This window comes from Lynx canadensis, chromosome B1 (genome assembly GCF_007474595.2).
Source record: "Lynx canadensis isolate LIC74 chromosome B1, mLynCan4.pri.v2, whole genome shotgun sequence".
Lineage (NCBI taxonomy): Eukaryota > Metazoa > Chordata > Mammalia > Carnivora > Felidae > Lynx > Lynx canadensis.
In genome coordinates this window covers 42943096-43204300 of record NC_044306.2, presented here as the reverse complement: position 1 = coordinate 43204300, position 261205 = coordinate 42943096, and the positions used below count along the sequence as shown (strand labels likewise).

Below are 261205 nucleotides of genomic sequence, written 5' to 3'. Positions count from 1 at the left end.
TCACTCTCAAAAAAATCCCCCAAAACAAAACAAAAGAAACAACAACAACAACACACACACACACACACAATTTTGACACATGTAGCATGAGGTATGCCTGGTGAAGGGAAATGAAATTTACATTTATTGAGGACCAATTAGATGTCAGGCAAAATGATAAATGCATTGTCCCTCCAGAGAAGAGAGACAAATTCTTTACTATGAGAAGGGGTAACACTGGCATTTGTATAGATTCAATATATCTATCTGTATTATTTTCTGTATGTGTATATACATATATATATATACAAATGTATCTGAATATATCTGACATATCTGAATATGTATGTATATATTCAAATGTATAAGTCATATACATAAAGAAATCATAATATTTTACATTTTAGACCTATCACTGGGAGTAAATGGAAGAATTAAAAATTCAACCATGAATGAAAACAAGAGTTCATCCAATTACTAATCAGCCATTCCTCCTTATATGACCTTGATGGAGAGTTAAGTCAATGGATCTCTGTTTCCCTATCTGCCACCAAAACAAACAAACAAACAAACAAAACACTAACTACTATCCTCCATGTAAAATAGTCTTATTTCTCAGTAGGGAGAGTTGGGAGAGTTGGTGGTGAGGGAGGAGGTGGATATTGGTTTTAAATATAATTGAATGAGTGGGCCCTATTCAGCAAGAGATGTGTAAACAAAGTATTGGAGGAAGTTGCAAGTATTGACTCAGTTTATTTATTTAAAAGGAGGTACTTGAATTCCCAGGTTCAGTTCACATGGGACTTTTATTTAAATGTAAAGGATACAGTGCAAGAGAGAGTGTGGGCAAAAATGGGCACCGGAGAGATACCTCATGCACAAGGCCTCAAGGTTCCTTTAAATTTTTTTTTTTCAACGTTTATTTATTTTTGGGACAGAGAGAGACAGAGCATGAACGGGGGAGGGGCAGAGAGAGGGAGACACAGAATCGGAAACAGGCTCCAGGCTCCGAGCCATCAGCCCAGAGCCTGACGCGGGGCTCGAACTCACGGACCGCGAGATCGTGACCTGGCTGAAGTCGGACGCTTAACCGACTGCGCCACCCAGGCGCCCCAAGGTTCCTTTAAATTTTAAACAGTCCATTATAAATTCCACTGCCAATGTCTTGGCAAAAAGTGAAACCAAGCATCCAGGCTTTCCCAGAGATAAAGATAGAGCTTTTCCATTCCGGCTGTAAATCAACTCCTTACAGAGGCATAGAGCTGGCAGAGGTCGCCATGCATATATCTAGGCAGGAGCTTTCCAAGCATGTGAATGATCCAATGAAAAAATAAGTCAGAAATGTTTGATGATTAACAGTGATGTCAGTTTAGCTGGAGCAGAGTTAGCAAGGGGACTGTGGTCGTGAGCAGGTCAGACAGTAAATCTCTTGTAGGCTGTGGGAAGTGTTGAGGGCTGTGTTTTATTCTGAGAGGAAATCATTGGAAGATTAATGTTCAAGACTTCCACTTTAAAAGGCTGGTTTGTTAAAATAAATAAATTTAAAAAAAGACTGATTTGTTGAAAATAGTTTGTATGATGGCAAGAGGAGAAGTGGAGAAACCAGTTGGTGGAGAAACTACCGCAATAATCCAGGAGGGAAAGGATGGTACCTCAGACCAGGGGTAGTAAAGATGGTTTTAGGAATAAATTTTGAAGGAAACAAACAGAATGAACTGTCAGTTTCAATATAAAGTGTAAGAAAATGTGCTTAAATAACGTTTATTGATAAAGCAGCAAGATAAGCAAGGTTAAATGTAAACACAGACCTGTTTTCAAATTTATGCTCTTATTACATTTTAAAATTTATATTAGGGCGCCTGGGTGGCGCAGTCGGTTAAGCGTCCGACTTCAGCCAGGTCACGATCTCGCGGTCCGTGAGTTCGAGCCCCGCGTCAGGCTCTGGGCTGATGGCTCAGAGCCTGGAGCCTGTTTCCGATTCTGTGTCTCCCTCTCTCTCTGCCCCTCCCCCGTTCACGCTCTGTCTCTCTCTGTCCCAAAAATAAATAAACGTTGAAGGAAAAAAAAATTTTTAAATTTATATTAAAATTTATGAATGTTGCAAGAGAAAATCTACATGGACAATTGTGAACCAAGACAAGTGTTTGGCATGCCATGATGAGGAGCATGTTTTCTCACACACGAGAAAGTATTTCTCATATAGTTAAAGTATTTTTGAAGTAGTAAGGAAGGGATTCAGCATGATATGGTTGGCTTTTTTACATATTTAGGGAAAAAGTCAGACTCAGTAAGAACTGGAGGCTAGTGAATCAACTCCAACTGTATGTATATGGGTCACCTGTTGGAAAGGCACAGAGGATTTCTTGAAATACTCTTCCTCTGAAGATAAAAATAGACAAATTAGTAGTAACTTATTTCTTCACATATTCTACTGTTCTTTTCCTCTCTGTTTCCTTGCTGGTGACTTTCTTTTATCCATGTGAAGTGTAGAAACTGTGTAAATATAATGCTTGTGAATATGACTTTTAATATTTCCTTTTACTGTGGCTATCACAGACAACTTAGAAAAAAAAAACGGGTTTACACATTTCGTGAAACACAGGCCTAGATTGTGACACTATAATCAGTGTCTCATATACCAATGATTTGCTATACCTCTAGTTGTCCAGTAAAATGAGATCACTTTTATTAACAATTAAAATTTAGCATTTCTCTTTCTATATTTGTTTTACAACAGTGACTAAACAATGTCAAAAAGCCATAAGTTGGAAAAAGGATATTACCAAGATGCTAACCATTAATTGACCTGATTCAAGAATGAAAAAAACAAAAACAAAAACAAAAACCTATTCTCTCCTTTTGTTATGGCTTAAAGCTTTTCAACTTCACAAACAAAAATAAATCCTGAGAGTGAAAGTATGTAGGTTTGTGTCTATTGATTCTTCTACATGTTGTGATCCTTTATGGGAAAATAAACAGTTTTTGAACCAGAGAAGTTGTCACATCCCCAGATGTGAACATTCCTTAGTCACTGAGGACACCCCACAGTCCACACCTCTCCCAACTGCCCGTGATTCCCTGCTCTATCCCTTCCAGGCTTAGGGATATTGAGAGGAAATGTTGCCAGGTAAGGCCAGCCCCAGAACGAACCCCCAGATAGACACTACCATCCATTCCATCTCCAGGGAATTGCTCCAACTGTGTTTCTGGTCATAGATAACTGTTGTGTCTCCAGGTGAGAATTCTGTGGCCTCATGTAATTTGGGATCTAGGATATATCATTGTCCTTTGGGGAAGACAGACTTGCTCCTCCTCTTTTGCTGGAGATGAGCTTTTCTGGGTAAGATTTTCTTGCTTCAGGGTCCCCCTCCCCATCTCCCTCTTACTAAGATGAGTGCACTTCTCAAAGTGCACCTCAAAGTGTTGTACATGGATAAGGGAGCCATCAACCTAGCTGGAATCTAATGAGAACCTACAGAGTCTCCCTCAATAAACAAGGATGCTCCTGGTTCAGGGTTGGGGGTACCTCACCACAGAGGCTAAGAGATTCCTTTTCCAAATGCCCATCAACTGATGAATGGATAAACATTGTATGAATAGTGATCTATGCATGCAATGGAATATTATCCAGCCATAAAAAGTAACAAAACACTGATACCTCTACAACATGAACGAACCTTTGAAACCATTCTGCTAAGTAAGTAAAACTAATCACAAAACCCATATGTTATTCATTTGTATGAAATATCCAGAATGGGGACATCTATAGTGACAAAGGGTGGTGGTTATTTTCGGCTGGATTAAGTGGGGATGAAAAGCTGGGGTGAGGGGTGGTGATAGCTAAAGGGTACAGGGTTCCTTTTGAGATGATGCAACTAAAATAGACTATGGTGATGGCTGCACATATCTGTGAATATATGGAAAATACTAAACACATTCAGTTGTATAATTTAGTGGTCACTTGTGTGGCAAAAAAAAATATATCAGGATGATTCTACCATAACTTTACCACATCCTTATTGTGACTTATTTTGGGTCATTATAATTACTGGCCTGCCTTATTTTAATAATTTATGAGGATCCCATGTATACTACCACTTAGCAGATCCAAGTTTTAAGCCTGACTGGACTTTAACATTGCAACTATTGCCACAATTCATCCTTGTAATAGGGTGTACTGGGATAAAAGAAAGTATAGGAGAGAGGTGGGTGGAGGTCAGTTGGGTCTTGGACATGTGTGATTTAAGATTTCTCTTAGAATATTTAAAGAACATTGCATGCTCTTTTCCAGCCAAGACACATTTCCTGTTTGCCTTGCTGCCCCCCATCCCCCACCTCTGCAGTTTCCCTGCAAGTGCTTAGAGTAACTGTTAACAAAACACTTGGGTTGCATTAACATTTTTTTTAATTTACATTTATTTATTTTTGATAGAGAGAGAGCACAAGTGGGGGAAGGGCAGAGATGGAAGGAGACAGAGAACCCAAAGCAGGCTCCAGGCTCCAAGCTGTCAGCACAGACCCTGACGCGGGACTCAAGCCCACAAACCACAAGATCATGACCTGAGCCAAAGTCGGATGCCCAAACGACTGAGCCACCCAGGCACCCCTTGGTTTGCATTTTAAAGTTTCCTTTCCCTTTCTTCAACTGATTACAATCTAGTACTGTAAAGATAGGCACACAGTTGATGAAAAGTGCTTTTTGATTGCCTTATCAAAGATCAAATACAATATTCTTGATTTTTCCTTATTTGCAGAGATACTAAATTAAGTCAGCAGTAGTATGATTTAAGTAGAAAATTTCTTATAAAAAATGGTTTTTTTCCTTTTTTCTCCACCAGAGCAAATAAAACATGCCAGAAAAACATGACACATAGAATAGTAATCACCAAGAACTTCAACAGAAAAGCAAATCATACTCATTTACCCCTATGTCACTACTGAAGAGTTTAATCAATGACAACTTAGCCAGAACAAATAAGTTGTGTGCAAAGGCATAAGCTTGTGTCTGTTGCCTTCTCTCCCTCCACCTGTGGCAGCTGACAAGCCACTTGGGAGCCCTAAGGGTGGGCCAGCATGAGCTGAAAACAATGCAGTCTTTACTCAAAGAGACAAGGACAGTGTGGTGGACACCTGAGTACTCCTGCCCACAAACCTCAGAGCTGCCCAATGGACCTCAGCCCTGGCTATGCTGGGTGCACTGTGGCCCAGCCTACTTCTTTCTCTTTGCACTGCTCTATGAGCTTGGAACACTTCACACCTGCCTGGGTAAAAGGACTCCTCCCTCAATATCTTCTTTTTGTCTCCAAGCAGGACCAGGATCTTCCTGGAGAGCAATTTCCTGTAACTCCGTGATCCCTATCTCTCCCCTCCTAAATCCTCAGCTGGTTCCTTCCTCTGTGTCACCCTAACCGCAAGGACAGGGCTGAGGATGTTAGCCAAGGTATCAACTCTTTGAATCAAGGGTCAAGGGTCTGAGGATTGCTGGAAAGAGGGCAGAATGGGATGACTCTAGCCTCACCTTATCCCACAGATACAACTAGATAATACTAACATCAGTGTAAAGAACTCAGAAATAACTAAGATGTACAGAGCCAACATCACAACTAAATGAAGAGAAGAGACTGCACTGAAGAGTGCAGGAAGGGTGTAGATGTTGTGGGTAGCTAAATGGACCTACAGGACTGTCAATAGGAAGGAGGAACCTGCAGGCATGGAGAGGAGAGAGAAGCAGACTCTTGCACTGGGGCGCCCTCACGGACAAGATGAATCCCCATGACATTTGGCTTTGAAACCAGACGGGCTGATTTTCATCAGTTCTTACAACCAGTAGGACTTAAAGCCTGGAGTTTTAAAAATCAGCAGGATCAGCTCTGGGAAAGCCAGGAGGTGAGGGGAAATTGAGTCCCTCACCTTAAAGAGATAGCACAAAAATTAGCCCTGCAGAGATACAGCATAGAAACAGCAGTGTGAAAAACACATGGGGCACACAGGAAAGAGAACTGTTTGCTAATCTAAGAGCATGTATTTCAAGGGCACAGATTTTTAGGAGACTCCTCTAGGAACTAAGGAGCTGGCAAGCTCCATTTCCCTGCCCCACGACCCAGCAAAAACACAGGGCCACTAGCTGAAACCAGTGTAGCACTGACACTAACTAGTTAACTTGCTAACACTGCATGTCTCACCCCTCTGCAATTTGGTGGATCCACCCCATCAGATATGCTCTTGCCCAGAGTTCATCCAAGGTGATTGCTACAAGCCTGGCAATGAGCAAGCAACCCTGACACAGGTCAGAATTACTCCAAAGTGACACCTTTCCCAAGTAAGGGAAAGATAACCACAGGCTCCAGGAGCCTCAGGAGTGGGCTGGGGACAGACACCTGGTCTGACTGCTGGCCCCACCCACCAATGAAAGCTTTCCAGGGGACAACACAGGGAGAGTGCCCTGAAGTTTGGTGCTACTGCATCTCTGACAAATGCCTGTTCTAACTCAAATCAAGCCTAAGGCAGCCCCAGATTGGCTCACTAACACCATAGAGACCAAAGATTGACCACAACAGGCAAAGAGAGCCACCGCAGATGACTGGACTGAAGGGAGATGCAGTCCAATCATGATAGCAGGGTGCATACAACACACATAGGAGACACTCCTGAAGCACTTGGTTCTAGTGAACAGGGGACATTACACTGCAGGGCACCACAGGATCCCTTCTTCATAGGACCACTGTGTTCAAGAGCAGGACATGTTTTCAACTTTTCCTAATGTAGAGAAACAGACACAGAGAGTTATAAAAAAAAAATGAGGAGACAGAGGAATATGTCCAAAATGGGGAAAAAAAATAGGACAAAATCATAGCAAGACCTAAGGATAACAGAAATAAGCAATATGCCTGATTGAGAATTTAAAGCAATGATCATAAAGATACTCACTGGACTTGAGAAAAAAGTGGAAGACAACTTTGAGACCCTTAAAAAAAGATTTAAAAAAGCCAATTAGAGATGAAGAATAAAATAAATGAAATTAAAATTATACTAGATGGAATAAAGAGTAGACTAGATAGAGCAGAAAAGTGAATCAGTGACCTGGAGGACAGAGCAATGGAAAGCAACCAAGCCAAGTAGGTAAGAGAAAAAAAAAAAAAAAACTACGCAGAAAGACTTAGGGAATTCAGTAACTCTATCAAGTATAATAACATTCACATTATAGCAATCCCAGGAGGAGAAGAGAGAAGGGGACAGAAACTGTATTTGAACAAATAATAACTGAAAACTGTCTGAATCTGGGGACAGAAACAGAAATCTAGAACCAAAAGGCACAGAGATAATCCAAAAAAATCAACCCAAGGAGGTCCACACCAAAACACATAGTAATTTAAAAAATAGCGATAAAGAGAGAATTTTGAAAGCAGCAATATGAAAGAAGACAGTTACATACAAGGGAAACCCCATATGGCTATTAGCTGAGTTTTCAGCAGACACTTTTCTGTGATATATTCAAAGTCCTGAAAGGAAAAAAATCTGCAGCCAAGAATACTCTATCCAGCAAGGCTATCATTCAGAAGAGAAGGAGAGACCAAGAGTTTCTCAAATATTAAAAGACTTTATGACCACCAAACTACTCCTTCAAGAAATGTTAAAGAGGACTCTTTGAGTGGAAAGGAAAGACCATAAGTAGGAGTAAGGAAAGTAGAAAGCACAAAAGCAATGAAAATATGTATATCTTTAAAAGTTAGTCAAGGGATTCACAAAATAAAAGAAGGTAAAGTATGACGCCGTATACCTTAAATGTGGGGAAAGAGGAAAGAATGGGTTCAAACTTAAGTGACTATCAACTTAATATACACTGCTGTATGCGGAAGGTGTTATATACAAGCCTAATGGTAAAGATAAATAAAAAATCAGTAATGACAGTAATTCCATTACAATTAAAACTACCTTTGGTTGGAAAATTCTTTGCATGAAAGTTTATTTTCCTCTATTTTTTTATCTGATTTACTTCTGTTTGTACATTGCCATTGCATGATCATTTAAAATTTTTTTTTTAATGTTTATTTATTTTTGAGACAGAGAGAGACAGAGCATGAATGGGGGAGGGTCAGAGAGAGAGAGGGAGACACAGAATCGGAAGCAGGCTCCAGGCTCTGAGCCATCAGCCCAGAGCCTGACGCAGGGCTTGAACTCACCAACCGTGAAATCGTGACCTGAGCTGAAGTCGGACGCTCAACCGACTGAGCCAGCACCCAGGCGCCCCTGTATGATCATTTTAAACTTCAAATTGTTTACATAAAATTTCCTGTCAAAAAGTACATGAAACAGTTTTACATAAGGTGTTCAGTACCTGTCTACATTTTTTATATTTTATATATGGAAATCCTGAAGCCATTTTATTCTGTGATAGAGTATGCTAATGTTCTCCCTTTTATTTCTTAGAGTTGGCCTCCTTCATCTCTCTTATTTACCTCCTTTAATCCATTATCCCATTTTTAGACAAATATTTTCCCCCAAATGGCAACCATTTAAACTGTAGTCAATTAAATAATCGCCTTGCTTTGTTTTTGCATCTTCTCTATAAAAACCTCTGGCTTATCTCTCCACTGTATATCCCTAACCATTTGGGTTTTGTCACTGCCTTATTTGAAGGGTTGTTTGTGCAATAAACTCTTCAACATGTAATGTGCCTCAGTTTATCATTTTACAATACATATCAACATAATAGAGAATGAAAGACTATATATATACTATATATAATGATGTGTAAATTTTATATAAAAATCATGTTTTAATAAATATATCAAGATACATGAATATTTTCATTGATATACTTATCTTTTTACGTATATATGCAAGTATATCAAAGATTATGTATTTACATAGTTTATATATATATATATATATAAATACACACATGGATGTGTGTGTCTATATACATATTTCAGGAAATGTATATATACACCTAGATGAATACACATATAAAAATATATAAAAACTATATTTACCTCATGACATATATTAATAAATGCATATATGGTTATATATATACATATATAAACACATACACATATTTGAAAGATATATGTGTGTATATGTGTAGGAATATATTAGGAATATAGGTATCTGATGTCCTGATTTTATAGGAATTTGGAGAGGATATGAATTTTTATATGATGCCTCCTGATTGTTGAATGCAGGACATGTGTGAAAATTTTCACATTGCTTGTGTACTACCTCAATTGCGATTACCTCTGGACTGCTACACCAATTGCACACTTTCCTTGTGACTTCTTGTACATTCATTAATGTACCTTAATCCACAATAGTATCAGCTTTCATGCCATTGGAAATGGCAAATATCTCTGTTTTTGGCATATATCTTAGGCATATATATCTCCATGTGTTTATTCTCTCTTATGGAATATTATAGTAAATCCCCATCATCTGTGTTTTTCATAAGTCAGTCCTATGAAAGTATAAATTACATACCATGGAATGAAACAATATTAAGTTGTAAAGTAAGATATTATCATATTACACATTTATTCTACCTATGTAATAATTAACCCGGTCAAGATACAGATATTTCCAACATCTCAAAATCACTTATTATGTCCTTTTTCAGATTTCATCTTACTTGACCCAGGCACTGTCAATCTGATCTCTATTACTACATTGTCATCTGTACTATAATTTTACATCAACAGCCACATCCAGGATGCACTCTATTATGTTTCACTCTGAATAATGTTTCTGAGTTTCATATATATTGTATGTTTGTTAGTGTCTCGTTTTTTTATTGCTGGATAATATACCCCTATTTAAAATACTAAAATTTCTTTATTCAACTAATGGGTATCAGGGTATTTTTTCCAGTTTCTACTATGACTAATGTTACTGTAAAAATTTATGCAGAAGTCTTTTTTTGGACATACATAATTTCTTTGGAGGTAAACACCTAGGAGTGGTTTGTATGGGTCTTATAGTAAGAGTACTCTTACCTTTACGAATTTACTAAAATGTTTTCCAAAATGTATAATTTCATATACCTGCACGCAATGCATGGGAGTTCCACTTGCTCCAAATCTTGGCCAATATTTAATAATGTCAGTCTTTGTAATTTTAGCTATTGTGATGGATATGTAGTAGTGATTTAAATGGAATTGTGATTTAAATAGAGTTTCTCTGAGGATAAACATTGTCTTTTTATGTGTTTATTAGACATCTGTGTCATTATCTACTTTCGTAAAATGTTGACTAACATAATTTGCCTATTTTTTAAAATTATTGATACAGATATTTTATCATATATACACATATGCTATTTTTTCCAATCCTATGGTTTGATTTTTTACTTACCAGTGTTTTTCAAAAATCAGATTTTGTTAATTTCAATGAAGTCCAACTTATTTTTTGTTTTTCTTTTTTGGTTGGTGAATTTTTCACCCACCTAAAAATATTTCTATACATATGTTCATGAAGACTTTCCCTATATTTTCCCTATATGTAAGTTTTATGCTTTTAGTAATTATGTTTGGCTTAAAGATTCATTTCAAATTAGCATTTTTATATGGCATGATGAAAGGTTTGGGGTTTCTGTCCTCATAGTGACGGTGTAGTTTTCCTAGAACCATTTGTTGGCATGACAGTGCTTTACTCATGGAATTACTTTGCTATCTTTGCTACAAAGAAATCCAGTGTGTGTGTGTGCATGTGTGTGTGTGTGTGTGTGTGTATTTATGTACACATACATATAGACATATAGAGGGAGGGTGAGAGAGATGAAAAGATAATCTGTTTTTGTAATCTGTATTCTGTTGCACTGATCTGTGTCTCTTTGAAGTCATTAACACACTAGCTTAATTAATGCAACTTTATAGTACATAGTGCAGATTGGGTTCCAGACCACTGGATAATATTGCAAATATGGCAATAAAGTGAATCAATACACTTTTTGGTTTTCCAGTCCCTATAAAAGTTATGTTCATAGCAGCACTCTCAACAATAGCCAAATTATGGAAAGAGCCTAAATGTCCATCAACTGATGAATGGATAAAGAAATTGTGGTTTATATACACAATGGAATACTATGTGGCAATGAGAAAAAATGAAATATGGCCCTTTGTAGCAACGTGGATGGAACTGGAGAGTGTAATGCTAAGTGAAATAAGCCATACAGAGAAAGACAGATACCATATGGTTTCACTCTTATGTGGATCCTGAGAAACTTAACAGGAACCCATGGGGGAGGGGAAGGAAAAAAAAAAAAAGAGGGTAGAGTGGGAGAGAGCCAAAGCATAAGAGACTGTTAAAAACTGAGAACAAACTGAGGGTTGATGGGGGGTGGGAGGGAGGGGAGGGTGGGTGATGGGTATTGAGGAGGGCACCTTTTGGGATGAGCACTGGGTGTTGTATGGAAACCAATTTGTCAATAAATTTCATAAAAAAAAAAAAAAAAGAAAAGCAATAAAAAAAAAAGTTATATTTACCCTATACTGCACAAGTCTATTAACTGTGCAATAGCTTTATGTGCCAAAAATCAATGTACATATCTTAATTAAAAAATACTTTATTGCTAAAAAATGTTAACTATCATCTGAGCTCTCATTAGTGGTAATCACTGGTGACAGATCACTATAACAAATATAATGAGAACATATTATATTGCAAGAATTACTAAAATGTGACATGGAAACATGAAGTGAGTAAATGCTGTTGGAAAGAGTCATGCCTATCGAATTTCTCAAATTCCTCAATGAATTCTTCAATGAAGGTTTCCACAAGCCTTCAATTTGTTTAAAAAAAGGTGCAGTATCTGTGAAATGCAATAAGACAAAGTGCAATAAAATGTAGTATACCTGTATGTCTTTTTTTTTCTTTAAAAGTAGTTTTGGCTTTTTAAGTTCTTTTCATTTCCATAAAACTTTTATAATTACCTTGATAAATTCTAACACATGCACTAACATGCACACTCCTACAAGCTTGATGGGATTTTTATTGGAATGTCTCTGGATTTCTAGATCAATTTTGTGAAGGTATGCTAAGGAAACCTAACTTTGTATGAGGAAGCCATGAAGGGAGGGTTCTCATGCACATACCATTCATCACAGGTTACAGCATTTAGCAGGAAGAAAGATTTCCTTTTGGTCTGGCAAGAGCAGGCTGCCCTTGCCTTCAGCCAATGAGAAGCCACCACCACTTCAATGGGCTTCAGAGGAATTAGTTAACTTTCTCTTTTAAAAACATATTTCATGGTGTCAGAAGTGGAATGCAAATAAGCTGAACCTCTGAGGAGCTATTGTACACATCTGAGCACCTTGTGTTTTCCACTTCTGTGAGTAGTCTTCTTCCTTTTGGTTTTGAAAGCATCTTCTTGGATTTGAGATTCCTCCTTTTGTTTAAGCTTCCCAATGCTATTCAGGATCTGTTTATCTGAGGATATTGTCCTTTTGGTAATTAATTGATTGCTTTCTGAACTCTTGTTTATGAATTATGGGTCCCAATACTCTAAATTCTCTCAGGAGTGTCCAGACATTTTAATGTTAAAAAACAAAACAAAACAAAAACAAAAACAAAAAAAAAACAAGAAACTGGTCTGGAGGAGGAAGATGGAGGTGGAGTAAGAGGATTCTAGGCTTGTCTTCTCCTAGGAGCACAACTAGATAATTATCAAATCAGTCAAAAATGCCCCACAAATTGACCTGAAGTCTGACAGAAGAAACTCTACAACTAAGGGAGAGAAGAAGCCACATTGAAGAAGGTAAGAAGTATGGAGACAATGGTGTAGAGGAGAAAGGGATCATGGGTGCTGCAGAAGGGAGGGAACTATTGTTGCAGAAAAAGGTGAAAGACAGGAGCACACAGGGGAGCATACAAGGAGAATGTTACCCCAAAGCCATTGGCTTGGAATATGACAGGGGCTGAATTTTGTGAATTCTTACAAGCAGTAGAGATCAATGCCTATTTACAGGTGAGTGAACATGATTAGGATAGAGCCTAGAGGGTACTTCCCTGTTCTTGAAGAGAACACAGGCAAACAACTTGGGGACAAATAGCTTAGAAACAAAAGTTTGAAGAATGCCTGAGGCACACAGTCAGGAGACTATTTGCTCTTCTTGGAGTGCTTCCTTGAGAGGCAGTGTTTTTGGAAATGCCTTTCTGGGGACAAAGGAGCTGGAAATAAACATATTCTGCCTCCACCATATCTCCAGCATAAACACAGAGCCACTTGTGGGAAGCAGCACAGTGCCAATACTGGCTGCTTAACTTGCATACCCAAGCCCCACACCCCTTCATTCTGGTGGGATTACACTTTTCAGTCAAGCTTGTGCCAGTCCTGGTATAACAGGACCCTCCTGCAGAAGACCAGCACAAACAAGTACCCACACCATGTCTCTTGAACACGGAGTTCTGTAAGACTTCCATCCTGGTGGAGGTGATGTCAGGTCTCATTTCACAAGCAGACCAGAGCAGAGCTAGTTAAAACTTGCCACATTCAGGCCAGGGACCAGTACTGCCCACAGCAGGCAAGGAAAGCCTCTGCAGATGATTGGCCTGAAAGATAGAGCAGCCAAAACACAACAGCAGAGTTAATACAGCACACATCAGAGACACTCCCTGAAGTGCCATGCCCTTGGGCACTACATGACTTCCTCTACCTAAGGCCATTACTTTCAGAAGCAGAAGTCATAACTGACTTTTCTAATACAAAGAAGAAGGTAGAGATTTGAAAAAAAATGTTAAGATGAAGGACTTTATCCCAAATGAAAAACAAACAAACAAACAAACAAACAAACAAACAAGATAAGGCCATGACCAGAGATCTAACAAAAACAGATATAAGTAGCATGACTGGTGGAGAATTTAAAGCAACAATAATGATATTCACTGGTCTTGAGAAAAGAATAGAAAACATCAATGAGATTCTTATCACAGATATAAAAGACTTAAAAAGTAATCAACCAGAGACGAATAGTGAAAAAATACTAAAGCAGCAAGACATAAGTCTTACTTCACAAGAGCAGACACATGAGGCTAGCTAGAGATCTCTCCACAGAAACTTGGCAAGCCAGAAAAGAATAGCATGATATATTCAGAGTGCTTATGGGAAAAATCTTCAGCCAAGAATACTATATCAAGCAAGGCTATGATTCAGAATGGAAAGGGAGATAAAGTTTCCCAGACAAACAAAAAATAAAGGAGTTCATGACCATAAGCCAGCCATACAAAAATTCCTATGGTGACTCTTTGAGTGCAAAGGAGAGACCAAAAGTGGCAAAGACAAGAAAGGAACATAGGAATCTCCAGAAATGACAACAAAAACAAGTAATAAAATGGCATTGAGATACATATCTATCAATAATTATTTTGAATGTAAATGGACTAAATGTTCCAATCAAGACATAGGGTGTCACAATGGATACACAACACAAGACCCATCTATATTCTGCCTACAAGAAACTCAATTCAGACCTAAAGACACATGCAGATTGAAAGTGAAGGGATGGAGAAACATTGAATACACATATTGATATCAAAAGAAAGTCAGAGTAACATTACTTACATCAGACAAATGATTTAAAACAGAGTGTAGCAAGAAACAAAGAAGGGCACTGTATTATAATAAAGAGGTAATCCAACAAGATATTACAATTGTAAATATTTATGCACCCAATATGAGAGCTCCCAAATATATAAAACAATAACATAAAGGAATTCATTGATAATAATACAATAATAGTGGGGGAATTAACACCCTATTTATATGAATGGACAGATTATCTAAACAGAAAACAAAAAAAGAAAATTACTTTAAATGGCACATTGGAACAGATGGACTTAACAGATGTATTCAGAACATTCTATCCTAAAAAGCAGAATACACATTCTTTACAAGGGCACATGGAATATTCTCCAGATCAGATCTCATATTAGGTCACAAATCAGTCCTCAATAAATATAAAAAGATTGGAACCATACCATGAACATTTCTGACCATGACACTATGAAACTAGAAGTCAATCACAAATTTTCCAAAAAAATTTGTAAAGGCCACAAATACACAGAGGTTAAACAACATGCTACTAAACAATGAATGGGTCAATGAGGAAATGAAAGCAGAAATTTAAAAAACACATGGAAACAAATGAAAATAAAAATGCAATGATCAAAAACCTTTGGGATGCAGCAAAAGTGGTTCTAAGAAGAAAGTATATGGCAATACAGGCCTACCTCAATCAAGAAGCAAGAAGAATCTCAAATAAACAACCTATCTTTACACCTAAAGGAGTTAGAAGAAGAACAAATGAGGCCTAAAGCCAGCAGAAATAAATGATACAGAAGCTTAAAAAGCCAACAGAACAGATCAATGAAACCAGGAGCTTGTTCTTTGAAAAATTTAATAAAATTGATAAACCTCTAGCCAGACTTATCAAAAAGAAAAGAAAAAGGAACCAAATAAAATTACAAATGAGAGAGGAAAAAATAACAACCAATGCCACAGAAATATGAACAATTATAAGGGAATATTATGACAAACTTATGCCAACAAACTGGACAACCTAGCAGAAATGGAAACATAAACTACCAAAACTGAAACAGGAAGAAGTAGAAAACTTGAACAGACCAATAACAGCAAAGAAATTGGATCAGTAATCAAAAAACTCCCAAAAAATAAAAGCCCAGGGCCAGATGGCTTCACAGGTGAATTCTACCAAACATTGAAAGAAGGGATAATACATAGTCTTCTCAAACTATTAAAAAAGAAGAAGAAGAAGAAGAAGAAGAAGAAGAAGAAGAAGAAGAAGAAGAAAAGAAAAGAAAAGAAAAGAAAAGAAAGCAAAGGAAAACTTCTAAATTCATTCTATGAGTCCAGCATTACCCTGATGCCAAAAAACTGGATAAAGACTCCACTAAAAAACAGAACTACATGCAAATATAGCTGAAGAAACTGGATGTAAAAATTCTCAGTAAAATACTAGCAAATTGAATCCAACAGTACATTAAAAAAATCATTCACCACGATAACGTGGGATGTATTCCTGGGTTGCAAAGGTGGTTCAAAATTTGCAAATAAATCAACATGATGCACTACATTAATAAAAGAAAAGATAAGAAGCATAGGATCATTTCAATAGATGCAGAAAAAGCGTCTGGCAAAGTACAACATCCATTCATGATAAAAGCCCTCAACAAAATAGGTTTAGAGGGAACATACCTCAGCATAATCAAAGCCATTTATGCAAAGCTCACAGCTAATATCATCCTTAATGAGGAAAAACTGAAAACTTTTACTCTATGGTCAGGAACAAGACAGTAATGTCCACTCTCACCACTATTATTTAACATAGTCCTGGAAGTCCTCGCCTTAGCACTCAAACAGCAAAAAGAAATAAAAGGCATCCAAATCGGCAAGAAAGTCAAATTTTCACTATATACAGATGATATGATACTCTATATAGACAATCTGAAAGACTCCATCAAAAAACTGCTAGAATTGATAAATGAACTCAGTAAAGTTGCAGAATACAAGATCAATGTATAAAAATCTGTTGCATTTCTATACACCAACAATGACACGGCAGGAAGAGATTTAAGGAAACACAAACACAACATATGGTCATTCACAACTGCACCAAAAACCATGATCCTTAATAAACCTGACCAAAGAGGTGAAAGACCTGTACCCTGAAAACTATTAAAACACTAATGAAAGAAATTGAAGATAACACAAAGAAATGGAATGATATTCCATGCTCATGGATTGAAAGAATAAATACTGTTAAAATGTCTATACTGCTCAAAACAGTCCACACACATTCAATGCAATCCGTATCAAAACACCAACAGCATTTTTCACAGAAATAGAACAAACAATCCTAAAATTTGTATGGAACCACAAAAGACCCCAAATAACCAAAGCAACCTTGAAAATGAAAAGCAAAGCTGGAGACAACACAACTCTGGACTTCACATTATATTACAAAGCTGTAGTCATCAAGACAGTATGGTACTGGCACAAAAACAGACACCTAGATCAATGGAAGAGAATAGAAACCCCAGAAATGAACTCTCAATTATATGGTCAATTAATCCTTGACAGAGAAGGAAAGAATATCCTATTGGAAAAAGACCATCTTTTCAACAAATGGTTCTGGGAAAATTAGTAAGCAACATGCAAAGGAATGAAACTTGACCACTTTCTCACACCATACACAAAAATAAATTCAAATGGACTAAAGACCTAAATATAAGACCTGATACCATAGAAATACTCAAGGAGAACACAGACAGTAACCTCTGAAATTGGCCACAACAACTTCTTTCTAGATATGTCTCCTGAGGCAAGGGAAAGGAAAGCAAAAATAAACTATTAGGACTTCATCAGAATAAAATGCTTCTGCACAACAAAGGAAACAATCAACAAAACTGAAAAATGCAACCTATGGATTGGGAGAAGATATTTGCAAATGACATCTGATAAAGCGTTAGTATCCAAAATATAGAAAGCACTTATCAAGCTCAATACTCCAAAAATGAACATTCCAATTAAAAATGGGCAGAAGACATGAATAGACATTTTTCCAGAGAGGACATGCAGATGGCCAACAGACACATGAAAATATGTTCAACATCACTGATCATCAGGGAAATACAAATCAAAACTACAGTGAGGTATTACCTCACACTTGTCAGAATGGTTAAAATCAACAACACAAGAAATAACAGGTGTTGGTGAGGATGTGGAGAAAGGGGAATCTTCTTGCACTGTTGCTGGGAATACAAACTGGTGCAGCCGCTCTAGAAAACAGTATGGGAATTCTTTCTCAGAAAGGTAAAAATAGAACTACCCTATAATCCAGCATTAGCACTGCTAGGTATTTACCTGAATAATACGAAAATACTAATTCAAAGGGATATATGTATCCTGATGTTTACAGCAGCACTATTTACGATAGCCAAATTATGGAAAGAACTCAAATGTCCATTGAATGATGAATGGATAAAGTATGTTTCTTGGCTTGCATCTCTCTCTTTTTCTCCCCATGCTCATTTGGAAAATTCATTATTATTTAAAAATTAGTCATTGCCCAACTGAGATGTATCCCGAAAGATGGAAATTAAGTAAAATATCCATGTGATCATTATGTTAAACATAAACACATACTCTCCTCACAATTGATTGGGAAAGAAACTATAACAATAAATACCCTTTCCTTAAAATCATGCTTCAGAATAGAACTTATAGCACCAATTTGAAGAAGATTCCTACCAGCAGTTCTAATAAATTTTATACATAATAGTGAATCCTTAAAAGTAGATTCATTTATTTGACATTAAAGAAGAATGTCTATTATTTTTGTGCTGGTATGCAGTAGTGGAATAAGCATATTGATACAAAAAGAAGTTCAAATACATAACTAGACAATGAAATAAAAAATTTCACTTCACTATTACAAATTAAAAGTATGCAACAAATAAGAAAAAAATTAATAAGTGCTTTGCAAGATAAATACATTCCAGTAATTCAAAGATCTGAATAACTTAACAAAAGTAAAACACACGAAATTTTAATAAATAGATAGTTGTTTCTAGAATGAGAATATTTAGAGTCAAACTATATCCAATTCATTCTCTACCAAATCTCCATAAATACTTCTCTTTTAACTGACATTGAACTACTCTTCTGCAAAAGTAGATTTCAAATTTCATCTAGAAATAAAAACTAACCAAGCGTATGCATCTATTTTAATAATTGAGAACAATCAACTATAGCAAATTAAGTACACACACACACACCCAGACACACACACGGGCATGCACATGCACACAAACACACAGTGATTGAAAGAGATAGTATTGGCCAAAAGAAACAATACAGGTAATTAAAGTGAATAGATAGTACATTTCTTGGTCATTACTACATCACCAGTACATACAATAATTTCTGGTACATACTAGATGCTCAACAAATACTTGTTGGTTGAATGGATGCATCGGTAAGGTAATTATCTTTATAATAACATATAATTTGTATTAATGGGTAAGGATTTATTATTTGGTATCTTTAAAATACTGCATTAGGAATAATGTTATGTGGAAGGTTTATTTGAAAGATTTTCTTAAAGAGAACTAAGGAATAATACAAAAGATCTTTTTAGAAAAAAAACTTTTTAGGATCACCTGGGTGGCTCAGTTGGTTAAGTGCCTGACCCTTGATTTCAGACCAGGTCATGATCCCAGGGTCTTGAGATCAAGCCCTACATTGGGCTCTGTGCTGAGTGTGAAGTCTGCTTGGGATTCTTTCTCTGCCCCTCCCTACTCACTCACTCTCACTCTCTCTCTCTCTCTGTCTGTCAAAATAAATAAATAAACCTTTTTTAAAAAAGAAAAATAACTTTTTATTTTTAAGTAAACTCTTAATTAGTTGTGGAGCTCAAGCTCACAACCTGAGACCAAGAGTCACATGTTCCACTGACTGAGTGCTGAATCACCAAGTCGTACACATGAAACAAATGTTACACTGTATGTTAACTAATTGGAATTTAAATAAAAACTTAAAAAAATAAAACCATATAACTAATAGCAAACAAAATTCAAAATAAAACCATAGGTCCTGCAAAAAAAAAAAAAGAAAAAGAAAAGAAAAGCAGTGTTTTAGAACTTTTCCTTTTGTAAGGAAATCTTGTCCTACAAAATATCATTCTTTGACGCTGTTTAATTTTATTCACTGTGGTATTGGGCCTTTGGCATAATAAGTGAAAGTTGACAACTATATATTTGTATCTATTAATATGTCAACATTTATATAAATTTATCTAACCAAACATGAACAAGTTATATAGATATATAACATTTATTTTCAGGATGGAAAAAGTTAATGTCATAAGGGTTTATCTATAAATCCAATGCAGTGCCTATGAGAAAGGGAGAAGCAGCCCCTGACATGCAGGATCTGGCCTAATATCAGCTGGGCCTTGGTGTTGCTAGGAGCTGGCCTGACACGGATAGGCTGTGTGGGTCTCCATTTGAACATAAACAATTTCATAAAAGGTCAAAAGCTCTGATCATGATGGATGAAGAAAAAAAGCAAGGCCACTCTCTATGTTTGAATACAAGTAAAACTTCAAAACTTTTCAAGTCACAGAAACGACTAAACATTTCCATCCTGGCTAACATGAGATATTCCTGTTCCTTGACCAATTTTGACTTAACATTAGTGTAGTCTTTCCTCTTCTAGACAAGAATTACTAAAATAGTCAGAAACGTATCCCCTTGTTTCTGACAGCATCTAATCTGGCAAAGCCCAGATTCCATAAGCCTTCCCCCAAATCACGTAACACAAGCTTGAATCCCGTAATGACACCCTCACAGGACTACCACAGTTTCCCATGGTGTGTGTCCCCCTGTGCTGACACTAGTAATAAATCCAACTTGTTCAACCACAGATGTGTTCCAGGTGGTCTTTGGTAAAATGAGTGGACATCTACATCTTCTTAAATATCCCTTATTTACACAAATGGAAGCTCTGTTTTATGCACCCATCCACATATATGCTGGCATGTGCATTTGTTTGTTCTTGTATTCACAAATGTAATGACAAGTAATAAATATTTAAGCAAATGTCCCCCAAAATATAGAGGAATACATTTCAGAAAAAAATAAATATGTAAGTTTTAAAAAGAAATAAAATATCAGAATAAAGTATTGTAATAGTTTATATTGTTCGCAGAATGGAGGTCTTGGTAGGGAGACACAAATCCTCATAGTCATAAAGGAAGAACATCAAAAAATACACAATTAGACTGGGTGGCTCAGTTCAGTTAAGTGTCCAACTTTTGATATTGGCTCAGGTCATGATCTTATGGTTTGTGGGATCGAGCCCCACTTTGGTGATAAATTTAAAGTGATGAATAGATGAACATTTGTAGTTTTAAATGTATATATTAGAAAAAAGAATGGTTTAAATTGAGTAAGATATACTTCCATTCTTAGAAGCTAGAAAAAGAACAAACAATACTCAAAGTAGAAAAAAGGACCAGAAGAGCAAAACTCAATAAAATAGAAAACAAATATATAATACAAAAAAAAGAGATTCAAAACAGTTCTTTTGAAAGTTAATACAAATAAAAATAATAAACTCAAAGTGATTGAATAATGTAGAGAAAAATCACAAAATTATCAATATTGAGAATGAAAAAATGGAACATTTGTACAGATCTACAGAGTTCAAAAGGATGATAAAGGAGGGAAGGGGATTATGAATAACTTTGGCCAATATATCTAATAACTCAGAAGAAATGGATAAAATCCATCAGAAACAGAACTTGTGTAACATAGAAAGAGAATATCTGAACATTTAAAAAAATTTGCTTCATAAGTTAAAACAAAAAGTCTCTCACAAATAAAATTTTAAGTCCAAATCTCTCCAGTTCTAAATCCTGAGAAATATTAAAAGAAGAAATATTCACAACAATTACACTAACTTTTTAAAGAATAGAGGAAGGAATAACATTTCCCAATTTCTTTTATGAGGCCAGCATATCTCTGGTACAAAAATTGACAAGTTTATTGAAATGAAAGAAAATTACAGACAAATATTTCTTATGAATATGGATGCAAAAGTCCTAAACAAAATGCTGGAAAATCAATCCAGAAAAATATAAAAAGATAGTATATAAAGTAGGATGTATTGCAGAATACAATTTGTTTCAACTCTAGAAAGTCAATAATTTTGATTCACAAAATTAACAGAAAATGGAGAGAGCTATAAGATCACATCAATTTATATCAGAGAAACTTTTGATAACATTCACATTCACAATAAGATGTATATCCTGAAATCCCAGCAAACATTGAGGGGAGTGAATTTTGAATAAGAATGTATATGTACAAAAATCCGTTAAATGTAAGCCCCCGTAAAGAAGATATTTGCAAATCATTATATCCAACAAAAGAATCATATCTAGAATACATCAATAGTCTCAGCATATAAGAGACAAGAGCACCCAATTGTAAAATGGTCTCAAGCATTTAGCAAAGAAATTATATAAATGACCAATAAATATATACAGTTGTGCTAAAGTTTATTAATGACCATAAAAATGCAAGTTAAAACCAAATGCAGGACCAAAATGATTACATGAAATAAAAACAAAACCAAGTGTAGGTACGCATTTATATGAATTGGAATTCTCATACATTTCTGGTGAAAGCACAAATTAGTAAAACAACCTTGGAAAACTGTTGGAAGTGTCTATTGAAGCATACCCTGTGATCTAGCAATTTCACTCTAGAAATATACCTGAAGAAAATCACTACATATGTTCACCAAAGAAATAAAATAGCCAAGTGTGGTTTTTAATAGGCACCACTACAAATAAACCAAATGTTAGTCAACAGTAAAATGGAAAAAAGATTGTGTTATATTCAATCAATGAATGATATACACCTATGAGGAAAAAACAAAGCTATTTCTCTTCACAGTCGAATGAATGGATGGATCTCATAATCATTATATTATATATTATATATAAAAGAACTCATGCATAAAAGTACATGGTGATTAGTTCCATTTATTTAAAGTTCAAAACAGACAAAACTAATTAATCGCTGATGGTAGCAGTAATGATTGTCAGGGGGCCGCCTGGGGGTTTTGGGTTTTGGTGGTTCTATGTTTTATTTCTTGATCTGAGTCTAGGTGCTAATTACACTGGTTTGTTCACTTGAATATTAATTGAGCTGTTCTCCTATGGTTTGTAGAATATACATGTATCTTCAATAAAAAGTTCATTAGGAAGTGTATATGAATCTTCCTGTTCATTAACTGTTTCTTCAACCTTGCCTTTTGGAAGTGATTCTGTTTTCTTTTAGGCTTAAAGTGGCGTCAAACCAATTGGAAGACTCCTGCACAGATTTAGGAGCCAAAACCGCCCACATTCAACAGTACACTGCACCCATCCTCTCCACTCTGCTCTCGTGGTGGACTGTCTCTTGCAAGGTGCGCGGCCAGGAGGGGTCCCCTCGCGCTCCCAACTGTCCTTTACGCAAGCCAACTGCCATTATTCGGACTGGCATCCAGGACATGAAGCCATGCTGTGCCTTCTGCTGCTTCTCATCGGGCTCATCGGGCTCCAGACAGACAATAGTAAGTACGAAAACCTTTCCTTTGAACTTTTGGGAATGTCAACTTTCCTCTCTACTTTCTTCTGAGAGGCCAGATATCCCTGGGAAAGTGCCTTCTTGCAGGTGCTCCAATTTTTTAAGCCAAAGCCCACTACCATATCGTCTTCCCCAAAGAAAATTCACACTGGATGTGACGGGGCTTTCCCACTCATCCTGGTACCATATGAAAGATGAGAGATGCAGTGGTTCAACTGGATGCCTCAAGGTTAGAGTTTCATATAGTGCTCTGTCTGCATTTTTGACCTCTGGACTTTGTAGTTGGAAAGTCCAAAGGTCCTGATTTTATTTGTAATTAATTTCTCTTTAAAAGTCTTGTAATTCTAGAAAGTGGGAATTGAGTTTAAAAAAAGAGGTGCCATATAAAATATTATGGATTTAGATGAGGATTTAGATGAGGAGGAAGCTATGAGGTGATGGATGCTACTTTAATGAAACATTTTGTACCTTACAGATTCTGAAAGACTACGTGTGCAAATTACAATACCAGAGAAAATACGGTCAACGTTAAGTGGAGGAATTGAATCCCATGTAACTAAGCACTAACATTTTTCACAATCTAAAGTCATGTGGATATTTTCTTTCTAAGGAAGTAAACTTGGCATTTTCATTCATGCAAATTTGGTGAATTTTATATTTATACCCAAGTTTCCTTAAGTGGAAAGCCTTTTTGAAAATGAACTAATAAACAGTGTTTCATAGAAATATATTGCAGTGATGCTTATTCTCAAAACCCCAAGTCCTGTCTTTTAAATCTGTTTCCCTCTTGAGTGTCTTTGAATAATCATTGACCTGATTTATCCAGAGATTCTCTTCTTATTCACTTACAAGGCTATATTTGGAGGAGTTTTTCCTATATTTGGAGGTGTTTGTATCCTTGTTGTTAAGTAAGCCTATGGTTTTTGTATACAATGTAATGACAATTTCATTTAATGAAGTTTTATATGAGTAATTTTTGCATTTTGATTGCAAATACGTTAATCATGAAGACTTTTTTTCATGCCATCTTAGTTCATCTTGGTTCAGGGTAGATTTTCTTTTCTTTTGAATTAGAAAATATCTTTTTTTTTTTTTACTAGTTTCTAGAATCATTTCTCAAGAAATGAAATGTGTTTTTTTCAAACACCACACCTTAATTTTATTTTTGATTGGGAAGTTAATGTTCTGGTAATTTTAATGCAAATATTTCCTTAGCAACTACTCACTTGTCACCCTAATTCAGATATTACAGGCTTAAAATTCTCAATATATCATTTTAAAAGGAATGTATACTTATGGAAACTTGGAAACTTAATATTTATTTAAATAGAAAAATAATGTGAGGCATTTAACAGTATTTGGAAGAGTTCTATTTTTTAATTCAAAAATAATATGGAATTCCTTATTCATATCAGAAAATATATACAGAATCTACTTAAAGGGAAATATCTTCTATTAGGCATCACCATAATCTATGACAATAATTCCATAAGAAAAGTACAAAAAAAAAATCACCTGTCCTCAGCTGTCAAATTCATAAGGGAAAAAGTTTCACTATTGTGTTACTGTCTCTATCCCCTATGTGTAGAGCAGTACTGGATACATTGTATTTGAACCAGTGAGGCTGTATTGTACTCACTAGTTTTAAAAATGCTATAAACATAACATAGTTTATGTTTATAACTGTTATAATTAATAAATGAATGATACAGATCATAAAAAGAGAATATTCGCCTAGCAGTTTTAAAAAACCTGAGTAGATGTGAAAAGTATAGTGAAAGTGAAAAAAAAATCAAGAATTAGATCAGAGTCAGCTAAAGAAACCAGATAGATGCAACATAAAAATGGCTGAGGGAGAAGGAGGATTGAATTAGAGACTTAAGTATATAGTAACTGAAATTCCTGAAAGAAGGGGGAAAACCTGGAGAAGATGCTATATTAAACATATAGTAACTGAGAAATAATAGAAAAAAGAGATTCCTCAGACCAAGTATAGCAACACAGAATAAATAAAAATCAGTATTGACAACACTTTGACATAATGATAACAGAATACCAGACATTCTAATGGATATTATGAATTGGGACCAAAATAAGAAAAAAGAATAAGACTCAAATATTAAGTGTAAATATAGAGCAAAAAATAGGGGAAAATACACATATACATACACATATATTTAATAATATCAGTAAATAACATTTTGTGATAAAGTGTTTTTAGTGTGTATATATATGTGTATATGTATATATACATATTTGTGTGTATATACATATACGCACATATATGTACAACACCCCCCCACACACACAGGCCAAAAATAAGTTACTTAACAATAAATATTATTCAAAAGGTAGAGAACTTTTTAGGATACAGTAAAGTTTTATTGAAAGACATTATTATGACCACTAATAAAACTGGAAAGATTAAAAAAAGGAAAGTAGGTCATGTTGGCAGTCAAGAATGCTTAATATTTTCTTAGGTTAATTTTTACCAAATCTGTAGATTGACTACCATTCCATAAGAAATTTCATGGAAATCGGCAGGTTGATTCTAAAATATATATGGAATGGTAAAAGACAAAAAATGTTAACTTTGAAGAACAAAACAGTGATTCACTTTGGTTCATTTCAAAACATATTTTAAAGTTTTAGTAATTAATATAATGTGGTATGTGATATTGTCTAAGGGACAAATAAATTAACAGAACAGAATAGAGTATCTCTGAAATACCCACACACATATGAGGACTTATTCATTTCAATGGTAACATTGAAATCATTGGATAAAGAATGGATTAGTTAATAAATGGTGAAGAGAAAATTTATTAATGATATGGAATAATAAGAAAATGTATATTAATGCTACAGTATACACCAAAATTGATTCAAGATAATTTAAATGCATTCATCTGAGAGTAAAATACTAAAAATCTGGAAGACAAGGTAGAAGGCTATTTCTGGGACCTTCTAATAGGGAAGAATGATACCAGAAAAAAAAGGAACAGAAATCTTAAGTGAAGGCATAAGGAATATCTAGATTTAAATATATAAATAAATAGCTACCATAAATGAGGTGAAAAATGTTCCAGTCTCACAGAAGATATTTGCCATCCATATAACACACAAAAGGTATCCAGAATATATCAAGAACTCATACAAATAAATTAGATAAAAACCAAGAAAATAGAAACATGTACAAAGTTTTGAATGACAATTAAGTGTTGAACTTGAGGGGACAATAATTATCAAGCATATAGACAAATTAGGAAATTTATAGGGAATTGCCAGGTAAACACAATAGGGTATTATTTCACATCAAGGGCAAAAGTTAACTCTAACAAAACAAAATGCAATTAAAGGAGATGGATAAAAGGATAATATTCACTTTTTGTGAATATCTACATTGGTGCAACAAATTTGCTGATTAGTTTTAAGCTTCAAGTGAAGTTGCAAAAGTACGTTTTAATAAAAGAAGTTCACTCAGGTTTAGTTTAAATTTTTTTTTTTCAACGTTTATTTATTTTTGGGACAGAGAGAGACAGAGCATGAACGGGGGAGGGGCAGAGAGAGAGGGAGACACAGAATCGGAAACAGGCTCCAGGCTCTGAGCCATCAGCCCAGAGCCCGATGCGGGGCTCGAACTCACGGACCGCGAGATCGTGACCTGGCTGAAGTCGGACGCTTAACCGACTGCGCCACCCAGGCGCCCCTACTCAGGTTTAGTTTAAAATATAGCTTGCAAATATGTACAAAGATATGCCTAAGATTATTTGGGGGGGCATTGCTTAAAATAGTAAAACAAAACTAAATAACCATTGACAGCTAGATGAATAAACTATGCTATATTCAGAAAATGTAATACAATACCATGAAAAAATTATAAAGCTACATGTATTGATAATGATAGCAAATGTTTACAGAGTGCTTACTATGTCTGAAACAGTGTTTTAAGCAGATGTGTAATCCAGCAATGAAATATATAACTTGTAGAACGATTACATTCATACAGAGCTAAAATTTATACAACAAATTATTTAAACATCCATAATTAGTACAGATATAAAAATATGCGTGGGAATGATAAACATGAAATTCAAGACGTTGGTTAGTTGGAATGTAAGAAAGGGAATTAATAATAGGATGGGAGAGTACTTAAAATTGTTTTGAAATAGTTTTAATGTTTTTATGTTTTAACATAGACATTGTTGACAAGGCATTTTATGTAATTTGCTGTAGTGTTTATTTACTCAAAATATGTAATAATTAAGAATAATAATCAACTGTGGCATATAGAGAAGATCAAATGCTTTTGAAAGAAACATCATGCACAAAGTTGAAATATTGAAAGCTTTTCTCCTGAGATCAAGAAAAAGATAAGAATGTCCACTATTACCTTTTCTATTTATTTTGCCTGGAAATATTAGCCACTGTGATAAGGAAAGAAAAAAACAAAAATTAAAAATATGCATAATAATTGGAAAGAAAAAATAATGCTATCATCGTTTACAGATTAAATGATTGTATATAAAATAAAATCCAAAGTTACTTACCGAAAATTAGAAATAACATAATAATTTAGTAAAATCTTTAGAAACAAGATAAAAAGAAAACGAAACAAACAAAAAAAAGAAATAAGACCATAACATAAAAATCAATTGTATTTCCATTCTACAAAACAAAAATATAAAATGAAACTTTTAAAAAGAAATTTTACACTACATAAATATCAAAATCTGGATAAATCTAACAAAGTTAAACAAAACCTCATCTCTGAAGACAATAAAATAAGATGAGAGGAATGAAAGGTTTAAATAAACCCAAGTATAAACCATGCTACTGGATTGGAAGGCCAAAGAATTTAAAGATGTCAAGGCTATGCAAATTGATCTATAAAGACTAAATTGCCTATTTGTTAAACATCATTTCTTAATCTTACTATTAATAAAATCAATGAGTTTTGATCCAAACTTGGAATGAATTTTATAAAATCTGCAAATATTATACTTTATGTGCTGCTAAATCTTTGCTCTATTATATAAATTTTTTATTAGTAGTATGTTTATGCTCTTTCATTTTAAGCATAAGTTTTGCAGTGACCTCAGTCTTTATTAAGCTAATGTAATTATTGTATACAAATCAATTTTTCAGATTCAAATGTTTTGCTGGGTTCATTTAAAATTTATTAAGAAATTACACAAAATATATTCTATCCACTTTTATTATGAAAGCCAATATTTAAATATCATTTCATTGATATAAATCAACATTAAATTATAAGTTTTCCTCTTTTATTGTATTAATGTGCTTTCAGTGTAATTATCATTAATGTAAAATGTTAGTTTTACTTTCTAACATTCTTATCACTTTTCTTTGTCTTTTTAATACACTCTCCTGCCAGGTGTCCTACAACATTGTAATTGAAGGGAAAACATACACCGTGAACCTAATGCAAAAGTAGGTGATCTACATTATTTTACCACCTGTATTTTTTTCTAATTCTTGTTTATAATTAATACAGAATGTCATTATTTTGCATTTTTAGATGTTCCTAGTTACTGGCTATTCATTTGTCTCTTATTTTATGACTTAAAAAACTTTGTCTATATAATAAATATGTAGAAGTTGAACCTTTAGTTTATGCTTCCATCTTCCTTCTTCCCAGTAGCATCAAATTTTGTTTGGCTATCTATGGATTTCATGAAGGATGAATTTTGATAATTTTCTATCTCTATCAAAATCTTTTTCAAGTCCCTAATATTCAACTATATTTGAAAGATCGTCATGAATTAGGGTGGAAAGAATAGTGATGATTAAAAGAAAATTACTTAACACATCATGTCAGAATGTATTAAGGACTTAAATATAATTGTAATTAACCAAACTCAGTACTGTGCCAGCTGATGAATTTAGGAAAAATAAGCACATCTTACTAAGGAATAAAGAAAAATAAGAATTGTAATGGTCCTTTTTAAATTTTTTTTTAATGTTTATTTTATTTTTGACAGAGGGAGAGACAGAGCATGAGTGTGGGGAGAGGGGTGCAGAGAGAGAGAGGGAGACACAGAATCTGAAACAGGCTCCAGGCTGTTAGCAAAGAGCTCGATGTGGCACTTGAACTCACGGGGTAGGGGGATAGGGGCTTGAACTCAAGGTGGGGGGACAGGAGTGAGGGGGTGTGGTGGGGGCTTGAACTCACAGACAGAGATATCATGACCTGAGTCGAAGTCAGATGCTCAACCGACTGAGCCACCCAGGAACCCCTGTAATAGTCCTTTTTAAATGGTATAAGTAGGAGGGATGCCTGGGTGGCTCATTTGGTTGAGCGTCTGACGCTTGATTTTGGCTCAGGTCGGTATCTCACAGTTCTTGGGTTTGAGCCCCATGTCAGGCTCCCCGCTGACAGTGGAGTCTGCTTGGGATTTTCTTACTCTGCCCTTCCCCTGGAGTATGCACTCTATCTCTCAAAAATAAATAAACTTTTAAAAAAAGTAAATGGTAAAAATAAGAATTTCACAACTCTACATTAATGTATTTTAAAAACTGTGTGAAATTGTTTTTTTTCCTCTCTAAATTTTTACTTAAATTCCAGTTTATATACAGTGTAATAATAGTTTCAGGTATAGAATTTAGTGATTCCTCATACATACAACACCCAGTGCTCATCACAAGTGCCCTCCTTAATACTCATCACCTATCTAGCCCATCCTCCCTCCCATCCACCTTCCTTCTAGCAAACCTCAGTTCTCTATAATTAAGAGTCTGTTTTGTACCCTGTGTTCATCTGTTTTGTTTCTTAAATTCCACATATGAGTGAAATAATGTATTTGTCTTTCTCTGATTTATTTCGCTTGTCATAATACACTGCAGCTACATCCATGTCATTGAAAATGGCAAGGTATCATTCTTTTATATGGCTGAGTAATATATATATATATACATATATGTATATATATATATATATCCCATTCTTTATTCATTTATAAACTGATGGACACTTGGGCTCTGTATCCATTCATCGGTTGATGGTCACTTGAGCTCTTTCTATAATTTGGCTATTATAGGTATGTTGCTATAAATATTAGGATGCATGTATCTCTTTGAATTAGTATTGTTGTATCCTTTGAGTAAATACCTAGAGCAATTTTTGGATCACATGATAGCTCTATTTGTAACTTTTTGAGGAACCTCCATATTGTTTTCCAGAGTGGCTGCTCTGGTTTGCATTCCCACCAAGATAGTGTAAGAGAGCTCCCTTTTCTCCTCATCCTTGCCAACATCTGTTGTTTCCTGTGTTGTTAATTTTAGACATTCTGGAAGGTATGAGGTGATATCTCATTGTAGTTTTGATTTGTATTTCCCTGATGACTGGTGATGTTGGGCATCTTTTCATGTGTCTGTTAGCCATCTGTATCATCATTAGTTGTATTGTATATGCTATACCTTTTTGTCCTAATGTAAAAATGACAGCTTATGAATAGCAGTAGATTTCTTAAGGTCTGTCTTTTTTATATTAGGAAAAAAAGTATAACATATACAATACAAGTAATGATGATATAGTCGATGAATTGCATATTACACACCCTACAATTAAGACTCTTCTTTTCTCACATACAAGCAAAGTACACTTAAATAAAAACCTTCACATAGTAAACACAAAATCTTTTAAAAAGTAGCCACTTTCTTAATGACTAGCATGATAAAATTAGAATATAATTACAAATGTTTAATCAAAGAACTAGCTTTTGGAGAATTAAGTCACAGTCACCAAATAAGTCTTGGCTAAGAAAAATTCAAAATATTGTTGTAAAATGTCAAGAAAGTAGTCATAAACAGAACCTAACTTTTTATATATGATCAAATCTATAATCGAAGTAAATGCAAAACTTTCATTGTAGTTTTTCATTGTATATGCAACAGATGAGAATATAGTGAATAATACTAGGTTGCAGAGGAGACAGAATAAAGTGTGGCCAAGGAACCCCTGCTGGTGGAGTCCTGAAGCCTTCAGTCTCAATCCTGGCAGCTTCTACTCATGGTATCTTGGTAACTAGTTGGTTTCAGACTTAGCCAACAGTTTATATAGAAAAAAGTGGTATCACTTGCACTCTCAACAGCCTATGAGGCTTTGACTGTGTAAAGAGCTGGCAGCAATTTGTGCCTTGTCACATCAACTTGGCAATCCCCTAGGGGTCAAACAAATGAAATTAGAACGCCAATTTTATCACATTGCTCAAAGGTATTCTTGCCAAACTCAAGAATGGATCTAGATGAGCATATTGAGAGTAATACTACAGGCACCACTTGTTTTATTGTGCCTTCACACATATTGCATTTTTACAAATTGAAAGCTTTTGTGGCAATCTTATGTTAAGTAAGGGGTTTTATAGATGCTTCTGCTTCATTCCTGGTGGGTCCATTTAGCTGGCTGGCTCCAATGTTTGTATTGTTTATCATCTCAGAGTTTCAGCAATGATGGGGCAATTTGTAATCCATTCCACATTTGCATGAGATGTAGTTTAGGGTTTTTGTTTTTGCATGTGATGCTGTTTCTGCCATGGTCAAGATTGGGTAGCTTCATTCTGTCCATTGTCTACAGACAGCAGGTATTGATTCTTTCTCCTTCTGTTTACAAATTGCTGAGGATATTTCTAGCTCTATGCTCTTTACTGGAAAGCCAACACTGTGTTTCATGCTAGAGACCAGAGACTATTTAACCTTCCATACCTAAGGTACAATTCTGGTCCAGATTCTGACCTAGTTTGCAGTGTCACCTGCTTACTTTTTTAACTGCAGAACTAGTCTTTGTTTTCACTTCTTTGACCATTCTGTTTAAAGCAAAAGTCAGTCCACCTTTTGCAAAGGGCTAGATAGTAAACATTTTAGAATGAACTCCATATGGCCTCTCTTGCAACCACTGAATTCTGTCATTGTAAAAGTTGGCATAGAAAATTTGAAAATAGATAGACATAGCTATATTCTAATATCACTTTATATTTAAAAGTGGTGGGGGGTAACTGGGTGGCTCAGTCAGTGAAGCGTCTAAGTCTCAATTTTGGCTCAGGTCATGATCTCATGGTTCGTGTGTTCAAGCCCCACTGTCAAAGCAGAGCCTGCTTGGGATCTTCCCTCTCCCTCTCTCTTGGCCCCTCCCCTTCTTATGCTGTCTTTCAAAATAAATAATTTTTTTAAAAAAGAAAAGAAACGTGGTGGGCAGGTTTTGGCCTATAGGGCATTGTCAACCCACTTTATTGTTTAAAGTGTAGTGCTATATTAAAAAATGTATTAGTATTGTTAATCAGTCATTTCTGTGTATTGATAGTGGAAATGGAGATAGGAGATTGGGTCTTCTGTCTTTCACAAAAGTCACTACCAATTGCCTTTTAATTGTTGTTTTAATATTTGTTGTTGTATAATATATTAAGTATAAATCAAAATAAATAAAATGTATTTGTGCAGTTAAATGAATAATTATGAAGTGAGCATTCATGTATACACATTGACTGTATTCCAGAAGCTATACAGTATTTGTAACTACTTTCAAGATTGTTGTGATAACCATTTCCTTGATTTTATTTAATTATCCTAAGCAATATATTTCTATTTGTTTTGAATTCTAAATAAATGAATCTAAATTACTGAATAGTATCCAATTTCATGATTATACAACAATTTATCCTGCTATTTTAGACATTCCATTTTTTCTATTGTGGAGATATTAAAATATTCAAATATGAAAACTCTTACATATGTGTTCTTTGGCACATGTGCACAAGATTTTCTGGATATACAACTAAGGATAGTCTGTATTGTTAAAATAGATGCATTGTCATAATTATTAAACAATTTTCCTAAAACATTATACTCCTTTATATGCCCCTCTGAACTGCATATTTTATTAATAATGGTAGATCTTTTAAGTTTTCAATAACTGTTGATTTTGTGATGTTTATTATATGTATCTCTCTAAATGCAAATAAGTCTGGATACTTTTTTAAAAATATATCAGTTGGCTATCTGGATTTTCTTCTTTGTTAAGCACCTATGGAAGATATTTATACTTTTACAAAAGAGCTTTCTAATCTAACCTTTTCTTTCCTATTTTTAGGAATTCTTTTGATTTTTTTGCCCAGAAGTCTTTAGTTCATGATGTGTTTTTCAAATAACTTCTCCTACTCTATGCCTTCTGTTTTCACACTTAAGGTATTTTAGTAAAGAGAATTTTTCCTTTATTTAAATTATAGTTTTATCTTGTATAAAAAATCCTCCTTTATGCCAAGGCCATGACTAAATGTTACACAGTCCTAAAATATTTTTAGTTTTGCCTTTCATATTTATGTCTTTATTCTACAAGAAATTGACTTTAAAGCATGCTCTGAGATAGATGAGTAATTTAGTTTTTGGTATGACTTTTTGATGTCAATTTTATTAAATCTTTTATATATATATATATGTGATGACTGCTGTATATATTACATATATATGGATATATATGTATTACTGACCTCTGTATTAAAATTTTTGCTCAATTTATCTCTTTGTAATAAATATTGATAGCTTAAAGTTAAGGTCCTTCTGTCTTTTCTTTATCAAGAATGTTCTGATTTTTCTTAGTACTTTTCATTTTCATATATTTTAGAATCAACTCTTCCACAAAGAAATGTCCGGGATATTGATTCTTTGAATCTACACAGCACTTTGGGAAGAACTAATCATTTTACAATACAATACCAAAAAAAAACCCACAAAAAGACAAAACCCAACAACACCGCAAAAAACAAAACACAGAGAAGTATTTCTCTGTGTATGACATGGTATATCTGTCCATTTATTCAGATTTTAATAGTACTTAATATATTTTTATGACATTCTCCTTAAAGATTTTGCACATTTATTTGCATTTTCTTTTTAAGTATTTCACACTTTTGAGGCTATTGAAAAAGTCACATTTGAAAAACTTCAGATTCTAAATGTGTTTCTTGTGTATGGGAATACAATCAATCCTTATATAGTAAATATACATCAGGAAACTTACCGAATTCTCTGGAAAGCTCAAAAAAATAATCTGTCTTTAGATACATTTATAATTCTATCATCTGATAAAGGCAGTTTAGTTTCTTTATTTCTAATGCATAGGAGTTTTATTTATTTTCTTAGTTTTTTACTGGGTACAGGGAACCACTAGCATAATACAATAGTAAATAGAAGTTGAGGCAGAGTACCTTATTTTCTTGTTCACTAAGTCAAATAGAATGATTTCAGTGTTCATAATTAAAGATGATATTTTGATTGTCATAAAGACATTCACTCCATTCTTTGCTATTTCCATAGTTAATGGATGTTAAATTTATCAATTCTGCATCTGTTTATGAACATATATTATTTAATCTGTTATTGTAATTGACTTTCTAATATTAAATTGATCCTTATTCCAGGAATGCATCCTACTGGGTTTTAACTTATTATTTAATCAACTGCATTCATTAATATTTTATTTAGAATTATTTTATGTCCAAATATAATTAAGATTGGTCTATGTACAAATTACACTGGCTTGTAAAACTGAAAGGACTCAAAAAATTTATTACCATAACAATTCACATGTACTTCAAAAAGGATACACTGCACCACAACAGTAGGAAGAAGGAAAGAAGAAAGCTAGGGCAATATTAGGGAGGTCCCATAGGTGCACAGAAGGTGGTTTGACTCTAAATCACTGACAAAAACCAAAATATGTACAAGATATATCATTCTCATGAAATCCAAGGTTCAAGTTAACTGTTGGGTTGCTTTGATCCCACTGGTTACAGACTCAAAATGAAGACAAATGTATGTAGACAGTTAATCTGTATCTTTTCAATAACATCATGGAAAGCTGATTCAGACCTTTAGGGGAGTTTTTTGTTTTTTTTTTTTTTTTTTTTTTTTTTACTGTAAACAGAATATTTTAATTCACTAATCTGTTTTATTTGCTTCTTGGTAAGGGTCCCTCCCATGGATCCAAGCATCCTTAGAAATAGGTATAAGTCTACCACTGACCAGCTGTGAGTGAACCCTATGGTTATAGCTTGTAATTACAACTTATAATGATCTTTTCTCATATTATCTTTTCACTTTCTATCCCATCTCTTTCTGGTCCCTGAAATGGTGAATGTTTGGTACTCTTCACCAGTAAAACTAACTTCACCTGGAGTTCCCTTGTGTAGAGATGTTTTTGACTATTAATCTAATGTCTCTAACGGTACTATGATTATGCAGATTTTTCTGCTCTTTGAGTCTGTTTTTACACATTATATTTTTCTAGGTATTCATTCATTTAAATTTAACTTCAATTTATGGTATGCAGTTGGTCATAGTATCCTCTTACTTTTTCTTTTTTTTTTTTTATATGAAATTTATTGACAAATTGGTTTCCATACAACACCCAGTGCTCATCCCAAAAGGTGCCCTCCTCAATACCCATCACCCACCCTCCCCTCCCTCCCACCCCCCATCAACCCTCAGTTTGTTCTCAGTTTTTAACAGTCTCTTATGCTTTGGCTCTCTCCCACTCTAACCTCTTTTTTTTTTTTTTTCCTTCCCCTCCCCCATGGGTTCCTGTTAAGTTTCTCAGGATCCACATAAGAGTGAAACCATATGGTATCTGTCTTTCTCTGTATGGCTTATTTCACTTAGCATTACACTCTCCAGTTCCATCCACTTTGCTACAAAAGGCCATATTTCATTTTTTCTCATTGCCACGTAGTATTCCATTGTGTATATATACCACAATTTCTTTATCCATTCATCAGTTGATGGACATTTAGGCTCTTTCCATAATTTGGCTATTGTTGAGAGTGCTGCTATGAACATTGGGGTACAAGTGCTCCTATGCATCAGTACTCCTGTATCCCTTGGATAAATTCCTAGCAGTGCTATTGCTGGGTCATAGGGTAGGTCTATTTTTAATTTTCTCAGGAACCTCCACACTGCTTTCCAGAGCGGCTGCACCAATTTGCATTCCCACCAACAGTGCAAGAGGGTTCCCGTTTCTCCACATCCTCTCCAGCATCTATAGTCTCCTGATTTGTTCATTTTGGCCACTCTGCCTGGCGTGAGGTGATACCTGAGTGTGGTTTTGATTTGTATTTCCCTGATAAGGAGCGACGCTGAACATCTTTTCATGTGCCTGTTGGCCATCTGGATGTCTTCTTTAGAGAAGTGTCTATTCATGTTTTCTGCCCATTTCTTCACTGGGTTATTTGTTTTTCGGGTGTGGAGTTTGGTGAGCTCTTTATAGATTTTAGATACTAGCCCTTTGTCCAATATGTCATTTGCAAATATCTTTTCCCATTCCGTTGGTTGCCTTTTAGTTTTGTTGGTTGTTTCCTTTGCTGTGCAGAAGCTTTTTATCTTCATAAGGTCCCAGTAATTCACTTTTGCTTTTAATTCCCTTGCCTTTGGGGATGTGTCGAGTAAGAGATTGTTACGGCTGAGGTCAGAGAGGTCTTTTCCTGCTTTCTCCTCTAAGGTTCTGATGGTTTCCTGTCTCACATTTAGGTCCTTTATCCATTTTGAGTTTATTTTTGTAAATGGTGTGAGAAAGTGGTGTAGTTTCAACTTTCTGCATGTTGCTGTCCAGTTCTCCCAGCACCATTTGTTAAAGAGGCTGTCTTTTTTCCATTGGATGTTCTTTCCTGCTTTGTCAAAGATGAGTTGGCCATACGTTTGTGGGTCTAGTTCTGGGGTTTCTATTCTATTCCATTGGTCTGTGTGTCTGTTCTTGTGCCAATACCATGCTGTCTTGATGATGACAGCTTTGTAGTAGAGGCTAAAGTCTGGGATTGTGATGCCTCCTGCTTTGGTCTTCTTCTTCAAAATTCCTTTGGCTATTCGGGGCCTTTTGTGGTTCCATATGAATTTTAGGATTGCTTGTTCTAGTTTCGAGAAGAATGCTGGTGCAATTTTGATTGGGATTGCATTGAATGTGTAGATAGCTTTGGGTAGTATTGACATTTTGACAATATTTATTTTTCCAATCCATGAGCAGGGAATGTCTTTCCATTTCTTTAAATCTTCTTCAATTACCTTCATAAGCTTTCTATAGTTTTCAGCATACAGATCCTTTACATCTTTGGTTAGATTTATTCCTAGGTATTTTATGTTTCTTGGTGCAATTGTGAATGGGATCATTTTCTTTATTTGTCTTTCTGTTGCTTCATTGTTAGTGTATAAGAATGCAACTGATTTCTGTACATTGATTTTGTATCCTGCAACTTTGCTGAATTCATGTATCAGTTCTAGCAGACTTTTGGTGGAGTCTATCGGATTTTCCATGTATAATATCATGTCGTCTGCAAAAAGCGAAAGCTTGACTTCCTCTTTGCCAATTTTGATGCCTTTGATTTCCTTTTGCTGTCTGATTGCTGATGCTAGAACTTCCAGCACTATGTGAAACAACAGCGGTGAGAGTGGGCATCCCTGTCGTGTTCCTGATCTCAGGGAAAAAGCTCTCAGTTTTTCCCCGTTGAGGATGATGTTAGCTGTGGGCTTTTCATAAATGGCTTTTATGATCTTTAAGTATGTTCCTTCTATCCCGACTTTCTCAAGGGTTTTTATTAAGAAAGGGTGCTGGATTTTGTCAAAGGCCTTTTCTGCATCGATTGACAGGATCATATGATTCTTCTCTTTTTTTTTGTTAACGTGATGTATCACGTTGATTGATTTGCGAATGTTGAACCAGCCCTGCATCCCAGGAATGAATCCCACTTGATCATGGTGAATAATTCTTTTTATATGCTGTTGAATTCGATTTGCTAGTATCTTATTGAGAATTTTTGCATCCATATTCATCAGGGATATTGGCCTGTAGTTCTCTTTTTTTACCGGGTCTCTGTCTGGTTTAGGAATCAAAGTAATACTGGCTTCATAGAAGGAGTCTGGAAGTTTTCCTTCCCTTTCTATTTCTTGGAATAGCTTGAGAAGGATAGGTATTATCTCTGCTTTAAACATCTGGTAGAACTCCCCTGGGAAGCCATCTGGTCCTGGACTCTTATTTGTCGGGAGATTTTTGATAACCGATTCAATTTCTTCGCTGGTTATGGGTCTGTTCAAGCTTTCTATTTCCTCCTGATTGAGTTTTGGAAGAGTGTGGGTGTTCAGGAATGTGTCCATTTCTTCCAGGTTGTCCAATTTGTTGGCATATAATTTTTCATAGTATTCCCTGATAATTGTTTGTATCTCTGAGGGATTGGTTGTAATAATTCCATTTTCATTCATGATTTTATCTATTTGGGTCATCTCCCTTTTCTTTTTGAGAAGCCTGGCTAGAGGTTTGTCAATTTTGTTTATTTTTTCAAAAAACCAACTCTTGGTTTCGTTGATCTGCTCTACAGTTTTTTTAGATTCTATATTGTTTATTTCTGCTCTGATCTTTATTATTTCTCTTCTTCTGCTGGGTTTAGGCTGCCTTTGCTGTTCTGCTTCTATTTCCTTTAGGTGTGCTGTTAGATTTTGTATTTGGGATTTTTCTTGTTTCTTGAGATAGGCCTGGATTGCAATGTATTTCCCTCTCAGGACTGCCTTCGCTGCGTCCCAAAGCGTTTGGATTGTTGTATTTTCATTTTTGTTTGTTTCCATATATTTTTTGATTTCTTCTCTAATTGCCTGGTTGACCCACTCATTCGTTAGTAGGGTGTTCTTTAACCTCCATGCTTTTGGAGGCTTTCCAGACTTTTTCCTGTGGTTGATTTCAAGCTTCACAGCATTGTGGTCTGAAAGTATGCATGGTATAATTTCAATTCTTGTAAACTTATGAAGGGCTGTTTTGTGACCCAGTATATGATCTATCTTGGAGAATGTTCCATGTGCACTCGAGAAGAAAGTATATTCTGTTGCTTTGGGATGCAGAGTTCTAAATATATCTGTCAAGTCCATCTGATCCAATGTCTCATTCAGGGCCCTTGTTTCTTTATTGACCGTGTGTCTAGATGATCTATCCATTTCTGTAAGTGGGGTGTTAAAGTCCCCTGCAATTACCACATTCTTATCAATAAGGTTGCTTCTGTTTATGAGTAATTGTTTTATATATTTGGGGGCTCCGGTATTCGGCGCATAGACATTTATAATTGTTAGCTCTTCCTGATGGATAGACCCTGTAACTATTATATAATGTCCTTCTTCATCTCTTGTTACAGCCTTTAATTTAAAGTCTAGTTTGTCTGATATAAGTATGGCTACTCCAGCTTTCTTTTGGCTTCCAGTAGCATGATAAATAGTTCTCCATCCCCTCACTCTGAATCTAAAGGTGTCCTCAGGTCTAAAATGAGTCTCTTGTAGACAGCAAATAGATGGGTCTTGTTTTTTTATCCATTCTGATACCCTATGTCTTTTGGTTGGCGCATTTAATCCATTTACATTCCGTGTTATTATAGAAAGATACGGGTTTAGAGTCATTGTAATGTCTGTATGTTTTATGCTTGTAGTGATGTCTCTGGTACTTTGTCTCACAGGGTCCCCCTTAGGATCTCTTGTAGGGCTGGTTTAGTGGTGACAAATTCCTTCAGTTTTTGTTTGTTTGGGAAGACCTTTATCTCTCCTTCTATTCTAAATGACAGACTTGCTGGATAAAGGATTCTCGGCTGCATATTTTTTTCTGTCTAGCACATTGAAAATCTCGTGCCAATTCTTTCTGGCCTGCCAAGTTTCAAAAGAGAGATCAGTCACGAGTCTTATAGGTCTCCCTTTATATGTGAGGGCACGTTTACCCCTTGCTGCTTTCAGAATTTTCTCTTTATCCTTGTATTTTGCCAGTTTCACTATGATATGTCGTGCAGAAGATCGATTCAAGTTACGTCTGAAGGGAGTTCTCTGTGTCTCTTGGATTTCAATGCCTTTTTCCTTCCCCAGTTCAGGGAAGTTCTCAGCTATAATTTCTTCAAGTACCCCTTCAGCACCTTTCCCTCTCTCTTCCTCCTCTGGGATACCAATTATGCGTATATTATTTCTTTTTAGTGTATCACTTAGTTCTCTAATTTTCCCCTCATACTCCTGGATTTTTTTATCTCTCTTTTTCTCAGCTTCCTCTTTTTCCATAACTTTATCTTCTAGTTCACCTATTCTCTCCTCTGCCTCTTCCATCCGAGCCGTGGTGGTTTGCATTTTGTTTTGCATTTCCTTTAAAGCGTTTTTCAGCTCCTCGTGACTGTTCCTTAGTCCCTTGATCTCTGTAGCAAGAGATTCTCTGCTGTCCTGTATACTGTTTTCCAGCCCAGCGATTAATTTTATGACTATTATTCTAAATTCACTTTCTGTTATATTATTTAAATCCTTTTTGATCAGCTCATTAGCTGTTGTTATTTCCTGGAGATTCTTCTGAGGGGAATTCTTCCGCTTGGTCATTTTGGATAGTCCCTGGTGTGGTGAGGACCTGCAGGGCACTTCCCCTGTGCTGTGGTGTATAACTGGAGTTGGTGGGCGGGGCCGCAGTCAGTCCTGATGTCTGCCCCCGGCCCACCGCTGGGGCCACAGTCAGACTGGTGTGTGCCTTCTCTTCCCCTTTCCTAGGGGCGGGATTCCCTGTGGGGTGGCGTGGCCCGTCTGGGCTACTTGCACACTGCCAGGCTTGTGGTGCTGGGGATCTGGCGTATTAGCTGGGGTGGGTAGGCAAGGTGCACAGTGGCAGGGGGGGCAGGCTTAGCTCGCTTCTCCTTAGGTGATCCACTTCAGGAGGGGCCCTGTGGCAGCGGGAGGGAGTCAGATCCGCTGCCGGAGGTTTGGCTCCGCAGAAGCACAGAGTTGGGTGTTTGCGCGGAGGGAGCAATTTCCCTGGCAGGAACCGGTTCCCTTTGGGATTTTGGCTGGGGGATGGGCGGGGGAGATGGCGCTGACGAGCGCCTTTGTTCCCCGCCAAACTGAGCTCTGTGGTCCGGGGGCTCGGCAGCTCACCCTCCCTTTGTCCTCCAGCCTTCCTGCTTTCCGAGCAGAGCTGTTAACTTATGACCTCCCAGACGCTAAGTCGCGCTTGCTGTCGGAACACAGTCCGTCAGGCCCCTCAGCTTTTGCAAGCCGGACTCGGGGGCTCTGCTTGGCTGGCGAGCCGCCCCTCCGCCCCGGCTCCCTCCCGCCAGTCCGTGGAGCGCGCACCGCCTCGCCGCCCTTCCTACCCTCTTCCGTGGGCCTCTCGTCTGCACTTGGGTCCGGTGACTCCGTTCTGCTAATCCTCTGGCGGTTTTCTGGGTTATTTAGGCAGGTGTAGGTGGAATCTAAGTGATCAGCAGGACGCGCGGTGAGCCCAGCGTCCTCCTACGCCGCCATCTTCCTCAGCTCCTCCTCTTACTTTTTCAAAGACTGGTATTTTTAAGGTCAGTCACCCTCTTGCATTTTAATATCATTTCATCTTTTTTTCTTTTTTCTTTGACACATCTCACCATTACTTTGCCAATTTAATAACTTTTTTCATGAACTAATTTTTATGTTATTATCCACATTATATGATTTTTGTATTATTGCTTTGCTTTTACTTTTTTTGTGTGTTAATTTTGATCTATGTTTATAGCTCCCTCAAATGAATTCTAAGTTGATTACTCATCAACCATTTTAATTTTCTAGTTGAAAATTTTAAGGCTAACTTTTTTCTCCAAATATTGCTTAGCTGCCCCTTATATCTTTGGCTGTGTAGAATTTTCTCTGGTCGACTATTAGCAAACATTTTCAAGTTTATATTACATTTCTTCTTTGGTCCATGAATTATTTCATTATCTCTAAATATCAATATATGTGGCAGTTTTCTAGTTATTATTTCTAGTAATTTTTGAACACAAAATATTCTTTGATTTCAATCCTTTAAAAGTTGAGACTAACTTTGTGATGTAATATATATTCAATTTTTGTAATTATCCTATATGGTCTAAAAAATAGTATATATTCCATAATCACTTGTTCTAGTGTTCTTTTTTTTTTTTTTATTTTTTTTTTCAACGTTTATTTATTTTTGGGACAGAGAGAGACAGAGCATGAACGGGGGAGGGGCAGAGAGAGAGGGAGACCCAGAATCGGAAACAGGCTCCAGGCTCTGAGCCATCAGCCCAGAGCCTGACGCGGGGCTCGAACTCCCGGACCGCGAGATCGTGACCTGGCTGAAGTCGGACGCTTAACCGACTGCGCCACCCAGGCGCCCCTCTAGTGTTCTTTTTTAATCATAAAATTCTTTCATATTCAACATTGATTTTTCTATTTGTTATATTATTTAGTTATATATATGTGTTAAAATCTTCCACAATGATTTTCAAATTGTAAAGTTTCCTTATGTGAATTTTGAATTACATTTTTGAGATTATAATTTCAAAATTGTATAAATTTTGAGTGTGAATACAATTTTAATATTATGATGTGGCTATTTTTTAGTAATTAGTTTTTCTTAAATTTTAATGGTGTATGTATAGTTACACTAACTTTCTGTTGTTTAGTATTTGTAAACTACATTTTTCCTATCATTTTCTTTCCATTTTTATTCAGTCTATTTTTTATTGAGTGTGAAATTCTTTCTTTTAATGCAGTCCAAATTATCATTTTTTACTTTGTAGGTATTATTCTTTTCATATTTTAAAATAAATCATTGTTTACATACAGTCATACATCCAAGCTACTATTTTCTTTCAATGGTTTTTATTGTTTTCATTTTCATAGTTAACTCTAAATTCATCCAGAATTGATATTTATGTGTTTTGTGAACATAAAGGTGAAGACTTAATTATTTTTCGTAGTAGCATCCTATGGAATCAGAAAAGGCCATTGAGAAGAAAACACAACCTCTCTTCACTGTACTATAATCAATGTCATAAATCAAATGACTATTTATGAGGAGGGTCTCTTTATTGATACATTTTTTCTCTTCTGCTAGTTTATATGTTTATTCTTGAGCATTATTTGTCTAATGAGATACCATACCATACTAATTACAATTACTTTATAATAGTTCTTGATGTCCAGCCTTGTTCAACAGTTTTAAGATGCCTTGCTTTTCCTGATCCTTTGATTTTCCATTTAGTTTTTGAAATAATTTTATTATTTTTCTTTTGTGCATTTTATTTTATATTCTTTTTTCTTTTGTGTTCATTTTAATGAATCTACCATTTTATACCGTTTCCCCCCAATTAAATTCTTTGTTATACATTCTTTTTCTATTCTTTCATTTGTTTCTCTAGATTAACATATTAATCTCTGAGTTATTGAATCTAATATGCATTATTACTTTTATCAGTTACCCTATATTGTCAGATCATTAAACCTTTCAATTCCATCTTCCTTCTTCTATGTTTTCATTATTTTTTCAGATATTATAATCCTCCATATTTTTAAACCCCAATGAGATATTATAATTATTTTTTGCACAATCAATATTCTTTTATATTTAATCACAAGTTTACTCACAAATTTGCTCTTCATTTATTCCGACATTTCCATTTCTATGTGCACTTAATTTCTATATCTCAGGAATTCTCCATATTTTTGTTGCAAGTCTGCTGGTTTTTAATTATATTGGTTTATTTCAGTGTTAAATTTTTACCTAAACCTACTCTTAAAAATTTTTTTTTTTTGGGGGCGCCTGGGTGGCGCAGTCGGTTAAGCGTCCGACTTCAGCCAGGTCACGATCTCGCGGTCCGGGAGTTCGAGCCCCGCGTCAGGCTCTGGGCTGATGGCTCAGAGCCTGGAGCCTGTTTCTGATTCTGTGTCTCCCTCTCTCTCTCTGCGCCTCCCCCGTTCATGCTCTGTCTCTCTCTGTCCCAAAAATAAATAAACGTTGAAAAAAAAATTTTTTTTTTGCTGGAATAAATTCTAGGATGACATTTTAAAAATGACTTTAGACTTTTAAAACTGTCATTCTGTTATCTTCTGACTTTCTTCATATTTATTGACAAGGTAGTTGTCAATCATATTGCTGTTTCTTTAAAGGTAACATCTTTTTTTTTTCTTTTTCCTCTTAATACTTTGAAGGTTTTATTTTAGTTTTCATTAGTCCTTAAAAACATCAGATGTGATTTTTCTTTGCTTTTATCATGCCTGAATTAAATAGAGCTTATTGATTCTGTATCATTGATTTAAAAAATATATATTTGCTTTTATTTTCAGAGACTTTAAGTTTAGCTCTTTGACCACTCCACACAATTTCAAACATTGGCAAAAGATTTTACAGGAAGAGAAGCTATGTATTTGATACACCTCAAAAACTCAGTACTTTCATTCTAGGAGTACCTGACACGAGGGGTTCTGCTTGTTTCTAGACATCCCAGTAGCTTTCTCCTTGACCAAACATAGACATGTAGCTTTTTTTTTCCTTCAACTCAGAATTTATGTGTTTCCTGGAGCCCCACCCCACTGTGGGTCATATACTTTTTTGGTATGACAAAAATGCGAAAAATTTTGCTCTGTTTGTCAGTGGTTTCGCTCCTTGAACTTTTACATCAACAAATCCAAACTGCTATGGCAGTCAAAAATCTTTATATTATGCTTATTAGGAAAATAAAAATGGGATATCTACATTTACTGTTTGTCTTTATAGGGCATATGCTTCCCACATTTACAAATAATATATTGAAATTTGAGATCTCCATCTAATTTGTTGAATTCTTGCCACATTAATTCACTATTTACTGACCATTTGCTATTTTACAGATATTCTTCTAAGTGCTTCAGATGAACTGGTAAACCAAATTGACAAGAATCTGCTTATATTGTTATCAAATGAAACTAATAATGATATAAGAAATGAGTGGATTAGGATTAATGTTAGAAGGTGACAAATGCGTAAGCAAAAATAAAGAGCAAAGTTAGAAGTATTGTTTGGAAATCCTATGTTTTGATACTAGGAAAGGGTATTTAAGAAATAAACTTGCCAAGATAAGCCTCACTAAGTGAATATGTAAGCAAACACTTGAAATAGATGAGACAATGAGCTATATTGAAGAATATCCCAGGAAGGGGCAACAACTAGTACAAATACCCTGAGACAAAACTTGCCTATCATGTTTTAAAAAACAGCCTAGAGGGAGCGCCTGGGTGGCTCAGTGGGTTAAGCATCCGACTTTGGCTCAGGTCATGATCTCATGGTTCATGGTTTCGAGCCTGGTGTCAGGCTCTGTGCTGACAGCTGGGAGCCTGTAGCATGCTTCAGATTCTGTGTCTCCCTCTCTCTCTGCCCCTCCCCTGCTCACGCACGCTGTCTCTCTCTGTCTCTCAAAAATTAATAAATATTAAAAAAAATTAAAAACAGCCTAGAGGACAGTGTGACAGTAAGGTGAGTAAAGAAAGGTCTGGACACCAGGGTTTTTGAGTAAAATTAGAACAAAGTGCATGTTTTCAGGAATCTCTCTCTATTTCTACCCTGACTCTGTTTACCTACCTGTCTATAATAAATACAATGGAAAACATATCAAAATAGAAGCTTAGGAAACAAATTTCCCATTAAATACTTTATATCTTTATCTTACAGGGCTTTTTTACCTCGTAATTTTAGAGTTTATGGTTATAATGGCACAGGAAGTATGAAGCCTCTTGAACAACAGTTTCAGGTATTACTTCTACTGTCTGTTTACCTTTATTATGTGACTTTCTACGATCACCTTACTTAGGGTTCACATGTCAGAAAACAAAGGGTTGGAGTTATGTTTTGTTTTAAAATAAATTTAACCATTTACTTTTGATGATGCTGTAACTGAACTAGCATGAGTTTGCTCCTTGGTGAGTTACAGATAGAGACTATACCAGGTGGTGATGTCACACAAGACAAACTTTATTTGCAACAAATAAAATCACAAAGACTAGCTTCCAAAGCCCAAGCAGGAGTTAGCAGTTTCTTTTTATTTAGGATTATTCAGAAAGGGGAGCTTTGCCATCACATCTAAAGGCGGGCATAAGGTTGTGCAGGCGTCCTGACAAAACATGCCTTATACACGCATTTTGTGCTATGTTAATGAAGGTTGTGCTCCTCCTAGGGTGGAGATTTTCACATTATAATGAAACAGAAGTAAGTGCTGGACAAGAGAAAGGGGCTATGGGCATGCTCAGAGAGCCAGTATAAAGTGGATGGGGGCTTTTTCTCTTGAGTAAAGAGTGCAGGGTCTTGCTTATTTATTTTATTTTTTAAACTTTATTTAAATCAAAGTTAGTTAGCATATAGTGTAATAATTATTTCAGGAGTAGAATGTAGTGATTCATCACTTAGAAATAACACCCAGTGCTCATCCCAAAAAGTGCCCTCCTTAATGCCCATCACCCATTTAGCCCATTTCCCATCCACCTCCCCTCAAGCAACCCTCAGTTTGTTCTCTGTATTTAAGAATCTTTTATGGTTTGTCTCCCTCTTTGTTTGTATCTTATTTTTATTTCCCTTTCCCGAGGTTCATCTGTTGTGGTTCTTAAATTCCACATATGAGTGAAGTCATAGGATATTTGTCTTTCTCTAATTTTTCTTAGCACAATATCCTCTAGTTCCATCGACATTGTAGCAAATCGCAAGATTTCATTCTTTATGATTGCCAAGTAATATTCCATTCTTTTAATCACTGAGTAATATTCCATCATATATATACCACATCTTCTTTATCCATTCATCCATTGACATTTAGGCTCTTTCCATAATTTGACTACTCTTGATAGTGCTGCTATAAACATTGGGGTGTATGTTTGAATCAACGTTTTTGTCTCCTTTGGATAAATACCTAGTAATGCAATTGCTGGGTTGTAGGGTAGTTCTATTTTTAATTTTTCTGAGGAACCTCCATACTGTTTTCCAGAGTGGTTGCACCAGTTTGCATTCCCACCAGCAGTGCAAAAGAGTTTCCCTTTCTCCACATCCTTGCCAACATCTGTTGCCTGAGTTGTTAATTTTAGCCATTCTGAGTGGTGTGAGGTGGTATCTCATTGTGGTTTTGATTTGTACTTTCCTGATGATAAGCAATGTTGAGCATTTTTTTCATGTGTCTGTTGGCCATCTGAATGTCTTCTTTGGAAAAATGTCTATTTATATCTTTTGCCCATTTCTTCACTGCATTATTTGCTTTTTGGGTGTTGAGTTTGATAAGTTCTTTATAGATTTTGGATACTAACCCTTTATCTGATTTGTTATTTGCAAATATCTTCTCCCATTTCTATTGGTTGCCTTTTAGTTTTGCTGATTTTTTCCTTCACTGTGCAGAAGTTTTTATCTTAATGAGGTCCCAGTTGTTCATTTTTACTTTTGTTTATCTTGTCTCCAGAGATGTGTTAAGTAAGACCTTGTTGTGGCCAAAGTCAAAGAGGTTTTTGCCTGCTTTTTCCTCTAAGATTTTGATGGCTTCCAGTCTTGTGTTTAGATCTTTCATCCATTTTGAGTTTGTTTTTGTGAATGGTGTAAGAATGTGGTCCGGTTTCATTCTTCTGCATGTCGTTGAAACAGGGAGAAATAGAAAATTTGAACAGACCCATAACTAGCAAAGAAATTAAATTAGTTATAAAGACCTCCCCAAAAATAAGAGTCCAGGGTCAGATGGCTTTTCAGGGGAATTCTACCAAACGTTTACAGAGGAGCTAACACCTATTCTTTTGACGTTGTTCCAAAAAATAGAAATGGAAGGAGAACTTCCAAACTCATCCTATGAGGCCAACATTACATTGATTCCAAAACCAGACAAAGACCCCACTAAAAAGAACTACAGACCAATTTGCCCGATGAATATGGATGTAAAAAATTATGAACAAGATACTAGCCAACTGGATTGAACAATGCATTAAAAGAATTATTTACCACAATCAAGTGGGATTTAAACCTGGGATGCAAGACTGGTTCAATATCTGCAAATCAATTAATGTGATACATCATATTAATGAAAGGACAAGAACCACATGATCCTCTCAATAGATGCAGAGAAAGCATTCAGCAAAATACAACATTCTTTCTTGATAAAAACCCTCAAGAAAGTAGGGATAGAAGGGTAGTACCTCAAGATCATAAAAGCAATATACAAGAGACCCACCACTAATATCATACTCAATGGGGAAAAACTGGGAGCTTTCCTCCTAAGGTCAGGAAAATACAGGGATGTACATTCGTGCCACTGTTATTCAACATAGTATTGGAAATCCTAGCCTCAGCAATCAGACAACATAAAGGAATAAAAGTCATCCAAATCAGCAAGGAGAAAGTCAAACTTTAACTCTTTGCAGACAACATGATACTGTATATAGAAACGCAAAAGATTCCACCAAAAACCTGCTACAACTGATCCAGGAATTCATCAAAGTAGCAGGTACCACAGATTCATGTCTCTGATATGATTAGGCTGTTTCCTGACCTGGTAGAGACTGTTAGTTTTTTTCATTTCTTTTGTTCCCTTAAAACCCTGAACTTCTGAGTTTTTTGCATTGTTTTGTGATTCTGATACTTCCTAAGAAGATCTAGGAGAAGTGTGCTTGGGCAAATAGAGCTGGTAAAGCATTGATCACAGAAAGTAGCTGGGGCCTAAAATGACTTCTCTTGTGTCTCAAAAACTACGTCTCATATTTCTTTCTGGGGACCCCTAACTTTCTTCTTACAATGTGTCTCAGGTTAGCTCTATTACACAGATGGTTAACCAAACCAAAAATGTTTATGATGTTTTTAAGCTATTATTTCATGATGATGTATATGTATGTGCTTATGTACATGTAGCAATATATCGTGAAATACTTAAAATGAAAAACATGAGTTGAATCAGGAAAGGTAAATCTTGGAAGAGAAGGAGAATCCAAAGACTTGTCTAATGTTTAATGTTCAAGGACCAAATAAATACACATGGAATTTCATGTACATTTAAGAATATATTAAATTTTGATGTACTTGGAACACTTGGAACTTCATTTAATGTCTATATTCTATAATTATAATGTCTACAATGAATTTATAATTCATAAAAAGATTTGATAAGTATGTATAGAATTGCAGGGATTACCCATGTCTCAAATGCCGTTTTACTTTTTTCCTTTGCACTGCCCTACCAATTCCTATTGATTTTTTCCGTTTTCCTGACTTCTGTGTAGTGAATCAACCAGTACTTTGAAATTAAAGCATTTTTATTTAGACTAGCTTTTAACAGAAGAAATAATACATATGGTGAGTTGCTTTAAATTTTGCTTAATACATTAGGCAAATATATGTGAGTCATCTATGGAGTAAAGTATAGAAATACATAAATCTCCATGCTGTCAAATATATATATATATATATATATATATATATATATATATATATACACACACACACATACCTGACACCTAACTCTACTTCCTACTTCCTAGGAGTAACCATGAGAGATAAATGTGTAATTTAAAAAGTAAATCAAAGAATTTTTTATTGATAACCTGCATGTAATAAGTTGTTAATGTTGGCTTCAAATACAATGAATATATGGTTCCATGTAGATAACTTACATTTGCCAAAGCCGCAGGCCTATTTCCAGTGGAAGAAAAATCGGGAAAGTTTATAAAATTAGGTTAAAAGCAGGCAAATTTTTTTTAAGTTTATTGATTTATTTTGAGAGAGACAGAGACAGCGTGAGTGGGGGCAGGGCACAGAGCGAGGGAGAGAGGGAGAATCCCAAGCAGGCTCTGAGCTGTCAGCACAGAGCCTGGACGTGGGACTCAAACTCATGAAACTGAGATCATGACCTGAACTGAACCCAAGAGTTGGAAGCTTAACCAAATTAGCCACCCAGGAGCCCCAGCAAATTTGTTTTTAATGAAGTCTACAAATGATTTTCATTCCTAAAAGTCATATTATCTTGGTATATTACCTTGGTAAATATTATCTTGGTAAATACAGACTTATCTACAAAAGAACAAATCATCCCATTAGACATAGAAAGAATTTGTTCCCAGTGCCTAGAACTTACAAGTGTAAGCCATTCATCATTGTCGTGGACTTTACAATCTCTCTACAACAAATAAATACTCATTATGATTAAAAGTAAAGTCACTAGGAGAGCATAACAATTCAAAATGTGTATGCACATAACAACAGACCTCAAATTACATGAGATAGAAATTGACAGAAGTGAAAGGACAAATAGATAAATTGTTAAAATAATTTATTTAAGCATTCTTCTCTCAATAATTGATAGATGAAGCAGAAAACTCAGGAAATATGTTGGAAACTTGAGTGGAACTGGCCATAAAATTGATTTAGTCAACATTTGTAGGAGATGACACACAATAGCAACAGTGTATACATTCTTTTTAGTGCAAAGAGAACATTGAAATGGAAGAAAGCAGTGCAAGAAATGACAATGATAAAACAGGAAAAACTGAAGAAGGAAATCGAACAGTAAGAATAATAAAAATGAGCATTTTGATTCCTAAAATGAAGACTTTATTCTATGCTGAGTTAAAAATGATTTTTTATTTATTGATTTACAACTTTTCCAATTAACCTATTTATAAGGTCAATATAATTTACTGCTTATTCCAAAGAATTAGAAATGTTATCAATCTGAATCATATAAACCACTTTTGGAAGGAAGTAGACGAAAGCACATGGAAAGATACATGTATTTTATCTTGATCTTATAAAGTATGATTTGTACAGATGAAACTGTACATGGGTCTACAATAAAAAACACAAAGTAATCCATTAAGGTGAGACACCAATGAAATATTTTTTTAAAAATAAGGCATGACACTGTTTTAGTTTATGTTTAATTAATGTAAATAAGCCATATAGTAATGTGAACAAGGAAAGTTTAACATAAAGAATTACCAACTGTAATGGGGACTAGAATAAAAAATAAGAAGTAAAGAGATCTCTAAAAACCAGGAACACCAGATAAAAGAAGCAGCAGATCTAGTACTGGGATGAAGAAGACAGTCTCATCATCCAGGGTTGAGATCCCAACCTTGTTAGAAGGGGTGCAGAAATGGATGTCTGATAGATAGCAGGAAGTCACTATGGTGCTGTACCAACAGGTATTGCTGTAAAATTTCTCTTTGGAACTTTCTGAAAATCTGCTTAGTCAGGAAAGCTGTTCACAAAGAGGTATCTCAGAAAGCCACTCTGCTATGAAAGGAGAGGGACCTGAATTATAGGAGGAAACTACTGGCTGATGGATGCTAGTGACCACCACGCACTCAGAGATCTGTGGACTGAAGAATCATCAGGCACTGAAGGACCCTGCTGGTGCAATTAGCTGCACACTGTTCAGGAGCCTTCCAAACTAGCCCCCTGAAATTGGGAAACAAAGCTCTCTTCTCATGCTCTCCAGCACTTTCTACTGGCAAAACTTTAGTACCATTTGGCAAAGGAATAATTTATGGGCCTAGATTCATTTGTGCAAAGCAGGTAAAAGATTTATTAGAAGCTGGGTGCCAATGCATCAATAATGGACTAAGTACACAACTTTGTTCAGCTTTCATTTGCACACATTTAAGCTCTGGTAAAATAAAACTACCCTGTGTTTCTGCTTAACAAGATTCAGCCACCCTTTTTACAAATGAAGAAATTCTCACCTTTGCCCCCAATTGAGGAGACACATAATCACGAGAGCCATCATGTCCATTGCTAGCTATATTAATTTCTCCTCAAATTCAGTTACAGTCCCAATGAATACTACGTGAACTAGAGATTAAATTATAAAGTTAACTTCCAACAACTTGTAGGTAAACTAATAGGAAGAAGGAAAAAGAAAAAGAAAGTGGTTAGCATACACAAATAAACACATATGCATACATATAGGAAGCAAAGTATGCAAAATCACTATTGTCTTCATTAGTAAGTCATGATTGCTATCTATAGCTTTTTTCCCCCCTACTACCTATTCCCTGTTCCCATTGCTTTCACCCAGAACCTTAGTTTGCTAAGGATATTTACAAACTGAAACGAACAAATCTTTATTCCGAAAGGATCTGCATCTTTAATTATACTCTCTTTTGGTTGCTATAATAATCAGCTAGGTTCAAGACATAGCCCTTCTTGCTTTCATTGGTAAAAGGAACCAATTTTCTTTTGGTATTCAGAGTCAGTCACTCCAGCCACTAGATGAGCCTATGTTTAGTGGCATAAGAATTTCAACGTATCCATTTGGAAGTTTCATCTTCCAAATTAGTGGAACTATTATTATGTCCCTTGGTAGACCATTTAGAGTTAAAGTTACTGATGGAAAACATAAATGTGTATCTTCCAACTAGACTAACTGCTTTCAACTGAAAGTATATGTTAAATCCAAGTACATAAATCCATTGTTGCACTTTGCTGAGAAATAAGTTTCTTATCAAAAACAAGGCTGTTATACAGGTTTGTCAATTTTGTTTATCTTTTTAAAGAGTCTCCTTTTGGTTTGATTGATATATTTTATTTTTTATCTATTCTTATTTATTTTATTTCACTCTTATCTTTGTTATTTCCTTTCTTCTGTTCAATTTAGGTTTAGTTTCTTCCCACCCCTCACCCCCACCCCAGTGTCCTAGGTGGATGGTTAGGATATTAATTTGAAACCCTTCTTCTTTCTTAATATATGCATTTATAGATATAAATTTATCACTTACTTAGCTACTTTTTATTATGGTGTGTCTTCATTTTAATTTATTTTAAAGTATTCTCTGGGTTCATGTTTATTTCTTTTATGACCCATATAAGTTATTTAAGAATATGATATTTAATTTCCACATATTTGTTAGTTTTCCAAAATTTTTGGCAAATGATTTCTAATTTCATGCTATTGTTACCAAAAAGCATACTTTTATTTTTTGTAAACTTTTAAGTTAATTGAGACTTTTTTATGGCCTAGCATATGGTCTAGCCTAGAAAATGTTCCATGTGTACATCAGAAGAATGTATATTATGTTGTTGTTTAGTGGAGAGTTTTACAAATGTCTGCTAGGTTTAGTTGGTTTATGGTGTTTTCAAGCTTTGTATTTCCTTGTTGATCTGCCTAGTTGTTCTATCCATTGTTGGAAGTGGGATAGAAAAAGAAAAGAAATATCCAACTACAATTGTTGAATTGTCTATTTCTCCCTTCACTTTTACCTATTTTTGCTTTGTGCATTTTGGTGTTCTGTTATTTCATGCAAGTATGCTTACAAGTGTTATATCTTCCTGTTGAATTGAACCTTTTATTATAAAATGCTGTTCTTTATTTCCAGTAACAGTTTTTTTGTTTTAAAGCCTATTCTGTATGATATTAGTATAGTCACTGAGATTTGCTTTTAGTTGCTATTTGCATGATACATCTTTTTTATTCTTTTATTCCCCATCTGTTTGTACCTTTGCATTTAAAGCATGGTACCTGTCGATATATTATAGTTGTGTCTTGTTTTTACCATTCTTACCTTGGCAATCTCTACCTTTTATTGATAGTCTCTATTTGATATGATATTGTCATAATACTGCTATTTTTTTATATTTACATTTTTTATTTTTAAAATGCTTTTTATTTTTGAGAGAACACAAGCAGGGGAGGGGCAGAGAGAGGGACTGAGGATCTGAAGCGAGTTCTGAAATGGGATCTGCACTGACAGCAACCAGCCTGATTTAGGGCTTGAACTCATGAACTGTGACATCATGACCTGAGCCAAAGTCAGATGCTCACCTGAGTGAGCCATCCAGGTGCTCCTCATACTTCTATTTTTTAAACCATGGTTTCCTTCAAAAATTCTTTGAACATAATTATGATGTCTACTTTGAAGGTTCTCTGTTTATTCCACTATCTGGTCACTTTCACAAGTAGTTTCTATGGCTTGTTTTATTTCACTGTAATGAGTTCCTTAGATCTTGTGGAAATAAACAAAAATCAAACAAATGAGAACAAGCAAAGTCTACTTATTCCAAGTCGTCGTACTTTGGTATACAGCTACCATCACTTGAGTTTTGGCAGACACTCAAAGGCAGGCAGGAAAGTGGGAAAGGTTTATATGGTGGAAGAAAGGGAAAGCTCGGGTATGCCCTTATTGTTGGCATGAGAAAGCTGTAGGTGAACTAACTAGTAGTGTTGAAATATTTTATGTTTTATGTTTAGGAGTGCATATTTGACTCTCTCTGCTTGGTCCTAAATTGGAAGGTGAGACAAAAATTAGGTAAGCTGACAGTTTTTAATCAAGTCCTGGTCATTTGGGGGTGACTGTTACATAAGTTATTCTTTAGCTTCCTGGATTATTACTGGAGATAGCAGTGTGCCTTCCCACAAAGTCTGACTTGCAGCAGGCTGGCTTTCTGGGCTATTTCTTGCCAACCTGTGGGTTTATTTCCTGGACAGATTACAGAGGGTTGTGTGACACATTTCTATTTTTATATATGATCTAGCCTTTGTCCATTTGTATATTTAGTGTCTTTGTCTATAATTGCAGTTTTTCACTAAATTTAGGGAAACTTTAGTCATTATCTTTTCAACTGTTTTTGTACCTATTGTTTCTTCCCATTTCTCTGGGACTCCAATTAAACATATGTTAGATACATTGTCCCACTGGTTGCTGCAACTATATTTAATTTTTAAAGCTTTTTTTCTCAGCTTTCTCTCAGATTTGATCACTTCTACAGGTCCATATTCTAAGTATTTTTTAAACCTTTTCTCTTGCCTCTCCAATGTGCATTAAGTTCTACCCGGTATATTTCATTTTAAATATATTTTTTGTTCTAAAATTTAGACCTGGCATTTTTATAACCTGTATTTCTCTGCTGAATCTCCTTATTGTGTCCAAATTTTCCTTTATATTCTTGATTACATTTTTAATATCTGTTGTAATTCTTTTATTTTAAAAATAATTGCAAAATCCTTGGTTGTTTCAGGGTCAGTTCTCTTTTGGAATTTTCTCATAACTATGGAGCACATTTTTCTTTTGTTTACATACACAATATTTTAAAATCATACCTTGGCTATATTCAATGATACATTGTGGAGCTTGTGACTTTCTTAATTCTCGCTCTCTCAGACAATTGACTGGAGTGAGTTTCCAACCTCTACTCTCTTGTGTTTGGAGACAGCCAAAAATCTCTCCTTAGTTCTTCCAGTTTTTTTGGTCTTAGTTTCTGCTAAACTACTTGAGATTTCTTTCATATAGTCTCAGTTTAGATGTAAGTAAATAACCTACACTGAAGTTGGTTAATAGCACCCTGTTTTAAGACCTCACTCTGCCTCCTCCTTCCCTGAATATATCACATCCCAGTTTTTAGAAACTGTCAAACTCTGGACAGTAATTTGTTGTTGTCGTTGTTGCTGTTGGAATATTAGCTACTTTACACTGCCCTGTGTTGGGGAGTGCTCTCAGGTGAAAACACACACAAGTGCAAATATCAGAAAATGCAGTTTTCTTCTTTCTAGTGTGGATTCCCTGCTCCCACCTTTACCTGCCTGCCTTTGTAGATGTAGTTAAAACATTATTTTTCCGAAGTTTATGTTTATTAGTGAGAGAGGTTTTTTTCTTTTTTTAAATTTTTTTAACGTTTATTTATTTTGAGACAGAGAGAGACAGAGCGTGAACAGGGGAGGGGCAGAGAGAGAGGGAGACACAGAATCTGAAACAGGCTCCAGGCTCTGAGCTGTCAGCACAGAGCCACACACGGGGCTCGAACTCACAGAGTGTGAGGTCATGACCTGAGCCAAAGTCGGACGCTTAACCGACCGAGCCACCCAGGCGCCCCTATTAGTGACAGAGTTAATGCAAGCTGTTCTGCCATTACACTCAAGTAATTTTGAAAAGAAAAAAATTCTCTTTTGGATTTATTTTTTTTTTACCTCTATCTTGCAAACTTAAGTCAAGAGGGTGAAAAAATAAATTTTTGATTATTTTACTTTGATCCTAATGACTACAAATGTTAGGTTTAATTTATAACAGGAAAAATAGGGAAGTGTACTTAATTCTCTTTGAACTTGGGAACTTTTTGTTCAGTTGAGCCAAATGCTTATTTAATAATCGTATAACTCTGTTTTGGAAACAATATTTGACACATACAAATAAACATATATGTTTTAAATATTTGAAAATAGTTCCTTTAACGTGAATTATTCTAATAGCGGTCTACGTATTTTATTTTTATTTTTCAGAATTTTTGCTACTACCGAGGGTTTATTGAAGGTTATCCAAATTCTATGGTGACCATCAGCACATGTACTGGACTCAGGTTGTGTTATATAGTTTGATAATTGCAAAGTATAAAATTGTCTTAAAGTTTTAAATTTTTAAAATTATATTCAGGGGTTCTAAAATGAGGCATGATTTATTGTGGGAAATTGTCAGTGGAAAAGCACAGTATGGAAATTCTTGTAATATCTCCTACCCAATCCTGAATTAAGATTTTTGAGATATTTATAGACTATGAAATATTAATTGCTAGATGAATATCAATAATGTTACTATTCTGTGCCATTCAGTAAGTTTGTGGATATTCAGTAACTTTTTCCTACTTTACCATCTAAGACCAAGACTCAAAATAATCTACATACTGTTAAAAAAAAACTGTTCCAGGGGCGCCTGGGTGGCGCAGTCGGTTAAGCGTCCGACTTCAGCCAGGTCACGATCTCGCGGTCCGTGAGTTCGAGCCCCGCGTCGGGCTCTGGGCTGATGGCTCAGAGCCTGGAGCCTGTTTCCGATTCTGTGTCTCCCTCTCTCTCTGCCCCTCCCCCGTTCATGCTCTGTCTCTCTCTGTCCCAAAAATAAATAAAAAACGTTGAAAAAAAAAAAACTGTTCCAGTATAATTTTGTTATTTATTTATTTTATTGACTTTAAAAATGCATTATTTATTTACTTATTTTTGGAATTTGTAGGGGCTTACTACAGTTTGAAAATGTGAGTTATGGGATTGAGCCCTTGGAGCCTTCAATAGGTTTTGAACACGTGATTTATGAAGTAAAACATAAGCATAAAGGTGTTTCTTTATATGCTGAGAAGGGTATTGAATCAAGAGAAATGCCCTATAAAATACAAAGTATAGAGGTAGGTGATTAATTGAGTAAACTATGATTATTGCTATGCCACAATATAAACTATATTTTTCTAATGCACAAATTATTTACATTAATATACATTATAGGTAGATGTACCAGAAACTTCATGACTTATATTGTAAGCCTCAAAACTAGTCATTCAATTCTCTAGAACTCCAAACAGGCATTTTCCACTGTTAGTAGCAATTTTTCTTGGGATCTGGACCTTTATTGTCTGCAGATGCACTCCTTTCTCCATATTTATTATGTCAAAATGTTGATATAATTAACATATAAAGAAATTCACATAAATATTGAAGATATATACCTAGAGTCCTGAGGAGAATCACCAGCATCTTTTAAGGCAATGGCCTCAGGAGAGGCATTTACATTTTCCTCAAGAAAGACAAGGTTAATCTTCCTATGCAGGGATAGAGAGGCTGCTTCCACTGGCAAAGAAGACTCATCAGGATTTAAGGGATCAGTGACCCCTAACTTTGTCAGAATCTTGCTATATGTCGTTTTTCCAATTTTCAGAATCTCATTGCTTCCCAATTAATGTCCACACTTTAACAGTAGACACCTGTAAGATTGAACATTCAATTTGTGTTATAATTCATCCATTCATATAAATGAGATTATGAGTTTGGTTTTGAACACTCTCAGCTCTGCAAATACAGTAGTTAAGGGTCTCTTTCAGGACCTATATTTCTTCAGAGAAACATAACCAACAAGATGCCTATATATGTTTATGTGTGTGTGATTGGCTCAGGTCTACCCATTATGGAGCGTAATCTGTTGTACTCAAAGTCCACCATTATGAATGTTTATCTCATCTGAAATCACATTCACAGAAACATCCAGAATAATGTTTAACTACAAATCAGTGTATTATGGCCCAATCAAGTTGACAGAAATTAACCATCATACCAGAGTTAGAAAATTCATTACTATATTTCTTCTAAAACATTTATTAACTTCTTGCATTTTAATTTATAATCCAATATAATTTAATTTTTGTCCGGAGTGAGGTAGTGTTCTAAATTCATCATTTTTTTATTTGAAATCTAGTTTTTCCAATTCTTTTTCTTTAAAAAAAGTAATCTTTGGTCCACTGAATTTTCATGGCTTCCCTCCCCCCTCCCCCCCCCCCCCCCCCCCCCCCCCCACCGCCTTGCCAAAGATCAGTTGACCATAAATGTTTGGGACTATTTCTGCATTGCAATTACGTTTTATCTTTATGTCTATTCTTATACTAGAACCACACTTTTATTTGTTTAACCACTATATCTTTGAAGTATGTTTTGGAATTAGTAAGCGTACACTCTTCAGAGATGTTCTTTTATGAGATTGTTTCGGCTATTCAGGGTAGTATTCATTTCCAAATACATTTTAAATTTTATTTTTAATTCCCTTAAAGAACCAGATGGTGTTATGTTGATTTTGTAGATTGCCCTGGGAAATATTGCCATTTAATAATACTGACTCTATCTGTGAACACTGAATAGCTTTTTGTTTTTTAATTTCTTTTTGCAATGTTTTGTATAGTTCAGTTTCTAAGTTGTCATCAAAACTATTTTTGTTAAGTTTATTTCTACATTTTTTATTTAAATATTATTGAAATTTTAATTTTTATTTCAAAATTATGTTTCTAACTATTAGTGTTTGGAAATTATTGATTTATATATACTGATTTTGTATCCTGCAAACTTGTTTAAATTGCTTATTGGTTTCTTATCTTATTGAGCTTTTTGTAGTTTTCTATGTATAAGGTTATGTTATCTTCAATAAAGACAGTTTATGTTCTTCCTTTGCAATTAGGATACCTTTCATTTATTTTTCATTGCCTAACTGCCCTAGTTAACACCTCAAGTATAATGTTGAATAGGTGAGAAAAGATATCCTTGTCTTGTTCCAGTCTTAGGAGGAAAGGATTCAGTCTATTGCCATTAAGTATGATATTAATGGTGAAATACAATAAAAAATCCCTGTAATTTATGACTCACTTTACTCTCTGATAAAACTCTCCTGTTTTTCATTCTATCCCATGTTTTCTGACTTTTCCTTATAGATATACTCACATTCTAGGTACCTATATTTCCTGTGTTATGTTTCAGATTTTTATTTGTCATATACTTTTCCATGGATTTGTCTGCTGTAATTTACAGATCTCCCACTTTCTTTCTAAATTTCTTCCTGAGTTATCCCATATTGGACTTAATGATCACTCAAGTTAAAATACACAAACACACATTATCTATCTACTTATTTATGTATATCTATCATCTATGTATCTAAGTAAGTTTGTAAGTTTGTATCTATCTCTCAAATTTTATCTTCATGTCCCTTCTCCCTCCCTGAATATTCATACCAATGACCTTTGATATCTTTTAAACTTAAACCTTTAATCCATCTACATTGGAATTGGATCATCTGGAGGTGTTATGTGATTTTCTTGCTTAGATCCAATTCTTTAGTATTTACTTGACCAAAGCAAACTTTCCTGCAGTTGGAATCATCTTTATGTAACACATAACTAAGAAATTTGTCTCTGTATATGGCTACTTTCTCTTATCAAATAAAATAACTTTAGAGGTCTTTTGAAATCAAGTTATCTGCTTTCAAGCTATCAAGTTATCAACTTTTCCAACACATAACAATTCTTGGCATTAATTTATGCAACTTTGTATTGAACTTTTATTTGGCCAGAACGGACTATGTATTTTTTTCTGCATGAAAGCTTATTGTTCCATAAATGAGTAAATAAATTTTTGTTAACTAAATATTACCAATCTCAATCTCAAAGAAGACAGTGATCAAGGATTATTTCAGTGAATGTTAGCCAACACTTATTTTCCTTAAAACAAATAGATTTTAATCACTCAATCCATTAATGTATTATTTCTCTCAAATAATTTAAATGTTTACTTTTATCCTCAGGTAAGGTAGTGTCATTTCTTGTTTAGGGACTTTAATAAAATGATAAAGTTCTATAAGCAAAACTTCTTTGCAATATTTGGTGCTTAATTTTGGAAGTAATAGTAAGAAGCCAGTTAGACAATAAGGGATTTCACTTGCATTTTTAAAATGAAACCGTTAAATCTCCAAGACTTGGGCCAAGAAAGAGAATTTTAAGGTGAGGGGGAATTTAAAGTGAGTAGTCAATCATCTCTAAATGTGTTTTTCTGACCTTTCTCAACTTTTTTTCCCTTTAAATTCATATAACTGTCACTTTTCTGATCTCCACTAAATACCAGATTTGTTGTTCCTCTTTAATTCTCTTTTTTATACATTAAGGAAAGCATTTTAATGAAAACGAAATGGTTTTGAACTTTCAAGGGATTAAATATCAGTGTAAAGAAGAAAAAGCACACACTAAAATGAGCATGATAACATTTTCCTCAATTTCTGAAATTTGGTCCTCCTTTTCTACTTCTAAATATTTTCCTGTGCCTGTAGATGATATGCTATTTTAGTAACAAAATATTTTGAGTTATCCACACTGTAGTCTTAAAGTGCTTGCAATGTCTGTCTTACATGTTTTCCCCAGTGCATTTCTCCTTCATAAAAACTGATGAAAATAAGTAACATTTTATTGGTAGTAATTATAACAATTATTATTGTATCCCCATGTTTGGGAAACAATCTGAGTCGCATAAAAATAAGCCAGACTTCAAACACCATTAGGCTTCACATTTATGCCTAATTTAATTACTATGATCTACGTGGATCACATCATACCCAGAATATACATCTTGAGATTTCTATGATCCAATTTAAGAGTATTAGTTATTTTGATTCTCTGTTGGCTAGCATTTTTCTGAGGTAAATTATACAAAAGTTAACTTTATCCTTTAAATGAAATCCCACTCCTCTAAACACAGATGTGTCCTCACCTTTTAGGGATATAGACAAAAAAACATAGTACCACATAGTACTGTATAATAGGATTTTTAATCTAATTAAACACATACATCTTGTATTGGGAAGTCAATTGAGAAATAGAAACAGAGAAAATAAGATGAATAGACAAGTACCAATGAGAATATGGACAATGGAATTAGAGGAAAGTTTTCCTTGAGTGAATTAAATATTTGGTCAGGTAGGGGTGCCTGGGTGGCTCAGTCGGTTGAGCGTCCGACTTCATCTCAGGTTATGATCTCATGGTTTGTGAGTTCGAGCCCCGCGTTGGGCTCTGTGCTGATAGTTGAGGGCCTGGAGCCTGCTTTGGATTCTGTGTCTCCCTCCCTCTCTGCTCCTCCCCTGCTCACACTCTGTCTCTCTTTCAAAAATAAATAAGGATTAAAAAAATTTTTTTTAAATAAATATTTGATCAGGTAGAAAAGATATGACAAAGGCAAGATTTCTGAAAATGATTCAGTGATGCCAAGTTTTGCTTATATTATCTGGTTCTATTTTTTATATATAAATCAGATTTGGCGACATCAAATTCATGAAGTAGTGATAAATATTAAAATATTTAAGTAATTCTTCAATTTTGATGTAAAGTTTGTGGATTTTTTTCAGCCACTCTCAGAGTTCTCTCAGTATATAGAAATGCATGTTGTAGTTGAAAAAAATTTGGTAAGTATATTTTAATTTATTTTACATCCATTTATTTTAGCAATGAAGGTTTATAAAAAAGTTGGAATAAATTTTTAACAAATGACAATAAATGACAATTTTTGCTTTATCGCTGCTTTAATGTATTTTAAATTACTACTATCAGTAAATTGAAAATAAAATATCTATAAACTTATTCTTAATAATAAAATATATAATATATAATAATTGTAATTATTTATATATTTTATATATTGTTTATAATAAATAAATAATAATATAAATAAAAATAATTGCTACCTTTAGAATAGTTTCTTAGTAATTTTTATTTATAATTTTTATTTATCCTTTCTATTGCCCTAATGCTTGGCAATGCCTGACCTTTTTACTGTCCCCAAAGTTTTGCTTTTTCAGAGTGTCATGTAATTGAAACATACGGTGTATGTTTTAAACTTTGCTGCATGCCTTTTCCTGGCTTAATAGCTCATTTCTTTTCAGCACTGAATAAAATTCTATTGCCTGGATACACCACAGTTTATTTAGTCACTCACATACTGAAGGATATCTTGGTTGCTTCCAAGCTTTCAAACTTGTAAACCAAACTGCTAAAAACATCCATGTGCAGGTTTTTGTGTGGACATAAGTTATGACTACTTTGGGTAAATACCAAGGAGTATTATTTCTAGATCATATGTAAGAATTTGCCTCATTTTGTAAGAAAATGCCAGAATTTCTACTACAGTGACTGTACCATTTTGCATTTGACACTTTAAATATATTATCCTAATGTCTTCTGACCTCTGAGGTTTCTGATGAAGAAAATGACTGATAATCTTATCATCCCTTCTATGTGATTAATTACTTCTGTCTTGCTGCTTTCAGTATTCTATATTTGTCTTTAGGTTTGACAGTTTGATTACAATGTCTTTGATTATAATGTGTCTTGTGGTTTGTTTTGGGATGTATGCTTCTTAGTGTTGTTTGAGTCCAGGATTTGTAGGTTCATGTATTTTATCAAATTTGGGAACTTTTTGGTCATTGTTTCTTCAAAAATAATCTCTATTCTTTTTCAGGGATTCCACAATTCATATATTATTCTGCACAGTGGTATAAGTCCCCCTTTACCCCCCTCTTTGGTTCTTAGTAATTTCAATTATCCTACCCTTGAGTCTGTTGATTCCTTCATATGTCTCTTCAAATCTACTGTTGACCCCTTCTAATGAATTTTCAATTTATTTATTGTATTATTCTACTCCAGAATTTGTTTCAAATTTAAAATAATTTCTATATCCTTGTTATTTTTCTCATTTTTTTCATATATCATGTTCCTTTTTTTAAATTTCCTTCAGTTCATTCTTTTCCCTTAGCTGTTTCAGTATACTTTATTTTACTTTTCATAAAGTTTCTATTTAAATTCCAGTTAACATACAGGGTAATATTAACTTCAAGGGTGATTCAACACTTCATACAACACCCGATGCTCATCACAAGTTCACTCCTTAATCCACATCACCTATTTAACCCATTCCCTACCCACTTCTACTCTGGTAACCATCAGTTTTTTCTCTATAGTTTGTTTGGCCTCTCTCTTTCTTTTTTTATCCCTGTGCTCATTTGGTTTGTTTCAAAAATTACACATATGAGTGAAATCGTGTGGTATTTGTTTTTCTTTGACTTATTTTCCTTAGCGTAATGAGAGCTCCATCATATCATTGCAGATAGCAACATTTCATTCTTTTTTATGGCCGAGTGATTTTCCATTGTGTCATTCATCAGTTGATGGACATTTGGGCTGTTCCCATAGTTTGGCCATTGTAGATAATGCATGTATCTCTTTGAATTATTATTTTTATTCTTTGGGTAAATACCTCATGGTGCATTTGCTGGATTGCCTACAGTTTTTTATTTTTAACTTTTTGAGGAATCTCCATACTTTTTTCCAGAGTGGCTGCACTGGTTTGTATTTCCACCTACAGTGCAAGAGGGTTCTCCTTTTTCCATATCCTCACCAACACCTGTTATTTCTTGTGTTGTTGATTTCAGCCATTCTGATAGGTGTAAGATGATATTTCAGTGCAGTTTTGATGTGTCTCCTGATGATCAATGATGCTGAGCATCTTTTCATTTGTCTGTTGGCCATCTGGATGTCTTCTTGAAAAATATCTATTCATATCTTCTGACCATTTTTAAATTGTATTATTCATTTTTTTTTATTTTGGTGCTGAGTTTTATAAGTTCTTTATAGATTTTGGGTACTACTTTTTTTGCATATCTTCTCCCATTCCATAACTTGCCTTATAGTTTTGTTGATTGTTTCTTTCACTGTGCAGAGGCTTTTAATTTTTATGTAGTCCCATAGTTTATTTTTGCTTTTGTTTACCCAGCCTCAGGAGACATATCGAGAAAGAAGTTGCTGTGGTCAGTGTCAAAGAGGTTACTGCCTATATTCTTCTCTAGGATTTTTATGGTTTCAGGTCTCACGTTTAGGTCTTTAATCCATTTTGAATTTATTTTTTGTGTATGGTATAAGAAAGTGGTCCAGTTTCATTCTTTTGCATGTTGCTGTTCTGTTTTCCCAACAGCATTTGTTGAAGAGACTTTTTTCCCCCATTGGATATTCTTTCCTGCTTTGTTGAAGTTGTGAAGTTGTGAGTTTATTTCTGGACACCCTATTCTGTTCTATTGATCTATGTGTCTGTTTTTGTGCCAGTACCACACTGTCTTAATCACTACAGTTTTATAACATAGCTTGAAGCTATGATTGTGATGCTGGAATTGTGATGCCTCCAGCTTTGCTTTCCATTTTCATGATTGCTTTGGCTATGCAAGGTCTTTTGTGGTTCCATACAGGTTTTAGGATTGTTTGTTCTATTTCTGTGAAAAATTCTGTTGGTATTTTGATAAGGATTACATTAAACATGTAGATTGCCTTGTATACTATAGACATTTTAACAATATTTGTTCTTCCAATCCATGAGTATGGAACCTCTTTCTATTTCTTTATATCCTCTTCAATTTCTTTTACTAACTATTTTATAGTTTTCAGAGGACAGGTCTTACACTTCTTTGGTGAGGTTTATTCCTAGGTATCTTATTGGATTTGGAGCAATTATAAATGGGAATAACTCCTTAATTTCTCTTTCTGCTGCTTAATTATTGATGTATAGGAATGCAACAAATTTCTGTACATTGATTTTGTATCCTGGGACTTTACTGATTCATGTATCAGTTCTAGGAATTTTTTTGATGAAGTTTTTTAGACTTTTCTATACAGAGTATCATGTTATTTGCAAATAGTTAAATTTTGACTTCCTCCTTGCTGATTTGGATGGTTTTTATTTCTTTTTGTTGTCTGATTGCAGAGGCAAGGTCTTCTAGTACTATGATAAATAACAGTGGTGAGAGTGGACATCCCTGTCTTGTTCCTGACCATAGGAACATTTTTTCCTCATAAAAGATATTAGCTGTGGATTTTTCGCAAATGGCCTTGATTATGCTGAGGTATGTTTCCTCCAAGCCTACTTTGTTGAGAGTTTTTATCATGAATAGATGTCTTCAGATGATTTTTCTACATCTATTGAAGTAATAATATGATTCTTATCCTTTCTTTTATTAATGTGGCATATCACGTTAATTGATTTGCAAATATTGAAACACCCTTGCAACACAGGAATAAATCCCACAATTGTGGTGATTGGTTTTTTTAAATGTATTTCTGGATTCAGTTTGCTAGTATTTTATTGAGAATTATTGCACCTATTTTCATCAGGGATTTTGGCCTGTAGTTCTCTTTTTTAGTGGAGTTTTTGTCTGGTTTTGATATCAGGGTAATGCTCGCCTCATAGAATGAGTTTGAAAATTTTCCTTCCTTCTGTATTTTTTAGAATAGTTTGAGAATAGGTATTAACTCATCGAAATTGGTAGAATTGGCCTGTGAAGCTATTTGGCCCTGGACTTTTGTTTATTGGGAGATTTTTCAATATTGACTCAGTATCTTTGCTGGTTATTGTTCTGTTCAAGTCTTCTATTTCTCTTGTTTTCATTTTGGTAATATATATGTCTTGGAATTTATCAATGTCTTCCAGGCTGTCCAATTTGTTGACATATAGTTTTTCATAATATTCTGTTATAATTGTTTGTATTTCTGTGGCGTTAGTTGTTATTTTTCCTCTCTCATTTGTTATTTTATTTATTTGGTTCCTTTTTCTATGTCTGTCTGTTTGTCACTCTCTCTCTTTTTGATAAGTCTCACTAGAGATCTATTAATTTTATAAATTTTTTTAAAGAACCAGCTCCTGGTTTCATTGTTCTGTTTTTTTTCCCAGTTTCTATATAATTTACTTCTGCTTTAATCTTTACTATTTTCTTCTTTCTACTGGCTATAGGCCTCATTTATTATTCTTTTTCTAGCTCCTTTAGATGTAAAATTAGTTTGTTTGTTTGAAAAATTTCTTGCTTCTTAGGGTAGGCCTGCATTGGTAAATACTTTCCTCTTAGGACCACGTTTGCTGCATCCCAAAAGTTTTGGACTCTTGCATTCTCATTATCATTTGTTTCCATGTATTTTCCTTGTTGACCCATTCATTAGCATGTTTTTTAATCTCCATGCGTTTGTGGTTTTTCCAATTTTTTTCTTGTGCTTGACTTCATTTCATAGCATGTGGTCATAAAAAGTACATAGTATGATTCAGTCTTTTTGTATTTGTTGAGGCCTGATTTGTAATAGAATATGTGATATATTCTGGATGATGTTTCATGTGCACCTGAAAAGATTTTGTATTATGCTGTTTTGGGATGGCATGTTCTGAATATATCTATTAAGTCCATCTGGTCCAGTGTGTCATTCAAAGCTATTGTTTCTTTGTTGATTTTCTGTTTAGATAATCTATCTGTTGATATGGGTAGGGTTTTTAAGTCCCATGCTATTATTGTATTATTATCAACGGGTACCTTTATGTTTGTTATTAATTGTTTTATATATTTGGGTGTTTATGTTGGGGGCATAAATATTTACAATTGTTGTAACTTAGTGTTTTATTGTCCCCTTTATGATTATACAATTCCCTTTATCTCTTGTTACAGTCTTTGTTTTAATGTCTATTTTGTCTGAAATAAATATTGCTACTCTGGCTTTCTTTTGACATCCATTTGTATGACAACTGTTTCTCCATTCTCTCGGTCTCAATCTGTAGATGTCTTTAGGTCTAAAGTTAGTCTCTTGTAGGCAGCACATAGATGTTTGTACCTACTATTTTTTCTCGTTTTTATTTTTAGGTCAGGTTTCCTAGGGTTTTTATTTGTTTGTTTGTTTTTGTTTGTTTGTTTGTATCTTGGGTGAGCATATCTTAGTGGCCAGCCAGCCAATTATTAGGAAGAGGCTATCCTCCAACAATTGAGCTAGTAAGTGTTCCATTCTGGATTTATCTCTGGGTTGGGAATAGTATTCAATATTTGGACAGTCTTTTAAGTCAGGGAGGTTTTAAATTCCATGGGACTTTCTCATATCTCTTCTGGTAGTGAGTAATGTCTTAGGTTTATCTATGATGTTGTGGATATCTTGGATCTCTTTCAGTGTCTCCTGAGCCTGAATGATACCTTGTAGTTGTGTATGCATGGAATATTTCAGACTATCAAGAATATATGATGCAGCATATTTATTGTATATGTTGGCTGTTGCATTCCCTCCACCTCCATGTTAGATTTCCAGATAGTCTTCTGAGAACTTTTTCAGAAACTAGGAGAAGCACACCCCATTTTAGCTATAATAATGACTTTTAATGTTCATTTGCCACAGAGATTACTACTGTTTTGGGCAATGTATCTGGGCATTTTGCCTTTTCTCTGCTCCAGATCAGCTCATCTTCCTCTGATGACTTATATGTTTTGACCAACCATGGTAGAATAACTACACAACAGAACTTGAGATGGGGATGGGGACAGCTTCAGGTAAGATGCAACATATTCTCACTACTTTCAACATCAGGTTAGCAGTTTTTCTTTAATAAATTCTTCTAATATTTTTGTATGGCCTTGGCCAATTACTAGCATCTTGAAATGTTTTTTGACAATTTTATCATTGCTTATCATGGAAAGGATCCACAGAGCTCATCATTTCACCATCTCAGAAGTCCTGATGTAATTATTTCCTTAATTCCCCAGTAATTTATGAACTCTTCTTTCTATAGGTTTTACACATTTGCTAGGTGTTTTATTTCACTGTCTGTAAGTTAGATATTTTCATATATTCTTATTTTTATTTCTTGTTACTAATATATTCTTAAATCACTTTTTGTGCATTGGTTTGCCTTTGTTGCATAACAAGGTACTCCAAAAAATTTAGTAGTTAAAAAAAACCTCCAACTATTTATTCAGCTCACAATTTTAAAATTTATTCTGATCTCAGCAAGATTTTCTCTTGCTATACTGGTATCACTTATCTGTCTTTAGCAAGGCACTAATTATACATGAGGTTGGCTGATCCACAGGTGTCTTAGCTGGTATGTTTAATCTCTGCTGCACATGGTGACTTGTCAGTCTGAAAAAAGTCCTATAGTTTTTTATTTTTATTTTTTGGGGGGTTGTTTACAATGCTAGTAACATTGACAAGGTCCTTCAAAACCGCAAGAATGGACAACATTCAAGTTGTAAGTGATTTATAAGCCTTTCCTTATATCATGATTGCTAAAGACATCCAAAAAAAGTAACAATGTCCAGCCTCTAATTCAAGGGGTAGAAAGTTATACTTTGCTACACTCCAAAGTGCCATGATACAGGAACAGAAATAATGTAAAGCAATTTGCATTTTCCCTGCTTTTTGCCTGAAAGTTTAGCACATTGGTCACTGCCCACTTTCTAATAACACTTGAATCATAATTTTAATGTTTACTAAAATGTTCATTTCAATTCTTTTTTCATTTCCTTGATTTTTCTACTTCAATAATGCTATTCATCAACCTGCCTCAGCCATCAGCTTCTATAATTATACATTATAATTGACTGCTACTATAATATCACTCTTCCATACTCTAATATTCAAGCATTACAATCTTAGACTACTTTTTTTTTTGTACACCAATCTCTTTCCTCATTTCCAGTCTTCCTTATTTTATGCCATCAAGATTTTTATCCATTAATTATATCACTGCTGCATTAACCTCCAAAATGTACTCCACTCTTCCTTACAAACCATGTGTATTATGGTTCCCCATTATTGCATTATTGTCACTCCTTTGCAAACATCCTCAACTCACTTGCCATTTTTTCCCTTTAATGGTCTCCCTGGAAAAGCCTCGAACCTGGTTAAATTGAAATGAACAAGTAATCTGTTTACAACTAGAAGGAATACACAATAGGGAATGCTGTCACTTTAATTTCATAAATCTCCAAACTTCATCATGCCTTTCCACTTTTGATTGGTTACTTTGCTGACTCATATTTCACAGACAAAATAGAACTAATCAGGGGAGAAAGTCCACAAACTTTTGTCATTTTACCAAATATTGAATTTGGAATTTGTAATAATATTCTCTACTTTCCTTGATGTTAGTAAGAATGAAATGGTGCTCCAATCTAACATTAGAACTCTGATTGTGTACATTACCACTCACCCACTCAAGGATGTGACAATAAAAAACCAAGCTCACATTATCAATTTTCATCAGGAAATACATGTTATTCTATATTAAAAACAAATAAAACAGTTAACAGTTTCTCTTCTTTTAGCTAACACACCAATATTTTTCTTTAATTTATAACACTTCTTGAAATATTTGTTTGTATTTACTGGTCCCAATTCCTCTCTTAATATTCTGTCTTTAACCTGACCAATCTCATTTTTATTCCTATTTTTATCCCCCAAATTAATTATAATGCAAAATTTATTTCTACCTTTCTAAATTAACTATTTCATTCAAAGAACTAATAATACTACTTTGAAGCATTTGATAGGAATTGCTGGCAAATTTTATCAAATGCTTCTCAGCATCTATTATTACATCTGTTATGCAGGTTTTCTCCTGCAGTTTGTTGATGTAATGGATAATGTTTACATATTTTATTGATGTTGCACATTAGTTTACTGGAAAACTACTCTGCTTCATCATCACATATTATTCTTTGATATATTGCTGGAATCTATTGACTAATATTTATAATTTTTGCTTTTATATTAATAACTATGGTTGTTTTATAGTTTTGTTAAATAGATCAATTAACACAGAAGAAACCTAAAGACGATTAAAAGACTAAGATTAAAAATTTCATCAGGAGCTTATGAGCTCACAGCCACATTTTATCTAAATTTTATGTAACTGATGATTAGATTCTAATCTAGTGGTTTCAAACTTTGGTATGAATAAGAATCACTTAGGAAACTTGGTGATAAAACCAGCGACACACACCCTGCTGTCCTTCAACAAACCTCGGTTTGTATATTCTTTGTTCATTTTCCAGGTGATTCTGACACGTACCAAAACCTGAGAACTACTTTCTAAACTGTTCAGAAAGTTCCTAATTCATCTTATAGAAACAAAGGAGTTAATACCAAAAATCTAATGAGGCTAGGACCTTTTTACCTTTTTTTTTAAATATGAAATTTATTGTCAAATTGGTTTCCATACAACACCCAGTGCTCATCGCAACAGGTGTCCTCCTCAATATCGATCACCCACTTTCCCCTCCCCCCACCCCCCATCAACCCTCATTTTGTTCTCAGTTTTTAAGAGTCTCTCACGCTTTGGCTCCCTCCCTCTCTAACTTTTTTTTTCTTCACCTCCCCCATGGTCTTCTGTTAAGTTTCTCAGGATCCACATAAGAGTGAAAACATATGGTATCTGTCTTTCTCTGTATGGCTTATTTCACTTAGCATAACACTCTCCAGTTCCATCCACGTTGCTACAAAAGGCCATATTTCATTCTTTCTCATTGCCATGTAGTACTCCATTGTGTGTATAAACCACAATTTCTTTATCCATTCATCAGTTGGTGGACATTTAGGCTCTTTTCATACTTTGGCTATTGCTGAAAGTGCTGCTATAAACATTGGGGTACAAGTGCCCCTATGCATCAGCACTCCTGTATCCCTTGGGTAAATTCCTAGCAGTGCTATTGCTGGGTCATAGGGTAGATCTATTTTTAATTTTCTGAAGAACTTCCACACTGTTTTCCATAGAGGCTGCACCAGTTTGCATTCCCACCAACAGTGCAAGAGGGTTCCCCTTTCTCCACATCCTCTCCAGCAGCTATAGTCTCCTGATTTGTTCATTTTAGCCAACTTTTTACCTTTTAAAAACATAAATCAAATTGTATCAATCTCCTGCTTAAGATTTTTGATTAGTTTTTCTTTTATCTGTTTTTAATTAATTCAGGTATAATTGACATATGACATTGTATTAGTTATAGGTATATAACATAATGATTCAGTATTTGTATATACTGTAAAAGGGCCACCACCATAGGTCTAGTTAACATCTGCAGCATACGGATCCAAAAAGTTTTTTCCTGTGATGTGAACTTTTAAGATCTATTTTATTAGGAACTTTCAGATACGCAGATATTATTAGCTATACATACTATACATTACATCCCCATAACTTACTATTTTATAAATGGACGTTTATGCCTTTTGATACTCTTCACTCATTTTGCCCATCCCTCACCCCCTCTTCTGGAAATCTCCCAATTTTTTCTCAGTATCTATGAGCTTTTTTTGTTTTTTAAACTCCACATGTAAATGAGATCTTAGGTATCTATTTTTCTCTGTATGACTTAATTCACTTATTAATTCACTTGGCATAATGTCCTTAAGGTCCATATATGTTGTCACAAATGGAAAAAAAATCATTCTTTTTATGGCCAAATAATATTCCAATGTGTGTGTGTGGGTGTGTGTGTGTGTGTGTGTGTATGTGTGTACCTCTCACAAGTTCTTTATCCATTCATCCACTGATGGACAATTACATTTTTGCCATATCCTAGCCAGCATTTCTTATCTCTTGTCTTTTTGATAACAGCCATTCGAGCAGGTGTGATGTTCTGTCTCACCCTTTAAGTGATTTTTTCATTTTTATTCTGTGCCCTTTAAGTGATTTTTTTCATTGTTAATGTCATTATTTGTATGTTTGTATGTATATTTGCCATTTTGACTTTTTCTGTTTCATAACTCTTTGTTCCTCCTCTATTATCTCTTTTTGACATAAGTGCATATTTCTAGTTTTTAATGTCTTAAAAATTATCTTTTTATTAGAAATAATTGTTTACTCATATGCCATTGTAAGAATACACAGAGATCATTGTTTGGGATAGAGCCATTGCCTCCAAACAAAAACTTTTATTCTGAAGTTTTTACTCTTGAGTATCTCAAGCCATCCTGTTCTTTTATTCAATCCTGCAAAATCTGTGATTTTGCCCTATCCTAATTTTAACACACTTTTAAACAACTACTCTCTTAATTTCTTTGATGTTGTTTCTGCCCTAGCTGCTATCCAAAAATTATACTCTAAGTCTTCTTTATTAATTGCACATGAGTGAGCTTCTAAATTTGGAATTGAAACATTTACCATAGCTTTGTTATCTCAAATGTTGGCATAAAGTGCTTGAATTATTGATTGTTCACCTTAATTTATTTCTGTGTGTTTGTTGATTTGTGTTGTTTATGACTATTTATCACCAATAGTGTTGGTTTTCTTTTTTACTGAATAAAATATATATTAAAATAAAAAGAATATATAGAGATCCCATGTATCCTTTATTTTTTCCAATTTTTAGCATCTTAAAATATTATAGTACAATATTACATCTACGATATTGACATACATAGTCAAGAAACAGAATAATATGAATATGAGGATCTGTTGTGTGGCCTTTTCAGAGCCACACCCACTTCTGTTTCATCTCTCTTCATCCCACACCCACTTCTCTTTCATCTCTGAAAACAACTACTCTGTTCTCCGTGTCCATATTTTTAATTTCCAAAATGGAATATAAATGGAATCATTCAATATATAACATTCTTGGATTATCTTTTCTCATAAGCCATCCTGGAGGTTCTTCTAGCCTTAACTACCTCTTTTTTTAAGAAATATTTATTTATTTTTGAGAGAAACAGCGCAAGCAGGGAAGCGGGCAGAGAGAGAGGGAGGCAGAATCCGAAGCAGGGTCCAGATTCTGAGCTGTCAGCACAGGGTCTGGCGTGAGGCTTGAACTCATGGACCACAAGATCATGACCTGAGCTGAAGTCGGTCGCTTAACTGACTGAGCCACCCAGGTGCCCCTAGCCTTAACTACTTCTTAAACAAACTTTAAAGTCAATCTTCCTGCTCTTAGTGCCAATTTCTCTTGAAGAAAAACTTATGTAGCCAATCTCAGTATTTTAGAGTCTTCAAGGTGAATTAGATTGCTGGTGTTTCACTTAAATTTCTTAAATCTGCTTAATCATTTATCACTTACTTGTTCTTCAGTTTTCAAATTTTGTGTTTTGTTTCTTTCATTTGTGCTTTTGAAAATTTAATTTTCTGTTAATTGCTTTTAATAATTTAACACTTTTAATTTTTTAATGAGGTTTCAGGAAGGCATGGTTCTGAATGCATGTATTCAATCTATAATCTTTGTTCTTCACATTTAGATATTATATTTAAAATAATTTAATATTTATCTTTGGGGAAGAGAGAGAGAGAGAGAGACAGCAGGGAAGGGGCAGAATGAGACAGAGACACAGAATCTGAAGCAGGCTCCAGGCTCTGAGCTGTCAGCACAGAGCCCAATGCGGGGCTCAAACTCAGGAACCACAAGATCATGACCTGAGCAGAAGCTGGTTGCTTAACCCACTGAGCCACCCAGGCACCACTTAAATCTTATAGTTTAAAACTAAGATTTTCTCTCAATAATTATTATTTATTTGATAGTAAAACATATCTTATTTGTAGTATCTTATTTCAAATTGAGATATAATTGCCATGTAACATTATATTAGTTACAGGTGTATGGCATAATGACTCAGTATTTGCAAAATATGTATTGAAAAATGACCACCACACATAGTTACACTTTTTTGTAATGAGAATTTTTATGATCTACTCTTTTAGCAACTTTCAAATATGCAATACGGTTTAATTAACTATAGTCATGATGTCGTACATTAATCCTCAGGACTTACTTATGGTATAACTGGAAGTTTGTGCCAAGTGATCAACTTCGCCCATTCTCCCACTCCTTATACCCCACCTCTGGAGACCATCAATCTTTTTTCTATATCTGTGAGTTTGGTTTTTGTTTTGTTTTGTTTTGTTTTTAGATTCCACTTATAAGTGAGATAATTCAGTATTTACCTTCCACTGTCTGATTTATTTCACTTAATCAAATGCCTTCAAAGTGCATCCATGTTTTCACAGACGGCAAGATTTTCTTCTTTTTTTATGCCTGAATAATATTCCATTGCACACATACACCATATATTCCTTCCCCATCTGTTTATGAACACTTAGATTGCTTTAATGTCTTGGCTATTATAAATAATGCCACAAGGAATCTGGGGGTGCATTTCTATTTTTTGTGTTAGTGTTTTTATTTTACTTGGACAAAAGTCCAAAAGTGGCACAGTTAGATCATATGGCAGCTCCATCTTTAATTTTTTGGGGAAACTCCTTACTGTTTTCCACAGTAGCTGTTTGCATTCCAACCAACAGTCCACAAGGGCTCCTTTTTCTACACATCCTTGTCAACACTTGCTATTTCTTGTCTTACTTAAAACAACTATTCTAATTGGTGTGAGTGATACCTCATTGTGGTTTTGATTTAGATTTTCCTGATGGTTATTGATGTTGAGTACCTTTTCACGTGCTTCTTGGTCATTTGTATATTTTCTTAGGGAAAGTGTCTATTCATATCTTCTGGCCCATCTTTTAATTGGATTATTTGCTTTTTTTATTGACTCGTATGAGTTGTTTTTATATTTTGTATATTAACCCATTATGTCTTTTCCCATTTGGTAGGTTGCCTTTTCATTTTGTTCATGCTTTCTTTTGCTGTGCATGGCCTCTTTAGAATGATGTAGTCCCCCGTGCTTAATTTTGCTTTTGTTGCCTTTACTTTAATTTTTTTTAATGTTTATTTTTTGAGAGACAGACAGAGACAAAGTGTGAGCGGGGGAGGAGCAGAGAGAGACAGAGGGAGCAGGGGCGGGGGGAGGAGCAGAGGGAGACACAGGATCTGAAGCAGGCTCCAGGCTCTGAGCTGTCAGCACAGAGCCTGACACAGGGCTCAAACTCATGAACTAAGAGAAAATGATTTGAGCCAAAGTCGGACGCTTAACTGACTGAGCCACCCAGGTGCCCTTGTTTGCCTTTACTTTAGATGTCAAATTCAAAAAGTCATTACCACTTGATATGAAAAAACTTACTGGTATGTTGTCTTTTAGGAGTTTTATGGTTTCAGGTCTTACATTAAAGTCTTTAATTCATTATGAGTTATATTTTTTGTATGACATAAGATAGTGGTCCAGTTTCATGCTTGGATGTGCTATGTGGTTTTCTTAACATTATTTATTGAAGAGACTGTTTTCATACATTGTGTATTATTGACTCCTTTATGATAAATTAACTGACTATAAGGCATGGATTTATTTCTGAGCTATCTGTTCTATTCCATTGATTTATGTGTCTGTTTTATTTTATTTAAAAAAATTTTTTATGTTTATATTTGAGAGAGAGAGACAGAGAGAGAGAGAAACAGTGCATGAGAGCAGGGAGGGGCAGAGAGAGAGATGGAGACAGAATCTGAAGTAGGCTCCAGGCTCTGAGCTGTCAGCACACAGCCTGACGTGGGGCTTGAACTCAGGAGCCGGGAGATCATGACTTGAGCTGAAGTCGGATGCTCAATCAACTAATCCACCTAGGCACCCCATGTGTCTGTGAATGATCCACCCAGGCACCCCAGCTGTCTGTTTTAATGGCAATATCATACTGCTTTGATTACTATAGCTTTGTATTATATTTTGAAATCAGGGAGCATGATGCCACCAGCTTTATTCTTTTCAAATTTGTTTCGGCTATTTAGGGTCTTTTGTGGGTCCACACAAATTTCAAGACTCTGTTCTATTTCTGTGAAAAATGCCATTGGAAATTTTATAGGCATTACATTGAAACTGTATATTGCTTTGGGTAGTATGAACATCTTTACAAGGCTAATTCTTCTAATTCATGAACATGATATATATTTCTATTTTTGTGTGTCTTTCTTTTATCATTGTCTTACAGTTTTCAATGTACAGATCTTTTACCTCCTTGTTTAAACTTATTTCCAGGCATTTGATTCCTTCTGATACAAATACAGATGGAATTGTTTTCATAATTTTTCTTTCTGATTGTTTGTTATTAGTGTATAGAAAAACAACAAATTTTTCCATAGTGACTTTTTTATCCTGCAACTTCACTGAATTTTAAAAATTAGTTCTAACTTTTTTTGTGTGCATGCAGTCTTTAGGGTTATCTATGCATCACATCACGTGATCTACAAATAGTGATAATTCACTTCTTCCTTTCCAATTTGGATGACTTTTTTTTTTCTTACCTAGTTGCTCTGAGTAGGATTTTTGATACTATGGTTAAATAAAACTGATGAGAGTGGGCATCCTGGTCTTGTTCCTGATCTTAGACTAAATGTTTTCAGATTTTCCCAGATGAGTATAATGTCAGTTACAGGCTTGTCATATATAGCTTTTATTACGTTGATGTACATTCTCTCCATTCCCACTTTGGTGAGAGTTTTCATTATGAAAGGATGTTGAAATTTGTCAAAATGCCTTCTTCTGCATCTACTGATGATTCTTCATCATCTGAACATATGATTTGTGTCCTTCATTTTGTTTATGTAGTGTATCATATTGACTGATTTGCAGATGTTGAACCATTCTAGCATCCATGGAATAAATCCCTACTGATCATAGTGTATTTCATTTTAATATGCTGTTGAATTCAGTCTGCCTATATTTTTTGAGGATTTTTTTTGCATCTGTGTTCATTAGGAATATTAATAAAAGTTTGTAAGTTTAATAATGCTTAAAAACTAATAAATTCATAATTTAAACAGTTTCTTATATTTTTCAGTACAATCATATGGGTTCTGATACTATTGTTGTCACTCAAAAAATCTTCCAGTTGATTGGACTGACCAATGCTGTAAGTTTTTGCTTTTAATTCTTTTCTATTTGCTTCTGTTGCTTAAACAATTCCTATACATTTTATTTTATGCCATTGCCTGAAAACACATGATATATGAAATAGGCCAAATAATATAACATTTTAAGTTTCAGTTTTCTGAGTAGGAATAAGAATAAGAATAAAAATTTATATATATACCTAATTAAGTTATGGTAATTATTTTTTAAATGTTTGTTTACTTTTGAGAGAGAGAGAGAGAGAGAGAGAGAGCATGAGAGGTGGAGAGGCAGAGACAGGGAGACACAGAATCTTAAGCAAGCTCCAGGCTTCACGTTATCAGCAGAGCCCAATGCAGGGCTCGAACTCATGAACCACAAGATCATGACCTGAGCCGAAGTCAGACTCTTAACCAACTGAGCCACCCAGGTGCCCCAGGTTATGGTAATTATTAAATTGATAAAGCACTTCACACAGGGCTTGCTTAAGTACAAGCATTTCAAAATGTTAATTATTACTTGTTTTATACTCTATAGGATCCAATCCATGCTTAGCAGTTCTGTCATTTAATATTTGTCATCAGTGTAGTGTTTATTGTTATAGATAAATCCCCAAATCTATTTAAACCATAATATTTGAGCATATTTTCTTTATGTCTTCTTTTTTAGATTTTTACATCATTTAATATTACAATAATTCTCTCTTCATTGGAACTTTGGATAGATGAAAATAAAATCCCAGTAACTGGAGATGCTAATGAATTATTACACAGATTTTTAAAGTGGAAAAGATCTTATCTTGTTTTGCGTCCACATGATGTGGCACTTTTACTTGTGTAAGCATATTTTAGCTTTACTAAATCTTATACAAAGAAAACATACCTATATTTGACCTAATTTCTGTCAGTTAACAGGCCTTTAGGGGAAATGTGTCATTTTTTCCTAACATACAATATCATGTGCATATTATTTTTCAAAACACAGGTTTTATAGCAGAATTATTGATGTCAATCATTCTATTTATTTTTTGTAGTTAAAACTCACTCCTTCAATATTGTTATCATTGCTTTCTTAGAGTGTATAACATATCATTAAATTCCCTAACTATCCTTGAAATAGTAACAATGTCTATCTGAAGAAACATAAATGATGAATGTAGTTACTAGGTCTTCTTTTTAGGCTTTATTTGCATAGGATAACAAAAAATCCCAAGATTATGGAGGCACTACTGTATATTTTAATCTCTAATATACCATATTTACATTGTTGTGCATTTACAAAAATATAAGACCCTCCTATTTAATAAGTACTTTGTTCTTCTCTTATCAATATTCAGGATATATATAATATGTTACTATACTATATCAAAATAATATATACATATTTAAAAAATTATAATAATTTAAATTATTTCCTGTCCCACAAATATGCCATTTGCGCAACTCTGGCTGCCTAATTCTGATTAATGAGAAACTTCAGTCCATAAGGTGTCTCTGTCCATTTAACTTATCAATTGTATTGCTTACGCTTTCTAATTGTAAGGGATTTTATTTATTTTTATTATTTTGATACACTAGGAATTATTTATTTTTTAAGAAATACTACATAAAGAAGAATCTTATTTTCTAAAAATTCAATATGAAAATAACATTCTATTATCTGCTTTTAAAATGTATTTCATTTTTTAAAAAAGAAGCAGATACATTTAGTCACTTCCAAGCTTTGTTACCCTATGTTAGGTGGAAATATTTACAAATTTATAATACAAATATGCAAGACAAAAAATTTATTAGGCAAACTTAATAGTAGTTGTGATAAATTTTACAAAATTATATGATTATGATCTTTTTTTAAAACTTAAGTTACAGAGAAAAACCAAATTATGTTGGTGCAACCTTTCAAGGGAAGATGTGTGATAACCAGTATGGAGGCGGTGTTGCTCTGGTATGGTATGGTTTAATTTGTTTGGCTAAGATGTATAAATAGAATGCTATTTAGATTAATATATAGTTAAATATTCCTTATTTTATTATTTCTATGTATATTAACAGTTGCAAATGATATTAGGGATCTTTGTCCTTGCTGCTTATTACAAATGCTTGAACTATAAGAAGTTCTTATTGAACTTAATAATATAAAATTTTTATAATTTTCTTCTTGTGAGTTTTTAGGAAGCTAAAGCAGTGTTATAAAAGGCTCATGAATTTTTCATGTACTCAATATCTAATCATTGATTGATTTTAATTTCAAGGTTAGATTTTGATTATTTCCAAGTATAACAAAATTATGAACAAGATTAAAATTAAACTTTTGAAACCATTTATCAATTGCCTTAAAATGCTTCATGGGGCATAGGTGAAGAATAACAGAATTGAATGTCCTAATTGGCATTATTTAAGTAGCAAATCTTGGTGTATTTAAAATTGGCATGTTTTTGCCTCTATGTCCTAATGCTATGGTTATTCTGACATACAGAACTGGCCTTCTGAGGATTAAGGAGTGCACCTATTGTGATGAGCACTGGGTGTTGTGTGTAAGTGTTGAACCACTAAGTTGTACACCTGAAACTAATTTTACACTGTTAACTAACTAGAATCTAAATAAAACTTTAAAAAAACACTCTTTAAATTGATTTTCAAAACACAAGTGAAGACATAAAGAATTGAACCAATCAAATGGTGACACAAATTTCATCTTTACAATTCATAAATCACAGTTTGGAAAAGGTAGCTTATATTTATGACACATCATTACCTAGTCTCATGAGCTTGAATTAGACTGATTTACCTAGTCACTTTCAAAACTGAAAATCATAAGATCCTCTCATGGAGCAGGACCTTAAATGATTAGCAAAAAATAGAACATAACTCAGTCTCTTTTAAAGCAGGTTAGCTACCAAGTGGAGGGAAATGCCATCATTTACTAGAAAGTATGTGGATCATGGGAGAAGCAATCAAAGAAGATCCCTTTCTTATCCTCCATACTTTGTTGGGATAATCATTGCCTGACCCTTTTCTGGAAAAATCATTAGCAGCCAATATTTGTAGGAGTGATATGTCAAAGAAAAACAATTGAGGTTCTGTCCTCCAATGTTTATTTTTTATTTTTATATTTTTCAAGTCTTAATTTAAATTCCAGTTAGTTAAAATATAGTGTAATATTAGTTTGAGGAGTAGAATTTAGTGATTCATTACTTACATATAATACCTGTTGTTCATCACAAACAGTGCCCTCCTTAATACCCATCACCCATGTCTCCCATTTAGCCCACCCCCTCCACTGTCCTCCCCTCCAGCAACCGTCCATTTGTTCTCTATAGTTAAGTATGTTTCTTGGTTGGCCTTTCCCCCATGTTCATTTGTTTCATTTCTTAAATTCTACATATGAATGAAATCATATGGTGTTTGTCTTTCTCTGACTGAATTATTTCGCTTGGCCTAATATACTCTAACTGTATCCAAGTTGTTGCAAGTGGCAAGATTTCATTCTTTTTTTTTATGTTTGAGTAATATTCCATTGTATATATACCACATCTTCTTTATCCAGTCATCAGTCAATGGACAATTTGGGCAGTTTCCATAATTGGCGATTATTGATAATGCTGCTATAAACATCAGGTTGTATTTGCCTCTTCAAATCAGTATTTTTGTACCCTTTGGGTAAACACCTGTGGTTTTATGTGGAATCATAGGGTAGTTGCATTTTTAACTTTTTGAAGAAACTCCATACTGTTTTCCAGAGTAGCTGCACCAGTTTGCATTCCCCCAATAGTGTGAGAGTGTTTCCTTTTTTTCCTGACAGATGTGAGGTGGTGTCTTATCATGGTTTTGATTTGTATTTCCCTGATGATCGGTATGTTGGTATCTTTTCAGGTGTCTGTTAGCCATCTGGATGTATTCTTTGGAAGAATGTCTATTCATGTGTTCTACCCATTTCTTAACTGGATTGTTTTGGGTTTTGTTGATTTGATAAGTTGTTTATAGGTTTTGGTACTAACCCTTTATCAGATAATGTTGTTTGAAAATATCTTCTCCCATTTCAAAAGTTTGTGTTTTAGTTTTGTTGATTGTTTCCTTCACCGTGGTGAAGATTTTTATCTTGATCAAGTCCCAATAGTTCATTTTTGCCTTTGTTTCCCTTGCCTCCAGAGACCTAAATAGTAGGAAGTCTATGGCCGAGGTCAAAGAGGTTGCTGCCTATATTCTACTCTAGGATTTTGATGGTTTCCTGTCTCACATTTAGATCTTTCATTCATTTTGAATTTATTTTTGTGTATGTAAGAAAGTGGTTTAGTTTTGTTATTTTGCATGTTGTTGTTCGGTTTTCCCAGCACTATTTATTGAAGAGACTGACTTTTTTCCATTGAATAATTTTTCTTGCTTCCTTGACAATGAGTTGATCGTATAGTTGTGGGTCCATTTCTGAGTTTTCTATGTTGTTCCATTGATCTGTACGTCTGTTTTTGTTGTTGTTGTTTGTTGTTTTTTTTTTTTTTGTTTTGTTTTGTGTTTTGTGCCAATACCATGCTGCCTTGATAATTACAGCTTCGTAATATATCTGGAAGTCCAGAATAGTGACGTCTCCAGGTTTGCTTTTCTTTTTCAAAATGGCTTTTGGTATTCAGGGTCTTTTGTGGTTCCATACAAATTTTAAGATTGTTTGTTCTAGCTCTGTGAGAAATGCTGGTGATATTTTGATGGGAATTGCATTAAATGTGTAGATTGCTTTGGGTAGTATAGACATTTTAACAATAGTTCTCTCAATCCATAAGCATGGTATGTTTTTCCATTTCTTTGTGTCCTTTCAAATTCTTTCATAAGTGTTCTATAGTTTTCAGAGTATAAATCTTTTACCTTTTTCTGTATCTATTGAGAGGATCATATGGTTCCTATCCTTTCTTTTATTAATGTGATGTATCATGTTGATTGATTTGTGAATATGAACAACACTTGCAGCCCAGAAATAAATACCACTTGAATGATTCTTTTAATGTACTGTTCTATTCAATTTGCTAGTATTTTGTTGAGACGTTTTGCATCCATTCGTCAGGGGTGCAGGCCTGTAATTCTCTTTTAGTGAGGTCTTTGGTTTTGGGATCAACATACTACTGGCCTTGTAGAATGAGTTTGTAAATTTTCCTTCTGTTTGTATTTTTTGGAACAGTTTGAGAAGAATGGGTACTTTGAGTTTAATATTAACTCATCTTTAAAAGTTTGGTAGAATTGCCCTGGGAAGCCATTTGGCCATGGACATTTGTTTGTTGGGAAATTTTTTATTACTGATTCAAATTCTTTGCTGGTTGTGGATCTGTTCGAATTTTCTACTTCTTCCTGTTTCCATTTTGGTAGTTTATATGTTTTTAGGAATTTATCAATTTCTTCCAGATTGCCCAATTTTTTGACATATAATTTTTCATAATGTTCTCTTATAATTGCTTTTATTTCTGTAGTGTTGTTTAAGATCTCTCTCATTCATGATTTTATTTGAGTCCTTTATCTTTCTTTTTTTATAAGTCTGTCTAGGAGGTTATCAATTTTATTAATTCTTTCATGGAACCAACTCCTGGTTTCATTGATTTGTTCTCCTGGTTTTTATTGTTGTTGTTGTTTATTTGTTTATATATAATTTATTTTCATTCTAATCTTTATTATTTCTCTTCTGCTAGTATTAGGGTTTATTTGTTGTTCTTTACCTAGCCCTTTTAGGTGTAAGGTTAGGTTGTGTATTTGAGATGCTTCTTGTTTCTTGAGGTAGAACTTTATTGCTCTATACTTCCCTCTTAGGACTGCTTTTACTGCATTCCAAAAGTTTTGGACCACAATTTTTTAATTTTTGTTTCCATGTATTTTTAGATTTCTTCTTTGATTTCCTGGTTGTCCCATTCATTATTTAGTAGGATGTTCTTTAACCTCCATGTATTTGTGGTCTTTCCAAATTTTTTATTGTGGTTGATTTCAAGTTTTATGAAATTGTGGTCTGAAAATACACATGCTACAATGTCAATCTTTTTGTACTTGTTGAGGTCTGATTTGTGACCTAGTATGTGATCTGTTCTGGAGAATGTTCCATGTGCATTTGAAAAGAATGTGTATTCTGCTAGTTTAGGATAAAATGTTCTGATTATATTTGTTAAGTACATCTGGTCCATTGTGTAATTCAAAGCCATTGTTTCCATGTTGATTTTCCACTTGATCTGTCCATTGATATAAGTGGGGTGTTAGAGTACTCTACTACTATTGTATTATTATCAATGAGTTCTTTTATGTATGTTATTAGTTTTTTTAAATATATTAGAGTTTCCAAGTTGGGGTCATATATATTGACAATTTATTGATCTTGTTGGATAGACCCCTTTGTTATTATAGAATGCCCTTATTCATCTTTCAATACAGGTTCAGTTTAAAATCTATTTTGTCTGATATAACTACTGAATATTGATACTCTGGATATCTTTTAATTCCATTAGCATGATAAACCATTCTCTATTCCCTCAATTTCAATCTGCAAATATCTTTAGGTTTAAAATGAGTCTCTTGTAGGCAGCATATAGATGTGTCTTGTTTTTTTATCCACTCTGACACTTTATGTCTTTTGATTAGATGATTTAATCAATTTATATTCAGAGTGGTTATTGATAGATATCAATTTAATGCCATTGTATTATCAGTAAAGTAATTGCTTCTGGAGATTTTCTCTGTTTCTTTCTGGTGTTTGTTGCTCTTGGTCTTTCTTTCCCATTCAAAGAGTCTCATTTAATATTTTTTGCAGGGTAAGTTTAGTGGTCATACACCTGTTTAGTCTTTGTGTGGGAAACTCTTTATCTCTCTTTTTGTTCTGAATGATAGCCTTGCTGGATAGAATACTCTTGGGTGCAGATTTTTCCCATTCAGCAGATTAAATATATCATGCCATTCCTTTCTTGTCTGCCACATTTTTGTGGAGTGATCTGCTGCTAACCTTATTTGTGTTCCCTTGTAAGTTAAGGACTTCTGTCTTGCTGCTGTTAGGATTTTTTTTCTTTATCTCTATATTTTGCAAATTTAACTACAATATGTCTTGGTGTTGGCCTGCTTTTGTTGATTTTGATGGGAGTTCTCTGTGCCTCCTGGATTTGGATGTCTGTTTCCTTTCCCGGATTAGGGAAGTTTTCAGCTATACTTTGCTCAAATAAACCTTCTGCCTCACTTCCCTCTCTTCTTCTGGGCTCCTATGATGCAAATGTTATTATGCTTTATGGAGTCACTGAGGAACCTATGGCAATATTTGTGATTCAATATTTTTCTTTCCTTCTTCTTTTCAGCTTCATTACCCCCCCCTCCAAATTTTATCTTCTATATCACTTATTCATTCCTTTTCTTCTTCCATCCTTGTAGTAATTACAAGTCATTTTCACATTTCAGTTATAGCATTTTTTACTTAGGTCTGACTTGTTTTTTAGGTCTTTTACCTATGCAGTAAGGGACTCTCTGGTGTCTTTCTCAAACCCAGCTAGTATCCTTATGATTGTTGTTTCAAATTCTTTATCAGACTTCTTTGTTTCAATTATATCCCTGGCCATGACCTTTTCTCATTCTTTCTTTTGGGATGAATTCCTCCATCTTGGATTTTATCTAGGTCTCTGTCTTCTGCGTGTTAGGAAATCCCGTTATATTTTCTGCTCCTGAGAGTAATGGCTTTATAAAGAAGAAGTCATCTACTGTCCATGACCTGCCACTTCAGGGTGTGTCTCTGTTATGCTGTGTCAACTCTGCTGCTGTGTTTTGGCTGTTCTTTCCCTCAAGTCAGTCCTCTGCAGAGTTTTTCCTTGTCTGCAGTGTAGAGTGTTTGGACCTTGTCTAGAGTGTGATGAGTTGTAACTAGTTGTGCTCTTTTCTGCTTGTTAAAAGAGACCTAATGCTATTTCCACTAGAACTGAAACTTTGCCAAGCTCTAAGGTCAGTTATATATGGTATGTGCTAGGAGTTTGTGCTAATCTCCTAGGGGAGGGGTCAGCTACTCTGGTTCTCAGGCACACCTGATCTAGAAAAGCAGCACCTACAGAATGCATTGGGTGAGGCTTGGTATAAGCAGTTTAAGCAGTCACTTTTGGCACTGTGTTGCTTATTGAAATTAGTTTATGCTGAGGGACAGTGGAAAGAAGTGGCACCAGCCACTTCCCTCAATCTGGAGAAGTGAATTCATGCCTGCTACTGTCTGGGAAACCCTCCCAGAAGAGCAAACAAGCTCCGCTTGTGTGTACCAGGCATTCATCAGATCCCTGCCTTCACCCTGACTGCGTTCAGGACATTTGCCCACCCAGGAGTACAGTGCATATGTGTTTTATTTCAGGCAAGCAGGCTGAGTTTTAAAACTCCCAACTTTAGGGACCTGGCATGGCAGGGCTCACACTATTCCTCTGGTGGAGGATCTCACTTTGCTGGTACTGATGCAAGTTTGTTCCAAACTGGCAGTCACACCAAAGCACAAGTGGGTAGATTTTGGAGTAAAGCACAGCAGAGAATCAGTGTCCAGATTATCTGCCCTCAGTAGGTGTCTCTGTACCTATGTTGAGTAGCAGGGAAGGGTAATGGTGCCCACCAGCTCTTTCATCCCTGGAGAGGCAATTCCACCTCTCTCAGATTCACTCCAAGAAAGAGGAACTGTCTCTCCCAGTGCATCCCAGGGGATCCTTAGATTGTTTCATCTACTACTGAGCTATCTGTTCTTCTCCATAGTAGCAATGCAGCACCCACTGGGCTCCACACAAGCCAGATCCTGGACCTCTAAAATTCCAATCTTTGAGCCCTACTGGTTGTAAAAACTCATGAAAATCAGCCCTTCTTGTTTTCCCAGTTAATATCCTTGGGAAAATATTTCCCTTGTGTGTTCCCCTGTGTGCTCTTTTCTGTGTCTTGCCTCCCTCTGTGACCAGGGCCCCCTCCCTTCCATAGCAGCCATGATCCTTTCCTTCTCCAAATCACATCTCTACACTTCATACCTTCCATGATGTGGCCTCTTCTCTCCCTCTAGTTGTGAAATTTGTTCTGTCAATCCTCATATTGATTTCTTGGGTATTCAGAATGATTTGATATTTATCTAGCTGTGTTCGAGGGATGGGGCAAGTCTAGGGTCCTCCTATTTCTCTGCAATCTTAGCTCCTTTCTCTCTTCTTATGTTTAAACACCCATAACCCTCCATACCTCATCTTCCTAGGCTGTGGAATAAAATCTAAGATCTATATCCCTCTAATGCTGCTCTTTCTTAAAAGTTTATAGATGAAACCACAACCCAGGTGATTTTTGGATGAATAGAAGCATGTAATAATAGTTAAAAGAAGATGTTTTATGTCTTGCAACTCTTTTTCCTGGGACTCATCCACTTGTCACTCACAAATTTGCTCATTCACAAGGACTGACACAAGCTAGTTCTTGGTCTCAAGGTTGCTATACATTATATATTACCAGACACGTTATCTGTTGACCTCAATTATGGACTGTGTAGATCCTGAGTAGTAAACTTCCTCAGAAGAAAACACAGCACACAATACATACCACTTGAAGCAGAACTATTAGTAGTTATAGAAACTTCAAAAAAAGGTATAAGGTATCATAGAAAAGGGTTTGTTGGAAATATTAAGTACAAAAATATAATAATAATTATAATAAATTACACAAGATGTTAGGTTAAATCAGAATCAGAACCTTTCCCAGAAGACATCAGAAATATTATAAGAAAGGTAAAATAAAAGTTAAGAGATGCGGATTATTGAAGTAGAAGTGCCAATATCTAGATATTAAGAGTAATGTAGATAATAATTAAAAAGTCATAAGAAAACTTTTGAAGGAAAGAAGAAAATAAATTTCACCACTTTATAGCCACTATCAGATCAACAAAATCCTTAGGCCAACAAATTCCTTCTGGAGTCTCCCCATGATCCTTTATGCTGGATCATCTGGCAGGAGGGGAGAAAACTGGGTTGTCAGATGAAAGGAAATAAAAAGTCAAAATAGAATAGATAAAAAAATGCATGCTGACAATGATATAAAAATATTAAATACAAAGAAAAATGGCTTTGTTTCCAAAAAAAGAACTCATATAATAAAAAAGAAGTTCCATTGTGGGAAAAATCACATTGAATAAAAAAAGTGTATTCTTTTTACATACATAAAAGTACTTTAAATAGATATAATTAGTATCTAAAAAAATTCATTCAAATATAAAATTTTTTGTCACATGTGAATAAGAACAATTTCGTTCTTTTTTCCTCTCTAATACATATGTATTTAATTTAATTTATTTTCCTGTTGAATTCATGAGGATCTTAATAATATTCAGTGGAAATAGTAGAACAATGTTAGTTGAACTTATAGTAGACATTCTTTTTTTTTTTTTTTTTTTTTTTTTTTTTTTTAATTTTTTTTCAACGTTTTTTATTTATTTTGGGACAGAGAGAGACAGAGCATGAACGGGGGAGGGGCAGAGAGAGAGGGAGACACAGAATCGGAAACAGGCTCCAGGCTCTGAGCCATCAGCCCACAGCCTGACGCGGGGCTCGAACTCACGGACCGCGAGATCGTGACCTGGCTGAAGTCGGACGCTTAACCGACTGCGCCACCCAGGCGCCCCATAGTAGACATTCTTGTATCATTCTTGATTTTAGGAAAAAAACTTTCAATATTTCACTATTAGGTATTATGTTTTCTAGATTATTATAGACACTTTACAATGTAATAAGGAGGCTCAGTTTTATTTCTAATTTTCATAGCTTTTCAAAATGTATTTTATTTTATATCTCATCTTTAATTTTTAAAAGAGAAATTAATCCCATTTAAATTTATTTGAAGTTTTTTTTCTGTCCCAGTTTAGTAGCACAAATTTTTTACTAGTTATTGACACACTCATGTAGATATTTTTCTTACTTTTTTGAAATGTTGTCTTTCTTATATAAAATTAAATTTTCCTGTGTAATATTATAGAGATGTCAATGAAATCCTAATCAAAATCTCAGCAGGCTTTATTTTTTTTTTCGTAAAAATTGACAACCTGATGCAAAAGTTTTGTATACAAATATATTTTAAAAAGATAAAAAATAAGTTTTGAAATTGAGGAAAAGCAGAAGATAAAAATTTCTGAAAACTACAGTAATTAAGATATTGAAGTGTAAATAAATGGATCAATGTAACAAAATAGGAAATCTAAAAATAGACCCAGACATATATATAATCAAATGATTTTTGACAAGTTGTCAAGGCAATTTCAGTCATACAATAAAAAAAAGAGTAATAAAATTAAAATCACATCTTCATAAGAAAATTTAAATCAAAAGCATTGTTGGGGCACCTGGGTGCCTCAGTCAGATAAGTGTCTGACTCTTGATTTTGTCTCAGGTCGTGGTCTCCTGGTTGATGGGATCCAGTCCTGTGTCAGGTTCTGTCCTGACATCATGGAGCTTCTTGGAATTCTCTCTTTCCCTCTCTCTCTCTCTGTCCCTGTTCCTTCCTCCACTTCAAAATAAATAAACATCTAAAAATCAATCAAAAGCATTGTTTAAGAGAACATGATGGGAAATTGATAATATCTAAAGACATTACTAAGGTAATTAATGCTAAAGGAAAGGGGGAGTAACGTCAGAGTAGTTAAGGGAAATTAGTACCTAATGAACCTTGCAGAAAATAAAGCTGAAAATCAGTGAACTAATTATCCAATCTAAAATATGTGAAAAGATAGAAACAAAATAACATTAAAACATATGGAAGCCAGGAAATAGTGAACATAAAGCAAAAATCTATGCAAGACAGACTATATATAGGTAGGATAGAAATATTTCAAAAAAACACAAGGCCTTAAAAAACTAAAAACAATTACATTTCTGGCAAAACTATTTTTTATAAAATAGAGTAGAAATTCATTAATAAAATTATAAAAATAAAGAGGAAATACTACAGGGGCGCCTGGGTGGCGCAGTCGGTTAAGCGTCCGACTTCAGCCAGGTCACGATCTCGCGGTCCGTGAGTTCGAGCCCCGCGTCGGGCTCTGGGCTGATGGCTCAGAGCCTGGAGCCTGTTTCCGATTCTGTGTCTCCCTCTCTCTCTGCCCCTCCCCCGTTCATGCTCTGTCTCTCTCTGTCCCAAAAATAAATAAATGTTGAAAAAAAAAATTTTTAAAAAAAAAAGAGGAAATACTACAGATGTAGATAACATTAAGAAGATAATAGAAAGAGTTATGAAAAACAAAATTTAAAATGTAGACAAATACTACATTGTTAATGGAAGTCCATAATTTACTAAAAGTTGCACAAGAAGAATTAGAAATTCAGAAAAACACCAAATTATTAAAGGAATTAATTTATTATTTAAAAAATCACATAAGGAAAATAAACAATGCTTTTAGGCATTCTATGCAATTTTAAGGGAACTGATTATTTCAGTCTTATATGTTTATAGAAAATAGACAAAAGAGGGGCGCCTGGGTGGTGCAGTCGGTTAAGCGTCCGACTTCAGCCAGGTCACGATCTCGCGGTCCGGGAGTTCGAGCCCCGCGTCAGGCTCTGGGCTGATGGCTCGGAGCCTGGAGCCTGTTTCCAATTCTGTGTCTCCCTCTCTCTCTGCCCCTCCCCCATTCATGCTCTGTCTCTCTCTGTCCCAAAAATAAATAAACGTTGAAAAAAAAAATTAAAAAAAAAAAAAAAAGAAAATAGACAAAAGATAAAATACTCTACAGACTTGGAAATCAGAATTACCATAATACCAAAAGAAGATGGAACACAAAAGGAAATTAGAGAATAATTTATCCACAAACATAGAAGAGAAGCAAAACCATAAATCAAAAATCCTAACCAACTGAACCTAGCAGTTTATAAAGATAATAGACCATGCCCAAGGTGATTTTGTCCAAAGAATGAAGGATCATTTAATCTTAGAAAATCTATTTACATCATTTAACTGAAGGTACTGTCATAATATTATTTCAGTTAATGGCATTTACTAGTCAGAACACAGATGAGGATAATATAGTAAAAATTGATGGGATGTAGAGTGGGCTATTTTAGCTAAGGTGATCAATCAGAGAAAAACTTTGAGGAGAAAATATTTGAGAGGAAGCATGGATGATGAGGCAAAGGCAGTTATGGCAAGGTCTAACAGAGCCCACCAGAAAGATCATTAAATTCAAAGGCTTTCAAATGGAAATGAATATCATGAATAAGATGGCCATAAAAATAGTAATTTTATTGAAGTCAGAAAGCTTCTAGTTATATAGGGTCTTACAGATCTTGGTAAATGATTTTGGATTTCATTCTCTTTGCAATGAAAAAGTACTGGAAGTTTTTAAGCCCACCAGAAGTATTTTTCTTATGGGAGACTAATTGTTGAGCAATAAGGATCCAAAGCAAGGAGACCAGATAGAGACAGTTGCAGGTGAAAGATATAAACTGGTGTTTTATACTTGGATGTGTGAGTAGATTTTGTCCATTATATATTATGAAAATAGAACAAAAGGACATACCAACTTATTGAATACATAGTATGTATGATAGAAGTATAAATGATTATTCCTCAGATTTGTCTTAAAAAACTAGGCAGAGGAACAGGGACTAAGAAGCATAGGTGAGGTAGAAGTGTAGAAGAGTATTACTTTGAACGTGAACTTGTAAAGTTAGAATGATGATTAATTTTATATGTAAGGTTGGAAAGTTTTGATGAAATTAATATTTAAATTGATAAAATTTGAGTAAAACACATTGTCCTCCATAACATGAGGGGGCCTCATCCAATCAATTGAAGGCCTGAATAGAACAAAAAGATCGTCCTTCTCAAGCAAGAAGGAATTCTTTAGTAGACTGCCTTCAGATTTCATCTGCACCATGGTGTTCAGCCTGCTGGCCCTCAAGCTGGAACTGCATCATTGGCTCTCCTGGGTCCTCAGGCTGCTGACCCACTCTGCAGGTTTTGGACTCACCAGCTTCCATAATTGCGTGAGCCAATTTCTTATAATACATCTCTTTCTCTCTGACTTTCTCTCTCTCTCTCTCTCTCTCTGTTATTGGTACTATTTCTCTGGAGAGCCCAAATTAATTCAATGGCTCCTACATAAACATAAAATATATATATACTTAAACATTAAAAGATACATGCATCATAGAGATGATGATGATGATAGATGATAGATAGATGATAGATAGATATAATATAGCTTTGTGGGACTGATTTGCTAAATTCACACGCTTCTGTTATCTCCCTGGTACATTTCACTTGTGGCTGCTCTTTTTAGTTCAAGCAGTGGAGGCCAAGGCAGTGGAGAACAGAGTATGAGAAAATAAAACTACTTTATTTGGTTTCAAACTCTTGAACCCACAGCTTCACCAGAGGAAGGGAAAAGTGCTCCTCTTTCAGAATTTTGTCTTTGTAATTTCCCCCTTTTGGCCACTTTGGTGCTGCTACAGTCACTGAAGAATCATCTGATGGATGGGGAATGAAAGAACAGAAGGAATAGGAAAAAGAAACAGGACATTTTCACTTTTCCCTGAGATTTAAGAGTTTCCTTTCCCACTCTTCAATTCAGAACTACAGAATTTCTCCTGGTTCTCTGCACTACAGTGCTCACTTCCAAATTCAGACTATTTTGCTTTTAGGCCAGGAGAGACCAACTAACTGGTACTTTGGGTGTTTGTTCTTCCCTTTTGAATGCTGATACTTTCAGGCTTGTCAAATACTTTCTCTCTATTCTGTCCAGGTTGAATAGTTGAGTTCAAGTGGGAGAGATAGACTGGCATTTGTTTACTCCATCTTTCTGGTAATGGAATCTGTACATTGAAATTTAAACAATGAAAATTTATACAATGTAAATACTAAACAAAAACAATTTATCTTGGGTATATTAATAGCAAATAAAGTAGACGTCTTAATCAGGTTGGGCTGCCATAGCTAAATAACATAGATTAAACAACATTTATTTTCTTATAATTCTAGAGGCTGGAAGTCTGAGATGAGAGTGCCAGCATAGTCAGATTCTGGTGAGAGCTCTCTTTCTTGCTTTCAGGCATCCACCTTCTCTTGTGTCCTCACTTGGTGGGGAGGAGTAGGGAAAGAAATAGAAAGAAAGAGATCTTCTTTTTTAAGGCCACAGTTTTATCAGATGCCCATATTTAACCTTAATTATTTCCTGAATACCCTGTCTTCAAATACAATCATATTGGTCACACTGGAGGCTAGGGCTTCAACATAGGATTTTGCAGCAGACACAATTCAATCCATAGCAGTAGACTTTAAAACAGGATGTGTTATGAGCAATAAAGAAGAATATTAAATGATGATCACAGGAATTGAGAGAAAGACATAGCAATTATAATGTTGTATGCACCTAATTACGTTGCTTCAATATATATAAAGCAAATGTGACAGAATAAAATAAAAAAGACATCCATAATAGTACTTGAGAATGAAGAAAAATCTAAATCAGCAGTGCCCTATTTTCCATTTTGTTGAAATGTATTTAAAGGTTGTATACCAAAGAGCAGCAGAATATTATTTTATTTCTAACTCCATCAAAGTATATTTAATACAAAAATTTATACATGTTTAATGTATACACTTTGATGAGTTTAACATCTGCATAAATCTATACCATCACCACAAACAAGGGAATAAACATACCCATCACCTACAAAAGATGTCTTCTGTTCCCTTGCTTTTTATTATTTACCAAAATAAATAATATAGTGATAAATAAAGTAGTATCAATATAAGATGATTGAAATCTTACAGAGAATATTTTCTTTCTTTTTCTGAGATAATTAATTGTCTTTATTTATTTTTTAAATATAATTTGTTGTCAAATGGCTAACATACAGTGTGTGCAGTGTGCTCTTGGTTTTCGGGTAGATTCCCGTGATTCATTGCTTACGTACAACACTCAGTTCTCATCCCAACAAGTGCCCTCCTCAATGACCATCACCCATTTTCCCCTCTCCCCTGCACCCCCCATCAACCCTCAGTTTGTTCTCTGCATTTAAGAGTCTCTTATGGTTTGCCTCCCTCCCTCTCTGTTTGTAACTATTTTCTTCCCCTTCCTTTATCCCATGGATTTCTCAAGTTCCACATATGAAGGAAAAAATATATCTCTTTCTCTTCCTGACTTATTTCACTTAGCATAATACCCTCCGGTTCCATCCACGTTGCTGCAAATGGCAAGATTTCATTCTTTCTCATTGCCAAGTAGTATTCCATTGTATACATAAACTATATCTTCTTTATTATTCAAAAGGTGATGGACATTTAGGCTTTTCCCATAATTTGGCTATTGTTGAAAGCACCACTATATACATTGGGGAATATGTGTCCCTATGAGTCAGCACTCCTGTATCCTTTGGATAAATTCCTAGTAGTGCTATTTCTGGGTTGTAAAGTAGTTCTATTTTTAATTTTTTGAGGAACCTCCATACTGTTTTCCAGAGCGGCTGCATCTGTTTGCATTCCTACCAACAGTGAAAGAGGGTTCCTCTTTCTCCACATCTGCACCAGCACCTGTAGTTTTCTGAGTTGTTCATTTTAACCACTCTGCCTGGTGTGAGGTGGTATCTCAGTGTGGTTTTGATTTATATTTCTCTGATGATGCGTGACATTGAGCATCTTTTCATGTGTCTGTGACCATCTGGATGTCTTCTTTGGAAAAGTGTCTATTTATGTCTTCTGCCCATTTCTTCACTGAATTATTTGTGTTTTGGGTGTTGAGTTTGGTAAGTTCTTTATAGATTTTGGATATTAACCCTTTATCTGATATGTCATTTACAAAAATCTCTTCCCATTCTGTCAGTTGTCTTTTAGTTTTGTTGATTGTTTCCTTTGCAGTGCAGAAGATTTTTATCATAATGAGATCCCAATAGCTCATTTTACTTTTAATTCCCTTGCCTTTGGAGTCTTGTTGAGCAAGAAATTGCTGCTACTGAGGTCAAACAGATTGTTGCCTGTTTTCTCCTCTAGGGTTTTGATAGTTTCCTGTCTCACACTTAGGTCTCTCAACCATTTTGAGTTTATTTTTGTGTATGGTGTAAGAAAGTGATCTAGTTTCATTATTCTGCATGTTGCTCTCTACAGAGAATATTTTATGAGCATTGTGGATTTAAATTAGAACTAAATAATAGAAAGTCACTTAAAAATCTCTAAACATTTGTAAATAAAACATAAGAAATCAGAACTCATTTTGAACTAAATGATACTAAAAATACAGCATACCTAAATTCCTGTTATGCCAGAAAAAAACAGAACTGAGACTCTGTAGCTTTAATCATACAAATTAAAATAAATTTAAATATAGATAATCTAAGTCCAATTTCAAAAAAACATGTAGTTGCAAGTTAAAGTAAAAGACCCTAGAACCAAGGAAGTAAAAAAAAAATATTTCTACCAGTGAAAAATACAAAACATGTATATCATGGGGAAAATCACCAAAGCACAAAGTCATCTGTTTGAGATGATAAATAAAATGTATAAGTCCCAAACAAAACTGTATCCTACCTCAATAAAGAGCAAGTTATCAAAACATTTGTTGAGAAAAAGGGACACCATAACCACAGATCCTACACATATTAAAAACAAAACAAAGCATATCCTCAACTAATGTATGGCAGTAAATTTAGATGAAATTGATAAATGTCATGAATAATAAAATCTATCACATGAATAGGAAAAAAAGCCTGGATAGCCATTGACCTATTGGAATAATTGAATCTTTTTAAAATATTTATTTATTTTTGAGAGAGAGAAAGAGCTTGTGTATGCACTCGTGCAAGCAGGTGAAGGGTAGAGAAAGAGGCAGAGGATCCAAAGCAATGTGGTGCTCCAACTCCCCAACTGTGAGATCACAACCTGCATGGAAGTTGGACGCTTAACCCCTGAGCCTTCCAGGGCCCCTTGGAGTAATTGAATCTTAAATAATACTAAAAAGTCAGCCAACACCGGAAACTCCAGGATCAGATTGTCTCCTTGAGGATGTTATGCCTCCAAAGGTTTTAGTACCAATGTACAACAAATTCTTGTAGAGAATATAAAAGGAAGGGCTGTTTCTTAGCTTGTTGTAGGAATAGACATTTATGCCAATGCTATGTTAACAAAGAGAATTCTGCAATGTATCAGAAGAATAACACAGCATGAGTCAAGTAGGAACTATTCCAGGAATGCAAGTTAATTTTACGTTTGAAAATCAATCATAATCTACCATTCTAAAAGAAATAATAGATGCAGAGAAAACATTTGGTAAAGTTCGAACTCATTTATGACAAAAAAAGAGATAAAACTTTCAGCACACTAAAAAGAACACCTTCAAGAAAGTTTTGTCCACTCTAAGGTCTTGAAGCTAATAATTTATATTTTCTAATTCAAACGTGTTGTTAATTTTCAACTATAGATCCATATAAACAACATTAAAATAATTTGGTGTGAGTTAGGTGTCGGGATTATTTACTCACAGTAAATAAGCAATCACTTCATGGCACTTATTAAACAGGTTATTTTTCTTAAGGAATTAGAGTGGTACCTTTGTTATAAAAATCAGATCATCATATTCCTAGTCTCTTTCTGGATTTTTAAAAATGATCATTTGTCTATTTTTCCACCAATACCATATTGTCTTAATAACTATAGTTTTATAACATATAATCAGCAATGGTTGTATGAATCCTACAACTCCTTCTTCAGACTAATTTAGGTATCTTAAGTTCTCTGCATTTCTGTTTTAAAATCAGCTTGTCAATTTCAACAAAAAATTCTTGGATTTCTATTAGTTTTTGATTTAAATCCCTAGGTCAATTTGAGGGAAATTGACATTTTAACAAAACTGAGTCATCTTATCCGTGAAATGGATAGACATGTGTGGTAATGTAAGCAATAAAAAGAACTACTGTTGTACTCCGTATTGATGGATCTCAAAAACTAGGTTGAGCAAAAGAAGCCCGAAACAAAAGAACATTTATTTCATGATGCCATTTTTGTGAAGCTAAAGTGTAGCTAAAGGTAAGCCAAAGTATTAAAAGTCAGAATAGAAGTTACATTTGGTAGGGAGGTAATGCCTGGAAGCTTGCTGGGGAAAACTTCCTGAGTAATAAAAACATTCTGTACCTTGTACAGGATAATAATTATGCAGGTATGTAACACATGCATACTTCATAAATATGCATACATATGCATATGCACATATAATATGTATAAAAACTATATATGAATGTGTATATATATATACAAATAAATATTCTAATTTTTTTTATCACATTTATTTATTTTTGAGAGACAGAGAGAGACAGAGCACAAATGGGGGAGGGACAAAGAGACAAGACACAGAATGTGAAGCAGGCTCCAGGCCTCGAGCTGTCAGCACAGAGCCCAACATGCGGCTTGAACTCACCAACTGTGACATCATCACCTGAGCCGAAGTCAGACACGCTCAACCGAATGAGCCACCCAGGCGCCCCAATAAATATTCTGTATATACATATGTGTATATGTACATATAACTTCATCAAGGCACCTAAGATTTGTACACTCAGTATGAAACCATTACACAAAATAAAATGTTATTAATTTTGAAAAGGCAATAACCAAAAGAGATTAAAAATATTTTAGTTTCAAGTATTAAAAATAAAAATGATCAGATTGTTTTCTCTTTTATGTTTCAAACCCATATGTGCCAGAAAATCTAACCCTAAAAAGTACAAAGTACAGAATATCATGCTAAAAATTAATGTATGATCATTAATATGAAGCATCAAAATATTCTCCAAGTGAAATAGATATGAATTTTAAGGGATTCATTATTTAGGATGAAATAAAATTTTACTAACCTTATATAATAAACCTGAAATCATATGTACTTAACTAAATACTTATAAAACATACAAAGCAAACACTGAAAGAGCTATTAGCTCAAATACATTGTATTTGAACAAGTAATTTTTCAGAGCAAAATTTAGAAGATTTGAACAGTATTAGTGAGCTTTATCTAAAAGACATATATAGAGACTCATTTTAGACCTGAGGACACCTTTAGATTCAGAGTGAGGGGATGGAGAACTATTTATCATGCTACTGGAAGCCAAAAGAAAGCTGGAGTAGCCATACTTATATCAGACAAACTAGACTTTAAATTAAAGGCTGTAACAAGAGATGAAGAAGGACATTATATAATAGTTACAGGGTCTATCCATCAGGAAGAGCTAACAATTATAAATGTCTATGCGCCGAATACCGGAGCCCCCAAATATATAAAACAATTACTCATAAACAGAAGCAACCTTATTGATAAGAATGTGGTAATTGCAGGGGACTTTAACACCCCACTTACAGAAATGGATAGATCATCTAGACACACGGTCAATAAAGAAACAAGGGCCCTGAATGAGACATTGGATCAGATGGACTTGACAGATATATTTAGAACTCTGCATCCCAAAGCAACAGAATATACTTTCTTCTCGAGTGCACATGGAACATTCTCCAAGATAGATCATATACTGGGTCACAAAACAGCCCTTCATAAGTTTACAAGAATTGAAATTATACCATGCATACTTTCAGACCACAATGCTATGAAGCTTGAAATCAACCACAGGAAAAAGTCTGGAAAACCTCCAAAAGCATGGAGGTTAAAGAACACCCTACTAACGAATGAGTGGGTCAACCAGGCAATTAGAGAAGAAATCAAAAAATATATGGAAACAAACGAAAATGAAAATACAACAATCCAAACGCTTTGGGACGCAGCGAAGGCAGTCCTGAGAGGAAAATACATTGCAATCCAGGCCTATCTCAAGAAACAAGAAAAATCCCAAATACAAAATCTAACAGCACACCTAAAGGAAATATAAGCAGAACAGCAAAGGCAGCCTAAACCCAGCAGAAGAAGAGAAATAAAAAAGATCAGAGCAGAAATAAACAATATAGAATCTAAAAAAACTGTAGAGCAGATCAACGAAACCAAGAGTTGGTTTTTTGAAAAAATAAACAAAATTGACAAACCTCTAGCCAGGCTTCTCAAAAAGAAAAGGGAGATGACCCAAATAGGTAAAATCATGAATGAAAATGGAATTATTACAACCAATCCCTCAGAGATACAAACAATTATCAGGGAATACTATGAAAAATTATATGCCAACAAATTGGACAACCTGGAAGAAATGGACAAATTCCTGAACACCCACACTCTTCCAAAACTCAGTCAGGAGGAAATAGAAAGCTTGAACAGACCCATAACCAGCGAAGAAATTGAATCGGTTATCAAAAATCTCCCAACAAATAAGAGTCCAGGACCAGATGGCTTCCCAGGGGAGTTCTACCAGACATTTAAAGCAGAGATAATACCTATCCTTCTCAAGCTATTCCAAGAAATAGAAAGGGAAGGAAAACTTCCAGACTCCTTCTATGAAGCCAGTATTACTTTGATTCCTAAACCAGACAGAGACCCAGTAAAAAAAGAGAACTACAGGCCAATATCCCTGATGAATATGGATGCAAAAATTCTCAATAAGATACTAGCAAATCGAATTCAACAGCATATAAAAAGAATTATTCACCATGATCAAGTGGGATTCATTCCTGGGATGCAGGGCTGGTTCAACATTCGCAAATCAATCAACGTGATACATCACGTTAACAAAAAAAAAGAGAAGAACCATATGATCCTGTCAATCGATGCAGAAAAGGCCTTTGACAAAATCCAGCACCCTTTCTTAATAAAAACCCTTGAGAAAGTCGGGATAGAAGGAACATACTTAAAGATCATAAAAGCCATTTATGAAAAGCCCACAGCTAACATCATCCTCAACGGGGAAAAACTGAGAGCTTTTTCCCTGAGATCAGGAACACGACAGGGATGCCCACTCTCACCGCTGTTGTTTCACATAGTGCTGGAAGTTCTAGCATCAGCAATCAGACAACAAAAGGAAATCAAAGGCATCAAAATTGGCAAAGATGAAGTCAAGCTTTCGCTTTTTGCAGATGACATGATATTATACATGGAAAATCCGATAGACTCCACCAAAAGTCTGCTAGAACTGATACATGAATTCAGCAAAGTTGCAGGATACAAAATCAATGTACAGAAATCAGTTGCATTCTTATACACTAACAATGAAGCAACAGAAAGACAAATAAAGAAAATGATCCCATTCACAATTGCACCAAGAAACATAAAATACCTAGGAATAAATCTAACCAAAGATGTAAAGGATCTGTATGCTGAAAACTATAGAAAGCTTATGAAGGTAATTGAAGAAGATTTAAAGAAATGGAAAGACATTCCCTGCTCATGGATTGGAAAAATAAATATTGTCAAAATGTCAATACTACCCAAAGCTATCTACACATTCAATGCAATCCCAATCAAAATTGCACCAGCATTCTTCTCGAAACTAGAACAAGCAATCCTAAAATTCATATGGAACCACAAAAGGCCCCGAATAGCCAAAGGAATTTTGAAGAAGAAGACCAAAGCAGGAGGCATCACAATCCCAGACTTTAGCCTCTACTACAAAGCTGTCATCATCAAGACAGCATGGTATTGGCACAAAAACAGACACACAGACCAATGGAATAGAATAGAAACCCCAGAACTAGACCCACAAACGTATGGCCAACTCATCTTTGACAAAGCAGGAAAGAACATCCAATGGAAAAAAGACAGCCTCTTTAACAAATGGTGCTGGGAGAACTGGACAGCAACATGCAGAAAGTTGAAACTAGACCACTTTCTCACACCATTTACAAAAATAAACTCAAAATGGATAAAGGACCTGAATGTGAGACAGGAAACCATCAAAACCTTAGAGGAGAAAGCAGGAAAAGACCTCTCTGACCTCAGCCGTAGCAATCTCTTACTCGACACATCCCCAAAGGCAAGGGAATTAAAAGCAAAAGTGAATTACTGGGACCTTATGAAGATAAAAAGCTTCTGCACAGCAAAGGAAACAACCAACAAAACCAAAAGGCAACCAACGGAATGGGAAAAGATATTTGCAAATGACATATCAGACAAAGGGCTAGTATCTAAAATCTATAAAGAGCTCACCAAACTCCACACCCGAAAAACAAATAACCCAGTGAAGAAATGGGCAGAAAACATGAATAGACACTTCTCTAAAGAAGACATCCAGATGGCCAACAGGCACATGAAAAGATGTTCAGCGTCGCTCCTTATCAGGGAAATACAAATCAAAACCACACTCAGGTATCACCTCACGCCAGTCAGAGTGGCCAAAATGAACAAATCAGGAGACTATAGATGCTGGAGAGGATGTGGAGAAGCGGGAACCCTCTTGCACTGTTGGTGGGAATGCAAATTGGTGCAGCCGCTCTGGAAAGCAGTGTGGAGGTTCCTCAGAAAATTAAAAATAGACCTACCCTATGACCCAGCAATAGCACTGCTAGGAATTTATCCAAGGGATACAGGAGTACTGATGCATAGGGGCACTTGTACCCCAATGTTCATAGCAGCACTCTCAACAATAGCCAAATTATGGAAAGAGCCTAAATGTCCATCAACTGATGAATGGATAAAGAAATTGTGGTTTATATACACAATGGAATACTACGTGGCAATGAGAAAAAATGAAATATGGCCTTTTGTAGCAACGTGGATGGAACTGGAGAGTGTAATGCTAAGTGAAATAAGCCATACAGAGAAAGACAGATACCATATGGTTTCACTCTTATGTGGATCCTGAGAAACTTAACAGGAACCCATGGGGGAGGGGAAGAAAAAAAAAAAAGAGAGAGGTTAGAGTGGGAGAGAGCCAAAGCATAAGAGACTGTTAAAAACTGAGAACAAACTGAGGGTTGATGGGGGGTGGGAGGGAGGGGAGGGTGGGTGATGGGTATTGAGGAGGGCACCTTTTGGGATGAGCACTGGGTGTTGTATAGAAACCAATTTGTCAATAAATTTCATATATATATATAAAAAAAAAGACATATATAGAATCTTGATTCCTAAAGTTAGAAACTAGAAGATTTTACAAAAGCATAAGTAGCAGGCACATTTATAGAAAGTAATCACATATTTCGCAATAAAGAAAGTCTCAATATCTACTTGCCTGCAGATTTTTTCAGTCTAGTGATTGGCACATGAGAAGCCTTAATAAATGTCAGCTACTGTTAATATTAGTTTACAAGTGCCCTAAGCAGGTATTATTTGCAAAAGAAACTTTTCTGCGTAGTTGTAATTTTTTTCCTAAAATATTTTTTAAGACTCCAATGTTAAATGTAATTTTCCTTCTATTACTTTATTTTAAAAACAGAAGTAATCATAAAAATATTCTGTAGGAAATTCTCACACTCCCTTCCATACATTTTTCAAATTTTTCAGACTGATCTGTTATGGACTTCATTGTGACCCCCTAAAGTTCATATGTTGGAGCCCTAACCCCATGTGACTATATCGGGAGAGCTAACATTTATGGAGATAATTTAAGATTAAAGGAGATCATAAGTGTGAATACCTAATTAGATAGTGTTCTTATAAAAAGAGGAGTGACACCAGAGATACCGATCTCTGTACATACACAGAGGAAAAGACATGCAAAAAGGCAGCCATGGAAGAAACCTCACCAGAAACTAACCCTGCTGGTATTTTGATCTTGGACTTCTAATCTTCAGACCTACAAGAAAATAAATTTGTTATTAAGTCACCTACATCTGTGGTATTTTGTAATAGTCAGCCTGAGCTGACTACTCGAAGTCCAATGTGAGACTGTCATAACAGGAGTGTAAAGAAAGGTCATCTCAAAAACTAAACCATGTATCTGATCCTATCACACATTGAAAGGAAAGGTTAAAATATATGCAGACAGAGGTGGGGAAAATACATGTATTAAAAAGAGAATAGAGTAACAGTTGCATGGGGAGGGGAGAAGAGACTGCTTTCACACACATGACTAAAGTGAAATTTGTGGAAATTATTTTTTTCATCTTACCGAGCTACGAAAGATAACAGGGAACAGGACAGATACAGAATAAGAAACAGTTGTAAAGATACATTGATTGAATAATTGCTAGACCCTTTTCTACAATATCCCCAAAACAAGAAAAACAAGAAAATCTTATAAAACAAGAAAATTTACAGTAATAATATAATGTACTGTTATTTTTTATAAAAATTATTATTTAAATTCTTGAGATTTAACAAAATCCTTCCATTTCTTCTCCATTATCTCTCCCCCTCCCTTTTTCTCTCTGAACATGGGTGGCACATTCATCTGTGGTAATTTGTTAAAAGGAACATCTGTCAATGTGTATACAAGGGGTAGGAACTTAGGGCTAGTAACACGAAAATTTTTTTTTTTATATATATGAAATTTATTGACAAATTGGTTTCCATACAACACCCAGTGCTCATCCCAAAAGGTGCCCTCCTCAATACCCATCACCCACCCTCCCCTCCCTCCCACCCCCCATCAACCCTCAGTTTGTTCTCAGTTTTTAACAGTCTCTTATGCTTTGGCTCTCTCCCACTCTAACCTCTTTTTTTTTTTTTAACACGAAAATTTAACTGTCACCCAGACTTGAAGGAAAGGGCAATGCCATTTTACTAGGGTCACAGACAGAAGGAAGCTGTCTCCACTGAAGGATCCAGACAGTTACAGGCACTGTGGCGATGATGGTAATAAATACCTTGCTCTTTTCTCAGCCTGTTCCCCTCTTAGAGAAAATCAAGGTAAAAGAAACCCTTTAACATAATTCATTGGTATCACCTCCTGGGCTAGAGAGCAAGGTGGAACATGCTGGAAAGTTGATTTAGAGAGACAAACAGAAGATACCAAAATCTATTCCTAGAAATCAATCTTGAAGTATATTCAACAAAATACTGTTAGATATATCTGAAAGGATAGTGTGATTTTTGGATTTTTCTCAAGCTTCATACATTTTAGTACGGTCAAAATATACTATAATAAGCATCTTACATTTGCAAAAACAAAAATAATAAAGATATTTTAGTTTTGAAAATAAAGTTTAAACACTTGGTAAGTCAGCATTCTTATTATCAGTCATTATTTACCCTAATTTAATGGATTAATTTATGATTTTTTAAATGTATGAAAGATTCACCTAAAATATCATCCCCAAATAATTAAAATATAAGTGAACATAACCGGTTAATAATTTGACACTGTATGTTTGTATCTAAAGATCTTATTTTGTGAATATAAATATGACTATAACTATTGTTATTATAATTAATAAGTTTCTGAGGCAATATTTTTCTTATATTAATAATGGTACCTGTAACACGTTACCAATATAGATGGCACATCTGTGGTTATCATATTAGATGATGCTATTCAATTTTATTGACTATTTTTAATAATTACATTGTTTCCTAGGTAAATGGATTATCTTCTGAAATGTACATGTATGTTCTTTTTTCCAGCATCCCAGAACCATAAGTCTGGAATCACTTGCAGTTATTATAGCTCAATTACTGAGCCTTAGTATGGGAATAGCTTATGATGACATTAACAAATGCCAGTGCTCAGGAGCTGTCTGCATAATGAACCCAGAAGCAATGTAAGATGCTTTACTTTTACATGCTTTACCTACATAGTTTATATAAAAATAAGTCTGGTGTACTTAGTTTAAGAAAGTCTAGGCTGCTAAAATAATTCATAATGGTCAAATATAAGCTGTGTCCAATGATTCCCAAGTCAAAATATGTATTCCAATGCCCACACTGCATATCTACCTCACTGTCACTTGTATCCTGATATGACAATTGCTGTGTCATGTGCTCTAACTCTAGATTTATGGCTATGCCACTTGCGCAATTTTATAATCTAATGCATAATTTGGTGAGCCAAATATAGGCTTGAGATCACTGTACAAGAATGATTTATTAGTTTGGACTTATCTGCATGTGTCCCTTTCATTCTGCCCTCACTTAGCCTGAACTCTTGGCATCTCCTGATTTCAAAGATGCTGTTAATCAGCTTTTTCCTTTTCACTAGAGAAGGCCTTTTTGCAGTATGCTTCCCAAGCCTCAAAGGCATAGTGAATTTGTTGTTATCATCATTATTCTTAGAGTACAATGGTGAGATTTTATAGAATTAGGACCATGTAGGGGATTTAGGGAAACCATCATCCAGTCAGTGACTAGAGCCAGCCTCTTATCTTTCTGAAGGACAATTCTCATAACCATTTTCTCCTTCTCATATGTCTTAGAAAATCAAGCCCCATTGCTGACAGCGGCAAAATTGATAACATCACAATCTCTCCATTCCCTAACTTCTGCTTCCACAATCATTTCCTAGGAAATGATTACTCAAATTTTTGAGGCTCTGATTTGGCAGGCACTCATGAAAACAGTTGTCCCAGAAGAGGCTATAGAAGAGCATTATCAACAATAGTCAAATTATGTGAAGAGTCCAAATATCTATTGACTAATGAATGGATAAAGAATATGTGGTATATATACACAGTGGTATACACACACACACACACACACACACACACACACAATGGAATGTAATTCAGCAAACAAAAAGAATAAAATCTTGCCATTTGCAACTATGTGTATGGAGCTAGAATGTATTATGCCACATGAAATAAATCAGTCAGAGAAAGACAAATACCATATGATTTCACTCATATGTGGAATTTAATAAAAAAAACAGATGGCCATAGGGGAAAAAATAGAGGCAAACCATAAAACAGACTCTTAACTATAGAGAACAAACTGAGGTTTGCTGGAGGAGTGGTGAGTGGGGGAGGGGGGTGGATAAAATGGTGATGGGTGTTATGGAGGACACTTGTGAGCACTGGATATTATATGTACATGATGAATCACTAAATTCTAACCCTGAAAACAATATTACATTATATGCTAAGTAACTAGAATTTAAATAAAAATTTGTAACAAAAAATAAGAAGGGACTATAGAAAACAAAGCTTTTTGAAATGATTGTGAACCTGGAACAATCCATGATTTGATGACAACAAGGATAACTTTAATGGGTATAGAGAGGTATAACAGTTATGCAGAGAGAGGGCACTGCAGATCCATGCTGTGATGCAAGATGCTTGTTCTTTTGCACTTAAGATCATTAAGACACAATAAAAAATAAAGATATTCATGATAGATTAGATTAGTTCCATGTGGAATTTCAGATAAGTATCATAGAAGATATGTAGTGCCATCCCCTAGAGTTCTTTGCAGCGGAACCCTTGTGGAGTTGAGCATGCATACAGAAACCAGTAAGTGAGTATGTTACTAAAATTGATTATTATCACAATAATTTGGGTATTTGCAGGTCTATATAATTAAATAGTGGGCCTATTAATCTGTCTAATGACCAAAATAGCATATCTGGTAGCTAACTAAAAATATCCAGACAGTGTAAGTAAATAATATGAGTAGAAATCCCAGAGCTCCATGTCACCTATATCTATTGCAACAATGTTTCTCAATCATTTCACATCAATGGCACATGGGGGTTCCCTAAAACTGTCTGTAAACGAAGAAAAACCCGTCTTATTTCAATTCAAGAACAGGGCCTTTCAATATGTTAGGTGGAATCCTTTTTTGAAAAAAAAGAAATCACTATGCATACTATTCTCCAATTAGATTAAGACCCTCACAGTGAGCATATTTGCATAAAATACATTTAGCTTTCTATTTTGTATTAGAGACGTGCCACAGGTTGGGATCTACATGGCCTCAGCAATGGCAAATAGTATTTGGTCAAGGATATGGATACCACAAGCTTGGACATTTAGAGACAAGAAAGTGTGGGGAAGAGGAAGGCAAGTAAGCACAAAGTATGCAGATCTTTATATCTATCTTAGGTTCAAGTCCCACAAGAAGCACTCAATGACCAAGTCAACACTTTAAAATTCGTGAATGCCAATCAGCTTCTTCCCTAGGCAAAAGAGGCCCTAAAATAAAGGTAATCACCTCTTTAGTGGGGCAGCCTTCAACCACTTCATTGGAACATCAGCTCCCTGACCCTCTAAGGACAAACCCATTAAATCTTCTGTACACTTCTTTGTGGTCCCAGCAGATTGGAGCCACAATTCCTATCTCAATACAACAGACTTATGTTGATTTTTCCTCATTCTCTTTCTCTTGATTGCTACTCCTTTAATCCTGTTTCCTAGTGTCATGTCTCAAATTTCCTGCAATCAGGTTCATGCCTTTTTGTTTTGTTTTTTCTGGTTCATCTTAAAGACAGATGATATTGTATGTACTTCATATTGATAATGCTGAACATTGCCCATTAAATATTTATCTTTGATTGCATTATGGTTTTTAAAATAATGATATATTGCTTGTGATACCAGCTGCAATGATTATTATGATTTACAATGGTGAGGAAATGATAGGAAGGACTAGAAGATCTGAACTATTAATAGCTCCTTGGAGCCTCCACCTCCTCCTAAATATTGTTAAAGCATTTTTTGTTCAATTTTGAAAGTAGTTTATTTTGTCGAGATGCCTGAATTATTCTCATCATGGGTAGAATTCTTCAAAATGCACGTTTCTTCCATTTTTTTTCCTGCGGGGAAATTATTAGGTGTAAATAGATTGGTATTTACTATTCTTTCTAATTGCACCTCTTTATATGACTATAAAATTTCCAATTTTTTTGTGACAAGTATATAGAAATTTTATTGATTACATTGAATTTGTTTACTAAAGATTTGCTAAATTAATTTATTAGTTCTGGGATTTTAATTTAGCTTTATTAGAATTTTATACATGTATAATCATATGTTATATATACGATTTTACATTTTTTTAAATATTTATATTTTTTTCAATTCCCATTTTTTGCCTTACAACGGTGATAAGGACCTCTAATGCAATGTAACATAGAAATGGAACATGTGGCTATTTTTGTCGTGCTTCTAATTTAAGGGCAAAATCTTTCATCTTTCACCATTAAATAGGTTAACTGAAAGTTTTTCATAGAGACTTTTAATCAGACTGAGGAAGTTGGTTTTTTAGCCTTTGTTTGACAGAGTTCCAATCATGAATAGATTTCATTATATATTAAGATGTTTATGTGTTATTGTTGATTTTACTTTTTTCAGTTGATATGTTTCAGTTGATACATTTTATTGATCTTCAATTGTTGCAATAACTTGTCTTCCTAGGATGAACCACATTTCGATACGATGCATAATCCCTTTTATGCATTTGTCCTACTTGTTGCTGCTGGATTTCTCTCCTAACACATGTCACTATATTTATGAAGAATATTGGGCTTTAGGTTGTTTTCTCTTGTAATTATTTTGACTTGTTTCATTATCAGGGTAACATTAGACTCATAAAATTTCCTAAAAGTAATTTGGCAAAATTGATATTAATTCTTCACAAGTTATCTGATAGAAATTCACCAGTGAAGCCATATGGAATTAGAATTCTCTTTTTGGAAAGCTATTTAATAATTAATTTTTAAGAGATGAGGATCTTTATATTCAGATTTTAAAAAATATTTCCTTGAAATTAGTCATAAGTTTCTATAATCATTTGTTTTTAAAAAGTTAATTTATTTTTAAATGCAGTATAGCTAACATACAGTATTCTATTAGTATCAAGTTTACAATTTAGTGATTCATCAATTCTGCATAACACTCGGTGCTCATCATGAAAGAACACTCTTTAATCCCCATCACCTATTTCACTGACCCCTCCACCCAACCCACTTCCCCTCTGTAACCATCAGTTTATTCTCGATAGTTAAGAGTTTGTTTTTTGGTTTGTCTCTCTCTCTTTTTTTTCCCTTTGCTCATTTGTTTGTTTCTAAAATTTTACATCTGAGTGAAATCATATGGCATTTGTCCTTCTCTGACTTATTTCAGTTAGGATAATATACTCTAGCTCCATCTATGCCATTGCAAATGGCAAGATTTCACTCTTTTCTATGGCCAAATAATATTCCATTGTATAACTATACCACATCTTCTTTGTCCATTCATCAATTAAGGGGAACTTGGTCTGCTTCCATTATTTGGATATTGCTGCTGTAAATTTAGGGGTGCATTGTCTCTTTGAATTAGTGTTTTTGTATTTTGGGGAGTAAATAGTAGTGCAATTACTGGATCATAGGGCAGCTCTAGTTTAAACTTCCTGAGGAATCTCTATACTGTTTTCCTCAGCGGCTGCACCAGTTTGTATTCCCACTAAAACTGCAAGAGTTCCTTTTTCTCCATATTCTCACCAACACTTATTGTGTCTTGTGTTTTTGATTTTAGCCATTCTGACAGGTGTGAGATGATACTTTGCTGTGGCTTTGATTTTCATTTTCCTGATAAAGAGTGATGTATCTTTTCATGTATCTGTTGGTCATCTGGATATCTTTGTCAGAGATAGGGCTGTCCATGTCTTCTGCTGATTTTTAATTGGGTTATTTGTTTTTTGGGTGTTGAATATTTTAAGTTCCTTATATATTACAGATACTAACCCTTTTATTGGATATGTCATTTGCAAATATCCTCTCCCATTCTGTAGGTTGCCTTTTAATTTTGTTGATTGTTTCCTTTGCACGATCATTTTATTTTGAAATAGTCCCAATAGTTTATTTTTGCTTTTATTTCATTTGTCTCAGAGACATATCTAGAAAAATGTTGCTACGGCTGATATCAGAGACATTTCTGCCTTTGTTGTTTTCTAGAATTGTTATAGTTTCAGGTATCACATTGAAATCCTGAATCCATTTTGAGTTTATTTTTGTGTATGGTGTGAGAAAATGGTCTGAGTTCATTCTTTTTCATGTTGCTGTCCAGTTTTCCCAGCACCGTTTGTTGAAGAGACTGTCTTTTTCCCATTGGATATTCTTCTCTCCTTTGTAAAAGATTAATTGACCATACAATTGTGGGTTTATTTCTGGTTTTCCATTCTGTTCTATTTTTCTATGAATCTATTTTTGTGCTAGTACCATACTGTTTTGATGATTACAGGTTTGTAATATAACTTGAAGTCTGCACTTGTGCTGCCTCCAGCTTTCCCTTTGTTTTTCAAACTTGCTTTGGCTATTCGGGGTCTTTTGTGGTTCTATAAAAATTTTAGGATTGTTTGTTCTAGTTCTGTGAAAAATGTTGGTATTTTGATAGAAATTGCATTAAATGTGTAGATTGCATTAGCTAGTCTAAACATTTTATCAAAATTTGTTTTTCTAATCCATGAGCATGGAATGTCTTTCTATTTCTTTGTGTCATCTTCACTTTCTTTCGTCAAAGTTTTATAATTTTTAGAGTACACGTATTTTACCACTTTGGTTAGGTTTATTTCTAGGTATCCAATTATAAAGTGCAATTGTAATTGGGACAATTACTTTTTTTCTTTTTTTAATATGAGCTTTATAATCAAATTGGTTTCCATACAACACCCAGTGCTCATCCCAACAGGTGCCCTCCTCAATACTCATCATCCACCCACCCCTCCCTCCCACCCCCCATTAACCCTCAGTTTGTTCTCAGTTTTTAAGAGTCTCTTATTGTTTGGTTCCCTCCCTCTCTAACCTTTTTTTTTTCCTTCCCCTGCCCCATGGTCTTCTGTTAAGTTTCTCAGGATCCACATAAGAGTGAAAACATATGGTATCTGTCTTTCTCTGTATGGCTTATTTCACTTAGCATCACACTCTCCAGTTCCTTCCACGTTGCTACAAAAGGCCATATTTCATTCTTTCTCATTGCCACGTAGTATTCCATTGTGTATATAAACCACAATTTCTTTATCCATTCATCAGTTGATGGACATTTAGGCTCTTTCCATAATTTGGCTATTGTTGAAAGTGCTGCTCTAAATACTGGGGTACAAGCACCCCTATGCATCAGCACTCCTGTATTCCTTGGGTAAATTCCTAACAGTGTTATTGCTGGGTCATAGGGTAGATCTATTTTTAATTTTTTGAGGAACCTCCACACTGTTTTCCAGAGTGGCTGCACCAGTTTGCATTCCCACCAACAGTGCAAGAGGGTTCCCATTTTTCCACATCCTCTCCAGCATCTATAGTCTCCTGATTTGTTCATTTTAGCCACTCTGACAGGGATGAGGTGGTATCTGAGTGTGGTTTTGATTTGTATTTCCCTGATGAGGAGAGACGTTGAGCATCTTTTCATGTGCCTGTTGGCCATCTGGATGTCTTCTTTAGAGAAGTGTCTATTCATGTTTTCTGCCCATTTCTTCACTGGATTATTTGTTTTTCAGGTGTGGAGTTTAGTGAGTTCTTTATAGATTTTGGATACTAGCCCTTTGTTCGATATGTCATTTGCAAATATCTTTTCCCATTCCATTGGTTGCCTTTTAGTTTTGTTGATTGTTTCCTTTGCAGTGCAAAAGCTTTTTATTTTCATGAGGTCCCAATAGTTCATTTTTGCTTTTACTTCCCTTGTCTTTGAGGATGTGTCAAGTAAGAAATTTCTGTGGCTGAGGACAGAGAGGTTTTTTCCTGCTTTCTCTCTAAGGTTTTGATGGTTTTCTGTCTCACATTCAGGTGCTTTATCCATTTTGAGTTTATTTTTGTGAATGGTGTAAGAAAGTGGTCTAGTTTTATTCTTCTGCATGTTGCTGTCTGGTTCTCCCAGTACCATTTGTTAAAGAGACTGCCTTTTTCCATTGGATATTCTTTACTGCTTTGTCAAAGATTAATTGGGCATACTTTTGTGGGTCCAACTCTGGAGTCTCTATTCTATTCCATTGGTCTTTGTGTCTGTTTTTGTGCCATGGTACATATGGTACATATATGTCTTGATGATTACAACTTTGTACTAGAGGCTAAAGTCTGGGATTGTGATGCCTCCTGCTTTGGTCTTCTTTAATATTACTTAGGGTATTCGGGGTCTTTTGTGGTTCCATACAAATCTTAGGATTGCTTGTTCCAGCTTCGAGATGAATGCTGGTGCAATTATGGTTGGGATTACATTGAATGTGTAGATAGCTTTGGGTTGTATTGACATTTTAACAATATTTATTCTTCCAATCGATGAGCACAGAATGTTTTTCCATTTCTTTATATCTTCTTCAATTTCCTTCATAAGCGTTCTATAGTTTTCAGCATACAGATCTTTTACATCTTTGGTTAGGTTTATTCCTAGCTATTTTATGACTCGGTGCAATTGTGAATGGGATCATTTTCTTTATTTGTCCTTCTGTTGCTTCATTATTAGTGTATAAGAATGCAACTGATTTCTGTACAGTAATTTTGTATCCTGCGACTTTGCTGAATTCATGTATCAGTTCTAGTAGACTTTTGGTGGAGTCTTTAGGGTTTTCCATGTATACTATCATGTCATCTGCAAAAAGTGAAAGCTTAACTTCATCTTTGCCAATTTTGATGCCTTTGATTTCCTTTTGTTTTCTGATTGCTGATGCTAGAACTTCCAACACTATGTTAAACAGCGGTGAGAGTGGACATCCCTGTCGTGTTCCCGATCTCAGGGAGAAAGCTCTCAGTTTTTCCTCACTGAGGATGATGTTAGCTGTGGGCTTTTCATAAATGGCTTTTATGATTAAGTATGTTCCTTCTATACCGACTTTCTTGAGAGTTTTTGCTAAGAAAGGCTGCTGAATTTTGTCAAATGCTTTTTCTGCATAGATTGACAGGATCATATGGTTCTTTGCTTTTCTTTTATTAATGTGATGTATCACACTGATTGATTTCCAAATGTTGAACCAGCCCTGCAGCCCAGGGATGAATCCCACTTGATCATGGTGAATAATTCTTTTTATGCTGTTGCATTCGATTTGCTAGTACCTTGTTGAGAATTTTTGCATCCATATTCATCAGGGATATTGGCCTGTAGTTTTCTTTTTTTACTGGGTCTATACCTGGTTTAGGAATCAAAGTAATGCTGGCTTCATAGAATGAGTCTGGAAGTTCTCCTTCCCTTTATTTTTTGGAAAGGCTTGAGGAGGATAAGTAATATCTCTGCTTTAAATGTCTGGTAGAATTCCCCTGGGAAGCCATCTGGTCCTAGACTCTTATTTGTTGGGAGATTTTTGATGACTAATTCAATTTCTTCACTGGTTATGGGTCTGTTCAAGTTTTCTATTTCTTCCTGTTTGAGTTTTGGAAGTGTGTGGTGCTTAGGAATTGGTCCATTTCTTCCAGGTTGTCCAGTTTGTTGGCATATACTTTTTCATAGTATTCCTTGATAACTGCTTGTATTTCTGAGGGATTGGTTGTAATAATTCCATGATTATTCCATGATTTTATCTATTTGGGTCATCTCCCTTTTCTTTTTGAGAAGCCTGGCTAGAGGTTTATCAATTTTGTTTATTTTTCAAAGCACCAACTCTTGATTTCATTGATCTGCTCTACAGGTGTTTTTAGATTCTATATTGTTTATTTCTGCTCTGATCTTTATTTCTCCTCTTCTTCTGGGTTTGGGGTGTCTTTGGTGTTCTGCTTCTATTTTCCTTAGGTGTGCTGTTAGATTTTGTATTTGGGATTTTTCTTGTTTCTTGAGATAGGCCTGAATTGCAATGTATTTTCCTCTCAGGACTGCCTTTGCTGCATCCCAAAGCATTTGGATTGTTGTATTTTCATTTTCATTTATTTCCATATAATTTTTAATTTCTTCTCTAAATTCCTGGTTGACCCATTCATTCTTTAAAAGGGTGTTCTTTAACCTACATGCTTGTGGAGGTTTTCCAGACCTTTTCCTGTGGTTGATTTCAAGTTTCATAGCATTGTGGTCTGAAAGCATGCATGGTATGATCTCAATTCTTGTATACCTATGAAGGGCTGTTTTGTGACACAGTATGTGATCTATCTTGGAGAATGTTCCATGTGCACTGGAGAAGAAAGTATATTCTGTTGCTTTGGGATGCAGAGTTCTAAATATATCTGTCAAGTGCATCTGATCCAATGTATCATTCAGGGCCCTTGTTACTTTATTGACCATGTGTCTAGATGATCTATCCATTTCTGTAAGTGGGGTGTTAAAGTCCCCTGCAATTTACTACATTCTTATCAATAAGGTTGCTTATGTTTGTGAGTAATTGTTTTATATATTTGGGGGCTCCTGTATTCGGCGCATAGACATTTATAATTGTTAGCTCTTCCTGATGGATAGACCCTGTGATTATTATGTAATGCCCTTCTTCATCTCTTGTTACAGCCTTTAATTTAAAGTCTAGTTTGTCTGATATAAGTATGGCTACTCCAGCTTTCTTTTGACTTCCAGTGGCATGATAAATAGTTTTCCATCCCCTCACTCTCAATCTGAAGGTGTCCTCAGGTCTAAAATGAGTCTCTTGTAGACAGCAAATAGATGGGTCTTGTTTTTTTATCCATTCTGATACCCTATGTCTTTCGGTTGGAGCATTTAGGGCATGTACATTCATGTTATTATTGAAAGATGTGGGTTTAGAGACATTGTGTTATCTATAGTTTTCATGCTTGTAGTGATGTCTCTGGTATTTTGTGGTCCTTGCAACATTTCACTCACAGAGTCCCCGTTAGGATCTCTTGTAGGGCTGGTTTAGTGGTGATGAATTCCTTCAGTTTTTGTTTGTTTGGGAAAACCTTTATCTCTCCTTCCTTCTGACAGACAGACTTGCTGAATAAAAGATTCTTTGCTGCATATTTTTTCTGTTCATCACATTGAAGATTTCCTGCCATTCCTTTCTGGCCTGCCAAGTTTCAGTAGATCGGTCTGCCACTAGTCTTATGGATCTCCCTTTGTAGGTTAGAGCCTGTTTTTCCCTAGCTGCTTTCAGAATTTTCTCTTCATCCTTGTATTTTGCCAGTTTCACTATGATATGTCGTGCAGAAGATTGCTTCAAGTTATGTCTGAAGGGAGTTCTCTGTGCCTCTTGGATTTCCATGCCTGTTTCCTTCCCCAGATCAGGGATGTCTCAGCTATGATTTGTTCAAGTACACCTTCAGCCCCTATCTCTCTCTCTTCTTCTTCTGGAATTCCTATGATACGGGTATTGTTCCATTTGATTGCATCACTAGTTCTCTAATTCTCCCCTCATACTCCTGGATTTTTTTATCTCTCTTTTTCTCAGCTTCCTCTTTTTCCATAATTTTATCTTCTAATTCACCTATTCTCTTCTCTGCCTCTCAATCTGTGCTATGGCCCCCTCCATTTTATTTTGAACCTCATTTCTAGCATTTTTCAGCTCCTTATAACTATTTCTTAGCCCCTTGATATCTGTAGCAGTAGATTCTCTACTTTCCTCTATGCCTTTTTCAAGCCCAGCGATTAATTTTATGACTATTATTCTAAATTCTTGTTCAGTTATATTGCTTAAATCGTTTTTGATCAATTCTTTAGCTGTCACTACTTCCTGGAGTTTCTTTTGAGGAGAGTTCTTCCATTTCGTCATTTCTGGTAGTCCCTGCAGTGGCTCCAAACTGCAGGGCACTTCCCCTGTGCTGTCCAGAGTAACTTGTGTTGTTGGGTGGGGCCACAGTCAGACCCAATGTCTGCCCCAGCTCACTGCTGGGGTCACAGTCAGATTGGTGTGTACCTTATCTTCCCTTCTCCCAGGGGCAGGGCTCACTGTGGAGTGGTGTGGCCCCTGTCTGGGCTACTTGCACACTGCCAGGCTTGTGGTGCTGCTTCTATGGGATCTGGTGTATTAGCTGGGGTGGATCCGTAAGCTGTACAGGGGTGGAAGTGGTAGGCTTAGCTCGCTTTGCCATCGGTGGTCCCATGCAGGAGGGGACCTGCAGCCCCAGGAGTGAGGCCGACCCGGCAGAGGGATGGATCCACAGAAGCACAGCGTTGGGTGTATGGGGATTCATTTTCCTCTATGTGGATCCCCTGGTGGTTTCTTTTCTCAGAGCCTCTTTCCTGTGGGCAGCTCTCAACCACCATATGTCCTTCCTAACCTCTCTGGTGTGACTTATTCTCTATATTTATTTGTGGAGTTTATTCTGCCAAGCTTTGGATTGATCTCTGGTTTCTTAATGGGATGTGAGTGATATCTAGTTGTAAACATGGGATGGAGTGAGCTTAGGGTCCTCCTACTTTGCCATCTTCACAAACCTAAATTCCACTTATTTTTTTTTAAGTCACTGGGATCTCTAGTGATATTACTTCTTTTATGTCTCATATAATTTGTTATATGTTCTCTTTTTTTTCTCAATCTCTCTAACTTGGGCTTTATCAAATTAATTGATTTTTAAGGCTATATTTTAATTTTATTGACTCTTTATCATCACTTGCCCAATTTCTTTTCTTAACTTTATGCATACTTTGGGGTAAACTAGATTTTTTTGTTTATTTTAATTTATTTTGAGAAAGACTGAGAGAGAGAATGTGAACAGAGGAGGGGTGCAGAGAGGGACAGAGAGAATTCACAGGCTCTGTGATCATAGCAATGTGAGGCTGAATCTCACGACCATGAGATCATGACCTGAACTGAAATCAAGAGTCGGTTGCTAAACTGACTGAGCCATCCAGGTGCCCCTCCCCTAGATTTTTAATGTGAAAACTCAAATAGTTTATTTTAAACCTTTTTTTCTTTTTGTGTAAGCCCTTTAAAGCTGTACATTTCAGTCTAACCACAGCTTCTATTGCATATCAGACATGTTGATATTTTGTGTTTCTTTTTCATTTAGTTAAAATATTTTCATTTTCTTTGTAATTCCTTTTGTCTAGCAGATTGTTTTAGAAGTATTTCAGTTGATTTTCAAATATTCGTGGATCATCTAGATGCCTTTTTATTATTTATTTCTGATTTAATATTTATTGGTTTTGGATGTACATATTTTGAAATTTATTGAGACTTATTTAATGATAGTAATTATTTTTATCTTTTGTTTTCCATTTTTGTTTGATTATCTCTATGCTGTACAAACTTCACAGTAGGAGAATGCATTGAAGTGTTGTATTTGTTTTTAGCTACTAATTGAAGTGCCTCTAATAATTTCCTCAATGTTATATTAGAAGACAGATTTTATTAACTTTGCTTCTAATGAGTGTTGCTTCTTCTAAAAAATGCAAATATTGAACACATGTTTTGCTTATGGATTAAGCAAAAGATGATCTATTCTAGTACCATCCACCTCAATGTAATGAGAACATTGCATCCTGCTGTCAATGCTTTGCAATATTGTGGTAAGAAAATGAATGTTTGAAATGTCATTAAAACAGCAATATCCTTGGGGCGCCTGGGTGGCGCAGTCGGTTAAGCGTCCGACTTCAGCCAGGTCACGATCTCGCGGTCCGTTGTTCGAGCCCCGCGTCAGGCTCTGGGCTGTGGAGCCTGTTTCCGATTCTGTGTCTCCCTCTCTCTCTGCCCCTCATGTTCATGCTCTGTCTCTCTCTGTCCCACAAATAAATAAACGTTGAAAAAAAATTTTTTTTTGAAAAAAAAAAAAAAGCAATATCCTGATTGATATCTGTATTTATTGGGATGGAATTTGTTTTTAGATTTAAATGTAAGTTCAGAAACCCCAAAGTAATAACAGCTTAAATCAAGGATAAGTTATTTTTATTTTGGGAAATTAGAATTCTATTAATTGCATGACATTTCACAGTATAATTTTACATTGATTTCTACACAGTGACTTTCATATCCAGGATCATCTCATAGTTCATAATGGAAGCTTTGACTACAACAGTTAACCAAAATTATAGTCACCAATAGAATAAAAACCTGGCTGTCAACATGACTTTCTATAATTTAAATTTATGGTTTTGTTTTAGGCCAATTATCTGACCTTTATATAGATGTTATCCTAACTTTACAAAAGGCTAAGAAATGTAGACACTACACAAGGAAGCCTTGTATTTGACTGAAAACCAGAAGCTCAATTATCAAGGAAAAATCAGAGAATGGAGAATGAGAACATCCAGCAAGTGTTTGCTAAGACTCAAGCTTCAAATTAATTGTCTAGTTGGATATAATTATGACTATTTTCTTTCTAATGTCAACACTAATTTATACCCAGAAGTGTATCCCTTATAAACGAGTTCACACATAGTAAACACATCTTACATTGCCTACTTTTTAGTAATGTTCTATCATTTCTCCTTTAGATAGAAATCGTCTGAATTTTTGGCAATGTGATAATAAATCAATTATTTGTGGTTATTCTAATGGTAGAGTATGTTCAATAGGGTGTGACCTCCAAAAAATTTAAAAACCCTAATTTTTTCATGATCCTCATGTAAATAATATTTCCCTGTGATAGTCCAAAGGACTAGGGTTTGAGTCTATTGTTGTAAAATCCAATAAATTCATATTAGCTATATCTGTCATCAAATTATAAATCTTTATGAATATAACTTTTTCATGTATTAATACTATTCAGAATAATAAAAGCCATAATGCAATATCAACAAAAGAATGTACTATTTACAACAGATAGTTTATTCCATGGACTCATTTATTTAAAAAAAAAATATATATATATATATATATGTGCTATATATGTGCTAGAGAACAAAATAGTTGGAATGCCTTTTCTCCTGGAGCTAAAAAACTAGTAGGGGAAGATAATGAGTAAATAATTAAATAAATAATAGTTTGGTTGTTGATAAATATTAAAGAATAATAAGTGTCACTAAAAGAATAAAGATGTAAGTGGGTGGTATTTTAGATGTGGGTTTAGAAATGTTATCTCTGAGTAAAAAGTTGGTATTGGACTCTTGAGTTTAGGTGATATATTAGGGCTATAGGCACCAATATCTGAGCTGTCAGGTATAGGTGTTATTCAAAATACGTACTTCAGGATTATCTATGAATAAATATAAAGAAGTGAAAAGCTCAATCTCTTTTGTTAATACAGGATATTATAATATTTAGGGACCGTGAAAGGAAAAGGAAGCAACAAATGAAACAGAGTACTTTGTGAGGTAGGAAATGTAAGAGAAAACAATGTCATGAGTGAGTGTAATATAAGAACCAATAAAATTCCATCATTTATTGCTAACTAAATATTTAATATAAATTCTTGCACAATTGACTTCCCTTGTACAGAAAATAAAATTTTGACACTAACAAAATTGAGCATTTTGACTGTTGTGGAATATTATTAAATAGCTTTATTCCAAGTCTAAGCAATTTATGAAGTAATACTTAACATAAAAATTTGAAGTTTGATGTATGTTTAGTCATTCCAGTGGTGTGAAGATCTTTAGTAACTGCAGCATGGAGGATTTTGCAACTTTTATTTCAAATCCAAAGTCCCAATGTCTTCAAAATCAGCCACACTTAGATCCATCATACAAATCTGTGGTTTGTGGTAATGGACAAGTGGAACAAGGAGAACAGTGTGACTGTGGGAATGCAGAGGTTAGTACTACTTTGGAAGATATGTGTGAAAAATTATAAATAAATTTTTATACTGCCATTTTCCCTAGGGAATCAAAATCACTTTTCTGAAAAAAAGTTAAAAAGGCATATAGAAATTTTAATAAACTGATAAGTGCACTTACATATCAGTATATGGATTCAGTGGTTCATAGATTATCCTTACAGATGATTTTCAAGATCATTAATTCTGTAACTATGTTGACCTAGGTTTTCACTTTCCCTCTTGAGTGTGTTCTTTCCTAGTATAGGAATACCTCAGAGCTTTGTGGGTTTTGTTCCAGACAACCAGAACAAAGTGAATATCACAATAAAGTAAATAAAATGATTCTTTTTGTTTCCCAGTACATACAATTATATGCTTATATTATCCTATAGTCTACTAAGTGTGAAATAGAATTATGTCTGAAAAAACAAGGTACGTATCTTAAAAATACCTTATCACTGAAGAATGCTTTCAGCAAGTCATAATCTCACCTTAATGCTGATGGCTGCTGACTGATCAAGATGGTGGTTGTTGAAGGTTGGAGTGTCTGTGGCAGTTTCTAAAATAAGATGGCAATGAACCTGCCTGCATTCATTGGCTCTTTTATGAATAGTTTCTCTGTAAGCATGTGGTGGTGTTTGAAAGCATTTTACCCCCAGTAGAACTTCTTTCATATTGGGGTCAATCATCTAAAACTTTGCTGCTGTTTAATCAACTAAAAGTATATAATCTAAATCTTTGGTTGTCATTTTAATAATCTTCACAGCATCTTCAGTGGGAATAAATTCCATCTCAAGAAACCACTTTCTTTGCTTAGCCATTAGAAGGAACTCCTCATCTGTCAAAGTTTTATCGTGAGATTTCAGTGATTCAGTCACATCTTCAGGCTTCATTGCCAATTATAGTTTTCTTCCTATTTCCATCACATGTGTAATTACTTCCTACACTGAAGCCTTGACCCCCTCAAAGCTATTCATGAAAATTGGAATCAACTTGTTCCAAACTCCTGTTAATGTTGGTATTTTGACCTTTTCCCATAAATCATGAATGCTTTTTATGGCATCTAGTATAGTGAGTCCTTTCCAGAAAGTTTTCAACTTACTTTGGTCAGGTCTGTTAGAAAAATCACTATCTATCGCAATTATAGACTTTGATCAATGGGCTAGAAAATGGATGTTGTGTTAGTAATCATAAAACAACATTAATCTCCTTGTACCTCCCCATCAGAACTCTTGGGTCACCAGGAACATTGTCAATGAGCAGTAATATTTTGAAAGGATTCTTTTTTCTGAGCTGTGTTTCTCAACAGTGGTCTTAAAATATTAACTAAGCCATGTTGTAAACAGATGTGCTGTCATCCAGACTTTGTTGTTCCATTTATCGGGCACAGGCAGAGTAGATTTAGCATAATTTTTAAGAGCCCTAGAATTTTTGAAATGGTAAATGAGTATTGCCTTCAACTAAATGTCATAGCTGCATTAGCCCCCAACAAGAGTCACCCTGTTCTTTGAAGCTTTGAAGCCAGATATTACCTTCACCTCCCTATCTATGAAAATGACATCTTTCAATGGAAGGCTATTTTGTCTACATTGAAAATGTGTTGTTTAGTGTAGCCACCATCATTAATTATCTTAGCTACATCTAAATAACTTGCTACAGCTTCTACATCACCACTTGCTACTTAACTTTGCACTTTTATGTGATGGATACAGATTCTTTCCTTAAACCTCATGAACCAACCTCTGCCATCTTCAGACTTTTCTGCAGCCTCCTTATCTCTCTCAGCCTTCATAAAATTGAAGAGAATTAGGGCCTTCCTGTGGGTGAGACATTGGCTTAAGGGAATGTTATGGTTGGTTTGATCTTCTATCTAGACAACTAAAACTTTCTCTATATTAGCAATAATGCCATTTTGCTTTCTTATCATCCATGCATTCATTGATTTTTAATTTCCTTCAAGAACTTTTCTTTTGCATTCACTACTTGACTAACTTTTTGGTGTAAGAGGCCTAGCTTTGGCCTCTCTCAGCTTTCAACATGCCTTCCTCCCTAAGCTTAATCCTTTCTAGCTTTTGATTTAAAGTGAGAAACATTTGACTATTCCTTTCACTTGAATTAGGCTAATTAATAATCCTGTAATTTCAATGTTGTTGTGTCTCAGGGAATAGGGATGCCTGAAAAGAAGGAGCGAGGGGAGCAGTTCATCAGTGGAACAGTCAAAACATAATTAAGTTTATTGTCTCATATGGACAATGGTTCATGACACTCTCCAAAATCACAATAGTAACATCAAAAGCCACTGAAAACAGATCTCCATAACAAATATAATGAAAGAATTACCAAAATGTGACACAGAGACTGTTGGAAAAATGATGCTGGTAGATTTGCTCAATTTAAGGTTGCCACCTTCAACTTGTAAAAACAAATAAATGAACAAAAGTGATGTTTGCAAAGTACAATGAAATGAAGCACGATAAAATAAGATAATGGCCACATTTCTTTCAAGCTTAATATCTGCTGGCATTCAGGAAAATAGATACAAAGTTTTCACAATTCAACAGAAAATGAGGCATGCTTGTGGCTTTGAATATTTTAATGCAGGTCAATATTTAAGTAAAAAAAATGTTTGGATCATTCACAATCAACAAATGCATGTTCTCCAACCCACAAAAATCTTAGATAAAGCTGCTTGATTGGAGGGAGGTGGGAAGACTAGAGATGAAAGGAATGCACTCAGAGAGAGAGAGAGAGAGAGATTGTGAGACTCATAATGGGTGTATGGATGCGAGGAAATCAATACATAAAAGGAGTTCAGTTTTCCCTACAGCAATAGCTGAGGTCATGAATGTGTACTGTCCCCAATAAGAAAGTGAACTTTTAGATACCTAGTTGGATGATGTGCTTTTAAGAAATTATTTTCCAGTACCCACTTGTGTTTTTCTTGTTTGGGTCTAAATGTAAACACTTTGAAAATTTTTAGTAAAAATTGACAATTGTGTATCTTAGTTCTATTAATTATAATATAAGTGAGCCAGTTCCTGTGATATAACTTTACTCTCTGGAATCCCGTATGGGTAGCAATAACAATAACATTGATTAGGCAGAATAGTTCTGGAAAATAGCTCAAATTTAGTTTGCCCTAATAAGTATTTGACTATAACTCATATTAAGACTACTGAAATCCATGACTTATTTTTGTGTAACTTATTGAAATTTTTGCCCAATTAACCCTATTCCAAATCCCTGACAATTTAAAAAGTGTGTGTGTGTGTGTGTGTGTGTGTGTGTGTGTAATCATTGTCTCTCCAATCTTCTCTATTCTTATCTGTTGCTTTAAGTGTAATAATAGAATTTTTATAAACAAAATCACATGGATGAAACATAACATTAATCAAGGCATAATAAGATATGGATGAATCATAATTTCAGTCATATTTAGAAATATTATTTTCTAACTCTTTGCCTTTAGAGAATAAAAGTAAGTTAAACTTTGAACATCCCATAAAAGTTATAGGCTTATTAAAACACAATAGATTCATAAAGGCTGATTAGGAACTAGTCACTATAATGAAACTGATAAATCATAGTTTCCATTTATTTTATGTCTTGTATTTAACTATCTGTTTGTCTACAAGAGCGAGAGAGCTTGATGTTTTGGCTTTGGTGGACTCAGAGTTTCAGAAAAATCCTACTACAGTATAGTCAAACCTACTCTAGGGATAGAAAGAGTATACAGAATAGCAGAGTAGTAACCAATAAATATGTGTTAAGTAAATATATAAGTGGCTCTATTTTTTTTTATGTTTGCCAACATGTAATTTAAGCACCTATCTGTATATTAGATAATATTCTGTCACCATTAAAATATCTATCTAGTGTGAGTAAAAGTTGGAAGGTACTTCAGAGCATTTGATTTTCCTTTCAGGATTGTGCTGCTAACTTAAACTCATGTTGTGATCATACCACATGTACATTAACAGTTGGTTCAACTTGTGATATTGGTGAATGCTGTAAAAATTGTCAAGTAAGAGCCTTTTAAATTTTTCTGAACAAAGTCATCTTTTTTATTCTACTCATATGTTCACATTCTGCTTTATTCAATATTATTTACTTCATTTCATCAGTATTTGGCAAAAGGAGAAATATGTAGACCTTCCTCTGATGAATGTGATCTCCCTGAATATTGCAATGGATCATCTGCAACATGTCAAGATAACTTTTTTATTCAGAATGGGCATCCATGTGGAGAGAATCAATGGCTTTGTCTGAATGGAAGTTGTATAAGTGGGATAAAACAGTGTGTGGATTTATTTGGTGAAGGTATTTATTATAATTTTATTTCTCTTATATGTGTTCTTCTGGAAACCAAAAAGAAGTAGATGTTGATACATAATTGTGATTTAAAAAATAATGTAAGGGCCTCCTGGGTGGCTCTGTTGGTTAAGTGTCCGACTTTGGCTCAGGTCATGATCTCACAGTTTGTGAGTTTGAGCCCAGCATTGCGCTCTGTGCTGACAGCTTGGAGCCTGGAGCTGGCTTCAGATTCTGTGTCTCCCTCTTTCTGCTCCTCCCCCACTCACACTCCATCTCTCTCAAAAATAAACATTAAAAATTTTTTTTAAAAATAATGCAATTTTTAGTATATATATATATATACATACACACATATATATGTGTGTATGTATATATATATATATATATATATATTAAAGGATTATAGAAAAAAGTTAAGGAATGCTGTAAAAAAATATCAGACAAGTTGTCTGGAATTAAAGGTATGAATTATTTCCACAAAATAATAAGGGAAAAGATTCAAAGTCTATGGGCTCTTCATTTGAGAAGGAAAAAAGCAGACTGAATATAAGTTACACTTCCCTCTCTCACTCCATATCCATAGTTTTCTTAGTAAATATAAAATACATACATATGGCTGTGGACATTAAAGGATCATAAATATAAATCGGCATGAGTAGAATTTAAATCACACATGCAGATACACACAGCCAGATACACACATTCACACCTGGGAACTACAAGGATAGTTTATGAAAATCACAAAAAGGAGTAATGAGGATCCAGTAACTATCAAATAATTGAAAGATGATGTGCACTGAGTACACATGGTACTAAATATACATGGAATCATTTGCTGAAGAAGATGGAGACAGCAGCAATGGCAGCAGCATTTTATGTCTATAACAGAAGTAAAAGAGTGACTGACGAGGAAATATTTAGGATATTCATATAAATAGCCAAGTGGCTCAACCTTTTCTCAACTCTAATGGGTAATTGCCTACTTTAATTTCTGTGTAAAAAGGAGTTGCAAAGTAATGATCAACTCCAAAAATGGACATACAATGACATAGAATGACTATTGGTTTGAAGAAAGGCAAAACAAAGATATAAGGAAAGAAACATAGAATGGTTAAGTGCTCTCCCCAGGAACTGGATGATTTGAACCACAAAGGAAATTATGAAGAAAGATATCTCTATCTCTCCATCTCTCTGTCTCCTCTCTCTCTCCCTCTCTATCATCTCTCTCTATATATATATATATCTATCATCTATCAATTATCTCTCTGTCTATCATCTATCTACTATCACTGATCTCTACCTATCTCTTATCTATCTCTATCTGTATCATGTCTTCCTTATCATCCATATCATCTATTTATTTATCTCTATCTACCTACCTATATATACATACAGATAAATAAAGAAAGAGAAAGGGAGAAATAGGAAAGAAAATCTTGATCTGAAAGGAATACTGGTTAAAATGTAAAAATAAGCATATTGGTTAGATCATTGAAAAGGTAGAACTTCTGTTTCAGCTGGCAGGTAAAATTGTGAATTTCACCCAATGTTAAATACATAGATTAAAAAAAAAAGTATGTGAAAGCACACATTTGAACTCATATAATTTGCTTTCCAAATCTATTTCTGTAAGGGCTGATTGTGAATGATGTTAAAAACAAAAAGGGAAACTAAATGAGGAGACAGAAGAATTAAGCAAGAAGAAATCATCATCATAGAAATTAGCAAAATTCATTGTTGGCTAAAAAACACATCTTTTAAAAACATATTTCAAAATATAAAGAATAATATGAAATTAAGTTATTAGTATGTCAAAAATGTAAGTTGACCCCTAGAAGAATAAAAATGGAAAAAAAAATAGTTTCACCAGGAAAAAAAAAAAAAACTGAAACATTCCAATAATGTTCCAATGGAACTCAATCATTCCAATAAAATGCAGCACTAAAGAGAAATTAAAAATTAGCATTAGTCAAGTATTCATTTTATAATCCAAGCTACAAGAATAATAATAAAATAATTTGAAAATAAAAGCTTATAAAGGAGGGGTGCCTGGGTGGCTCAGTCGGTTAAGCATCCGACTTTGGCTCAGGTCATGATCTCATAGTCCGTGAGTTTGAGCCCTGCATCAGGCTCTGTGCTGACAGCTCAGAGCCTGGAGCCTGCTTCAAATTCTGTGTCTCCCTCTCTCTGACCCTCCCCCGTTCATGCTCTGTCTCTCTCTTTCTCAAGAATAAATAAACATTAAAAAAATAATTAAAAAAAAGCTTATAAGGGGAAAAACAAAAGCAAGAAAATTCTTGATTAACTCAAAAGGCAAAAACAAAGTTAAAAAAATAACATAAAATAAGAGAATAAATTCTAAGACAGCTTATTTACATTTAAATATTTTGTAATTATGTTAAATATAAAACCTCCATTAAATATTAAATTTAGGGAAAGGATGTAGCAAGTACTGACATATGTAACTATGAGAAAATAACTAGAAAAACCAAGATACACTGTATTGATGATATTTTAATTTTTTTAATGTTCATTTATTTTTGAGAGGGAGACAGAGCATGAGCGGGGTAGGGGCAGAGACAGAGGGAGACACAGAATCTGAAGCAGGGTCCAGGCTCTGAGCCATCAGCACAGAGCCTGACACAGCTGGAACCCACAAATGGTGAAATCATGACCTGAGCCTAAGTCAGAAACTTAACTGACTGAGCTACCTAGACGCCCCAAGGTGCTTTCAGAATCTTAGGAAGAATGTCTTTAAAGAAAAAAAAAAAACACATAAAGAGATCATAGCAAAACTACTAGGAAAAAAAAATGAAAAGAGGAGAACAAAACATTTAAAGTGGGAGAAAAAGACACAGTACCTTTTAAAAAGCAAGTGGAGTCAGATTCCTTGTCAACAATTACAGAAGCTAGATGGCAAAGTAAAGATACTTATAACGGCTAAAAGAAAATAACTACTCACCCACCCAGAATTCTTAATGAGCAAAAAATACCCTGTACATCTTTTCAATAAATGTGCATGAACAACTGTACATTCACATGCAAAAGAATGAATTTGAACCCCTACCTCACACCAAACACAAGAATTAACTTAAAATGTATTACAGACGTAAATGTAAGAGCTAAAACTATAAAACTTTTACAGGAAAACATAGGCATAAATCTTAGTGACCTGGAATTAGGCAGTGTTTTCTTAGATATGACACCTAAAGCACAAGTGATGAATGAAAAAGGCATAAATTGGACTTCAAAAATTTAAAAAGCTTTCATTCTTCAAGAAAGTGGAGAGGGGCACCTGGGTGGCTCAGTCGGTTAAGTGTCTGACTCTTGGTTTTGGCACTGATCACGATCTCATGGTTCATGGGTTTGAGCTCTGTATCGGGCTCTGAGATGACAGCGTGGAGCCTGCTTAGGATTTGCTCTCTCCCTTTCTCTGTGCCCCTCCCCTGCTAGTTTGTTCACTCTCAGAATAAATAAAGACAGTTCGATGAATGGGAGAATATATTTGCCAACCATATTTTTAATTATAGACAAAATATATACAAAATATAAGAAACTCATCTGACTCAACAATAAAAAGACAATGTAGTTTAACAAATAAGCAAAAAATTAGATTAGACATTTCTAAAAACAAGACATAGAAATGATTAATCACGGGGGCTCCTGGGTGGCTCCGTCAATTGGGCGACTGACTTCGGCTCAGGTCATGATCTTACGGTCTGTGAGTTCAAGACCTGCGTTGGGCTCTGTGCTGACAGGTCAGAGCCTGGAACCTGATTCAGATTCTGTGTCTCCCTCTCTTTACCCCTCCCCTGCTCACACCCTGTGTCTGTCTCTCAATAATGAATAAACATTAAACAACAAATTTTTTTTTAAAGAAATGATTACTCACATGAAAGATGCTCAACATTATTCGTCATTAAGGAAATTCAAATTGAGACCACAACAAGATACTTCTCCACACTTACTAAAATAGCCATAATTAAAAGACAATAGGAATTGTTGGGAGAGTATGGCAAAATCTGAATTCTTATGCACATGCTCGTGGGAATATAAAATGGTACAGATACTTTAGAAAGCAGTTTGGAAGTTCCTTAAAATTTTGAACCTAGCAGTTTAACCCCTGATATATGCTTAAGGAAACTTAAAACATATGTCCCCACAAACCTTGTATACAAATGTCCACAATACCATTATTCATAATAACCAAAATATAGAAACAACCCAAATGTCCATCAACTGATGAACTAGTAAATAAAATGCAGGATATTATTTAGTCAATAAAAATTAAAGAAGTGATGATATTTGGTATTTACCAATAAATTTTGAATAAATTTTGAAAACTTTATGCTAACCTAAGAAAGCCAGAAACAAAATACCACAGATTCTATGATTCCATTTATAGTAAGCATACAGAATAGGCAAATATTTAAGACAGAAGATAAATTAATAGCTGGCTAAGGTTTAAAGGAGGGAGGCAGAGGATGAATGTATGAATGTAATTCTGTGTGTGTGTGTGTGTGTGTGTGTGTGTATTGTTTGACATATATCCAATTTAATATTACAGCATATTGATGACCACCTTTACTGTCACAACTTAATACTCCTGAATGCACTGCAATATGATATCTGCTAAAAATCGTGTGTTTTGTTGCTTCATTGGTTGTTTATAAACTTAAAAGTGTGAATGTTTCTCAATTTCCTCCTCTGTTCTCTTGGTCATTTTTCTCTATTTGTGCCAGTCTTATGCTATCTTAATTTCTCTCCATTTATATCTCAGAGACAAGTTTTGTCTTCTTCCTTTTGTATCATCTTCATATGTGTTGGCTTGGCTTTCTTCCATATGAACTTAAGTACCAGATTAATAAATTAAATCATGCATTAATTTTAGTTGAATTGATATCCATGTAATATTGAGTTATTCTGTGGATGATCCAATGAGTATGAAGTGGTATCTTGTGGTTTTGATTTGCATTTACCTAAAGACTAATGATGAACATCTTTTCAATGTTCTTATTGACCATTTGTATGTTTTGTTTGGAAAGATATCTATTTATATCATTCATCTATTTTTTAATTGTTAAATTCATGTTTTACAAATATTTTCTTTTGTTGTCTAAATTATGTCATCACTTTTCTGATGGCCTCCTCTAAAATGCAAAGTTTTAATTTTGATTAGGTTCAATTTATTTATTTTTTTTTGTATGTGCTTGTGATTTTGGTGTTATATCTAACACCAAATGCACTAACAGAGCATTGCTTAATTCAAGGTCCTGATTTGTTTTCCCTGGGAGTCTTATACCTTTTCCTCTTAAATTTGGGTCTATAATCCATTTTGAGTTAATTTTGTATATGGTGTGAAAAATGGTCCAACTTAATTCTTTTAGCATGTGGATATCCAGTTATCTCAGCATCACTGTTGAAAAGATGATTATTCACCCATTTAAGTAACTTGACATCTTTGCTAAAAAATCACTTGATTGTAAAACAATTTATTTCTAGACTGTAAATTCCACTCCATTGATCTAATACATCTATATTCTTATGTCAGTAGCACACTGTCTTGATTACTGTAGCCTTGTAGTTTACAAATCAGGAAATGTGAGTAATCCAACTTTTTCTTTTTAAGATTATTTTGGATATCCTGGGACTCTTGCATTTCTTAAATTTCAGAATCAACTTGACAATTTCTGAAAAAAAGTCAGCTGGAATTTTGATAGTAATTGTGTTGAATTACACATCAATTTGAGGTGTAATGTTATATTAACTATGTTATAGCTTAGAATCCATGAACATGGGATGTCTTTCCAATTATTTTTATTGTATTCAGCTAATTTTAATTAAATGTTTTACAGTTTTGTAATTATCAGTATACAAGCTCTACACTTATTTTGTTAAACATATTTCTTAATATTTTATTCTTTTTGATGCTATTATGTATAGGGTTTTTAAAAAATTTCATTATTGGGGCGCCTGGGTGGCGCAGTCGGTTAAGCGTCCGACTTCAGCCAGGTCACCATCTCGCGGTCCGTGAGTTCGAGCCCCGCATCAGGCTCTGGGCTGATGGCTCAGAGCCTGGAGCCTGTTTCCGATTCTGTGTCTCCGTCTCTCTCTGCCCCTCCCCCGCTCATGCTCTGTCTCTCTCTGTCCCCAAAAAAATAAATAAACGTTCAAAAAAAAAAAGATATTAAAAATAAAAAAAAAATGTCATTATTCATTACTAGTGTGGATATATAAATTGACTTTGAATATTGAACCTTTATCCTGCAAAATTGCTAAAATTCTTTATTAGTTCCCATAATTATTTTTAATAGGTAGCTAGGATTTCTATATATCAGAAAATGTCTTAGGAAAATGGATATATTTTAATTTCTTAGTTTACAATCTATATGCCTTTTATTTTTTCTTCTTGGCTTTTTTTCCTGACTAGTATTTCCAATATAATATTGAGTAGAAGTACTCAGGGCATATATTATGATTTGTTCCTTATCTTAGGGGTTGAACTTTGAGTTTTTCATTAGTAAGGATGATATTTACCATGTTTTTTTCATAATCCTCTTTATTAGGTTAAGGAAGTTCCATTTCAGTTGCCCTGTTTGTTAAGGTTGCTGGTTTTTTTTTTTTTCCTTAAATCAAGAGTAAAATGCTAGGTTTTCCACTCCTTTTTCTGTGTCTATTAAGTGATTTTTTTTGTCTTTTAGTTTATTGATATGGTGCATTACACTAATGTCTAGCCTTGCATTTCTGGAAGAGATACCACTTGGTCAAGTTGTGTTATCATTTTTATATTGATAGTTATGGATTCTTGGTATATGCTTGAGATTTTTTTCTTATTTTTATTGTGAAAAAAATATACATGACATAAAACTTACCATTTTTACTGTTTTTACAAATCACTGTCATTTTACAATTAACACTACTTTGCAAATATCACCATCATCCATCCCCAGAACTTTTTTCACTTTTCCAAACTGAAACTCCATATCTATCAAAGTTGATTTCACTGTTGATTTTCATGTGCAACTGTTTTTAACATTTTTATCTATATTTTCTTTTGTCGCCAATGTTTTTGGCATTATATCCAAGAACTAATTGCTAAATCCAATGTCAAAAAACTTTTCCTCTCTATTTTCTTCTAAGAGTTTTATAGTTTTTCGCATAATGTGTAGAGAAGTTGAATCACTATGTTGTACACCTAAAAGCAATGTAACATTGTGTGTCAACTATACACAAAAAAATTAAAGTTTTTATTTAAGTTCCGGTTGTTAATATACAGTGTAATACTAGTTTCAGGTGTACAATTTAGTGATTCAACACACACATACAACACCCGGTACTCATCAAAACAAGTGCACTCCTTAATCCTCAGCATATCTAAGAAAAAGTTTTATGTTTATAGCTCTTACATTTATGTGTCTAATCCATTTCATGTTAATTTTAGAATATTCTGTAAGGTAAGGGTTCAAGTTCATTCTTTTGCATGTGTATACTCAGTTTTCTTAACACCAATTGTCGAAAAGACTGTCCTTTCCTATTGAATGGTTTTGGCACACATAAAAATCATTAGACATATATGGAAGGATTTGCTTCTGGGGTGGCTATTTTAGTCTGTTGGTGTATATATCCGTATGTTAGTATGCCAATGTACATGGTTTTGAATACTGTAGCTTTTGTGGTAAGTTTTGAAATCAGGAAGTATGAGATCTCCAAGTTTTTTCTCCATTTTTAAGATTATTTTGACAATTTCAGGACCTTGAAACTCCATACGAATTTTAAGATGGGTTTTTCTATTTCCGCAGATACATTGTTGGTGTTTTAATAGGTTTGCATTGAAGCTGTAGCTCACTTTGGATGATATTGCCGTCTTAATATTTTTCCTCCAAGTCATAAATATAGGATAGCTTTCCATTTTTGTGTTTTCTTTAATTTTCTTCAGCAGCACATTGTGGATTTCATTGTATAAGTTTTACTTCACTTTGGTTAATTTTACTTGTAAGTATTTTTTCTTTTTGATGCACTGATAAATAAAATTGTTTACTTAGGTTTCTTTTGGGAATTTTCATTGCTAATTATAGAAATGCAATTGATGCCTTAATTTTTGTATCCTTAAACTTTGCTGAATTTATTTATTAGTTGTGTGAATGTGTGTGTGTGTGTGTGTGTGTGTGTGTGTGTGTAATAGGACTTCTACTAAAATCTGGCATCCTTGTGTTGCTCCTTGTCATTAGAAGAAAAGCTTTCAATTTTTCACCACTGAGTATTATATTAACTGTGTTTTTTATAGGTGGCCTCTACTATATTGAAGAACTTTCCTTCTACTTCTAGTTAGTTAAGTGTTTTTATCATTAAAATGCATCAAGTTTTGCTTCTTGTGCATCAATTGACATGATCATGTGTTTTTTCCCCTTTATTCTGCTATTTTGGTATATAACATCATCCTTGTATTCCAGGAACAAATCTTACTTGGTAATAGAATATGCTAATGGTTTTGCTAATAATGCTTTAATATGCTCTAGATTTCAGTTTACTGGCATTTTATTATTCATCACTGTAGATTTTTTTAAAAGTTTGTGTTTAAATTCCAGTTAGTTAATATACAGTGTAATATTAGTTTCAGGTGTACAATATGGTGACTCAACACTTGCATACAACAATGAGTGCTCATCACAATTGCACTCCTTAATCCCCATCACCTATTTAAACCACCCCCCCCACCTACCTCCCCTCAGGTAACCATCAGTTTGTTCTTTACAGTTCAGTTTGTTCTTGGCTTTCCTCTCTCTTTTATTTCCCTCATGTTCATTTGTTTTGTTTCCTAATTCTGTAGATTTCTTGAAATTTTTATGTCTATATATGTGAGAGATATTGTTCTAACATTTTTTTCTTTTTGAACTGTCTTGTGTTGTTTTAATAATCAAGTCACATTGAATGACACAAAAAGCATTCCTTACTCATAGTTTTGGGAACAATCTGCAATGTATTATGTTGTCTGAAAATTTTGGAGAATTTACCAGTGAAGTCATCCACACTCAGCCTTTTCATTGTGGGAAGTTTCCTGATTAATAATTCAAATTTGCCAGCTTTGTTGATCTTGTCAAAGAACCAAATTTTGGTTTTGTTGATTTTCTCTGTCACTTGTGTCTTTTTTATTTTATCATTTTCTTCTCTAATTCCTATTAGTTCTTTCCTTCTGTTCCTTTTATGTTTAGAATACTTTTTTCAATATCTTAAGATAAAATTCTAGGTTATTAATTTGAAATATTTCTTTCCTATTTTAAGCATTTACAGATATCAATTTCCAAATAGTGATTTCAATGTTTTTCATAAATTTCTGTATGTCATGTTTTTATTCCTATTCATCTTAAGTATATTCTAATTTCCCATGAGATTTTTTTTTTCTTTGATGCTTTGGTTGTTTAGGAGTGTGGTTTTTAATTACCATGTTTGTACATTCCCTAATGTACTTTTATTATTGATTTTTAATTTAATTCCATTGTATTCAGAAAACATAATTGAGTATTCAGAGAACATAATTCATATGATTTAATTTCTTCTCAAATTATTTAGACTGTTTTGGCCTCACATATGACCATTTTGGAGAATTTCCAAATGGATGGAGAAGAATATGTATCCTGCTCTTGTTGGATAGAGTGTTCTATACATACGTTATGGCTAGTTCATTTGTAGTATTGTTCTAATTTTGTATTTCCTTCTTGATCTTCTATTTCTTCTGTCCATTATTGACAGTTGACAGAATGTCAGCTATTATTTTTACCTACTTCTTCCTTCAAGTCTGCCAGTTTTTATTTAATAGATTTTGGTGCTTTGTTCCTAGGGGATATGTTTGTAATATTTTCTGTAATATTTCTTCATGCGTTGACAATCTTATTGTAAAAATTCTTTGGTTGTCTTTAGTAACATTTTTTTTCTTATACTGTGTGTGTGTGTGTGTGTGTGTGTGTGTGTGTGTGTGTGTGTGTGATATTTCTATAGCCACTCCAACTCTCAGTGTTATTGTTCTGGGTTTTGTATTCCTTCATGATTGTGGATTGCCATGTCTGGTGTGATGTCTCTCTCTGCCTCTCCTACTGGATTCTATGAGAGTTTTCTCCTTTGTCCAATGTGTAAGAGTTGCTTAGTTAGTTTTTAGTTTTTTGAGATGAAATTTTTCCATATCTAGCTGCAGATTTGGTATGTCTATGGGAGGAAGTGACTTCAGAATCTTTTTGTGTTGCCATCCTGAAATGGAAACTCTATCTCTATTAGCATTTTAAAGATGTTACTTTATTGTCATATTGTTTCCATATTTTCTAAAGAAAATCTGTCAAATTGTGTCTCTTTTCTCTTTAAGCCATCAAGATTTTCTTTGTTTTTTAGCAGTCTTCATGTCATATGTTTGGGTGTATTTGTGTATGTGTGTGTTTAATTCTTCTTAGTGTTCTGTGAGTTTCTAGGAACACTGGTGTAAATACTGTATTATCATATGGATTTTCTTAAAATTTCAAATTATATTCAATAACCTCTCCATAATTATTTCAGTTTATTTTTGATATTTTTCTTCTTGCATGCTTATATCTTTGTAATTTATACAATGTATCATGTTCTCTTAACTATTTTCCTATAGGTAGATATCTTTTTTTTTTTTTTTAATTTTTTTTCAACGTTTTTATTTATTTTTGGGACAGAGAGAGACAGAGCATGAACGGGGGAGGGGCAGAGAGAGACGGAGACACAGAATCGGAAACAGGCTCCAGGCGCTGAGCCATCAGCCCAGAGCCTGATGCGGGGCTCGAACTCACGGACCGCGAGATGGTGACCTGGCTGAAGTCGGACGCTTAACCGACTGCGCCACCCAGGCGCCCCATATATCTTTATATTTTTTCTCGAATGAAAAGACACATTTCTAGTTAAATTTTTTCATTGTCTTTAATTTTTGCCTTTTGAAGCCCTGCTTTCAGTCTAAAATGCTTATTTTTTACACAGATACTACTATTATCCATCTTTTTCTTCTGTTAAGTGTATGAAATGAGGAACTAATCACTTTAATTAAATCAGAAAGTGATATGTATTAAGTTTTGGTTAGAGATTAAATAACGTTCACTCTATCTAGTTTACTGTTGTTTTTATGGCCATAACTCTTTAGGGTTTTCAACTGAGAATTGGTATATTTACTGAGACTCCTTCCCTTGGCAACTATGTAACCACAACACAGAAACTGCAGAAAAATCCACACTGCTTTATGGAAGTCTTCTTATATTTTAATCTCCTGCTCTTCACACATTTAGAAGCAGGAACGATTCTTGAGGCAGGGAATAAAGTATATGTTGAGACCTCTTGAGTCTCTAATTTTGTCACTATAACTATGAAGATCCTCCAACCTTGGCCTATTTTTATGTCCACCAAATGGCCTGCTTCCCTAGCTAAGCAATAATTTTGACTTCTCACCCATAATCAGGTTTAAAATGACCTCTAGGATAAAATAAACTGCTTATTTCCAGTTTACTAGAGCCTGTGGGAGTTTCAGCTGAGATCCAGATTTGTACCTGTGGATCCTCTTTTGGTGTGCCATTTTTCTTTAGCACCATAATGCAGTGGTTAAATCTTCCTATTAAAGATTTTTGATTTCATCCTTCAACTACAATAGAACTAATGGACGCTATAATAAATAAGATCCATTGGTTGGATTTTATGAGAATTGAACACATTATGTGCATGGATTGGATAGTAAATGTAAAAACTGAGACTCTACGATTTCTTTCTAAGAAAAATATGAAAATATTTTTCTAAGAAAAATATGAAAAAATAAGATATTTGTTAGTGGTTTGCCTTGAAATGATATTTATATAAGTTAGGTTATTGACCAATAAGTCAACTTTTAAAGTTTCTTATACATTTATAGATATCTAGACTTATTAAAAATTAGAAGATAAACTGCACACCATGGTTAATTTTAAGATATCTTTTTGGCAAGAGTGCTTTCAATTTTTAAATATTTCATTGAAATTATTTTGTGTGATCTTAAATCTAGTTTTTTTCAATATGTGTTATGAGTGTATTTTGTATATTTTAAACCATATCAGAATTTTAAATATACTCATAAATTATTTTAAATTAACATAAGCTCTATATGACTAAACACATATTTTTTTCCAGGTGCAGATTTTGGTCCTGAAGAGTGTTATGCTCACCTTAATTCTAAGACTGATCAATCTGGGAACTGTGGTTCAGGTCCTTCAGGATACATACAGTGTAAAACTAAGTATGCTTTAAGAAATCTGTCTGAGAAACTCTATTGCCTTAAATTAGAAAATTCAACCAGATAAGTAAGCTTATGAGTCATCAAAATATTACCTGCCCATGAAGTTAGACTATATTCAGTCAGTCATAAATGTCTTTAATACAGAATATCTGCACTACTTTTTCTCATACATCCCATTATTCCTTTTATTGTCCCACAGAGTGTTTACTTTACATATATAGATACATTGATAACATTAGTTAGAAGGACTGGTCATTTCTATTTTGCACGTTGTCATTTTAACTTTACAAAGTATGAGCATTCTTACAGTGATGAAAAGAAAATGTGTGAATTTTTACTATCCGGTAAGTAAAGGACTGTGTTTAAGACCATGTGCTCTACAGCTATGTACCTTGGTGTCAATTCCTAATACCACTGGCTTACCTTCTTGTGTGAACTTGGATATGTGCTTCATTTTTCTGATATGCCAAATATGAATAGTAATTCCACCAACACCATTGGGTTACCGTTACTATATATATTAGAACCAGAATGTTACTGCTCTTATAATATTTTATTTTGATATGATTTCAAATTTGGTTTGATAGTAAAAGTAAAAATTCTGTAAAACACTTCTAGTTTGCATGAATCATACAAAGCCTCCCCATATACCTTCACCCAGGTTTACCAATTATTTACTTTTGCCCATTTGCTTTCTCCTTCTATTTTTTCAACTCTCTTCTCTCCTCTCTTCAAAATGATTTTCCTAAACCATTTGAAAGAATATTGAAAACTATGCTTCTTTACCCATAAAAAAAGCATGTGTGTTTCCTAGGAATAAAGATATTTTCTTACATAGCTATAGTGTAGCTATAAAGCCATGTTTCATATTAGAACTTCTGGGGCCCTTAGGTGGCTCAGCCAGTTAAACGTCTGACTCTTGATTTTGCCTCAGGTCATGAACTCACAGTTTGTGAGTTCGAGCCCCAGCCGGCATCAGGCTCTGTGCTGACAGTGCAGAGTCCGTTTAGGATTATCTCTCTTTCCCTCTCCCCCTCCCCCACCCACTCTGTCTCTGTCTCTCTCAAAATAACTAAATAAACTTTAAAAAAAAACCTTCTTTAATTGTCTTAGGGAAGTATTTATATCTATTTTGTCTTTTTCAGGAACAAATCCAGAGTCATATATTTGTTTGTATTTAGTCATAATGTATTTTTCATCTTTAATCTAGATATTTTCTTTGTTTTAATTTTTTTCTTTTCTGTAGTTTTTTTTTTTTTTAATGCTACAGAGTAATTGTTTTAAAGATGTCCTTCAATTTGGCTTTGGTGGATATTTTTCATAGATTCATGCTATATGTTTTGCCATGCTTACTACTGAAGTGATATGTATGCCCTAGTATAATTTTTAAAAAGTACATGGAATTTTTTCTTAGTCTTGTCTATTTTAGGTTAAACTATATTGAGAACATGGACATATTCTGTTCCTCTTCAAACTTTACTTCACTAGGCTTAAAATTCATTGATGATTTCTAATTCCATTATTTACTCTGCCTGTAAGCTAGAAATGTACAGTAGAGAGAAGTATTCCCTTCTCTATATTTATATATTTGTTTATCTATGTGTTTATTTATATTGGTTCAGACTCAGCAATTGTTATTTTATTCAATAGTATAGAATACTTTACTGTTATTATTTATTGTGGTTCTTTTTCAAATTGTCTCAGCTTTGGCCACTGAGAGTCTCTTTTAATTGGCCACAGTGTTTGATAGGACTCCAAGAACTTCCAGATTTTGGGGGTGCAGCTCAGTTGGTTAAGCGTCTGACTCTTGGTTTCAGTACAGGTCATGATCTTATGATTTCCTGAGTTCGAGCCCCACATCGGCTCTGTGCTGATAATGTTGAGCCTGCTAGGGATTCTCTGTCTCCCTCTCTCTGCCCCTCCTCCACTCATGCTGTTTCTGTCTCTCTCAAAGTCAATAATAAATAAACTCAAAAAAAAAAAAGAACTTTCACATTTTTCTAGCACAAAATATTCTAGGCTCCTGTTATGCTTTTCCTGCCCCTAATCTGGATTCAGCTATTTATCCAAGTAGCCTATATTCCTTTTAGTAGAGAATAATATTAAAAAAATAAATATCTGGGCAACAGATGTGCTTATTTCCACTATTTTTTATTACCTCTGCACCTTCTCAGTCAACAGACCTAGAACATACATTTAATATATGCACATACATGTATCATACGATTATTTATTTGCTTCTTTATATCTCTGCATTTAAAACATGAACTTACAGTGATTATTTCTGATTATACACCATAAAGTACATTTTAGTACATTTCTCATATGTTCAAACTCAAATATGCAGAAGTTATTTGTTAAAAATCATGTATAAAAATTGCATTTACTGACTAAAGAAAACCTTCTAGTGATTATGATTGTATTTTCCTTTAATCATTGATCATTTTTATATTAGCTGCTATACAGTGCTTCTCTGTTAATTGATATTTGAATCATATTGATATTGGTATCTAGGGATTTATTTGCTCCTTGGCTATGTCTCATTTCTTTTGGCATGTATACATTTTTTTTTACTTTGTATTGGATACTATGAGTAATACATAATGGAAACTTTTCATTCATTTATGCTTCCTGAAAGCAATAGAATTTTGTTGTGGAAGGGATTTAACATAGCTGAACTCACACTATAAACAATACCCTTCTGTGAGTTGTATTTGAAATACTCTTTATTTCTTTATGCCTCTTAAGATGCTTTTATGAACTCCCTGGAGTCTTCACTGTACATGCTGAGTTCAGTGGTCAGACAAATTTTATGGTGAAGTTTATGCACACTTCAGTGCTGAGCTCCTTTTAATTTCTGGGCACCTAATTGACACGAGCCCCATTTTTTAGTTCTGCCATCTGATTATTTAAGCTAAGAGATGTTGGATGTATCCCAATTCACAATATCTCTTGATATAGTTCCCATTGTTAAAGCTCAATTATCATACAATTGTTCCCTTTTGGGTAACATTCCAGGGCCTTTCTCTCTCTCTCTCTCTCTCTCTCTTTCTCCCTTTCTCTCTCTCTCTCCCTCTCTCCGTGTGTGTGTGTGTGTGTGTGTGTGTGTGTGTGTTTCAATTAGAATTCTACCCTTACTGGAATCCTTAGTTTATTACATGCAGTAATCAGTGAAACTATCCACTACGAGAAACGGTGGGACATCTTGGTTCCAGAGTTTGAGAGAGTTTTTATAGAATTTGGGTTTGTTTTAAGTGATTTTCAATTGGGTTTGAGGAAGTGGATCTTTCTTCTGAATTTGATGCTTTCAGAAAGTAAAGGTATGATTGAGTATCTCAATAAATCTTACATATGAAGAAGAAAGATTGGAGAGAAGTTAAGCTGTAACTGATAATGAAGCAACAGCCACTCATATTAGCTGGATGAGACGGATGTTTGATAATTTTGTTGTTTGGAAAATGTTTATGTTTTGTCTCTCTATGTTCATTCATAATGTATGGAGCAGGTCTGTCTTTTCTTGATGCATCATGACCACAGAGTGACTTGGCTTAAAGTTGATATTCCTAAAATTGCTTATATTCAACAGTCAAGCAGAAGATCTAGCTGTAAGTGCAAATCAGTTTGCATTAACTCTAATACTTTTCTGTTAATATCTTCACCTGAATGTCAGAGGATGCTTTTCGCTTTTTCATTTCCCTTTTTTGCCCAAAGGCAGACAAAGTCAGGCCATAGAAAATTGCTCCAAGTTACCTATATTTTTGTCATTGCTAAGATTTTACTGATTAGGAAGTTATTTAGAGAATGTGGTATATAGTTGGGCTCATGTTAGTCTCCCCTGCCACTTTTGCTGCAAGATAATTTGTTGAATTCTCTGATGTATCAGTGGCTGTGTGGTAGCATTTAGACCCCCAAAAAGACTCATAAGCCAGATAAAAATTTTATGGCATAATATTTGCTATAAATATATGCTCACATTGATACAGCAGACATAATTTTCAGGATATCCGTTTTGTTAAAATACTGCATATACCTTAAATAACATACATAGTGATAACTCTATGGTATATAATTCATTTACTTTTGTTATTTTTAAAAAATGTTTACCTATTTTTGAGAGAGAGAGAGAAACAGAGAGAGAGCATGCATGCAAGTGGGGGAGGGGCAGAGACGAGGACAGAGGGTCCCAGGTGGGCTCTGTACTGACAGCAGAGAGCCTGATGTGTGGCTTGAACTCAAGATGACCTGGGAGATCACCTCTTGAGTTGAAGTCTGACGCTCACCTGACTGAGCCACCCAGGCGCCCTACTTTTGTTAATTAATCTAACTTTAGCTTTTGAATTCTTGAGTTTTAAAATGTTTTCATTTAAATTCAAGTTAGTTAACATACATTATAATATTAGTTTCAGGTGATTCAGTACTTACATACAACACTTGGTGCTCAACACAAGTGTATTCCAAAATCCCCATCACCTATTTAACCCATCCCCCATCCCCCTCCATTCTGGTAACCATCAGCTTGTTCTCTATAGTTAAGAGTCTGTTTCTTGGTTTTCCTCTCTCTTTTTTTGCCCTATATATTTTTTTTTGTTTCCTAATTTGCACATACGAGTGAAATCATGTGGTATTTGCCTTTCTCTGACTAACTGATTTCACTTAGCATAATAATCTCTAGCTCCATCCATGTCATTAAAAATGGCAAGATTTCATTCTTTTTATGGCTGAGTAATATTCCATTGTGTATTGATGTCCACATATTCCTTATCCATTCATCAATCGATGGACACGGGCTGTTTCCATAATTTGGCTACTGTGGATAATGCTGCTGTCAACATTGAGGTGTATGTATCCCTTTGAATCAGTATTTCTGTATTCTTTGGGTAAATACGTAGTAGTGTGATTGTTATATCATAGGGTAGTTCTATTTTTAACTTTTTGAGGAACTTCCATACTGTTCTCCAGAGTGGCTGCACCAGTTTGCATTCCAACCAGCAGTGCAAATGGATCCCCTTTTTTCCACATCCTTGCCAACACCTGTTGTTTCTTGTGTTGTTGATCTGAGCCATTCTGACAGATGTGAGGTGATATCCATTGTAGTTTTGATGTCCTTGATGATGACTGATGTTGAGCATTTTTTCATGTGTCTATTGGCCATCTGTATGTCTTCCTTGGAAAAATGTTTATTCATGTCTTCTGCCATTTTTTTAACTGCACTGACAGCACAGAGCCTGACATGGGGCTCAATCTCACAAACCATGAGAACATGACCTGAGCCAAAATCAAGAATCAGATGTTCAAATGACTAAGCTATGCAGGTGCCCCTCTGTTCAGTTCTCTTGATCTGTGTGTGTGTGTGTGTGTGTGTGTGTGTGTTTTGTGTGTGTGTGCCGGTACCATGCTGTCTTGATCACTACAGCTTTGTAATGTAACTGGAAGTCTGGAATTGTGATGCTCCCAGATTTTCTTCTCTTTTTCAAGATTGCTCTGGCTACTCAGGGTCTTTTGTGGTTCCCTACAAACTTTAGGATTGTTTTTTCTAGGTCTGTGAAAAATGATGTTGACACTTTGCTAGGGATTGCATTAAATATGTAGATTACTTTAGATAGTATAGACATTTTAACAATATTTATTCTTCTAATCCCAGGAGCATGGAATGTTTTCCATTTCTTTGTATCATGTTCAATTTATTTCATAAGTATTCAATAGTTTTCAGAGGACAGATCTTTTACCTCTTTGGTTAGGTTTATTACTAGGGATCTTATGGTTTTTGTGCAATTGTAAATTGGATTGATTCCTTGATTTCTCTTTCTGCTGTATAGGAATGCAACCAATTTCTGTACGTTGATTTTCCTGTAATTTTTTGGTGGAGTCTTTTGGGTTTTCTGAGTATCATGTCATCTGCAAACAGTGGAAGTTTGACTTCTTCCTTGTTGACTTGGATGTCTTTTATATCTTTTTGTTGTCTGATTGCTGAGGCTAGGTGTCTTGACACTATGTTAAATAACAATGGTGAAAGCTGGCATCTCTGTCTTGTCCCTGACCATAGAGGAAAAGCTCTCAGGTTTTCCCCATTGAAGATGTATATGGTTTTGATTATGTTGAGGTATACTCCCTCTAAAGCTACTTTACTGAGAGATTTTATCATGAATGGATGTTGTACTTTGTCAAATCCTTTTTCTGCACGATTGAAAAGGCCATATGGCTCTTTGAAATCTTTTTTTAAAGTTTATTTATTTTGAGAAAGAGAGAGAGAAGGGGAAAGGTAGAGAGAGCACGTGAGAGAAAATCCCAACTAAGCTCTGCACTGCTACCATGGAGCCGATCCTGGGGCTCGAATTCACGAACCATGAGATATGACCTGAGTCAAAATCAAGAGTAAGACACTTTACTACAGCCACCCAGAGACCCCAAATCTTAGTTTTAAAATAACTCAAAGGTAAATAGGCATTGTATTCATGCTTAGTAAATTTTTGGGGGTGTAGATAAACTGATACATGTGTTTAAAAACAGTTTTTTGTTCTCATTTTTTAGTTTCATATCTAAAAGTATGTAGTTCTAGGCTCTTTGCTACAATGCATTATCCATGTGCAAAACTACCCTTTTAAACAGTAGTTACATGTATGTGAAATGAGATTAATAATACTTTCCCTTTCTACCTCATGTGACTTTTTATAGAATTTAAATGTCATGTTAAACACTTGAAAACATTACTGTTTTACCCTTATAAAGTTAAACACTTGAAATACTACGGTTTTACCTTTGTAAAATTTTGCCTGAAGTCCATGTGTAAATATAGCATACTAAAGATAGAGTATATATAAATTCCTTTTGATTTTTTTTTAATCTTCACTTTGCTTGGTTTTGATTTTTAAATGTATTTGGATTATAATAATTGAATGTACTTTAAATGCAAAATTTCATTAATATTTCCATCATGCAAAAATGTTTTCTTTAATCTATACCCCATACAACCTCATCTCAATGATGATAGATAAATGTAGTCTATTAAAAAATTTCATATAAATGGAATGCTACAGTATGCATTTTTTGTGTTATACTTAATATTCTGACACAGTTTTCAGATTCAAATAGATCAATCTTCTATTAGATTTTATTTTTATTGCTAAGTAATTTTGATTTTCACTGAAAATTACTGTATATATGTTAATTAATAGGATTAGTTTATTCATTCCTTATTGATGGTCAGTTATATGGTATATATTTTAGCTATTATGAACAAAACTGCTATAAACATTTAAGGTCAGGTCTTTATAGTGTAATATTTTTTCATTTATGTTTGGTAGATACATACATAGTATCATTACTGAGTCCTATAATAAGTTCACATTAACCTTTTTAAGAAATTGCTGATTGTTTTCTAAAGTGGCTGTGTAAATGTACATCTACATTAACAGAATTCAAGAGTTCTAGTTTCTCCACAATGTGTTACTACTTGGTATTACCATTCTTTTTTATTTTAGCCACTCTAGTTGTAACATGTTTTAATTTACATTTATTTACATTTACACTTATCTAACTTTTGAACATTTTCCCAAGTCCTCTTGTCAATGTGTATCTCTTCCTGTGTGGCGAATTTATTAATTTTTTTCCATTGTATTTGGAATAGGTTAGTCTTCCTACTATTGAGTTTTATCTTTATATCTTTTTATTCTGAACTAATTGTGGATTCACAAGAAGTAGCAAAAATATATATAGAGAAAACAAAGGTCCCATGTGCCCTTTAGTCAGTTTCCCCAAGAGGTAACATTTTATATGATTTATATCAAATGTATTTTATCTGTAGTACAATATCAAAACCAGGAAATTGACACTCGTAAATAGACCTTACCCCCCAGATTTCCATCAGTTTTACATGAATGTGTGTGGGGTTTGTGTGTATGTGTGTGTGTGTGTGTGTGTGTGTGTGTGTGTGGTGAATTGCCATCTTAACAATATTGAGTTTTCAATTGATAAATAAATAGGATTTCTGAATTTATTTGTTTTCTTTCATTTTTCTCAACCAGATTTATTAGTTTTTTGTGTTCATGTTGCATTTATTTTGTTAAATATATTCTAAAACATTCTACTTTTGAAACTTGTGACTAGAATAGTTTTCTTCATTTCATGTTCACATTGTTCATTGCTGATATATAATAATATTGAAAATGCAAACAAAATTTTTATATTGATCTTTTATATTGTGTGACCTTCCTAAATTCATTTTTTTGTATCTGAGTTTCTTAGCATTTCCATGTCCAGGATCATTTTATTTTGAATTGTTTATTCTTTTTTAATTAGGATGCTTTTTAATTTGTTTCTTTTGCTTGAAAATGTTGCAGTATAAGTGGAGAAAGAAGAGACTTTTGCTTATTCCCAAATTTATTAGAAAAATTAAGCATTAAGTTTATTATTAACTGTACGGGTTTTTTTTTGGGGGGATGCCTTTTTTTTTTTTTTTTTTCAACGTTTATTTTATTTTTGGGACAGAGAGAGACAGAGCATGAACGGGCGAGGGGCAGAGAGAGAGGGGGACACAGAATCGGAAACAGGCTCCAGGCTCTGAGCCATCAGCCCAGAGCCCGACGCGGGGCTCGAACTCACGGACCGCGAGATCGTGACCTGGCTGAAGTCGGACGCTTAACCGACTGCGCCACCCAGGCGCCCCGGGGGGATGCCTTTTACCAAACTAGGAAAGTTCTCCTGTATTCTTACTTTCTAGAGAGTTTTAAATCTTGAATGGTGGATTAGCACCTGGGTTGCTTAGTTGGTTGAGCATCTGACTCTTGATTTCAACTCAGGTCATGATCTCAGGGTTGTGGGGTCGAGCCCTGCATCAGTTCCATGCTCAACATGGAGACTGCTTAAGATTTTCTCTCTTTCCCCTCTGCCCTTCTCCCCCATTCATCCTCTCTCTCTCTCTGAAAAACAAACACCCTCTCTTCCCACCGCCCCCTGCCCCCGGCACTACCTGCCTGCAAAATCCAGAAAATCTTGGGTGGTGGCTGTACTTTTTTCAAATGCTTCTCATCCATCTATTGATATGATTCTGTGTTTTCTGTCCATTATTCTATTGATATTGTATATTACATCAATCGACTTTCAGATGTTAAACCAACTTCGGGTAATGTTTTTGTTATTTACTCTGACAATGTCTGGATTTTAAAATATGCTTTTTTAATTTATTTATTTTCTGATGCTCTTCTTTTCTTTAGGTAGATTCAATTTTCTGACCCATATCATTTTCCTTATGCCTGAAGAATTTTTTTTTAAACATTTCTTGCAAAACAGGTCTGGGGGCAAAAAACACTATCACTTTTTGTTTGTCTCAGAAAGTCTTTATTTCTCCTTACTTTTGAAGAATAATTCACTGGACACAGAATTCCAAGTTAGATTTTTTTTTCTTTCAACCCTTAAAACTTCCCTCCACTCTCTTCTTTCATTGTTTTTATGGTAAAGGGATGTTGTATTTCTTATCTTTGTTCTTCTGTAAGTAAGGTATGTGCCCAACCTAGTTGCCTGCAAGATTTTCTCATTGACTTTGGTTTCTTTAGGTGCATGCAACATATTTGTGTGTGTTCTCTGAGTTTCTTGCATTTGTGATTTAATGTCAGTAGTTTTGGAAAGATCTTGACTATTATTTTCGTAAAATTTTTTCCTCCATTTTCCTTCTCCTTCTGCAATTTTATTATGAATACGTTACAGTTTTTGATATTGTTCCATAGTTCTTGGATTTTTTTCTGTTATTTTTTATCATTGAATTTTCATTTAGGAAGTTTCTATTGACCTATCATTGAGTTCACTGACTATTTTGCTGTTTTGACTGAGTTTTGTTGATGAGCCCTTGGGAGCCATTCTTAATTTCTGTTACTTTTTTTTTTTTATTTTGCGATTATCTTTTCATTCTTATAGCTTATTCTGACAATTTCCGTATCTCTGCTGACATTTTCTCTCTGGTAAAACATAATGAACTACTGATGTATGATACAAAATGGATGAACCTTACAAAATTATAATAATTAAAATACACCAGACAAAAATCCTTATGATTTCCCCTATATAAATTTTCCAGAAAAGGTAAATCCATGGAGACAAAAATCAGGTCACTGGTTACTTGGGGATGGACTCATCAGTAAAAATTGATTCTGAATGCCCACAAAGGAAAATGGACTCCACAGGATTTTGGTGATATTTGCACATAAATATATCCTTAAAATGATTTGATTCATTTTAATCTAAGTAACTTTTTTATCTTAATGAAACGGTGGGAAATTTTGCATGGGAATTCCTACTCCATGCCTCACTTCCATCCTGAAGCCATACCAACAGGAATGCTTTAGGCAACAAGCTTCAAGCCTTGTGGGCCCTCAGGTCCCCACCACCGAGCTGGGCAGGGCCAGCAGGGAGAACTCTGAGGGGTCTGGGAGGGGCACTTAGGAGACTGCCTGATGCTGCCCTCACCCCCACCCCTGCGTTCCCCTCCCAGAAGAAGCTAGAAGACAACATGAAGGCCCAGGCACACTTGGGGGCTGCCCCGTCTCTGTTCTGAGTCAGGGAAATGCTGACCAAGTGGAGTTTTCTAATGAAAACAGATGCCCCCCAAAAAAAGAAAAAAAAAGAGTTTGGAAGTCATTTCTCTTGTCGTAACAACAACAAACTAAACAACTAAACAAACTGAAATCCATGACTTTTCTTTGACCCATCAGAGAACTGAGGTTGCAGAAAAAAACACCTACATGAATCCCAATAGTTTATTTTTGCTTTTGTTTCCCTTGGCTCAGGAGACATATCTAGTAAGAAGTCTTCATGGGCAATGTCAAAGAGGTTACTTCCTGTGTTCTCCTCTAGCATTTTGATGTTTCTTGTCTCACATTTAGGTCTTTCATCCATTTTGAATTTATTTTTATGTATGGTGTAGAATGTGGTCCAGTTTCATTCTTTTGCATATTGTTGTTCAGTTTACCCAACACCATTTGTTGAAGTGAAGAGACTGTCTTTTTTCCCATGGGATATTCTTTCCTGCTTCTGTGTGCGTGTGCGTGCGTGTGTGTGTGTGTGTGTGTGTGTGTGAGTGTGTGTTCTATTTAGCTGTATTGATCTAAGTGATCTATGTGTGTATTTTTGTGCCAGTACCATACTGTCTTGATCACTACAGCTTTGTAATATAACTTGAAGTCTGGAATTGGATGCCTCCAGCTTTTCTTTTCTTTTTTGAGGTTTCTCTGGCTATTTGGCATCTTTTGTGGTCCATACAAATTTTAGGATTGTTTGTTCTAGCTCTGTGAAAAATGCTGTTGATACTTTGCTAGGGATTGTATTAAATATGTTGATTGCTTTGGGTAGTATAGACATTTTAATAATATTTGTTCTTCTAACAAATATTATTTTTTTCCATTTCTTTGTGTCCTTTTCAATTTCTTTCATAAGTATTCTATAGATTATTTCCCTCTTTGGTTAGGTTTATTACTAGGTATCTTATGGTTTTTGGTGCAATTGTAAATAGTATTGATTCCTTAATTTCCTTTCTGCTGCTTTATTATTGGTGTGTGGAGATGCAACAGATTTCTGTACATTGGTTTTGTATCCTGCTACTTTACTGAATTTGTGTATCAGTTCTAGCAGAGTTTTGATGGATGGAGTCTTTCGGGTTTTTCATGTAGAGTATCGTGTCATCTGCAAATAGTGAAAGTTTGGCTCCTTCCTTTTCAGTTTGGATGCCTTTTATTTCTTTTTGTTGTCTGATTGCTGTGGCTAAGACTTCCAGTACTATGTTAAATAACAATGGTGTGAGTGGACACCCCTGTGTTGTTCCATAGAGGAAAAAAAGCTCTCAGGTTTTCCCCATTGGGAAGATATTAACTGGGTTTTTCACAAATGGCCTGGATTATGTTGAGGTATTTTCCCTCTAACCTTATTTTGTTGAGGGTTTTTATCATGAATGGATGTTGTACAGATCCTTTTTCTGCATATATTGAAATGATCAGATGCTTCTTATCCTTTCTTTTATTAATGTGGTGTTTCATTTTGGTCAATTTGCAAATATTGAGCCACCTTTGCAACACAGGAATAAATCCCACTTGTTAATGTTGATTTTTAAAAAATGTATTGTTGGATTCAGTTTGTTTGTATTTTATTGAGAATTTTGCATCAATTTTGACCAAGGATATTGGCCTATGATTTTCTGTTTAGTGGTGTCTTTTTCTGGTTTTGATATCAGGGTAATCCTGACCTCATAGAATGAATTTGGAAGTTTTCCTTCCTTTTCTATTTTCTGGAATAGTTTGAGAAGAGTAGACATTAAGTCTTCTTTAAATGCTTTTTTTAGAATTTGCTTATGAAACCATTTGGCCTTGAACTTTTGTTTTTTTGGGAGGGTTTTGATTACTGATTCCATTTCTCTGCAGGTTATAAGTCTATTCAAGTTTACTATTCCTCCATATATGTTTAATATCGTAAGAAGGTTTCCAAGTATTTTGTGGAGTGAGTGTATCATTTTACATTTCCATCAACAGTGTAAAACCTCACCAACATTTGGTATTGTAATAACTTTTTCTATGCTTATAGGGTTTTGTTTGTTTGTTTGTCTATTTTCTTTTGGTCATTCTAAAAAGGTAAAACCATTCTGGTTTCACTTTGAATTTATGTACTAATTAATGAAATGATCAGTCTTTCATGTGATTATTAGCCTTTTTCATACCTTCTTTGGTAAATTGTCTTGGCAAATCTGTAGCCTATTTTCAAATTGTGGTTTGTTATTATTAAATTGAAAAAATAGTTTACATATTCAGAATATAATCTTTATCAGATGTATGAAATGTAAATATTTTCTCTAAATCTATCCCTTTTCTTTCCTTAATGGCATCTTTCAAAGAGCAGAAGACTTTAATTTCGATGAAGCCCAATTTATTCATTTATTTTTTTACAGATTATGGTTTTGGTATAGTATCTGAGAAATCTGTGCTCCATTGCCATAATAGTGGTGAAAGCAGAAGTGTTTGTTTTGTTCCTGATTAAAGAGTGGTAGCATTCAATCTTTGGACTTTAACCATGATGTTACTAGTTGGTTATTCATACAGCTGTTATCTGTTTGAGGAAGTTCCTTTCTATTCCCACTTTGACTAGATATGTTTATCATGGATCAGTGCTGGATTTTATTAAATGCTATTTCTGTGCCTTTTGAAATAATTATGTGTTCCCTTCCCCTTTATTCTGTGACTTGGCTCTTAGGTATTAACCCAATGATACATTCCTGGGTAAATCCCACTTAGTCATGGTGTATAATCATTTTATGTAATTCTAGATTTGGTTTGCTAATATTCTGTTAAGAATTTTTGTGTCCATATTTATCGTATTGTGGTGTCTTTGCTTTGATGTCAGAATACTACTTGCCCATAAAATAAGTTAGAAAATGTTTTATTTTTCTCACTTTCTGTAAATGTTTGTGTAGAATTAGTAATATTTTTCATGTATTTTATAGAATTTATCACTAGAGTCATGTGGCCTTAGGCTTTTCTTTGTAATTAGGGAGCACATTTAGATTCAAGGTAAATTTAGTTTCCACTGCTGTTACTTCTTATCAATCATTCTCAGATCTCCCTAGCACATGCATGTAGCCTCTCTGTCAGCTAGGGATGTGATATAAATATAGTTTATCACTACCCTTAATGGAGCTATTACTTCCAGGATTGTGCCTTTGATTTTTATCTTATCTGTCACTAACCCCAACTGGGATTTCAATCTCAGACTCATAGTGCTGCTGTTTTTACATTCTTTCCCTACCAAATTTGCTACTTTATTCAAAGTGTTAATGGGTGAAGTTTTTTGTCCTCTTCACCATATCTAGAACCATGTTGCTGACATTTAATTTAATAGTTTTCATGGCCAGTTCTGACTCTGGTAAAATAACAGCATCAACTGATCTGAGAGGGCATAGGAGCAGATTCAGTAAAGAAGACCACAGTTCCCACTACTCTTGATTTTATGGCAGTTTTCATAAATACTTCTCACTTTTTTGTTTGTTTTGATAAGTTTTATAGCCCTGAAATGGTGGTTTTGACAAATTTGCCCAGTTTTATGCTTGTTTGGGGAATAGATGATTTAACTATATCTTCTCTTTCTCATAGCCCCCTCATGTACATTTATCTGTACAATTTTCTTTATCCTGTGTCTAACTTATCACAAAATCTAGCACTGATCCATGATAAATACTCTCACATAACTAGTAATAAAAAGAGACTTCCTCATCTGATAAAGCTATCTGCATTTTGTAGTTTTGCAAGCTTCCATCTAAGATCAATTCCCTTTAGTGTGAAGAACTTGGTGTACATTTTCTTTAGTCCAAGACTGCTGATGATAAATGTTCTCAATTAGTGTCTGAAAATACCATATTTCATTTTGAAAGGTATTTTCTCTGCACATAAAATAGGAAGACAGTAGATAGTTTGTTTCTTTTTTGGAATTTGTCATTCAATAATCTTCTGGTTTCCATTGTTTCTGTTGGAAAGTCAGTCTTAAATTGTATTATTACACTTTTGCTTTTCATGCTTTTTAATATTCTGATTACCTTTATCACTTTTTTTGTGGTTTACAGCACTATCTTTATGATGTATCTTAGTAGTTTTATTTTAATATTTATTGTATATAACGCTTCTTGGATGTGGGATTCAATGTTTTGTCAGTTGGGACCCATCATCCTGAGAGTAGGAATTATGTTTGAAAAATTAAAAAGAAAATCCAAAGAGACTGGTATTTAGATGAACTTTACCAATTTTTAAAAATGGAATAAGCTTGGAATTGCTTATCTTTAAGAATCAAAAAAGAGTGAAAGAATTACTTTTAAAAAAGTGATCAGGCTAACTTGGAAATGGTTCAAAATTATTAAAATGTTCAGTTATTATTTACAATGCAGGTAAGGCTTTTATATTTTCTTGTTGTTTTACAATTAATTGCATGAATCTTTTTGCAAGACTTCAATGCTTTACCTAAATCTTTTTGATTTATAAATGATATTCTAATATTTCTTTTTATTGAAGGCTAATGATTTCATTTATGGGTAAATTATAGGGATCTGCAGTGTGGAAAATTAATATGTGAATATAAAAAAGAAGAAATAATTAATATTCCAAATGCCACTGCTATTTATGCCAACATAAATGGACACATCTGCGTTGCATTGGATTTTCCACATGATTTTATAATTAGCAAAAAGATGTGGGTAAAAGAAGGAACTGTTTGTGGTAATAATAAGGTATGTAGTCCTTTTCCCCAAATAAATTCTTAATATTTTATACTCTATTTTCAAATGCATATTTAATATTTTTCTCATAATTGAAGTGTGCATTTGATTTCAAAAATAAAAACTTTAAAAATAAGAAAAAACATTTTAAATCTACATTCATGCAGATTATTTTTCTATAAACATTTTATTGGCTATTTAGTACTTTTTTCATTGATATTAACGTATCTTCACTGAACGGAGAATCGTACTATTCTTTCACTAGATTTTTAAAAAAAATTTTTTTTAACGTTTATTTATTTTTGAGACAGAGAGACAGAGCATGAACGGGGGAGGGTCAGAGAGAGGGAGACACAGAGTCTAAAACGGGCTCCAGGCTCCGAGCTGTCAGCACAGAGCCCGACGCGGGGCTCGAACTCACAGACCGTGAGATCATGAGCTGAGCCAAAGTCGGCCGCTCGACCGACTGAGCCACTCAGGCGCCCCTCACTAGATTTTATTAAATTGTCTCATGGTACATAGAGATGTAATTCATGCCATGAATTATCTTTTAATAGAATTACTTGAAAAGAACTGTTAAAATAATATACACTCATTTTAGTGATGAAAATAATAAAAATGAGATAAAAGCAAAATCATTCAAATGCATATATATGAGATGTGACTACTTTCCATGTTCATGGACCTTCCAACAACTATTTATATACCCATACAAACAATTGTAAAATACTTAGTATACTAACTATATTTTATATATATGTGATACTTGAATTTTTCTTCCAATATCTTATCTAAATTCAAGTTAACATATAGTGTCATATTGGTTAACATATAACATGATCTTATATGTAGAAAGCCATAAACATTACACAGAGATACAGAGATACACACACTATATTAGAACTAATAAACAAATTCAGCAAATTTGTAGGATACAAAATCAGGACATAAAAATCAGTGAGTGGAATCTCTACATAGTAAAGGTGAACATTCTGAAAAAAGAATTATGTTATCAGCTCCACTTATAACATCAATAAGAATAAAATACTTAGGAATTAACTTAATAAAGGAAGTAAAAGACTTGTACACTGAAAACTATAGTTAACATATAGTGTCATATAGTTAACATATAGTGTCATATTGGTTTCAAGGGTAGGATTTAGTGATTCATCACTTGTATATGCAGTGCTCATCATCACAAGTGTCCTCCTAAATGCCCATCACCATTTAGCTCATTCCCCCACCTACTTCTCCCTCACCCTCTTCCCTTCCATCAACCCTATTTGTTCTCTTTTTGCTTCCCTTCCCTTATGTTCATCTCTTTTGTTTCTTAAATTCCACATATGAGTGAAATCATATGGGCCATCTGGGGCTACTCTGGGCTTGGGTTGGATCAGATCAGGAGTTTCCTAGAGATGTGGTAACACCAAACTGTAGGGCACTTTCCTTGTATTGTCTCCTGAGAAGGTTGGTGGGCAGGGCCTACAGTCAGACCAGATGCCTGTCCCTAGTCCAGTGCTGAGGCTGCAGTGGCACTGGTGCGTGTGATTATTTGACACTCTTCCCAGGGCAAGAGTCATGTTAGAGTGGTGCTGGCCACTATTGGGGCAGCTTGCACACTGCTTGTGGCACTACTTTGGATGAGCATGGCCAAAGGCATATTGGAGGCAAATATTTGTAGAAGAACTCAGGGGGAAAGTTAGCAAGGTTTGTGTGGGCCTGCTGTGGTGGACAGGCTATGTCTGCAGGAGAATGCAGGGGCAGGGTGGCCTACTAGCAAACTAGATGGAATGTTGATGCTGTGCTGTTTCACACAGGTGTCTGTGTGTCTAGTGTGTGGGGCAGAGAAGAGAAATAGTGCCCTCCAGCTCCTTTCTTCCTGGAAAAGTCTCCCAAAGATCCCTCTCTTCCGGCTCAGACTCAGAGATTAGTAAACAAATCTCCCTCTCATATACCCCATATACACTGCTGCTTCTGTGCGCCATCTCCACGGGGCTGTTTGTTGTGCTGTCTCTTTAAGGGCTCAAGTTTCCAATCACCTTTCCTGGCTCTCCCAGAGCCGAGCCCAGTGATTTTTAAAGTTCCAGGCATTAAGCCTCACTGATTGTAAGAACTTGTGAAATTATGTCCTTCTGGTTTTCAAAGCCAGATGTTATAAGGATTTGTCTTTCTCATGTGAGTTCCTCATGCCTGAGTATTCTGGTGTGAGGGGTTCTTTCTCTGTTTTCTCCACGCCTGAGGTATCTCTGCCTCCTGTGGACAGTCCTGTAATTCTGTTGAGCTCTGGACTATCCCTTCATACTTTCTCTGAGGTGGTCTTTTTTCTACATTTAGCTATGGAGAGTCTGTTCTGCCAGTCTACAGGTTATTTTTGGGGGGTTCTGTACACTGATATGGGTGTTGTCTAGTTGTATCCATGGGATGAGGTGAGCTTAGGATTCTCCTACTCTGCCATCTTCCCTGGGAGTGTAGCTGTGTGTTTTTAATAGATAGTGCTTACTATATTGAGGTAGTTTCCCTCTACTCCTAATTTGTTAGATTCTTTTTTATCATTAAAAGGTGTTCAATTTTGTCATATGGTTTTTCTACTTCAATTGAGATGGTTGTGTGATTATTTCCCCCCTTTATTCCTTTAATGTAGTGTATTACATTGATTTTTGTATGTCGAATCATTCCCACATTTCATAAATTAATCCTACGTGGTTATGATATGCAAATTTTTAATATGTTGTTGAATTCTGTTTACTCATGTTTTGTTGAGAACATTGCATTAATATTTACAATCAATATTTGTTTGTAGTTTTCCTTTATTATCGTGTCCTTGGTTTTTATATTAGGGTAATTCTGGCCTTATAGAATGGATCTGGAAGTGTGCCTTCCTGTTACATTTGTTGGAAGAATTTGAGAAAGACTGATTTAAATATTTGGTGAAATTCTGTAAACATTTAGTAAAATTCACCAATGAAGCTATCTGGTCCAGGAATTTTCTTTGTTTCAAGGATTTTGATTACTGATTTAATATCTTTATGAGTTATAGGTCTAGTCAGATTTTCTATTTCTCTTTGATGTAATGTTGGTAGATGGGGTGTTCCTAAAAATTTGTTCATTTTATTAGCTTATCCAAATGTTGGTGCTCAGTTTTTCACCGTATAAAGCTTGTTATTTCTATAAAATTGATAGCAATGTGCTCACCTTTATTTCTAATTTACTTATTTGAATATTATTTATTTTAGTAATTCTAGGTAAAAGATTTTTCAATTTTTTTGGTCTTTAATTTTTATTCTCTAATTTGGTTTTCTGTTTTCTCTTTTATTTAAATTCTAATCTTTGTTATTCCCTTCCTTCTGCCACCTCTTGGCTTGTTTGCTTGTTTGTGTGTTTGTTTGTTTATGGTGAAAGTTTAAGTTTTTTATTTAAAATTCTTCTTCCTTTTCTAGGGGCACTTGGATGGGTCAGTCAGTTGAGCTTCCAACTCTTGACATCGGCTCAGATAGCATAGTTCATGAGATCAAGCCCCGCATTAGTTTCTGTGCTGATAGCACAGAGCCTGCTTGGGATTATCTCTCTTCCTCTCTCTCTGCTCCTCCCCTGCTCACACACACTCTTTCTCACTCTCACTCTGTCTCAAAATAAGTGAATAAACATTTTTAAAAAATTTAAAAATAAAATCTTTCTTCCTTTTTAACGTGTTGGCTTACAGTTAAAAATTACTGTCAGCAGTGTTTTCCTGCATTTCATGTCTGGTGTATTGTGTTTTTGTTTTCTTTTGTTTCAGAATATTTTCTAATTTCCATTGTGTATATTTGTTGACTAGTTTTTTTTTATTTCGTATGTGATAATTTCACATATTTGTAAATTTTTCAGTGTTGCTTCTGATTTTACTGTATAGTTTCACTTTACTGTAATCAGAAAAGATACTTTGCATAATTTCAATCTTTCCAAATTTATTAAGACTTGTCTTGTGACTATATATGTCCTAATGTATACAATGCCCATGTGCAGTTGAGACAAATGTGTATTTTGCTATCGTTAAGCAGTGTTCTATATATGTCTATTAGGTCCAATTGTTATACAGTGTTTTCACATCCTCTATTTCTTTATTGATCTTCTGTCCCCTTCTTTTCAAAAGTGGAATATTGAAGGCTATTATTGTAGAGCTATCTATTTCTCTCAGCAATTCTGTTTGTGCCATTATGTGGGAGTTCTGATGTTTGATATATATATGTTTATCATTTGTATGTTTCTTGGTGAATTTTGATTACTTATTAATCTAGAGTGTACTTTTTTTCTTGCAATGGTAGTTGATTTAAAATCTATTTTGTCTGATATTATTATAGCCATTCTCATTCCCTTTTGTTGTTACTTTCATGGAATATATTTTTCCATCCTTTCAATTTCTACATGTTTGTGACATTGGATATCAGGTGAATGTCTTGCAGAAAGAGTCCCTTTAAACATATAGTTGAGCAATGTTATCCATTCTGCCACCCCATGGTATTTGATTGAAGAATTTAATCCATTAACATTAATGTAACTGATAGAAAAGGACTTACTTTTGACATTTTATTATTTTTATATTTCTTACAACTTTTTTTTGTACATCATTTCCCCATCACTACCTTCATTTTTCTTTAGTTCATGTTTTGTAGTAACACATTTTTTATTCTCTTCTCTATACCTTTTGTATATATTCTATAGATTATTATATTTGTGGTTACTATGGGATTGCATATAGCATCTTAAAGTTATAACAATCTAATTTGAACTAATACCAAGTTAACTTCAAGTATACACAAACATCTACTCTTGTACATCTTTGCCCTCCACACTTTTTTTTGATGTCAAAAATTACATTTTATATACTGTGTACCCATTAACACAGACTTATAATTATTTAATTTTATGTATTTGTCTTTTTAATCTCAGAAAATTTCAAAATGTAGTTATAAATGAAAACTACAATACTACTAATTTGTATACTTTCGTCATTTATTTATTGTTACCAGAGATCTTTATTTCTGTGTGTAAATTCTAGTTACAGACTAGCAAGTTTTTATTTATCTTGTAGGACTCCTTTTAGTATTTTTTGTAGGCTAGGTCTTATGGTAATAAATTCCCTCAAATTTTATTTCTTTTTAATATGAGAATGTATTAATTTCCCCTATCAAATTCAGCTCAGTTTTGTTGGATATAGAATTCTAAGTTGTCAGGACTTTTTATTTTCCTTCTAGCATTTCCAATATATGAGCCCATTGCATTTTGGTTTTAAAAGTTTTTAATGAGGAATCTGCTATAATTTTGTTAAGGATAATTTGTACATGGTAATTCATTTTCCAATTGCTGTTTTTAAAATTCTATTTTTTTTCCTTTGGCATTTTGTTTGATTATAATGTGTTTTGGTGTGAATCTCTTTGCCTTTGCCTTAGTTGGTATTCATTTGTCTCATAGGATTTGTAGATCCATGTTATTCTTCAAACATGGGGCATTTCAGACATCAGTTTTTCAGCTAATTTCCCTGTCTCCTTTTTTCTCATCTACCTCAAGGAGTCCCATAATATGTATTTTGATCTGCTTGATGGTATTTCATAACTCTCTTTATCTTTGTTCATTTTCTTTGTTTTTTTCTTTCTTCATCTAAGACTCCAAAGTTTAAAATGTCTTATCTTTAAATCACTGATTCTTTCTTCTGCCAACCAAAATTTGTTTTTGAGTCTAAATAATAAATTTTTAAATTTAGTTATTACATGTTTGCATCATAATTTTTTGGTTGCTATTTATAAGTGCTATCTCTTTGTTGATATTCTCATTTTGTTCATATATAATTTTTCTGATTTTCTTTCTTTCTTAAACTATGTTTTTATTTAAATTTTCTTTTATTTAACTTTTTCATATTTAGTATAGTTATTAAAAAATAACATTATGTCACTTAATCTTCTTTCTTTGAATGGACCATGTTCTCCTGTTTCTTTTTCTACCTTTTGATTGTTGTTTGTTGTTGTTGTTGTTGTTGTTGAAAATTGGACATTTGAGAAAACAGACATTTCTCCCAGTGTTTGCAGACTGACTCTGTGCTTGGGAAGTTGGGTGTGCTCTAAGCCTTGGAATCAGCCTGAGGAGAAAGAAAGCTTGTGGTCTTCTCAGAACTTTTGTGATGATGCATCTTTCCTGGACTTCCCTGTGGCTTTTTTGATTTCCCACATACATGGATATTATCAGATGTCTTACTTTTCAAAATATTCTCATGCCATCCTCTCCTTTGGGCTTCACATGATCTATTGTATGTCTTTACCCATTATTTTTTGCCCCAGGTGCTTGCAAAACTTAAGTCTCCTTACAGCATTCCTGAGCAGTGTCCATTGCTTCCCCTTATCTAAAATTCAAGTTAGGTTAAACAGAGACCAGTCCTTCAGGTAGCTCCCAAGAAAAATACGAAATTGAAAATATGGTTTCCTCTGCTCCCTTCAGTTCAAAGGAAATCATTGTGAACTCAGCAGTTTCCTCCTCCATACCAAGACTATGCCATGCTGGGGAAAGAGTGGGGGCAAATTTAATTTTAAAAATTCCACAAAGTTTGGAGCACCTAGGTGGCTCAACTGGTTATACATCCAACTCTTGATTTTGGCTTAGGTCATGATCTCATGGTTTGTGAGATTGAGCCCCGCATTAGGCTCTCTATGCTGACAGCACACCTCTGCTTGGGATTCTCTCTCTCCCGCTCTCAAAATAAATCAGTAAACTCTAAAAAAATTACCACAAATTTTTCTACAATTTTAAATTTGGCTGTTTCTTGATTGGGCATTTTCTTGGTTGCCATAGACCATTGACTATTTCTAGAGTTCTTATTGGTTATTTTAGCCAGCTTTCCTTCTTATTATTTTAAAAATATCTCCAAGATAGAACAAGAACTTTGGACTTTCTAATGCACCATTCTGTTGATGCCTCTATCCAGATTATTTTTTCAGTATTTAGTAAAACCTGCTTATAATACTGTCACTTGTACAGGGTAAACATGATCACTTAAAGTCTATTTGCTTGGTCACTGATGGCCTGTAGAGGAATACTGGCTTCAGCTTCTGGTTACTTTTGTGGAATCATATTGTCTCATTTTAACTTTTGTGAACTTAAAATTATTTTCACTTTATCTCTGGTACAGTCATGTGTTCTTTTCAAGGAATATGTGCACATAATTTATTCACTATTTTAAGTCCTCTGTACAAGAAGGTTTCTACAGAATCCTACTCTAACATAGTGACAAGAATAGGAAACTGCATCAGTTTTCTTACCACAAACCAAATTTTCAAAAAATCTGTTTCAAAGTGTTTGGTGAGGAACCATTGTTTTCTTTATATTATATTATATTATATTATATTATATTATGATATGGTGATAAAAAACTTCTGTGATTTTGTAGCTAGCTCCCCACTTTGGATGGTGTTTTTTCCTAGTCTTTCTGCATGGTACAACTGAAGTAAGCATGTTAAAGCCAAAAAACTTTTTTTCATTGCACAAATAGAATACTCATAATACCAACAATGGCTTCTCAACTTTTCTCTTCTCTAGTTGAAAGAATTTATTTAATGCTTATGAGAGTTATGTTTATCTTCTTCTTGACAACAGCTCTGCAAATTATTTATTTAACTTCTCTGCCCAAGTGCTAGTTAGGTGATAAAGCATCATTGTAACAAAACAGATATATTTCTAACAATAGCAACACTAGTCTGTATCCACAGCTAGAACTTTTATTCTCTTACCCCAACCCCTCAGAATAGCCTGGTCATCAATTTATAATAAGTATATTTCCTTCTTAAACAGAGGTATGGGTTGCCAAAATTATCAGACACTTTAATAATGTGTTATTTCATACTCACCATATTTAGCAAAACCTTTTTTGGGAAGATTCATTGTCTGGTTTTAAAAATTAGTATATTATTATTATATATTTTTAAGAAGAGACTCCCAAAGAAATACTGACAATATTTAGAAAACATTTTTATAAAAATAATATTTCCAGTTACATGTTCTTTGGTTTGCCATGTCACTCAGAGACTTTTCATAAGGTCAATAAATGTTTAAATATTCTAAAAATATTAAGCATAGTTGAAAGAAGTTGAAAGAAGTCTCAAAAAATAACTGCTAAACTTTTGAGCTTTCTGCGTAGCTTTGCCTACCTCAATCAATCATACTACTACTAAGAGTGTTATATAAACCAGAAACCTTGGTGTCATTGACCCATCTTTCTTTTCATCCTCCAATAAAATCAATTTATCATTAAAATTAAGTGTATTAAACTTTTTAATGATATCTCAAATAGAACCATGAGTTTTCATTACACCATTACCACTCGATTTCACTCTATGGTTATCATGTTCTGGACTACTGTAAGGTGTCCTAATTTGTCTCTCAACATTTTCTATTGCCTTTTCCATCCTTTTTTCCAAAACGTATTTTTATCAGCTCTCCATCTTCCATGAAATCTCTAAAAACAACCAATTGCTTGCAGGTTATAGGCCATCTTTCTGCTTAAGAATGTAAGGCCCCACGGGCTCCTGGGTGACTGTGTCGTTTGAGCATCTGACTTTGGCTCAGGTCATGATCTCACAGTTCATGAAATGGAGCTCCACAGCGGACTCCACACTGGCAATGTGGAACCTGCTTGGGATTCCTGCTCTTTCCTCTCTCTCTGCCCCTGCCCCACTTGTGCTTTCTCCCTCTCTCTCTCTCTCTCTCAAAATAAATAAATAAACTTTAAAAAAATAATGTAAGACCCTGCACAATCCTGCCATTACAGTTACTGTCACATCACATTTGGCCTTTTTATTTGTGCATTTCTATATCTTTCACTGCAATATGAACAAAATGAGATTTTTTTTTGTTCACTGGTTTTTTCTCAGGACAGGCATGCTGTAGGACGCAATTATTTAGTGAATTCATGATTAAATGGTTGTTCTCTGTGTACCAGCTACACTGCTGTTAATATTTCTCAAAAGTTTTGTATTATCTTTCAATGTAGGGTCATTTTAAATATTATTTCTTTTCCTATAAGTACTTTGTCTTTCATTTCTATACTTGCCTAAGTCTTGTTCAACATCTGGGGTTGATAAGAGGTTTGATAAGATTAAACTATTCCCACATATCAGATAAATTCCCTGTGCTTTTTTCATTATAGTATTTATGACATAGTTATCTTCACTTTTATTTATTTGATGTCTTTTATACCAGCACAAGAAGAGAAGATACTTCTGTTGTTTTCTTGACTATCAGATAATCAGAGTCTCATCTAGTGCTGGAAACAGCACTATAAATTAATCAACTTATTGCTAGTGTGTTAACACTTATTAAATAAATACCTTTTATATCAGTATCATAGAGAATTCTTTTAATGAAATGTCAAATATAGATGTTATTTCAGTTATTTTACTTTGGCTTATTTTCTTTTCAGGTTTGCAAGAATAAAGAATGTGTAGATGCTGGATATTTGAATTATGATTGTACTCCAGGAAAATGCAATGAACGTGGTGTAAGTGCAGTAATGTGATGTGAGAATAGAAATCACTGAGAGTAATACTAGAAAGTAAACACATAACTGAACACACAAACACAGACACACACACACACACGTTTATATACTCATAAACCACATAAGAATATTGGCCTCATTTGACCTAAGTATTATTTTAAAATTCTACTGGAACACAAATAATTATAGCTCTTATCTTAAAAGATGATATTTCTCCTGGTTTCAGGTATGCAATAATAAAAAGAACTGTCACTGTAACCCTTCGTATTTGCCTCCTAATTGTGAAACTAGTGATGATGCATGGACTGGTGGGAGTGTTGACAGTGGAAATTTTCCGCCTCAAGTAGCTGCTGGCCTTGCCAGTTCTGGTAAGTATTAATAAAAAATTGAAAACATAACTAAAACTACATTTTAATTTATTAAATTTAATAAAATAAATAATATTTTATTTAGTTGTCTATAATCTATATTTAGATTAGATATGGCCTTAATAAATCATATGAGGAAAGTTTATATTTTACTTGTAGAGAATAATATAACATAGGTAACATATATTATATATAAGGCATATCAGTAAAAGCCCAGGCAGGAAAACAAAAATCACTTTAGCCCTTCACACAGAAGGAATTCAACATAAGACATCAGGCAACACACAATGGCAGAGATGAAAGCCAATTGGAGAAACTTTAGGCAACACAGGAATCCACTATCACTTCGGCAGTTGGAGGGACAATGAAAGGAGGCAGTATTACTAGTACCAACATCTGAGCCACCTAGCATGACTTGTAACTATGGTCAGGGTTACATACCAGCAGGTAGATCACAAGCAGAGGTACTATCATGAAGAGTTATAGAGCATATAAGCCACTATGGGAGATGGTGCAGAGACAGGGGTTAAATACTATAAATAATTTGACTATTCTGACCCTCCAAAAGTTTTTCAGTTACTCGTGTTAGCCTAATATAACTAGAAGTCTGGAGTTCTTAGAAAATGTAGTTTCCTACAATTTTTCTTCAAAGAAGATGGATTTTAGAGTAAGCCAAGCATATCCAATGATGATTAGGGACAGTCTTAATATAAAAACCTAAAGTTCAGATAATTAAAGCAGCTTTTCCCAGATTTTGAGCTAGAGGTAGTTCTTAACATTTCCACATTCATTCCAGTGTTTGCCATATGGTAATAGATTGGTAAGTTAAAAACATTAGAGTATACTTAATGCATTTCAAACTGTTTCCATTCTGTAGAACAATTAGTTTGCAGTAACTTATCTTCAAATCAGCTGTAATTTATTGCTTCTGTCCATGCACACACATGTCATTTCACCAATAATCAGAAGAGACCACTTCTTTCATTGAGTCCAGGTTGACCTTAGTGGTATAACTGATCAATAAAATGTATAGAAGTGAGATTCTGACTGGGTTTTTTAGAATACCAATTCTTGCAACTCTCATTGTTGGAATGCTCATTCTGTTGAAAATCATCTTCCCTATTTGAAATTTGACTACATTGAGACACAAAATATGAATTCCCCAAATTCATGACACACAAAATGAACAAAATTAAATGATTGTTTTAAGTTTCTATGTTTGGGTAAAGTTTCCTGCACCTCTTTCTATCTATAATAGAAAACAATTTGGTAACCAGATAGTGTATTTATATAAAAGGAATCCAAGACATATGGCATTAGCTTTAGAATTGGATGGTACATGGAAGGTAGAAAGTCATCTAGGAAACTGTTGAAGACTTTTGGTATATGTTGAAATTGTCTTGAGAATACTGTTGGTGAACAATTCAAAGATAGCTTTAAAACATGTTATTAGAAATTGGAGAAATAAGGACATTTATTATGAAGTGGCAAATTGTTTGGCATCACTGTTGCCTATGACAATATGGAAAATAGAATTTATGGTTCTGGTCAGCAAGATTTCCAGGTAGATTGTAAAGATTTCCAGTAGGTGATTTAATTTGCCTATGATAAAGTATGAGAAGAGAATAATAGTTAATGAAGACACATTTCAATTCTCAAGTAAAATGTAGATCAAATATAAAAGACAGGATTTTGTGTTTTGTTTTGGTTTGGTTTAGTTTGAAAATAAAATATTCTCATCCTTAGACTCTTCCAACAAAACATGCTTATTGAGAGAAATGGCTAAAAACTAAATCTGAGATATTGAACAATAAAATTTGACATCAGTTAACAATTAAGTCAAGCATGTAACTGTAAGACTCTTTTAAATCCTAAAAAAAACCAAAGTGATGAATTTTATAGATCTTATCTATGCAAAAGGTCTTCTAAGTGTTGTATTAGAATGCTTCTAAAAACTCTGAAAAAGTAAGGCTAAGAAGAATGTTGAATAAGTTATCTCATAGCAGCCTCACCAGGGTCCAATATAGTAAAAATGTTATCTCAAAAAGATTTGTGGGCATGACTTTTCCTTTGATTAATGGGGTGTACTTTTTATTTGACACACAAGAAGCCCACACATTTTAAAGGAATTGTATCAGCTCAGACTAAAAGTGATCAAAATAGTACATAAATTCTTTGAGTCCCAATTAGTTATGGGCAAGAAACAAGGCTGATAAAGCTATTCAGTTGTAAAAATGGCTATTCTTATGGAAAAGGAATTATAAATCAAAGATATAACCAAGAAACCAGAATTAAAATTTCTTTAGCCTGTGGGTTTATAATTTTTAAATATCAATACCAACAAAAATAACCAGCCCCCCACCCCAACTCTAGAAATAGATGTTTTCACAAGTTAAATCCAGAACATTTTTGCAAGGAAGAAATACCATTTTCAAAAAACTGGTAGGAAGGACTTTTATCACCTCGTTGTATAAGGAAAATATAACCCTGATACCAAATCCAGACAAGTAAGTTAACATAGATAAAGTTACAGAAAAACATCTTTTATAAAAACAGATGTAAACATTCTTACCAATATATTAGCATATTCTATAGCTATCTATATTAAAAGGATAGTAATCTGGACTAATTGGGATTTATCTTAGAAAAGCAAGTCTCCTGTATCACTTGAAAGTCAATCAGTGGAATTCATCAAATCAATGAAATTATTTTTAAAAAGTATACAATTTTCTCATGTGATGCATAAAAATCATTTGACAAAAAATTCAACACCTATTTATGAATTTTTTTTAAAAAACAGCGAACTAACAGAAGTAAACTTGATCAATCTGATAAACAGCATCAACAGAAAATGTACCTAATACAACTTATGATGAAGTACATTGTTTTTCAAAAAAAAAAAAATTCAAAGCAGGGGAACAAATTATGCTCTCACCATACCTATTCAACATTTTCCCATAAATCCTAGCCATCCTAGCTAGTGCAATAACAAAAAACAAGAAATCAAGAACATAAAGATTATTATCAGAAAGGATGAAATGAGACTGCATATGTTGTAGTTAAGTACAATATTAAATCCTAAGGGATCTACAAAACACTTCTAGAAGTAATATATTTTGAAAGATCATAGGAAATAATGTTCAAAAGTTAGTAGTATTGTTTTATAATAACAGCAGTAAATGGAAACCAACTTATAATTAGTACTATTTACACTATTATAAAAATATAATATTTTGGAAATAAATTTAACAAAATATGTATAATATCTTTACACTGAAACTAAAACAGAAATGTGGACAGATGTTAAACATAAAAATAAGTTGAGAAATTTGCCATGTACACCAGGTTTATTATTTTAAGATTCTCACCAAATCTATAGATTAAAAAACCCAATCATAAGAGCATGCAACTTTTTATATATTAATATTTGATTCTAAAATATTTGCAAAAGTGCTCAGAATAGCTAAAAAAATAATTAATTAATTAAAAAAACAACCCACCGTGAAAAAAAGCTTAGTCTATTTCCCTTATATTGAATTTAGTATATTACAGATTTAAATATAGTTATGTTAATGAAGACAGTGTGGCATTGGTAATGGATAGATATACAAACAGATCAATGATATGGAATATGGAATAGGGAGTCTTGATATATGGTTAAACATTTTTTTCAAGGAAGATACAAAGATAGTTCAATGAATAAAAATCATTTCAAAACATTGTATTGTAACAATTGAATATCTACATAAGACCATTGACCCTTAAAATCTCAACTTGCCAATTTATATGAAATAAATCATAAATCTAAATGCATAAATGAAAACTATATATCTTCATGAGGGAAGCAGGGGAATTTTTTTAAAAAAATTTAAATGTTTATTTTTGAGAAAGAGAGAGAGAGAGAGAGAGACAGAGCATGAGTGGGGGAGGGGCAGAGAGCGAGGGAGACAGAATCTGAAGCAGGCTCCAGGCACTGAGCTGTCAGCACAGAGCCCAAGAACTGTGAGATCATGAACTGAACCAAAGTCGGAAGCTTAACTGACTGAGCCACCCAGGTACCCCAGGAAGCAGGGAAATTTCTACATGACCTTGGAATAAGCAATAATTTCTTAGACAAGACATGAAAATACATACCAATACAATACAATACAATACAATAAAAGAAAGGTATTTTGGAACTCATGAAAATTTTATCACATGTACAGTATTTCTTAATAAAAATAGAGTATTGAGAAAGACTGTGTCTGCTCTTCAGAGGGGTCACACTTTCTATTCATCTATATTATCAAACAGTTCTGAAGAGAAACTACAGAATAAAGAGTTCTGAGTACAAATAGCAAAGGATAGGACTATTATAGAAGTTAGAAAAAATTTGGGGGGCACTGATGCTATAAACCTATCTACTTCGTTTAAAAACATGTTAATTTATAAAACTATAAAAGTTTAAAAATTTTATGCTAATAGTCATATTAAAATATAGAAATGATTTATTTTTTAAATGACTCTCCAAAAATTTTATTTACTTATTTATTTATTTATTCAATTAAAGTTAGTTAACATATAGTATAATAATGATTTCAAGAATAGAATTTAGTGATTCATCACTTACATATAACACCCAGTGCTCATCCCAACAAGTGCCCTCCTTAATGTCCATCACACATTTAACCCATCCCCCCACTCAACATCCTGCCAGAAACCTTCAGTTTGTTCTCTGTATTTAAGAGTTTGCTTCCCTCTCTGTTTTTATCTTACTTTTCCTTTCCTTCTTCTATGTCCATCTGTTTTGTTTCTTAAGTTCCACATATATTTGTCTGACTGACTTTTCAGTTAACATTACATTGTAGTTCAATCCACGTTGTTGCAAATGGCAAGATTTCCTTCTTTTTGATTGCCGAGTAATACTCTATTGTATATATATACTACATCTTTATCCATTCATTAGTCAATGGACATTTGGCTCTTTCCATAATTTGGATATTGTTGATAGTGCTGCTATAAACATTGGGGTGCATAGGGCCTTTCAAATCAGCATTTTTGTATCCTTTGGATCAATTCCTAATTGTGCAATTGCTCGGTCCTAGGATGGTTCTATTTTTAATTTTTTGAGGGACCTTCATAGTGTTTGCCAGAGTAGCTGCACCAGTTTGCATTCTTACCAACATGCAAAAATGTCTCTCATTTCTCTGCATGCTCACGAACATCTGTTGTTGCCTGAGTCATTAATTTCAGCCATTCTATGGGTGTGAGGTGATATATCATTGTGGTTTTGATTTGTACATCCCTGATGATGAGTGATGTTGAGCATCTTTTCATGTGTCTATTAGCCATCTGGATGTCTTCTTTGGAAAAGTGTCTATTCATGTCTTTTGCCCATTTCCTCACTGGTTTATTTGTTTTTTGGGTGTTGGGTTTTGATAAGTTCTTTATAGATTTTGGATACTAATCCCTTATCTGATATGTCATTTGCAAATATCCTCTCCCATTCCGTTGGTTGCCTTTTAGCTTTGCTAAAAGGATTGTTTCTTTCACTGTGCAGAAACGAGGTCCCAATAGTTCAGTTTTGCTTTTGTTTCCCTTGCCTCCAGGACATACCTAGTAAGAAGATGCTGCAGCCGAGGTCAAAGAGGTTGTTGCCTGTTTTCTCCTTTAGGGTTCTGATGGTTTCCTGTCTCACATTTAGGTCTTTATCCATGGTAAATTTATTTTTTTGTGTATGCTGTAAGAAAGTGGTCCAGTTTCATTCTTCTGCATGTCATTGTCCAGTTTTCCCAACACTATTTCCTAAAGAGACTATCTTTTTATCATTGGATACTCTTTACTGCTTTGTCAATGATTAGTTGGGTCCATTTCTAGGTTTTCTATTCTGTTCTACTGATCTATGTGTCCGTTTTGTGCCAGTACCATACTGTCTTCATGATTACAGCTCAGCTTTGTAATACAGCTTGAAGTCCAGGATTGTGATGCCTCCAGCTTTGGTTTCCTTTTTCAACATTACTTTGGCTATTTGGGGTCTTTTCTGGTTCCATACAAATTTTAGAATTGTTTGTTGTAGCCCTGTGAAGAACGCTTGTGTTTTTTTGATAGGGATTGCACTGAATGTGTTGACAGCTTTGGGTAGTATCAACATTTTAACAATATTTGTTTTTCAGTCCATGACCATGGAATATTTTTCCATTTTTTTTGGTGTCTTATTCAATTTCTTTCATATGCTGTCTATAGTTTTCAGCATACAGATATTTTACCTCTTTGGTTGAATTTATTCCTTGGTGTTTTTGGTGTAATTGTAAATGGGAGCGATTCCTTAATATCTCTTTCTGCTACTTCATTATTGGTGTATATAAATGCAACTGATTTCTGTATGTTGACTTTATATCCTGTGACTTTGCTGAATTCCTGGATCAGTTCTAGCAATTTTTTTTTGTGGTGTTCTTCAGGTTTTCTTCATGTAGAGTATCATGTCATCTGCAAAGAGTGAAAGTTTGACTTCTTCCTTGACAGTTTGTATGCTTTTTTTTTTCCTTTGTGTTATCTGATTGCTGAGGCTATGACTTCCAGTACCATGTTGAACCACAGTGGTGAGAATGGAAAACCTTGTTGTGTTCCTGATCTTAGGGGGAAGGTCTCAGTTTTTCCCAATTGAGGGTGATATTAGCTGTAAGTCATTCATATTTGGTCTTTATGATGTTGAGGTATGTTCCTTATATCCCTACTTTCTTGAGGGTTTTTTATCAAAAAATGATGCTGTGTTTTGTCAAATGTTTTTTTCTCCATCTATTGAGAGGATTATGTGGTTCTTATACATTTTTAATAATGTGTAGTGTCATATTGATTGATTTGTGGATATTGAACCATCCCTGCAGCCCAGGAATAAATCCTACTTGATTGTGGTGAATAATGATTTTAATGTATTGTTGGATTTTTTTGCTAATATGAGAATTTTTGCACCCATATTAATCGGGGAAATTAGTATGTAATTCTCCTTTTCAGTGGAGTATTTGTTTTTTGGAGTCAAGGTAATTCTGGCTTAATAGAATGAATTTGGAAGTTTTCCTTCCATGTGTATTTTTTGGAATGGCTTCAAAAGAATAGTTACTAGATTTTCTTTAAATGTTTGGTAGAATTCCCCCAAGAAGCCATCTCATACTGAACTCTTGTTTGTTTGGAGATTTTGATTACTGATTCAATTCCTTTACTGATTATGGGTCTGTTCAAATTTTCTATTTTTCCTGTTTCAGTTTGGTAGTTTATTTGTTTCTAGGAATTTATCCATTTCTTCCAGATTTCTCTATTTGTCATATAATTGCTCATAATATTCTCTTGTTATTGTTTGTATTTCTGTGGTGTTGGCTGTGATCTCTTTCATTCATGATTTTATTTATTTTGGGTCCTTTCCTATTTAATTTTGATAAATCTGGTTAAAGGTTTATCAATTTTGTTAATTCTTTCAAAGAACCAGCTCCTAGTTTTGTTGATCTGTTCTATTTTTTTTAATTAAAAAAAATGTTTACTCATTTTGAGAGAGAGAGCGTGCACATGAGTGGGGGAGGGGCAGAGAGAGAGAAGGAAACACAGAATCCAAAGCAGACTTCAGGCTAGGAGCTGTCAGCACAGAGCCCAATGTGGGGCTCACACTCACAAACTGAGAGACCATAACCTGAGCTGAAGTAGGAGGCTTAACCAACTGAGCCACCCAGGCACCCCTCTACTATCTTTTTTCATATCTTTATGAAAGATAAAGGTATCTAATATCTAATCTTTATTATTTCCCTTCTTCTGCTGGTTTGGGGCTTTATTTGCTGTTCTTTTTCCAGCCGCTTTATATATAAAGTTAGCTTGTGTGTTTGAGACATTTCTTCCTTCTTTAGGAAGGCCTGGATTGCTATATAATTCCCTCTTATGACTGCCTTAGCTGTATCCCAAAAATTTTGAACTATTGTGTTTTCGTTTTCATTGGCTTCAATGTACTTTTTAATTTCCTCTTTAATTTCTTGGTTAACCCACTCATTCTTTAGTCGAATGTTCTTTAATATCCAAGTATTTCTGTTCTTTCTAAAATTTTTCTTGTGATTTCAAGTTTCATAGTGTTGTGGTAAGAAAATACACATGGTAGGAGCTTGATCTCTTTGTACTTGTTGAGGGCTGAGAATTGAACCAGTATGCTATCTATTCTGGAGAATGTTAAATGTTCACTGGAGAAGAATAGGTGTTCTGCTGCTTCAGGATGAAATGTTCTTAATATATCTGTTAAGTGCATTTGGTACAGTGTGTAATTCAAAGCCATTGTTTCCTATTGATTTTCTACTTAGGTAATCTGTCCATTGTTTTAAGTGGGGTGTTAAAGTCCCCACTTATAGCATTGTATTATTATCAATGATTTTCTTTATGTTTGTGACAGATTGATGTACTTATTTTAGTGTCTCAGCGTTGGGGGCATAAATATTTACAGTTGTTAGATCTTGATGGATAGACCCCCTTAAGAAATGTCTCTATTATATTCCTGGTAATTGCTTTCAAATCACTGGTGTTTTCTCTCCTAGAAAGACGCTACATTGAAAATGTTTACCATTCCAAACCTACAAGATGGCCATTTTTCCTACTCATTCCTTTTTTCATTATTCTCTGTTTACTGATTGCCGCACTGGTAAAAGTTTATTTCCAAAGAAACAAATGGAGAACTGAGGAGTATACAAGCGATGAGTATATTGATTTCATATTTAAGATTCATTCCTTTTATAATTTTTTGGCGTATATATGACCTATTAATAAATAACAGCATGATGATGTGAATAATAATTCAGATTTAATTTTTATCTTCATGTAAAATATAATACTTAATATATTAATAATAGTATAGTGCATAATAAATAGAATATTTAAAAGGTCAGGAATTTTAATATTGTAATAACTTGAACTCTGTTGGGATAAATTTAAGTGGAAACGATTTTTAGTTAATGTTTATCTACCTCTTTTTATTATTTGATCTTAATTATTAAATATGTATTAAACATTTTACTTTATTTTTTATTATTATATATTTCAAAGTATTTTGTGCATACTATTTTATTAAAAGGAAACAGAGAAATCTAAAAGAGTAATTAGTCTTTAGGCTGTTAAATAAATTGAAAGTTAGGCAACCAAAGGTTGAAAAGATTAAAAGTTAATAAATAGTAGACTGAAATATCAAGATTATAGTCAAGGCTAATCTTCAGAAAAAATAAAATAAGTTTTCATTAAAAAACCTTAGAAACATCTGAAAATATGCTTCAAAAATAAAAATAAATATTATACTTGTGTTACTTTTCTTCAGAGGAATTGCTATAAAATTATTTGTGCCTTTGGGTTCTGTGTTGCTATTCATTTTACTTAATAAACATTAAATTTTATTAAAATATTTAAAGTTCATAAGATAATATAAATAAAAGAGAATACGTTTCACAGAAATGATTTGAAAATGTTATGTAACATTTCTGAAATAATATGCAGGGTGTAAAATAGTTAACATAATTCAATTTGAAAGGATATTCATATGTTGGGTGACTTTATTGTGGAAAAATGATACCAAATATCTTTGGGAGAGAAAGTAGCTGGTAAAATTCATAGAAATAAATATGGCAGAAGATGAATCACAAGAAAGCTTAATGTTATTTAGCTAATAGTGTTATTATTATGAAAATTATGCATTCATTTTTAGGTAAATTTATATTAATGTATTTTTTTCTCATGTTAATCTTGATTACTAATTGATCAGTGTTCTCAGTGGTAATATATTCTTAAGGAGTGCTTAGTCTCAGATCCTAGATAGGAATTCAAAGCTGTATCAATATTGAAAGTGTATACAGAGTTTTGTGGAACAGTCTTGAAGAAAATATAATTTTAAGTGATTATATTTATTTTGAAATATATAGGCAACTTGAAAGTGAGAGTGAACCTAGGGAGTAGCCAGGAAAACAATCCATCATATCACAGTGAGTATAAAATAATGTAAGAGTGAAAGGTAGAGACAGAGAAACAGAAAATTTAATGTATTAGATAAATTTAAATAATATAATATATATTTAATGGTGATATATTGCTACATAGAATAAAAATTGAATTCAAAAATATTTTTCAATATTGTAAACTATGTCATAGGCATTGTAAACTATAAATGACTTTCCAATTTTCATTTAAAAATTTATTTGCAGTGTGATGTTTTAAATTTGTTTCTTATAACATTTAATCTTTTAGCATTTGTGTATTAAGTTGGTTAAAAATAAATAACATGATAGAACTCTGTAATAAGGGTAACCCCATGCTATTTGTTGAATTAATCATTTTTAACTTGATTGGTCAAACAGGTAACTTTTTCCTTTTCATTTATTCTTCCAGAATAATTATCTTCGATGGACAGAAAAAATGAAAAAAACAAAAACAAAAACAAAAACAAAAAACAAAAACAAAACAAACCACAGTTACCTGCATTGCCTGATTGGGATTCAAAACCTGCATGTTATGGTTCTGATCTAACAAGAAAAGATAGAAGATTTCTCATATAACAAATGTAATATAAATTTATAGTTACATATAAAATTCTACAGATGAATTATTTGTAAGAAAGTCATATTTATGAATTTTTATATTAAATATTTATTTTTGAAGTTATACTAATTGTTAGTATGCACTAACTCTGTTAAGCAGTAGGCATGAGATAAAGAAAGGTTATAATAAATCTAATGTCATGATTAAAGGTCACTATTATATTTTAAATTGCAATGCTATGTAGTTACATTATAGTCAGGTCCATTGCCAATCAAAAAACAATGATTTGGAAATAATTCTCAATTATATGCTGCTCACAAAAGATGTACCTCAGTTATATAAAGGTTCAAGGTAAAGAATGGAAAGATACCATGGAAATTTATATAAAAAACCTTATACAAAAAAAAGCTTGATCAACTTTAACAGTGAAAGCATTAATAGAGTTAAAGAAAATTATAATTAAAATGTTTATTCTTAAGAGTAAGTTATAATAAAAAAATGCATTAGTCAAGGTTCTCCAGAGAAACAGAATGAATAGAATATCAATGATTGATGATGAGATGACAGATAGATGATAGATAGGTAGGTAGATATATTATAGATAGATGATATAGAGAGAGAGGGATTAATGTAGATAGATAATGAGAAGACTTGTTATAGGAATTGGCTCATATATTTATGGGGGCCAAAAAATCCAATGATCTGCTATGTGGAACGTGGAGAACCAGGGAAGGTCATAGTGAAATTTAGTATGGGTGTGAAAGCTGGAGACTTGGAAAGCCCATGGTCTAAGTTTAGGTATGACTTCAAAACTGAGAACTAGGAATGCCAATGCATGTCCCAGGCAGGAGAAGATGGATGTCTTAGCTTAAACATAACGCAAATTCATCCTTTCTCTGTCTTTTTTTTTTTTCTTTCTAATCAGTTTCTCAAAAGATTGAATAATACCTACTTCCATTGATGAGGTTAATCTTCACTCAATCTTTTGATTAAAATGCTAATCTCCTCCAGAGATACACTCACAGACACAACCAGATATAATGACTTATCAGATTTCTGGTGGTTCGTAAGTTAACATATAAAATTAATCATCACAAGTCTATCCCTGCTCAACTTGCAATCATATACTTATTCTCCAAATATCATAACTATAATGTGATATAAGTATACTGAATACAAACAAAAATGCACTAATTCCTTGCCCAGAAAAGTAGATAAAATCCTTGAATGATGTTCACTATTCTCCTGATATCTTTTAACTTAAATACTATGATTTAAAATCAGCAATATTTAAATACTGACATAAAGTCAAAATGTCTTATGCTATAAGAGAGTAAGAGAGGAAAGAAAACAAAGATACTTGTTTAAGATATGTATATATACACACAAAAATGTACTTATGACATTATAAGGAGGAAACACTCATGACATTACAGTCTTCACTTTTGTAACTGTCATGTGGTTGTAGCTGGTAGTTACAACTACGTTCTTTTACGACCCATTCTGTTTTCTCTTTGACCTCAGAAAGCACCTGGGATGGTTTGGTGACCAAAACCTTCACTTCTGAAGGGTCTGGACCATTAGCAGTCCTGTTGTGGTAGTTTTCGATTGGCTTTAATTATAGGGCATGGTAATACTAAGAGAAATCCTGAAAAATTCCAATCTCCTTCTCAAGGAATCATTGTTGTGTCTCCTCATGAAAGCATTTCTCCTTCTGAGAATAAGACCTCTAGGCCAGCACAGCATAAAGTCATGGAAACAAGAAACACAAATTTTGTTAGTGGGTCACTTGGGGTAATAATGAATGGTCCCATTTATATTTCCACCCTTCAATTCCTGGACCCATGAATCCTGGTTATGTGAGAAATAGCACCATATATGAACACTGATTCAGAGCATAAACAGTCTTTGTAGAGAACTTTATCTCAGCCCCAAAAGATATTTCCACCTAGCTGATGATGTAACTGAGTGTTCAAAAGGCCATTCCAGTCAAGTCAATTGCGTCAGGATAGTGGGGAACTAGTGAATTCCATGAGCCCAGGATCATTGCCACACTTCTTTTTCTCTGAAGTTAGTTCCTTGATCAGAAGAAATGCTGAGAAGAAAACATAATGATAGGTAAGGCATTCTATAATTCCATGGAGGATAGTTTTGGCAGAAGCACTGCATGTAGGGAAAGCAAATCAAAATCCATAGCAAGACTCTATTCCAATAAAGAAAAACGTTGCCCCTTCCATGATGGAAGTGGTCCAATGTAATCAACCTGTCACTAGTTTTCTTTCTGGCTGATCATCCTAGAAAATGGTGCTACACCTGACAGAATTGACCTGTGCTGCTGGCAGATTAGGCACTCAGCAGTGATTGTAACCATGTAGGGCTTGGTGAGTGGAAGTTCATGTTGTTGAGCCAAATCATAACCTCCATCTCTGTTACCATGACCACTTTGTTCATGAGCCCTTTCAGAAAGAATAGGTGTGATTAGAGAAATAGGCTGACTAGTATCCACAGAATGAGTCGTCCTCTCCGTCTGATTATTAAAATTATTAACTTCTCTGCTGAGTTCCCCATTTAGTTAAAAACCACTTGGGACACAACTATCTTCACTTTTTTTGCCTTTTCAGAGAAGTATATCTATAAAAGTTTTCCTCAAATTTTTCTGTCACCAATTTCCCACTTCTCTTCCTTTCAAGTGCTTGACCATCCAACTAACCCGTTGGCTACAGCCCATGAATCAATATTCAATTACATGTCTTGGTATTACTCCTTCCAAGAAAAGTTCACAACTAAGTACACTACCTGAAGTTATTTCCTCTTGGGAGGGTTTCCTTTTACTGCTGTCTTCAGGAATGTCCAAGAGAAAGACTGTAGTGTTTTAGCTCTCCATTTTCTAGTGGTTCTTGCATACTGTGCAGAATCGTCTGTAAACTAGGTCCAAGTCTTCTCTTTCTTCAGCTAATGGTAAATAAACCCCATAAGGCCTTAAGTATAAGCTTGGAGGGAGAGACAAGGCAGTGTGGCAATAGAGGGGACCATGAGCATTTAAGCCACTTATTTATGTAACTTACCTCTGCCTTCAGAGCCTGCTTGGGCCTCATCATGTTATTAGTATTTACATTTGATGATGGAGTGCTGTTGTGCATGATTAATTTCATGGCTTGGTGGGTCAGAAAACACTCAGTTCATGATAGGAAGCTGAGGTTGTATGGAAGTCGGTGGCCCATGGTCAGGAATTCAATCTCTACAAAGACCCAGCAGCAGGCCAAGAGCTGTTTCTGAAAAAGAAAGTAGTTATCTATAGGTTATGGCAGGGATTTCCTCCAAAATCCTAAAGACCTGCATTATGATATGCATCTGTGGAGCCTGTGAAAGTCTCCAAAGAGCATCCCTACCTGCAACTGACACTTCAACCATCATGGAATATGTTGGATCATATGGCCCAAGTGGTAAAGCAGCTTGATTTGAAGCCTGTACCTGTTGCAGAACCTTCTCTTATTTTGGGCCCCACACAAAATTCAAACAAAATAATTTTTTTTTGGAAAGCCCAACAATACATGGAAATTAATACAATACATGGAATCCAATGAAAATGAAAACATGATAGTCAAAAACCTTTGGGATGCAACAAAGGCAGTCATAAGAGGGAAGTATATAGCAATCCAGGTCTTCCTTGAGAAGGAAGAAAAGTCTCAAATATACAACCTAACTTTCCACCTAAAGGAGCTGCAAATAAAGCCCAAAACCAGCAGAAAGAGGGAAATAATAAAGACTAAAGCAGAAATGATACCAAAATTTAAAAAAAATCAGTAGGACATCTCAATGAAACTAGGAGCTAGTTCTTTGCTAGAATTTACATAATTGAGGAGTGCCTCTGGTGGTTAAGCATCTGACTCTTGAATTCAGTTCAGGTCATGATCTCTTGGCTCAGGAGATGATGGTGCAATGCCTGTTTAAGATTCTCTCCTCTCTCTCTCTGCCCCTCCACTGCTCTCTCTCTATCTCTCTCTCAAAATAAGTAAATAAACTTAAAAAATAATTTACATAATAAGCCCCGAGCCAGACTTAACAGAAAAGCAAAGGACTCAAGTGAATAAAATCAAGAATGAGAGAGATCACAACCAACAACAAAGGAATACAATTATAAGAGAATATTTTGACAAACTATATGTCAACAAATAAGGCAATTTGGAAGAAATGGATAGATTCCTAGAAACATATAAAATACTAAACTGAAATAGGAAGAAATAGAAAATTGGAACAGATCCACAAGCAGCAAAGAAATTGAAACACTAATCAGAAATCTCCCAACAAACAAAAGTCCAGGGCAGGATGGCTTTCCAGGGAAAATCTACCACATATTTAAAGAAGAATTAATATATATTCTTTTGAAACTGTTCCAAAAAATACAAATGGGAGGAAAAGTTGCAATCTCAATCTATGAGGCCAGAATTATCTTAATTCGAAAACCAGACAAATCCCCCACTAAAGGAGAATTTTAGGCCAATTTCTCTGATGAACACGAATGCAAAAATTCTCAACAAGATATTAGCAAATTGAGGGGGGCCAAGATGGCAGAGAAGCATGCAAGTTTTTTGTGTCTCTCATTCCTGAAGTGCAGCTAGATCAACACCAAACCATTTTGCACACCTAGAAAATTGATCTGAGGATAAACATGACAACCTGCATAACTTGAACCACAGAACTCAGCAGCTTCATGGTTTGGAGAGGTCAACTGGGGGAGAGAGAAGCCATGGAGGGTAGGGAGCTGTTTTTGCTTGTGGGGAGAGGATGGAGACAGTGGACAGAGTACAGGAAAAGTACTCTCCCCAAAAGCAGGTGGAGAGAAAGAGAAAGAGTGGAAACACCCATAAGGGACTTAATAAGAAAGGCAGAAAGGGGAAAGGGTAAGGAGAGGGTTTGGATAACCTTAAGACTGTATGAACAGGAGAGTGCATATTCTAAAACTCTGTAGCTCGATCCATGGCAGAGCTCTGGTGGGAAGGGCAAATCCCCAGGATCAGACAGCAAAATCTGAGGTGTCTGAGAGGACATATGGTAGAGGCTGTGCAGCCTCCCCACAGGCAAAAGTCCCAGCAGACCCTGGAGGACAACCATGTTTGCTGATGTTGGAATAAGGACATTAAGGGGTGGTGAATCCTGGTGCCAGATGTATGTTGTGATTTACCATAATCCCTGAAAGGCTGCTGCTACATGATCATGCAAACTTTTTCAGGGGCAGGCTGGCACCCAGCTGCAGTCTCTGGACATCTTCAGCAGCAAGATGATCTGAACGTTCCCAGGGGTAGGCAGGCCAGACACCTGGCCATTGCTCAGCAAACCCTCCCCCAGAGGGTCTGAGTGGGTCAAAGCTGCAGGGCCCTCAGTTTTGGGTTTGGTAATACAGCCGTCTCTGAGATAAAACTCAGGAGGGAGTTGCTGCCTGGTGGGCTGACGGTTTGGTCACAGACAGTGTAGAAGTGGGGAGTGGACTGAAGCGGGAGACAAAGGAGGGATGTTTGGTTGCCGGTGGGCAAGAGCACAGAGTTCTGATACTAGAGACTGGGTAGCTGGGTGATGCCATTTTCACCTCTCCTGTGCATGCGCATGCATGTGTACACCTGCCACAAAGATCCACCACAGGACACTAAGCAGCACTGTCTAGTGAAGAATGGAGCTGTTACGCCAAGCCCCACCAAGTCCAACTGTGCCGACAGCACTCTAGAGGAACAAACATCACAAGTCTCTCTGCCTGCTTAGTTTACAGACTATGAAGTGTTTCATAGTTTGACTTGTAGGGGAAACTGGAAGTAATTTTAATTGTATTCCATTCTGTTCACTGGGCCATCTATTCATTTTTTTTTTCTTATTTGTGAGTACAGAATATGATTTCTTTTTCTATAAAAAACATTTTTCTTTAACTTTTTCCACTATAATTTTGAAATTTTTGTAAATGTTTTATTGTTTTACTTTCATCATTTCATTATATTCTATTTTATTGTATTCTTATTTTAAATTTTCAAACGTTTTCTTTCTTTTTTTCTTTTTTTTTTCTTTCCCTTTTTTTCTCAATTCTATCAAGCTTCTTTCAACAATCAGATGAAAACACGCCTAGGATCTAGCATTCTTTATTTGATTTTTTTGTGTGTTGTTTTTAATTTATCTTTTGCCATACCTAGAAATTTATTATAATTTTATTATTTTTGAATGTTTGACATTGAACATAAAAATGTAAAGCCTCCAAATAATACTGAAGTTTTTTAAAAGGGTGGTTTGCCATTCTCTCTGCCTGGTAATAATAGTTTTAGGCATTTACTTACTCAACAAGGCCCAGATTACCGCTTATGTTCTTGAGTCTCTAGAATATTCAACTGAATGCCTGCTCATCAAACCTCTCATCTCCAAACCTTTCTGTTGTATGAGAATTCTAAAAGGTTTATTCTAGCTTTCAGTATACTTTCTTTGAGGTGTCCTAACCCATGTGGCAAAGTAATTGACAAATATCCTGAGGCAAAAAGCACCTGCATTCTTGTTCCTGTTACTTTTCTGTACCCCATGCCCAATAGTGGTCTACTGCAGAGGAAACCTTGAATTTTCACATCCTACCAATACCTGGAATCTACAGATGCTGAGATTAAAGCACCCAAAGAACTCAGCTCAAATGTGTCATTATCCCCTCTCCAATATTTTCAGCACCTAGTTATCATTGTTCAGCAACTCTAGATTGCATTCAAGCACATGATATTTGCTTTTTTTCTGTTTTTTTTCTAGTTTTCTCACCCAGAAGAAGCAGAAGTTCCCATCACCAAATGATGTATAAATTTGATTCAATGTCCGTAACAGTCTCAGCAGATAGTTTTATTAACATGAAAATTTAGGTAGCCAAGTATAACTAAGTCACTCATTTAAGATGATAGTGAATTTGGAGGACTTAAATTGCCAGACACCAACATTTATGTTACCGAGAGAGTATTATATTTCAATAGTAAACAAATAAGCCAACAGACTGTATATAATGTGTATAATATATATAAGTTGGTTAATGAGACCATTGATAAAATACAGCATTGGGCAAAAAAGTTTTTTTCCATCAACATGGGTCAATTGGCTATCCATATGGAAAGAAAAAATTCTTAGTATCCTGGTATTTGTTTTATGGTATTTAGAATAGTAAATTCAGATGAATCAATATAATAATGTTATAGGCTATAAAATAGTGTGAATGTAAAATACAAAATAATTAATCTTATAGAAGATAACAAGAGAATGTATTATGGCTTTGGGATAGGCAGTTTCTTGAGTGTGCTACAATAACCTGAAACAAAATTTCAAATAAAATTGTAACTTTGGAATATATTCTATTCATCCAAAGATGCTGTTGAGACAATGATAAAGCAAGTCACAGATTAGGAACATTTGCAACACATAAAAACTCACAATGTTTCATGTGCAGTATGTATAAAGAAAAACTAAATGCTACTAAGAACGATTTAGGCAATCCAGTTGGGAAATGGGCCTGAAATGGAAGAGAAACTTTAAAAAGATGATATCCTGACTTTGGGTTGCAGTTGTGGTGAAGTAATTTTGTATGAGACTGATCCTCCCAGAAATAATAATTATAACCTCTGGATATCTATCTATCTATCTAGTCAACACAAAAATAAAAAACCCATATATTAATCTTAATGAATGTGTAAAAAGCTTTTGATAAATTTATAAATTGTTCAGAATTTTAAAAATAAATAGAAGGAAACCCACTTAATCTGATGATGGGCCTCTACAAAGTTGGATAAACTATCATATTTAATGGTGAAAATTTGAAAGACTATTGAGACTAGAAATGAGTTAAAAATACCTGCTATAAACACTTCTTATTAGCATCATATAAAAGATCAAAGGTAGTACATTAAACTCAGAGATAGAAATTCAAAGGCATAAAGATTAGAACAAAATAAAGATTTAATTATTTGCAAAATTTATGAATTTCCATATAAAAATCTGAATCTACAGATACATTTTTAGAAATCATTAAATTAATAAGTGAATTTAGGTAGGTTGTTGGATATAAGATTTTATCAGTTTGTTTTTGATGCATAACAAACCAGCCCAAAATTTAACAGCTTAAAATAAATACCTATTTGTTGAAGATAATTGGAATGGGTTGGGGCCAACATGGTGGAGAAGTAGGGGGATCCATACCTCCTGCATCTCTCAAAGAAGTGCTGAAGCCAAAGGACTTTGAACCCCAGGGTCTGGGAGGAAAAGAGACTGAATCTACCAGGAAGAAAATGGGAAAACCAGAGAAAAGATGGGGCTACTCCAAGGAACAAATCAAAGCACACCTGGTGGAGGGTCCAAAATATCACTATGAGTAGGGTAATAAAATAACCAAAGCCACAACAACAGAGAGCAAGTAACAATCTCCAGAAAAAAAAACCCCAAAAAACAACAAACAAAAAAACAAACAAACAAAACATCTCCTGAGGGGCCAGGCTCTGACCCCCCTTTAATATAGCAGTGCTTGCAGGTGCAGAGCACACACCAAGCTTTTAAAATGCAAAAGGGACAGAAAACTAGCCAAAATGATGAAACAGAAGAATTCTCCTTAAAAGAAATTCCAGACAGTAGTAGCAACAGCTAACGACTTGATCAAAACCAACTTAAGCAATATAACTGAACAAGAATTTAGAATAATAGTTATAAAATTAATTGCTGGGCTTGAAAAAAGCATAGAGGATAGCAGAGAATCCATTGCTACGGAGATCAAGGGAGTAAAAAATAGTCACGATGAATTAAAAAATGCTATAAATGAGGTACAAAATAAAATGGAGATGGCCACAGTGGGGATTGAAGAGGCAGAGGGGAGAATAGGTGAATTAGAAGATAATTCACCACATTTTGGTAGTAAAGATGTGTCATGTATGTCTATTGATTTTTTAAAATTCCAGTGTAGTTGATATAGAGTGTTATATTAATTTCAGTCTACAATACAGTGATTCAATAATTCCATATGTTACTCAGTGCTCATAAAAATCAGTGTACTCTTAATCCTCTTCATCTATTTCACCCATCGTACCACTCACCTCCCCTCTGGTAACCATCTGTTTGTTCTCTATAGTTGAATCTGTTTTGGTTTGTCTCTCCAATTTTTTTTCTTTCCTTTGTTTATGCTGTTTCTTAAATTCCAAAGGGCTGAAATCATAAGGTATTTGTCTTTCTCTTCCTGGCTTATTTTGCTTAGCATTATACTCTCTAGATCCATGTTTTTTCAAATAGCAAGATTTCATTCTTTTTATGACTGAATAATATTCCATTCTATATCTATACCTATATCTATATACCATCTATATCTATATCTATATCTGTATCTATATCTAATCTAATGACATGTTCTTTATTCATCCATCAAAGACACTGGAGTTGCTTCCATAATTTGGCTATTGTCAATAATGCTGCAATAAACATAAGGGTGCATATATACCTTTGAATTACTGTTTTCACTTTCTTTGGATAAATACCCAGTAGTGTAATTACTGGATCATAGAATAGTTTTATTTTTAATTTTTTTGGGAATCACTGTATCGTCTTCCACAGTGACTGCACCAGTTTGCATTCCCACCAAAGTTCAAAAGGGTTCCCTTTTATTCACATCCTCACCAACAGGTTTTTCTTGTTTTTTTTTTTAATTTTTATTTTTTTGCCATTATTACAGGTGTGAGGTTATATTTCATTGTAGTTTTGATTTGTATTTCCCTGATGATGAGTGATGTTGAGCATCTGTCGGTTGGCCATCTGAATCTTTTTAGAGAAATGTCCACAGCTTATGCCCATTTTTAATTGGATTATTTGTTTTTTGTGTGTTGAATTGTATAATTCCTTTACATATTTTGGATACTAACCCTTTATCAGATATGCCATTTGAAAATATCTTCTCCTGTTTAGTAGGTTGCCTTCTAGTTTTGTTGATTGTTTCTTTTGCTGTGCAGAAGCTTTTTATTTTGATGTAGTCCCAATAGTTTATTTTTGCTTTTGTAGCCCTTACCTCAGGAGACATATCTAGAAAGATGTTGTTAAAAATGATGTTAGAGAACTGGAAGTCCTAGCAGCAGCAATCAGATAAGAAAAAGGAATAAAAGGCATCCAAAGTAAGGAAGGAGTAAGGAAGGTAAGGAAGAAGTAAAACTTCCACTATTTGCAGATGATATGATACTGTATAGAGAAAATCTTAAACACTCTACCAAAAGACCTGCTAAAACAAAAAAAGAAATTTAGAAATGTCATAGTATACAAAATCAATGTACAGAAATCAGCTGCACTTCTATACACTAATAATAATGCAGCAGAAAGAAAAATTAAGAAAGCAATCCCATTTATAATTGTACCAAGAATAATAAAATATGTAGGAATAAACTTAAAAAGGTGAAATACCTATACTCTGAAAACTATGAAACATTGGTGAAAAATTGAGGTTGACACAAACAAATGGAAAGACATTTCATGCTAATGGATTGAAAGAACAAATATTGTTAAAATGTCTATACTATCTATTCAAAGCAATCTACACATTTAATGCCATCTGTATCAAAATACCAATAGCATTTTTTACAGAAGTATAACAAATAATCCTAAAATTTCAACGGAACCACAAAAGTCTGAATAGCCAAAGCAATCTTGAAAGCAAGAGCAAAGCTGGAGGCATTATAACCCAGATTTCAAGATACACTAGAAAGTGGTAGCAATTAAAACAGTATGGTACTGGTATAGGAATAGACACAGATCAATGAAACAGAATGGGAAGCCCAGAAATAAAGCCCCCACGTTCATGGTCAATCTTTTACAAAGGAGGCAAGAATATGCAATGGTGACAAGAGAGTCTCTTCAACTAACAGTGTCAGGAGAACTGGACAGCTGCATGCAAAACAATGAAACTAAACCACTTTCTTACATCATACACAAAACTAAAGTCAAAATGTATTAAAGACCTAGATGTGAGGCCTGAAACCATAAAAATCCTAGAATAAAGCACAGCAGTAATTTCTCTGATATTGGCTATAAGAACATCATTGATTTTAATACGTATATTGATCTATTGTGGGATGCTGATAGTTGGGGAGATTATGCATGCATATGGACAGAGCTACTTGGAAAAGCTCTATTTTCCATTTGATTTCGCTGTGAACCTAAACTGCTGTAAAAATAAAGTCAATTAAAAATGTTTTTACAATATTTAAATTTTGTCAGTTGGGTATTTTTTTTTTCGTGTTAAACCTGATTAATTCGAATCTTAAATTCTATTGGTTTAACTGTTAGGAAAACTAATATCACTTTAAAAGTGTAAAACTACAAAATTATATGCTCAATTGAATTAACTTATAAAATTTAATTTCTTTATAAAAAGAGATCTGTAATATGTACTTGTGAACAAAAGTAGCTATATTCTTTATTTCCTGCTTCCAAGTTTTGTCTGAAGAGAATAAAAATTAGTTGCTTTAGTTCAAGGCAGCAATGAATAACGATGAGATTATATGGGCATAATGATTAAAATATGAAACAAAAAATGATATTAAAGTATACTTGTGATTTGAATTACATACATTTGGAGCTCAAATGATAAAATCATGGTATGAATAAAGTTAAATTTATAATTTTATAATTTTGGGGTTTTTTTTTGGTTTTTGTTTTTGGTTTAATTCTTATTTTTAAAATTTTATTTCCAGTATAGTTAACATACAGTGTTATATTAGTTTCATAGTGGTTCAACAATTCCATATATTACTCAAGGGCTTATCAAGATAAGTGCACTCTTAATCCTCTTTACCCGTTTTACCCATGCCCCCTACCCACCTCCCTTTAGGGAACTATCAATTCATTTTCTATATTGAAGTCTGTTTTTTGGTTTATCTATGTTTCTCTTTGTACAACAGTGTTTTCTAATCACTTGTAACTATGTCTCAAAGCGAACTATATATATATTATATATATTTACATATATATGTACATATATACGTATATACGTATTGAGTTTATATATATGTATATGTATATATATATAAACTCAATACAAATATAAATATAATTTTTTATTTTTTTAAAGTTTGAGGGGGGAAGGGGGAGGGGCAGAGAAAGATGTAGAGAGGGAATCTTAAGCAGACCTGGGGCTCAATGTCCTGAACCATGATCATGACCTGATCAAGAGTCAGATGGTTGAGTCACCCAGGTACCCTGATGTAATTTCTTAATCTTTGTAAGTATACGTGATTTTTTTCATTTTTGCCTGATGTATTCTATTTTATCCTATCATATTCCACTGTATAATCTGCTATCTAAAACTCTCTGATATTCAGATTATTGTCAATTAATGGGCTCTAGACTTCTGGTTTAAAAAAATAAAGCAAAAAGAAAAACCTTTTAAAATGTCATATTTTATGAAAATGTAAAACAATTATTGACATACCTGATACCCATTTTAACAGGCATTTTTTTTTAATTTTTTTATTTTTTCCAACGTTTATTCATTTTTGGGACAGAGAGAGACAGAGCATGAACAGGGGAGGGCCAGAGAGAGAGGGAGACACAGAATCGGAAACAGGCTCCAGGCTCCGAGCCATCAGCCCAGAGCCCGACGCGGGGCTCGAACTCACGGACCGCGAGATCGTGACCTGGCTGAAGTCGGACGCTTAACCGACTGCGCCACCCAGGCGCCCCAGTTAACAGGCATTTAATGATCATAACTAGTCCAGTATAGATGACATTATTATAATTTTGACGATATTAATTAGAAAAATAGTTGTTCATGAAGGTTCTCTAAAACTATTAAAAGAATTAGGAAAAAAATCTGTAGAAACTTTGTCCAAATAAACAAACTAGATTCTTAAGACGAAATTAATAAATTAAATCAAAATTACAACCAAAATAATAACTCTAAATGAATTTAATATCCTCATTAAGAGACAAGGATCCTTTAACTTAAATTATATATACCTATGTGTATATATATATATATATACACACACATATATATATATATATATATTAGACACAATCCAATTGATTAGAAGAGTCTACCTAAATGAAAGTTTTTTTTTTTTTTTTTTAATTTTTTTTTTCAACGTTTATTTATTTTTGGGACAGAGAGAGACAGAGCATGAACGGGGGAGGGGCTGAGAGAAAGGGAGACACAGAATCGGAAACAGGCTCCAGGCTCCGAGCCATCAGCCCAGAGCCTGACGCGGGGCTCGAACTCACGGACCGCGCGAGATCGTGACCTGGCTGAAGTCGGACGCTTAACCGACTGCGCCACCCAGGCGCCCCTAAAGTTTTATATATTATAGGAAATAACTGGAAATATATGTGCAAAGCAAATTTCAAAAGTAGATTTAATTATCCTTGGATCAATTATGAGGTGTCCATACATGACTTCTACTCTGGCCATTATAAATTTAACTGATTCAAACCCAATACAAATTATAAAACAGCACAAAATAGTTGAAAACTATGTAAAATATTGCAATAAATGTAAACAGTCCACATTTTATATTTTTAAGTTAGAATTTATATTTCTGCAATTTTATTTAAAAATCAAGACTTTCTGACACAAATCTAGCTTTTATAGAATAGATATGCTTAAAGCTGAATTATCAAGCCAGTCATTTGAGATTAAATTTCAAAAATGGAATATTATATATATATATATTTATTTTACAGTGGACTATGCTAGTCTTTAGCACAGGAATTAAAACAAATTTCCATAGAAATTTGAAAACACTTCTTTATAGTTTCTGGAAAATTTTAAACAGCATAAAAAATGTTATCTGTCAAAACATACCTGGGAAGGTATTTTGGCTCAGTGACTTAGTGAGGGTAAATGGACATTTTTATATTTTTATTTTTGTGTTTCAAAAACTTTAATTTTTAATTTTTTTTATTAGAGAGAGAGAGAGAGAGAGGAAGTGGAGGATAGGGGCAGAAGGGGAGAGAGAGAGAATCCCAAACATGCTGCACACTCAGGGCACAGCTCAATATGGGGCTCGATCCCACTACCCTGGTATCATGACCTGAGTAGAAATCAAGTCAGACACTCAGTGGACTGAGCCATACAGGCACCCCTGTTTTTCAAAAAATTTAATTTCCTACTAAAGGGATATTTTATGTTAACATAAAAAGACATTAAACAGTAACCTTAATCCATATGAGCAAATATCATGCATCAGTAATGTAATTATACAGGTAAACATAAAAGATAGTGTAAATGTTGGTAACCTTTTTCTCCTATTTGACTTGAAAGACAATTAGATAAAGGAATACTTATAAATCTATAGTGATGGGCACACAATGTATAATGATGTAATTTGTGACAATAACATAATGTGGTGGACATAGAACTACACAGTAGCTAAGTTTATATACTACTAAAATTAATATAGTATTAGTTCAAAATAGATTGTTATAAATTAAGACATTAATTATAATCCTGAAGCCAATAACTAAGTAGATAACTCAAAAATATATAATAAAAGAAGTAACAAATGAAAATGGTAACTCAATGGGAGCAATAATGGAGGAAAAGTAAAACAAAAATGACATGATGTAGAAAACCAATAGTGATATGGCATATGTAAATCTTTATCAGTAATCACATAACTAAATGGATTAAATGTTCCTTCACCCATTTTATATTTCCCTTTTCTTGCCTTATGACAATATTTTTTTTTGAGAGAGAGAGAGAGAGAGAGAGAACAAACATGCATGTGTGCATAAGTGAAGGAAGGGAAGGAGAGGGAGAGAATCTTAAGAAGGCTCCACACCAACTTTGAAGCCCAGGCTGCTCAGTCTCGTGACCTGAGCCAAAATCAAGAGTCTGTTGCTTAACCCACTGAGTCACCCAAGTGCCCCAACTTATGACAATATCTTAACAAGGAATGAAGGCATACTTAACACATTCCCAACCTCAAGGATAAAGATTATAATCCCGCAGAATTCAGTATGACATTTAGAAATGTGTTCTATAATGTTATGATCCCAATATTAATAATGAATGCTCTTTTTTTTCTTTTGAAAAGTTTATTTGAATTCTATCCTGATACTGGTATTGCTGTACCAGCTTTTGATATTTTCATTTTTTTAATTCTTAATTTTTGGTCCATTGTATTATTTTTGATGAAAAGAGTAGTTTTTTTCTATAAGTAGTATTTTTTATGCTCATATAAAATGTAGATATTCATTCTGATAAATTCAAGGTTGTATTTTTGAAAGTGAAAAATCTAATTTACAGTGAATGACTGGTGTAAAGATGTCCCTATATGTTTTGTATTCTATGGTGAATTTTTTCTCCCCTTTTTTTAGTGGTATAAAATACACATAACAAAGTATACAGTTTAGTGGCATTAATACATTTTTATTGTGCAACCATCAGCACCATCAATCTCCAGAACTTTTCATCTTGCAAAAATAAACTTTATACCTATTAAATAATAATTCCTCACTGGTATTTTCTTCCATCCCCTGGTAACCACTATGCTGCTTCTTATCTCTATGAATTTGACTACTCCAAGTATCTCAAATAAAGTGGAGTCATATAATACTTGTCTTTTTCTGACTGGCTTATTTCACTTAGCATAATGTCCTCAAGTCCATCCATGTTGTTGTATATTGCAGAATTTCCTTTTGTATGTACATAACATATTTTGCTTATCCATTCATCTGTCAGTGGCCTCTGGGTTGCTTCTGCCTTTTAGCTATTGTGAATAATGCTACAATGAATGTTGGTGTACAAATATCTCCTTGAGACCATGCTTTCAATTCTTTTGTCTATATACCCAAAAGTGGAACTGCTGCAACATATGGTAATTATACCTTTAATTACTGAGTATTTCACACAGTGGCTGCATCACTTCACATTCCCACCAACAGTACACAAGAGTTCCAATTTCTCCACATCCATTTCTCAATACTTATTTTGTTTTGCAAAGTAACCTTCCTAATGAGTGTAGGGTGATATTTTATGATGGGTTTTGATTTGCCCTCTCTGAATAATTACTGGTGTTGAGTAACTTCTTTCAACTCCATTGGCCATTTGTTTTTTTTGTTGTTGTTTTGTTGTAGAGCTTCTCTATGTATTATGGATATTAATTCGTTATCAGATGTATGATTTGCAAACATATATGATTTCCACATATTTTCTCCCATTGTGTAGGTTGCCTTGTTACTCTATAGTGCCTTTTGATGCACAAAAGTTTTTAATTTTCATGAAGCCCAATTTGTTTGCTTTTGTTACCTGTGCCTTTGATGTTATATCCAAGAAATTATTGCCAAATTCAACATTGTGGAGCTTTGCTCTGTGTTTTCTTAGAAGACATTTATATTTTTTTAATGTTTAACTCTTTGATCATTTTGAATTAATTTTTGTATGTGGTGTTAGGCAAAGGTATAATTCCATTCGTTTGCATATGGATACTTATTTATCCAGCACCGTATGTTGAAAAGATTGTCCTTCGTGAGTTCTGACAGCCAGTGGGACTTAACATCTGGAATGTTAAAAGTCAACAACTCTGCTCTCGGGGAGTGGGGAGGGCAAGAGGATGCTGGGAGGGACAGTTGTTGAGCCCTGAAGCACAGAGCTCATCCGGGGAATAAAGGCGCTAGCAAGTACCATTTCCCTCTCCCATGCCCCAGCCGAAATTCCAAAGGGAACCAGTTCCAGTCACCGAACTTGCTTGCACCACGCAAATGCCTAACACTGTGCTTGTGTGATTGTTTTTATCTTATCTCCCTCCAACAGGCCTGCCTCCCTCCCAATGCTAGCTAAGCCTGCCCCTCCTGCCCCTGTGCACCTTGGGGATCCACCCCATCTAATACGTCCTTGGCTAGATCCCATCAAAGCAGCACCACAAGCCTGGCAGTGTGCAAGCAGCCCAGACAGGGTCCACACCACTCCACAGTGAGTCCTGCCACTGGGAGAGGGAAACATAAGGTACACACCAGTCTGACTGTGGCCCCAGTAGTGGGCTGGGGGCAGGCATCGGGTTTGACTGCTGCCCTGCCCACCAACACAAGTTTCTCCGGACAGCACAGAGGAAGTTTAGAGCTAACTCAGGGACTATCCAAAATGATGAAACAGAAGAATTCTCCTCAAAAGAAACTCCAGGAAGTAGCGACAGCTAAAGAGTTGATCAAAACTGATTTAAGCAATATAGCAGAACAAGAATTTAGAATACTAGTCATAAAATTAATCACTCGGCTTGAAAAAAGCATAGAGGACAGCAGAGAATCTATTGCTACAGAGATCAAGGGACTAAGAAATAGGCATGAAGAACTAAAAAATGCTATAAATGAGGTGCAAAATAAAATGGAGGCGGCCAGCATGGAATAAAGAGGCAGAGGAGAGAATAGGTGAATTAGAAGATAAAATTATGGAAAAAGAGGAAGCTGAGAAAAAGAGAGGTAAAAAAAAAATACAGGAGTATGAGGGGAGATTAGAGAACTAACTAAGTGATGCAGTCAAACAGAACAATATCTGTATCATAGGAATTCCAGAAGAAGAAGAGAGAGAGAAAAGGGCTGAAGGTGTACTTGAACAAATCGTAGCTGAGAACTTCCCTGATCTAGGGAAGGAAACAGGCATTGAAATCCAAGAGGCACAGAGAACTCCCTTCAGATGTAATTTGAATCGATCTTCTACATGACATATCATAGTGAAACAGGCAAAATACAAGGATAAAGAGAGAATTCTAAAAGTAGCTAGGGATAAATGGGCCCTATTTACAAATGTAGACACATAAGGGTAGTAGCAGAACTATCTACTGAAACTTGGCAGGCCAGAAAGGAATGGCAGGAAATCTTCAATATGATGAACAGAAAAAATATGCAGCCGAGAATCCTTTATCCAGCAAGTCTGTCTGTCAGAAGAGAAGGAGAGATAAAGGTTTTCCCAAACAAACAAAAACTGAAGGAATTCATCACCATTAAACCAGCCCTACAAGAGATCCTATGGGGGACTCTGTGAGTGAAATGTTGCAAGGACCAAAAAGTACCACAGACATCACTACAAGCATGAAACCTACAGATAACACAAAGACTCTAAACCCATATCTTTCAATAATAAGATGAATGTACATGGACTAAATGCTCCAACCAAAAGACATAGGGTATCAGAATGAATAAAAAAACAAGACCCATCTATTTGCTGTCTACAAGAGACTCATTTTAGACCTGAGGACACCTTCAGATTGAAAGTGAGAGGATGGAGAACTATCTATCATGCTACTGGAAGTCAAAAGAAAGTTGGAGTAGCCATATTTATATCACACAAACTAGACTTTAAATTAAAGGCTGTAACAAGAGATGAAGAAGGGCATTATATAATAATTACACGGTCTATCCATCAGGAAGAGCTAACAATAATAAATGTCTAGTACCGAATACAGGAGCCCCCAAATATATAAAACAATCCAAACATAAGCAACCTTATTGATAAGCATGTGGTAATTGCAGAGGACTTTAATACCCCACTTACAGCAATGATAGATCATCTAGACACAGGATCAATAAAGAAACAAGAGCCCTGAATGATACATTGGATCAGATGGACTTGACAGATATATTTAGAACTCTGCATCCCAAAGCAACAGAATATACTTTCTTCTCCAGTGCACATGGAACATTCTCCAGGATAGATCACTTACTGGGTCACAAAACAGCCCTTCATAAGTGTACAAGAATTGAGATCATACCATGCATGCTTTCAGACCACAATGCTATGAAACTTGAAATCAACCACAGGAAAAAGTCTGGAAAACCTCCAAAAGCATGGAGGTTAAAGAACACCCTTCTAAAGAATGAATGGGTCAACCAGGAAATTAGACAAGAAATTAAAAATTATATGGAAATAAATGAAAATGAAAATACAACAATCCAAACGCTTTGGGATGCAGCAAAGGCAGTCCTGAGAGGAAAATACACTGCAATCCAGGCCTATCTCAAGAAACAAGAAAAATCCCCAATAAAAAAATCTAACAGCACACCTAAAGGAAATAGTAGCAGAACACCAAAGACACCCCAAACCCAGCAGAAGAAGAGAAATAATAAAGATCAGAGCAGAAATAAACAATATAGAATACAAAAAAAAACTGTAGAGCAGATCAATGAAACCCAGAGTTGATTTTTTGAAAAAATAAACAAAATTGATAAACCTCTAGCCAGGCTTCTCAAAAAGAAAAGGGAGATGACCCAAACAGATAAAATCATGAATGAAAAAGGATTTATTACAACTGATCCCTCAGAAATACACGCAATTATCAGGGAATACTAGAAAAAGTATATGCCAACAAACTGGACAACCTGGAAGAAATGGACAAATTCCTAAGCATCCAAACACTTCCAAAGAACTCAAACGGGAAGATATAGAAAATTTTAACAGACCCAAACCAGCGAAGAAATTGAATCAGTTATCAAAAATCTCCCAACAAATAAGAGTCCAGGACCAGATGGCTTCCCTGGGGAATTCTACCAGACATTTAAAGCAGAGATAATACCTATACTTCTCAAGCTTTTCCAAAAAATAGAAAGGGAAGGAAATTTTCAGACTCATTCTATGAAGCCAGCATTACTTTGATTCCCAAGTGAGAGAGAGACCCATAAAAAAAAGAGAACTACAGGCCAATATCCCTGATGAATATGGATGCAAAAATTCTCAACAAGATACTAGCAAATTGAATGCAACAGCATATAAAAAGAATTATTCACCATGATCAAGTGGGATTCATTTCTGGGTTGCAGGGCTCGTTCAATATTCACAAATCAATCAACGTGATACATCACATTAATAAAAGAACCATATGATCCTGTGAATTGATGCAGAAAAGTCATTTGACAAAATTCAGCATCCTTTCTTAATAAAAACCCTTGAGAAAGTTGGGATAGAAGGAACATACTTAAACATCATAAAAGCCACTTATGAAAGGCCAAAGCTAATATCATCCTCAATGGGGAAAAACTGAGAGCTTTCCCCCTGAGATCAGGAACACGACAGGGATGTCCACTCTCACTTCTGTTGTTTAACATAGGGTGGAAGTTCTAGCATCAGCAATCAGACAACAAAAGGAAATCAAAGCATTAAAATTGGTAAAGATGGGGGCGCCTGGGTGGCGTAGTCGGTTAAGCGTCTGACTTCAGCCAGGTCGTGATCTCGCGGTCCGTGAGTTCGAGCCCCGCGTCAGGCTCTGGGCTGATGGCTCAGAGCCTGGAGCCTGTTTCCGATTCTGTGTCTCCCTCTCTCTCTGCCCCTCCCCCGTTCATGCTCTGTCTCTCTCTGTCCAAAAATAAATAAATGTTGACAAAAAAAAAAAATTGGTAAAGATGAAGTCAACCATTCACTTTTTGCAGAAGACATGATATTATACCTGGAAAACCAGATAGACTCCACCAAAAGTCTGCTAGAACTGATACATGAATTCAGCAAAGCTGCACGATACAAAATCAATGTACAGAAATCAGTTGCATTCTTATACACTAATAATGAAGCAACAGAAAGACAAATAAAGAAACTGATCCCATTCACAATTGCACCAAGAATCATAAAATACCTAGTAATAAACCCAACCAAAGGTGTTTAGATCTTTATGCTGAAAACTGTAGAAAGCTTATGAAGGAAATTGAAGAAGATACAAAGAAATGGAAAAATATTTCATGCTCATGGATTGGAAGAATAAATATTGTTAAAATAACACTACCCAAAGCAATCTACACATTCACTGCAGTCCCAATCAAAATTGCACCAGCATTCTTCTCGAAGCTAGAACAAGCAATCCTAAGATTTGTATGGAACCACAAAAGATCCCGAATAGCTTAAGTAATATTCAAGAAGAAGACCAAAACAGGAGGCATCACAATCCCAGACTGTAGCCTCTACTACAAAGCTGTAATCATCAAGACAGCATGGTATTGGCACAAAAACAGACACATAGACCAATGCATTAGAATAGAGACTCCAGAGTTGGACTCACAAAAGTATGGCCAACTAATCTTTGACAAAGCAGGAAAGAATATCCAATGGTACAAAAGACAGTCTCTTTACCAAATGGTGCTGGGAGAACTGGACAGCAACATGCAGAAGGATGAAACTAGACCACTTTCTTACACCATTCACAAAAATAAACTCAAAATGGATGAAGGACCTGAAAGTGAGAGAGGAAACCATCAAAACCCTAGAGGAGAAAGCAAGAAAAAACCTCTTTGACCTCAACCTCACCAATTTCTTACTCAACACATCTCCAAAAGCAAGGGAATTAAAAGCAAAAATGAACTATTGGGACCTTATGAAGATAAAAAGCTTCTGCACTGCAAAGGAAACAATCAACAAAACTAAAAGGCAACTGATGGAATGGGAAAAGATATTTGCAAATGACATATCGAATAAAGGGCTAGTATCCAAAATCTGTAAAGAACTCACCGAACTCCACACCCAAAAAAACAAATAATCCAGTGAGGAAATGAGTGGAAGATATGAATAGACACTTAAAAAATTTTTTTTAAATGTTTATTTACTTCTTAGAGAGAGAGAGAGACAGAGCATGAGCAGGGAAGGGGCAGAGACAGATGGAGACACAGAATTCAAAGCAGGCTCTAGGCTCAAAGCTGTTAGCACAAGCCTGATGTGGGGCTTGAACTCACTAGCCATGAGATCATGACCTGGGCTGAAGTACGATGCTTAACAGACTGAGCCACCCAGGTGCCCCAAATAGACACTTTTCTAAAGACATCCAGATGGCTAAAAGACACATGAAAAGATGCTCAATGTCAGTTCTCATCAGGGAAATACAAATCAAAACCTCACTGAGATACCACGTCACTCCAGTCAGAGTGGCTAAAATGAACAAATCAGGAGAATATAGATGCTGGAGAGGATGGGAAGAAACAGGAACCCTCTTGCACTGTTGGTGGGAATGCAAACTGGTGCAGCCACTCTGGAAAACAGTGTGGAGGTTCCTCAAAAAATTAAAAATAGATCTACCCTATGACCCAGCAATAACACTGTTAGGAATTTACCCAAGGAATACAGGAGTGCTGATGCATAGGGGCGCTTGAACCCCAATGTTTATAGCAGCACTCTCAACAATAGCCCAATTATGGAAAGAGCCTAAATGTCCATCAACTGATGAATGGATAAAGAAATTGTGGTTTATATACACAACGGAATACTACTTGGCAATGAAAAAGAATGAAATATGGCCTTTTGTAGCAATATGGATGGAACTAGAAAGGATTATGCTAAATGAAATAAGTCATACAGAGAAAGACAGATACCATATGTTTTCACTGTTAAAGTGGATCCTGAGAAACTTAACAGAAGACCGTGGAGGATGGGAAGGGGGAAAAAAAAGAGAGGGAGGGAGGCAAACCATAAGAGACTCTTAAAAACTGAGAATAAACTGAGGGTTGATGGGGGTGGAAGGGAGGGGAGGGTGGGTGATGGGTATTGAGGAGGGCACCTGTTGGAATGAGCACTGGGTGTTGTATGGAAACCAATTTGACAATAAATTTCATATTAAAGAAAAAAAGATTGCCCTTTCCTCATTGAATGGTCTTGCCACTTTCTCAATAATTTGATCATATATGTGAGAGTTTATATCTATACTCTATTTTCATCCATTCGTCCACAGGTCTGTCAATACTATTTTTTATTTTCGTGGATTTGTAAATAGTTTTGAAATCAGGAAGTGTGAGTTCTCCAACTTTTCTCATCTTTTTTCAAGATTTTTTTGGCTATTTGGGATCCACTGAAATTCCACATGAATTTTAGGATATGTTTTCCTATTTCTCCAAAAATATCACTTTGATTTTGATAGAAATTCCATTGAATCTGTAGACTTCTGTGGGTAGTATTTGCATCTTGTCAATAAATCCATGAACAAGGATGTCTAATCTTAACTTCTTTAAGCAATGTCTTATAGTTTTAATTAATCTTCTTTGACCTCTTTGGTTGTTTATACATAAGTATTTCATTATTTTTGATGCTATTGTAAATAGAACTGTTTTCTTTTTGGATTTGTCATTGTTATGTATACAGAAATGTAGCTGATGTGTTGGGTGTTGATTTTGTATCCTGCTGAAATTTTGCTGAGATTTTTTTTTTTTTTTTGCTGAAATTTATTAGGTCTAACAATTTTGGGGGCATCTTTAAAATTTGTATGTATAAGATGGTATTATCTTTGGACAGAGATAATTTTCTTTGTAATTTGGATGTCTCATTTCTTTTTCTTGCCTATTCTGTCTAGAACTTCCAGTACTTTATTGAAAAGAAGTGGCAAAATGGGCATCTTTGCCTCCTTCCTGATTTTAGAGGATTTCAGTCTCTTACTTTTGAGAATGATGTTAGCTACAGGTTTTCATATGTCTTTTATTATTTTAAGGTAGTTTCCTTCTGTACCTACATATTGTTTTTGTCATGAATTGGTGTGCATTTTGTCAAATGCTTTTTTGACATGATCACGTGGTTCTTTTCCTTTATTCTGTTACTGTGGTGTGCTGCATTGATTGCTTTTGTTTACCGAACTCCATGATGCATTTCATAGCTACATCTGCTACTAACTCTATAGGAAACAAACCAATAACATATTTTTAGTATCTTTCCTTTATCCTATTGTTTGAGAATAAAAATGTATAGTTTTCCTTCTACAGTCTGGATATCATATAATGGTTTCACCATGTATCATTACTCAAGACCAAAATCTGCGTTTCAACAATGTAATACACCTGCACCTTACTGGTTATAACAGAAATATATAAAAAATAAGTTCTTTGCATTATAGCTAAGCATTAAAGACTCACAATATACTGATAGGGTAGGCATGGTTCTACTTTGCTCATTTTATAATAAGGGAACTAAAGAGAGATGTTAGCTTTATTTTGATACATAGCTACTAAGTGATGGAGATTTGGAAGCATCACTCCCTTTAACACATTTCAACTTTTTCACCAGTATTTTACATACTTCTCTGTTTCAGTACCCAGATACCTTTTGCTAACCTTTCTAATTAATACTAAAAATTTGCATGTAAACTATCTCAGGCTTTCAACCTAAACATATAATCTGCAAAAAAAAAAAAAAAAAAATAGCTGGTTTGTAGTTTACCTTTTAAACCTTATTCATTTTATATTTATTTAAAAATCATGTCACAAAATAATCATTACTCAAGTATTCCATATTTGTAAATTTGCCTACTTGCTAGGGTTTATAACCCCAAATCAATATTTATAGATCTCTCTTGGTCATTTGAATTCATGCTCAAGGTAAAAAAAAAAATCAGTCGCACCAAGGTTCACATTTTCATCTGAAGTTGAACAGATGACATTCTGCCTTATTATTTCAGCTCTCATACAGAGAGGAGCAGAGGATAAAAAAGGTAGGGAGCAGTGCACTGTACCGCAAAAAGCTCAGGTTGTGGAGCCAAATGGAGCGTGTTTGAATCTCAACTCTGGCACCTATCAAGCAGCCCCATGTGAGTCATTTTTCACTTCTGAACCTCCTTTCCTTCTTTGAAATCTAGAGAAAATAGAATCTCTCAGGATGGGTTGTTTTTAAAATTTATGATCATATATATGTAATATATACACATTTACCCTAGAAGCAATGATTCAGTGGTAGCTAATTCAGTGCAGTGGGACTTTATGAAACAGCTACCACAATAATCAAATGTATTTGTATGATCCCACTTGTATAAGAATATTTTAATTACATATTATTTTATAGCTAAAAGGTCCAGTAAAATGTACAGCCCTTTTGTGAGCCACAATTATGCTTATATATCACTTGGGAAATACTTACTAAAAATTAAATATCAAAACACTTGCTCTCATTCAATTATAGGAGCCCTTTAACAAAGTCAATATGAATACAAATAATTTTGTAAATGATTATGTATGAATTGATCTGGACTACTGATCTCATATAGCCCAAAAAATGAAATACCCAGAAAATACAAAGAATGATTTCTTATTTGCATACATTTAAGAAACTTTGCCATCATCAGTGTTTGCCCCAGTCTTCCATGGCACTGTAATTTGTAGAAGGGATGTTTCAGTATCTGCAGTAAGGAAAACACCTGTAAGCATTCCCCAGTGCCTGCCAGCATCCTTATTCTTCACTGGTCCTGTCACATCACATCACTCTTCGAACTTCCACGAACTCATACATACACACACACACACACACACACACACCACGCAGGCACGCTCCCACCACGGAATCAGACTTTGTGCATTCCAGAAGAGGCTACCTAGAAATGGGACGTGACCCTACCACCTTCCAGAGACACTTTGGGACTTGCTGACCTCAGCCCCAATAGGTGAAGAATAGCTGCTCTGGGGACCCCACCTCCCAGAAGCTGCTCGCCCCCTCCTCCAAGTGCAGGGTCTGGCACGTGAGGACAACTGTCCCAGTCCTGTTCTGAGCCCTCCCAGCAGCAGGCCCCGCAGGATCCTGACTCTAGGCGGGCTCTGACAGGACGCAGGGCTCCCCCCAGCCGGGCACAGGGTTCTGGAGCAAGCTTCTGGAGCCCGCCACGCCCACAGGCTCTGCGACAGGTGACCCTCTACGGAGCAGGTCCTACACTCACGATGGCCGGCGGAGGTCAGCCGGCCCAGGCCTGAGAGGATCAGCAGGACAGGCAGCATTGCGCGTCCTGCAGGCCTTGCCACGGTGATGGCGGTTGGCTGCGGAATGGCGGCCGCTCGCGTGCGGGGGTCCTGAACTCCCTGCTGGCAGGGCGGGGGTAGGGGCGAGGCGGGGGGGCAGTGGGCTTGGGGGGCAGCGCGGGCGACGGGGAGATCGGGGAGGGGCACGTGGTTTATTCCCGCCCCGCCCCTTCTGCTGACCCGCACGCGCAGCCGCAGCCCCGGGAGCCTGCCCACTGGGCGCTGGAGGCAAGAGACAAGCTGGCCTGGTGCCCACGTGGGCTTGGGTTTTATTTTCCAGAACGAGAACATCTGAAATGCATTTAGGGATTACGTAAGGGTCATAAAGTGAAGTTTTCTCCTCTGGAAATGGACCGTCTGCTGGTGAAGTGCTTGGCTGTTACCAGTAGTCCACGTCATAGTTTTCTGGCACAACAACTGAATTACTGTAGTGAAGAAAAACAAAATGGAAATTCACAATATGGTTAGTAGCAGACAGTTGTCTGTTTTAACCGTGGCTACTGCGGAGTTCTATTTTAAGTCTCAGGTCAAAACACATACGTGCAAAGGAACACAAACACAAAACAATGAAAAATCAATTCTTTTATAGATAAGTTTGTTTCTTAGAAAACTAAGAAGTCCAAATAAAACACTAAAGAAATGTAAATATGTGTTTATTATTTTAGTATTGATTTACAACTTAAGCATGAGGCAAAAGAATTGCAGCTATGAAATGACCAAAAAACGAAATACATTTATTGAGTTTTGCACACCTTTGTTCCTTAGAAAAACCTGTGTTTAGGAGACTAAGTGAATGTCTAAATGCAATTGTTTTTCCCCCAATCAATATGGAGTTCACACGTTGAAAGGCAATAGAGTTAATCTGGAAAGAACTTCCATCTCACGTTTTAATATACAGGTTGGTGACTTGCCTAATTTCAGTTTCTTCTTCAAAATTTATTTTCCATTGTAGCAAAATACAGCTAACATAAAAATTTACCATCTTAACCATATTTAAAGTGTATATATAGTTTATTGCTGCAAAGCATATTCACATTGTTGTGCAAATGTTACCACCAGCAATCACCAGAACTCTGTATCTTGCAAAACGGGAACTCTATATCCATTAAACAAGTCCCTATTTCCCCCTCCCCTAAACCCTGACAATGACAATTCTCATTTCTGTCTCTAGGAGTTTGACCTCTCCAGCTACCTCACATAAGTGGCCTCATACAGTATTTTTCTTTCGTGACTGGCATATTTTATTGAGCATAATGGCTTCATTATGCTCCTGTTGTAGCATATTATAGAAGTTCTTTCCTTTTAAAAGCTGAATAATATTCCATTGTATGTACATACCACATTTTGTGTATCTGTTTATCTGTCATGGACACTTGGGTTGCTTCCACCTTTTTGCTACTGTGAATAATGCTGCAATGAAATTGGCATACAGATATCTCTTCTGGATCCCACTCTCAATTATTTGGATATCTACTCAGCATATCAACAGAGTAAAAAGCAACCCCCCAAAATGGGAGAAAATATTTGGAAATCATATATCTGATAGGGGATTAATATCTAGACTATACAGAGAACTCCTGAGATTCAACAACAAAAACAAACACCTGATTAAGAAATGGCCAAAGGACTTGAATAGACATTTCTTCAGGTAAGATACAGAAATGGCCTATAAGCACATGAAAAGATGCTCAAATCACTAATCATCAGGGAAATGCAAATAAAACCCACAAAGAACTACACTCTCACATCCCTCAGGATGGCTACTATCAAAAATGAGGAAATAAGTGTTAGCGGGGATATGAAGAAATCAGACCACTTGTACATTATTGGTGAGGATGTAAAATGGCACAGCCTCTGTAAAAGTTCTTAAAAATAAAGTAGAATTACCTAATTTCATTTTCATAAGAGCTTTTTTTACCAGACATTCTTAAATTTTCCTTTCATGAAACTTGTGCTTTTATACCTTAAAATCAATACCTGTAGACAAGTTCAAATACTGAATGCTTTTCCTGTTTATAAACATAAACACAAAAATAGATAAAGATGGTTTTTTAAAAACTTTAATTCCCATACTTCTTTCTAAATATTTGTTTCAGTAGCAATTAATATAATATGTAATTCTAAAATAGACATGTCTATTTATTTTACTAAAATATTTACTTCTTAACCATGTGGTTTTGGGGGGATTGATAAAAGTATATAAAATACTCGAAGGGGCGCCTGCGTGGCTCAGTCAGTTAAGCACCCAACTCTTGATTTTGACTCAAGTCACGATCTCACGCTTAGTGAGTTTGAGGCCTGCGTCCAGCTCTGTGCTGAGTGTGGAGCTTGCCTGGAATTCTCTCTTTCTCTCTCTCTCTGCCCCTTGCCTGTTTGTGCTCTCTCTCAAAATAAATAAAACATTAAAAAAATACTTGAATATTTATAAATAATAATGCTTATGTAATAAGTTTATTAATTAACAATTATTGATATAATTATGTTATTATATTGATGATAATATAATAATTACTAATAATGTAATTACTAATTGTGAATATTTGGGTATATAAATATAAATATTTGAATACATAGTATAAGCCAAGCAGTATGCCTGTGTTATCAAAATACAAAGAATATCATCCATGTATCCAAACAGGTCAAAGACTAACAGGAAACCAGATATGCATAAGAAATTCATTGTTAGCATAATATACAATGTTCTCCTGGAATGTTGCTAGTTTGTTTTCTCCACATATATTAAATGTAGCTACAGAAAGGATGTCACATCTGAGATTTGAACCATAATTGGATGAGTTAATGACTTGTATTGAGCCAGTAAATGTTCTCCTAAGAATAATGTTAAATAATCCAAAAACTTTAAGTGTGGATGAATGATATTTTGTTTCAGAAAAGTAACTTATAATAGTCCTGGAGATGGTGAGATAGAAATGATGAGGACTGGAGACAGCAAATCCAGTTAGAAGTGTTTTCCATAGTTTAGGCCAGAAATGTCAACATCCTCACAGCTAAACCCTGAGGAGGAAAAATATAAATATGAGAGGTATTTTGGAAACATAATTAAAAATAGTTGGGGCACCTGGGTGGCTCAGTCTGTTGAGCGTCTGACTTCAGCTCAGGTCATGATCTCATGGTCTGTGAGTTCAAGCCCAGCATCAGGCTCTGTGCTGACAGCTCGGAGCCTGGAGCCTGCCTCAGATTCTGTGTCTCCCTCTCTCTCTGCCCCTCCCCTGCTCATGCTCTGTCTCAAAAATAAATAAAAATATTAAAAAAAATTAAAATTAAAATTAAAAATAGTATCTCTGTCAACCCACTAAAAATCCTCTTCACAAATGTAGAAAGGAACAAAACAATTTTATTATTGAATAAGTGTTAGACCTGACTGTGTTGGGCTAAAGGGATTGTAAAGATAGAACGAAATCTCACCCTTTTATATAACCAGGCAGATATAGTCCATGTCACACATGTTAACTGTCTTTATCCAAAATACAAATAAAACTTTCAATTTCTTTAGGATAACCAGGAAGTTGCAGCTTGGAACTAGACATCAAGGTTAAACTCCCAAGGAGCCAGGAAGATAGGAAGCTATCTTCCTTAGTGTTTATGTTTGTAATAGATAGATGCCTACAAAGTCTTTAAGGAAAATATTCCTGGAGTGTAAAGCTGACAAATTTTATTTAGTTTTCAAAAAGAATTACATACATCCCAAAGAGACAGAGAAAGGATTAACAATTCCACGTTTTCTAAAGGAAATAATCTAAGAAAAGGGTGTGTGTGGGTGGGGGGCGGGGGGTACTTCCTTTCATGTGTGGTGCCAGGGAAAATTGATGTTTTGTTTCATAAATTTGTATTTACCCTTACAATATATAGGGAGCCAAATAGGTGCACTGACTAATTTGCTATGAAGCTTGTTAAATTGTTAAAGTGACTAGGCAACTGAGATGATAGTGCCACCAATTTTAGGAGAGGCAGATTTGTACAGTAGTTGGGAGATAATCAGTTGGGTTGAAGATTTGTTGAATTTGAGGTCTTTGTGGATGAACAAGGGGATTTTCCATAGTTTAGGCCAGAATGGCAAGTCCTTATAGCTAAACCAAGGATCTAGATGAGTCTGCATCCTTATAATTTGAGTTGAACATCTAAAAAGGCAATTTGAAGGAAAGAGAGTGAATTAGTCAATCTAAGAAACATATAGAGAAAAAGTGGATGTCCAAAAGGAATTTGTGGATCATACAGATAATTTCAGTGACTAAGGGAACAGAAAGAAAGAAAATGAAACTGATAAAGAATGAAAAGTACGGCAAGTTAGGAATTAGAAGAAGTTAATATTATGGTGATTTTGTTAAATGGTTTTCTTGAATCTGTTGAGCTGATCTTTTAAATACCCAGTCTACTATGGTAAATTATTGATTGAACCTTGTGTTCCCTGGATAAATCACATTTGGTCATGATATGTTATTTATTTTAGTTTATTTATTTTGAGAGAGAAAGAAAGCGTGAGCAGGGGAGGGGGAGAGAGAGGGAGAGAGAGAGAGAAAGAGAGAGAGAGAGAGAGAGAGAGGAGAAAGAGAAAGAGAGAGAGAGAGAGAAAGAAAGAAGGAATACCAAGGAGGCTCCTCACTGCCAGCACAGAGCTCCACAGGGAGCTCAAACTCAGGAAGCATGAGATCATGACCTAAGCTGAAACCAAGAGTTGGATGCATAAGCAACTGCGCTACCCAGGTGCCCTGTTATTCTTTTTTATATAACATTGGATTCAGTTTGAGGGATACAAATTGATGTGTATTTTTCTTGTGTTATTTATTTGTCTGGCTTGTATCAAGGTAATAGTATCTTCTTAGAAGGAGTCTGGAAGTGTGCTAAAATATGTGGGAGATTTTGTATAACATTGGTATTATTTATTCTTTTAATGTTTGGCATAATTTACCAGTGGAGCTATCTGGGTTGGAGACTATAGATAGATTTTCAACTGCAAATTCAGTTTATTTATGGATAGAAGCCTGTTCAGATTCTCCATTTCTTACATTTGTTTGTCTTGTTTTGATATTTAGATTTTCTTTCAACTTAAAAAAATGGTTTTAATGTTTTATTATATGTTTTTGAGAGGCGGGGAGGGGCAAAGAGAGAGGAAGACACAGAATCCAAAGAAACCACAGGATCCAAATTCCAGTTAGTTAACATATAGTGTAATGTCAGTTTCAGGTGTAGAAATCAGTGGTTCATCACTTACATACAGCACCCAATGCTCATCCCAACAAGTGCCCTCCTTAATGCTTATAACCCATTTAGGCCATCCCCCTGCCCGCCTCCCCTCCAGCAACACTCAATTTGTTCTCTAAAGTTAAGAGTCTTTTTTATGGTTTGCTTCTCTTCCCGTCCCCCCAACCCCCCTCCCCACTCTGTCTCCTACCATGTTGATCTGTTTTGTTTCTTTTGTTCCTGGAGAAGAAATGACACCTCTCCCAGTTGCTCTCCAAGAAGGGGGAATTGTGTCTCTCTGTGTGTCCAAGGGGGTCCTCAGATTTTGCCTTCTGTTCCCGGGCCATATGCTCTCCTTCTTCATAGGATCACTGCAGCACTTTCAAGCCTCCATACAAGTCATGCCAGGACCTCTAAAATTCCAGCCATTGAGCCTTGCTGAATTTAAAAACTCAGGACTATCAGCCCCACTCCTTTTCCCAGGCAATGGCTTTGGGGAATTGTTTTCTTTGTATGATCCCCTGTGTTTTCCTATTTCTTTCTCTTTCTCTTGCCTCTTTTCATGACCAGTGCTCCCTCCCCTTAGCAGCACCCACTATCCATTTCTCCCACAGATCACGTCTCCACACCTCCTACCTTCCATGATGTGTTTGGCCTCTTCTCTCCATCTAGTTGTGAAGTCTGTTCTGTCAGTCCTCAGATGGATTTCTTGGGTGTTCAGAATTATTTGATATTTATCTGGCTGTGTTTGAGGCAGAAGGCAAGCCTAGGGTCCTACTATGACTCCAGCATCTTAATTCCTCCCCATTTCTTTTTGAATAAGCTTCGATAGTTCAGTCTTTCAGGAATTTGTCCATTTCATTTAGGTTGTCAGACTGTTTAGTATTAACACTTTTATAATATTTCCTCAGTATTTTTTCATTGTCTATAGCATCAGTAATGAGGGATCTTCTCTCATTCTAGATACTGGTATTGTTGTTGTCTACTGTCTCTTTATTCTTACCAGTGTGGCTACACAGTTACTACTCTTCCAAAAAGATCTTTCCCAAAACATAGTTTTTTGTTTCACTGGTTTCATTGTTTTCCTGTTTTCTATTTTGTTATTGCTATTTTCTAAATTTCATAATTTCATTTCCCTTTTATATGGGGTTGAATTTGTTCCTCTTTGCATACTTTTTTTGTGTGGAAGCTAATGTAGTTCATTTAAAATTTCTTACCTTTCTGATATAAATTATTAATAATATAACTTTTCCCCAAAGTACTGCTATCTATCTATCTGACAAATTTTATCATGTATTTTTATTTTCAATTAGTGTTCAAATATGTTCTAATTTTTCTGCTTATTTTTTTCTTTGATCAGTGAATTACTGAAAAATATGTGGCATACTTTCCAAAACATTTTTGTATAATTCTATTTGTTCAGAGTACATATTTCACATGATCTGAATCTGTTTGAATTTGTTACTTTTTCAAGGCACACTTTAGGGCTAACTTGTTAAATGTTTCAGGTGCATTTGAAACAAATGTGATTTCTGCTGTTGTAATGAGGTCTTCTAAAAGGTCATGCTGCTAATTAGTGTTTTTCAATTCTTTTATATTCTTACTGTTTTTCAGTCTGCTTATATTGAGAGAGAGAGAGATGTTGAAACTTCGAATTATATTTGTGACTTTTTCTCTTATGCAGCTCATAATAGAGTTTCAAATATATAAAGCAAAGTCTGTTAGAACTGAAGGAATTATATGTGCTCTTAAATACTATTCTTTTATTATGATTATAATGCTCAAGTTATACTCTTGTTATAATATTTCTTCTTCAGACTATGTTGGCTGACATAAATATAGCCACTTTAGCTTCCTTTTGGTTAGTGTTAGCATGGTAGATATTTTACTTGTAACACATTTGTTTCTTTAGATTGAATGTGGATTTCTTGCTGAGAGCATATATTTATCTTGATTCTTATCCAATTTTACATTTTCTGTTATTTAAAACATTTTTTTAGTTTATTTATTTATTTTTGAGAGAGAGAGAAATAGAGAGCACAAGCAGGGGAGGGGCAGACAGAAGGACAGACAGAATCCCAAGCAGGCTCTGCACCATCAGCACCGAGCCCAATGTGGGGCTTGAACTCATGAACAGTGAGATCATGACCTGAGCCAAGATCGAATTGGACCAAGCTTAACCACTGTGCCACCCAGGTGCCCCACATTTTCTGTTTTTTTGGGTTTTTTTTAATTGGTGTATTTAGACTAAAAGTAGATGAAATTAGTATTAGTATTTAGACTAAATTTATTTAGATAAAATTTATTGAGGGGCGCCTGGGTGGCGCAGTCGGTTAAGCGTCCGACTTCAGCCAGGTCACGATCTCGCGGTCCGTGAGTTCGAGCCCCGCGTCAGGCTCTGGGCTGATGGCTCAGAGCCTGGAGCCTGTTTCTGATTCTGTGTCTCCCTCTCTCTCTGCCCCTCCCCCGTTCATGCTCTGTCTCTCTCTGTCCCGAAAATAAATAAACGTTGAAAAAAAAATTAAAAAAAAAATTTATTGACTCTGTATGGTTGAGTTTCAATATAACACCTCGCTATATATTATCATTGTCATTCTTTTTATCCTCTTTTCTAGATTCTTGGGAATCATTTAATAGGCTTTTTGGGGGGGAAATGTTAATTTTGCTTAATTTTTTGAAATACTTATAGATTTATAGGAAGTTTAAAATTTTTTACTGGGAGATTTAATGTGTGTATACACAAGGATATAAAGGTATCTTTCACTTGGTTTCTCCTGATGGTAAAATCTTGCATGATTATATTACATTATCAAAGCCAGGAAATCGACATTGGTATATTCCACAGAGTTAATTTAGATTTTATCATTTTTTACATGCAATGACTTGTGTTTATATGTGTATTAATGTTTTCTATCTTATTACATGTATAAATTAGTGTGTCCAACACCAACATCAACATATAGAATTGTTCCATCACCACAAAAAGCCATACAATCCCTACTTGGTACACCTACCTGCCTTACTCCCAATTCCTAATCCCTGGCAACCACTAATCTGGTCTGCATTACTATAACTGTAATGCAAGTACCTTATATAAATGGTATTGTATGGTAGCTCTTGAACTTTGTTTTTTTCTCTCATGTAATTTCCTTAGATCCATCAAAATTGCGTTATGTATTAATAATTAATTTCTTGCTATTCCTGAGTAGCTTCCTCAGTATGAATATTCCACAGTTTGTTAAACCAGTCATCCATCAAAAGATCAATTGGATAATTTTTATCCAATTTTATCAATTGGATGAATAAAAATTATAACATTGCTATGGATGTTCATGCACAGTATTTTTGCATAAATGTAAAAGTCCTCTCTAGGGTAAATACCCAAGAGTGAAATTATTGGGTTGTATGATAAGGCTGACAAATTGTAGTCATAGTAGCTATATGGTTTTGCATTTCCTCCAGCAATGTACAAGTGATCCAATTTTCTGTATCCTCATCAGTATTTACTATATTAATATTTTTTATCTTAATCAATCTATTGGGGGAAGTGTGATATTATCTCATTGTTGTTTTAATAATTACCCAAGTAACTAATCATGTTAAGTATAACTTAATATGCTTGCTTGCCATCTGTACATACTCTAGTCCATTCTCTGCTCACATCTTTGTCTTTTTCTAACCTCACATTTTTTCAACTGTTGGTGAACTTTTAAAATATAGATATAAATGGGGCGCCTGGGTGGCTCAGTCGGTTAAGCATCCGACTTCAGCCAGGTCACGATCTTGCTGTCCGTGAGTTCGAGCCCTGCGTCAGGCTCTGGGCTGTTGGCTCGGAGCCTGGAGCCTGTTTCCGATTCTGTGTCTCCCTCTCTCTCTGCCCCTCCCCCGTTCATGCTCTGTCTCTCTCTGTCCCAAAAATAAATAAAAAACGTTGAAAAAAAAAACTTTAAAAAAAAAAAAGATATAAAGTCTTTGTGGGATATATGGTTTGCAAATACATTCTATCAGACTGAAGCCTGTATTTTTACCTTTTTAACAGGATATTTTTCAGATCAAATACATTTAATTTGTATCACATACAAATTTTTCTTATGGATCATGATTTGTTCTCATATGAAAGAATTTTTGATCTTGTCCTACATCTGTAGAGTTTTTTATGTATTCATTAGAAAGTTGAATAATTTAACTTATTAAATTTATGTCTACAATCCAATTTTTGACCTTCTATTTTTAAGTAGTTTCATATTCATAGCAAGTTGCAAAGACATGTACAGAAAGCTTTCATGTACCCCTTACTCAGCCTTTCCCATGATAACATTTTGCCTAACTATACTATAATATGAAAAGGTAATTTACATTAACACAACCTACAGAGATTGCTCAGATTGCACAATTTTGACATGCATGCATATGTGTGTATGTTTATGTCCAGGTAGTTCTATGCAACTTGATCACAAGTGTAGTTTCATGTAATTATAACCACATCAAGATACAGAACTGCACCATCAACAAAAGCTTTTGTTGCTACTCTTTAACGGACATACCCACTCTCTGTTATCCCTATCTCTTGGCAACTACTAATCTATCTTCAAAAACTGTCACTTTTAATATGACAAGAATTTTATATAATTGGAATCATAGTGTATCTAATCTTTTGAAAAGGGCTTTGTTTCACTTAGCATAATTCCCTTTAGTGTTCTTAAAATTGTTTCTATTAATACTTTGTTTTCTTTTTTTTTTTTTTTAATTTTTTTTTTTCAACGTTTATTTATTTTCGGGACAGAGAGAGACAGAGCATGAACGGGGGAGGGGCAGAGAGAGAGGGAGACACAGAATCGGAAACAGGCTCCAGGCTCTGAGCCATCAGCCCAGAGCCTGACGCGGGGCTCGAACTCACGGACCGCGAGATCGTGACCTGGCTGAAGTCGGACGCTTAACCGACTGCGCCACCCAGCGCCCCAATACTTTGTTTTCTTTTATTACTGTATAGTGTGTGGTGGTATGGGTTTACCACAGGTTGTATAATGATTTATTCATTGAATGACCTTAATTTCCAGATTTGGGGTATTCTGTATTATGGTGTTATGAACATTTGTGTTCAAGTTTGTGTGAGAGAATGATTTTCATTTCTCAGAGATAAATCTCCAAGAGTGAAACTGTTGGATTGGTAGCTCTCTCAAGGTAAGTGATTTATTGGGAACAGAAAGTGAAGAAGTCCAACTCTAAGGACACTGTCATACACTATGGAGATTATGTTGGTAAACAATTAATATAAGGCTGGAAGCTATTGAGAACAAGCTAAATTACAGATCATCTAAAATTTTAACAGAGAGAACCAGGAAAAGAGACAGCTAAGAAACGTCCTTTTGGGTTCAGAAAGAAACAAGCCTCAAAGACTACTCTTGCAAAGGCAATTGGATCTAATTGGATCAGACAATAGGGCAATTTGTGTCGTCACTATTAGCCTTTTATGTGATGAAAAATCTTTTGATATTTTTTGAATATATTCCTATGATACATGTTGAGGATAGAAATATACAATACTTTAAGCTACCAATTCTCTAATTACTTTATAAACTCAGTAAGAATCGAGAGAGGATATTCATGTACAAATAAAAAAAAGCATTAGTAAACTATATATACGTGTATATACAACTCCTGTAAAAGATAAAATATAAGCAAATAGGGAAAGAGGCCAAATGACATGAAAGTAATTTCTGTGTAGAAAAAAATGGTGCAGCCCAGATGAAAATAAAGATTTGCAGCCTCACTAATAAAATTAAAAATATATATAAGAAACACAATTTTAGACACAATTACCATCTCCTATCTCACATACAGAAAGGGAGGCAAACCATAACAGACTCTTAAAGACAGAGAACTGAGGGTTGCTTGAGGCGAGATGGATAGGGGGATGGGCTAAATGGGTGAGGAGCATTAAGGAGGGCAGTTGTGGAGATGAGCACTGGGTGTTATATGTTAAGTGATGAATCACTGGGTTCTACTCCTGAAACCAATACTATAATATATGTTAACTAACTTGAATTTAAATAAATAAATCAAAAAAAAAAAAAAAAGAAAGAAAGCTGGGATGTACAAGAGACTTTAAAACAAAGACTGTAATAAAGACAAAGAAAGGCGTTATATAATGACAAAGGGGTCAATCCAAACAAGATATATGCACCTAAATATAGAAAGCAAATATTAACAGATCTACAGGGAGATATAGTGCTACAGTTGTACAGGGGACTTAAATTACCCACTGACATCAAGGGAGAGGTCATCCACTAGAAAAACCATTAATTAATTAAAATTTTTGAGAAACCCAAAACTGGATAGTTTTACTGGTGATAAATTTCATCAGAAGAGAAGGACAAAAATAAGAATAGCATGTAGAAATTAATAAGAAATGGTATCTAATTTCTAAGGAATTCTGAAGGGATTTTTTTCACAGGATTTGAAACTACTGAAGAGAAATATTTTGAGGTTCAGGAATTAATGAAAGTTTGAACACAACATCTAAATACTGTAAATATTCATTGGGAAAACAGTTCTAGAACAGCCAAAATTTTGACTTGCTGCAGTATGCTAAAAACAATCTATTGGAAAACAAAATTATAAAAATGCCTTTTACATTAGATTAAAAATAATGCATACTTAGAAATGAATATAACTAATGAATATAAGGAATGAATATAACTTAGGAATATTATTTAATGGAATTATTTCACTGGTCAATGAGCAGTACAATTTAAGATCATAAATTATTTGCATAGTCATATTTACCCTTCATATTCTGCATTTTGTCTGTTGCATGATTTTCTCATTTCATTTCGTTTCATGATCATAATGGTGAAAATTATGATAAAGGGAAGAACAATGTAGAAACTCAGAATAAGCCAGTTGTTTTGCTGTGCATTGTAGCCTTCTTCAATAAAAATTATATCTAAAAATGAAATAGAAATCAGTAGATATTCATTGAATATTTTTAAAAAACATGTTTCTTTCACTTTAATTATTTTGTATAATATTTATATAAATGATTGAAATTTTAATACATTGCACACTCTTATGGGGAAAATAAAAGGACATTTAAGTTCATAACCCTAAACAGTGATGGAGCTTTTGTCAGATTTCTTGTCTTTTATGCATATTTTTAATTATTATGTTAACTGTGTACATGTTTTGAGTACTGCTTACTACATTTGGCATATTTATGACATCAATATATTTTTTTAAAGTAATACAGTAATAGAATTTAATTTAAAAATTAGGAAGGATAAGTCAGTGAGAGAAAGAAAAATATCATATGATTTCACTCATATCTGGAATTTAGGAAACAAAAGAGATGAACATATGGGAAGGTGAAAAAGGAGAGAGAGAGGGAAGAAAACCATGACAAACTCTTAACAATAGAGAAGAAAGTGAAGGTTGATGGGGAGAGGTGGGTGGAGGATGGACTCAATAGACTATGGGTACTAAGGAAGGCACTTTTTATGATAAGCCCTGGGTGTAATATGTAACTGATGAATCACTGAGTTCTACTCCTGGAATTAATATTACACTATATATTAACTAACTGGAATTTAAATAAAATTTTTGGGAAAAAAGACTCACCTAGATCATAAATGTTGCAAATAAAAGAATTTTGTTATAGCAGTTTTGTGATAGAAAAAGAGAAATTGCATAAAGTTCCATCAACAGGACAAGGGCTAAATTAAGTTATGAGATATCCATACAATGTGATACCATGTCACTACTAAAAAGAATGAGATAGACTTTGATAAATTCAATGATATAGGGAATGAACAACTCAAGTAGAATATATATTTTAGGATCTCCTTTTTTGTAAAAATAAAAACTAACCAAATGAGTCATTGAGTGATGCATGGATGAATTGATAGATGGAGAGCTATCTCAAAACATATCCTGCCAGAATCCAAGAGAATCCTCAATATTTTCTAACCAATATTTCTTTCCAAAGTTTACAAGTATCTTGATTTCTTCTATTATTACTTAGTGAATTTTTACTGGAGTATAACATAAAAACAGAAATTGGTGCATGCCATGATTATACAGCTCAAAGAATTTTCTAAATTAAACACAACCATATAGTCAACACCAAATCCAAGGCTCAGGATATTATGAGTACCTCAGAACACTCAACCTGATTCTTTCCAGTAATTATCCTTCCAAAAGAGAAATACTACATGAATCAATTTTTGACAGATTTTAAACCTTATGTGAATAGAATTATATTGTATGTACTTTTTCTTTTTTTAATTTAATTTTTTATTTTAAAAAATTTACATCTAAATTAGTTAGCATATAGTGCAACAATGATTTCAGGAGTAGATTCATTAATGCCTCTCCATCCCCCCCTCCCACAACCGCTCCAGTAATCCTCAGTTTGCTTTGTCCCCCTCCCTGTTTTTATATTATTTTTATTTCCCTTCCCTTATGTTCATCTATTGTGTCTCTTAAAGTCCTCATATGAGTGAAGTCATGATTTTTGTCTTTCTCTGACTGACTAATTTCACTTAGCATAATACCCTCCAGTTCCATCCATGTAGTTCAAATGACAAGATTTCATTCTTTTTGATTGCCGAGTAATACTCCATTGTATGCATATATATATATATATATATACCACATTTTCTTTATCCATTCATCCATCGATGGACATTTAGGCTCTTTCCATACTTCGGCTATTGTTGATAGTGCTGCTATAAACATTGGGGTGCATGTGTCGCTATGACACAGCATATCTCTATCCCATGGATAAATGCCTAGTAGTGCAATTGCTGAGTCATACAGTAGTTCTATTTTTAGTTTTTTGAGGAACCTCCATGGTGTTTTCCAGAGTGGCTGCACCAGCCTGCATTCCCACCAACAATGCAAAAGAGATCCTCTTTCTCTGCATCCTCGCCAACATCTGGTGTTGCCTGAGTTGTTAATATTAGTCATTCTGACAGGTGTAAGGTGGTATCTTATTGTGGTTTTGATTTGTATTTCCCTGGTGATGAGTGATGTTGAGCATTTTTTCATGTGTCCATTGGCCATCTGGATGTCTTCTTTGGAGAAGTGTCTATTCATGTCTTTTGCCCATTTTTTCACTGGATTATTTGTTTTTTTTTGGTGTCGAGTTGGATAAGTTCTTTATAGATTTTGGATACTAACCCTTTATCTGATGTCGTTTCCAAATATCATCTCCCATTCTGTCAGTTGCCTTTTAGTTTTTCTGATTGTTTCCTTCACTGTGAAGAAGCTTTTCATTTTGATGAAGTCCCAGTAGTTCATTTTTGCTTTTGTTTCCTGTGCCTCTGGAGACGTGTTGAGTAATAAGTTGGTGCGGCCAAGATCAAAGAGGTTTTTGCCTGCTTTCTCCTTGAGGATTTTGATGGCTTCCTGTCTTACATTGAGGTCTTTCATCTATTTTGAGTTTATTTTTGTGTATGGTGTAAGAAAATGGTCCAGGTTTATTCTGCATGTCGCTGTCCAGTTTTCCCAGCACCACTTGCTGAAGAGACTGTCTTTATGCCATTGGATATTCTTTCCTGCTTTGTCAAACATTAGTTGGCCATACGTTTGTGGGTCCATTTCTGGGTTCTCTATTCTGTTCCATTGATCTGAGTGTCTGTTCTTGTGCCAGTACCATACTGTCTTGATGATTACAGCTTTGTAGTATAGCTTGAAGCCTGGGATTGTGATGCCTCCTGCTTTGATTTTCTTTTTAGAGATCACTTTGGCTATTCAGGGTCTTTTCTGGTTCCATACAAATTTTAGGATTATTTGTTCTAGCTCTGTGAAGAATGCTGGTGTCACTTTGACAGGGATTGCATTGAATCTGTAGATTGCTTTGGATAGTATCGACATTTTTAACAATATTTGTTATTCCTATCCAGGAGCATGGAATCTTTTTCCATTTTTTTTTTTGTGTCTTCAATTTCTTTCATAAGCTTTCTATAGTTTTCAGTGTATAGATTTTTCACCTTTTTGGTTAGATTTATTCCTAGGTATTTTATGGATTTTGTGCAACTGTAAATGGATCCCAGAATGGTGGAAATCCTTAGGTAGCAATTAATAAGTGGGGTGAATAAAACAGACATTGATGGGGTTGAAACAAAGGTGTTTTCTTAATGCTTGTTTATTTTTGAGAGAGAAAGAGAGAATGCGAGCAGGGAATGGGAAAAGAGAGAGGGGTAGAGAGAATCCAAAGTAGGATCTGCACTGATGGCACAGACTCCTCCGTGGGACTTGAACTCACGAGCTATGAGATCATGAACTGAGCCAAAGTCTATCACTTAACTGAATGAGCCACCCAGGTGCTCCAAAACAAAGGTTTTAATACCACACTACCAGAGGTGGGGTAAACAAAAGGGACCTTCTGCTGGTCCCCCAATATTGAAGTTCCTGAACAAGCTCATTATATTTTTCTCAGTTTGGAAAATTTTTAAAAGCATTAAGGTGGGGATTACAATGAGAAACAAGACCAGAAATCACTTGTGCTTGTGGTAGTGATTAAGCAGGTTGATTGAGTTAAAGATTGACAAAAGGGCCTGAATCCCTCGGCTTGATTTCTCACTAGGGATGTCTCCCAAAGACTTTTTCACAAGAATGGGTAAAATGGTCAGGAAATGAGGGGGAGAAATTTCCAAGACTCCTTGATACAGAAACCCTAGGGAGTGTGTTACCAAAAACACATTGGTGAAGTCTTGATGTGAGCTAAAATAGATTGGGAGAACATAAAAACATGAGGGCTGATAAGATTATGAAATTGGTATACATAAAAACTTTATGTGAAATGGTTGCATCTCTTTTACCTGATGCTATTATGGAGATGAACATTGTATCTGAGGGGAATGTAACCCATACTTGGTTTTATAAAACAGAAGGGTATAAATCTGCCCTTCAAGCAATATTAACTGAACATGCTAGATAGGAATTAGTGAGATGGTCTGAGCCCAAATATTGGAATGTTGTTAGAGGCAAATTCTCTGTGTAATAGCCCTATGTGGCATCTAGACTGGGGCTTCATTCTTTCAGGCATCTAATACCATCAAGCTAAGATAGTATCATCTCTGGTTTAGTCCCTTTTGAGCTGTTAATGTAATATTGGATTTCTCTCATTAAATAACCCAATTATTCATTCCTCTATCCTTTACAACTATTCCCCCTTCTTTCCATTTGCACACAAATTGTTCCAGCTTTGGAAGGTACATTAAGCTTGGTTACTGTGCTGATCTAGCTTGCCGGCAACAATGCTAGTCTATCTAGAAAGTCCTTTCCCTTCAGTTCACTCTTGTTCACAGAGGCTAAGATTAAAAAGGTACAGAACTAGTGGACTATCTTTACCCACAGGCAATATAGTTGCATTTATGGTTAGCCTAAATTTTGCCAGATGGGGTAAAGGTATATTCTTCCCCATCAAGGCCTTTCAGAATTCTGATATAAAGACAACATATAGTTTTGGTTTCTTACTTAGGAATTATGCTTGTTCCTTACCTTGCATTTGCAGACTTGGATACACTAGAAAAACAGAGAAATCTACCAAGAGGGGGCACTTTTTTTAGCCTCACTCATGTTGAATGTGAGCATACCCACATGAAGGTGTGTAAGACCTCATGCCTTTATCTCCCTCCATTTTAGACAATGTTTCCAATTCTTTATCAAACTAGTAGTCTGAGGAGAATATCTCTCTGCCCATAGTTTTGACATTATAGACTGTAAAATGTGTTTCTTGGTCTAAACAAGTGATGGTCAACAATTCAAATTGGTGAAAAAGTTCTGTTTCAGGTTTTGTTTTTGTTTCTGTTTCCTAATAGCACTCTGAGCATTTGAATCTACCACCAAGCAAGCAAACCCCAGGCCAGAGTCTATCTCTGTTAGGACCCATGTGTAGCTTCCCAGGGCTACCAGCATCAGTCTCACTTGTCGGATATGATCAGGACCTTCCCACCAGGGAACCTGCCACATATCCATCTGCAGTCTTTGTCTCTTTTAGTGACAGACAGAAGAGCTCTTATTGGCATTTCGTGCCTCAGAGGTTGCAAGAAGAATGTGTCCGAATTCAGTCCATCTTTGCATTGCTGCAATATCCCTACATACCTTTATTTTGTGGACCCAGGTGGCCATCACAAAGAATCACATGGGAATATCTGATTATCAATTCAATCACCTTCTGAACTTGCAAGGGGATTCTGATGAGCATCAACATGTCCTACTTTAAGTCACTCCTCAAATCTCCATAGGGCCATGCCCCCATACAGGCATCCCTTTAATAGGTCAAGTTTCCATTGCCCTTGGACTCTGACCATAAGGCCAGGCCATTGGCTACTACTTATGAGTTAGTAGAAACCCCAAACCCAAACATAGAGGTTTTTACCATTGTTTACTTCTTCCATCACTTCAAGGAAAACAATATGCAATTCAGCCCACTAAGGTTATTTGACTTTTGTACATTAATTTTACTTTTTTAATTTTTTTAGAGTTTATCTTGAGAGAGAGAGGAGAAAGAGCACGTGTGTGTAGGCAAGAGGGGAATGGGCAGAGACAAAGGGAGAGAGAAGGAATCCCAAGCAGGCTCCCTGCTGTCAGCACAGAGCCCCACATAGGGCTCAAACTCATGAACCATGAGATTGTGACCTGAGTTGAAACCAAGAGTCGGACCCTTAACTGACTGGGCCACCCAGGCACCCAGTATATATATTAATTTTATATCTTGCAACCTTGCTATAAATGTTAATTAGTTCTAGGAGGTTTTTTTTTTATTATTTGGGATTTTATACATAGACCATCATGTCATCTGAGAACACAAACAGTATTATTTCTTCAAAATTTTTATAATTCCTATTTCCTATTTCCTTGTCCTACTGTATTAGCTAAGACTTCCCTTTTTTAATTTATTTATTTGAATCCAAATTAGTTAATATACAGTGTAGTATTGGTTTCAGGAGTAAAACCAAGTGATCCATCACTTACATATAACAAAATATGCTACAGATTTTTAGTCTGCAATGTATGGCTCTTGTTTATGCTGTTTTTTATTTCAATTTCTCTAATTTTCTTTGTCTGGGCCATTCTTGTGTCTTTAGTTTTGTTTTCAGCCAAAGCTTGTTTGCTTTGCAAACACTTGTCTTAACTTTCTGCTACTAGATTTTTATGTGCATTAGGGAACTCATTCAAACTTCAGGTCATTTTCAAGCTTAGCTTGTATTTTACCTTCTACCTGTATCTCTTGAATCTCCTCTGTGATGTGCACAGGCTCCATCAGTTGAGGATACACTGATGGACATGTGAGTGTGTTGGGCCTGTTAAATTTATAGTTACTCCCTAGTTTGTTGCTTGTCACAAAAGTTCTGCTATCTCTGTACAGCAAGTCCTCCATGTTATCCTGATAAACTGATTGCCAGTGTAGTTGACAATACTCCAATGAATCAAATAATCCCTTTCTTCCTCCTACATACTTGGGTGGGAGGAAGCTAATGGTTTTCACATCTTGCTGTGTCCTAGTTAAATTACCATGTTGACAGAGCTGGAACTGAAGAAATAAGAACAGCCTCAGGGAAGGATTACCACAAATTTACACTCTTGTTAATTGAAGTGGATTTCATGAAAAAATACTTTTTATTAGCTTTTGGCCGATTTACAGAGTACTGAAATGGTTGGTTTGACAGGTTTTGTCCACCTTTTTAGTTGCTTCTGGAAGAGAGAGAGGTTTTGTTGATCTCCTCTCTATACTATAGGATAATTAAAAGACTAACTTAAGCTCTTTATTTATTTATTTATTTTACCAATGGTTTTCAGAAGTTTGATTATGATTGTCTTAAGTGTAAATTTCTTTACGTTTATCCTTATTAAGGTTCATTTAGTTTCTTATATCTGAGTGTAAGCTTTTTTCACCCTGGTACAGAAATTTGGGGTCATAATTTTTCAAATATCTTTTCTGTACATTCTTTCTTTCTAATTTTCATTTGAACCACCCATTACATGCCTGCAGGAATGGTTGATTATCTCACTAACCTACAATGGTGAATCTCATGTGTTTTCCTTATGTCAAAGATCATAGTTGTATATTATTACCTGATGAAAATATCTCATGTAATTTTATAGTAATCTTTCATGACCAGAAAAATAAATCATTGTGACCACTCCTTTTTGTCATCTTTTTTTCAAGGATTAACAATTATTTTAGAGATTATGTCTCTACCATTGCATCCAGAATTAATATCCAAATCTCTTATCTCATCACACATAAAAATGTACATATTTTTATCTTTCCAGAAATTACTTTCAATATAAGATAACTGTAAATTAAGGGTTATCAGTCCCTGATGTCACTACTTAGTTGGCAACGTTATTATCAAATTCCCATGGATTCCCATAGATGTGTTCACATGGATTCTTTAACATGTAACCCAAACTCTATTTATACAAAATTAAATACATTATCTTCATGCCGTGTCCATCCTTCAATTATTTTTGCAAAGTAGATATATTATCATTACCCATTCTTCTCCGTGTGCCAAATATAATGACCATATCAATGACCATCATGCCTTATTCATTGTTATTCATATAAACAAGATAATGCAACAACTCATCTTCTCTTTTATTGTTTATTTCAGGTCCTTATAATTAAGGTAATTGTTTTCCAATGAATAGTTTCATTCAGACTCATATTATCAAATCCATTCTCCATGGTGTTGCTTGATTGGACTTTCTGAAATGTGGATCTCAATACTATTGCCTTACCAGACACTTAACATGTTTGTATAGGGAATAATGAATGAATGAATGATTGAATCAACAAATATGACACTTGCCTTAATTTATGCAAATAAGAGAAAATATAAAAATTTACTCCATCAGTCAAGGTATGATTTATTATTAGTTCCATTTATATTTTGTCATATGTATTTTCCAAATTTCATTCAGAATGACCACCCTATGCTATAGCTGTTTTTTAAGTCTACAAAATTTTTAATAATATAAAATGCAAATCTTTTATGTAGTGTTTATTCTTCGATATTTTAATTTGTTATGAATTCTTGCTATGGCATTTATTGAAACTTGAATACTATCTTCTAACTTATTTAACTAAGATGTTGAAAACTGAGTATCTGAGAAAATATTACAAATATTGTGTAATACTAATTTCATTAAAGTCACTATTCAAGATAGCCCTTTTAATTACTCAGGTGATCATGAAAGATTATACTCAGCATTATATTTCTTTAACTATTTAATAAAACAACATCTATTTTTATTTTAAAAGTTTTATTTCTACTCACCAGATTTCTGAACATTTCCATCATCAATACTTCCCCCTGGTGAACCAATCTGGAATTCACAATATGGAGGCCTATGGCCAGGAAAACAATGACAATTACCCAAATTATTACATATCTGAAACAAACAAACAGATATAAATTTGTTAGTTTTTATATCTTACATATATATTCAAAAGAATAAAATTATTTTTCCTAAGTTTATTAACACTGTATGAGAAATAGGTTGGAAAAAATAGTGAAAATTTTGACAGCATAATGGTCAAGGACAAAATTACTACTTACGACCTTCATATATTGACTTTCTGATGCATACTTCGCCTTCCCCAATCATTTTTATTAAATGAGATTCAATATATTATGGCCATCATATTCACAACATTGGGTGAATTTAGAATTTTTCAAAAATATTATATCATTTAGTTATTTTGTAAACATTTGCTGCCACCACTTTCACATTTCCTATTTCTACACTTTAATTTCTATACAAAATATGACAATTAAATTACCAACAATTGACTTGGCCACTTTAATTTCTTATCCTAGTCATCTTTCCAAAATTTTACTTTAATGATAAGCCGTTTGCATTTCATTTTAAGTGAACATATTTTCCAAAATAAAATAGATGCAAAAATATTAAAAATGAAAAACAAGTAAAACTTTATGATCAACTCACACCTCTAACAGTTTACATCTATGGAGTTTATATGTTATTTGTGCTTTTACACTTAATAGTTTAGTATTTTCATTTTGAAGTAAAACAAGTAAATACAATTTTATGAAATTCAAATACTTAAAATGCATAAAACTAAGAGTTTTCACCCACTAATTAAGTTCCACTCACCACTGCTAAGAATTTTCTGTATTTCCTTCCTGTTCCTGCATCATGGTCTATTTCTTCTTTCAGTTTTGTTAATATTTCATTTATATATTCAAGAGTTTGGAATTTGGATGCATTTCTATTACAATTTTTGTAACTTTTTGATGACTTGACTCTTTTATCATTATATAATAACTTTCTTGTCTTTTTTGACAATCTTTTACTTAAGGCATATTTTCTCTGATAGAAGTATAGCCACACTACTGTCTTTTGATTACCATTTGCTGGAAAATCTCTTTCCATTCCTTAATATTCAACCTATGTGTGTCCTTAAAAGTAAAGTAAATTTCTGTATACTGCCTAGTATATCATTTGATGTTGTTTTTTAATAAAAATTCAATAAACTTATATTTAAAGTAATTATGGGTTAGTAAGAATTTACTATTGCCTTTGTTCCCCTTGTTTATTGGTGGTTCCTTTGTTCTGTTTTCCTTCTCTTGCTGTGCTCCTTTGTAACTTGATTTTTTTTAAAACACTCTTATGCTTTGATTACTTTGTCTTTATCTTTTATGTGTCTACTACAATTTTTTATATGTGAGTCTGATGAAGCTTACATAAAATATTTTATAGATATAATAGTTTATTTTCAGCTGATAACAACCAAAATTTGACCTTATACAAATAATTCTACACTTTAATTTCTCCTTCCCCCACATTTTGTATAATTGATGTCACATCCTCCATCATTTTATGTGATGTATTAACACATTTTTGTATCTAGTTAATTTCAAAACTTTTGTCTGTTAACTTTTATTTTTTATTTTTTTAAATGCTCGTTTATTTATCTTTGAAAGAGAGAGGGCACAAACGGGGGTTGGGGTAGAAAAAGAGGGAGACAGGGAATCCAAACAGGCCCCAGGCTTCCAACTGTCAGTTCCTAGCCTGACCTGGGTCTCAGACTCACAAACTGTGAGATCATGACCTAAGCCGAAGTCAAACACTTAACCGACTGAGCCACCCAGGTACCCCTTAACTTTTATACCAGAGTTTAAAGTGATTTACATGCTAACATTACAATATTAGAGTATTCTGAATTTGAATATATTTTAATTTTTACAGTGACTTTTATACTTTTACACGTTTTCATGTTGTTAGTGTCCTTTTTGTCAACTTAACTCCTTTTTGCATTTCAGAAAAAGAGAATATATGAAGAAATAACTACTGAAAACTTCCCAAATTCAATGAAAAATGTAAATATATCCAGAAGCTCACAAACTTCAAATAAAATGAACTCAGAGACTCACACTGGTGCATATCATAATCAAACTTAAAAGCCAAAGGCAAAGAGAGAATTTTGAAAGCAGGAAGGGAAGTAAGTTGTCACGTACAAGGGATCTTAAATAAGACTATCAGCAGCTTTCTCATGAGAAATTTGGAAACCAGCAGCAGATGGCAGATATATTTAGAGTGCTAATAGAAAAACAACAACAAAAAACCTGTCAACCAGGAATCTATATTTAGCAAAACTGTCCTTCAAAAGTAAGGGAGAATTTAAATAATTCCCAAATACATACTAAGGAACTCATTATTACTAGAGTAGCCCTGCAAGAAATGGTCAAAGAAGTATGGCAGGGTAATTTGAAAGGACAGTATATTACAATTTAAAGCTATGTGAAGAAATAAAGATTTCAAAAAAGGTAAATACACGTGAATTTTTAAAAGCTAAAATTGTTGTAAAAATTGTAACTCTACTTTTGGTTTCTACATGATAAGAAACTAATAGATTTAAAAAAAACAATTATTAGTCTAAAAGTTAGTATTATTATAATCTTGGATTGTAGCTTCACATTTTGTTTCTACACAATTTAAGAGACTAATGAGCTTAAAATAATGATTAGTTTATGTTTTGGGATCCAAAGTAAAATGATTTAATTTGTGACATCAACAAATAATAGGGGTGACAACAGTACAATAAAGAAGCAAAGTTTTTGTATGTTCTTAAAGTTAAACTGGTATAAATTCAAATGAGAGTGTTATAACTTTAGTACATTAAATGTATCCCCAATGCAGTTTCACAAAGAAACTGCTATCAAATATACATGAAAGGAAAAGAGGATGGAATTTAAACATTTCAGTACAAAAAAATCAAGTGAACACAAAAGAATATAGTAATATAAATAAAAAGCTATTTTTTATTTATAATTTATTTATTTAAATTTATAATTTATTTGAAAGGTGTATCAAAAATAAACAGCAAAGTAACAAAGTCACTGTTTCTCCATAATTACTTTAACTGTAAATAAATTAAACTTTAAATAAAAAGACAAAATTGGCAAAACAGATTAAAAAAAACACATGATTTAACTATATGCTGTTTATAAGAGACTTAATTTAGATCCAAAGACAAATAAATTGAAAGTGAAAGGATGGAAAAGATATTTCATGCAAAAGTAACTGAAAGAGAACAGAGGTCATAATACTAATATCAGACACAATAGACTTTAAAAAGTTTACAAAAGACAAAGAATGATATGATATGTTAAAAAAGATTCAATACAGCAAAAAGATATAGCAATTATAAATATTTATACACTTAGTAACAGACCTTCAAAATATATTAGGCAAAAACTGATAGAATGTAAAGGAGAAATAAGCAGTTCTACAAGAGTTGACATTATGATTCCATAATGGGACTCAGCATTGACAACCAAGGCTGCAAATTGGACTTTAAACAGTGGCAGTAACTAGATCACCCTTGGTAAATGGGATTCCACCTTGTTTAACCCATGCATAATCTCCATAGCTGCTTGTCCATAGCTGCCACAATAACTAGTTTATTTATGTGAATGTGTCAGCATTTGGGTGGGCAATGATAGAGACTGGCAAATGTTAACCAGTCAAAAAATTTTGTCTGTTTTTACTTTTGTGGCTGATCCTTCTGATAAGAGTTAACATTCTAAATGAAATTGTCATGAATTATGGTTCCTCCCATATGTTCATCCGCATGATCTCCTTAACCCTGATTTTTCAGTCTTTCTTTTTTTTGTCTTTTGACTAGCTGGCTAAGGAATTTACTATAGCCTACAAGTCAGTGTATATTTTAACATCAGTCTCTTTCTCTCTTCAACACAATATTATGATTAGCTGACCTACCAGAATTTCTACCCATAGGGAAGATTTATCATCACCAAAGTCTTTTAAGCTCATTCCTCACTGTGGTTGTAGGAAAGCCGTTATTTATATTTGACTTGTACCCACACACCAAGCCATCCATCTGTACATCAGGCTTTGGCATTGCTGATCTATCAGCTAGTCATAGAGAATCTTTCATGTATTCATAGGTGAAACTAGGGAGAAGTACCAATGCAAGACCAGAGAATTATATGGGAGTTTGGCCTACTTATTCTTTCATTGCTTTGGTTAGGCTCTTGCTTGATTCCAGATATACCACTTCAATCTTATAATGCATTATTTCAGATTTTACAAAATTTGTGACTTGGAAATCTTGGCAGAACAATTAGTTGTTGTTTCATGGTCAGAACTTCTTTCTCAGAGTGTAATAATACACCAGCAGGTATTTTTCCAAAAATGAAGAATTATCTACTGGAAATGGCATGGTTTCATTCCAAAAACCTGGGGTATACATTGCTATTCTTCTATTAAAGCATAGAAGCATAATTCAGCATCTTTCCCCACCCCTGAAAGCACTAATACCATTTAATCTGGGTAATAGGACTGAAGCAATAGGGCTTGCATTTACCAGTCTGAGTCAGCTTCAAGGACCTCACCTACTATCTTCCCTACAGTAAGCTGATAGCCTTTCATATCACTTGATATATGGCTTGCAACAATATTTTCAGGTATATAATAGGTTGTTACTAGAATCTGAGGAAACCCAATAGTTGTCGTACTTCCATCTTAATAGTGGAAAATGTAAAACAAAATAATATGTCCTTTTCTTCAAAGGAGATGTCCTGACATGACATAAACAACTGGACTCCTAATCATTTATTAATGTACAAGCCACTGAATATCCCTAGTATTTAGCTCTCATCCTCTGGAGCACATATGTCTTATAGATACCTACAAAGTGCTAGCTATTTTTGCTTATCTGGTCCATTAGCATGATATCATTGATAGAGATAAGCACTGTGATATTCTCCAGATGTCCAAATAATACAGATATTGTTTGATTACTCTACGAAAGAGGATGGGAAAATTAACCTAGTCCTGGGAAAAACTAAAATGTATATTGTTATTCACTCCATGTGAATATGATAACTATCAGATGATTTTTTTTTCTAATAAAGATGAACTGGAACAGATTTGTCTGATGAATAGCCACACACCATATACCATATCTTAATCTTTAGTAAAGACAACACATCTGGCACAATTACTGCAAATGTAAATACAACACTTTTGAGTTTGAGGATCCTATTATCATCCTTCAAGATATGCCTGGTTTTGTAGAGACTAGAGTAGTAACTTAAATGGAGATATTGTGGGGCCACTAACTTTATATCTGCTGTATTTTATAGGTGACAATAATCGAAGCCATTTACACCAGGACGTGATATTGTTTTTGGTTTTATATTTTATCTGTCTAGGGAAGTTTCAGAGGCCTCCACTTGTATTTACCCATAAGACAGTTTGACACCACACATCAAAAGTTCTAGGTGGCAGTTTTGCCAAGCAGTATATATATAAATTCCAAACATACACATAAGGAGGGGGGAAATAGCCACTGGGTGAGTCCAAAGACCCAATATATCCTAGGAAAGAATTCCATTTATTATCTGATCCCTATATGTCCATGTCCTAAAAAAGGGAAAGTGATGAGTCTTCAGGTTTATGAGTATTTGTATCAGTTTGGACCTTGTGTCCAACAGTTCTCAAAATGTTTGGAGAACATTTACTTCAAAATATAGTTACATGAAGAAATGGCCATAGTTCTTGTCAAGAACAGGAAGAATCATCATCACATAACTATATTGTTTTGATCCTGTTGAGAACTTCGTATTTAAGATGCTGCTACTTCTTTAGTTAGTGATTCATGGTCAAAAACCTTGCTCAGTTCCAGAAATGTGGCAAGAAGTTGTGACATTTTATTGGGACAACTGCTTTCAGCTTCCTGATTATCCTTTGTTAATTACAATTCATTGGATAGATTGAACAGTACTTGTGTTGGCTGCATATTTTTTCACCAACAAGAAATGTTTCCATAATTCTCTGAGGACCAGGCGCCTCTGGTTTGCCCTAGTATCTTGCCATTAATTATGATAATTTCTGATCATTATTGACTTCTATTGTCTCATGGTTCTGTCATCCCCATGGGTATCAATGAACCCAGATCTGTAATAGTATCTCCTACCATGAGCATGGACTACACTAAATTCCTAACCATTTCTAGTGCATTTTTAATTAAGTAAAATTAAGTAAATAAATGATATATCCTATGGACCTTCACGTGATCCACTGCCATTTTTAGGGTTAGGCCTTATATAATATATCAGATTAGCATGCCCATTTATCTGAGGCTTATAATCTCTTCTTCTACCATAAATATTCTAGCATTTGTATTCATGTGGTATGAGCCATTTTTTCCCCATGGTTCTAGGAGACATCATAGAAGTGTACATGCTACATCTATTGAGGATTTTGTCAGTGTCCTTATAAAGGTCCTTCAAATCAATAAATATTCTCTAGGTCAACCTTATATTCTAGTTCTTTCATAAAACAAACTCAGAATTCAGTTCATGACTACTGTTCTTGCCCCTATTGGGGCAAGTCTTGCATTTCCTTTGGAGTGTAATTGCTATTGTTCCTTATCAGGCCCAGAACATCTCCAGTCAAATTATACTATAATTCTTATTATTGGTATAGTGGCAGAAAGAAAAGTGGGAGAAAATTTTAGGGGGCATATGTTAACTTGCAAGTGCCAGACCTCTGTATAATCTTCTAGCAAGCAGGGAATTTCATCCCTTGACAGAAATAAATGAACCATTTCTGTAGGTTCAGATGAATCTGGAGATTTGAGATTTTGGGGGGATATCAATTCAGACAGCCACTTCCCACATATCAGAGTGTCATTACTTTCCAAGATTTTCTCATATATTGTCATAGGAGAACTTTTTTGTTGGAGGCTAGTTCTTTTTAATCAGTACATCATGTCTGATTGTCAACAATAAGTTACATGCCATGCTAAAAAAATCACAATTTGAAGAGACAGAGAAAGGTCTAGACCAGACACATATGCCAAAGATGTTGGAAGTATCAGACCAAAGATATAAAGCAGCCATGATTAATGTGCTTAGGGAAAGTAGACAACATAAAAGAACAGATGTGTAATATAAGCAGTGAGATAGAAATTCTAAAAAAAAATATTTTAAGTAATAGAAATCTAAAGCACTATATGGAAGACATGAATTCCTTTGATGGGCTTATCTGTATATAACCAAAGAAATAATCAGTGAGCTTGAGAAAATGTCAATAAAAAAAATCCAAAACTTAAGTGCAAAGAGAAAAAATAATAAAAAGATACAACAAAATATCCAAGAACTGTGGGACAATTAAAAAATATATACATGTCATGGGAATACCAGAAGGAGAAAAAAAGAAAGGGACAGAAAACTATTTGAAACAATATTGACATAATTTCCCCAAAGGTCCTATACATAAACTTCAGAGAATGTCAGGCAAGGCAAACATTTTAAAAATGCATGTGGAAATAACATTCAAACTGCAGAAAATATAAAAAAATGAAGAGAATATCTTGAAAGAATCTAGAAAATAAAAAAACCTTATCTACAGAAGAGCAAGGATGATAATTATGTTGTACTTTTCTTCAGAAATCATTGAAAGCAATAAGAGAAGGGAGTGAAATATTTAAATGCCGAAAAAAAACAAACAGCCACCTTGAACGTGTATCCATTAAAATTATGCTTCAAAAAAGAAGGAAAAATAAAGACTTTCTTAAACAAACAAAATTTCAGAAAATTTGTCACAAATATACCTGCTTTGTAAGAAATGCTTCAGAAAGGACTGATGTAGATTAGAAACTCAGACATACGTACAGAAGAAAGAGTAAAAGAGAAGGAATACAGGAAGGTAAAATAAACTATTTTATTTTTCTTATTCTTTTTTTTTACAAAGTTGATTTATTTACTTATTTGAGATAGAGAGCGTGAGCAGGGGAAAGGCAGAAAGAGAGAGAGACAAAGAGAGAGAGAGAGAGAGAGAGAGAGAGAGAAAATCCCAAGTGGGGCCAGAACAAAGGAACCATGAGATCATGACCTGAACCAAAACCAAGAGTCAGACACTTAACTAACTGAGCCACCCGGCACCCTTTCTTTCATGAATCTGACCAAACTTTTAAGAAATAAGTTATATCAATTATTTACAAGCTCTTCCACAAAATGAGGCAGAAGGAACATTTGCAAACTCATTCTGAGGTCAGCATTATCACAATACCAAAACCAAAGACACTATAAGAAAAAACTACAGACCAATATCACTAATTAGCAAAAATGCAAAAATTCTCAAAAATATTAGCAAATCAAATTATAAAAGAATAATATATCATAATAAAATGGATTTTATTCTTGGTATACAGGTGAGGTTATCATTTGAAGATCAATGACTGTAACCTATCACACCATTAGGCTAAAAAGAAAAGTCATATGATTATATATCAATAGATTCAGAAAAAAGGACTTGACTAAACATATGCAATATATGATTGAAAATCACCAATCCAGTAAGAAACGGGGAAATTTCTCAATAGAAGGAAAATCTACAAAAATGCACACATAACATCATACTTAATAATGAGAAACAGAAGACCTACATATAGCCAATATGTACCTGAAAAGATGCTCAATATTACTGATCATAAGAGAAATACAAATCAAAACCACAATGATATATTACCCACACATGCTAGAATGGTTATTATCAAAAAGATGTGAAATAACAAGTGTTGGTGAGGAAGAGGAGAATAGGGAACCCTCATGTTGGTGGGAATGCAAATTGGTGTAACTACTGTGGAAAACAGTATGGATGTTCTTCAAAAAATTAAAAATAGGAATACCATATGATCCAGTACTTCCACTTCTTCATATGTATCCAAAGAAACCAAATCACTAATTTTTAAAGATGTTAATTATAGCATTTTTTAAATAATAGTCAAAATATGGAAACAACCTAAGTGCTCATCTATGAATGAATGGATAAAAAGATGTTATATATCCTCACCAGCATCTGGAAAACAGTGTAAAGTTTCCTCAAAAAATTAAAAATAGATCTACCCTATGACCCAGAAATAACACTGCTAGGAATTTACCCAAGGGATACAGGAGTGCTGATACAAAGGGGCACTTGTACCCCAATGTTTATAGCAGCACTTTCAACAATAGCCAAATTATGGAAAGAGCCTAAATGTCCATCAACTGATGAATGGATAAAGAAATTGTGGTTTATATACACAATGGAATATTACGTGGCAATGAGAAAGAATGAAATGTGGCCTATTGTAGCAACGTGGAAGGAACTGGAGAGTGTTATGCTAAGTGAAATAAGCCATACAGAGAAAGACAGATACCATATGTTTTCACTCTTATGTGGATCCTGAGAAACTTAACAGAAACCCATGGGGGAGGTGAAGGGGGAAAAAAAAGGGGTTAGAGTGGGAGAGAGCCAAAGCATAAGAGACTCTTAAAAACTGAGAACAAACTGAGGGTTGATGGGGGGTGGGAGGGAGGAGAGGGTGGGTGATGGGCATTGAGGAGGACACCTGTTGGGATGAGCACTGGGTGTTGTGGAAACCAATTTGACAACAAATTTCATATTAAAAAAAAGATGTTTTATATATGAATACTATTCAGCCATAAAAACAATGAAATATTGCCATTTGTGGCAACATGGATGGACCTTGAGGGCATTATGCAAAGTAAAATAAGTTAGAGAGTAGAAGGCAAATACTAAATGATCTCACTTATAGATAGAATTTTTATTTTTTATTTTATTTTTTTGTCTTAATACAAATGTTTATTTTTTATTTTTTTAATTTTAATATGAAATTTATTGTCAAATTGGTTTCCATACAACACCCCGTGCTCATCCCAACATAGATAGAATTTTTAAAAACAAGCATATAAATGCAGAAACAGATTGGTAGTTGCCACAGGTGGGGGGAGGGGGGATGATGGGTGAAATGAGTAAAGGTTGTCAAAGGTAAAGTCCCCAGTTATAATATAAATAAATTATGGAGATGTGATGTAAATATGATGAATATAGTTAATAATATTGTATTGAATATTTGAAAGTTACCAAGAGAGCAGATCTTGAAAGTCCTCAGCACAAGAAAAAAATTGTAATTATGTATGATGATGTATGTTAACTAGAATTATTGTGGTGATCACTTTACAATGCATACAAATATGAAATCACTAAATTATACACCTGGATTATACCTCAATAAAAAAAGGCATACATAAGAATACATAACAGACTAGGGAAAAACCTAAGAAAAAATAAATTGAAATAGAGTAAAACAAGAGACAAAGTTGAGGGAGAAAGAGGAAAAAAGAACAAGTGGCAAGAAGAGAGTAAGCCATGGGGTTCAGAGAAAAAAAAGAACTTATTTTGTGAGATTTCACTTGTGTGTTCGGGGTGGAGGGTCACAGATGAGAGGCTCCAATGTAAAATAATATGAAAGAAAATTATGAAGAATAGGAAAAAGGAATATTATTGGTGTTCCCTAGATTTATAAATTGCATCCCCTTTATTGTTTTTCAGGAAGTAAATGTTTTTTATTATTTTTAATTTAGATATGCTTATTTGAATGTGACTTTCTCTAAGGTTTGAATTCATTTTTAAATATACAGATAGGAAATTGCTCTACCTTATTTAGAATTTCACATTAATATGGCCTACTACATTGAAGGAATATAAGAAAAAATAGTGAGAATATAGCTAGAAGCTCTCCTGCTAAGATCAGGAACAAGGCAAGGACGTTTAGTCTTACTACTTTTCTCTTTCAACATTATACTTAAAGTCATACCTAATGGTTTTAGTCATAAAAATTTATGGTACCTAATGGTTTTAGTCATAAAACATATGACTTTAGTCATACCTAAAGATTTTAAATATAAAACCTTAAGAACAGGAAATAAGAACAGGAAATAAAAGATATAAAATTGGGGAAGAAAGAAATACAATTTTTTCTTCTCAGATGAGATGATTATGTAAATTATCCCAAAGAATCGACAAAAAGAGATATATGAGCCAATAAGTGATTATGTAAGGTAGCATAATGAAAGTTTAATATATAAAAGTCAATTGTGTACTTATATATAACAATAAACAATTGGCATTTGAAATTAAAAACAATGCCATTTATATTAGCACCAGAAATAATTGGTTTCAAATTTACAAGACCTGTATTAGGAAAACTGCAAAAGTCTAATGTAACAAACTCAAAGATGTTTAAAAATGGAGACATATTCCATGTACATGGATATGAACATTCAATATTTTCAAGATGTTAGATCTTCCACACTTGATCTATACATTCAATACATTCCCAAGAAAAATTCTAGTTGGTTATTTTCTGGTTTATGATAACTTATTTGGCAAACTAATGTTTATATGGAGAAGAAAAAGATGCAGAATAGCCAACATAATGCTGAAGAATAAAGAAGAACCATTTAACTACTTGACATGTATACATTTTTTAAGGCTACAATAATCAAAACAAATTAATGGAATTAAATAGAGAAGATAGAATTAAACCCACATAAATATAATCAACTGATCTTTGATAATGGAACAAAGGCAGGTAGTTCAATGGAGAAAAAATCATCTTTCAGCAAATGATGCTGGATATTCACATGCAAAAAGTTAGTACTTATTATTAATTTACTTAACTAAGTTACTAAGTACTTAGTTAACCTTTTATAAAAATTAGCTCAAATGGATCATAGATCTACATGTAAAATACAAAACTGTAAAACTTCTAGAGGATAAAATTGGAGAAAATCTCCATGACCCTGGATTTGGAGGTAACTTTTTAGATACTTCAAAAGCATGTCATATGAAAGAAAGACATGGAATTGAATACTGAAAACTTTGTCTTTAACAACAGAGACCAGATTCAGGAATGCCCACCACTTACAGTCAATCAATAACTAATATTTTCAATATAATCTGCTGTTCTTTCCTTAACTTGTTGATATTCATATGTAGATTATTACTTTTCAGAGTAATAAAATTATAAATTGCTAGGGAGATTAATTGAAACAGAAGTATATACTCAGAAGAGTTGAAAATTTATCTTTACACAAAAACCTGTACATGGATATTTAAGTAATTATATTCATAACTGCAAAATTTTGGAAGCAAACAATATGTCTTTCAGAGATGAATAAATAAACTCATATCTAGCATGAAGAAATCTTAAGTGTATGTCACTAAGTTAAAGAAGTCACTTTGAAAAGGCTTTATAACTATATAACTATATATACTATGTAACTATATAAGATTCTAGAAAAGGCTATATACTAACTATATAACATTCTGGAAGAGGCGAATCTATGGAGACAGTAACAAAATCAGTGCCTGCCATAGGTTGGGGCTGGGGGAGAGAAGAGGCACACAGAGGATTTTTTAAGCCAGTGAAAATTATTATTATAATGTGTATTATAATAATGGATACATGTCATTTTGCATTTGTCCAAAACCATAAAATATACAACACAAAGAATGAACCCTAATGTAAACTCTCAGTAGTTTGGGTAATTATGATGTACCAGTATAAGTTCATCAATTGTAACAAATGTACACTTTTGATGCAGGAGGCTATACTTATGTCAGGGAAAGAGACATATGGGAAAATTCTATATTTTCCCTCAGGTTTTCTGTGAACCTAAAACTGCTCTTAAAAATATTCTTATTAATTTTTTTTTAAAAAGTATATTATAAATGAAAAAAGAACAGGAGGGAGGGTTGGGAAGATGGTGGCATAGAAGGACGCTGCGCTCACCGCATCCTGCTGATCACTTAGATTCCGCCTACACCTGCCTAAATAACCCAGAAAATCGCCAGAAGACTAGCAGAACGGAGTCTCCGGAGCCAAGCACAGACTAGAGGCCCACGAAGAGGGTAGGAAGGGAGGAGAGGCAGTGCCCGCTACACAGACTGGCGGGAGGGAGCCGGGCGGAGGGGCAGCCCGCTGGCCAATCAGAGACCCCGAGTCTGGCTTGCAAAAGTGGAGGGGCTGGACTGAGTGTGTTCGGACAGCAAGCGGGACTTAACATCTGAAAGGTTATAAGTTAACAGCTCTGCACAGAGAACTGGAGGGCTGGAGGACAAGGGAGGGAGAGTTGTTGAGCCCCGGACGACAGAGCTCAGCTTGGCAGGGAACAAAGGCGCTCGCCAGTGCCATCTCCCTCGCCCCTCCCCCAGCCAAAATCCCAAAGGGAACCAGTTCCTGTCGGGGAACTAGCTTGCACCACGCAAACACCCAACGCTGTGCTTCTGCAGATCCATCCCTCCAGTGGCGGGTCTGACTCCCTGCTGCTGCCACAGGGCCCCTCCAGAAGCAGATCACTGAAGGGTACCCGAGCAGAGCCTGCCCCTCCCGCCCCCATGCACCTTGCAGATCCACCCCAGCTAATACGTCAGCCAGATCCCCAGCACCACAAGCCTGGCAGTGTGCAAGAAGCCCAGACAGGCCACGCCACCCCACAGTGAATCCTGCCCCTAGGAGAGGGAAAGAGAAGGCATACACCACTCTGACTGTGGCCCCAGTGGTGGGCTAGGGGCAGACATCAGGTCTGACTGCAGCCCCACCCACAAATGCAAGTAATTCAATACAGCACAGGGGAAGTGCCCTGCAGTTCCACACCACTCCAGGGACTATCCAAAATGACGAAATGAAGAATTCCCCTCAGAAGAATCTCCAGGAAATAACGACAGCTAATGAACTGATCAAAAATGATTTAAACAATATAACAGAAAGTGAATTTAGAATAATAGTCATAAAATTAATCACTGGGCTTGAAAACAGTATAGAGGACAGCAGAGAATCTACTGCTACAGAGATCAAGGGACTAAAGAACAGTGAGGAGGAGCTAAAAATGCTATAAATGAGCTGCAAAATAAAATGGAAACGACCATGGCTCGGAGTAAAGAGGCAGAGGAGAGAATAGGGGAACTAGAATATAAAATTATGGAAAAAGAGGAAGCTGAGAAAAAGAAAGATAAAAAAATCCAGGAGTATCAGGGGAAAATTAGAGAACTAAGGGATGCACTAAAGAGAAATAATCTACACATAATTGGTGTTACAGAGGAGGAAGAGAGAGGGAAAGGTGCTGAAGGGGTACTTGAAGAAATAATAGCTGAGAACTTCCCTGATCTGAGGAAGGAAAAAGGCATTGAAATGCAAGAGGCACAGAGAACTCCCTTCAGACATAACTTGAATCGATCTTCTGCACTACATATAGTGAAACTGGCAAAATACAGGGATAAAGAGAAAATTCTGAAAGCAGCTAGGGATAACCATGCTCTAACATATAAAGGGAGACCCATAAGACTCATGACCAATCTCTCTACTGAAACTTGGCAGGCCAGAAAGGAATGGCAGGAAATCTTCCATGTGATAAACAGAAAAAACATGCAGCCAAGAATCCTGTATCCAGCAAGTCTGTCATTTAGAATAGAAGGAGAGATAAAAGTCTTCCCAAACAAACAAAAACTGAAGGAATTCCTCATCACTAAACCAGCCATCCAAGAGATCCTAAGGGGGATCCTGTGAGACAAAGTACCAGAGATATCGCACAAGCATGAAACCTACAGACATCACAATGACTCTAAACCCATATCTTTCTATAATAACACTGAATGTAAATGGACTAAATGCGCCAACCAAAAGAAATAGGGTATCAGAATGAATAAAAAAACAAGACCCATCTATTTGCTATCTACAAGAGACTCATTTTAGACCTGAGGACACCTTCAGATTGAAAGTGAGGGCATGGAGGACTATCTATCATGCTACTGGAAGTCAAAAGAAAGCTGGAGTTGCCATACTTATATCACACAAACTCGACTTTAAATTAAAGGCTGTAACAAGAGATGAAGAAGGGCATTATATAATAATTAAAGGGTCTATCCATCAGGAAGAGCTAACAATTATAAATGTCTATGCACCGAATACAGGACCCTGCAAATATAGAAAACAATCACAAACATAAGCATTATTGATAAGAATGTGGTAATTGCAGGGGACTTTAACACTCCACTTACAGAAATGGATAGATCATCTAGACACACGGTCAATAAAGAAACAAGGGCCCTGAATGATACATTGGATCAGATGGACTTGACAGATATATTTAGAACTCTGCATCCCAAAGCAACAGAATATACTTTCTTCTCCAGTGCACATGGAACATTCTCCAAGATAGATCACATACTGGGTCACAAAACAGACCTTCATAAGTATACAAGAATTGAGATCATACCATGCATACTTTCAGACCACAATGCTATGAAGCTTGAAATCAACCACAGGAAAAGGTCTCAGCAACCTCCAAAAACATGAGGTTAAAGAACACCCTACTAATGAATGAATGGGTCAACCAGGCACTTAGAGAAGAAATTAAAAAATATATGGAAACAAACAAAAATGAAAATACAACATTCCAAACACTTTGGGATGCAGCGAAGGCAGTCCTGAGAAGAAAATACCTTGCAATCCAGGCCTATCTCCACAAACAAGAAAAATCCCAAATACAAAATCTAACAGCACACCTAAAGGAAATAGAAGCAGAACAGCAAAGACAGCCTAAACCCAGCAGAAGAAGAGGAACAATAAAGATCAGAGCAGAAATAAACAATATAAAATCTAAAAAAACTGTAGAGCAGATCAATGAAACCAAGAGTTGGTTTTTTGAAAAAATAAACAAAATTGATTAACCTCTAGCCAGACTTCTCAAAAAGAAAAGGGAGATGACCCAAATAGGTAAAATCATGAATGAAAATGGAATTATTATAACCAATCCCTCAGAGATACAAGCAATTATCAGGGAATACTATGAAAAAGTATATGCCAATAAACTGGACAACCTGGAAGAAATGGACAAATTCATAACACCCACACGCTTCCAAAACTCAATCAGGAGGAAATAGAAAGCTTGAACAGACCCATAACCAGCGAAGAAATTGAATCGGTTATCAAAAATCTCCCAACAAATAAGAGTCCAGGACCAGATGGCTTCCCAGGGGAGTTCTACCAGACGTTTAAAGCAGAGACAATACCTATCCTTCTCAAGCTATTCCAAAAAATAGAAAGGGAAGGAAACGTCCAGACTCATCCTACGAAGCCAGTATTACTTTGATTCCTAAACCAGACAGAGACCCAGTAAAAGAAGAGAACTACAGGCCAATATCCCTGATGAATATGGATGCAAAAATTCTCAATAAGATACTAGCAAATCGAATTCAACAGCATATAAAAAGAATTATTCACCATGATCAATTGGGATTTATTCCTGGGATGCAGGGCTGGTTCAACATTTGCAAATCAATAAATGTGATACATCACATTAATAAAAGAAAAGATAAGAACCATATGATCCTGTCAATCGATGCAGAAAAGTCATTTGACAAAATTCAGCATCCATTCTTAATAAAAACCTACAAGAAAGTCGGGATAGAAGGATCATACTTAAAGATCATAAAAGCCATTTATGAAAAGCCCACAGCTAACATCATCCTCAATGGGGAAAAACTGAGAGCTTTATCCCTGAGATCAGGAACACGACAGGGATGCCCACTCTCACTGCTGTTGTTTCACATAGTGTTGGAAGTTCTAGCATCAGCAATCAGACAACAAAAGGAAATCAAAGGCATCCAAATTGGCAAAGATGAAGTCAAGCTTTCGCTTTTTGCAGATGACATGATATTATACATGGAAAATCCGACTGACTCCACCAAAAGTCTGCTAGAACTGATACATGAATTCAGCAAAGGTGCAGGATACAAAATCAATGTACAGAAGTCAGTTGCATTCTTATACACTAACAATGAAGCAACAGAAAGACAAATAAAGAAACTGATCCCATTCACAATTGCACCAAGAAGCATAAAATACCTAGGGATAAATGTAACCAAAGATGTAAAGGATCTGTATGCTGAAAACTATAGGAAGCTTATGAAGGAAATTGAGGAAGATATAAAGAAATGTAAAACCATTCCAAGCTCATGGATTGGAAGAATAAATATTGTCAAAATGTCAATACTACCCGAAGCTATCTACACATTCAATGCAATCCCAATCAAAATTACACCAGCATTCTTCTCGAAGCTAGAACAAGCAATGCTAAAATTCATATGGAACCACAAAAGGCCCCGAATAGCCAAAGGAATTTTGGAGAAGACCAAAGCAGGAGGCATCACAATCCCAGACTTTAGCCTCTACTACAAAGCTGTAATCATTAAGACAGCATGGTATTGGCACAAAAACAGACACACAGACCAATGGAATAGAATAGAAACCCCAGAACTAGACCCAAAAACATATGGCCAACTAATCTTTGACAAAGCAGGAAAGAACATCCAATGGAAAAAAGACGGTCTCTTTAACAAATGGTGCTGGGAGAACTGGACAGCAACATGCAGAAGGTTGAAACTAGACCACTTTCTCACACCATTCACACAAATAAACTCAAAATGGATAAAGGACCTGCATGTGAGACAGGAAACCATCAAAACCCTAGAGGACAAAGCAGGAAAAGACCTCTCTGACCTCAGCCGTAGCAATTTCTTACTTGACACATCCCCAAAGGCAAGGGAATTAAAAGCAAAAATGAACTACTGGGACCTTATGAAGATAAAAAGCTTCTGCACAGCAAAGGAAACAACCAACAAAACTAAAAGGCAACCAACAGAATGGGAAAAGATATTTGCAAATGACATATCGGACAAAGGGCTAGTATCCAAAATCTATAAAGAGCTCACCAAACTCCACACCCGAAAAACAAATAACCCAGTGAAGAAATGGGCAGAAAACATGAATAGACACTTCTCCAAAGAAGACATCCGGATGGCCAATAGGCACATGAAAAGATGCTCAACGTTGCTCCTCGTCAGGGAAATGTAAATCAAAACCACACTCAGATACCACCTCATGCCAGTCAGGGTGGCCAAAATGAACAAATCAGGAGACTATAGATGCTGGCGAGGATGTGGAGAAACGGGAACCCTCTTGCACTGTTGGTGGGAATGCAAATTGGTGCAGCCACTCTGGAAAACAGTGTGGAGGTTCCTCAGAAAATTAAAAATAGACCTACCCTATGACCCATCAGTAGCACTGCTAGGAATTTACCCAAGGGATATAGGAGTGCTGATGCATAGGGGCACTTGTAACCCAATGTTTATAGCAGCACTCTCAACAATAGCCCAATTGTGGAAAGAGTCTAAATGTCCATCAACTGATGAATGGATAAAGAAATTGTGGTTTATATACACAATGGAGTACTATGTGGCAATGAGAAAGATTGAAATATGGCTGTTTGTAGCAATGTGGTTGGAACTGGAAAGTGTTATGCTAAGTGAAATAAGCCATACAGAGAAAGACAGATACCATATGTTTTCCCTCTTATGTGGATCCTGAGAAACTTAACAGAAACCCATGGGGGAGGAGAAAGGGGAAGAAAAAGGGGTTAGAGTGGGAGAGCCAAAGCATAAGAGACTGTTAAAAACTGAGAACAAACTGAGGGTTGATGGGGGGTGGGAGGGAGGGGAGGGTGGGTGATGGGTATTGAGGAGGGCACTTTTGGGATGAGCACTGGGTGGTGTATGGAAACCAATTTGACAATAGATTTCATATATTGGAAAAAAAATAATAAAACAAAAATGAAAAAAAACAAAACAAAAAAAACCCTAATCATTTGGATAATTTATAAATAACTATGAGAGTAGAGAAAAATAATTTTGAAATAATTCAAACTGAAAACCTCTTTTGTGTAAATATTCAATCAGCTAAAATACTGACAAGAAATTTATTTCACTGTACTTTTCCAGACTTTTAACAGCTATTTTTCTGATTTTTATACAAATAAAACTTAAGCCTAAAAATAAGAAAGAAAGATAGAAAGCAAGAAAGAAAGAAAGAAAGAAAGAAAGAACAACACTACCATAACTGCCAATAATTCACAATAATATGTCTAAGCAACTACATGTTCTTAAAATTTGAACTAAAGTTGGAAATTATAGAGTTGTAAATCAACTCTATGAATTGTAAATAATAAAGTTGCCTATCTGTTGACATGTCATTGGAAAGTAAACAGAGCTTCTCCTAGATTTAGATTTTACTTGACATTTTAATTTTAATTATGAAACTAACAAATAGTGAAAATTCTTAAAATAAATACAGAAGTCTAATCTTACTTATTTTAATGTCATTTTTCATAGTGAAAAATTTTATTAAAAATACAAAAGTGTAAATAAAATAAAAATGGCAGTAGATGAAGAAAATAAATTTGTGTCCAATAAAACAGTATCAATAATCTATAATCTCTAACTTTGTTTTGAGATTTAATAAAAGTCATTAAGGCTAAAGACTTACAGTGGAAAGTTAAACAAAGAAAAACAAAAGATCAGAACAATAACTATATAGAAAGTAAAAAACAAAACATTAAAATATAGTTATCCTCTTTGTTAACAACCTATAGAAAATTAAAGATAATGCAAAAAGCATTTTATATAGTCTAAATCCAAACAATTTAAAAATTATAAAATTGAATCCTATAAGTTTGGTAAGTTTGAAATAACTTTTATAATGTTGAATGCATCTTACACTGATTTTGTTTTAGGAAAAATAATTTAAAAAGAACCAGAACTATAAATTAAAGAAGTAAAAATTAAACATAAATGTGACAGCAAATTTGTATTATTAGATTAAGATAGTTAAGCAGTTGGGAAGAAATAAAAATTTTTGCATAAGGATACATTTCCTATTAGAAATCTCTTCATAGGAACAATAAGAAAATTCACTAATGTATCAACATGGTTTTAAGTGTACTCTGTATAAAATATTATATAGCCATAAATTTTAATTATTAAGAGTATGAGGGAGAACTAATATATTCATACTTATATTTATTTTATATGAATTTTATATAAATATGAATTTATATAAGTAAATTTTTATTTATAAGTAAATGATTTATGTTTATAAGTACATATTTATAAGTAAAGCATGAACTTATTGTCATAAGAAAAGAATAAATGGTTTTCATTGAAACATGTTATTAATTCATAAGTTGTGGGTGCTTACAATAAATTCAACACATGTAGTACAATATATTTAACAGTCTTTGAATAGCTTCACTGATTTTCTTTATATTGATTAGCTATTTGTGGACCAGGTCAGATTAAAAGTAACCTAGAGTCTCAATTCTCCCAAAAGAGATAATATTTTTATTTTTAATTACCCACAAAAATAACATTTAACTTAGAACTATAAAAAAAGTTACTTACTCCATTTCCTCTGCATTTTGTAGCAGCATTACAGTTATATTCCATCAAGTGAACTTTTTTGCAGGTTTTATTTATACAATACTAAAGTAAAACACAGATAATATTTCATAATCATTCATACATTTGATATAACATGAGAAAAGAATTATTTCTTATATGCCCAATTTGAGACTTTTTATTCCATATTACTCTCATTTTGGTACAAAAAGTCTAGCATTCCAATACAAAATCTAAACAATAATCAATTAAAGAAAAATAACTTGGGGGTTTGCCTTGACATAGTTTTTTTATAATAATGTAATATAATTTGGCCTTTAGGAATTAAATTGAGAATCTCCATAAGGGAGATTTTCTATATTATGCTAATATTCTGTTATAAATAATTGGTTAGTGTTAATGATTTGTGCCCTCAAAACTTGGAACATAATTCATTAATTTTGTTTTGGTTTCAAATGTAAGTGAATATTTTGGATTATAAATTATCATGAATCTTTGTTATAATATTGATAAGAATAGTTTGTCAAGAGAAATATTTTAACTTCATTTGTAACCATTGTAAAACCCTTGTTCCATAAAAATGGGTAATCCAGTGGTAATTAGTCACCAGTATATGTAACTTTTGCTTCCTTTACCATTTTATATTTTGTTAACTGGCCTCCTGGCTTATGTTCTTTTATTTTATTTTAAAAAGCACTATAAATTATAAGTAATACATCAAAAATATGAATATATCAAATAAAAATAAAAATTTGTTTTTGCAATTATTTCCTGAAAATTAACATATACCCAATACATAAAGTTGCATAGGCAAGCCTACATTTGCCTCCTCTTTTCAACATATTTGAAATTCTAGCCAGTGCAATTAGGTGATAAAAATAAAAAAAAGGCATACAAATTGCTGAAAAAGAAGTAAAATAATCTGTTTGCAGATGACATAATCGTACATATAGAAAAATCTAAAGACTCCACATGTAAAAAGCTTGTCAGAACTAATTAAAAAAAGTAAATTTGTTGAATAAAATATTAACATACAAAAATCAAATGTATTTCTTTACAGTAACAATAAACATTTTTTTTAAAATTAAGAAAACAATTCCAATTATAACAGTATAAACTATTATTAACCAACTAAACTAAACAAGATGATAAATGATATGTATGCTGAAAACTACCAAGAAATGCTGAAAAAAATTAAAGAAGGCCTAAAGAAATGGAAAGATACCCATTCATACCCGTTCATGGACTGAAAGACATAATACTGTTAAGATGGTAATGCTATCTAAAACAATTTACAAATTCAATGTAGTCTCTGTTAAAATTCTAATGACACTTTTTCGGAAATAAAAAATCCATCCTAAAACAATTTCAAGGGACTTCAAATTGCCAAAACAGACTTACAGAAGGACAAAGTGGGATAACTCACACTTCTTGAGATCAAAACTTTCTACAAAGCTACAGCAACTAAAACAATGTGGTCATGGAATAAATTCAGGCATTACTGATGAATGGAATATATTAGTCAAGAAATAAATACTCTCATATATGGTCAAATAATTTTCAAGAAGTCTGCCAAGTCTGTCCAATGGCAAAGGACAATGCTTTCAACAAATGATTCTGGTATATTGGATATCCACATGCAAAAGAATGAAATTAGACCCTTATCTTATACCATCTGCAACAACTAACTCAAGATGTATTGAAGACCTAAAGAACTAAATGATAATACTCTGAGAAGACACAGGGAAAATCTTCATAACATTAATTTGGAAATACGTTTTTGGATGTGATACCCAAACGACAGGGAACAAACAAGAAAACAGATATACTGGACTTAATCAAAATTAAAAGGACTTTTGTCTGCAAACGACATTATCAAGAAACTGAAAAGGCACCCACGGAATGGAAGGAAATATTAAGAAATCATTATCTGGTAAGAGATTAATATCCAGAGTTTATATTAAGGATTGGTATACAAGTATATATTAAGGATTCCTTAAACTCAAGAACAACAACGAAAACCAACACCAAATTAAAAATGGGCAAAAGACACAAATAAACATTTCTCTAAAGAAGACATAGGGATGGACAACAAGCTTGTGAAAAACTGTTCTACATCACTTATTATCCAGAAAGTGAAAATTAAACACAGTAAGATGTTACTTCACATCTGTTAAGATGGCTATTATCAAAACAGAAACAAAACACAACATAAAGTGTTAATGAGGAAGTGGACAAATTGGAACCCTTGTGAATTACTAATGGGAACGTAAAATGGTACAGCTACTGTGAAAAACAGAAGAGCCATTCCTCAAAAAGATAAACACAGATTTGGAATATGATCCAGCAAATCCATGTTTAGGTATATATCCAAGGAATTAAAAGGCAGGGACTTGAAAAGATATTTGTACACCAAATGCTATTCATAGCACCATTATTCACAAGAGCTAAAAGGTAGAAACAACCTAAATGTCCATTGACAAACCAATAAACAAATGTGGTATATACAAACTATGGAATATTATTGAACCTTTAAAAGAATGAAATTCTGAGGTTGGAAAGGTAGCAGAGTAGGAGGACCCTAGGCTCACCCTGTCCCATAGCTTCAACTAGATATTATCCACATCCAAGTTAACAAACTGGAGAGTGATGGGAGGACTGGAAGAAAAAGCTCCACAATTAAATATAGAGAAGAAGCCACATCTGAAAGGTCAGGAAGGTCAGAAAGGTGTAGGGAGGCGTTGGAGGGAGGGAGCTGAGCTTGTGGAGAAGGCAGAGAAACAATTCTTCACACCAGGGACCTCACATGGGGATGACTAATCCCCATAATGTTTGGCTTTAAAAACCAGAGGGGCTGATAGGCCACTTGGCTGGCTCAGTCAGTAGAGCACTGGACTCTTCATCTGAGGTTTGTAAATTTGAGCCCCACATTGGGTGTAGAGATTAGTTAAAAAAATAAAATCTTTAAAAAAAAACCCAAAGTTGCTTATTTCTGTGTTTATAAAATCAGTGGTGCTTAGAGCCTAAGAGCTTTAAAATCTGCTGCCTCAGCACAAGGCATGCAGCGTGGCAAGTGATACCTGGGTCACTGCCCTTAAAGAGACAGCAGCCCACAGAGAGCAGCATAAAAATGACAGTTTAAGGGGACCTGGGTGGTAGTTGAATCTTGGTTTGGGCTTGGGTCATGATGCCAGGATCATGGCATTGAGCCCTGGACTGGGCTCCATGTTGAGCATGGAACCTGCTTGGGATTCTCTCTCTCTCCCTCTGCCCCTCTCTCCTGCTTGCATGTGTGCTCTGTCTCTCTAAAAAAGAAAAACAAACAAAACAAAACAAAACAAAAAGTTTACACAACTCTGGGGAGAAATGGGAGACAGATCAATTCATACTGATTTCAGAGTGTGTTGGGGGACTTCTCTGAAAATGAGGGAGTTGGAAGACACCATTTTCTTCCCCAGCCTTGCAGTATAAACACAGAGCCACCTGCAGGAGGCAGGACTGCACAACACTTGCTACCTAACCCTCTGCCAGTGCACTATGCCCAAGTATTCTCCTAAGGACTAGCCTACTCCAAGCCTGCTAGGTATGGCCCTGGGCTCAGGGAAAATTTTGTCAAAGCCACGCATGTGCCTCAACAAGCTGTCAGGTGCACAGCTACCACAGGACAACATGCACATCCCCTGTAGCACACATTTGCCTACAGGTGCCATTGTGCACCTTCCCCAACCAAGTGTCCCTAGCCTTCCTGTGCACTGTGTCTTACTGCATGCCCCAGCTGCTGTCCTGCTCCATGCCCAGCCAACAGGTGCACAGCAGCCACCCCACCAGGCCCAGACACCACACCATGCACAGCTGCAGACCCCAGCCATCCTGGCACACTGGGCCCAGGCACACCCAGCCTTCCTTGGACACTGCACCTAGCCTTGCTCACCTAGCTGCCTTGGCACACAAATCCCACCCCCTTCAGTGCTTTGGAGGATCTGACACAGGACTAGTGGCCCAGTGAAAAATTTGCTAACCCCAGCATCCCACTCCCTAGTTCTCTGGCAGGCATGCCCCCCAAGAGCTGGACTTCCTAGGTCCTGCTAACATCACAGAGAGCAAACACAGTCCCAAATAGTCATAGAGTCAGTACAGATTACTACACCAGAAAGGAAAAGTGACATGACAGCAAGGCATAAACAACACATTGATTCAGGATAATCTCCTGAATTGCCAGGTTGTTGTGAACAGGGGACACTGCACTGCAGAGCACTCCAGGACCATTTCTTCATAGTGTCACTACTTTCAGGGGCAGAAGACATAGCTGATTTTCTTAACACAGAGAAAAAGACATAGAGAGGCAGGCAAAATGAGGAGACAGAGAAATTTATCCCAGAACAAAAATAGGGCAAGGCCACAGCCAGAGATCTAATTGAAACAGATATAAGTAACGATCCTAATAGGGAATTTAAAACAATGATTGCAAGAATACTCACTAGACTTGAGAAAAGAGTGGAAGGCATGAGTGAGACACTGAACACAGAGATAAGGAATAACAGAGGAGAGTTAGGGGTACAATAAACAAAATGAGAAACAGGCCTGATGGAATGAAGAGCAGGATGGAAGGAATAGAGGAAAGAACTAGTGACCTAGAGGAAAGAGTAATGGAAAGTAACCAAGCTAAATGAAAGACAGAAAAAATAATTATACAAAACAAGAAAAGACTAAAAGAATTGACTCCATAAAACTTAATAATATTCGTATTTTAGGAGTCCCAGAAGAATAAGAGAGAGAGAAAGGCAAAAAATTTATTTGAAGAAATAATAGCTGAAAACTTCCCCTAATCTGAGGAAGGAAACAGATATCCAGATCCAGGAAGCACAGAGAACAGCCATCAGAATTAACAAAAGCAGACCCACACGAAGACATATTGTAACTAAATTTGCAAAATATGATGACAAAGAAAAAAATTTAAAAGCAGCAAGACTAAAGAAATTAGTAACTTATAAGGGAAAACCCATAAAACTAGCAGGTTTTTCAACAGAAATTTTGCAAGTCGGAAGGTTGTGGCATTTTATATTCAAAGTGCTGAATGGGAAAAATCTGCAGCCAAGAACACTTTATACAACAAAGCTGTCATTCAGAATAGAAGGAGAGATAAAGAGTTTCCCAGACAAACAGAAAGTAAAGTAGTTCATGACCACTAAACCAGCCCTGCAAGAAAAGGGGATTCTTTAAATGGAAAGGAGAGACCAAAAGTGATAGTATAGAGGTAGGAAACACAAAAGCAGTAAAAATGAAAATTTTTATAAAAAATAAGTGAAGGAACTCATGCATAAAAAAAGAATATAAAATATAATAACAACAAGAAGGAATCAGGAGAAAAGAATGGGTTCAAACTTAAACAACAATCAACTTAATATAGACTGCTATGTGCAGAAGAAGTTATATACAAACCTAATGGTAACCATATATCAAAAGCCACTAACAAATATTTAAAGAATAAAGAGAAATAAATCCAAATATATCACTAAAGTCAGCAAAACATGAAAGACAAAACAGATCAGAGAAAATCTTCAGAAACAACCACAAAACAAGTAATAAAATAGCAATAAACACATTTACCAATAATTAATATGAATGTTAATGGACTAAACCCTCTAATCAAAAGACATACAGTGACAGAATGGATTAAAAAAAGAACACACATCTATATGCTTCTTACAAGACATATATTTTGTTTTATTTTTAAAATGTTTTTATTTATTTTTGAGAGAGAGAGAGAGAGGGAGAGAGGGAGAATGAGTAGGGGAGGGGCAGAGAGAGAGGGAGACACATAATCTAAAACAGGCTCCAGGCTTGGAGCTGTCCACACAGAGCCCAACACCAGGCTCTAACTCGTGAACCACGAGATCATGACCTAAGCAGAAGTTAGATGCTTACCTGACTGAGCCTCCCAGGCACCCCAAGAGATATATTTGAGATCTAAAGACATTTACAGATAGAAAGTGAGAAGATGAAAAAACATCTATCATGCAAACAAATGTCAGAAAAAAAAAAGCCAAAGTAGCAATATTTATATTGGAAAACGTAGACATTAAATCAAAGACTGTAACAAGAGACAAGGAAGGACACTATATAATAATAAAACATACAATCCAACAAGAAGATATAACAATGGAAAATATGCACCCAACATAGAAGCACCCAAATACATAAAACAGTTAATAATAAACATAAGGGAACTAATCTATAATAATACAATAATAGTAGGGGACTTTTGCACCCCACTTACGCTGATGGACTTAGCATGCAAATAGAAAAACAAGGAAACAATGGCTTTGAATGATGCACTGGACTACATCAATTCAACATATATATTCAGAACATTCTATCTTGAAACAGCAGAATACACATTCTTTTCAAGCACAAAGGGAACATTCTCCAGAATAGATCATATAGATCACATACAAATTGAAGTTTGTATTAGCCCACAAAACAAACTTCAACAAATTCAAGAAGGTCAAAGTCATACCCTGCATCTTCTCTGACCACAAAGCTATGAAAGTAGAAGTCAATCACAAGAAAAAATTTGGAAAGAATACAAATATATGGAAGTGAAATAACATGCTACTAAACAATGAATTAATCAACCAGGAAATCAAAGAAGAAATAAAAATGTACATGGAAGCAAATGAGAATGAAAACACCACATCCCAAAACCTAGGATGTAGAAAAAGCATTTCTTTTTTTTTAAATTTTTTAGTTTTTATTCTTGAGACAGAGAGACAGATACAGCATGAGTGGGGAAGGGTCAGAGAGAGAGAGAGGGAGACACAGAATCTGAAGCAGGTTCCAGGCTCTGAGCTGTCAGCACAGAGCCTGACACAGGGCTCAAACTCACGAACCGTGAAATCATGACCTGAGCCGAAGTCAGACGCTTAACCAACTGAGCCACTCAGGCGCCCCCAGAAAAAGCATTTCTAAGAGTGAAGTTTATAGCAATACAGGCCTACCACAAGAAGCAAGAAATATCTCAAACAACCTAAGCTTATACCTGAAGGAGCTAGATAAAGAACAACAAAAGAGGCCTCAAGCCAGCAGAAGGAAGGAAATAACAAAGATTAGAGCAGAAATGAATGATACAGAAACAAGCAGACAAACAACAACAACAACAACAACAACAGCAACAACAAAAAAATAAAACCAGGAACTAGTTCTTTGAAAAAATCAATAAAATTGATGAGCATCTAGCCAGAATTATCAAGAAAAAAAGAGAAAGAACTCAAGTAAATAAAATCACAAATGAGAGAGGACAAATAACAACCAGCACCAAAGAAATACAATTGCAAGACATTACTTGCAACTACTAGTACTACCAACAAAGTGGTCAACCCAGAAGAAATGGATATGTTCCAGATACAAATCCACTGTGAAAAGTGAAACTGAAGAAAAAGAAAATTTGAATGGATCAATAACCAGCAAAGTAATTAAGTCAGTCATAAGAAAAATCCCAACAAACAAAAGTCCAGATCAGATGGCTTTACAGGCCAACATTACCCTTACATCAAAACCAGATAAAGGCATTACTAAAAATGAGAACTACAGGATAATATCCTTGATGAAAACAGATCCAAAAATTCTCAACAAAATACCTGGGAATCAAATTAAACAATTAATTTAAAAAATCATTCATCACTAGTAAGAGAAAGTGAGTTCATTGTGATACAATTTAAAAGCAGATTACACCATCCACCCTTTGTGTTCTAATGTTACATATACTTTACACATGCAAACTACATTTATCCCCAAAGTTTCCAAATTCTCATCCATTATAACACTATCAAAGCTTATTTCTTCACCTGAATTAGCTCCAGCTGTGGATTAGATTCCTGCCTATATTTCACTGAGTACAGCTCTTCCATCTGTAGTCTGTGAAACTAGAACTATCTGTCCCCAACACCACCAATATACAAGAGTACGGCAGGCATAGGATAATTTGTATAGATATTTCTATTCAAAAAGGGCAAGGAGATGGCACGTAAAAAGGAATCACTAGTCCATAGCAGTTTCTTGAATAGGTTTCAAGGTGTGTGCATCATCATATTTGGCTCTTGATTCTGCCCTCTGAGATCTTGTTTTGTTGTCCTAGTATTCCTTTCTTTTTCATAAAAGGTAGCACATGTTTACAGCTGAGCAACTGTCTCAACCTGTTTCCAACCAGTAGAATTTGAGAAGTCCAACATCCTCTTTACTGTTTACTATTCTTTGTCCCTATCATTCTTGCTGGCAGTGTGTCTGGTGATATTTCACAAAAACTGTGCAGACCACTTGTGAATCTCATTGGAGTTCATTCCATTACACAAAAGCCACACTAACAACTCTCTTCAAAATAAGCTTTTCTTTACCTTGGGCTTCTGTTGATATGGCTGAAAGACAAAACTCTAAAGCTTTTGGAAGCCAATTTTTTTTACAGAATCTGAGGGGAACACCTTTAATTTCTAAACATCCTTTGATGTTTTTGAACTCTTATGTTTGTACAATCTCAGTTTTGGCTCCATTTTCCTGATAGTTCTTGGAAATCATTTAATTTTGCATTTTTTTACTGTGTGAAGAGGTTGGGAACTTTCAGAATAATTGAGTCATGGTTGCATTTTGTTTAACAACTATCTCAATTTACTACTTTCCTCTTGTATTTTATTACAAGCATCAAGAAGAAGCCAGTCTAGATCACCAAGTTCATTAGGTACATGTTCTGCTTTTCACATACTGTAAAAGAAAATGTGCTAGGTTTTCTGCCCCTAACAAAATGGGTCCTTCCTTTTCCAGTTTTGCATAATGTATTCCCATTACCTCTTGAGCCCTCAACATCAATTTTCTCAAAGTTGAGAGTTCTAGATGTCTATTTCAGGCAATTTGAGCTTCATCTATCATGGCTTTCAAAATTCTTCTGGCCCCCACATACTACCTGTTTATACAGCCACAACTACATTCTTAGTTATTTGAGACAACTGCACCATATTTCTAGGTGCCAACATCTCTATTACTTATATATTGCTGTATAACATATTATCCACAGAATTAATAGCATTAAACAACACACATATATCATATCAGAGTTTCTGTAGGTCAGGAATCCGGGTATATCTTAGCTAGGTTCCCTCTTCAGTCTCTTACAAAGCCATAATCAAGGTATTATCTGGGGCTGTTGTCTCATCTGAAAGTCTGACTTGGAAGGATTCTCTTCATAGCTTGCTCATGTGGTTTTTGGAAGAATTCAATTTCCTGTGGGCTGTTAAATTGAGGGTCTTACTGCTTCACTGGCTCATGATTGCTTTTCCATGTGTGCTTCTTCATCACAGTAGCTTGTTTTAGCAAAGCAAGCCATCTGAGAAGGCGAGAGAGAGAGTGCATGCAAAACAGAAGTCATTCTTTTTTAACCTAATCTTCTGAGTGACATCCTATAACTTTTGCCATAGAAGCAAGCCACTATATCCAGCCCAAATACAAAGGAAGATTACAAAAAGCAATGAATACCAGAAAGTGGGATCATTGGAAACATTTTAGAAGCTGTCCATCACAATAAGCACTTTCCCCAAGGGAATAAGAATTGGCTAGGACTTCTGTAAGATGGTGGCATATGAATATCCTGAAACCACATCCTTTCATGGAGACACCAACTCTACAGTGACATATGGATCATACCTCTGAAAAAGATTTGAAAACTAGATGAACTTCTTCTCCATAACAAATGATACAAAGACCATATCAAAATGGGTAGGAAGGCAGAGATGTGATCTGACCAAAAACTGCCCTGTCATGGCATCACATACTAGGATTTCATCAGTCTGGTGTCTCTCCTGGAGGAGCAAGGGGTTGATGCCTCTACATTAATCATCCTGACCTTTGGGATCTGCACTGGAAACATGAGCCCCGAAAATGTATGGCTTAGAAAACCAAAGGGGCTGATGTCCAAGAGACACAAAGTTCTATACAAACCCAAGATTTACTTTTTAAAGAATTTACATATGGTCTCACTCAACCAAAATCCGACAAAAACAAGCAAGCAAACAAACAAGCAATCTCCTAGTAGTTTGAAAAGCATTGTGAGTACATGCGAAAGAGATTCATATGTTAATTTAAAAGTCTCTGGTGAAGGAGCAAGGGACAACTGAAACTTTCCCTGAGTCAGAGGCACTGGTAGGTACCATTTTTGTACTCTGCACATACCCTGTTAGCCCAGGGGGGAATTTCAGACACACCCCTTCCCTCCACCTTACTAAGACAGAAAGGGCCAGCATTCAAGTTCTATCCTACTGCTTACTGAAGTCTGGTTGTGTAGTTGCAGTAATTCCCCTCTAGTTGGCTGGGGCAGGTGAACAGGAACAGTTGTGGCCTTCTCATGTTCACTAGATAAAGCCAGCGAGCATGGACAAATGTGACACTCCTCTGCTTTATGGCTGGGGCTGGTGATAGCAAGGAGCTGTGGAATTCTCCCACTCCCAGACTAAAGCCATCATGCACACAGAGAGAAGGACCCTCAGCTGCATCCTGAGCCATAGAAATGTGCAGTTAAGACACATTCTCACTACATTTCTTAAGCCAGCAAACATGCTCCAATTCCTATACTCTCCAGTTGTATATATAAATCCAGTAAGCATGGATAATCCACACAGGGAATCCCCTATGATCCACCTGGCTCTGGTGGCCAAGGAGGCTGTCATTCCTAAGCTCCATGGGAATGTGACAATTGGAAATACAGTTCTTGACTGGTCACTGCACCCAGGTTACTACACAAACAGACTGAAATGCAATACCAGTCTTCCTGTGGAAATGACTTATTTACAAGTATGGAGCTTCAGGCTGAGGGACAGTCTTCAAATTTCCACCACATGTAGAGGGCTGAACCACTCACAGGAAATGTAAGCAGGGATACACCGTCCTTGTGCACACCCTGGACCTCACTATAGGTCAAAGATACCTCCCAGAAAAGAGCATATGCACTTATCTGCAACCTCAACTTTTGCAGCTGTCCCCCAAAGGACACTTCCAGATCTCCTGGACTGGACACCAGCAGGGGTTATAACTGCAATCCCAGAGGACTGAATATATGTTCATATTTTACACATTTACCTAGGGGTCTGGTTTCCAATCAGCCTGAAACTACGTACTCAATGAGATTCCTCTCACTGAATACTGGGAGGTCTTGGCACACCCTCAAAAATAAGAACAAATCAAGAATAAATCAGGTGGTTAGATAACCACAAAGGTTTGAAAGATAATCAAGAGCTAGGGTAAGGTTGAACAAGAAAGTTTATCACCTACACAAAGCCACTCCTTCAAGACTGATAGAAGTAACTATTTTATATTTAACACACAGAAACAAATACAGAGAGTTAAGCAAAATTAGGAAATATAGAACTATGACCTAAAAGAAAGAACAGGAAAAAAATAAAAGACTCCTTAATGATATAAAGATAAGTAACCAGTATAAGGGATTCAAATTAATGGTCATCAAATGCTCACTAAACTTGGGAGAAGAATGGATGAGCATAGTGAGAATGTCAATAAAAAGAAAATATAAGAAGTACCACCACCACCAACAAAAAGTCATAAAGTGAAGCATACAATAACTAAAAATTTCGCAAGAGATTTTAATAGCAGACTTGGTGAAGCAGAATGGATTAGCAATCTGGGAGACAAAGCAATGGAACTCATCCAGACAGAACAGCAAAAAGAAAAAAAGAACTTTAAAAAATGAAAAAAACAAACAAACAAACTAAAGAGACCTTTGGAACAACATAAAGCAGAATAACAGTTGCATTATTGGTGGCCAGAAAGGGAACAGAGAGACAAAGAGACAGAAACCAATGGAAATTTTTCCTAACCAGGGAAAGAAAGCAGAAATCTAGGTGCAGAAAGCTCATAGAGTTCCAAATAAGATGAACCCAAAGCACTCCACACCAAGGCACATAATTAAAATGACACAGCAATTGCACTACCAGGTGTTTACCCAAAGAATATAAAAATACTAATTCAAAGGGATACATGCACCCCAGTGTTTATAGCAGCATTATTTACAATAGCCAAACTATGGAAACAGCCCATGTGTCCATCAACAGATGAATAAAGATGTGGTAAGTATATACAACTGAATATTATGCAGACATCAAGAATAAAATTTTGTCATTTGCTACAATGTGGATATAGCTAGAGAGTATTATGCTAAAATAAGTCAGAGAAAGATAAATACTATATGATTTCATTCATATGTGGAATTTTAGAAACAAAACAGATGATCATAGGGGGAAAAAGAGAGAGAGAGGCAAAACAAGAAAAAGACGTTTAACTACAGAGAACAGACTGATGGTTATCAGAGGAGAGGTAGGTGGGAAGATGGGTTAGGTGATGAGGATTAAGGAGGGCACTTGTGATGAGTGCTGGGTGTTGTATGTTAGTGTTGAATCACTAAACCAAACACCTGAAACTAATATTACACTGTATGTTAACTGGAACTTAAATAAAAACTTAAAAAAAACAAACAAACAACAAAACTAAAATAAAATGCCAAAAGGTAAAGAGGAGAATCTTTTTAAAAAAATTTTTAAAAGTTTTATTCATCTTTGAGAGACAGAGAGAACGGAGTATGAGAGGGGGTGGGACAGAGAGAGAGGGTGTCACATAATCCAAAGGAGGCTGAGCCCATGTGGCACAGAGCCTGACACGGGGCTCAAACTCATTGACTGCAAGATCATGATCTGAACCGAAGTCGGACACTCAACTGACTGAGTCACCCAGGCGCCCCGGTAAAGAGGAGAATCTTAAAAGCAGCAAGAGAAAAACAAATTGTTATGTACATAGAAAACATCATTCATTAGCCGTCAGCAGATTTCTCAGCAGATGTATTTTTCAGGCCATAAGGAAGTGGCATGACATTCAAAGTGCTGAAAGGAAAAAACTTCCATCCAAAAATATTGTAACCATCAAGATTATCATTCAGAATTGGAGAAATGATAAAGAGTTTTAAAGACAAGCAAAAGCTAAAGGAGTTTGTCATTACTAAACCTTCCTTGCAGGAAATGCTAAGGAGAATTATTTAAACTGAAATAGGAAAACATACAGAAGTAAAAAGGTCACTGCAAAAAAAAAATATAATAAGGGTAGTCAATAAAGCTACTATGAATTTGAATAGATAAAAGTAGTAAAATTAACTAAAGCTTCAATACTTAGTTAAGGGATACATATAATAAGAAGATGTAAAATGTGACATCAAAAACATAAAATATGTACAAAATACAGCATTTGTGCTTGACAAAAATGCTCAACAAGTAGGAATAGATGGAACATACCTCAACATCAAAAAGGCCAAATATAAAAGACCTGCAGCTAATATCATTGTCAGTGGAGAAAAACTTAGAGCCTTTGCCTTAAGGTCAGTCACAGACAAGGATGCCCAGTTTCATCATTGCTATTTAAAATAGTACTGGAAGTCTTAGCCTCAGCAATCAGACAACAAGAAGAAATAAAGAAATAAAAGGCATCCAAATTATCAAGGAAGAAGTCAAAATTTCAGTATTCACAGATGATATAACACACTATGTAGAAACCCCCCGCCCAAAAAAATTGCTTAAACTAATATATGAATTCCAGGATATAAAATGAATGTACAGAATTTGATTGTATTTCTATACACCAATAATGAAGCAGCAGAAAAAGAAATCAAGGAATTGATCACACTTACAATTACACCAAAACAATTAGATACCTAGGGAAAAAAATGTAACCAAAGAGGTGAAAGGTTTGTACTCTAAAAACTATAGAACACTTATAAAATAAATTGAGGAGAATACAAAGAAATGGAAAAGCATTCCATGCCCATGGATTGGAAGAACAAACATTGTTAAATGTTTCTTCTACTCAAAGCAATCTACACATTTAATGCAATCCCTATCAAAATATCACCAGCATTTTTGCATAACTATAAGAAACAATTCTAAAATTTGTATGGAACCACAAAAGACTCTGAGTAGCCAAAGAAAAACAAAACTGGAGGCATCACAATTCCAGATTTCAACCTATATTACAAAGCTGTAGTCATCAAGACAGTATTATACTGGCACAAAAGCAGACATATAGATCAATGTAATGGCATAGAAAACCCATAAATTGACCCACAGCTATACAGTCAACTGATATTTGACAAAGCAGGAAATAATATCCAATGGAAAAAAAAGTCTCTTCAACAAATGGTGTTGGGAAAACTGGATGGTAACATGCAGAAGAATGAAATTGGACCATTTTCTTACAACATACACAAAAATAAATTCAAAATGGATAAAAGACCTAAATGTGAGACAAGAAACCATCAAAACCTTAGAGAACACAGGTAGCAACCTCTTTGACCTCAGCCAGAGCAATTTCTTACTAGACACACCATAGGAGGCAAGGGAAATGAAAGCGAAAGTGAACTACTGACTTCATCAAGATAGAAAGTTTCTCCATAGCAAAGGAAACAATCAACGAAGCTAAAATGCAGCTTACAGAAGGGAAAAGATATTTTCAAAGAACATGTCTGATCAAAGGTTAGTATCCAAAACCTATAAAGAACTTATCAAACTCAACACCCAAAAAACAAATACCCCAGTTAAGAAATGAAGATATGAATAGACACTTCTCCAAAGAAGATATCCAAATGGCTAACAGACACTAGAAAAGATGCTCGACATCACATATCATTAGGGAAATAGTAATGAAAACCACAATGAGATATCACCTCACACCTGTCAGAATGGCTAAAATTGGCAACACAAGAAACCACAGGTGTTGGTGAGGATACAGAAAAAGGGGAACCCTCTTATACTCTTGGGAATGCAACCTGGTGTAGTCATCCTGAAGAACAGCATGGGGATTCCTCAAAAAGTTAAAAATAGAACTATCCTACCATCCAGCAATTGCACTGTAGGTATTTGCCCAAAAGGTAAAAATTACAGATTTCAACGCATATAGCTCCGTTATCAAAAATAGCCAAGCTATGGAGAGAGCCCAAATGTCCATCAACTGATGAATGGATAAAGAAGTGGTATATATGATGGAATATTGCCCAGCCATCAAAAAGAATGAAATCTTGCCATTTGTAATGACATGGATGGAGCTAGAGTATATTATGCTAAATTAAATTAGTCAGAGAAAGACAAATACCAATAATTTCACTCATATGTGGAAATAAAGTAACAAAACATATGAACATATGGGGGGGTAGAAAGAGGGAAACAAACTATGTGAGACTCTTAAAGTTATAGAATAAACTGAGGGTTGATGGAGGGAGGTGGGTCGGGGATGGGCTGGATGGGTAATGGGTATTAAGGAGGGCACTTGTTATGATGAACACTGAGTGTTGTATGTAATTGATAAATCACTGAATTCTACTCTCGAAACCATTATTGCACTCACTGTATGTCAACTCACTAGAATTTAATTAAAAATTTGAAAGAAAAAAACATAAAATATGGGGAGCAAAATTTAGTTTTGGAATGTATTCAGATTTAAGCTGCTATACATTGGAGGATAGATGTAAAACTCATGGTTACCACAAGACAAAAATTTATAGTAAATACACAAAGAAAATGAGAAAGAAATGTAAACATAACACTTAAGAAATTCATCAAAACACAGAGGCAAGAAAAGAGGAAGAAAAGACACAAGCTACAATAACAGCCAGAAAACAATGAACAAAATGGAAATAAGCACATATGCATCAATATTTACTTTATTTGTAAGTGGACTAAATATTTAATCAAAACAGAGAGTGGCTGAATGGATAAAATAACAAAACACATCTATATATTGCCTATGTGGCACTTACTTCAGAAGCAAGGACACATGCATACTGAAAATGAAGGAATAGAAAAAGACAGCTCATGCAAATGGAAACAAGAAGAAAGTTGGTATAGCTACATTCATATCAGACAAATAGACTTTTGTTATTTTTTAAATTTTAGTTCCAGTGTTGTTAACATACAGTGTTATATTAGTTTCATTTGTACAACATAGTGATTCAACAGTACCATATATTACTCAGTGCTCATCAAGATAAGTATAAGACAAATAGACTGTTAAACAAAGACTACTAATAAAAGACAAAAAGAGACACTATATAATGACAAAAGTGTCAATCAAGCAAGAAGACATATAAACATATATGCACCCAATATGCACCAAAAAAACATGAAGCAAGTGTTAATAGAACTAAAAGGAGAAATTGACAGAAATACAATAAGAGTATGACACTTTAACATCCCACTAAAATCAATGAATAGATCAAGACAAAGAATAAAAAAGGAAACTTTAGCATTAAACATTATATAGACCAGATGGACTTAATAGATACATAGAGAATATTCCATCCAAAAGGAGAATAAACATTTTTCTCAAGTGCATATGCAATATTCTTTAGGATAGATCACGCGTTATGCCATGAAATAAGACTCAATAAAGTCAAGAAGATTGAAATCATATTAAGCATCTGTTCTGGTCATAATGGTATGAAACTAGAAATCAATCACAAGAAGAAAACTGGAAAAAATCACAAATACATGGAGATTAAACAACATGATACTTTAAAATTTAAAAAATCCCAATAAACAAATAATTACAGAAATACTGCTTACCAAAATGTATGGGACGGTGCAAAAACAGTTATAAGAGGGAAGTTTATAGCAATACAGGCTACCATAAGAAACAAGAGAAATCTCAAACAATTTAGCTTTACACATAAAGGAACTAGAAAAAGAAGAACAAATGAAGGCTGAAGTTAGTAGAAGGAAGGAAATAATAGAGATCAGAGCTGAAATAAATGAGCTAGAGACTAAAATGACAATAGAAAATATTAATCAAACTAAGAGCCAGTTCTTTGGAAAGATAAACAAAATTGGCTAATATTCAGTTAGACTCACCAAGAAAAAAAGAGCGTTCTTGTGTAGATGAAATCAGATATGAAAGAGAAGTTACAATTCCTATCACAGAAATACAAAGGATCATAAGAGACTACTAGGAGCAATTTTACACCAATATATTGGACAGCCTAGAGAAAATGTATAAATTCTTAGAAACTTATAATCTGTCAACAGTGAATCATAAATAAATAGAAAATCTGAGTATCAATTACAAGTAAGAAATTTGTTCAGTTAAAAAAAAATACCATCAGCAAACAGAAGTTCAGGACCAAACATCTTCACTGGTAAATTCTACCAAGCATTCAAAGAAGATTTAATACCTATCCTTTTGAAACTCTTCCAAAATTGTATAGGAAACACTTCCAAATTCAGTTTATAAGGCCAAAATTATCCTGATCCTAAAACCCGACAAAAACACAAGAAGAGAAATTTGTGGGTCAATAGCCCTGATGAACATAGGTGCAAAAATCCTCAATAAAATGTTGGCAAACTGAATTCAACAAAACATTAAAAGGATTATATAACATGATCAAAGTGGGATTTATTCCAGTGATGTAGGGATGGTTCACCATCAGCAAATCAGTTAGCATGATATACCAAATTAACAAAAGAAAAATAATATAATCATCTTAATAGATGCAGAAAAAGAATTTGATAAAATTCATCATTCATTAATGATAAATAAAACTCCCAACAGAGTATCTATAGACGGTACATACTTCAACTTAATGAATTTCATATATTACAAACCTACAGCTAATACACTCAATGATGAAAAGCTGAAAGTTTTACCTCTAAGATCAAGAACAAGACAAGAATGCACACTCTCCCCACTTTCAGTCAACACAGTTTTGGAAGTCCTAGCCACGGCAATTAGATAACAAAAAACAAAAGACATTCAAAGTGGAAAAGAAGAAGTAAAACTATTTGTAGATGACATGATATTATATATAGAAAATCCTAAAGACTCCACTACAAAACTGTTAGAACTAATAAAGGAATTCAGTAAGGTTACTGGATAAAAAAAACCAACATAAAAAACCTGTTGCATTTCTACATGCAACTATCGGAAAGAGAAATTTAAAAATCCCATTGACAATTGCATCAGAAAGAATAAAATACCTAGGGATAAATTTAATCAAGGAGGTGAAAGTCATATACATTAAAAACTACAGTTTCGCTGATAAATGAAATTGAAGACACAAATAAATGGAAAGATATTCAGGGCTCATGCAGTAGAATAATTAATATTGTTAAAATATCAATACTGCCCAAAGCAATCTGTAGATTAAATTCAATCCCTATCAAAACTCCAAAGGCATTCATCACCAAAATGGAAACAAAAACAACTCTAAAATTTGTATGGAACCACAAATGACACTGAACAGACAAAGCAATTCTAAAAAAGAAGGACAAGGCTGGAGATACCACGTTTTCTATTTTCAAACTAGACTAAAGAGCTACCACAACTAAAACAGTGTGGTACTGGAATCAAAATAGGCGTATAAACCAATGGAACAGCATAGGGAGCTCAGAAATACAACCAGGTATATGTTGTCAATTAATTTACAAAGGAGACAAAAATGTAAAATAGGAAAGTACAGTGTCTTCAAGAAGATATTGGGAAAACTGGACAGCTACATGAAAAAGAATAAAACTGGACTGCCATCTTAACATGCATAAGGATTAAATCAAAATATATTAAAGACTTGAATGTAATATTTGAAACCATAAAATTTCTAGAAGGAAACATAGGTGGTAAGCTCCTTGACACAGTCTTAAAGATTTTACTTGGAATCTGACATCAAAGGAAAGAGAAAGAAAAGTAAAAATGAACATGGGACTACATAAAACTAAAAAGGTTTTGCACAGTGAAAACAAAAATGCAACCTATTGTAAAAACATATTTTCAAATCATATATACAATAAAGGGCTCATATCCAAAATATATAAAGAATTCATGCAACACAATAACAGAAAAACAATCCAATTAAAGAATGAACAAAGGATTGAAGACATTTTTCCAAAAAAGATATACAAATAGCCAAAGGGGACATGAAAAGAGGCTCAACATCACTACTCATCAGAGAAATACAAATCAAGACTACAATGAGGCATCACCTTACAATTGTCAGAATGGCTAGAATCAAAAAGACAAGAAATAACGAGTGCTGGTGAAGCTGTGGGGAAAAGGGATATCTTGTGCACTGTTGGGAATATAAATTGGTGTATCCCTTATGAAAAATAGTATGGAGTTTCCTCAAAATATTAAAAAATAGAACAACCATATGATCCATCAATTCCACTACTGGATAGCTATCTGAAGAAAATAAAAAACTTTAATTCAAAAACATATGTGCAGCCTTCTGTTCACTGCAGCATTATTAACAATACCCAAGATATGGAAGCAACCCAAATGTCCTACCATAAATGAGTGGATAAAGAAGATGTGGTATATATATATATATATATATACAATGAAATACTAGTTAACCACAAAAAAAGAACGAAATCTTGATATTTGTGATAACATGGATGAAAGTTAAGGGTATCATGCAAGTGAAACAATTCAGAGATAGAAAGACAAATACCATATGATTTCATCTGTATATGGAATCTAAAAACAACAACAACAACTAAAAACAAAACAAAAAACCCGAAACAATCAAAATAAAACTCAGACTTACAGTCACAGAACAGATTGGCCATTGTCAGAGGAGAAGGGATTGAGTAGAGCAAAAGAGATGAAGGAGATTAAAAAGTACAAGCATAGAGGTATGAAATAAGTCTTAGGGATATAATACACAGCACGAGGAATATAGTAAAAAATGTATTAACACTGTAGGTGACAGATGATAACTAGACTTATTGTGGTGATTATTTCACAATGTGTACAATGTCTAATTATTATGTTGTACACCTGAAACTAAGAAAAAATTTATGTCAAGTATACCTCAATAAAAATAAATGAACATAAAGCATAAAATAAAATAAAAGAATTGGCTAATTGATTCACCTTTTCAAGGTTTCATTTTATTTTTAATTAAGCAAGTAAGTTTGTTATTTACATTTAGCATACTGATGCATAATTGCTGCTTTAAATCTTAGTTGCCTTATATTTTCTGGAATGTGTGCACTTGTATTTCCAAATTGACTAATAGCCTCTGAGCCATTTTTGTTCTCCCTTTATTTTATGACTATATGAGTACAAATGCTCATATGTATGTGTATATGCGTATGGACATAAACTTGTACACCACTATAACTATGTTTCCCTGGTATAGACTTAATTTGGTTCTTTCAAACTTCTCATACTTATACTTTGACCATACATATAAAAAAATGGTTTAGCAGGAAACATTGAAAACTCAGAATTTTATGACTAAAAGTTGTTAGAATTCAGAGATATAGTAAAAAAAAAAATCACCTGTCAGTTTAGTGGAATGTGTGCTTACATATATATTTTTTCAAATAAGGATCATTAACAAGTTGTAACTTCCAAAAAGCAAAGTTATTGGATAACCAAGGCCTAGTTTAATTATCTTTTCAATATTGTATGGGAAGTAAGTTGCAGCACCAGGTTCAAATCCATTCAATATACTGTGATAGTAATCATGGAATATAGTATTTGATAATTATGTAATTTAACACAGCTAAATAGAAATGAACATATTTTGTTACCATTTGTGCCCCACAAACAGTGCCATCAGCAATATAGGAATAATCTCTTTCATCTGATTTCACTGATGACCCAGTGGCTATAGATATGCATACATGCCCTTGAATGTATGAATAAACTGCAGGTTGAACATCATTTTTATAAGTATTCTTATGTGGCCAAACACAAGCTAATTTTCCACAGAGAACATCCCTGAAATGAAAAGCAGAAAATTCCTTATCATTTTTTCTTTAAATGATATCATGTTCCAAATAAATATTGTATTACATGATTGACAACATAAGTATTATTTAATTGATGGTATAAAAATTTTCCAGAAAAAAATGACAAGAAAACATTATCCTTTGGTGCCCACCAACTGAATGCATTCTTATTGATTAGCACTGGAACCGAATTGAATACTGTATGCTGAACACAAATTTGCAGTCATGACTTCATTTCCTATATCAGAACTCAACTTTTTGTCTAGCTTCCAGTTGACCTAGAGCACTTATCATATTTTACCATATTCTTTAGGAAAATTCATCACCTGCCTCCACTTTGATATAGCTTAGCCAGTCTGGTCATTGGTTACCCAACATTTCCTGAAAGCAGCTGATTGCATTTATTAACTCTATGTATGTACCTTTTGAACCCCTTCTGTTTATTTCCATCATCCCTGGTATGAACCTTAGTCAATACATCTCTATAGTATACAGACTCTTCATGCTAATTCTTCCAGTAGTTCTGGACTTCTCTCTTGAGAATTAAGGAACTTTGAGATCCCTTTGTGCCACAAGCATTCCAAACATTATCCCATGAACAGTTTATTTAGCCAGACGTACTCATGACCCAGTATGGAATACACTGCAGGTGTACGACCTGTCAAGATGCCAAATACTACGTTGTATGTGCTTGCTGTTATCAGACAAATTGCAAAAATAAAAGAGGCTTGAGCCAGGAGACCAGTGCTTTGCCTCCTGGAGAGTAACCTATCCCTGAGTAGACTACTGGCTTCTCTAAGACTTACAATATCCCTAGACTATGCCCTAAAAAGTAATCTATGTCACTTCTTGCTCTTGGAATCACTCAAATCTATCATTTCTCATTTTCAATGGAAACAACTACTCTTAACTTTGATATAATCTTGCCAAGCATGCCATTAGTATTTCTTCAAAAGTGTTCCCTTAGAAAATTTTATTCATTTTTCCTGAAAGACCATGTTGGGTTCTTTAATATAATAGGGATTAGTTTCATGGTACGAGGTGAAGATTCAAGTGAAGTTGAGAGCCAAAATCTAAATCTCTTTTCAAGCTTTTCTCCTTTCCAGCCTAGTGTGTCTATCTTAGATGTAGATACTTCTTTTGATTGTGGTTCCACTCTCTTTCCATGGAATATATCTTAAACCAGCTTTGCACATAGTAGGTCTCTTTCTAGTTTGGCCATTGAGTACAGACACTTCCTCCACAATCTATTCTCTCAAAATTTGCATTTATGGCTGAATTCTTGGAACTAACAGGCTCTTCTTTTCTGGAAAGGAATCACAGTTGTCTTAGCACAGATGAATTGTGCTAATAAATTCCAGTCTCATCTAGTGATTTTATTTCAGGAAAATATACGTATTATAATTTCAGATGAAATATGGATAAGTCATGCTTGCTAGAGTTTCACAGTTTCTTCCATCTTTTTTGTCCATATTTTCACAAATAATCTTACTTAGATGAAGTGCAGCCAACATGCCTTCTTGTCAACAGGGAAAGAGATTTAAGCATGTCTGTTTACCACCACCTCCTATTTTTGTTGGCATCCACTGTGGTGTAACTCAGCCTGATCACTGCTGCTCTGTAATGGTATTTAACATGGTGTGACTCATAATATCTTGTCTTTTAGAGATTATACAGGGTCTCCTTCTGAGATCTCCCCTCATCAGTATTCACTTTGTGATCCCAGACATAGTCTTTTAATTCTGCACCTTCTACATGTCATACTTTGAAGAGAGACAGGGCCTAAAGTTGCGTGGTCGACTTTCTCACACCATTTACAAAAATAAACTCAAAATGGATAAAGGACCTAAATGTGAGACAGGAAACCATCAGAACCTTAGAGGAGAAAGCAGGAAAAGATCTCTCTGACCTCAGCCGTAGCAATCTCTTACTCGACACATCCCCAAAGGCAAGGGAATTAAAAGCAAAAGTGAATTACTGGGACCTTATGAAGATAAAAAGCTTCTGCACAGCAAAGGAAACAACCAACAAAACTAAAAGGCAACCAATGGAATGGGAAAAGATATTTGCAAATGACATATCGGACAAAGGGCTAGTATCTAAAATCTATAAAGAGCTCACCAAACGCCACACCCGAAAAACAAATAACCCAGTGAAGAAATGGGCAGAAAACATGAATAGACACTTCTCTAAAGAAGACATCCAGATGGCCAACAGGCACATGAAAAGATGTTCAGCGTCGCTCCTTATCAGGGAAATACAAATCAAAACCACACTCAGGTATCACCTCACGCCAGTCAGAGTGGCCAAAATGAACAAATCAGGAGACTATAGATGCTGGAGAGGATGTGGAGAAACGGGAACCCTCTTGCACTGTTGGTGGGAATGCAAATTGGTGCAGCCGCTCTGGAAAGCAGTGTGGAGGTTCCTCAGAAAATTAAAAATAGACCTACCCTATGACCCAGCAATAGCACTGCTAGGAATTTATCCAAGGGATACAGGAGTGCTGATGCATAGGGGCACTTGTACCCCAATGTTCATAGCAGCACTCTCAACAATAGCCAAATTATGGAAAGAGCCTAAATGTCCATCAACTGATGAATGGATAAAGAAATTGTGGTATATATACACAATGGAATACTATGTGGCAATGAGAAAAAATGAAATATGGCCTTTTGTAGCAACGTGGATGGAACTGGAGAGTGTAATGCTAAGTGAAATAAGCCATACAGAGAAAGACAGATACCATATGGTTTCACTCTTATGTGGATCCTGAGAAACTTAACAGGAACCCATGGGGGAGGGGAAGGAAAAAAAAAAAAAAGAGGTTAGAGTGGGAGAGAGCCAAAGCATAAGAGACTGTTAAAAACTGAGAACAAACTGAGGGTTGATGGGGGGTGGGAGGGAGGGGAGGGTGGGTGATGGGTATTGAGGAGGGCACCTTTTGGGATGAGCACTGGGTGTTGTATGGAAACCAATTTGTCAATAAATTTCATATATAAAAAAAAATAAATAAATAAAGTTGCGTGGTCGAGAGACTTACAAAGCAGGGGGCTAAGACTCTCCAGGAGGCGAAGCACTGGTCTCCTGGCTCAAGCCTCTTTTATTTTTGCAATTTGTCTGATAACAGCAAGCACATACAAGATAGTATTTGTCATCTTGACAGGTCGTGCACCTGCAGTGTATTCCATACTGGGTCATGAGTACATCTGGCACCAGATAAAACATTCTTATCCCTGGCCTGGTGCCCGTTTTATGTCCTTCTGGAGAGAACATGCAGTCCCAGTGGTTTTCCGCCTGGGAATGGAACTGCTTTCACTTCCTTGCTGCTCCGTCCCTTTCCTTCCGAACATTCTTACGGTGCCTCCGGCTTCTTGTTCTCCAACAATACTTATTCTATAGTAAACTCATGTGGATGCAAAGTGGTGGATACTATCCTAGTCCCACCCAACTAGACACTTTCTTCAGATACTTATAATCTTCATAATGGAACCAAGTCTTTTTATAAGTATGCTGAGTGTGGTGCTTACCAAAGGATTTCACATTTTTTTTCTAACTGCGTCTTTGGAGGTTAAGGAAAATCCTGCTTCTCCTTGGATCACATGACCCTATCTTAATGTTTTTTATATTTTCTCTTTTCATATTAGTTCTTGAATTTGGATCTATTTTTAAGCCACTTTAAGTTATAATTAACACCTAC

General features: G+C 34.7%; 1 protein-coding gene across 1 annotated transcript; it reads left to right on the top strand.

Moving 5' to 3' along the window:
- The first annotated feature begins 23058 nt into the window (after positions 1-23058).
- On the top strand, positions 23059-169576 carry ADAM2 (ADAM metallopeptidase domain 2). Its single transcript, XM_030311871.1, has 20 exons — positions 23059-23113; positions 23603-23679; positions 28526-28581; positions 45593-45671; positions 56142-56218; positions 56863-57031; positions 61549-61605; positions 76683-76754; positions 77402-77568; positions 78595-78676; positions 103115-103251; positions 117763-117943; positions 121873-121971; positions 122072-122267; positions 134415-134520; positions 149578-149761; positions 159189-159266; positions 159493-159634; positions 168175-168334; positions 169543-169576. Exons 1-20 carry the CDS (start codon positions 23059-23061, stop codon positions 169574-169576), a joined length of 2208 nt encoding a protein of 735 aa, XP_030167731.1.
- Positions 169577-261205: the final 91629 nt, after the last annotated feature.

Bases quoted from the DNA above. Each gene is read 5' to 3' on its own strand.
- ADAM2 (XM_030311871.1), top strand. From the start codon at position 23,059: ATGCTGTGCCTTCTGCTGCTTCTCATCGGGCTCATCGGGCTCCAGACA. The intron at 159,635-168,174 runs GTAAGTATTAAT...TTTCTCTCCTAG, and splicing joins TGCTGGCCTTGCCAGTTCTG to AAAGACGCTACATTGAAAAT. The intron at 168,335-169,542 runs GTATATTGATTT...TGAAATATATAG, and splicing joins GAGGAGTATACAAGCGATGA to GCAACTTGAAAGTGAGAGTG.